This window comes from Rhyacophila brunnea, unplaced genomic scaffold, assembly GCF_057557595.1.
Source record: "Rhyacophila brunnea isolate RB1 unplaced genomic scaffold, BYU_Rbru_1.0 scaffold_20, whole genome shotgun sequence".
Taxonomy (NCBI): Eukaryota; Metazoa; Arthropoda; class Insecta; order Trichoptera; family Rhyacophilidae; genus Rhyacophila; species Rhyacophila brunnea.
In genome coordinates this window covers 5,597,572-5,885,929 of record NW_028232860.1, presented here as the reverse complement: position 1 = coordinate 5,885,929, position 288,358 = coordinate 5,597,572, and the positions used below count along the sequence as shown (strand labels likewise).

The 288,358-nt window shown below is 32.9% G+C and overlaps 1 protein-coding gene and 1 long non-coding RNA gene across 2 annotated transcripts; both read right to left on the bottom strand.

Moving 5' to 3' along the window:
* Window positions 1-116,177: 116,177 nt before the first annotated feature.
* Window positions 116,178-226,608, bottom strand: LOC147071114 (protein toll-like). Its single transcript, XM_085948532.1, has 6 exons — window positions 226,401-226,608; window positions 143,209-143,301; window positions 123,628-123,803; window positions 121,058-121,648; window positions 119,894-120,055; window positions 116,178-117,872 (listed from the first exon to the last, which is right to left on the bottom strand). The coding sequence occupies exons 1-6, from the start codon at window positions 226,606-226,608 to the stop codon at window positions 117,168-117,170; spliced, it is 1,935 nt and encodes a 644-aa protein (XP_085804658.1). The 3' UTR covers window positions 116,178-117,167.
* LOC147071115 (uncharacterized) lies at window positions 124,949-129,372 on the bottom strand. Its single transcript, XR_015070764.1, has 3 exons — window positions 129,235-129,372; window positions 126,029-126,256; window positions 124,949-125,335 (listed from the first exon to the last, which is right to left on the bottom strand). It is a non-coding gene; the product is annotated as an uncharacterized LOC147071115 (long non-coding RNA).
* Window positions 226,609-288,358: the final 61,750 nt, after the last annotated feature.

Below are 288,358 nucleotides of genomic sequence, written 5' to 3'. Positions count from 1 at the left end.
GCAATGTGCCCCGCCCATCTCCATTTCAGCTGTTTGGCAACGTCTATTTCATCGCGTACTCTTGTGTGCTTCCTAACCCATTCTTTTCTCTTAAGGTCCTTTCGCGTGATGCCCAACATACACCTCTTCATGCATCGCTGTGCGACTCTTTCAACCAAACTATAATAGATAAAAAACATTACATAACATATCCAAAGTTATGTATAATTTAATTGCATAATTTTAAATATTTTATAGATGGACTATTATTTTTTGACTATTATTTTTATTATGGCTTGGCTTTGCAAGGTTTAATTGAATTTTAAAAACTAACTAACACCGTCTGGAAATAGCAGTCTTATTTGAATGAAAACAAATACATTGTATTACTGACAAAGTTTAGTGTGCACTATTAATGATAATCTTAACAGCTCACCTCCACCCTTTACCACTGGTATGTACAACGATGACGTAAGACATAAAATAACATTAAAACCAAATATTTAAGATTGAACCACTTAATTTACCCATTAAATTTTAAATTAAGGACATAATGTTTTTTGAAAATAGATGACTTACAACAACGCCTAGTTAACTCCAATCCAATTTCAATACAGTGAAGTAGTTTCCTCATTCACTGACTCGATACAGTGTCTGGAAAAGTGACGTCACTCCAGCCAGTAGGACTGCGGCCCACCATTTACCATTCCTGAGTGGGTACTAGATCATTATGTCACAAAGCACGGAAATGCATTGAAATTCACATCCACACTTCAACATTAATGCCGCTATATTATGTACAGAATAGGACAGAATGCGCATCAATTTATAATAATACATCTTACTTTACAAACTTCTATTATCAGTGTTTTATAATATTCTTATAAAGTGTTAGTTATAAAGCGTTTGATAAATATTTGATTTATCGCTCACTGTTTCAGACTTATTTTTAACGGATATTGTCGTCTGAGAATGCCATACATAATATCAATGTTTGTTTTATAATTATACGTAATCAAAATAGCTTTACAATTCAGTGTAAATTCAACCTTAGAGAAATATGCATCGATTGCATTCACTTTAACAGGGATGGCGAACCTTTTTGCGAACGCGTGCCAAAATTTCCCAAATATAATTTTTCAACTGTTTGGCGTGCCGAGGAAAATAAAATAAAAATTATATCGAAAAAAAATATGATATTCTAGATACCACTCACAGAACATAGTTACAACTCCCCCCTCAGGTTAAACGCGTATAGCGTAGTTCGTTGAATTGTCTTAGCTCAGTCGGTGAGGGGTTATTAATAATAAAGATGTTTCCTTTTTGAATGAGAGTACGGTTATGACTCTGTTTATTATTTTCTCTGCAAATATACACGTTCGGTTTTCAATTACAGCGTACAATACTTCGGCAATGTAGGTGAAGGCGGCAGACAAGTAAACGTAACGACCGATTACAACAAACGCGAGAGATATTTACCACCCGTAAGTAAACGGGATGCGAAAATCTCACCGGGTAGTACTTCGGCGTTCAAGAATACGAAGAGATGCGCGGCAAGACTGATGAAACTGGTCCAGAGTGTTTGAAGAGAGGCTGCTAGTAGAGTAGAGCTCGTTCCCGAGGGATGATCCGGTAGACTGATAAAAATCTCTCGGATGCGTCCTCTTTTATAGAAGCATCCCTTATTCTAATTGGTCCAAAGAGATAATGAGAAGGGGTGACCAAAGATTCTACTATTATCGTTAGCTCGTACTACATGTTATCTCTTGTTTATTTAATAAGAATTTACTGGATTGTCAAAAGGACCAAGTATCAAGAGATAATATATTTTGTGTACGTGGATGGATATATTGACGTTATAAAATATTGTCTATCTAATTCTATGGATTTAATATGAATTTATCTAGAGCATTTAAATAGCTATCTCCGGCATACACTCGCGGTTTTAGTCTTATGCCAGGAGTAAACACACGATTCTATTAGCGTTTAAATTACAGGCATTTACAACTACTTACTAGGTACCTATTGACATAATAATAGGCCCTGTAATTATCATCCATCGACCTTCACATAAATATTTGTGATTTTACGACGTAAACCTGTCTGTTGCCATTACCTTTAACAATTATACATTTATGATAATTACAATTTAGTCTTTAAACTACGTCTTTTATAGTAATATGAAATAATATTTTACTATTTCCAAAAAATAGCAAAATACTACTTCTCGCAAAGGAAATTCGGTTTCAATGTGTAAGAGTATATCGATCGGCGTTATTTCCCCCGCATTGCCTTATTTTTAGCCACTGTCTCTGCACCGCACAGCTGCATAAAGGTCGTGATTTTAATCCATTTGATCAGATCTGACAGATTTGACAGGATCACAAGCCGGTATTAATCCATCTAGGTGACCCATCAGATGCGGTCTTAGCTCTCAATAGATATACCTCTTCCCAAATCTCATGGGAGGACTTTCAAAAAGCTTTAGAGAAAAAGCTCACCCAACCAACCCTTCTTAACACTGAAGAATGCATAGATTCAGCAGTCGCGACATTCACGGGCGAAATCCTTGAAGCCGTAAACTCAGCCACCACAGTCAACCAATCAAATTCAACACACCGCCCAGACATCCCACATCACATTAAAGATAAAATTAGAGAGAAAAACATAGCCAGAAAAGAGTGGCAGAATCTCAAGCTCCGCACCTCCAAAACCAAATACAATAGGTTACACGACGAAATCAGAAACGAACTCGCTGAATTTCATAGCAATACATGGCACGATAAAATCAGTAGATTAATCAAAGGCAGTCCTTCATACTGGTCCCTAACAAAAACTTCAAGACAAGATAAACCAAAAATAACCTACCTTCAAGGGCCGAATGGCCCGTGTATTCATCCAGAAAATCCTCTAAAACCGACCACGATTGATGAAATCGAACGCTTTATCAAGCGGCTTAACAACCGCAAAGCCCATGGTAATGACGGACTATCAAACCAAGCCGTCAAGAACCTCCCAGACAGAGGATTCGAAATCCTAACGCAGATAATCAACGCATGCTTAGAACTCCAATACTTTCCAGCAGCCTGGAAAGCAGCGGACATTGTACTGATCCCAAAACCCGGCAAAGATCTAACCAAACCAGAAAATCACAGACCTATCAGCCTACTGCCTGTACTAAGTAAAATCTTTGAAAGAGTCATAAAATCCAGACTTCAAATCATGATCGATGAATTAAGCCTCATCCCGGACATCCAACACGGATTCAGAGCAAGGCATTCAACTAACCATCAATTACTTAGGGTTATAGAATACATAACCAAATCCTACAACAAAAAAGTCTTCACAACAGGACTCTTTTTGGACATCGCAAAAGCCTTTGACAAGGTCTGGATCAAAGGTCTCATTGTTAAATTATCAGAATCAGGACTCAATAAAGCAATGATCAACGTGATAAGCTTTTTTCTTCGGAATAGAACTTTCAATGTTAAATTAAACGGTATCAGATCCACAACAAAAACACCCACAGCCGGAGTCCCACAAGGATCCCTGTACAACCTGTACACGCGGGACATAACGATTCCCATAGACAGCACCGGTAGCTCTACCATCTTAGCACAATACTCGGATGATACAGCTATCATAGCAAGATCGCACAACCTCAATCACGCCACTAAATTAGTCCAGACCTCGGCAAACCAAATTTCCAATTGGTGCGACAAATGGCGTATTCAAATCAACCCTTCAAAAAGCTCAGCCGTCATATTTTCCAAACGCGTAAACAGAAGACACTCACATAACGTTAAAAAAATTGTAATGAATTCACACCCCATCCCTTGGGACAAATCAGTTAAATATTTAGGCCTCATCATCGACAAAAGACTCACTTTTAACCCACACATTAATATCAAAAAACGCCAAGCCAAGGTAATAAACTCACTACTTCAACCCATGATGGGTAACAAAAGTAGACTGTCTACGCGAGCAAAACTTTTGCTATACACTGCAATCACTAGACCCATAATAACATACGCATGCCCCATCTGGGCATATTCAAACCCAAAACACCTGAAAACTCTACAGATAATACAAAACAAAACACTGCGTAGAATCACAAACGCACCTTGGTTCGTGCGCGGTTCTACGCTGCACAGAGATCTCAACTTAGAATCCATCCACGACCACGTCATGAAATTGTCAGAAAATTTTTACAAATCCATGACAGGCCACCCTAACCCGACCATCCTAAACCTATCAACCTACGAAAAAAGCGATACAGATAACGTCTATAGGAGACCGAGGGCGATCCTTGAAGACAAGCCACCATAGTTCCCCTCACATCCCTACCACAGACTCCATTAACCCGAGCGACTTAAACCTCTGTTTAAAAACCAACCTTTAAAACGACAATTACTGATGTTCGACCCCTCCCCGAGGATAAAAAAAAGATGAAGGGCAACCTGCCGCCCGTCGCTATTGCACGGACGGAAGGAACTTTCCTTCCCTGACTTTTTAGGGGGATGTAATGTATAAAAGATAAAATACTGCTCGTGTGATACAATCGGACATCGGAGGAAGATAATATTTTTAATATCATCATGTACATCTGTTCTACCTCTTGTTAACTAATACTACTAACAGCCAAAGCTTTCATATCAACGATCAAGAGATGAAGGAGATAGGGGGCCCAGCCCCGGAGCTCCATCCAAATGTAAAAAGCTATACACCAATAATAATAATCATTTGATCAGAAATTGGCGAAGCCCACGCCGGTTGTTACCAGAATTTATTATTATTTTAAATATGCAAATTTCCTCATGCTTTATATTACAGACGATAAATACACTAATTATGAACACAAAAATCGAATATTATTTCATAAAAATTAGATTTAAAAGCCTCTAATGAAGTTATAAGTTGTTTTTCCCCTCGCTCTTAGTTCTCGCGTATCGGGAAATATTTCTGCGTAGGCACGCCGATGCATATACCTATTAATGCCTCGGCTGGCCGTTTGGCTGTTGCTACGCTGTTTGCGTTAGATTATTCAGTTTATCTTTAGGAGTTTATAGTATAAATATCATTCGATTAGTGTGTTCCACATAACATTTTATACAATATCTTATTATAACCTCTCGCTACTGCATTCGTCTCTTTATTTTGACAATCGTTCTTCCCCATATATACTAATATACAATTACATAATAAACTTATATCTAACATTTTATATTACATAATCACAGGTTTTATCTTATGGAACAAGGCAAATTTACATTCATCATTCTTGCATACTATATTACCTTGTTCGATATGTTTACATACCGAACGGGTAATACAAAACCTGTGAACAGACAGACAATTATATATGATTAGACAAGGAAGCGTTTTAGGCGTTTTACTAAGCCGTATAGTTAGAGATCAGGTTTACATGTCGGCTTATTACTAATTAATTTATTAAGCGAAGACACCTACCTACAGGTAGGTGGTGACAATTGCTTTATCACTTTTTTCAATTACCTACGAGATTCATTTTGGTCCACCAATTTTGAAACTGACTGACTGAATAGCTTCACCAAGTTTTGTTTTCTTATTTAGTGCAGTCATGTTTTGTAGGTAGAAATGAAATTGTTTGTTAATGTATCAATTAGTTTGATTATTTATGCAAAAATTGATACCAGAATTGCCCCGATCAGATGAGGCATTCTCTCGCTACAGTGGTCTCAAGCATTGTAAATCGATCAAAATAGAAGTTTGCGGTATTCCCCGCCGCCTGATGAGGTTTTTTTTTTCGACCATTCCTATCATAATAAGATTATATGGGCCTCCACAGAGTAGAGGTTTGTATTTAACAGATTTTGTTTTTTACGAGAAATGGATGTCAGCCACTTGCTCAACCTATTAGGTCCATACCTTGACTCACACACGAATTGGTTAGTGCCATAATATTATATATGACGCCTAAAGTATAAGGATCGACATATGCAATTATATACACGTAATGCATATTCTTGAAGAGTATCTGCCTGCTATTTTTTATACAATCCGATGTGTCATTTATTGTTTTTTTCTCTTCAAATGCGTGCCATGCAAAACCATCTAGCGTGCCACCAGTGGCACTCGTGCCATATGTTCACCATCCCTGCACTATAACTATATCAAACCATACTGCAACAAGTTATTGTCTAAAATAATATAATCTGCTATATTTTTATAATATATATTATATTAACTAGCTTCTAATAAAATCAGCTTAAATATAAAAAGTGTTCAGGTATATAAAAATGATCCAGCCGTTCCATAACGTAAGTTGATAATGACGATTTAAGTCTAAAACGTCATTAATTATGACTATTAAATTAAATGTTGCAGCACAATCGGCATAATAAAGAAATTTATCGAGTATATAAAAGTAAATTACTATGGGTGGATGTTATGCTAGCAGATATTTTAATGCTGACTGGTTATTAATCATTCGCATAAGTCAGTATTTCTCAAAGTGGGCGATAATGGCTATATGGACGGGTGATAACGCTGGAGCAAAACAAGGGGTAGTACTGTCCAATAACGTCTCTCGTCTATCATAAGTCACTGGTATAATAATAAGTCGGATTTAGAAATCTTCTTAGTGACGTAGCTCTCATGGCGGCAATGCATGTTTAAATAATGTATGTGATCTTTTTTTATATGCGACTCCTTTATACCTCCCACTAATAATGTTTCTAACATCACTTCTGATCGTTTTAGATATTTTTTTATCATAAAAAGCTTCAAATTACGTAAATTGATAGATCCGTACACCGCGGAAGCGTTAAATGAAATGATACATTTTGGAACGTTCCTCGTTTGAAAACGGAAGTGCGAGTAACTGCATAAGAGGGGCTTGTTAGTTCTCATTTTCAACAAGAAATTCTTGTTTGACAATAGTAGCCACAAAAGTAATTCGGAGGCGTTGACTATAAATATCGGGGCGCTGGAAGCAAAAAGCAAGTGAAAGAAAATTGTTTTATGTATTTTGTAACATACAGTTAAATTCATAACGCTTAATATATTTTCTAAATAAATACACAAGTATGGAGAAATATACAGGTATGGAGAGGTGCATGCTGGGCATAAAACGAAAGGACAAAAAGAGGAATGCGTGGATAAGGAAGCAGACAAGGGTTTGCGATGTAATAGAGTTGATTAAAAGCCTTAAATCGAGATGGGCTGGACACATTGCTTTAAGAAGATACAATCGTTGGACAAATCTAGTCATCCAGTGGTATCCAAGAAGTACAAAACGTCCGCAAGGTAGACCTAAAGGTCGCTAGATCGATAAAATGATAAAGTTCTGTAGAAGTACGTGGCAACGCAATGCACAGGACAGAGAGAATTTGAAGCAGATTGAAGAGGCCTTCATCCAGCAGTGTATAGATTCACGTTGATGATGATAATGAAATACACACAATGCAAGTTATACTAATATGCACTCAAATTAGTCGACAGAGCCTAAGAGCCTGTCCACATGGCGCGTTTTTGCAGCGGTCACCATTTTTTTTTTGAAAAGGGTCAACATGTAAATATTTTAAGATATTCGGTCCAAAAATCTAGGATAGTTATGTACCTACCGAGCCTACTTAAATAACAAATAAAAAATACACTGTCACCAACATATTGAACAAACTGTTATTTTAATAATAATAATAATAATAAGAATAATAAGTAAATTTAATTGAAATACAGCTCTAGGTACTGAGAGTTACTATATAATTTACTATTATTTATTGTTAGAGCACCTAAATTTTTCTAAATAAAGTTTTTCACTTACCTACAATTTTTTTTTTGTTCTTCCGAATCCCCAGGTTTACAAAATATTTCTACGAGCTCTTCCCAGCTTGTGCGTTTTATATTTCTATTAGAATAATCAGAAGATTCCATGTCCCATATAGCCTTCTTTATTTCCATTTCATCAATAAATAATTCTGTATCGAAGTATTCACGCTCCATTTAAAAAAAAAATAATGTATATTTTAAAACCAGCCGACAAATCACTTTCGCGTACGTTGGCGATCGCGTTGTTACTGGGCGCAATAATTGGCGGCATAGTACCTCGACTCGCGCACAATACGCGCGAGGTCGAGAGTCTGGCGTTTGCCCGGCACATTCCGCGAGAGAGTCGTCACGCGCGAGCACTTGTGTACAGCTGAATTGGGTCACATGTACCTGTAGAACGCGCGATTTGTCACTCGCGCGTAAAAACGCTCCATGTGGACAGGCTCTTAATAAACAAAATATTAGAAAGCAAGCGTGCTGGCAAGTATATGTGCTGCTGACAAATAATTACAAGATAAAAAGAACTTTTTATATACATACCACGTTTTTAAATTTTCTGTTGAATCATATAAACTTGACAATTATATGTATTAATAATTTATGACAAATAAGGCAATTGTCAACAAATCATTTTTTTGCTATTTTGCAACAAACAAACAAAATAGAATACTGAAATGTCATTTTGATTTCCATAGTAACGCACGTATATAAAAATAATTAAGTTGCTAGGACCATCCCCTTAGCAACCAATGAAAGTGGATTGGATTACGGATTTCTTTCGAAATAACTTTTCATACTAAACAGAATTAACTGAAAATGAATTCAATTCTACTTAAAGATGGATATAAGTATTAAAAGACTGCATCGTGTGCTGATATATTCTAAAAGTTTCAAATATCTAGCTAGTCGGGAAGTTAGTTAAAAATCTATTGCAAAATTTGTACTGGATAAACAACCACCGGACAAACAAGAATACGAGCTAAGAAAAAGTGGTTAAATAAAATATAACCGAACATGGTAGTATCACACCAGGTTCATCCTTTTGATTCAAATTATGTATCGTTATACTATTTTTATGCGTCTCGTGCGAATATTACTATGATTAATTTTAAAAATATTTCCATAATTTAAGTAGGTATGTATCCTGACTTTTTTTAAACTTTAGTAGGTAGAAATATATATACATAAAATAATACAATTTGGTAATTTTATGATTATATTATTTTTATCGCTTAATGAAGGTAGAGTTTCATGTGGGGTACTGAGTTTTTTTTCTGAAAAGGAGCCAGAGGGTCAAGTATATATGGAAATCTCTGGAATCTCAAAGGTATATTGTAAAGATACATACGTTTCTACAGCCGTGGGATTGTACCCTTTCTTCACTTTCGACTTCCATCAAGTAGGTAGATGAAATTGATAAGTTTTGCGATTATCGATATCGATAGAGGTTAATTAATATTAAACATGTTTTATAATGTTTGAGACTTGCATGGTTGTTTTTTAACGGTAAATGGTTAAAAGTTCGGAAACTTCTGAATCTACATCTGCGCAGTAGAACGATAGTGGCGAACCTGCTGAAAAAACAACAAACTACACCGCAAGAGACTCATTTTGAGGTTAACGAATTTCTACGACCTGTCAAATAGTACGATAAAATGACAACATCGCGTCTCGCTTACTCTTGAATAATGAGGTTCGAAAGACAGTCAGCACTTTTATGTGTAAACAGTTATTGTCATGATTGTTTAAAAAAACACACTATTACTGCCAGTAAATCCATGAACGTTCATATGCGCTAATAGGTTATCTTAGACAGGTTACTTATCAATTATTTTACATAGATATTTAATTTGGTATGATAATTAATAGTATGGTAATTTTTTTTTTCGACCATGTCCGATCATAATATGATCATATTATGGGCCTCCACAGAGTAGAGGTTTGTATTAACAGATTTTGTTTTTTAAGAGAAATGGATGCCACTTGCTCAACCTATAAAATCCATACCCTGACTCACACACAAATTGAAAAACAATATATGTACTTGCCAGACCCAGGATTTGAACCTGAGACCCACGGCATGATATTCCAACGCTTAAGCCGCGCGGCTACCGTGGGTGTAATAATTTTGGGCGTCGTGGTAATTTAAATATTAATAATATTTTTTATACTCCACTTTTATAAAAATGTTTTTACTGACATCGAGGAAGGTTTTTCGTATAAAAATATATTTGAACGTTCCATTTTTCCGTTTTCCATTGTACATACAATTCACGGGAAAAGTAAATCACTTGACCGAGGCACAGTAGACGTCGTATCAATCACTCTGTCGTAGATAGTGCTCGAAGGTACGCTAAATATTTTGTCATCTTTGGAATAATTTGTAGGCGTGTCTGAGCGGTTGTAAATCAGAGGCATAATGTAGCACCTGCCACATCGTGTCTCAACGTGGCGTATGTTATGTCAAAACAGAGATAGCATTTGTGCTTTATTGCTGTGAATTTGATAGCATTCAACATAGGATGAATTGACTAAATAAATACAAATTACTCCCGGTTAATTCAGATGAAACATACATAATGTTATAGTTAAGGGTATCTAGGCTTATGTATATAATGCTTATTCATATTTTTAATAACCTACTATTAAAAATAATAAACCATTTATTTTAATCAACGGATAAGATTTAAGAAGATAATATTCCATAAATTGAACATACATAGCTCATCTACCTATTAAGTCAAGGATCATAATAAAAGATATAAGTTTAGTAATAAACAACTTATGTTATTATGAAGTGTTTGTAAAAAATCCCCTATCACTAATACTTCAATCAATAGGCGTATACATCGTCAAAACCAAGGGCCGACAGGTTTTATGAAAGTATGGTGAAACAGGCAAGTATGGTGAGGCAGGCTGATAATCAATTTGCGGCAAAATTTCCACGTTAACATTAAATTATATGGGTACGTTATAGTGACTAAAGGAAATTCTCCGTGATGCCCTGCATTTTTTCTTATCGCGTCGCTATTTCTCATAAGTTGTCGGCTATTAATTGTTGGCCTGCTTAATTCAGTTGTATGAGAAAGTCGATTCCTTGCCTCTCTTTTTATTTAATACCTCTATGGTCAAAACCCTAATAATAGATAATTAGAGAATAATCAATAATTATACTACATTCAAGAGTTGTAAAATCGTCATTACTGGAAAAAAATGGCAATGTTTTTGGAATTTAATGGAATTAACCTAATGAGTTAATATATCAATAATACCTATCAGTATTTAAAGGTTATAATATTAGCTTAACAGATATTCTTATAATATGTTACTTACTTTCTTTTTTTTTACATTATTATTTTTAACATACATAACTTAAAAACACCTCAGATGTAAATACACTCACTAGAAAAAATCACATTTGCAAAACATACAATGCTCGACGTGTTCAAACTCGTATATCCACTGGTATTGCGGGTAAGTAATTAATACGCGTATATAACAATAACGCTATTTGATAAGCATTTTCGTGTAGGATCTACGAGTTTAAATTATCGCATTAAGTATGAGGCTCGTAGTTTAATTGGTTGAAGCATATTGGCGCGATACCAGTGGATATACCGGTTCAAACCCGTCGAGCATCATATTTTTTTCGAATGTGATTTTTTCTAGTGTGTGTATATCTTCTTCTTCTTCTTAGATGGCGCTACAGCTCAAGTCGAGCCCTGGCCTCCTCCACCGCTGTCTTCCAGCCGGAACGGTCCTCCGCACGTCTTTTCCAGTTCCTGATTTTTGTTGTATATCTTAGGTGTTTTCAATGTTAAAATAATAATGTAAAATATAAGGAAGTAGCAAGAATATTTATTGTTCTGTTAAACTACTATGCTCAAATTACATTGGCAGATTACGTCTGGCCTCATCGTCTGCAACGATTGCCAAAATCTATTATCTATAGTTTTTCGGGATCGTGAGTAAATTGGAACAAATTCTATTTCCGTCTGTCATGATCCATTCATAAGCAAGCGAAGATAGCCGAAAACGTATGAAAATACCGAGTACGCGCCTGCTAGGTTTGACAGCTGAGTTTTGACGTAAAATTGCGCGGGAAAACTTTTCAGTGTAGCCACCAATCTAATAAAGATATAGTTTTTGGTCAACCTATATTTTTAGTAATAGCAACACTATGTTTATTGTAATCCAATCAAAATCGAGAAGCAACGCGATCAAATCGTTGCGTGTAGAATAAAAATAGTGTAAAGACGTTGATCCCGGCGGTCGGCGTGGATCGTTGGATCTGGTTGGATCTGCGCGTCTGCCAATGTAAATTAGCCTTTGTAAAAATATAGTTTATTTTCGTTCACGGCCCAATTAAAATAAACGACTCCTTCGATTTGTCAATTTTAGAATTTGAGTTTCAATGTTTATGTTTGATAAAATCTTCGTGTTATCTCGCACTCTTATACACATTGTCATTTGATTTCTGTTATGAGTTACAGATAATTAAAGACACATACATAATATCTCTTTTTGGTCGTACACTCATGGCTGAGGATCGTGATCACTTTTGAATTTTGCCATTCTTTGAGTGACCAAGACTTTCCATCCTTCTCGATCTTCCGCTTCTCTCAGGGCACAATGAATGGTGCCCCCAGTCAGCTCTTTCATTTGGTCGCTCCAGCACGCAGACGCTCTTCCTCTGCTTCGCCTTCCCTGGATGCCACCTAAAACCACCAATCTCTCCAAGTTGTCCGGTACGCGTCGGACAATATGTCCAAAAAACTGCAGAATGCGTCTCAGACATATTGTCGATGATTGAATGGTTCGTCCTGTGTTCTGTCAAAGAAATTCGAAGCATTCGGCTCCAACACCACATCTCAAAGGCATTAATTGCTTTCCACTCTCTTCCCTTCAGGGTCCATGACTGGATTCCGTATAAAAATATAAAGAATACTAATGTTTACACAAGCATCATTTTTGTGGCAATCGAAATTTCCCGATCCTGGATATAGTGGAACTTATTGTATCAAAATATAAAGTGCATAAACATGCAAGTTATGAAGTATAAACTACACACTAACTTACTGTATTTCATTATAAAAACGTTGGTAAACTTGTTAACGGAAAATGCTAAATATTCAAAAAACAATGATACAGCTGTTTTCCGCTTTGCGTCAGTTCCGGAGTCATACAAAAGACAATTGAAAAACACGTTGCAAAAAACAAATAGGTACGTTATTTTCCATGTCGCAGTAGCATGTAGCATGCAATGGAGATTTGACACTACAATATGCAATTTTTTAATATGTCAAACTATACATTATTTTATTATGTTGTAAAAGCGATTTTGAATTTAATAACAAGTGTTGCAACAGCTAGCAAATCTAAAATATTTAAATAATGATAGTGTTTGATAATTGGTTTGATATAAATTATTACCATTCAACTGCTTAATCCGCAAACCGGTTAACTCCATGTGGGTAAATTGTTCAGGTAGGAGAAAAAAGCGATTCCGTGAATGTTAAATGCCATTAATTAACTATTTTTTTTATTCAACGAATAATTCACAAGATTTAAGAATATAATATCATTCTGATTATTGAACATATATAATTTAGAAAAACACTTTCTGAGAGAGCATATTATGTGTTATTATGAATAACATATTATGAATCGTCGGAGTGACTTACTTTTTTCAAAAAAAAAGATTTTTTCTATTGGTTATAATAATTATGCTCTCTCAGAAAGTGTTTTTCTAAATTATATATCTTAAATGCCATTAGTTAAAAATTTTCGCAATTACGTACGACACCTTTAGCATAGTGGTCTATGTGGATGGGCACGATACCCGAGAGATGCAGGTTCGATCCTGTGGGGTGTCTTACTTTTTTCAAAAAGTATATATTAATAATGAATATGATAAAATATAATGTAATAATAAGATGGGACCCTGTAACGAATTCACATTTTTTTACAATTGTAAGTTTATCTTTGAATTAAAAAAAATCTTTTTAATATTTTCAGATACATATTTATTAATTAATACAGTTGAAATTGTAAATTATAAAAAAAAATCTCAAATTGCAAGCTTCGTATTTTTCCGCTAGGTTCTCTGCTGGCATGCCTCCCCCCTGAAAGCGTGTACGGGCTAATTCGGAAAAATATATCTCAAAATAATATAAGAAGACGAAGTTATGGTTAAAAATACTACAAGAAAAATTGAATATCATAGAATACATTTTGGATTCAAAGAAATTTTCATTTTCAGTGAAAATGATAGTCAGACGAAAATGAATATTTACTTTCTAGTATTATGAATCTGTCATATCATGAATCCAAACATGTTGAATAATAAAAATGAAACCATTTTGGGTCTCGAGATGCGGGGAAAGGTGTCAAGTAGGTAGGAAAAAGGTTGTCCGGCGGAAAAAAAACCCATCGAGCCTTCGGAAAAGGTTTTCGAATTTTAAACCAAAGCCAACGAGTCTTGTGTAAAGAATAACGTAGGAGGGCTGTATTGAACTGAGATTCCAAGAAAATCTGCTATCCAGAAAATGTAAAAAAAATCTTTGTAGGTTTTGAAAAAATGTCTATGTACCTACCTAAAATCAAATAGTTTATTTATATTTATCAATCAACTTTGAATTTACACAATCTGATGGTAAAATGTTATTTATTTGTAGATATTTTGTCAATTTATTTATATGATACTCGTATCTTGAAAGCACCTTAGATATATAATATATTATACCCACTAGAAAAAATTATATTTGAAAAAAAATACGATGCTCGACGGGATTTGAACCTGTATAACCACTGGAATCACGCCAACTGTGTCAAGTTATGTATGTTCAATATTGAAATGTTACATTCTCAAAATCTTGTGAATTATTTGTTGAATAAAAGAAATGGTTTATTTATATATTATTATCTTGACATATTTTGATGAAACTATTGCAGAACGTGGCACCATTTTTTATGGTGCAATATAGTATAACCTTTTACATGGTTCTATGATAGTCTAGTAACGCCTTATCCCCTCCCATTCATCTACGGAATCGTAGTCTAATGCGTAAAGCAGTGAGTTTTTAGACCGAGGCTTTCGGGTTCGATTTCTACTGAAGTCACATGTGATTTTCTCAAGTTTGGTTGATTCTTTTTGTCACACTAGTCTAAGTTGTGCTTTTGTAGACTGTTGATGTGCTATGAACACAGAGTCTTGTCTCTACTTGTCTTTTTGATGACTATTTTTTATCTTATCTATCGATACAGATTGTTTTTGTTTGTAGATATAATAAATGGTTCGTTGCACTCTTATACGAGGGTTGTCCAAGAATTAATCTTTCTCATATCTCAACCAGGAGGGAGTCCACCCTGTTGAAATTTGTCGTCGTCTCATCCAATTATGGTATTGTGATGAATTATTAGCGGAATGTTAAGAAGTGGTGTAAGTGAGTTTTCGAGTGGTAGAACGATGTGTTCATGATGAGGAGGGGAGAAGAAGAATGTCCTTATTTGGTGACGTTTTGTTGAAGAGAATTAATAGTAAAGTTCATGAAGATCACCGTCTGACAGTCCGTGAGCTTGCAATATTGATCACAGACGTCAGTAGGTCTACTATACAAACGATTTTGAGAAAAAAATTGGGTTATGCAAAGGTGTGTTCGTTGGGTGCCTAAAATGTTGACGGTAGCTCACAAAATAAATCGTGTGAAAAGCTTTAAGGTATTTTTAAACCTTTTGGACTCATTCAAATGGGATGTCCTCCGTCATCCTGCTCATAACCCCGACGTGGCCCTGAGTTATCTGAGACCGACGAGGACGTGGAGGAAGAGGTGAAAATATTTTGAGGACGGCGGCGGCGGAGTTCTACGACAAGGGAATCAAGGACTTAGTGCCACGAATCACCAAGTGCATCGATCGCAATAGGGACGACGTCGAAAAATAGTAGATAGCAATTTTTGAAGACGGATTCTCGGGGACCGACGCTATGTTATGGGTGTCAGGAGAAGAAAATAATATTGCAAATAATTAAGATATTATCCCAATAATGGCATTGGTATACGAAACTAAAAATGTGATAAATGAGTGTTAAATTACTACTTCTCGAGAGAAAAAAAGAAGTTTTTGCAAACTTCTATATTATCATGTGAAATATACTAATTCAGCGGCGACAAATCATTCTTAATATTCTTTTTATGATTTTACCGAGGCTTTGACTGCAACTCGCTGTCATATCACCTCTTCTCTTCTGGAATGGGATCCACCGATCACGCCCTTACTCATATTCTGTTAAAGAAAAAAATTTGCCAAGCTCTTCCGTCTTAGTCACCGCCAGGGCACGTTTCAAATCGTCAAAATTCTCAAAGATATCCGCAATTAGCAGCTGTAGTCTGTGTCATTTATATTTAAGGCATTGTACTGCTATATGTACAATGTCCTCCAAAACATCACATTCATCGCAGAGCTGCGAACCGCTTCGAGGACATAAAATTTTTTACCCATTCTGTGCCCTGTTATAAGCATCAGTATCAGCTTATTAAGCTCATTGCTCTTCAAAGGAGACCCTACAAACCCGGGCACCAACAGTGGAGATGGTAGAATGGACTTACTACATTTCCCCATTTCTAGTGATTCCCTATGGTGAAAATCTGTCCTGATGCTTTTCCTAATCTTAGTTTTGCGTTAATTTATGCATTTAATGGATATTTTTACGTTTTAAACTCAGTTTACAATCAAATTTACCTCTCTTTTTGAAATTATACTTCTTTTGGGGCTTTTGGTAGAGAGTGAAATTGAGAGCTGTGCGCGCACACCATTACGAAAGTGCGCGAAAATACGAAGCTGCAAATCAGTCAGCTGTAAACAAACGCAAGTTTGATAGTAGAATTATTGTAGATAGTACATAGTAGAATTGTTTGCAAATCCTTACGTAAACAAACGATTAAACGTCAGGGTGACAGTTGTTACTTTAAAAATAAAAACAACGAGAAATAATTATATAATTTAGTAATATAAGTTAAAGTGTATAGAAATAAACCAACGGCGCTCTAATAAGCGGATCTCTTTCTTGAGTGTGTAATTTAACAAGATAATAAAGAGCTAGTCGAAGAATCTAGATTAGCACAAGTTTTGTTTTTGTTTTATTACGCCTAAGAAGATGTATAACTTCTAACACGTGTACATAAGTATACACACCGATTTTTTAAAAATTAGAATTATTGTTTGAAGAAATTATGAATAATACTTATGTGAATGGTTTAAAAATGGTCCAAATATATGAGTCAGTAAACTTTACTAAAGAAACCTAATAAAAAAAATAGTTTAATTGTTTTACAACCAGGTTGGTTTCTTATATAACCCAGTCTATATGATTTTAATCTAAGTGACCCGACTCGGAATATATTCGGAGCGTCCTCCAGAAAAGGGGTTGATTTGAAGTGAGCAGACGCTGAAATATGTGAAAGTATTTCGGGTAGAGCAAAAACCTTTCCGGAATGATGAATACCAAGCGACGTATTCGAGTGAACTCGATTTTCTAGAGGTCTAAATACGCCGAGGTATTTTAATTTATGCATGGCAGACTTGTCAAAATTTTATACTTTTAATTTATTAGTGTGGAATTATTTATGATGTGTTATATTCGTATATCGTATATGAAGGCATATAGTAAAGCCTCACGACTATTGTTTTTCCAGTATTCGATGCATGGCAGAGTTCTCTTGCAAATATCGTATGTAAGGGATCTAGGCATTATATTTGGCAGTAAAGTGACGTTTAGTGGTCATATGAATACCATTTGTAAAAAAGCGCTAAATATTTCGGGCTTTGTCTTGCGTACCTCCCGGGCCTTTCCGGATGTTACTGTACTAAAAATTCTCTACAACTCCTTAGTTAGAAGCAGACTTGAGAGTAGGTCTATGTTTTTGGCCCCGCATTAGTTGAAGTATGGCCTTCAGAAGAAATTTTGGAGAGTCCTTCACTTTCGGCTGTATGGATATTATCCGTGGCTCTATCCGACTGACTTTCTTTTAGGTATGCTAACATACTGTAGCTTATAATTTATTTAGAAGGGATCCTTATTTCGCTACATATTTTTCCGACTTATACGCAGCATAAATGGAAACTCTGCCATTCTTGGTGGTGTTGGCTTGTGTGTCCCTGATAACTATCTTAGAAATAGAGAGCATCAGTTGATTATTCTCCCAAGGTGCAGAACCAACCTGCTACTAGTACCTAATGCTAATTGGAAGGGTGATAACTATGTTCAACCAAATTGCTTCAGGTGTTGATATATTCCACTTGCGTGAGATGAGTTTAGGTGGACGCTATTTTATAAATTCTGAAAATATAGTCTTCTTAGCGAACTTAATGTACATCTTTGAACTTCTATAGAGATGTATAGTTGTATTTTCACTGCTTTTGTATGTTTATATTATGTTATCCTTTTATATTTTCATGTTTACCGTTTTTATTACTTTTATTCATTATAACAATGTTTCATGTCATGTTGCGAATGCCTTAAACTTATAATTTGTAATGTCCACAATATGTTAAAAAATAAATTGAAATTGAAAAGTGAAATTGAATTGAAATTAAAGTATACTAAGAACCGAATGCAGAATCTAGGAAATCGTTCCTAAGGATAAGTCGCCGAAAAGGATGACTTAACTATAGACAATCCTGAGTATAGAGTTAAGGAATCCTTAACAATTTACAATTTTTGTTATGAACACGCCCCCTTCCGTATTACGCATGAGTGCAGGACCGTAACAAAAATATCGATATTTTGAAGTATCAATACTTTATGAAAGATACATCGATATTTTGCTATTGATAATTACTTTCGATAACGATGGATATATAATAAAATTATAAATAATCCTTCGCAAACAACCATAATTTAACAACGATATTTACAAACATGTACCCCGCGCTAACAGGGCTCTAGCCTGGGGGTCAATCAGATAAGTGAGATAAACACACATCACAAATTTGCTCTAATACTAAAAAAGTCGCCTGCGCACTATTTATTTTAACGATTTTAACATTTTAACAATAATAGTACGATGCATTTTTTTATTATCGTATGTCGCAATACTTGACAACTCCGCAACTCAAATAGATATAAATTCTAATGGTTTTAAGTTTTGTACTATTACATTTGAATCGTTTTTTGCGACACGGGTATCGCCTTTCGGCATCTTCGGGCACTATGCACACTCACCAATAGTAAATACAATTGACACACCGACCCGGGTCATATCATGACCCATTCACTGCGTCCAACGCAACTGGTGCGTTGCCCATCAGGTGGACATTAGATATAATTAGCATGTTATTTAAATTTGATAATTAAATATTAATAAAATGGTCCGCAGTAAATGGAGACTGCGGACCTTTTAATATAAAGATATATTGAACATTATATTATTTAGAAGAACACTAACTGAGAGAGTATATCACAACCAATAGAAAAAACTTTTTTTTTTGAAAAAAGTAAGCCAACCGGTCGGGAATCGAACCCGGCATCTCCAACGGGTAAACGCCCCAAACTAGTCGCATTCAGCCATTATGCTACGGAAGACATACTAATGACGATAAATATTTAAGCTATTGGCTATTAAATACCTACCACTCAGCGCTCTTCGAAATCATGTTACTTCGGCAATCGATTTTTGTTTATTAAATCAAAGTAGGTAGTTATTTTACTATTACAACGATTACTAACCGACGTCTAGGAATTTCTCCAATATTTTTTAAGCAACTTCTTGTACTTGCTAATAATTTTTAATTAACTATTTCTTTTATTCAAACGAATAATTCACAAGATTTAAGAATATATCATTCTGATTATTGAACATTATATTATTTAGAAGAACACTAACTGAGAGAGTATATCACAACCAATAGAAAAAACTTTTTTTTTTGAAAAAAGTAAGCCAACCGGTCGGGAATCGAACCCGGCATCTCCAACGGGTAAACGCCCCAAACTAGTCGCATTCAGCCATTATGCTACGGAAGACATACTAATGACGATAAATATTTAAGCTATTGGCTATTAAATACCTACCACTCAGCGCTCTTCGAAATCATGTTACTTCGGCAATCGATTTTTGTTTATTAAATCAAAGTAGGTAGTTATTTTACTATTACAACGATTACTAACCGACGTCTAGGAATTTCTCCAATATTTTTTAAGCAACTTCTTGTACTTGCTAATAATTTTTAATTAACTATTTCTTTTATTCAAACGAATAATTCACAAGATTTAAGAATATATCATTCTGATTATTGAACATTATATTATTTAGAAGAACACTAACTGAGAGAGTATATCACAACCAATAGAAAAAACTTTTTTTTTTGAAAAAAGTAAGCCAACCGGTCGGGAATCGAACCCGGCATCTCCAACGGGTAAACGCCCCAAACTAGTCGCATTCAGCCATTATGCTACGGAAGACATACTAATGACGATAAATATTTAAGCTATTGGCTATTAAATACCTACCACTCAGCGCTCTTCGAAATCATGTTACTTCGGCAATCGATTTTTGTTTATTAAATCAAAGTAGGTAGTTAGTTTACTATTACAACGATTACTAACCGACGTCTAGGAATTTCTCCAATATTTTTTAAGCAACTTCTTGTACTTGCTAATAATTTTTAATTAACTATTTCTTTTATTCAAACGAATAATTCACAAGATTTAAGAATATATCATTCTGATTATTGAACATTATATTATTTAGAAGAACACTAACTGAGAGAGTATATCACAACCAATAGAAAAAACTTTTTTTTTTGAAAAAAGTAAGCCAACCGGTCGGGAATCGAACCCGGCATCTCCAACGGGTAAACGCCCCAAACTAGTCGCATTCAGCCATTATGCTACGGAAGACATACTAATGACGATAAATATTTAAGCTATTGGCTATTAAATACCTACCACTCAGATAATAAAGATATATTAAGAAAATACACAAAATCACTAAAAATACAGTAATTATCCTTCATTTTACCTCGAACACAGTTTGAATGCTGTATTTCGAAAACGTTGCTTGACACATTTTAAAAAACAGTGAAATAAGTTGCAAAAATCTTCATATTACCTAAATACACAAATGTTATTGGTTTTTTTTAAAGACAACGGTTAACATTTGCTATAAAATAATATGTTTTACATCTACCTACCTATTTATTTTTATACCTATAGGATTGTTTTCACTATTTTGACTAAAACACAATAGTGACTTGTAACGTTTTCAAAATACAGCATTCATTTTGAAAACGCTAATATTGAGCGTCACATTGCTTTTAACCCTAAGTAAACTTAAAAATCCTGGCCTGGGGAGTAGGGGCCCGGTTCAGGTTGTGTGGGCCATCCTTTCCTTAAAGAACGATAATTTCTTTCGATACGATACCCATTCCATGTATCGATGCTTTTTCAATGGATAGACAGGCCTATTTTTGTTTGCTCCCCCTCTCATCTTATGTTCGGCGGATACCGCGCAAAAAACAAAAGTGTTACCATGTTAAAAAAAAATCATGCAGTGTCTGTAGAATCACGTATAATGACTTAAAACGGAAACGCAAGAGTATTATAATTAAATATTAATATGTATTTATAGTTATTGCATTTATAAAGTGCAGTTGTCATATTTTTGTCATCGTTTAACAATTATAAAATAATTTACCTAAACTATAATGAAAGAGAATTTTTCAATATGGTATTATTTTCAATAGAAAAAAACGACCGAAGCTTTAAGACGAGGTGAACCATAGACAACATGATCTTAGCTAAGGACGATGTTTGTGCATAGTGTTTTGTCCTGAGGAAATCTTAGTTAAGACAAATGTTTCTGCATTAGGCTCTAAGGGTATATCTTTTGGAAATAAACATCATTTGCAGTAAGTACTTATTTTAGCATACATGCCCCAAATTATCAAGTTACCTAATAATTATGTTATGAGTTACCATGATAAGAATAGTTTTCGGGATCTAGAACGATTCGGCACCGGGAAAACTGGGCGCCACGCAATCTAATGGAATTCGAAAATAATTGACTTCGTAAATTATAGGTGCTTTTAAAAATATATTAATACTTGGTGAGAATTTAAATAAGCACACGTAAATAATGATGTAATTGTGCATACGTTTAAGTACCAACGAGATAAGAGTTATTTTATTTTTATATTAACGCATTCGCTGCTGAATAGATAATGAGATTTTAATTGCCCTCTTTAAAATGCACGTTAATTACATCGATCAGCCGCTTGGTCATTACGCGCCGTGTGCGTCTTCCGCGTCCAAAGTATTAAACCTCAGACATGATAATTCTAAATCCGCAATCAAAATTCAGGACGTTCACAATATGAGATTTACATAATGACAAATTACTCTCACAAGGGAGAAGAGGAATAATAATAATAAAAAAATTTGAAAAAACATTAACAATTTTATACACAAAAAAAAAGTTTCAAAAACAAAATGCAAAGTACATCATTGAAAATGTATGTCTGTAAGGAGCGCATTTACTAATCTTGCACCCCTCGTTAATGGTGCCTGATAGGTTTGACTCGAGGAAATAGTTCTGACCCAGAATAGGTCATGGCTGCGACCACGTAGGTAAATTTTAATTCTTTAGGACGCCAGCATAAGAAACCATCCCTCGTGATGGCAGGCAAAATTTTGTCACACACACATGACGAATCCATCATTGTATCCTGAATTTTTACGTAAACAGTTCACCGCAGGACACTTATTCGTGCGCCGCAGTACGTAAAACATGAGTTCGTGTATTATTTAATCAAATGACGAGTTCTTCGGTGAACATTTCACCGTGGAGTATATTTGTACGTATGCTACAACATGTGGCGAATTTTATGAGATGTCTTTATACTAGGTTAGGTTAGGTTAAGGTAAATCTAATTGGAACAGCACTGTTTGCAAACAATCGCCGCATTTTGTAAGATACGTACAAATATATTCCACGGTGAAATGTTCAACGAAGAACTCGTCATTTGATAAAATTTTATACGAACTCATGTTTCACGTACTGCGGCGCACGAATAAGTGTCCCACGATGAACTGCATACGTACAACTTACATGTAACCAAGGGGGGATGATCACATCTTACAACATCTCCCCGATAACTATTTCTTAAAGATATGATCGTGTGACTGTGACTTTACTTCTGTATAAATGTAGATGTTGCCATCAATACATTGCCGCATTACATACGGTTGAATGAATAAAATTAATTATTTAACTAACTTTGGGAGAAGCACTGATGATAGCTTATTAGTTAAAAAAGGATAGAAAAATATGAAAGTAAACAGATAAAAAACAGTATCAATATTTTCAATGTCGTTGAATTTCATGTTCTCATTAATATTATTAATAATATTTGTCTCATTATTTTTGTCTCCAAAAATAAAATATTTTTTTTTTTGATTTCCAATCGCGTTGGCATTTTTTTCTAAAAATTAAGCGTAAAAATTCGAATTTTACTTTCTTTCATTTTGCTTTTTCGTTCAAATATATAAATTCGCTTACCAGATAATAATATTTTCAACTCAGCATTTCTGCTTAAGAGTTTAATTGAAGATTTATTATTATAATGTGAAGTTGGTTGTAATCGGTTAAAAAGATTTTTGTCAAACAAATTCTAAAAAAATTATGTTAAATTTTTTTAATTGCATTTTTATACGATAAAAGAAATACCTTTTTTACCGTAGAAAAATGAATCAGATTTTACTAAAATAGGTACTTAAGTATTTTGGGGCATTGACTTGTATTAATATCGTGATTTTAACATACACCCGGTGAAATAATATATAACTACTAGTAGAAATCTTTTTGAAAAAATTCGACGCCAAGAAGGATTTGAGCCTGTGCTTTAGGTAATTCGCGCCCTAACCACTCTAAGTAACTATACGTTCATATTTTTCACGCATACTTGAGCGTTGGTAGCACAGATTCATTGAATACTTTACGATTAAGAGCATACATAAGTGAAACGGCAAATAATTTTCAACTGTAGGTGGAACGAAATTTCCCATTCATCGCCAATCGGAGACTGACAGTCGAGGTGTGAACACGTCAAATTGTTTTGTGATGGCGTCAGAGGAATATATTCTTAAATCGTGTAAAGATGACTAAAAAACGTTCCGCATGTACTTGAAAAAGAGAACCTGTCAATGATTATACTATTATTAGTACGAATAAAATAATAAACATAACATAAAAAGGACGAATGTTGAATTTTTATGACAAATTATATTTCGTTGGGCTCGCGTCATTTGCACAATCCGCGCATCGCCTAGTCACGATCTTTTTAAACCATACCTCAGCTGAAGTATAGCCTTAAGACATAATGGGAAGTAACTTTTGAATATACAATTCAAGCACTCAAATGCATAGACAACGTTTTAGTGACATCAACTACCGCGACATTACGGCCGTTAGATAACGGTACCACTTTCTTGGGAAACCCTAGCTTTATAGAGTTATATTCCTGAATAATAAACCCACTGTAGCATTATTGTTTATCATTGCAATTTGCATCAGTGTGTCTAATCATGATTGTATGTAATTACTTATAGAGACACCAGGTGGTGCTTCATGCGTTTCTTCATGGTGAAAATTTTCAATATGGCTAGGTTAAACAACTGGCTGTATTTTCCAAATAAAAATGTCAAATGAAAATATTAAGTACTTATGCAAGTTTACTTCAAAAAATGCTTTATCTCAAAACGTGTAAAAGATGAGATTTAAAACTACCATTAATAACACATATTGAAAATAGTAGATATTTAAATTTTAATGGATTTAAGTCTTGTACTATTCTATTTGAGTCGTTTTTTGTGACCCGGGTTTCGCCTTTCGGCAACTTCGGGCACTATGTACACACACCAAAAGGCAAATAAACACTAACCACGAATACTATTAACTCTAACTTATATAACCAATCAATACATTAAAGTAGGTAAAACTCCATTACTTACCTACCTATCAAGACAAGGGTCACAATAAAACATATAATACACAAATTATGAATAGTTGAAGTGTTAGTAAAAAAACCCATATCTTATAAATAATAATACACTCGATAAGCATATTATTATAACAAATCGTCAAAACCTAATAATAGATCATTAGTACTTATAAACAATAAAAATACTGCACACAAGAGGTGTAAAATCGTCCTTACTAGGAACAATGGTAACTAATGGAGTTAACTAATGGGATATTATATATATGATATCAGACTAGTTAAACAATTAATATTCATAATATGAATACTATCGACCGAAGGTACTTGATGGAATAATTTGAATTTAAATTCTTATGGATTTAAGTTTTGTACTATACCATGTTAGTCGTTTTTTGCGACCCGGGTTTCGCCTTCCGGCATCTTCAAGCGCCGTGTACACTCATCAAAGGCAAACACACATTATTAACATAAACATTATTAACATAAACATTATAAACACACATATATATTCATAATATTCTTACATGATACCTACTTTTTTATTTTTTATAATATTATTTTTTTAAATATAAAAAATCCACAAATAAACCCACCTAATATATCCATTAGAATTTAAATTCAAATTCTATCAAGTACCATCGGTCAATTGTATTAATATAATAAATATTTGTTTGATATACTTAGATATAAGTTCATATCTACCCTCGTTTCGACCACGCAGACTACCCTTGACCTCAACATGAAGTCATAACCCCCCTTCATGGCCCGGGGGAAATTTCCACTAGTTTAGGGGCGGTAAATAAAAGTGCGACAAACCTGCTACAAGTGACAGGGCTTCTTTGGGGGTAGATTTACACCCCGCGGCGAAGGGTTAAATAACCCTCGGTGGCCCGCAGTCAGATGCTATTTTGAAAAGAAGACGTGTGGCGTAGCAAAGGTTTAAAAATGTATATTTGATCGTGACAGACCGGGTGAGGGGTTTTTTTTGATATTTTATTTGACAAAAAGCTCTGTGTGACTTTTATTAAGACGTGTGGTTACGTTGTTATGACAAATTGTCAAAAAGAGGTGTAAATATTGTTTTTGATGTTAAAAAAATAAAACAATAAAGTACAGTGGACCCCCGATTTTACGTTTTTAAGTGTGTGACAAAAAACGTAATAAGCGGAAAAATGTACATGGAGAGTTTGAAAAATTAAAAGAAATAAATATTTTTTTATCAAAAAATACATTTAAATGGGTTTGGTGCATATTTTGTTTATACTAAATCCTTTCAATATACTTAACAGTGATTCGAAGGTTTAGTACAAATCGGCTATGGGGAAGCCAGCGGCAAACACATTTTGAAAATAGCCGATATACTGGATTATTTATTAGGTTGGGTTAGTTAAGGTTGGGTTAAGTTAGGATAAGTTAGGTTAGGTTAGGTTTTCATTCTTGAATTCATGAATTTTACCAAAATCGGCTATCACAATAATTAGCGCGTTTCCCGCCTGGTTTCCCCATAACCGACTTGTACCGAAGGTTTAATTTTTTCGACATTATTAATTGAATGGACAATCCAAAACAAAATAAAATAACTCAACGTACTACTAAACAAAACTTAAACTATTATTCATATCATACCATTCCCTGACAGAGGTCCGCCATCATCAGTGCGATCGTTGCCTTATCATCTCTTACATGGAACAGTTCAGTAGAACCGCCTCGTATCAAGCACATAATATGTGCTAAGAACATAATAATATTATTATTATGTTCTTAAGCCACGTCACGCCTCTGCTACGTAAACTATAAGAATAAAAATTCGACTTGAGAATGACATTTTATAAAATATATCGTTTGCCCACGCTGGCTAAAGTGAAAGTAAACGTTTGCACATCACATAACTGCGTTGTATAAACATAGATTTGTACACTGCAGCCATGTATATAAAAAGGAATACATATATATATGTATTAGGTATGCATTAGAACTTATACGGCAGACTTTTTTGTATTAATTAAAAAACGATATTGGTTGGGCCAAATGCTAGCCCTCATCCTTTCTTAGGACCTACTTCCAAATCCCTTATTTATTATTGTCACCTGACCAGGGCGACCTATGAATTACGGGTTGGATGGTATAACATGATGAATGATGGAATAACATTCAATCAGCTCAAGAGAACGAACGGGTGCGTAATGCCACCAGTAAAAACTTAAAAAAAAAATAGAAAGATCACAATTTAAAATATTCTAATGCGATATTCAAAGACGGTGTTTTAATGTACTATACTTTGGATTTAGATGGATAAGGCAGACTGAGAAACTCCGGGCAGTAACCTTTGGTTGATGATCAGTGGAAGAAGTCCCTCACACTAAGCTCCCGAGTCACTTGCACACTCACTGTTTATGGCTGTATACAAAACTGACAGTCCCTACATGTGCGCGGTCACCCTATAGTTTGGTATTTATTGGTTTCAGTAAGTTGAATTTAATTGTTTAATTTAAAATTTATGATATTTGTATGCTCAGAAGACACATAATTATGTATGGTATTATTTGGTGGAGGTTTAGACAGAATTGGCGCAAACATGTGTATATAAAACAATATAGGTACCTACTGTAATTATATTATTCTTACCACTAATTAAGGCTATAGGTACCTCAGTTAAGGCATGGTCTAAAAAGTGGCTAGGCAAAGCGCGCATTGTGAAAATGACGCGTGCCGAACGAAATATAATTTGTCATATAAATCCAACATGCGTCCATTTAATTTTCTGTTTATTGTTCTATTAGTAACAATAATAATATATTCATTGACATGTTTTCTTTTTCAAGTTAATGGATAACGTTTTTTGGTCATCTTTACACGGTTTAAGAATTAATACCCCCGTCGCCATCACGAAACAAATTAATGTATTCACAGCTCAACTTTCGCTATCCGATTGCCAGCAAGTCCAAAATTTCGTCGCACCTATAGTTGAAAATTATTTGCCGTTTCACTGTAGTATGTTCTTAATATTATCAGGTGTAAAATTGGAAAAAATTCACTATTTTGGTTGTCAATAATATGGACATCCCATAATTTATCTCTTGCATACAGATAATGCCGTTTATCGAATATAAAACTATTTAGTTTATTTATTAAATAGTGTATTTTCTGTTCTAATAACTTCCATCTCATTTTTCAAAGTTTTGATTGCATTGAAAAAGCTTAAAAGCATCGCACGTCTGTAACTAAAGTTTAAAACCATTCGATGCACTTTATGCAAAGCCTTTGTAATTTATTGCGCATAAAACGAGCGCTGGCGCATTTTCCGACCGATACGATTTAGGCTTGCAATGCGAAAATCGTTTTTCCACTGTCTTTTTTCCATATGAGTTTATCAGCCGACGAGAATAATCTACGTAGTTATTCCGTCCGTTTGAGCTAGAACGTTTTATCTCAACTAGTGGTGCGAGGAAGAAGGCATAGGTACTCCGTTAGTTCTATCAAATGAATCTTTTAAACCCTATAATATAATTTAAACTTTTTTCACTTCCATAATATTATTATAATAAGGTTAGTTTCTTATTTTATTGAGACACATTATGTACCTATTCAATTAATACTATGGACATGGACTAATGGTACTATTTTGTATTATTACAACGTTTTTATTATATAAATAAACTGGTATAAATCTTGCAATCGATTTTTAATTAACTTCCCGACTAGCTAGACATTTGAAACTTTTAGAATATATCAGAACACAATGCCAATGCATTGTTTTATTACTTTTAGCCATCTTAAAGTAGAATTGAATTCATTTTCAGTTAATTCTGTTTTGTATGAAAAGTTATTATGGAAGAAATCCGTAATCCAATCCACTATTATTGGTTGCTAGGGGTCTGGGGTCCTAGAAACTAAATTATTAATATATACGTGCTTTACTATGGAAATCAAAATGACATTTCAGTATTCAGTATTCAGTATTTCTATATTTTGTTTGTTTGTTTGCATTGAGCATAATAATTCAACAGAAAATTTAAAAACGTTGTACATGAAAAGTTATTTTTATCTTGTAATTATTCTATTTAAGCTAATTTTTACGACTGGGTTTTGCATTTCGGCATCTAAATGCACTATGTACACTCACACATGGCAAATGCATACTGATTTAGAATACAGTTAATTCTCGTTAATTGGTTGGGCCAATTATGGTGGCCCCAATACAATATAAATGTATTACCTATCTAACAGCATATTCCTTGCCAGGCCTACTATTAACAGGCAGTCATTCACCATGGCTTGTAAAAAACTGACTGATGCACTGGTCAGGAGTCAATTTGGTTATCTCCAATCAGCATTGTATATTCGGAAAGAACACGTCATATTATGTGTGCCTGCCTTTGGTAGAAGCATCTCACTTTCGCTGTCAAGTCTTCGACGCCGCATCCTGCGTCATAAGACGTATTGTTCGCTTCCTCAAGGATACTTTTTCAGCATCAAGGCTTGGAGCCGGAACATGGTAAAAGCTACCAACAATGACCTAATCACAATTGTGGAGCATCGTGGATGCATCGCGTAACATTGTTGACTGAGATTGAGATTGAGGTTGAGACTGAGACTGAGATTTAATGTGAGTGACGTGTTAAAATTTTTAAAACAATCGAATTAAAACTTAATATTACGTTTTACTACCGTGAATATAATTCATTAGTGAATTATAATGTAGTGCATTGAATATTACAAAGGAGGAAGTGATTATTATGGAAAGATGTAGCAGCATGACTTCGAAAAGAGACCCAGAGATGGCGCTGCCCATTGACTGGATGTCGCAAGTGCTATGTAAACGAATTAGGATTTAATCCTATGTTAACTCTGTAATTTTTACTCCCAATCTTACAGCCAATTGCCTTTGACCAATTAGCTCTGACATATTATGATCTGATCTGATCTGATCAACAGGCAGTGTTGCCATGTCTACTGAAATTTCAGTAGATCTACTGATATTTTTTGATATTTTTGGCAATATACTGAATCTACTGATATTTTATGAAATCTACTGATATTTCTTCATTCCACGAAATTCCCACCATCCGGGAAAAAAACGAGTTGTCTTTTTTACACATTCTACTGAAATTTCAAATTTTGACTTGGCAACACTGCATACAGGTCCTCTATTTTGAAACTAAATACCTTATACTATCGAGATTCATTTCTAACGTTAAGTATGGTTATCTAGTTGTCAAAGGTGATACCTATCTGAAATGAATTAATTATTTGGTCGAGAGAGTCATCGTATCTTGTTAATCTATTTTCGTGGACCGTTTGAAGTATTTTCTGTTATTATTGATTAATCTCAGTGATCCCAAAACCGGAAGTATTTTTTTTTATAAACCATCCTATACAGGTTTATAATATAGAATACCGTTCAAGATAGGCTAGGTAGTTTCGTCAATAAAGTTGAAAAGCTTTGGACAATAACAGGTTCGTTTATGCTAGCCTCCGACACAGACACTAAAAATGAGCTTTAAACTGTCGAATTGGAGCAACAAACTAACAAAGCTCGTTGTGTTAACGATTGACAAAAGCTTTTCTATTTTTATAACGAGACACAATAGTGGGTGCATCGATTACAAAAGGAAACGAAATAATATTATTTACTACTTTAAGCCCAATTGAAAGTTTTCGATTTTGGTAGAATTTTGGATAATAAGTTACTGGTGCCATACCATTAATTTGAAAAACCATTTCGAGTAGGCCAGGGTTAATATTACATAACTGAGCTGGACGGGTAACGTGTTGAACTATAATATAATGGGTTTGGCAAAAAAATACATGATGTTTTTCAATGTATGTTTTATGTTTGGTGTAGTTTGGTAGTGAGTGGCCCATTTCTTGAAGAAAAAAAAATGTTAATGTAACTTTCATGCTGCAGACAGACCCTTATTATCTTCTTATGATCGAACATGGATATAGAGACCAAAAATGAGTTTAAGTTAAATATTACACATAAATAATAGCAATAATTTAAAAAAATATAAAAATTAAAATAAATAACTTTGCTTTGGTTATCGGGAGTGCGACATCAAAAAAAATATGGCAAATATTTTAAAGTTCTATTTTTATTTACGGATCGACAATAAAAGCTCGGAGCTTTCAAAACTTCCATACGTCATGTTAAACGGATTAACTGGATATATATCTGGCAGACATGGCCGGAGCGTGTTTTATTATGTTCCGCCAATGTTCAAATAAATTTACAATCAACAGTAATCAAATTATACAATAATTTTGCTTGAGGTCAGGTCATTCAGATAATATCATTAATTTTCCATCAAAATATCATTTAATTTTACTGAAAGTTCTATTATTTGCTACCGTAAATATCAGTTGGGGTCTATCTACTGCTGGATGAAGGCCTTTACTCAGCTATGTCCACAATTTTCTCCTCGGTCTATAATGCTCCACTGATATGAACGTGCATTGAAATTTATGAGTCGATTCAATGGGTTTAAAGACGTTCTTTTAAACTTTAAAAGTTTAATGTAACTTTTGGTTACTATTGTAGGTATTCTTGCTTTTATTCAGCGGTCATCCGTTGTCTTAAAATTATATATTATGAACATTATTTAGAATTTTCCAAGCTAACCTGTGATATAATAATATGTATATTATATAATGCAGATGTTATTAATTATATTATTATACATTTGTCACTGTGACAATTAAGTCTCTGATGCTATTATTTTTGTTTATATAATCATTTTCCCAACAAGAAGTCTATGCTAGTGTTCAGTAGTAGAATAATATCTACAAAGAAAAAGAAGAAGAATAATAATTATGATGGAATTAATCAACAATGTTATACTTCATAATATTTAAATTTCATGCAAAAATATGAAAAATATAATATGGTTGGGCCAATTATACTGGCCGTCATTCCTTATTTGCCGACCTACCCAAAATCCTTATTTATTATTATCACAAGACCTGAAGATGAGCAATTACGGGTCATCTGTCAACCGTGTTTGAATAACTTTCAGCTAGATCGAGTGTTATCAAGAAAGCGGTCACGTTGCTGGCTTGTTATAGCGTAGCCGTCTTTAACGACTGAGTGACTCAAAACGCAAATTTTTGACAATCGTTGCGCTAAATCTGATACGGTTTGAGCGAATGTCGCGTCTATCATTCATCCTGAACTTTTCATCATCATTCATCTCAAAACCAAGTGAATCCGTGAAAGTGACATTCTGAACCGTCCGTTTACCAGTCCGTGATTGCGTGAACACTGAACCGGCTCCAGCGCGCGCTAGCCCTCTCAACATTGTGGTCAGTGTATGGTATCCTGTGTAAACCCACCACCCCCCTAGATCTCTATAATCCACCACCATCACCTTACAGTTATAGTCCACTGTTAAAAGCGCCACTAAGAACAAAATCAGTTTTGTATTCGTTTATGAAATATTAAAAAAATTGAACATTTACATTTACTTACGCTTTATAAATATAAATTGCAACGTTTATTCAAATATCTTTATGAAACACTATTTATTTTCTCAGGCTGACGTAAATCATTTTTAATGTCACAAACATTAGCCGAGGTTATTCGTCTGATATTTCTGTATAGCGAGAAAATATTGGGACCTAATCATACTTATAAAAGCTTTAGAAAAATTGTGGGAATCTGTTCTATAGTAAATTTAATAATATTTTCTTTTAAATTTGTGTTGTATTCAAATTTTATGTTGAATAGTCCGCCTACCAGAAGATAATTTGCATTTTAAAATGTTCTTATTATTTAATATGTTAGTATTTAAATACAATAAAAAGAATAAAAATCTGTCAAGTTTATTTAAATGAAATCTATCAAGATGATTACAATATTGAAGCTCGATCATTTAATTTCGAATCGCAAAGCTAAGTACTTACACTTATTTTAAATATTAAAATAATATGACCATACAATGTTAATTGTAATAATAATATGGGATCATTAAACAAATTCACATTTCATACTGTTTTTTTATTGAAAGTTTATATTTGACTTAAAGAAAAATATTTTTCTTTTTAATGTTTGTAGATACGTATTTATTAATTAAAAAATTTAAAAATTCAAAATCTGTTTTAAATTTCAAGCTTTGTATTTTACGCTAGGTGCCTTTGGTGGGCGGCGAATTCAACTTAAATATAAAAATTCTAAAGAAGAAGAGATGCTAAATCAGTAAAAGAAAAAAAAATGGCAATAAATTTAACAACTACTTAAGCTATGTTCATCAAAAACGTTTCAAGAATACACATCTGAAGAAAGACCAAAAAATTAAATGTTGGCAGATCAGATCCATTCTAACCGAGTTTGAATCTTGATCTGGAAACCTGTAATCCTAAATGACCAATATTCTGTAACCCCAGTAGCAAATTCTTTTATTTGATAATAATTGATTCACGGTACCCTAAAAGTTGTGTGTTCTAATCATGGCCCAAACAAAGGGGGAGGCTGAAAGGACTAGCCCAGGGGCCCGGGCTCAGGAAGGGCGTGGCGTGGCGAGTCGACCAGATGAGTGAGATAAACACAGACCACAAATTTGTTCTAATCGTAAAAAAAGTCGCCTGCACCGGTATTTTACTTCAATAATTATTAATAATTAAAATATTTGATTGTACAATGCAACTTTTAACTTTTTGCCGATACTTGACAACTCCATAATTCAAATGGATGCACACATTAAAAATATAAAAAACCTAGCCTGGGGGTCCGATTCATGATGTGGGGGCCATGGTTCTAAGTATCCGATTAAAATAAAATTACATTAAAACATTTTTGATATTTTTTTAGCTTTTCCAGCGACTAATCGACGTCCATATTAACAGAGTATTCGCTGAGTATCAACTAGTTTCCCGTTTATCATAATAATTATCAATGAAATTATTATTAAATCACAGATTTTAAAATAAATTAAATAATTACAAGATAAAAAGTAATTTTTATATACCTACCACGTTTTTAAATGTTGTTGAATCATATAAACTTGACAATTCTATGTATTAATAAATACTTTTTTTGAATTATCCCATCAACTTGAAAGAAAATGATCAAATGCGTAATAAAGAGAGCAATTATAAGAATTTTTTAAACATTTATAATTGAATAACATATATTTTATGAGATTTTTAAAACTTGTACTTGATATGAAATAAAAAACAAAAAAACTAACAAACAAAAAACAAGAAAGCGAGTTAATTCTTTTTTCTAAACCGTCGAACGCCGTTACGCAAAAATGCAAGCATTGAATTCGATCGAAGCGTCACCTTGCGGATTTTTTCCGAACTAACTGTCCATACATAACAGAATTAACTGAAAATGAATACAATTCTGCTTAAAGATGGCTAAAAGTATTAAAAGAATGCATTGTTATTGTGTTCTGATACATTCTAAAAGTTTCAAATGTCTAGCTTGCCGTGAAGTTAGTTAAAAATCGATTGCAAGATTTGTACTGGACAAACATGAAAACGCGCTGATAAAAACGTGGTAAAAAAATGACTCTTTTATAGCATAATACTGTCGTACAAAAATGTGAAAAATGCAGTCTTTGTTCAACATAAACTACGACTAAATAAATCTCTTATTTTATAACGATATTATTTTCTATTTTTGATGTTCACAATTATTTAATTCATCTTTCTTTCGTAAGGAAAATCAGTAGGAAGGTACAAAGTACAACTAATTAATTTCAATTTCAAATTCAAATTCAATTTTTTTTATATACGGTGAACATTACAAATTATAAATATAAGACGTTGACAACGTGACATTTCAAAACAAATAAATAATATAAAACATTGTAAAGAAGAAATTAATATATGCAGTATCACAACAACAATATGAAAAATTGAGTAAGAGATACAAAATAATATATAAAAATATGAATATAATTCTATGGCCCAGTATTGAACAATAACAACTCAAAAAACGTAGTTTTGAGATAATCACGTTTTAATATTTGAATATTTTACAATACACAGAATTTGACAAGTTTTAAAAAGAAACAATAGGAATGTTAGAGTGTATCTATTCGAAATTGAATTGTATTATCAATCGCTAGTTTTAAATGGAAACAATTCGAAATGGATCTATGCAAAACTGGTTTTATTTGAAAGTTTGTAAAATTTCATACGGGTTTTTTGACTCTCAGTGTATCTAAATTATTTTTTTCGAATTGTTTCTGTACAAAACTGGCAAGAACTAATTTTTAATTTTAATACCAAAATCACGAAATGTCGAATTTTTGACTTGTTACCGTTCAATACGGGGCCATTGATATTATGATTTAACGAAATAATTGACATTATTTTAACTGAATAAATTTTTAACCATAAGCAAGAATGTAATATAATTTTACTGGAGCAAACAATGATTAAATAATAAATTACTTATACATATAGCCAATTATATATTAAATTATAGTACGAGTATCTTAAAGACATAATAAAAATATATATTATTGGCAGCAATATTAATATACATATATAAACCATAATAATACATAAACCTTTGTCAAACTTACATAAGTAGAACCTTATTTATTTAGCTTGTCATTCTTTTTATAATCTAAGTACCTTCACGACATGAACATTTTTCATCATTATTTTTGACTTATTGTAAGAAAAGATCAATTTTTCCGAAAATGTTGTATTTATATAATATTTTAAATATAAAACATGAATTTCCAGAAATATAAAAGATAGAATTTTCATTTAAAAACTGCACGTTATATTTAATTTTTTTAAACGAACATTGCTTACGTGTTAGTTGAATGTTCTGTGATATGGAATTGAAACGGCATTCAAAAGATATTGTATATTTATAATATTAATAATATCGACTGAAGGTACTTGATGGAATTTGAATTTAAATTCTAATGGGATACGGTTTTGTATTATTCTATTTGAGTCGTTTTTTGTGACCCAGGTTTCGTCTTCGGCATCTTTGGGCTCTATGTGCACTCACCAAAAGGCAAATACACAGTGATAATGAATACAATTAATTATTCTAACTCAGATAATTAACTACTTAATACAACAAAGTAGGTGAAATATTATATGGTGGTTATATTAAAACATTAAAAAAATTATGAATTGTTGAAGTGGTTGTTAAAAAGCTCTATCACTAATAATACAATCAATAAGCGTATACCCACATATTCAAAACCCTAACAATAGATCATTAAATATAATAATCAATAAATACTACATTTAAGAGGTGTAAAATCATCAATAGTGGGAAAAAATGGCAACGTGTTGGGAATTTAATGGAGTTAAATAATGAGATAAGTATATCAATAATACCTATCAGTTTTTAAAATTGTCTCTTAAAATTGAGATATATCAATAATACTTATCAGTCTGTAAACATTCTAACTTTATTTTATAGTTTGTAACGCTTTGGTATTGGTAAAAAAATATTTACACAGGATGTACCTACATAACGGTTTTCATAATTCTATATAATTCCTTAGTTCGAAGTAGGCTTGAGGGTGATGGGGAAATGTCTGAAAAACAGTTTTATACTTTAGATGTCCATATTATTTTGCTCTGTATTATATTGGAAATGATTATTAAATAATAGGTACTATTTATAATTTATTACAATAATATAATTTCCTAACGACATAAAAGAACATTACTTTATACCTATATAATATAATAAATAATTTATAATTAAAACAAGATAATCGTATATACAATGCCTTTGTTATATTAAATAAAATTATTTACCTGTGATAGTACTTGAAATCAGTAAGTGTTCTCTACTTAAAAAAGACACGCTAAGAAAAGTTTTACGTAAGTAAGAAAAAAACACTGTTTTCCCGCCAGCTTTAGAATTGGTCGTTGCCCGTTTTGCGCGCATTCAAGAGCCAAAAATAAACGGGGAATTCCCCAACAATACAATTCTCACTTGCCACTTTCCACTCACTACTTGCCACTTGCTACTTCTTGCTACTTGCCATAGTCTCGCCACAGAGGCGTGCTAGGTTTACGTTCGTATTTAATAATTTTTACAAGAGCTTTCAATAATTATTATTTTATTTATCCTACTCAATATTATTGATTAAAAGACGAGATGGATAAACTTAATAAAAACTGTGGATCAAGATATTTGAATAAGTATTACGATAAGAAAAAGGAGATACGTCTGAAAAATAGAAACATCGTTTGAATATATTAATTACCTATAATGTATTTATTATATTATTATGTCTGTGAATAATTAGTAGATTTTTTATGTGATGAATTTCGACTGCTTAATCTACAAACCTCCATTTAGGCAAATTATTAGATTAGAAAAAACTTAATAATTTAACTATCGAGCGGAATTTAACAATTCCAAAAATACACTTGGATTTTTGTTTTAAAAATAACCTGCACTATGAATTAAAACACTACGTTTGCTTCCCTTTTATTAATAAAGAAAAATTATATAAAATGTGTAGTTCTTCCATTTACGATATTGAAAATTTGGCACCTGCAATTGGCTATTTTGTTTGAAAAATGATAACAAAATTTGAAATTTTGTGTTAGCATAGAAAACATGCTTTATAACAAAATGCCATCAAAATCTCATTTTTGGTCAAAAGTGCAGTTAACTGATTTGCAGATTAAGCGGTATATGTGTACCAAAATGACGTCTAAAAACGGATACGCTGTATTCAGATACGGGAATGGGACGATTTGGCACCGCGAACTGGCCTCCGGCGATTGGCCTCCGTTAATTGGCCGCCGGTACAATCGGACGCCGGCCCAATTGGACGCCGACCCAATTGGCCTCCGGGAGGATTGGACGCCGCACAGTTGAATTAAATGCGCAAAAGAATAGACGTACGTTACGATTTGTTGGAGTAAATAAGTAAGTCAGTCTAATATGCTACTATCTTTTCAGTAGTTGTACCTTATACATTTCGCACTTGACACATTTTTAATATAGATTGAGAATAATTATTATGCCTTATGATGTTTATTAAAAGAAAATAATTCTTCCCTTGCTAAAACTTAAAGATGTGCATAATCAATTAATTTATTGTCTATACATGGGTATTTATTTATATTTACAACAAATAATAAAAATAATGTTAGATGTTAGAATGAAAATAACATTATATTTCAGCGTTTTATTGATTTAATATTATAATAAAGCTTAAACATGTATATTATTATGCATAAATGCGTATTTTAAGATAATATGAAATTATAAACAAAATATTAAGTAAGTTATCAGCTAAGTATAAATGTTTCAGTAGTTTGATTGATAAACTTCTTAGGTACTGGGTGCCGAACGAAATCCCGAAGGCCGAAATCTCGAATGCTGAAATCCCGAATGGCCGGATTCCCGAATGGCCGGAATCCCGAAGGCCGAAATCCGTGTCAGTGTCAAAAGGTGGAGGTAGGCAGTTAAGATTCGACATAAATAGTGCACACTAAACTTTGTCAGTCATACGTATTTGTTTTTATTGAATTACGATTACAACTTACAGTTTGTGTTGGTTAGTTTTTAAAATCCAATCAAGCCATGCGAAAATAATGCCATAATAGATAATATTTAAAAAATATTCGTAAGTATGCCTATAAAATATCTAAAATTGTGCCATTAAACCATACATAATTTTGGATATTTTACAGATAGAAGAATATTTTTTATCGATTATGGTTTGGTATAGGCAAGTCATAATGAATTTTATTTAAAAAACTAACCAACGCCAATTCCAATAGCATGTATTCTTAATTCAACAAAAACAATTATTAAGTATGACTAAAAAAGTATGCACTAGTTAGTCGTATTGTCCATAATATGATACATAAACTAGCATGGTTTGGTTGAGGCAGGGTTTAATTGATTTTTAAAAACTTACCAACGCCATCAGCTGTAAATTGCATTTTTGGTGCAGTAAAATACGTATGACTTTATAGTTATATGTGCACTATTTATGTCGGATTTTAACAGCCTACTTCATAGGACCCACAAGGAGGGGACTGACAGGGTTCTAGTTTTGGGGCCTGGGCTCAAAGAGGGCCCGGCGTGGCGGCTCGACTGGATAAATGAGATGAACTCACATCACAAATTTGCTTTAATAGAAATAAAATGTTGCCTGCGGCGCTACTTCGATTCGACGATGTTAGCATTTTTAGATATATTGTGGTTATGTGATGCCATTTTAAAGTGTTTTGTGTTGATAGTCGATAACTCTATAATGCATGTAGATAGGTACTATGTCATACTTATTTAAAACCGCTAAAAATACACTGAATACCCTTAATTTTACATCGAACACTATTTTGAAAACGCTACTGTTGAGCGTCACACTGCATTTTTTAATAGGTAGGGGTCCCGCCAAAGATCCTAGCCTGGGGGCCTGCTTCAAGATGTGGGGGTCATGGCCTACCTCTACCTTTTGCCACTGATACCTGCGTTGTATTAAATCAGTAGAAATTAAGGATGGACGAATGAAGATACCCCCAACACCATAATCTCTATTTCTCTCATATTTTGTATTAAAGTCAACTGCGGAATGATATTAGTTCTGTTATTTTATTTTTTAAATAAAAAATTCCTGCGTACTCCACTGATGTGCGTAAAATGAATTTTCAGAAAGTGTCTGTGGAACGACTTTTTATAATAAGACTACAAACAAAGTTACAGGTTCCTACCAGCTGTCTTTGTTTCTTTTGCCGAAAAAAGCGCCGTCTTCAGTTTTATATCTCGCCATAATGCAGCATTCAAATTTATATTATCAAATAAAACAATCTGGCGTCAATTCTGTTTTATAATACACTTTCTCAGCAAGTTTGTTTCACAAATTCTGTAAGAACTTCGAGAAAGTTTACACCACTATCATTTTGCGATACTCATAAAACATTTCAGATGTTCGCTGTATTCTATAATATTTAACGACCTACTATTGAAATTTGTATTTCCCGTAACATATTGTAGGGTTGTTGCCAAAAGTTGGTAAGTCGTCGATAATTTAGGTATTTAGAGTCGATAATATATTATCTGCAGTTTTATAATAGAAAAAAAAAATAATGTCACCTGTATAATTATATTGTCTAGGCTAGTGGTCGGCAAACCGCGGCTTTTTGGCCCCTTGAGTGCGGCTCTGCCACAAATTCCCTATGCTAATGCTATAAAAATGGCTATAAAGAAAAAGCAAATAAAAATGGAGGACGAAACCCGTGAATTGAGTTGAATGGACTGAGACTTTCGCGTTTAATCAAAACTTAAATGGCATACCTACCTGTATTATTTGTCGGGAAAAATTGGCGCATAAAGCATCAGTTACATTGAGCTTCTTTACGAGCTGTTTGTTGGCGAATTTGAAAGCGGGCGATTCAACTACTGCGATTTGATGATTACACACAAAACTTTCCACAAGCCAGCGACTATTTTGACAGAACGTAGTTCGTTTTTTTACCGGGAGGTTGCTACTGCGCTCTACTGCGTAGACGCAGTAGACCCGTACGCCGGCGTGTAGCGTGTAAAGTTGACCGGCTTTCAATTTTTCTCGGTAGAGTGTTTACAACCTGCTTGTTAGCTTCTTCGATGATTACACTGGGCGACTTTACAGGCAGATTATAAATTCTCCAACAAACAGCTCGTAAAGAAGCTCAATGTAACTGGCGCTTATTAAAAAGCCAAATTTAGAAAGACACTTTAAAACTAGGTAAACACACCCAGTCACGTCATTTAGTATTAAATATCCTGTCGGTGATGCAAGAAGAGATCAGTTGGACTTTAGAAGAGTCAAGAAAAATCAGGTTCTGTATTTTTTTTTGACCATGTCCGATCCTAATAGGATCATATGGGCCTCCACAGAGTGGAGGTTTGTATACACAGATTTTTAATTACTGAATACAATCTTCCAACAGTAAATTGAGAAGTCGTCTTATTGATGAGAACCTGGAATCGTGCTTAAAATTAAATACAACAATATACAAACCTGACTTACCCAAACTTTCCAAAGAGATGCAACGTCATTATTCACGTCGACTGTTTGTCAGTCATTGTTATGATTTAATTTTATGGATACCATACTTACAATTTAATTTTTATCAATAAATAAGATCATTATTACGTATGATATCAAGTTTTATTCAGTGTACTTATACTTTAATTAAGACTTAAAATTTTAACTAAAGCTTATTAAGTTAATAAACAATGTACCTAAATAATTATAATTTGAGTTTAGGAAACTTGGCTCTCAATAGAAATCTCAATCGTTGTACTGTTGATATTTGGCTCTATTGACTAATGAGTTTGCCGACCACTGGTCTAGGCAACTCATATATCCGTTAACATTCTTTATTAATGTAGTAAATTATATCGGTCAGAGAAATTATCGATACAATCGAAGAAAGTAAAGTTTACTGCAGGTATATTGCATAACAGGTGTGCAGTTAGTTGTTGGTTGCGGCTAAAGTAAAGTTTTAGTTTTCTAAGGGTAGAGGGATGAGGAGGTAATAGGTCACCCGCAGCTAGCAAATTGGCTACAATTTATACACGCTGAGGTCTGATAAATTGTGTGCTGCCAAGTTTTACTATTACTGCGGTTATTTTGTCGTATACCTACATAGTCGGTCAAAAATAACTGGAGTACGAAAAATAAGGTCATTTGAGATGACGGACTTCGTAGACAAATTAAACGTATTTTGTGAGACAGTTCTCGCATATCCATCATCAGCCGGAATCAATCCACTGCAGGATGAAGGCCTCTCCAAGCTTCTTCCAACTCTCTTGGTCCTGTGTCTTTCGCTACCTTCCGCCGAACTTTACCAGTTATTCAATCCAATGGCTTTTAGGGCGACCCTGTAGCCGTTTCGTGCTCCTTGGGTACCACTGGATGACGGCATTTGTCCAGTGGCCATCCTTGTCGAGCAATGTGCTCCGCTTACCTCTATTTCAGCTGTTTGGCAACGCCTATTACATTGCGTACTCCTGTCTGCTTCTTAACCCATTCGTTTCTCTTATGGTCCTTTCGCGTGATGCCCAACATATTATATCTCTCCATGCCTCGCTGTGCGACTCTTAGCTTTTGGACATCTTTCGTGTTGAGGGTCCACGTCTCGCAGCCATACGTGAGCACGGGAAGCACACATTGGTTGAACACCTTACGCTTAAGACATAATGGTAGGTCACTCTTGAAGATACTATTCAGACGTCCGAAAGCACTCCATCCCAGCTTTGTTCTTCGAACAATTTCATCATGCATGCTTCCGTCTATGGGCATCTGCTGTCCAAAATAGATGTGGCTGCTGACTTGCTCGAGTTGGGTGACATTAATACAGATAATTGCAGGGTCCGAAAAAAAGTTCCTCATCACTTTTGTCTTTGAGACATTTATCTTTAGGTCGACCGTTTGACTGACATCCGCGAGTTCTTGCATTCTACCTTAGAGGTCTTTCGGGTCTTGTGAGAGTATAACAAAATCATCTGCAAAGCGCAGGTAACTGAGGTGCTTCCCATTAATTGGAACACCTTTTTCCTCCCAACCAAGTTTCATGAATAAGTTCTCAAGAGTAGCAGTGAATAGTTTAGGTGAAATGGTATCACCTTGCCGGACGCTTTTGTTAAAGAGGAATTTACACGAACGTTTGTGGAGTTTCACGCATGCTGTGGCATCACTGTATAATATACTATTCAATATGTTTATGTAGCGTCTGGAAATTCCTTGGTTTTGGGGTATTGCAATCCCTAATTGCAAATGAATAGTATCAAATAATCATTACGAATGAATAAAGACGATTCTAGTAGAATAAGAGAGTAGTGGTATGGTCAGCTTGGCGTCAATTTGTATTTAATATACTTAGTCAAACTATATAATATTTAAACACTATTTTGAAAAACCTTTAATAAATCCAAAATAGGTACGTAATAAAATTCATCTCTGAAATAATTTCGCGCATAACGAAGGTGGGTTTCTGTCTAAGTAAGTAGGTACTTGTAAATTAAAGGCATTTCAAGGTGACAGTTATTTAGTTCTGGCGCCGTTAATGGTTCGCTATAAATTTTGCCTTCCGGTAGGTAACGAATAACGGATAACGGATTAACGGTAACGAAAAATGGCTAACCTAACGACGGAAAGCGTCGCGTCGCCCGCGTTCACTTTTCACCGCGTTAACTTAATCAAGCGTGTTCGTTAAAGGATTTTGCTATACATAATACTTAATAAACTCACCATGTGTATATTTTAATGGATCTCGTGATTAATAGGTCATTATATAAGGCCCACGGTGGCCGCGCGGTTTAAGCATTGGACTATAACGCCGTGGGTCCCAGGTTCGAATCCTGGATCTGGCAAGTACACATAGTGTTTTTCAATTTGTGTGTATGAGGAGTAGGTTGAGCAAGTAGTTGACATCCATTTCTCGTAAAAAACAAAATCTGTCAATACAAACCTCTACTCTGTGGAGGCTCATGTGATCCTATTAGAAAGAATATAATTTAATTGACGACCATTATGCATAATGACAGAAAAAATAATCGGTAAATCTGATAAAATATATTGATAATTTAACACCTGTCTTGTACCGATAGTGGTTCTCAATCTCCAGATAAAAATGATATATTTAATAAACCATTTTTTTTTTATTAACTAATACTTTACAAGATTTGAGAATATAACATTCCATATATTGAACATGCATAACTTGAAAACACTTCAGATAATAATATATTCCTACTAGAAAAAATCACATTAGAAAAAAATATGATGCTTGACGGGATTTGAACCCATATATCCACTGGTTTCGCGCCAATATGCTTTAACCAATTAAGCTACGAGCCCCCTATCTAATTGCGATAATTTAAACTAGTAAAGCCTACATGAAATGATTATCAAAATGCGTTATTCTTGACTATCGGTTTTTGTGTTTTCAAATCAAGGAATATTAATAACTAACCGACGTCCGGCTCTCCGGAATTTAGTTATAACATCTACTTAAACTTGCTAACAATTTTTAATAATCCATTTCTTTTATTCAACGAATAATTCACAAGAGTTGAGAATGTAACATTCCATAATAATATATTGAACATAAAAGTGTACGTGTACGTGATTTTTTCCAGTAGATATATATCAAGTTATGCATGTTCAAAAATAATATTATTAAAAAATCAGCATGAACCAATTTTTAAAATATACAGTGTAATAAATTATGTACGTTTTTCTAATAAATGTATACCCACATATAAAATATATTAGTCGATAAATATATTTCTAAGTCGTTCAGTTATATACGTTTATAATAAATACATTTAATTACTACATAATATTATTCTCTAATAAGCTTTACAATCACGGAACTTTGAGTACCGAGAAACCACTAGATTGTTTGAACCTAAAATCCTAGGAACGAAATTACTAAAATTTTATTTCAAAAATATTGTTTACCCTTTTATTAGTAGGCAATAAATAATAATATTGTAAGAATGTGGTAAATCAATAAGTGAAATAATATAAAGATACAAAAAAATATTATTTAAACAGAAATAAGATATATAGATAAAAGGATTACGTTAAAGTTCCCACCACCACCCGTCATATATGCACAGCCGTGGATATGCACGGCCGCTTTCCATGACGCTTTAAACGTGTCTGAAAGAAGTGATTTTAAGTGTTCATTCCGTCCCGAAACGGAGCCGCACGAGACTGATGCTGCAACCATGCACCGTAGTGCTTAAAGAAGAAAGTTAAGAAAGAATTTTAGTGATAATAATTATTTCATGGCAAATACTTTGGTATACCATTAAACGTGTATTTAGTAAAGTGTGATCACTTACAATGTCCATCTCATCGAACTATCATTTATGGAACATACACTAATTATATACTTATTCCATTTTTATAGGAACGATTGTGTGATTTAATGATAATATGCCATGCAGGTACATCATTCCTAGGTGGGTGCAGTGCAAAAAACAATTTGTTAATTTTATTTTTAGAAATATTGTATTTTCAAGTCCAGTAACACTTCCATTATTCAGACTTGATCATGGATAAATGGTTTGATTTCACTTATGCGATGATTGCAGCGGTGTTTTCGCTTATGTGATCACTACATTTGAAGGGTCTGGAAACGTAAATGGCAGTTTCTATTATTGTAAAATCATGGAAAGTTCTTATACGGTGTATCTTTTAACTAAATCTTTATCTAAAATGTGTATATGCTAGATAAAAGGATTAGAAAGTATTTATTATTTTGTAATTTTAAAGTAATTTATAAATTGAGGAACGATTGCTAGTCATTTACGCAATCTACTAAGTCCTAGCGCCAGATCAAACGTACATTGGTAGAACGTATGTAACACGGTAGGTAGCACGATTAAACTCACGATACATGGCTATACAAACAGACCGCCCGCAACCGAGGCAAACGAAGATGTTGTTTATATCGTCACTGTTCTGACAGAAGACACTAATTCGAAAAAAATACATATTGAGTTAGTTATACCAAAATGTTCCTTATTTCAAACTTTACCGTCTGGAAACCTTCTTAATAAATAAACAGTCTATATTTTAAAATCATCTTTTTTACGATTACTTGATAAACTCACATGATAGACCATTTCAAACATTTTAACAACTTCAAAGTCAAATTACTCAAAACTAGTAATCTCCAGTTAGTGTGTTCTGCCAAAACAAAGACGATATAATATATTTCAGTTATATTTTACCCCTCGTATCATTATTTAATGATTTAAATTATTTAAATTACATTATATTCTGGAAATACTGCCAAAAGTCTCGAAATCGTGTTATGATGAAGTAATTGCAATTTTTAAGTTTGACTTACCCTGTAACATCAAGCATAATGCTAATTTATTTGTGCTTTATGTGCATGTTCTAAATATCAGATAAAACTATTTTTTTTCATGAATACCTACATATTTATATAATATAGACACATAATCCGTTGTTAACTCTAAAGGAAAAAAGGCATGATTGGATACGGAAGCAGACAAGGGTTTGCGATGTGATTAAGTTCATTAAAAGCTTCAAATCGAGATGAACTGGACATATTTATTCATCGACCAGTATCCAAGAGGTACAAAACGTCCGCAAAGTAGACCTAGAGGCCGCTGGATAGATGACATGATAAAGTTATGCGGAAGTACATGGAAACGCAACGCGCATGACCGAGAGAAGTGGAATCAGCTTGGAGAGGCCTTCATGCAGCAGCGGATAGTTTCAGGCTGATAATGATGATGAACTCTTAATACCTAAATTATCGACTTACCAACTTTTGGCAGCAACCCCATGATTATCAGCTAACCTATTTTTGTTTCAACATGATAATATGGATGCTGCTTAAATATTTCTATAATAAAGCTCATTGTTTATAAATAATATTATGATACGTATTATATTGAATCAACCTGTAAATACATCATTTAATAAAAAAAACTGAGAATCAAAGTTGTATTAAATGGCATTCAAATACACATATTGTATTCTAGATTTTATTAATGATGCCTTTTCAATGAAAAGAATTACATTCGTTATTAATATTGAATTTTTTTCGACCATGTCCGATCCTAATAGGATCATATGGGCCTCCAGAGGGTAGAGGTTTGTATTAACAGATTTTGTTTTTTACGAGAAATGGATGTCAGCCACTTTCTCAACCTATTAGGTCCATACCCTGACTCACACACAAATTGAAAAACAATATGTGTACTTGCCAGACCCAGGATTCAAACCTGAGACCCACGGCGTGATAGTCCAACGCTTATGCCGCGCGGCCACCGTGGGTGTATTGAATTTATTACGTCTACAATAAAAACGGATTTAATAAATTAATAGGTAGCTACTTTTATTTTTTCTAAGTTTGCGGGGTCCAAACGAAGCTTGAAATACTTACCTGGATTAAATTCATTCTATCAATAATTATGTATTATTTTTGCTAAATTGAATTTGTCAGTCGCCTAGAGTGGTCGTCAAGCAAAATAAATTTTCTCGACTTTTGCAATCCTAAATATAAAATATTGGTTAATATATTTCTCATTAGGTACTATTATGCTTTGGAGGATTTTTCAATTAATATAATATATTGTAGAGATATCGAATTACAAATATTAAGTATCTGGTTGAGCATTTCGTAAATGGACTGTATTATTGGGGATGAAAGGAGTCCGGATCTAGGGGTAGGGGCGATTTAACAGAATGCCAGACACTGACATTTATGATGGCTCTATGGTCTGGTTTCACTGTCACTCGCGCGGTATTGTTTGTTTTAGGACACCCGGTGCGCGGCACTTGATGATACGCAGTGTATGGATGATAATGATAATATATGAAATGATGATGGCAGGTTGTATGAAGGATTATAGCCGGTATCACGGCTTGCCAGATATTCAGAAGTATCTGACGGTCACACTATATCAAGCTGACGACCTAGATACCTCTGAATCAGTCAGTATTATTGAGTCAATCCCTAAGCTTTTAGAGGCCCGCTCACGTCCGCCATGTCGATCGAACTGAATGTCTCTTGAATTTACGCTCAAATTATCACTGTTACTTCGCTCTTGCCTCGTCTTGTGACAATACTAAAGAATTAGGAGGTGGAGGGGGAAATAAGGATAAAATTGCGACTAAAAATGGCTCAACCAGTTTCTGTTTTTCGTGGTTTCAAATTATATGACTGCAATAATAAATTCCTAGCTACTCGTATGTCCATTGAAACAAACCACATTTATTCGCTGATTATAAATGCAAATAATTATTAATTAATTATATTATTTAAATCTTATTTTGATTGTATATATAGCTAATAATATTTCATCGAAAAGGTCTCTCGAATATAAGTTTTCATGCTGTTAGAATATCATTCTCCGTATATTATATAGACAATTACGCCAATAATAAAACTCGCTCCAACATTCACTGGAGCAACCATCAAACCTCGACTTTTCATCTCTTCTTCTGATGACTTAATCATCCACAACACCCACATTGGCGGCGACACTCGGTTTAAAAAACTACGCAACCTTCTACCGGCAAGTTCAGCAAGGTGTAAAAGGGATACGAGACCCTAATACATAATTATTTTAAATGTAGAATTTATGCTTTATTGTGTATATTTAGTCTCGAATATAAATACTTAAACTACTAAGAGAATTCTGCCATAATTATCACTATTCCCGCGGGTTGTTGTATTAAATAGTTAGCCGAACTTATTTGACCCTAGTTTGTAATAATTCTTTTGCCCAGAAAACCACGTTTTCCCCCAAAAAAGGGTCTCTGTCCGCTCCGTGAATATTTAACTAACTAACTGGTGAATAAAGAAAGTTTCGAGGATCAAATGATTGACTTCGTCCGTAAAGTTTGACCTAATAGCGGCATTGATTTATATATGGAGATTAATACTTGATTGCATTTTTAATGTTTGTCTATGGAGTATCTTCATACTAAATGGTAAATTTATGCTGCGTTAAGAAATTTCAAATACTTTGAAAGAAACAATCGATTAATGCCACGAAAGTCTTTTTAAGTAAATATGATCCGCAGGGGTAGGCACTAGGCAGGTCATGCATTGATTAGAGCCGGCTTATTTTAAAGGGTGGCAAATGAAGAAAAGAACACAAATATTACAATTTTAAGACCAGTGGACATGGGTGTTGATTGTATTATTAATGATAATGGTTACAAACACTTATATTATTTTTATTTAGATTCTTGACTTAATAAGTAGGTGATAAAGTTGTTACCTACTTTATTGTATTTATTTGTTATATAAGTTAGAATAAATAATATGGTATTCATTGTCAGTATGTATTTACTCTTTGGTGAGTGCAAATTGTGCCCTAAGATACCAAAAGGCGAAACCCAGGTTGCAAAAAAAGGTTCAAATGAAATAGTACAACCATTCGAATTTAAATTCAAATTCCATGAAGTACCTTCGGTCGAATTTTATTTATTATTTACGTATTATATAAATAATAATACAAAAAGAGTACATATTTTATTAATATTACATTTTTAATTATAAGAATATGATATGAGACTTTTTAACGATAAACGGAAGGCTTTGAGTATATAAAATACGTTGAACACGAATATCACCCTAAAATAAATATTAAAATGCAGCAAAGCTTTCCCAGTAACTCCCTTTGCGACTTTTGAGCTTTTGAGCATTTATTGGCTCTACTACAAATATGTTAAAAGCTCTTCTTTAGCCTTTGGCAGAGCTTTCAGTAAACACTCGAAAATATGATGAAATTTTAACCACCTTCGCTTGATATTATGCCTATTTGATCTCTTAACGAGGTTGTTTATTTGTGAAAAGCTCGCCTTTTTGGTATAACAATTTTCCTGTCCGCAAAAATGTCGACGATTTTAAAAGGATACGTAATTAAATAATTCTAAAAAAACGTTATAACATCAAAAGTCGTGGAAACTTATACCAGTATAAATATTTGTTTTTTTTTCAGTTAAGGGCTCACGTGTCAAGATCGTTGGGTACCATTATAAGTACTTATATGTTATTATAATATCCTATCTTTATCTACCAGGTTATAGACATTATTCATAAAATAAACAAATACAATAAACGTCCACGTTTAATAATTGAGACAAAACCATGTTTTGGTACATGTTATGTCCTTGGTTATATCAGTTTTTAAATGTAGTCGTTTGTGAACAAGTGTAAGTATCATAATAGTTTTTATTTCATTTTTACCTCACAATATAATAGGTAAACTCCTTAAAATATATTCGTTAAAGCTTAGTTATTAACTAGTCATTTTTGATAAATCGCTACATTTTTGGCAAATATCTTTTGCAAACTCATTTTTATCATCATGATACTTTATACATAGGTACACATACTGATTAATCTGAAAACCAGCTAACTGCGCTTTTGACTAAAAATTTTATGGATTTTTGTTATAAAGCATGTTTTATATTTATGCTCACACAAAATTTCGAATTCCTAAGCCTACACCTATAAATAAATGCGTTTTCGTTCTCCATACAAAACAGCCAACTGCAGGTACCAAATTACCATTATCGTAAATGGAACAACTCCAATCTTTACATAAATAATCTTTATACCTATATAAAAAGGAAGCTCAAATTGTATATTAATTCATTGTACAGCTTATTTGTAAAAATAAAATCTAAGTGTATTTTTGGAATTGTTTAATTTATATAAGTTTTTTCTCTTTCCTGAACAATTTCCCAAATGGCGTTAGCCGGTTTTTAGATTAGGCAGTCTATATTACTATTTCCAACTTTATTCTATAGATTTGTCAGACATAGCTTCGAAAGTGTTTTTTTATTTTTCAACCGTCCTTTGGCACCCGGGCCCTTAAGCAAAATAAATTGAGCTTTAAATAGTACAATAGACAGAATGAATAAAACGTATTATCAAAATGAGCTCGACTTTAATAGGGAATATCGTCATATTTTGCTACGTAGGTACGTGAATTCAAATTAAAATATTTATTTATTTACAAAAAGCAAACATTACAAATGATAAGTTTAAGACGTTTATGTAACTAAATATTAAGACAATTATAAATTCAATGCAAAACCAGTAAACATTATAATAATATTCAATAATTCAGTGGTTAACTTTCAAAACTGGACATGTTCCATACATGCCGAAAATGAGTTATTATCGGAATATCATTCTATAACCTCATACACATTTGACTTTCAAAAATAGCCACAAAACACCAATTTCATAATATTGAAAAGAGGTTTCAAAAAGTAGGTTGACATTCAAATAGGGGCACGTCCAACGTTGTTGACATTCAAAATGAGACATGTCACTTTCAGCTAATGGTGGGACTGTATTGAGTCACGTGACCAAGTATGTTGTCATACAATCTGACATTTTGGTTTTTATCGCGTGCGTGTTTTCGCTCTGTGTTTTTATTTGAAAAGATCATTTATCTCTGAGGAGTGAATATTGGACATGTCTGGTTTTGAAAAATAACCACTGAATTATTATTACCTATTCACTTTCAGCTGTCGCCAAAACGACGATTTACTGAGAGGCAGTCCAATTGGTAGCGAATGCCGCAGAGAATGATAATTATATTCTTATTTTTGAGTGCCCAAATTGTGTTTATTGAGGTGATTATCTGTACTTCAGAGGCAGATGGATGCAAGTGCCAAATACCCAATTGTTCAGGAGAGCCAAAAAACAATTTTTATTTTAAAACGAATATTCATAACTTCTAAGAAAATATACATAATATGTATCAAATATCATTACATTATAATGATCATTATTTTTTTTATTCTAATTCAATTAAAGTACTTCTGGAATATGTAAGAAAGGAATAAATATAATACAATTTTATATCTAAAAAAATTAAAATAAAAAACGTAGTGTGGATTTGCATCCTTTCGCCTCTAAAGATATTTTGTTAAATAGGGATTTGTATCTTATTTACCTAGCCAAAATAAAACAAATTATAACTTAAAAAAATTTATAGGTATACATATAACAAAGCAAAACACATTTTTTTTTTAATTTTATTATGTATTCATCATCATCACTAGCCTGAATCTATTCACTGCTGGATGAGGGCCTCGCCAATCTCAAAGTTGATTCCACTTCTCTCGTCCCTGTGCATTGCGTTGCCAAGTTTTTCCGCAGAACTTTATCATTTCATCGATCCAGCGGCTTCTAGATCTACCTTGCGGATGTTTTGTACCTCTGGGATACCACTGGATGAATAAATTTGTCCAACGATTGTTCTTTCTTCGACCTATGTGTCCAGCCCATTTCCATTTGAGGTTTTTAGCAAACTCTATCACATCATTAATCCTTGTCTGTTCCCTTATCCACTTATTCTTCTTTTTGTCCGTTTGTGTTATGCCCAGCATGCACCTTTCCATACCACGTTATGCTACTCTAAGTTTCTGGATCTCTCTTTTACTTTGGGTCCATGTTTCACACGCATGTGATTACGGGAAGTATACACTGGTTGAACACTTTGCACTTTAGGCACAGTGGGAGATCATTTTTGAAGAAATTATTCAGGCGGCCAAAAGCACTCAAGCCTAGCTTTACTCTGTAAACAATTTCATCAAATATACATCCATCTGCAGACACTTGTTGTGCCAGATAGATGTAGTTTTTCACCTGTTCGAGCTGAATGCCATTGATGAGGATCTCTTTTTGGCCAGCAAAGCAGTTGAACATGACTTTCTTCTTTGACACATTTATTTTCAAGCCTACTTTGTTGCTTACTCCAGCGAGTTCCTGAATTCTGCTTTGGAGGTCTTCTGAGTCTTGCAAACTACTATTTATTGTCATCGGGAAAGCGCAGATGACTCACGTATTCTCCATTTATGGGGGCCCGCGTCATTCCAGTCAAGTTCTCTAAATAAGTCTTCAAGTGTAGCTGTAAATAGTTTAGGTGAGATTGTGTCACCTTGTCGGACTCCTTTGCTAATAGAAAATGCGCGATGGTTTATGGAAATGTTGTTGCGCTACTGTATATATTATTGAACATATTTATATAGCGCCCGGGGATTCCTTGATTTCTGAGTGCATCGAGTATTGAAAATTTCTTTATGGAGTCGAACCCTTTCTCATAGTCTATTATAAAACCCATGGATAGCGGCAGCTTGTATTCCTGTTTCTCGTCTAGTACATATTGCAGACGGTTTGATAGAATTTTATCTTAGTGGATTATTGGATTTGCATCCTTCTGCCTCTAAGTTAGGTATGGCACTTTCATCGTTATTCTATGCATATCTTGGGCTAGGACTTTCATCTCTCTGCTTCTAATAAATAAAGCCTTTAGCATGACGATTCTTAAAAAAAATCATTTTCCCCAAAAATTGAGTTGCATCCGTCTGCCTCTGAGGTACAGATATTATTAATAATGCATTGATATGTTACCTAATTATTGGTGAATTAAAGTGCCCGTAAATTTAAATAAGTACAATTTTTTATGAGGTGTTCTAAATAAAATTGAAAATTCACTATTTTTTTATTCAACGAATATTTCACAAGATTTAAGAACGTAACTTTCTAACTATAGAACATATTATATAATTTTGAAAACACTTCTGAGAAAATATCAATTCTAGCTGGGTGTCTTATTTTTTTACAGAAAAAGGTTTTTTATATTGGTTATAAATTTTCTCAGAAGTATTTTCAAAATAATGTGTGTTCAATATTAAGAATATTGTATGTATGATAAAAAGCGTTACATTGTTGAAAACATTATAATATTTCCGTCTTATTTCAAAAGTTTTATTTTTGTCAACAAGTTATCAAAATCTATTCATTAAAGAAATATTTAATAAACTATGTCATTAAACATAATATGTGTATACTCTGCAAAATGTTTGTTCATATCGTGAGGTTGCTTAAAAAAGTTGATAAATCGATTATTTAGGTATTTAGAGTTAACAACGGATTATGTGTATATATATAAATATGTATGCTAGAAAAAAATCAAAGTCATCCGATACATAGCAACTGAGTCCATATGGCCTGATTTTAGAGGGCATGTCAAACTTCAAATTACAATTACTACATAACATGATTTCGAGACTTATCAACTTCGATATATTGTTTTATTTACTTTTGTAAATATATTAATACGTCATACTGATGTGTTTGAAGAATTGACCCCAGTATCAAACATTGCAATTAAAATAATAATTTAGTCGTTCACAAGCATAGTGAACCAGGTCCATTCTAGTTATTTTTGAGTAAGCTAGGTTCAAACATAATATTTGAGTATTTATAATTATGTAAGAGTATTGTTTCCCTTACATAATAACTTAAATGTACTCAAAATAATACGTCAGAACTGCAATCATACCCTTATAGAATTAGAATTAGAATAATTGTGTACGTCTGGAAATTTAGTAGATGTGATTAAAAACTGAACGAGTCAAATACTTAAATTGTTTATTTCAATTATTAAAAATAAATGTCAATATTTCTAATAATATTTTCCTGTCTGTCTACATATTTTTCAGATTCATTCTAAAAGTATCTTGCTGAGGTATTCCCAAATTATTTTATTTATTACAACGTTTTTATTATGTCGTATTCTTATTTTTCCGGTGGTTGATTATCCAGTACAAATCTTGCAATCGATTTTTAACTAACTTCCCGACTATCTAGACATTTGAAACTTTTAGAATATATCAGAACATAATGCGAATGCATTCTTTTAATACATTTAGCCATCTTTAAGTAAAATTGAATTCATTTTCAGTTAATTCTGTTTTGTATGAAAAGTTATTTTGGAAGAAATCCGTAATCCAATCCACTATTATTGGTTGCTAGAGGTCTGGGGCCCTAGCAACTAAATTATTAATATATACGTAAGTTACTATGGAAATGAAAATGACATTTCAGTATTATTTCTATCAAGTACAAATTTTTTGATCGTTTAAGCTAGCAAGTCAAGTTTATATGATTCAACAGAAAATTTAAAAACGTTGTATTTAAAAAGTTATTTTTATCTTGTAATTATATATTTTATTGTAATGTAGGGATTATTGGCTAATTATAATGAGTTTATTGTTGTACTTTAAAAATCGTGTTGTTACTGCCAAAAGATGGTAAGTCTCTAAATAATTTTATGGGGTAATTCCAATTTTAAGTTTGATATGCCTTCAAAAATCACGTAAATGTATAATACTTTTCTTTGAGCTTTATGTGCATGTTACATAATATAATATCAAATGATCTTGATTTTTTTTCTCGAATACATATTTATATAATATAGACACATTAATCCTTTGTTAACTCTAAATACATAGATTATCGAGTTACCAACTTTTAGTAGCAAATTAAATACGGTATAAAAAAGAAAACTAACGTTAAAACCAACTTATTACGTTTGACCAACAAAAACCACTGATTTTGAATTGTGTAATTGTAATTCTGTTATTAAATGTCTCATAATAGTGTTATAAATAATGTATCAAATACTAGACTTTTGGGAATCGGCTTTATATAGTTGCCAACAATGGGTTGATATCTAACCTGGATTAAAATATTAATATCAAAAGGTTTGAATATAATAATAATAAATAATATTTCATCTTTAGCTATGCAAGATGTGTAAAGAATCCTTTTACAAAACTCCGTCAAACAGACATGAAGATAAGAGAAAATATACGACAGGGAGTGAGAGAGAAGGGAGAGAAAGAGAGAGAGAGAGAGCTGCCAGAAAACTTCTCCATAATAATACATTAACATCAGTGACGTGTTCACAATGCGAGTACGCGATTATACGCCATGATGAATTGCCTTTTGTATGGGTTATCCTAGCCTGGGCCGCAACTAGGGACGTCGTCTTGTTATGGGCAATGTATGTCAAGGACTTCTTATTTCTGTGCCATATCCGCCATTGGGTATCGGCAATGATTTAAGTTATATTTTTCAGTATATCGCGGTATTAAAAAATATGGACGAGGTGTTGAGATCAAACCAGCTTCTTAGATAGATTCTTGAGACATTCTTCTTCTGCCAAGGCGTCGCTTACAAGAAATCTTCCATTGAATGAGATATACATAAGTTGATATTTCTTGAAATACTAAATGATGTAGCTAAGATTTTTTCCGTTTTATTCATTCTGGCCATCGTAATATTGTCATTCCTTCTGAAAAAGATCATACGCCCATAGAATACGAACAGTAAGACAAGAGTAACTTAACAGTCGTATTTAATTTTTCATTTCAATTCATTTTTTTTACCACGTTTTTATTAGCTCGTATTCTTGTTTGTTCGGTGCAGATTTTTTCTTGTGTGTCCAGTATAATTTTTTTCTTGTTTGTCCAAGTTTTGTATTGGACGATTGAAGATTGAATTAATAAAAACTTTTTCATTGTACTTGCTAGAAATACTGAATAAATATGGAATACCGAAATGTCATTTTAACATTTCATATTGATTTCCATAGTAACACACGTATTTATTAATAATTCAGTTGCTGGGACCCCCTTAGCAACCAACAATAATAATTTTCCGTACAAAATAGAATTAACTGAAAATGAATTCAATTCTGCTTAAAGATGGCTAAAAGTATTAAAAGAATGCATTGCCATCGTGTTCTGATATACTCTAAAAGTTTCAAATGTCTAGTTATTCGGGAAGTTAGTTAAATATCGATTGCAAGATTTGTACTGAAAAATGAAGAAAACGAGCTAATAAAAACGTAGTAAAAATACAGGATAATGTGAGGAAATAATGAAATATTAAAAATAAAAGAATATGGAAGCATACCGAGTAAACTAGGTTAATAGACCATATCCTAAATATTTATAAAACAACGTCCATCTAAACTCTACCTCACATATAAGTAGAATATATCAATATCCAAACTGATTTGATTGAACATAGTTATTGCCCCTCCAATTGGCATTACTAATTTATGTATTTATTTATTTGAAAAAGACACGTTGAGTACATAACAAATTATTAATTCAGGACGTTCACAACATGACACTTAGAATAAAAATTATAAGTAATCAGTTCGGAAAATCAGAAAAAACAAAGTGGAGGAAAAAAAGAAAGCAAAAAATATTTTTATACAAAAGAAATAAAATTTAAAAAAACAACAATGATTTAAAAAGTACAAATTAAGCAATAAAATAGAATTTAAAAAACAGAATATATAATGGATCGCCAAAAATATCTATATCTCTAGGGAGTGCATTGACCAACCGCACAGCCTTCGCTATTGGTGCCTGGTAAGCCTGACATGAGGAAACAGCTTTCACCCAAAATAGGTCATGGCTGCGACCACGCATGTAATTGACGGGTGCGTAAAAATTTAAATATTCTAGAATATCGGGATTGAAAATGATACCACGTGAGAGCAGGGAAAAATGCTTTAAGAGCAGAAGTGACCTACGAGCTTCAAGAGAATGAAAGGCGAGCATGCCTTGAAGAAAGTTAGTAGGAAAAGACTAGTTTGAGCTAATAGACTCGTTTGACTAATGGCAGCTTAGTTCTGCATTTTGGGAAAACAAACAACGGATACCCCCGATTTCTAAAATACTTAATTTTTAGAGATAATATACAAATCAATAATACGAAGAATGGTTAACGCGACGGCTAGACGGCAGCGACTTGCCTGCGCGATATAGACTTTTACAGCGTTTTTCGATTTGCGCGAGCTTCAGTTTTCCCGTCCATACACACGGGCTTCCTGATACAAACCGATTTGCGCAGGTAAGCTTGTCGTAAAGCATGAGCGTCTAGCCGGCGCTTAGGAAGAGTTTCTATTTACGCCACGTATAAGTCGGAAAGAATGTGTAGTTCATAAATATAATGATCGCTTCTAAACTTGAAGCTACTGAATGTAAGCATACCGTAAGAAAAGTCATTTGAATAGAGTCACGGCTAATATCTATACAGTCGAAAGTAAAGGTGTCTCAATTTTTTTGTCTGAATTCTCTCCACCATACGACCGTATTTAAACTGATGAATACTGGATCATAAAATCGACCTACTCTCAAGTATACTTCTAATTGAGGACATAATAATAATTGTATCTGATAATAATTACTATATAACGGCTTTTATTCCTTGGTTTACTGTGCGTCAATCTATAATCAGAAGTAGATATCATTTAATAATTATTTGTGTAGTTCCTTGAATTTAATCAATTAATTACGACATGTAATAAACATATTATTTTTATTTTACAACATACTTTATTTGGGATTGTTTCATCACAATAATGACAATACTGACTACATTTTGTACTCGATATGTAGCGACATCCGGTTTTCACCATCGTACAATGAAGACAGTAACTGACGTTTCTTTTTCTGCTCAGTCGATTACTTTGTTGCTTCTATTTTTATAACGAGATGTCTTTATAAACGGATATAAACTAACAAGACTAAGAAAAACTGTTAAAAATAAATATTTTTTTTTCAATCGGTGTATATTTTGAACATATTATAATCAAAACAGCAGTAGCTAAGGGTGAAGATAGGTTGTTAAGATCCGCCATAAATAGTGCACTAAGCACTAAACTGTTTCAGTCATACGTATTTGTTTTCATCGAACTAAGACTACAATTTACAGATGGTTAGTTTTCAAAATTCAACTATACCCTGCGAAACCAAGCCATAATAGATAATAGTCAAAAAATTCTCGTCTATCTACAAAATATCTAAAATTATGCAATTAAATCATTCATAACTTTGCAGGGATTAATTAATTTAGAAAATTAACCAATTATAAGTGTGCACAATTTTGTCATATCGCCCAAAATATACCAAAACTATTATGGTTTGGTTCAGGCAGGGTATAATTGATTTTTAAAAACTAACCAATACCATCTGTAAATTGAAGTCTTAGTTCAATAAAAACAAATACTTATGACTAACAAAGTTTAGTGTGCACTTTTTATGGTGGATCTTAACAGCCTACCTCCAGAAAATAGTAGGTATTAGTGGAAAATATATTTTTATAGATTTGATAGTTTACTCCTGTGATAATGCGGCCCTGTTGAGTCCGCGCCGTCTATTGTTGAGCGATACTCCGGACTTATCTGACGACATCTCTCCAAGAAACATTTTAAGTTGGCTCGGGGTGTTTGTGTTGGGTCCACTAGGGAGAGATGGCCTGTCAGGGTGACGGGAGCCTAGAGAAGTTTTTAATTCCATGTTGAATAAAAGCTTATTTTATATGTTACGACAGTAAAGGAGTATTTCAATATGGAATAATATAGTAAGTAATTGTATCACTTAGTCACTTAAACTAGTGTATTAACAATTTATGTAATTATACAATTTCCTGAAAAGTTATCATTAACAATATAATTAGAGCAAAAAACAGTTATTTTGATCTACAATTTTATTTAAATATCGACAAGAAATGAGGTATGTTTTAATGCTATTTTTCTGCTTAGCGACCTATAATTATTACATCACGCACTCTTGTCTGCCTCATTAAGGCGATACTTCCATCTACCAGAAGAAAAATTCCTTTTATCAATAAAATATCTAAAATTATGTCATTGAAGCATTATCATACATACTTTTAAATATTTTATAGATAGAAGAATATTTTTTGTAGACAGGTTTCAATGAATTAAAAACTGATCAACACCGTGTGTAATGTTCTTAATGCAACGAAAACAAAATAAGAATGACTTAAAAAGTGTGCACTATTTTTGTCGGATCGTCCATTGCATATCTAAACTATTATGGTTTGGTTAAGGCAGGGTTTAATTAAATTTTAAAAACTAACCAGAAAAATCTGCAAATTGTATTATTAGTTTAGTGAAAACAAATAAAAATGTGTCACTAGATTTCAAAATCAGCCAAAAACAGCTTTTTGTTTTCTCAAATACACAGTCACAAGGGTGAAAGTTTATATTATTTCGAGTATAGAATATTTAAAATTAATAAATTCCAGATTTTGATATGGCAGCAATGTTAGAAAGCAGTAGTTCTTCAGCAATTCACAAAAAAGTCAAAAATACCTAAATGTGGACTTGGCTGATTTTGAAATGAGCGACACAAATATGGCTGACATAGTTTAGTGTGCACTATTTATGTTGAATCTTAACATCTTACCTCCACCCTTCGCAACTTCTAACAACCATGCCAAAAAAAAAAATTGTAACTTCATCACGGAATAAATTTATGCTGACGCATTTTTATAATATAATCTATTTCATAATAACTCGTATTTTAAAAAAAGTGTACGTTACGCTATTTTGGCTCGGCGGACTCATTTTTTTCACGCTTTTCCATTTGCTGGCTGAATTTAAAGCAGTTGCAACATTTAAAATATTCCTTTGCAGTAAGTCTTTTTTATGCTGTTTTGGTTTTTTTAATACGGAAAATTAGAAAAAAAAAGGTTTACGTTTTGTTATTCTTGTCGTATCGTCGTATTGCCTTTGGGATTTAAATAATATTTTTGTTTTCTTAGAAAGAGCGAAATACTTTTTAAAAATACCTACCGTGATGTGAATAAAAGTACGAGTATCATTCCATGTTTATGAATACGTTATCAACATTATTTTGTTTTTAATATGTTTTCCATTTTACGCCGGCTCTTATATCTAAACTTGCCTTGTCTGCCGCACAGCCATAAATCAAACATTCTAGGAATGTCAATCTGGTGTTGCATAATATGAAGACCGAGCACATCTTCCTAGCGACAGTCGCACGTAGCCTCTCAAAACGTATAGATATTTGGATGCGGCGATCGGCGAGCTGCTATAGGAATGACTAATTTGTAGGTATTCATACGCGTTCATTATGTGATTTGTTGATAGCAGCACTAGATGTTTTTTTTAAACTAAAAAGTTGCATTCAACAACTCTGCGGAGCTCCATTTGGCAACGTGTGTTTATTGAATAACGATAACGTCAATTTCAAGAATTCCACATGTTGCAGACGAGGCGAGTTTAGACGCGAGAGCCGACTAACTGTATACTGATACCTCGTTGCTCTAGCAGAGGATAGAGAGGGGGGTATCCTTTTATCAAGACAACGGGCGAATATTTTAAGACTACGGTTATTATACAATGAAAGCACAATATTTGGTAATGCCATTTTAATTTATTCGATCAATTATTGTCATAGTAAAATATATAAAAAAAGTGTAAATAAAAAGAAAACTATAAATTTATTATCTTCGTGTGTGAACGTTGTCATTCAAACCGCGGGTCTAGAGATACCAAAATACCTCAAAAAGAAAGCTATTCTCTTCTACACTAAATATTCTAAACCACCCAGCTCTCTGACAATACAAAGATGAAGTGTTATGATAAAGGGAGAATGCACATTTCCAGGTAGACATATTTTTATAGACAACATCATCTACATAATGATACCAAGATATCTTTTATTATCTACTTTTTCAGAGCATTTTATATTGCCGTTAAGTTGTTAAAATCTACGATGTGACAGTTTTTTAAATATTTTGTTTTTATATTTTACGTTTTTTATGTTAGATCTCTAATTATAGTAAAACTGTTAATATTATATGTCACTAATAATAAATTATAACTAATTTATATCAGATTATACTAGAAAACTGACGAGCCACATGGATTCTTCAAAGGGTCTCTTTGAAACTCAGTACACTGCACTTATTAAAAATACTCAAAGGTGATAAGCCTTCCAATATCTCTTATTTAAATAAACCAAACTATTTAGAGTTGGCCAACCTTTTTACGTAAGCGTGCCAAAATTTCCCAAACACGATTTTTTGACTGTATGACGTGTCGATGTGGGAAAAAATGAAAAACATGGTTTTAAAGAATTTTATTAAAGAAGTTTAAAAATCATAATTGAGTTCTTGAGATCTTTCACTGTGTTTCTAGCCGAAGGAATATTTTTTGTTCTTTAAATATTTTTTTCTTGTTTTCAAAATTTTCAAAGAGATCGTGGTTACACATTACAGACCACTTATTATTATAAAACTGTCAGACAGAATTACTGCTACTAGCTCTACCAAGTTTTTCTTTTTTATTTTGGTACAGCGATTTTTGTGGGTGGAAACGAAATTTTATTACTTTGTTTTTACACACAAATTGATACCAGAACTTCTTCGATCTGATGTGAAATTCTCTCATTACAGTGGTCTCAAGCCCAATAAATTGATCAGAATTAAAGGTTCGCCTCGCGGTTTCTCCCGCCGCCTGATCAAGTCAGTGTGATAATATTATGTGTAACGCACAAAGCAGCCTAAGAACCGAACTATGCAATTATATATTTTCAATAAATGTAGTTCTTATTCTTGATGCTGCTATTTTTTATACAATGTGATCTGTCATTATTTATACACGAATTCCGTAGTTTCCACATTGATTGGTAAATATTATTGGTAAAAATATTATTAAAAACCAAAGAAAATACGCATGACTATGTCGTTATTATTTTTTAATATTAGGTATGTAATATAAGAACTTTTTTGTAAAAAAAATATTTTTTAGTCACATTTGCGTACGAGTACCATGCAAAATCATCTCGCGTATCATAGGTTTGCCATCACTGATTTAGACACTTAAAAACATCAATGAGACCCGACCTTCAACCAGTGTTTTAAAAAGCAATTTTTTTCTCATGTAAAATTGTAATTTTTTCATATCGGAAGTTTTAACAAGTAGGTAAACGACGAAATAGAAACGGTTATTATTAAATAATGTGTTACCTACTGATTGTCTTGTATAAAAAAAGGAATGAATGCATCACATTCCGTACTTAATAAAATAGAATGAGTAACCTTATTGCAGTAATGAACTAACCATATTATATTTGACACTGTAAAGCGTGGAACGTTAAATCTAAACTGCAGTTTTAAATAAAGAAAACTTTCAAATAATGCAGGTAACTAAAACCTACCGCAGCAAAAAAACAACTTTTTAAATCACTGCAGTTAGTCGGCTCAGTAGCGGAGTGTGAGAGGGAGAATTAAGGACTCGTAAGTCCAACTTTGTATCAAGTTGTCAGCGGACAAAGACAAAGAGCGACGATGAAAGTTTTCAATCCACCCGAAACTTGTTTCCCCGGACAGATTACTTGCACGCTACTGCCATTTATTTAAGAACTCAAAAAACTTTCAGAGAACCATAATAATCATAAAGAAAAACTAATAATTTGGTTTTGTTAACAGGTTAATTTGGCAAGTTTCTTTTTAGTCAGGTAGTAGATTTTATTATATTATATTTTAGTATTCTTAAATATGCCAGCATTACTAAGAGTCCTCACAGGTCCGTCCACATGATGAAGTTGGATCGAGTTCATAATAGATTTTTTAGATTTCTCTACATGCATATCGAATACTTAATCTGCAAACCAGCTAACTCCACTTTTCTCCAAAAATAATGATTTTTCATTAATTTGAGAGAAAAAAATAAAGAAAACCAATACAGCAGCCTTCGGTGATTGACGTAATCATGAAGAGACGTTTTAGGTGACTGGGACATGTAGGATGCCGCCAAAGAGTGCGACACTTCGTAACCTTGTGGCACAGCCTCAAGGGTTCCGTTGTCGTGGACGACCCTCCCTTACTCACATTCAAACACGCGCGTTAACACGATCATACTCCCTACTTCATTTATCGTTTGTTAATTTATGGCTATGGCCGTATGTTGTAGCTTGGCCACTGGGAAATGCTAATAGAAATGGCGTATTTCAAAAAAATACTACCTTATTCTTAGGTCAATATTTATTATAAAGTAAACAATATTCGTAGGATGTTTATCACATTTAAATGGTCAAAAACATAGCTTATAATCAGTACCTTTAAAATTATCTTCAAATGTGTTAATCGTGCCTATTTTTTGAATAATAAAATGCCTTTCTTGTCAAATTTATGATCAAAAAGAATATAAAATATTTTTGTAAATGCGTTAAAAAATTAATAAATCTAAAAAAATAACACCACTGCACATGTATGTACTGAAATATGACTATATTCTAAGCTTTTAGATCGAGAGGTTTAAAAGAATACTATTTTATGTAATAAAAATACTTTATGCAGTCATCAAATGTTTAAAATAAATATAAAGGATAATAAGGCTTCAAAATTATGTAAATAGATTATCTAAAACGTTTAAGGAATGTCCAGGGTTATGCTCTGAAAATACCATAAAAGCCCCATTTCGACCTACGCTGAGCATGTGGGCCAGTAATGAATTGAAAAAAAAATACCAAAAATATGTTGTATTGTTAATCTAACGAAAACAAATAAGTATGAATAAAAAGGTGTGCACAGTTTTGTCGTATCGACCAAAATATACGAAAATTATTATGGTTTGGTTAAGCAGGGTTTAATAATTGATTTTTAAAAACTAACGAATAACATCTGTATGCAATTCGCACCGTGGGCGTAAAACCAAGGTATCTGCAAAAGACATATTTTGGATATATTAGGGTTTAAAGTTTTTGTTTTGTTAGGAGAAATAGAGTTTCTAAAAACAACCATAATATTTGGTTTATATCTACATTATATTGCATGTTTTTTGAGTTACATCACTTTTACATTATCAGGTTCACGACTTTTGCAGTTGTTTTGCATTTAATCTTAAAATTGAAAAATTTGCAGATGCCTTGGTTTTACACTCACGGTGCGAATTGTACCTTGTCTTAGTTCAATAAAAACAAATACATATGACTGACAAAGTCTAATGTTCACTATTTATCGCGGATCTTAAGTGCAAGAACGTAGTGGTTGCGCGGGGGCGGCGCGGCGGCGTCTTGCGAAACTCAAACATATAACCGTGTGTAAAATGTTCGTAGACAATGTCTTTTTTGGGATATGATACACACGGTTATACGTTTGAGTTTCGCAAGACTTTATGCGCGTTTAGAAAATCAGATCAGAGTGTATTTTTGGCGTTTAGAATTGTTCCATTCCCTAAGCAGCGAATTTATTATTATATGTAACGAATTATTGATGGCCAAAATAAAATAAAACAACGAGAAATAATTAAAGTTGTCTTTAAGTGTCTAGAATAAACCACCGGCATTCCAATAAGCGGCCCTCCTTTACTCTAGTTTTTATTAATATGGGGCTATTAAAACGTCAATTATATCTTATATCATACTTTATTATTTGACAAATCTGAAACATGACGTCTCGCGCAATGACGTGATCATAGCCGTCCATAGTGCCCATAGAATAAGGAGTATGGATTATTTTTAAAAGTTTTCCAGATTTAATCGTTTTCGTCATAATTGTGTTAATAAGAAAATTATTCGTTGTGGAAAAACTATGTTTATTGTGGTGCCTATATGCTCCGCCTATAAGAGATTACATAGTAATGTTGATATTGCATTTTATACATTTTGTTACGTAATAATATTAATATTACAAAACAAAATATTATTCAAGGTACGTGAACGAAATGTTGTTATCAAAAAAAAATTTTTTAGTAAAAAAATACCGAAATATATATTAAAGTTACTATAATGTACGTATTGTGGGGGAAATTCTACTTTTCTAGCAAATTATTTCAAAAGAAAATCAAAACAGTTGTCAGAGTTCCGGTGACTTCGATGTGCAAATTTTAAATGAGCCGGATCCACTGGCGAGGGGGGGTTTTTTTTTTTTTTTTTTTTCCTACCTTTTCTTCTAACTGAAACCTTGTGAGGTCTGAGAGGCAGACCTCGGTTTCCTGACTATTATTTCTAGGGTTGGGTCTTGTAAGTACATTAATGCCCTTTCCCGCATGTAATCTAGCTAAGTATTGAGCTGTTGAATTTACATTTACCTTCGCTTTTCAAACAAGTCTTTCGAGGGAAAACAGTTAAGAAAAACCCTCTTCCGAATATTGTCCTTATGGGTCCAACAAACAAAAAGTTCATACTTTAGCGGGATGTTCGGCTTGAGATTATGATCTTGTGTGGATCATTTTATAACATCAAAGATGTTCGCCCAGTCCCTAGGGGGTATACCCCGTTTTCTGTTTTCCACAAGTTTAGCTCTCACCTGGGCTTTGAGCCCGAGTCTCATTCTGATGTACATTCTAAAGCTACCTAGTTTAACTCTTAGGGCTTCCAAACATTCTTTTACCTCTACCGCTAGACCCTGGAAGGGATCCGGTGGGGTCAGAGTACTGCCGGCCGCATCCGCTGTGGAAGAAGTACCTGTAATTGAGTGAGGAGGGGGTGGATCATCAGGATTTGGAGAGTCAGGGGGCATCATCTTATGACGGAGCCTAGCTTCCTTGCGCTTGTGCTTAAAATTTTGAATTTTGTTGGCAAATAGTGTAGGTTTCTTATGAGGCCCTTCTGTCAGTCTATTCAAGAAGGTCTCTCTGTATTTAGTTATGGTTTCGGCAATGTCGATTCCATCGTGTTTAGCATTGATGCGTTTGATGCTATGGTGAGGCTTGAGTTCGTAGACGATTCGAAGGCATCTATTCTCTATTGTTTGCAGCATCTTTAAATTGGATTTGGTGATGTCAGTAGTCCAAATTGGGGATGCATACAGCATGGTTGGTTTAATAACCATGCTATATAGTGCCTTTTTGTTTTCTTCTGAGAGACAACTTCTACGGTTGAAGATGGGTCTAAGAACCCCCATCGCCATAAAGGCTTTTCGCCTGGCTTCTAATAGGTGAGGTGTCCAGTTCAATCTATGGTGAAGGTATACCCCTAGGTATTTTACAGTGTTACTGAATGAACAGGGGATGTCACAAACAGTAATTTTTCCTTTATAGGATTTTTGGCTCCGCGAGAAGAGAATCGCCTCCGTCTTCTTCGCGTTAACTTTAAGTCTCCAGCGACTGAAATAATCAGTTAGCTGTCGAGTGCCCTTTTCTAAGTTCCTAATCGCCGTGTCAGTCTGGCGGCTGGTGGAAAGGATGGCTGTGTCATCTGCGTATAGCGCCAGTGTGCAGTTGGCGGGATTTGGCACGATATTTTATAGTGAGGAAATGCGCATGCGCGGATTTTTTGGGCGACCATTTTTTTTCATAGAATGTCTTTTATATTTTATAGTGAGGAAATGCGCATGCGCGGATTTTTTGGGCGACCATTTTTTTTCATAGAATGTCTTTTGTTTTCGATTTTTCTCGCAGCGGCTGTCAAAATCGTTTTCCATTTTCAAATAATTACGGGGAGATTTCGATTGACATTTGCAACTCTTATAATATAAGTATTGCTCGTGAGTGCCAAGTGAAATTCAGATCACATCGACTGAATGGGTTTCAACTATCTCTATATATATAAAAATCTCGTGTCACGATGTTTGTGGTCGAACTCCTCCGAAATAGCTCGACCGATTTTTATGATTTTTTTATGTAAATTTGTTAGGTATGAGAATAGGTCAACAAGTATATTTTATACCGCTAGGTGATTAGGGTATCTCTATCCAGAAAAATTTTCTTTTATTTTTTTGACAATTTTTTTTGTTGTATTTTTTTTATTAATTGGCATAAAAAATACCTATAACCCAAAATTTTCACCCTCCTACCCTCACCCTCCCATTTTTTAATCGCGATTTTATTATTTTTGTATGAACAAATTTAACCGTCGTTCGTATTTCAAACAGAACGAAATTATTTATGTTGCTCAATGACAGATGGCGCTACGTCCGAGAAGAATTCAAGAGAAGCGTCGCGTCATTTTTACATTTCATTCGGCATATCACAACGCAGTGCTTGCAAAGTTTTGTACGATTTATTTTAATTTATCTATTTTTATGTGCGTGTATTACAGTGCACAATGCCAGCAAGACGCAAGGGGGGCCATTTGGGCCGTCGAATGAATAAAGCAACAAACATGCAAAATAGTAGAGCAGAAATAACAGACGAACAAATCTAACAAGATAACAAAAACGTGCGTGTAAGCATGTCGCAATTGCGTGCATCTCAATCACAAGAGGCACGAGCTGAACGAAATCAACAACGACAATTGGAACGGAGCCAAGCGCGCCGGTTCGTAGTTAACACACGCAGAGCAAATGACCGACAACGCCAACAAGTACATCGAACATTTACATCCGCTTCGTTCCTTCGTCTCGCATTCGAGTACGAGCCAGATATTGAATATTCCGCTCATCCGAAAGTGCTGATTGGTGCTATGGACGAAGAATGTCCCCATTGTCATGCGCTCAAATTCAAACATGAGTCAGCCGGATTGTGTTGCGCATCAGGAAAAGTGCAACTACCAGAAATTGAGATACCACTAGAACCATTGAACGGCTTGCTCATCAGCACGGTTCCAGATTCAAACCTGTTCCTGAAGTTCATTCGCACATTCAATTCATGCTTCCAAATGACTTCGTCCGGAGCAACAGAAATAGTTCACAATACTGCGGCAAATGGTCAACAATTCCATTCTACGTTCAAAATCAACGCGGCGGTGAGGACATCAATCATGTGGATGCACGTTGCGGCTACAATAGCCTCAATTTGCCTAATGCCAGGCACATCGTCGGCGAACTGGACGCCCTGTTGAATGAGCACAATGAATTATTGAAATTCTTCAAAGCACACATACACGAATTGCAAAGTGACAATCACGCTATTGTCATCAATCCTGATAAAACACCAGCTGGAGAGCACGTACGTCGATTCAATGTAACTGTTGTTGACGACATTGCTGGAATCATGGTTGGCGACCGCACATCGACGCGAGAAATCGTGATTCGAAGAAGAAACAATAATGTGGAGTTCATCGCTGACACACTCCGTTCATACGACGCTCTCCAATATCCGCAAATTTTCTGGAAGGGACAAGACGGATATTGCATAAACATTAAACAACGAGTTCCTGTCACAGGTAATTCATTCATTATGAACATCATTACTCATTTTGAATTGAGAAAATGAATGGTTGATGTTTTTTTGTTTTTATCGACGGTCATCGTCTACAGCGCTCTATTCCTCTTTCTGTCATAGATCTCATCCCCACACACTTACGATAGATTCGTTATTTTTTATTTAACAACCAAAATATTCACTAGAAATAATTTATATGGCAGAACAACGTTTGCCGGGTCAGCTAGTAATACAATATAATCCAATAATATGTACTTTCGCCAAATACATCGTTTGATCGTGGTTGCATTAAGCATTGTATAGTCTTCTTTAAGCTCTGTAAGCCAGATAAAAGAGTGTATTTTTGGCGTGTGATATGTAACACATAATTATTTTTTTCAGACGAAAAAAAACGTACTCGATTGGATTCGAACCACCGATTGTTCGGTTATCAGCCGAACGCACTACCTTTACGCCACGGTATGGTACTGCAATCGTGACGATTATACAGTATTATATTATAGTTTAGAATTGTTCCGTTGCCTAAGCAGCGAATTTATTATTTTTGCCATTTGCAATTCCTTACGTAAACAATCTATTAAACGTCAAAGTGACAGTTGGTACTTTAAAAATAAAAACAACGGGAAACCATTAAATAATTTAGTGATATAAGTTAAAGTGTATAGAAATAAACCAACGGCATTCCAATAAGCAGTCCTTTTTCCTAAGTGTGTAATTTTACAAGATACTTAAGAGCTAGTCAAAGAATCTAGTGTTTATCACAAGTTTTGTTTATGTTTTGTTACGCCAAAGAAGTATAACTTCAAACGCGCGTACATAAGTACATTAATTCAGCTCATTGGTTGGAAATAAAATGTTTTAATTAACATTATAGGTTTAACAGGGCGGTATTTTTTATCGGGGTCGTAATGTCTAGTTTACTTCCGTTGTCCTTGGAAGACACGTCCTTGGTGAGCAGCAATGACACATGTAAGTTGTCAGGTGTAGTATTTTTAAATCCTTGGGCTCTCAATATTGTCTATTATAGTAGTGATGGCATTTAAATTAGGTTTAGTGGTATATTTTGTAAGTAATGTATCCAGACAATACCCTTCTCAGATATTGGAGTCATGAAAGGTTGATAAAAAATACTGTATAACAAAACGGGGCGGTATTCTGGCGCTGCCTAGGGGCGGCATTTTGTTTAGGGACGTCACTGAGCACGCTGACACAACAAACAAAAGATATTGGTTATTAAATCACACGGTTAAACCGATGTAGATCGCCATAGAAAGGCGTAAAGGAATAAAAGGTAGTCTGCACATATTAACTTCCCAAAAGAAAAAATAAAATGCAGGTCTGTCGAAACTTGTTCAACAAAACTTTATCGATATCAGAACAAATGATACAGACTATTTTGTTTATAAATAATGTAGTTGTTGCACCAGATCAGCGTGGAATGAAAACGACCGAGAAACCCGAATCCAGTACCACGAAGCAACTGATTAGAGAACACATCGAAAGCATACATGTCGTTAAGTTTCATAACTGGAGGTCAACGTATTGATTACAAAAAGATTATATCTTCCAGCTAGTTTATCCATTAATAAATTGAACGATGATTACAAAAAGTTTCGTGAAGAAAAAGGCATACAGCCAGAAAAATCGAGCATGTATCAATTTTTTTTCAGTAGAAACTACAACTATGGTTTACATCTTCCTAAAAAGGATCAATGCAATATACACACAACATTCACACACATTAATGAAAGTGACCAAGCAACAGAAAAAACCGAATAAGATGCATACTTTCCCAGAAAAGATACTGCTCGAAAACACAAGCAAGAAGGCAAAGAAAAATGTTTTCTTCCGGTCATTCTGCAGCTTGGTGTTTCGATAGAGAAAAGATGCCATTAACATCAAACCTCAAAGTAGGCAAACTGTACTGCAATAGAAAACTACTAATTAATTATTGATTAATTATTAAAGTAATTGATTTTACATTGTACATCTTAAAAGACAAGAAGGCTGTTTGTTATACGTAGAGCGAAGTTGATGGCAAGAAGGAATCAGCAGAAACGGTGAGTTGCATGTAGAAGTTTTTTAGAAATTGGCCGACTACAACCAAATAAGTTGTTTTATACTCTGATACAGCAGCTGGACGAAATCGTAATCAAAATATGGCAATTTCCTGTCTTTGGTCTCTCCAAAAAATATCTTACATGGAAGTAATCAATCAAAAGTTCATGGAGTCAGGCCATTCCGAAATGGAATGCGATTCAGTACACTCAGTCATCGAGAGAGTTTCTCGAGAGACCCCATCTACGTGCCGGCAAAGTGGTATGCTGCGGTACGCTTAGCAGGATAAAACGGAGCCCCTTATAAAGTTGAAGAAATGGGGTGGGCAGATTTTTAAAATTTTTCTTCAGTCACGGTAAAAGTTTTTAAAAATAGGACCATCGCAACGGATGGAACTAAGATAAACTAGTTGAATCTAAAGTGGATTCAGTATAAAAAAAAGCAAAGCCAAGACACATCTTTGTCAAGAAAAGTATAATTATAATTTTAAAAGTATTAACCTACATGGAAACTGCCATAAGTCTTTCAAACAACCTGTACCAGATGCAGAGATTAATCCTTAGAAATTATATGAATCAACTTTGCCGATATCAGACCAAAAATCACGGGTCATACCATACAATTGTTGTCATAAAAAATTAAAAAAAATATTATATCAATACTATCGAGCGAAGGTACTTGATGAAATTTGAATTTCAATTCTAATGGATTTACGTTTTGTACTATTCCATTTGAGTCGTTTTTTGCGTCTTCGTTCCGGCATCTTCAAGCAGTGTGTATTTGCCTTTTGGTGAGTGTACGCAGTGCCTGAAGATGCTGAAAGGCGAAATCGGTGTTGAAAAAAACGACTCAAATGAAATAGTACAAAACTTAAATCCATTAGAATTTAAAAATAATGTAGTTTGACCGAATGGTTGGTGAAATATCTGCATCATTAATGTCAACATTTCTAATGTCCATGTCAATTTTGTGTCCATAATTTATTTTGTTTATCGTAAAATTAAACGGTTTCCTAAATATTGAATTATGTATAACATAGTCTGCTGTAGAATTGGTCTTATTTAGAAGTTAAAATTCTTGCAAAAAAGTGAAAACTGTCACTTCTGTACTATGCTGTAAATGCATAGGATTATATTGAATTTAAGAAACAATTATTTTCATGCCACTTCTTACGTATCCCAAGCGACATTATTTGCCAATGTATTAAATTTTTCATACATTTGAAATTGGAAATAATTCTCCAAAATTATTTGTAATTTGAAACACAACAAAATATTGTTTCAATATTTTGATGTTACAGAACTAAACTCGAATTATAGGTTCGTAATTTCTATATTTCGCTCTCCTGAACATTTTATGTTTTGGCGTTTAGGATAGTTCAGAATTGAATAGACGATATTTTCAAATTTTTCTTTCATATTCCTGCAATTTTTCAGTAAAAATAATAAACAAAAGTAAAATATATCAAGTGTTGCCGTCTTTTTCTCCGAAAGTGAGGGTTGTAATATCAAAATAAATATTTCAAAAATATTAACGATTTGCATAATGACCACCGAAACATTCACATTACGCCCCACGTTGGGAAAAAATGCTTTAGAATCATATAAACTCTTATTCTTCCATCATCACAAATAACCACAATCGTCTTTCATCTACAACACCATCGATACTCACATCAACGACCCCTACATAATTATAGTTGTATTTTTCATACATACATACACAAATGAAAATGTGAAACTTTTGCCTTTTCCTTCATACATACATCTTAGACACTCGCAAAAATGCTTCTGCTCCAAAACACGTCATTATCATTTAAAAATGAGACACAGTAGTGTGATTGTAGAGCGTGTGTAATTTTTTTACAGCTCGTTAGCGCAAAAGCTTCCTGCAATTACACAGCAGCATGCCCACAGCTTAGTGTAATCACCGTCGACAGATTTGAGCGTCGCAAAACTAAAATGGTCCAACTCGAGATTAAGACGAGGGATGTTTATTTCGAAAGCAGCGCTCACGATATAAAGTTTAATTTAAATAGTTAAGTATTCGATATCTACCTACTTTGATTTCTACTCAGTGAGCAAACTGGATTTACAATTATTAATATAAAAACTAGTTTAAAATTGCTGGCCTAACCTTACCAACTGATACCAGTCACGAAGAGTGAAGGTAGGCTTTTAAGATTTGACATAAATGGTGCTGATTAGTTAATTAAAACTCTGCTTAAGCCAAACCATAATCGATAAAAATTATACTTTTAACTATAAAATATCCAAAAGTATGTATGATTTAATGACATAATATTAGATATTTTATGAATAAACGAACATTTTTTGATTATTGTCTACTATGGCGTGTATAGGCACGGTTTTAATTGAATTAAAAAAAACTAAGAAACACTATCTACATAATTATTATTACAGTCTTATTTCAATGAAAACCAATACGTTTTACTGACTGAAGTGTGTGCAATATTTATGTTGGATCTTAACAACCTACCTCCACCCTTCTTCACTGACTGATACTAACTGTATATATTATTATTTTGTAAGATGATGCTAGAATAAAAAGAACACATTTTATTAAAGAGGAAAAAATACAAAATCACAACACATAACAAATTGATATAATCATGGCTAACCCAACCCAATATAACCTTACTAACCGATACTTACTGTACGCATATAATACTTTTATTATTCGTAATAATTTGTTATTACGATAGAATAAAAAGATGAAGAGATTAAAACAAAATCACTCGTAACTCTACGGTCTTCATGATATCCCGTCGCAGGACGGATGTAATGTTTCATGATGCTGTGTATCGTGCAATTAATTTATTTGATGGCACCATAAAGGTTGATTAATTTTTTAATAATTATTATATCATGTTTGTGGACGTATTAAATATGTTAAATTTATAATTGTATTTATCGCTATACTTTAATATCTACGTAAGTACATACTATCTTTTCTACTTTCTTGTTATATTGGTTGTTACTTGTAATTAAGTCATTTTTATAATTTGTATTTATTATGTAATGCTGTGCTCCTGTAAGGCTATGAGACATGGCATCTTATTAAGCTTCAAGAGTCTCGGCTTTTGAGCTTTGAAAATCGATGTCTCCGCCAAATCTTAGGGGTACATTGGTACGACCGCGTTACAAACACCCGAGTTCGTGAGCAGACACAACAGACTACGCTGATTGAAGTTATTACGAATAGACGCTTTACGTGGCTGAGACACGTATTCCGGATGCCGCCAAAGAGTGCGGCACTCCGTACCCTTGTGGCACATCCTCAAGGGTTCCGTTGCCGTGGCCGGCCATCCCTCACCCTGCAGTGGTGCTACAAGAGCGACCTACGTGCTGCAGGTCTGACATGGCGGGGATGGACCGAGGGTAGTGGCGCCAACTTGCCCTATGCCCTAATGTTGGGACGTGACAGGGTGGAAGATGAAGAATGTATTATGGCGCATTGGCCAATCGCTAATGCCATAATACTCTTTTATAAATAAATAAAAAAATCACAGACGTAACAAATCACAATGGAACCGGAAAGCATCAATCTACGCGACGGCCTATGGGAAGGCATTTACGCTCTTGGATGTGCTTCATGCTCTGAAAGTTACCAGTCCCATGAAATGGGAACTCTTTCAAACCCCATATAAGCATAATATCTAGATTTCTCATACCAGTTTAGCCAAATTCAGTAAGCTAATCTAGCAGATCCAAAATGAGAGGGCCTCACGCCCGATGTAAATCAGTCATGTCATCACCAGACATTCTCCTTACAAGAGGTAAACAACAACGTACCCGAAAATAATAGTACAAACTAAAGACAGTAAGAAACTTATGCGACTATTTAAAAAATAATGTGTAATTTCTAATGAAATAATGTTATCATAATAATAATATAATATGAATGTTTTAAGCGTAATATAATAATTATTACAAGATAAATAAAAAAGAACTTTTTATGTACAGCGTTTTTAAATTTTCTGTTGAATTATTATGGTGAATATGCTCAAACTTGTACTTGATATTATGAAGTAAATAAAAAACAAACAAACAGATATAGAATACTGAAATGTCATTTTGATATTTCATTTTGATTTTCATAGTAACGCACGTATATAATAATAATTTAGTTGCTAAGACCACCCTCTTAGCAACCAATAATAATTCTTTTACTTTTTACGGATTTTTCTGAAATAACTTTCCATACAAAACAGAATTAACTGAACATGAATTCAATTCTGCTTGCAGATGGCAAAAAGTATTAAAAGAATGCATTGGCATCGTGTCCTGATAAATTATATATATATATAAAGTTTCAAATGTCTAGCTAGTCGAGAAGTTAGTTAAAAATCTATGGCAAGATTTGTACCGGACAAACAACCACTGGATAAACAAGAATACGAGCTAATAATTTTTTTGTAAAATTCAGGAGTTAATTTTCAAATTTAGTTAAAACCACTTTTTGATAAAGTGAGAAAATGCGATGTAATATTATGCATTCCTCTTTCCTAAACACTCTGTGTTTACTAGCAACATAATAAAGACGTCATCTTTCTGATTACCTCCATAATGTATGGCATTTTGCAAGATGTTGTCTGCCTGAGCGATGCCATGATTGAATTAAATGGAGTTGACGCCGTTTGAAAATAAGCCTGACTCAAAATTTAGTCCCACAATTAGTAGGTTTGTTTGATGGATAGAGAATGATATATTTTTTAGAGTCGACCACTTGAAAATTACCTACTGATAATGGAATGCCTACGATGTCTGAGCAGCTTACACGCTAGTTTTTAATGTCTTGGTTGCCAGGTTCGAATCCTTGATTTGGCAAATACATATTTCGTTTTCCAATTTGTGTTTAGGAGTCAGTTTCTATATCTCGTAATACAAGCGAAATCGGAGGCGGCCAAAGCCTGCACAAAAACGAACCATTAGTGCGAATGAGAAAGCATTTGGCACGCTTATTTATATATCTGCTAGATGCGTTAGAGTGAGATAGAATTTCTACGGCTGAATTAAATATTTTTTGGTAACGTCGCCGGTAAATATTGATTTAAATGATTACATTAATTTAAAAACTGCAAGCACGTGTTACTGAAATTTATTGTTTTGTGTTAAATATAAAGTTAGATGTAATTATTTTAGTTAATTTAGTATGAAATATGTTTATCTATGCTGTGTTTAAATTTAGTAGCCATATTGAGAATCAACACGATGGTATTACGTTTTATAGTTAAGTTCATAAAAATATAATTGTGGTTGTACTGTGCGTCATACGCGAGAAACACGGCTTCATTTTGCCGAGCAAAAGCTACTGTCTTTATTTATAATTACTCTGAGGACGCGATTTTTTTTTTCTTTCGGGATACTAACTATAAAATTAATGTTGCTTTTTCTTTACCAGAGACTACGAGGCCCAAAAACTGAGGTGCAGTAATACCAATAGCGAAGGGTGGAGGTAAGCTGCTAAGATCTGTAATAAATTGTGCACATTAAACTTTGTTTATCATACGTATTTGTTTTTATTGAGCTTAGTCTATAAATATTTACAGATGGTAGGTATTCGTTAGTTTTTAAAAATCAATTAAATTTTTTCTAAACCAAACCATAATGGTTGTGGTATATTTTGGGCAATACGACAAAATTGTGCACACTCATACTTATTTTTTTTTGTTGGATTGAGAATACATATTACACATATTGTTGGTTCATTTTTTTAAATTTATTAAGCCCTGCCTAAACCAAATTTTAATAGATAAAAAATATTATTCTATCTATAAAATATTCAAAGTTATGTATGATTTAATTGCATAAGATATTTTAGAAATTTTATAGATAGACGAGAATTTTTTGGCTGTTATTTATTATGGGCTTAGTTTCGCAGGATTTTAATTGAATTTTAAAAACTTAGGCTTATTTCAATGAAAACAAATACGTATGACTGTCAAAGTTTAGTGTGCACTATTTATGTTGGATCTTAACAGCCTAACTCCACCCACTGAGTAATACTAGCATTAAAAAAGTTACAAAAAACACACATTGTATTTTGATCTGACTGGGAATTGAATCCGGAGCCCTTATTTTCATTGATCTACGAGGGCTACTTTATTTCTAAACAGAAGCATAATAAGATTTAACTAGGGATGTTTAATTTTTTTTTCTAAATCTTTATATTGTACTTATTACCAATTTAAACTTATATTAACAATTTAAACTAGTGTGAGTGATGGTATCTCTTTTGGGATACGACTGTACTTATCCTGTTTTAGTTTCAAACCACACATTTCACTGTAATGAGGCGGTATTTAGCGAAAATTACACGAAATTATGGAAACTATTTAAGCTCTCGGCACTAATACCGTGTCGTTAGTTTGATTTAAATATAATTCGCGCAACTGCTGTTGGCTATGTCATAGAAATAATTAAATCACAAACAAAGAAATTATAATACAAGTACTATAAGTACTTTATTATCTCTCGCGTGGACACGGCAGAAGAAGTGTACATATTGCTATTTAATTACAACGTTTTTATTGGGTCGTATTATTATTTTTGTCCGGTGGTTGTTTATCCAGTACAAATCTTGCAATCGATTTTAACTAACTTCTCGACTAGCTAGATATTTGAAACTTTTAGAATATACCAGAACACGATGCCAACGCATTCTCTTAATATTATTTTAGCCGTCTTTAGGTAGAATTGAATTGTTTTTCAGTTAATTCTGTTTTGTATGAAAAGTTGTTTCGGAAGAAATCCGTAATACAATCCACTATTATTGGTTGCTAAAGGGGTAGTCTTAGCAACTAAATTATTAATATATACGTGCGTTACTATGAAAATCAATATGAAATGTCAAAATGACATTTCAGTATTATTTCTATCAAGTTCAATTTTTTTTGATAGTTTAAGCTAGTCAAATCAAGTTTATATGATTCAACAGAAAATTTAAAAACGTTGTATATAAAAAGTTCTTTTTATCTTGTTATTATTTTATTAATCAGCAATAATTTGATACTCATGTATTATTATATTCAAATTCAAATTTTATTGAACATACACCATTCTAAAAACACTCATGAGAAAATAATTATAGCCAATAGAAAAAATCTTTTTTGAAAAAAGTAAGACACGCGGCAGGAATCAAACCTGCGTCTTTTGGGTATCGCGCCTTGTGCATTACCAATATGCTACAACTGCCATGATTAATTGCGTCAAATTTTAACTCCTGACCTTTTTAATACCTGCTCATAAGCGCCCCCCATGTTCAATAATTATAATGGTACACTCTTAAGATCTTGTGATTTATTCGTTGAAGAAAAGAAAAAGTTATTTCAAATTTTATTCATTTTCACATGTAGTGAACATTACAAATTATTAAGTCAAGATGTTCACAACAAGACTTTTAGAAACAAAAAAATATTATTTTAACAGTATTATTATATAAAAGTTATTAGAGTAGAAAAGTGTAAACACAAGAAATTACACCGAATGAGCTAAACAAACCCGATTTTAAGAATTTATAAAACAATACCCACCTATAGGTACTCATCCATTTTGTTTCAATTGAGTTTTTGCATCTCATTGAAGCGTTGCAATTTTATTTCGTACTAAAAAATATACTGACATTAATAATTGTAGATTTTACGTAGTCAGTCAATAAACTCAGAAAACCATCGTTTCCATTCGTTAGCTCTCTCTATATTGTCATCACACTATCCAAATTACATACGATTACAAGGAGTTAACGATATTACATAGCAGTGGTGAAGGCTGATTTTTTGAAAGAGGTAGGCTGTGGGAGTAACCATGCTTGTCAGATATATTTACGGGAAATAAGAAGATAACCAAAAATTACTACTGATGAATAGGTACGCTAAATCGATGAAATTTCAAAAGCTTAATTGGTTTGTTATAATTAGTTTATAAAAATAAGCAATTGGTTTGAATTACTTATATGTTTTCCTAAACATTTATATACGTAACATACGCTCAAAATATATTACTTATCATCTTTGAAAATGTCCGTTGTTGTGTATAATAATATATTATGTTCCATAACAATTTATAATTTAACCTGTAAAACTAGACATTTTAAAATACTTCTATATTTAAAACATAAACTTAGGTAGGCACAATATCATATATATATATAAATTATCTAATAAGTGAAATAATATAATAGATAAATAAAAATCACGAGATAAATTATTTTATATTTTTAACAATAATTAATACATATTTATAGGATTGAATCCCATATAAATTATTTTTTAAATCATCTTCTTATTAATTATTTTGAATGAATGTGCTATAGCCATGTAAGCGCTAACGACACAACTTGTAGATTTGTATGCGGGACGCCAGACATTTTGAAATTATGAGAAAAAAAAATCATATCGAAAAACCCGACGATTCACGCCAAAATAATCCTATATTATGTGAAGCGAAACGCGGTGTGTTTTATTTTTTAAGCTTTCGAGAGATGCCATAGATGGTGCTTATTGAAATATGGGAAAAGATTGTAAAATTATGACAATTGTACGATAGATGTCTTTGGGAATATTGAATATAAATATTATTATTTGTGATTATATAAATACGTCAATATGAAAATAAAAAATATTTTTCTAAAGAAGGTAGGCTTTAAATAATCGCCTAGTATGGAGTCTTCGCCACTGTTACATAAGTTTACTTTTGTATTATAGTTTCGTCTAACTTGATTTTCTCGTGGTGATAGTGTAAAGGAAATTAAGAAAAGAATCACGTCAGCGAACAAATGTTACTTCTGTGTAGGTATTAAGACATTTTAATTCCCGCCTATTCTCTCGTTGAACTAAAAGCACGCTTTATAAAGCTTCTATACACCTACGCTTTTGAAAGTAAAGTCAATGGTAAATTATTGCCATGATAGTAAATTATTAGGTACTTCCAAAATATGGAGCAAATAATGTAGGTAATAATAGCAGCATTATTTTCAATGATTGGTTATAATAAACAATAGTGTCCGGAAAATCAAACATATAAAAAATAATAATAAAAAATCGAATTGTTTTTCGAAATTAGGTATATCATAATTACTGTAAGAATGTGGAATGTGTTGACTTACGAGTACCTACATTGAATCACATTATAATATATTATTATATTGATTGAAACATTACTGCCTATAAACATAAGTCGCATCTAAATGGTTTTGTAACTTACGTACGTGCTTTAAGAGCATACATAAGTGAAAGGGAAGATAATTTTCAACTGTATGTGGAACTAAATTTTGGCCGCGTTGTCATTCGGAGAGCGATAGTCGACCTGTTTGCACGTCAATTTGTTTTGTGATGGCGTCGGGGGAATATATTCTTAAATCGTGTAAAGATGACTAAAAAACGTTCCGCATGTACTTGAAAAATAACATGTCAATGAATATACTTATTATTATTACGAATATAATAATAAACATAACATAAAAAAGACGCATGATGAATTTTTATGACAAAAAATATTTAGTTCGGCTCGCATCATTTGCACAATCCGCGCATCGCCTAGTCACGATGTTTTTAGACCATGCCTCAGTTAAGGTATAGCCTTAAGGTAAATTTCTCCACGAACAACGCGTATTTATTTAAATGTAATGCTATACAGCTATATCTATATATATTTTGTACATTTTACATATTGTAAACGTTAACTATTTGGTCAATATATTGCGCCCTACAGCTTAATCAGAAACGGTAACAATTGAGAAAATTACATTTCAGATCTCGTTCTGATTGATTATGTTATTTGAGTCATAAAGAGCAAAAAGTCTCCCCAACTGTGTTCACGAAAGACGTTCTGACTCGTTGTTAATTATTCACAAAATGACGTCTGCTGGATGGACACGTAGCTCTTTAGCTATGACGTCATGTCTCTGACTCATATGATTTTAATCAGTCACACATCAACAATTGCATGCCAATAATATAACAGAAGAGGCTGGCACAATATACTTGGCGAATCGAATTGTGACGCAGATAATACGGATAGAGACAAATAGAGAAAGCTGCTAGAGAAAATCTGAACTCACTAAGGATATAATATGGCAGTAAACAACTCATTAACTGTGTCAGCAGATTGATCAGCAATATTAAATTCTGTATCGCAATGACAAATTACTTTAATATCTATTCCCATAGTATCAAATTATATGACCGAAATAATAATATTATATAAATTCCCAGCTACTCGTATGTCCATTGACGCAAATGTGATTTAGCCGCTGACTCGATCAATATAATTATTTACTAAGTTATAATGAAAAGAATATTATTTTAACTGTATTAATAGCGAATAATATTTCATCGAAAAGGTCACTTGAATATACGTTTTCGGGCTGATACTATCGCGGTCTCTATATTGCTTTGCACAACATCAGCTCATTCTACCGAGATTCGGACCTCGGAACATTATCATAATTATTGTAACATAACTACTATTGTACCGACGGTTTACCCCGCAAATAAAACTCGCTCCTGCATCCATTTTCGACTTCTTCATTATCATCTTCAACACCATGACCTTCGATACGCCGACGACTCTCACGTGGTAACTCACATCGAACCCCATATACGACAGCCCGACGAGCCCCACATCGAACATACCTCGAACCCTCTTTTGATAAAATATTAATTATAATTGTTTGTATTCAGATTTTTTCGTCAAAATATTTAATTGTGTATTTATGTAGGCAGGCACCTATACAATATGTTGTAAATAATTTTCTTTATAAATTATTGAATTTTTTCTTATATAATAATATTTAAAAGTGTATGAATCGAGACATCGCACGTGGCCATTCTTAGTTTCTGCTTCAGTAACCTTAGGGAAAAGCCATCCCTAATCAATGGAGCATAATTTGGGATGAGGCAGCCTTATCAGACTCGTACAACATTGCTAGACTTTTTTTGCCTTTGAGGACCAAAACTTTCGCCTGACTGACTTTGCGAGATGTAAAAATATGGATATCGAAAGCTTTTTACAGAGCTTTCTTGTACTCCGATAAACACAAAGCTTTATTTAGGCAGTGTGTCTACACATATCACTGTTGTATAACACTACGATAGAGATTTCAACTACTACATATTAATAAACTATTTCTTATATTCAACGAATAATTCACAAGATTTTGAAAATGTAACATTCTCAAAAGTGAATTATTCGTTGAATATAAGAAACAGTTTATTAAAAATTGTTAGCAAGTTCAAGTGGACGTTATAAATAATAATATTTGGCGAGAGCCGGGCATCAGGTAGTAATTATTGTAATTAATATTCCTTAATTAAATACACAAAAACCGAAAGTCAATAATAACGCAATTTGATGAGCATTTCATGTATGACCTGCCAGTTTAAATTGTCGTAATTAGACAGGACGCTCGTAGCATAATTAGTTAATGCAACAGTTGGTGCGATACTAGTGGTTATACGGGTTCATATCCCGTCGAGCTTCGTTTTTTTCTCAAATATGATTTTTCTAGTGGGTATATAATATGTGAGATGTTTTCAAGTTATGTATGTTACCAGTGACGTCCTTAAACAAAATGCCGCCCCTGGACAGCGCCATAATGCCGCCCGATTGTTGTACTTATATAATATTTTTAATCATCCGTGTTCGTGTCGTTTATGGTCACCAAGGGCGTCGAAGTTATTAACACAATCACTAAGAATTAACACAATCACTGCTAACCTTTTAATTACCACATTTAAATAACCCGTTAATTATATATAATGGCCAACAACTCCAAACGCGCCTGTCGCGGTATTAGGACTAAATGGGTTAATGCATTTTGTTTCCAACCAGTGAGCTGATTTTTTTAAAAGAAAGATATTTTCGTTATTAAGTTTAGGTAACTATTTCTATATATACCAAATGATTCTTCTCGATTTGCCGCCCTTTGAGTAACTGCCGCCCCCGAGTGACGCTCAATCTGCCTACCCCCATGGGACGTCACTATATGTTACTACATATTAATTTATTATAAAATAAATATAATCTTTCGTTACGCACTATGTGCAATCGACTAATTTTGGCACTTCGTCGAAATAATTTGTCTTATGATTTAAGAGATACTCACAATTCTTCATTTTCTACCCTCACAGAGCACCTGGATTCTTAGGTAATAATTATTAAAGTAGATTATGTATTTTGTAAAATATTAAATCTAATATTCAAATTGCTCAAAAAAAAAACAGAAGACATATGGGATATTGTGATGGAGGTGCTTGTTGAGAACAGCGTGAATAGCAAAGATGCCTATTATTTGGGTATCTCCATTCATACTGGACAGAGAATAGTGAAGTGCTTCCAAGAAATATATCTTTAGGGAGTTCCATAGTTATTTTGCCATATTATGTCAAATAAATTATGAGAATTTTAGAGATATCAACGGTAATACCAGAAGTCGACATAGAAGACGGGCTTGAGAATTCTCAATTTATTATTATTGTTGTAAAATTACTTTATATTACATATATACTAAACTTATCATTCAGATTCAATATCAAGAATTTCTCCAACTCATTCGGTCATTTTTTCATTAACTGTTCTGTCTCAAAAATTTTACTTGCAAATTTAAGCAATTCCGTTGAGAATCAAAAATTTGCGAGTTCCATTTTGGGTTGAAGATCAGGGCCTATTATTATTTTTACTTAATTCTACATCCAAATCAATATATTTCTGGTTATATTATATCTGGCGATTTTTCGTGATTCTCATTGATTGTTTCTCGAGAAATAAGAATGTTTGAAATTTTAGAAAAAAATCTCGACAATGAAACTAAACTTTCTTAATTATTTCTCGAAAATTCTTAATAAGAAAAATCTTGGTCAAAGGCATTAGCTAAAAGTATGGCCCACATATCCTGAAGCGGGCCCCTAGGCTAGGATCATTGGCGGGCCCCTCTATCTATCGCTAAGGATAAAGACAGTGTGACGCTCTACAGTAGCGTTTTCCGAATGGTGTACGTGGAAAATTAATTTGTATATTTAGTGTTTTTTTTGTATATTATATACAACCATTTGAATTATGCAGTTATCGAGTATTGATGCACCATTAAAATTTGTATTGCATAACTACATAATTTAAAAAATATATTATTGGAAGGAATCAAGCGACTTTTTTACTATTAATGCAAATTTGTGACTCTGGATTCTGGTCGACTCGAGTAGCCGTGTTCCTCCTGAGCCCAGCCCCCCTGACTAGAGTCTTGTCAGCCCCCCCACTTATGGGGGCCATGGCTACGAGTTAACCATAATAAACAAAATGCATGCATGCTTTATAATAGAAAAAGCATTTAAATGGATTCAAAATTCTCAATAATGAGGAAAACAATAAAATTATAATCGATAAAAAGAGGCATCCGTAATTTTGTTTCTGTAACGAGGTACCTACTAATATCATTAAAATTATTGATGAAAAAATATCTGTTTATATTATCGGATATTATGCAATATGTTATTTATTTTCAGCTTATAGGCATAGGCGTTTCAATGAAATACTCCTTTTGAGCTAATTCATTTTTTCCTTAACAAAGGCTTGCTTTTACCTTTATCTCGACGGATATCGCATGGGACCGAGCTTTCAGACTATCGGATGGAGATTTCACAAAAGGGCGTCGATATTATAACCTATTGGCGTTATCATATCCGGCGTCGCCGTCGTATTACATGCGAACGATAAACTTTACTCTACGGCATCGTTCTGTTTCCTGTTTTTTTCCCTCTTCTTTCTTTGGCGTCCTTTTGAAAACAATTTAACGCGAAGCTTTTTATCGGGCGAGTATAAAATATGCACTGATGTGTTTTGGATCGACTGCCTTCAGATGTTACAGATGATAAACGTGCAAATATAATACATTGCGCATTTAACTGTACCTAGTATGCATGCTAAAATTTTAAAATAATAATAAAAATATTATATTTAATAATAAATACATAATATTAGAGTGTAAATTCTATTTATCTGGTATTTGTAAGTTCTTTACGGGTGCATTTAATGCAAAAAAGTATAACAGAAATACATCTAGGCGCATACATAAAATTATGCCGCTATACAATATTAAAGATTAAGCAATACACCCAAATACAACATGTCTGTCAATGTTGCAGCATCTCGGTACATGGATATTAAATTTATTGGTTGAGCTTTTGTGGATTGTAATTTTGAAGGATGCTTGTGGATTCTGGATTTGTGGGGGGGATCGATTTACACGAGAATACCAGGCACTGACCTTTGATGTTGAGAGAGCTGGCGCGCGCTGGAACTGGTCCCGGGTCATGCACTCACGCACTATTAGGTAATTAGTTTTGGAGTGTCACTCACACTGTCATACTTGTTGTTAAGTTTTCACTGTTACGATGTTCTGGTTTACTGAGCTCGTACAGAAACTTGTATTGAGTTATTGGTTAAACGACGGCCACACTGTTAGCAAGTTAACGCTGTCGCTATCTACGAATAACTGCCTGTCATTAAATCACGCTCTATTGCTGACCCGTGCTTGATAAGTGCCTCGATGACAATAATAATAAGGATGGTCGGTGTGACATATTTTTCCAGGTTTAAGGATATAATTGGGGTTATAATCGGTCCAACCATTTATCATGACCATTTTGTTTGTATTTTAATAGAAATTTCTCCGTTTTTCCCAGTCTAGCCACCTAATAGATTTTTCAGTGAAGCGGTGGATAGTTTGGGTTAGATTATATCACCTTACCTGATACCGCTTGTGAAAATTTATGATTATTATTACATCGCCCACGATGGCCGCGTGGCTTAAGCGCCGGTATGTGGTGTCGAGGGTCCCAGGTTCGAATCCTAGGTCTGGCAAGTACACATATTGTTTTTCAATTTGTTTATGAGTCTGGGTATGGACCTAATAGGTTGAGCAAGTGGCTGACATCCATTTCTCGTAAAAATTAAATCTGTTATTACAAACCTCCACTCTATGGAGGCCCATATGATCCTATTAGGATCGGTCATGGAATAATAATAAAATAAATAATAATAAATAATATAATATATTATAATATAAACATATTATCATGTTTATATAGCACGTGAAAATTTCTTAGTTGCCTACTCAATCTTAAAGTTATTCTTATGGCATCAAACATATTTTATCACGTTTTTATTAGCTCGTATTCTTGTTTGTCCAGTACAATTTTTTTCTTATTTATCCAAGATTTTTATTGGACGATTGAAGATTTTTAACTAACTTCCCGACTAGCTAGACATTTGAAACTTTTAGAATATATCAAAACACGATGACAATATATTCTTTTAATACTTTTAGCCATCTTTAAGCAGAATTTTCATTTTCAGTTAATTCTGTTTTGTATGGAAAGTTATTTCGGAAAAAAATCGTAAAAAGTAAAACACTATTATTTTTTGCTAAGGGGGTCCTAGAAACTAAATTATTAATATATACGTGCGTTACTATGGAAATCAATAAGTATGAAATGTCAAAATGACATTTCAGTATTCTATATGTATTCAATATTTCTATCAAGTACAAAAAAGTATTTATTAATACATAGAATTGTCAATTTATATGATTCAACAGAAAATTTAAAAACGTGGTATATAAAAAGTTCTTTTTATCTTGAATTTTTTTATAATCAATGATACCAAAATAGACTTGTAGTATAATATTACAATTTGACATCACCAGCTCATGCAGTCCACAGTGTGTCCCAGCACAGTCAACACGTACATAATATACAAGTCATACAAAGTTGTCCTGCATTGTAACTGATGCGTTGAAAATTAATGAACATGTCTGTTATAATATAATCAACCAAAATAAAAAGGTACCAAGTATCTGCACGCGTTTCACCGGTAACCTACCAAATGAGACTATGTACATAACTCGCTCTATAATTTCTTTTAAACCCTGTATGTGATCAATTGCAGTAACCGTTTTTACTACACGTACAATATTTTTATGAATCGGGATAATAGGTTTACCTACAGTAATAATAATAGAAAATACCAAAATACCGATATTAGTACTTTCATTCGGTAGGTAATGCAAACCCTAGTTGGCGCTGAATGCTTCATATATTTTCTTGGACAGACACATGACGAACCAGTTAGAGACTACAGATAAAGGAACGGCTCTCGACAATATGTTTGAGACGTATTCCATAGTCCATATTGTTCGGCGTAGTTAGTTATCCAACTTGGAGAGACTGGTAGTTTTGGGTATCCTCCAGGGAAAGCAAAGCAGAGAAATAGCATCAGTGCACTGTAAATACGTTACTTCATTTTCTTTTCGTAATTTCCACGTGATTTTCTCTTCCTGGCACTTTGCATTAAAATAAACACATTAAACTCAGTCAGAGCTCACTTTGAGCGTTGCAACCTAAGCCTTGGACACTCCCAGTCCAATTGTTTCAGATGCTTCACATCACCAATTTTAAGGTCCCGCGATACGGTCGATTAAGACCGAGTGTAGTGCGAGGCGGGTTTCGGCGGAGGACGCTAACTTCAATGTAACGACCAAGTGAAAAACCTTACAGGGGGTAGTCTTTACTCTGCCCTAAGAGAAGCAGTGGAGAAAATCTAGGTTGTGACGGAATTTACAGGCGGATTCATAGCTAAGAGAGAAATGACCAATTAGAAAATGAAAAAGTATAGAATATAATACAGTACCGCATCAGTTGAAGTATGGCCTTATGGTGGAGAGAGTTCAGAAGAAATTCTTGAGACTCCTTTACCTGAGGTTGTATGGATACTATTCGTGGCTTTATCCAATTGACTCTCTCACTTAGGTATGCTTACATACTGCAGTCTACAATTTAGAAGAGATCTTTATTTAGTTACGTATTTTTTTACTTGTACGAGGTTAAATGAGAACTCTGCCATTATGGGCACTGTTGACCTCTGTGTCCCTAATAACTATCTTAGAAATAGAGAAAATCAGTTGTTTATATTCTCTCAAGGTGCATAACCAACATGCCACTGGTAATGTCAATTGGGAGGGCGATAACTATAGTCAACCGAATGGCTTCGGATGTTGATATATTCCACTTGCGTGAGGTGAGTTTAAGTGAACGCTATTTTATATCTTCTTAAAATAGGGTCTCTTTAGCATACTCGTTGTACTTACTTGAACTTCTATAGATGTATAATTGTATTTTCACTGCTTTTGTATGCTTATATTATATTCTCTTTTTATATTTTCATTTGTATCGTTTTTATTACTTTTTTTTCTTTATATTAATGTTTCATAGCATGTTGTGAACGTCTTAAACTTATAATTTGTAATGTAAACAATATGTGAATAAAATAAATTGAAATGATTAAATCAATTTGTTATGTGACTAGTTTTGTGATTTTGTATATTTTTCTCTTTATTAAAATGTGCTCTTTTTTATTCTATCATCAACTTACAAAATAATAATATATACAGATAGTATCAGTTGGTGAGGTTAGGCTAATATTTTACAACTTGTTTTTATATTATTAATTATTGTAAATCCAGTTTTACTGGGTGGAAATTAAAGTAGGTAGATATCGAATATGTACTTAACTATTTAAATTAAACCTTATATTATTATTATTACCGAGCGATGGTACCTGATGGAATTTGAATTTAAATTCTAATGGATTTAAGTACTATACAAAAATAATATAATTTGTAATGTCCACAATATGTTAATAAATAAATTGAAATTGAAATAATATATACAAGCATATGATTATATTATTATTTTTTTTTTGAAATAAAATATTATGACAAGCCTTGGGAAACTTTTTAATCGATATTGGCTTTGCCCACATAATTCTAATATCACAATAAAGATAAGTTTTCCTATACTATTAATAATAATTCTCCTTAAAAATCAGGTCTTGGAAAAGTTTGATAGAAGATTATTCTTTAACGCGCACAGGCCACTGAATTCCGACAAGCTGAATAAGTCTCACAATAAACGAATATGTTTTGATTAAGTCCACTTCATTAGTTACCCGCTTGGGGAGGCCCCCTCGCAAAACTTTTTCACTGTCCAATGAACATCTGCCCAGACAATAAAGTTTCTGCTAGACGCGCTTACCGCTGACGGCCAGTCGGTGGGGAGTTGATTATGCCACTCGCTGTAAGATACCGCCCCGCTAATAATATTGTTTAATGTTGGAAGACAATGGCTTGTTTTGAAACATGCCGACTTTGAGAATAAATTTATGTCATTTAAATAATATTATGTTTTGCAGAGAATATCAATTTGCATTATTCATTGCAGTTTTAGTATAAAATATTAATGTTTTTGAAATCCAAAAATGACTACTAGTGCAACGTCGCATGTCAAGGTGCATGTCGGGCATAATGCGGAAAGATCATAAATGAAACCAATGTATAAGGAAGCAGATAAAGTAAAGGTCTGCCATCGCTACTTGGTATTTACGACGAAAAAAACCTTCGCTTTCAAAATGTTTGTAGTATTTTAAGACCCTTTCTCATCAAGGATATACCGTAATATAATTATTATATCAGAATATAAATCTAGCACTCTCTACTGCACGCCAAACAAGATCAAGGAAAATTTCTCTTGGTATACTTCCAGCACAACATTTCCAGCACTACCCTCATAACGGGTATCCAACTATCAAGAAACTCGAAAGCCTGCTGTACCTATATTATATAAAATATCCTTGAGAACAGTCTGTACTTATATTATTGAGTGTAAAATCTGTTCAATAATCTGCAAGATTAGCATCCTGGTAACATCGCTATAATCATAGCTCATATAAGTTTATTGTTGAGACTGAAATCGTCAGATTTATCAGAACCCAACGTATGTGACTGGCTACCTGACACTAGGGGTTGCAATACCGGTTTTTGAAAACCGGACAGAATTATTTATTAATACCGAAATACTAGTTTAAAAAATCCAAAATACTGTTATTTTCGGTATTAAGAAAGCTTATACGTTTATGTTTTTCAAAAATGAAATTACTGTTATTTTTTCATTACTTCTTACTATGTTGTATAATATTATATATTTTATTGGATAAGTTTTACGCTGCCAAATCGCAAAACTTAACAAAAAAACATTTATTTCAAAAAAGAAAATATTCGTGGCAAATATTTCCAACTTTATAACTATTGATCCAATATTGATAATAGGTAAGTACATCAAACAAACGTTGGATTTAAGAAAGATTTTACTGTACCCAGTATTTGTAAAAATTAGCAGTTCTAAAATGATCTATACATAATTATTTATAAATGTTAACTTGGTACTTAAGATTGTTATAAAATATATGTATATATTATATAATATATATATTTTAAATAGATTATATACTAGATATATTTATTAATAGATACCTATTTTTTTGGATAATATGTTTTATGACGAATACCAGTATTAATACCGGTATTGATTATATTATATTCATTTGGTAGTTATTAAAATCCCTGTCTGATACGTATGTATATTAATAATTGACGACAAAGTATATCACTATTATTGGTCCAGAAGGAAAACTGAATGCAAGAAGACCAATATTAAAATTATCAAAAAATTATAAAAATATCTTAATTACGAGTGCTAGACGTGAGTTGAACATTGGACAAGGCAGAATGACTAAGGTGGTCAAGGTCTTCAGTTTACTGAATAAATAAATGAATGAAGATAATATAGTGAAGTAACGTGAGTATTGAAACTGCAGCCCATATGGTCAAGAGGAGAGGATTTATAACTTTATCATTCGGAATTTATGGTCGGACCTCTCACATGCTTTTGACGAAACGTCTCTAAGCGTCAAGTATTTTTTTGTCCGGCTTCGTTTTCAATCTTACAAGTGATTGAACAATCTACCCCCTTGTGTCTTTCGTCAAAGCCACCCTTAAATCGGAACATCGAATCGTAAAAATAATTGTTTTCGCATTAAAACAGGCTCTCGTCTACTTTTATCTGAAGGTAAAGCCTGCAATGAATAACTCATTTCGGGGGCGATAATTCGTTTTATTTCTTTTTGATAACTCATAGAAGAAACTGTTTTATTTTAATGTATTTTTTGAAAATATTGAAAATTTTCAATTATAAACATAGAAGAATAAAATGTTTTTTTTAATATTAGAAACATCGATCAATGTCGTAGGCTTAGTCTTATGAAATAAAAACAAGAACTGATATATTTCTCAAAATGAAGTGTCTCCTTCGCAAATGAGATCTTAATACATCAGAGACTGTAGGTACATTATGTTTCTCAGTTATAATAATCATTTTCTTTGATAACCTCTGTATGGATGCTAAGCCAGGTTTCAATACGTAGCTATTTATACGTCGCATTCTCAAAATTTTTCGGGCTGATTAAGTAAAAAATGTTCAAGTCAGGGCTCGAAATGAACTGGAGCGCACCGGAGCGCAGTTTCGGTTCATAAAAATTCCAAGGTTGTTGCTACGTCTTCTACAATAATTAATTTAACCGCCTGAGTTAGGTAGACTATTTAACAAAAAATCTAACACACGTTTTTATATTACTAATAAATATATAAAATAAAATTAGATAAATATTTTAGTTTTATAAAAAATATCAAGCGCTCCAGTTCGTAATTTTATTTTATTTTCAGCGCTGCCTCAAGTGAACTTTTGCGTAGTATAAAAAATAGAAAACTACAGTACTTGGGCCATATTATGACGTCGCATTTTTTGGCCCAAGAACATCAGTAATTGGTAGAAGTGCAGCTGTACCTTATGAGTTCGGGTAACAAATGATAGAGCAGAGGGAGAAATTTTTAAAATAAAAATAAAATCTTAAATTTATCAATAGCATACTCAAAGTATCTAGTTCTCTGAGCTCCTCTTTCCAACCAGTAATTTTATTAGATTATTTCTATAAACTCAGTCAAATCACACTTGAGTGCGTAGGGGCCTCAGTCTTGGGCATCTACTCCTAAGAAATTCCCAGGCGTTAACAACTGCTGATGATTCATAACCAAACGTACGACCTCGTGATACGCTCGTTCAGATCGAGTGTGGTGCGGGGCGGTTGGGCTGGAAGAAACTATTAGGTATAACTCGTATCTAGCTTCTTAATTATATATTATACATATTGTATTATTACGTTTTCTTTATAGATATTAGGGTCAATTATAATATTATAACTATGGAATTAATAGTTACAGTTTAATAATTACTTTTTACTTTACAATTTGATGGAACCGTCTGGATAATACAAATCGATGTGGTAAAACACAATGTTACCACTACAGAAGCAAGGAGGCACCGTAAGTAGTATTATAGTAAATAGTGCACGATATAAACGGGATTTTAACAGGTGGGGTTATAAAGTTGGTACACAGAGCGTGGTCGGTCTTATCACATATTATTATTTACTTGCATCGATTCTTCACACCTAGCTAGACGATTCGTGAAATGAACGGCTGATATGAAATCTGCCGCACCCTTAAGACGGTACTTCAGTAAAACGGCAAATAGTTTTCAACTATAGGTGCGACGAAATTTTGGACTCGCAGGCAATCGAAAAGCGAACGTCGAGCTGTGAACACGTCAATTTGTTTCGTGATGGCGACGGGGGTATTGATTCTTAAATCGTGTAAAGATGACTAAAAACGTTACCCATTTACTTGAAAAAGAAAACATGTCAATGAATATATTATTATTGTTACTAATATAACAATAAACAGAACATTAAATGGACGCATGTTGGATTTATATGACAAATTATATTTCGTTCGGCACGGCATTTGCACAATCCGCGCATCGCCTAGCCACGATCTTTTTAGACCATGCCTCAACTGAGGTATAGCCGAAGTGATAGTCGTAAATTATGTATATTAGTAGGAAGAACGCAGTACGCATCATATGGCTACCACTGGTTTTTGTGTGTCAGCAGCCGTGTCTGGGCATTGTGTAGCAAAGGCATGAGTTTAGAGATATTACGCACGTATTAATAAAACAATCTTCATTATTAATATATATTTTTTATTCAATACAATATCACGAATCATGAATCATTGATAATATACAAGAGCATTCACTTGGACTATGTAAGATTTGAAGATATCCAACTACGGCCAAATTTTTCTATAATATTTTACAATTATTTTTCGTATATTTCTGAGGATTATAAAATCATGAATCTTCTTTATTTTATCACCTACAAAACAATGTTTCTAGTGAACGAGCGGCAAAGAAGAAAATTGGGTGTTTACCTACCTACTAAAAACAATAGAAAAATTCTTATTCTCACTCTTGCTGACATATTTATTCAACTTTTAAGGGTGGGTAATTTTTTTCAACTGCTCGTTTTGTTTAAATTATCTTTTTTCGCGCCATGAATTAAACATAGTTACGTTTTAATGGCTTATTCTAACCTTTCAAAAGTGAAAATATTAAATAAAGCTTTGTTCTTTTGACATTCAACGCAGTCTGCTATCATTATAATTATTTTTTATTACATTGCGAATGAAAATACTCTGCCTTCAAATTTACTATGTCACTAAAAGTGTTCTAAAATATTTCATATTAGTATTACATAATATTTGAGTCATTTAGTTTTAAAGACCTATGAATATATTATTAAATTACTAAAATCAAACAACCTTTTGTGTAAGTACCTACTAGAGGCAAAGACTCCGTACTATCCAATTATTTAAAGCCTACCTTCTCAATACAAATATTTTTTAATTGTTTATTATGTACGGATTAAAATATTAACTAATTTAATTATACTCCAACAATATATATGTCTGTAGGTATGTGTTATAAATTATTGATTGTCGACTTAATCAACCAAACGGCATCTAGAAATTCCACTAATACACAATGAGCTACAACACAAACACAATCTTACTAAGCCAAACATTTTACGGATACAACACATACCAGTGGCAAAGAGCGGAGTTAGGCTGTTAAGATCCGACATAAATAGTGCACATTAAACTTTGTTTGTCATACGTATTTTTAATTATAAAACTAATCTAAGACTACAATAATTATTTACAGGTGGTGTTTGGGTTTTGTTTTTTTTTTTAAATCAATTATATTTACGCGTTATGCCCAACATGCACCTTTATATGCTACGTTGTGCTATTTGAAATTTTCTCATTTCTCTTACATTATATACGTTGTGTGTTGTACTGGTCACATATATTAATTTTATTACTAACACTTTATACTAACACTGTATACTATTTATTATAAACACTAATTTATGCGTAACAATGGGAGATAGCTTTTGAAGACATTTTTAGGTTCTGCTAGCAATTTCGTCATTTTTTTTTACCATTTCGATGAGATTTTGAAGAAGATCACAATATGGACCTCAACAGAGTAATTTATTTTTGTTTTTTTAAGTAAAATAGATGTTAGCCACTTGATCAACCTATTAGGTCCATACTCTACGTCTAAACACAAATTAGCAAACACCAGGTAAATTTTTCCAGACCCGAGATTCAAACTCGAAACTCTTCACATTATAAGTCGGCGCGGTAACCGCTCGGCCATCGTGGATCCATATAAGCCTAGTATAATATATAAATACCTAGTATAACATAAGAATATTATTGTTACATGAGAAAATATATTATTTTTTATTAATAATATAAACTGGATAGGTATTATAATGCCTACTGTTCTGTAAGAATTATTGTCTTATAACTTTATGTTGTACTCAGAACAGATTTAATTTTTTATTCCTTCGTGCGTGGAAGTATGTACATACATATTTTGAAATGATAAATAGGCCATAAACTCCATTTTGGTGCGCTAAAACATGTAAAACTCATTTCAAACGGCGCTGTGTATTTGAAAAAGCTCTTAAAATTCATATAAAAACAAGCTTTATTATTGCAAAAAGAAGCTGCGAGTCGAACACGACAGAAATTGAGATAAAAGCTCTTGTTGTGTTTTCAGAAGGCGTCTGGTTAAGTTTGATTTTCCAAAAAAAATCAGATGCGGTCACTTTTTACTTCACAAACAAGTGACAGAACTCTTCAGCATTGTTTTTGTTTTGTTTATTTTCTAAGTCTAGTCTAGTCTAGACCTAAAGCAAGGAGATCATCAATTTTTGGGAGCAGTGATTGTTTTCAGGACACATTGTCAAAGACTATAAATAGTGAGCTAAAAACTTTGTCATTATCCTTTATCGTTGCTTTCAATTGTTTTTATAGTAGTTGGAGATTATTTAAAAGATTTTAATATTTTAAATGAATCTTTTATACTTTCAGAAGTCTTGTCAGTCATAAAACTGGTTATAATTAATGTTTATTTGAAGACAATGAAACATTGGTTTATCCAGAAAATAATCACGAGGAGATGTTTTATTAGCCGACTCTCACACTAAAACTCATCTCTCCTGCAACGTGTCGAATACGTCGATGTGACGTCATCGTTATTCACAAAACACACGTTGCCAAATGCAGCTCGGCAGATTTGTCAAATGCGACTTTTTAGTTTGAAAGAAAATCAAATCAAAATCAAAAAAAAAGAAAAAGACGCCAGGATGCATACAAATACCTACGAATTGGTAATTCCTATACCGGCTCGCCGATCGTCGCCTCCAAATATTTATACGTTTCGAAGGTTACGTGCGACTATCGCTAGGTAGACGTGCGTGGTTTTGTTATGCAACTCCGAATTGACGTTCTTGGAAGGTTTGATTTATGGCTGTGCGGCAGATGAAGTTAGTTTGATGTGAGAGCCAGCTTATACTATATTTGTTTTGTAAACGTAATTCACAAAAAATACATAAGTACCTAAATAAAACTATGTTTTTAAATAATCTATCGATGTGAGGATATACTGCACTGATTTTTAATATTGTATCGCTATGACGAGGCCGATCACCTTAAACTTGAAACAGCCATTCTTTGGTGAAAAGGATTAATTTTATGATACAAATAATTTACGAATTTTTGCTATATACCCATATGAAAGTAATATGAAAATATTACCGAAAGTAGAACAAATGCGTAATTAATTAATAGTATAGAAAAAATAAAACTATCGGCCGAAGGTACTTGATTGGAATTTGAATTTGGATAACCATACCTCTGACCGTCCCACCCGAAGAAGATCGAATACCCGCATGCAAGGCGAACCTAGCCTCTGAGATTCTCTAAGATTGGGTAAAGCTAGCTGAGCACCTCGCAACTATCGGATACCGTACATGGAAGGCCCTAAACAGACTGAGAACCACGGTAAGGTGCAACCGAGACAACATGATAAAATGGAGTTTCTCCGATGACCAAATACAAAACATTGAACACTTATTTTCATGCAAGGCTTGCCCAGTAAGCTGCAATTTCGACGAGATCCTACAAGCCGAGGAAAATGGTGTTGCCTTCGCCAACTTTTGGAGTTACACATTGTAGCTATTGAAGGCCCGACACGACAAAGAAGAAGAAGAATAAGAAAAAGTTATTATTATGTTTTTAAATAATAATAAAGAGAGGCTTAGCCTGTCAGTGTGTATTTAACTATAATATTCCTTCTTAAGCCTGGTATGTTGGTACCTAGCGCGATTGATGCATTCAGTTTACCAATTATGGATAATAATTATTATACCTTAACATTGTTATTTGTTATTAGTATGTACGTCATATTATATTTAGTGACATATCTCATTGGCTGATTTTGTTGGATTCCCTACACGTTACCTAGTTCCAGTATTCGATCATTTGCTTAATAAATACCAGTAGCGAAGGGTGGAGGTAGGCTGTTAAGATCCGCAATAAATAGTGCACGATAAACTTTGTTTGTTTTTTGTTGTTTTTATTGAAATATGGCTATTTAAAAAAAATTAAAAAAAAAAAAATTTGGGGTTGGTTATTTTTTTTAAATTAATTACACCCTGCCTAAACCAAACCATAATAGTTTTGGTATTTTTTGAGCGATTCGACAAAATTGTGCACACTTTTTAATTCATACTTATTTATTTTGTTTTCGTTGGATTAAGAATACCTACATATTACACAATATGTTGTTGGTTATTTAAACCTTGCCTAAACGAAACTATAATGAATAAAAAAAATATTCTATCTATAAAATATCCAAAGTTATGTATGATTTAATTTCATAATTTTAGATACCTTTTGAATAAACTAGTATTTTTTTTCTATTAATAATTAATTATGGCATGGTTTTCGCATAGTTTAATTGGATTTTAAAAACTAACTAACACCATCTCTAAATTACTATAGTCCTATTTTATGAAAACAAATACGTATGACTGACAAAGCTTAATGTGCACTATTTATTGCGGATCTTAACAGCCTACCTTCACCCTTCGCTACTGGTAGATACTATTGTTTTACACGTTCTTTTATTTTAATAACAATAATGTCACCTATATGAAGTTTTATTATAATATTATTATTTGATAATTTGAACATACATAATTCTGAAAATACTCATGAGAAAATATAGCTAATAGAAAAAATCTTTTTCGAAAAAAGTAAGACAGCCGGAAGGAATCAAACCTGCGTCTTTTGGGTATCGCGCCCTGTGCGTTATTGCCATGGTTAATTGCGACAATTTTTAAATATTGGAATTTTTAATACCTGCTAATAAGCGCTCTCCAAATTATGTTTTCAGAATTGTACGTTCAATAATTAAAATGGTACATTCATTAATCTTGCGAATTATTCGTTGAATAAAAGAAATATGTCTGAGACAAATTATGTAGTTTTTTGGACATATTGTCACTTGTCAGGCGTGAACCGGTCAACCTGGAGAGACTGGTGGTTTTGGGTGGCCTCCAGGGAAGGCAAAGCAGAGGAAGAGCGTCTGCGTGCTGGAGCGACCAAGTGAAAGAGCTGACTGGGGGCACGATCCATTCTGCCCCGAGAGAAGCGGAAGATCAAGAAGGATGGAAAAACTTGGTCGCTCAGTGGATGATGAAATTGAAATGTGGTCACGATCCTCAGCCGAAAGAAGAGAAAAGATATAGTTAATTACATGATACTTGTTTAAATATAAAAAAATAAAGGTGTTGAGTCTACTTTTAATATTTCAAATAGTGATTGTTAAAAATTTCAATAATTACAAGATAAAAAGAACTTTTTATATACCACGTTTTCAAATTTTCTGGTGAATCATATAAACTTGACAATTATATGTAATAATTATTTAGGACAAATAAAGCAATTGTCAGCAAATCATTTTTTGCTATTTTGAAACAAACAAACAAACAAATATAGAATACTGAAATATAATTTTGGTTTCCATAGTAACGCACGTATATATTAATAAATAAGTCGCTAGGACCACCCCCTTAGCAACCAAAAATATTGGATTGGATTACGGATTTCATCCAAAATAACTTTTCATACTAAACAGAATTAACTGAAAATGAATTCAATTCTACTTAAAGATGGCTAAAAGTATTCAAAGAATGCATTGGCATCGTGTTCTGAGGTATTCTAAAAGTTTCAAATATCTAGCTAGTCGGGAAGTTAGTTAAAAATCGATTGAAAGATTTGTACTGGATAAAAAACCACCGGACAAACAAGAATACGAGCTACGAAAAACGTGGTAAAAATGTAGATAACCCCTTTTGCTTCTTACCTACTCATGATTCTGAAAACTAAAATGATATTTTCTTTAGAAAATAACCGACTACGCTTCTTTATATTATTCATGAAAGTTGTTTATTTACCCTTATTTTGTCCTCGGCCTAATACAGTAATTTTAATAAGTCTTCCACCCAAATCTCGGCATCCATATCTCAAGAAGTTACCAAAAAAAGACCTTTTTTATATCAAAGGAGTCTTTGGTAAAAAAAATGCACAACATTATCATTCTATCAAAGATACAAACTACCTCTTTCAGTAGTATTTTAGAAAATACGGACCTATTTTATTTCTAAAGCAGTGGTGTTTATTTTCACAGTTCGGTTATTTATATTTTAATTTAACTTTTTGAAGTTATACTTCTTTTAGCGCGTTTGGGAAATCAGATCAGAGTGTATTTTTGGCGTGTGACTCATGTAACACATACTTTATTTTTTCACACGAAAAAAACGCACTTGATTGAATTCGAACCACCGATTGTTCGGTTATCAGCCGAACGCACTACCTTTAAGCCACAGTATGATACTGCAATCGTGACGATTGTACAGTATAATATTATAGTTTAGAATAATTATTCCGTTCCGCAGGCAGCGAATTTATTATTGTCGGCCATTTGCAATTCCTTACGTAAACAAACAATTAAACGACAGATAGACAGTTGGTACTTAAAAACGAGAAACCATTATATAATTTAGTAATATAAGTTAAAGTGTATAGAAATAAACCAACGGCGTTCCAATAAGCGGTCTTTTTTTCATGAGTGTGTAATTTAACAAGATAATTAAGAGCTAGTCAAAGAATCTAGTTTATCACAAGTTTTGTTACGCCAAAGAAGTATACCCACGGTGCCCGCGCGGTTTAAGCGTTGGACCATCACGCCGTGGGTCTCATGTTCGAATCCTGAGTCTGACAAGTACACATATTGTTTTTCAATTTGTGTCTGTCAGGGTATGGACCTAATAGGTTGAGCAAGTGGCTGACATTCTCGTAAAAAACAAAATCTGTTAATACAAACCTCTACTCTGTGTAGGCCCATTAATTCTATTAGGATCGAACATGGTCGGAAAGAAGTATAACTTCTAACGGGCATACTTAAGTACACACACCGATGTTTTATTATCCTTTGAAATCATTGAATCACAGATTTTGGTCATTGCGCCACATATTATACAGAGTAATATAAAACAATTCTGTATTAAATTTATTATATAATATAAATACATCAGCCCAAATCAGCAATGTTTTTTGTTATTTTTTAATAATAAATAATTGAACATACATAATTCTAAAAACACTTCAATAATTAGAATGGTACATTCCTAAATCTTGTGAATTATGCGCTTATGAGCAGGTATTAATAAAAGCCAATAGTTAAAATGTGTCGCAATTAAATATAGCGGTCGTAGCATAGTGGTAATGCACAGGGCGCGATACCCAAAAGACGCAGGTTTGATTTCTGCGGGGGTTTTACTTTTTTCGATTTTTTTTCTCTATTCTATTTAGAATTATGTATGTTCAAAAATTAGAATGGTAAATTCTTAAATCTTGTGAATTATTCATTGAATAAAATAAAAAGTTACTTCAAATAATTGTCGTATATTATCCGTTTATCCACAGATATAAAATTCGGTACATACACTATATATTATTATATTACGAGGAAAATACATTATTTTAAAATTTGAAGGAAGTTCGATTTCTTACGAAAAAAGGTTTTTGTTAATGTTGTATTCGATCTGAGTCCTTCACTAACACATGTATTAATAAACCATTTATTTTATTCAATCAATAATTCACAAGATTTTAAGAATGTTACATTTCGTATATTGAACATACATAACTTTACTAAACTTAGCTAAACACCTCAGATATAATATACCCACTAGAAAAAAATATATTTGAAAGAAAAAAAAACGAAACTCTACGTGATTTGAACCTGGTGTCGCGCCAATCTGTGCATTAACCAATTATGTTACGTGCCTCCTATCAAATGATGACAATTCAAACTCAAAGTCATACATTAAATGCTTATCATACTCCGTTATTATTGACTATCGGGTTTTGTGTATTTAATCAAGGAATATTAATTACCTTAATTACTAAACGACGCCCGGCTCTCGCCAAATATTTTTAGTTATAACGACTACTTGAACTTGCTAACAATTTTTATTAAACCAGTTTTTTTATTCAATGGATAATTCAGATTTTGAAAATGGATCTTTCCGTATATTGAACATACATAACTTGAAAACATTTCAGATATATACCTACTTCGAGCGTTGAGTACACACAATTATTTGAAAATAACGAAAGGCGACACCCAGGCTGTAAAAAAAGAATTGAATAGTATATAACTTAAATAAATTAATTGTATGGTTTCCTCTTTCCAGAAGGATAATAATTATTATAGTGGTGTTAGATAATTTATGGGCAATACTATAATTTCATAATAAAACCATTCTCGTGAAGTTTTCACTATGTCGGAAAACTTTTCAGAAGCTGCGGTGAACTCTCCCATAAGTCCGCCATCTTAGACCATTTCCCGCGCAATTCTGGTGCAGTGGCATTAGTCAGGCACACCCGTCAGACCTAAGCCGGCCGGACTTATTCTGAGAAGAGAAATGTCTTTCTTCCCGCATTAAATATAAACAATATAACGTATCGTAGACCACAAAACAATAGAACCAACCTTCACCCCATCCCCTAACCCTACAAACCCTCTTAATCGTTTTTTCATCTTCTTTTACTGCCTGAATATAAATGAATTTTTTCGTTTTATTTTTTTCCCGTGTGACATGATAATATGAGTTGACAGTAGTGGCCATTAAAGAATGAAAAATGATTATTTGGTTGTAATGCAAAGTAACTATTACGATAATAGTAATTATTTTAAAATTTAAACTAACTTATTTACTGAATTATTTAATTAATTGAGTCAGCATCTATTTGGTAAAATTCTATTTTACAAATTAATGATGAATAAGTTTACTTGTTATCAATTATTTAATAAAACGCAATTTTATAGTTCTACTATCTACTACACTACTACTATTATTCTAGTATCTACAAGTAGCGAAGAGTGGAGGTTGGCTGTTAAGATCCGCCATAAGTAGTGCACACTAAACTTTATCAGTCATACCTACGTATGTGTTTTCATTGAAATAAGACTACCTTTCACAGATTGTGTGATTAGTTTTTTAAAATTAAAATGTTACCCTGCGAAACCAATCCATAATAGATAATAGTCTGCTAATAAAATATCTAAAATTATGCATTATGTTATTAATTTAATAAAACGAAATTTATGGTACTAATATCTACAGTACTACTAATATATACTACTATCTACAAGTAGCAAAGGGTGGAGGTAGGCTGGATCCGCCATAAATAGTGCACATTACACTTTGTTAATCGTACGTATTTGTTTTTATTGAACTAAGACTACAATAATTTACAGACGGTGTTGGTTTCTTTTTAAAAATCAAATAAGCCCTGTTTAACCAAATCATAATAGTGTTGGTATTATACTTTGGGTGATATGACAAAATTGTGCACACTTTTTCATTCATACGTATTTGTTTTCATTGGATTAAGAATACATATTGCTACTGGACCAATTCCACTTTCATTAAAAAATTGACTATGTCCCCCTGAGGTGGACAAAACCGGTCCACTTAAATATTTAATAAAAGTGGAATTATATAATATCTACTCGTTGTTATTTAAGTCGCTAGATATTTCGGTTGCAACACCATTGTCAAGACCACAAAAATAAACAACAACCCATAGAGTGAGATGAAATAATGATCTCTCTCTCTCACCCTGGGACTATTTAAAAATTATATATGCTTAACGCTGGAAACCGTATTAATTTAAAACAAATACATAATTAGTTCCATTATCAATTGTTTTCTGAGTTATTCCATATCCTAAGACCAACAAGTACTTATTTGCTTTACACTATACTTTTTTATCATCTGGGTATAGGAAATCACATTTTCAAGAAGATGTTCCTCTGGGAATATCCAAGAATGTACACCTAGAGGGAAGAGATGCTCAAGTCAGTCCAACCATCTATTGGACCCATCAGGTCATCCAATCTGGTTGCCACAAAGGCCAATTATATTGCATTAAAAAAAAACTGCTGCGTCTTACTCCTGGTGTGAAGATTTTTTCACATAAATTTTACTGTCCATCTTGATTAGCTTTGTTTTTTTTTTTAATATATAATAATAAATTCCTTTTATTTTTATTAATTCTTCGTGCTTTTCTCTACCATAGTAATTTGTATTAGAGTAAAATCATTAGAATCAGTCAAAGCTCACTTGAGAGCGTGGCGACCTCCGTCTTGGGAGTCTGCTTCTGAGACATTACCAGTGAGGAAAACAGCTGATGCTTCACATCTAAATGTAGTTTCTCGTGACTGGGGACTCGTGATACGCTTGATTGAGACCGATTATGGTACGTGGCGGGTTAGTTGGTAAGGGTGTGTGTTTATGTTTTCAGGAAGATGTTGACAGTTTGGTTTAGTATTTAATTAGCTACTTTAATTCCGAAAACTTTATATTGTGAATTTTAATAGCCTTATAATAACATCCCATTTAGAAAAAAATGGACTGAGTCGGTTTCGAATTAATATTACGATCTTCACGCGTAGCCTTATCATTATTTGGGCCATCGATTCGTCCATAACACATGTGAAGCAATTTAATTAGAACGCTGTCATTGGTGTTTCAAACTTTCCCCTAAATTGACCAAGTCAGTGAGTTTTTGAAGTTTCATTGAATTATTAGTGTGCCGTTAGCATTATTGTGTACCTATTCATTAGTGGTAATATCGTATTATCTTCTTATTTCTCGTAAGTACCTATGCCTGACAAGTGTGCTCTTTTTTCTCTAATATCCACAGTCTACCTCTTTCCAAAAGTCACCTTTCGCCACAATTTAGAATTATTAATAACCATGTCCTTGCTTTTTCGTACAAGGTGGTTGTTAGTAATTTTGAACAATCACAACCACCCAGGCATTGAGAAAACACATAAAATGTTTTTGTCATGACTGGGAATCGAACCCAGAACTCTCGGGTGGAAGGCCAGCGCCTTACCCACTGCATCACGAGAGCCGCCTCGCCACTGATGTTGTCAATTAAATTTAATTATTTGTAAACTTTTTTATATAATAAATCTTGAAGTTATAATATTATTATAGTATTCAGTATAGGTAATATTTAAAAAAAATATTACATAATTTAATTTTATTACTTTAATTTCTCTATCTTTTTCATTGTCAAAGTAAGATTATGTCAAATCAAAATAATTATAGAAACGATTTCAACAATATTGTATTGGTTTTTTCGAATAATTATAAATTCCAATCAATAGTGCGATTTATTTTTAAAACATTTTTTATTTAAATTAGGTATTCAAAGCTAACTAATACTTTAAATGAACTTCATTGAAATACTTTTTTCCATTGTTTGGTGTTCATCGGAGTTTTATTGCGCCATTTAAAAAACATTAACATCGTTTGAAGGGTAATTAGAAAACTTTTTGAATAAAAATTAAGGCATTACGGTTTTAAAAAACTCCGATTTAATGAATGTGTATTTTGTATATAGACGCTTTGGTGTTTATTTTCTCTTATGTTCTAGCCAGTCAAGGGTCGGTACAACTAGAAACGATAAAAGCTACTCACACTTTCTTTCGTTACTATACCAATACCAGTGTTATAGTACGGCTTAATTAGGCTGCTATAATTAAGCAAACATTGATAATTAACGTTTTTTATCTTATTAAAATATTTATTAATTACTTTATCTAAAAAATATTTATGATTCATTTAATAATTCGCACTTGCACGTCACACGTCCATCGGATTCCAGCCAATGTGATTATATTTCCGAAGTATGTATGCTCAATAAAATTATGATAAATTATCGTTTGTTAAAACATGACTAACTAATCACTAGACTAGTGGTTTCCAAACTTTATGTTACTACGCCCCCCTTTCAAAAAAATCTAATCTTGGCGCCTCCCCTCCCCCTTTATTTTATTAAATAATAGACACATTTTTAAATAGTTAAAAATGTTCTAATACAAAAATGAGAAAAAAATATATAAAAATAAACAAGGTTGTTATAATTCAAATTGATTTATTTTTCATGCGATTAATGTGATTTTCAGTACAAAGTGCTCTTTTTCTACTAAACGGGATCGATAGTTGGATTTCATTGCAGCTAATGCAGAAAATCCCGTTTCGCATAAATATGATGTTACGAATGTTAGCAGTACTTTAGTTACAACTTGCATTGCTTTTCTTGACAAAGTATTATATTATTCCTCGCTTTGATTCAACCAAAATTGAACTAGGGTTTTTGTTTCAATGAATTATCACATGATAATTCTACTAATTTTTCCTTTTCAATAGTAGTCAATCCAAATTCATCATCGTTCATTGACAAATGGATTCTATCATGGGCCCACATACTGAAGCGGGCCCTTAGGCCAGGATCTTTGGCGGGCCCACCTACCTATTGCTGAGGTTAAGGGCAGTGTGGTGCTCTAAAGTATTGTTTCCTAAATTATACACAAGAGTTATCATTTAAGTATATTATCAATTATCATAATATATTTCACACATCAAATTGTAACATACAACCACATATTTAAGCTATGTAATAGACGTGAAGTAGCACCGCAGGCGACTTTTTTACTATTATAAAATTATATTATAAAATTAGTCTCCATATCTTAAGGTTTGCAAACAACCTTTTATAGGATTGTTTGTTTATAACTAGCGGCCGTTTTATAAACTATGCATTGGCAAACTGCAAACCTGTGGCTACATTAATTGTGTTAAATTTTTCGGGCCTCCCTTTGCAACACTCCGCACCTCCCCAGGAAGGCGCGCCTATCAGCTTGGAAATCGCTGCACTAGACCATCTCACTTGACATGTATGCATCCAGCTGATATGCGAATAAATGGGGACATTTTTCTAGAGCATGTAATTTATTGTTATACTATAATATTTCTCCACGCCAGATAGTAAGAGATCTTATTAGACAAAACTTTAAAAGCTGTGATCATTCATTGGTTGATGTGTTCAACCCATGTTGCTGTAATTTAGTATCAATGATTATTTTTCATACGCTATTCTGTAGGTATGACAATTATAATATTATAGAGCAAATTCATTGTTTGCCTTTTGACACATATCAACGTAAGTACTGGCAGTAGATAGGAGCGATTTTTAGATAAATAATGAGTTCTTGAGAATAAGGAAATATTTAAAGGCGATATGACAGCAAAGATAAAAACTAGAGTGACGTACTCATGTTTCCTACCATGTTTAACATATGCCTGTCAGACCTGGAGATACTCTAGCATAGTAAAGAACAAAATCACCAGCTGCCAACGCTGTATGGAACGTAGTATGCTAAATATCAACAAAAGACAAAAAATAAGACAAACAAAAATAAGAAATATTTCAAAAGCCACAGCCGCTCTAATCCATGCTCAAAGACTTAAATGGAAATGGGCAGGTCATGTAGCGCGACTACAAGATGAGAGATGGACAAAAATAATTACTTCATGGAACGGCCCAAAAGGGAAACGATATAGAGGAAGACCCCGTGCGACATGGCAAGACGACATCATAAAGACAGCGGGCCAAAATTGGCTACAAATAGCCAAAAACAGTCCAGTGGGACTCTTTGGAGGAGGCCTTCACCCGAAGAGAGGTTCTTACAAACCAAACAAACTAATTACATATCACTGCTTAATTTATAAACATTATCTAATAGTATCATATACAAAATAAAAAATCTTAATGTATATGCTCGTAATATCTATTACACAAAAATATAAAAAAATAATAATAATAAATATTATTTAAACTAGAAAATAAGTAGATAATACAATCATAGATAGATATATTTACATAATAGATGTATTCATAGGTTATATAATATTATATTCATTAGATATTATCAATTAACTTTACTGTCATTTACTTTTGTTTGTAAGAAATAAAAAGGCTTTTTTATTTGTATTTTATTATTTTTATGATGAGTTCTTGAATAAAAAATCTTCACACCCACAGGAGATATTAATTAAAGAACACTTACAGAAACGTTAATCGATTATAAAAGCAGGTGTGATCACAAATCACGGCGTTATCATTTATCAATAAATTAAGATTACCTGACGCAGGTAAGTGATGTAAGTGTCACCGACGCGCCAGAAGCGTTCAAGATGGATCCCGTAATAATGAACGTTGATTGCAGGTAGGTGTGTAGATAGGCCCTTTCCGGAAATCGCTTTCCCGAATAGAGCCTTCGCGGAGGCTTTGTCCGGCGGCGCGTTAACAAGACAATCGAGCCGGGACGCATTCAGAAGCAATTTGGGTAACAGTCATGCCCGAACTTAGCTAGAGGGATAAGGCATTAGAAAATATTAATATTATTACTATATTAAAAAATATATACAACATATATGTGGGGTTCGATTTGGCATACCACTGTGGGAGTCTTCTACTTGTAGGTCTTGGAGTTGAGAATGATGATGAAGAAGTCGAAGATGAACGCAAGAGCGAGTTTTATTTGCGGCGTAAACAGTTGGTAAAATAGTATGTTACAGTAGTTATGTTAAAATACTTAATATGATAATGTTCCTAGGTCCGAACCTCGGTACAATAAGATGTTGTGCGAAGCAATATAGAGAGTGAGATTCTAACATGTAGGGAACTTATATTCGAGTGACCACTCCGGTGAAATATTATTCGCAATTTATACAATCAAAATAATATTATTTTTATTGAAATAATCAATTCAGCTATTTATTATCTGGCATTTGCGTCAATGGATGGCTGACTAAGTGAAAAATGGATGTGCAGAATTTATTATCGCGGTCGACTCCTTACCGAGTTTGCTATAACTTGACAATACGAAAAATAGATATTTAATTTGTTATTATATATCTCTACATACGATATTATGTATGTTATACTTTTCCCGGTAATTTTCTCTATGGGGAAAATTATGGCAAGGTAAGGGGTTTTCTATTATTTGTTAGAGAAAAATAAAATTAGTCAACTGAAATTTTTAAATTTTGGTTTTAACATTAAGTTTATAAAATTCCGTCAGTCGACCGTCATCTAAGAATCTGTATCATATGCTTTAGCTCTCCAATCGGTTACAATCAGCCTCTCTGCGTCCCTCTCAATGCTATCAGCCCAGCCCAGGGATTCTTTCATAAACTTTATGGAGAGCTCTAGACCTATTGCATCTAACAAAACCATTAATATCTTATTTGTAACTTAGTCAATAATGTAGCCTGCTCACTCCTTACCAGTGCGTACGTAATGTGAATGACAGCATAATATTATGTTATATTCAACTGTTATCATCGAGTCGAAAATGAGTAGTTATCAAAATTATGTATAAATAGCAATCAATAACCTTATACCAGGCCCCACCAAACCACACCCGTCGCGCACCACACCCGGTCTTAATCGGACGTATCATGAACCCTACGTTCGGTGTGAAGCATCATTTTTATTTTTATGACTGGGAATATTTCAGGAGCAGTTTAGCACTAAGGTCGGCATGCACTCAAATTAATGTGCTTTGACTGAATTTACATAACTTTAAGTTACGGTACTCATTAGAGAGATGAGCACGTAGAGGCAATATTAAAAATTATAATAAGTAACAAATTAAAGCTAATACAAAAATGCCGAATATTCTAAGTGAAGACTTCTACACGTTGGCAGTATGACGCCGCAAATTTTCTAAATGCAATAAAATTGGCCTTTGTGGCAACCAGGTTAGACTGTCCGATAGGACCAACAGCTGGTCGAACCGACTTGAACAGCTCTTTCCTTTCCGTATACATTTTAGGACATTCCCAGAGAATGTGGTTTGCATCCTGTATTTCTCCGCCACATGAACATGTTGAACATCTCAAAATACCCCTTACTATGTGTACAGATAATAAACACAGCGTGAAGTTTATTTTTAAACGTCAAAGTATTACAATTGTACCACTATTAATGGTTCAGTTGAATCAAGCACCGGAAGTTAGATAACCAAGTGACGACCAACCAGATAACCAAGTAACGGAAGTTAGATAACCAACCAAATTCATTAATTTAATCCAAAGGGATTTAAAATTTAATACAAACATCATTGTCTTCAAATAGAAATTATTTATCAAATTAATGATACGTATTTTTCAAATTCGTACAAATTACCCTGTCGACAGAGAACTGATCGATGAAAATCCCATTATGTTGGAGTTGGTTTCTGCGTTTTGCAAATCGGTCCAATGATTTCGGCAACTGTTTTTATTCAAAGAACTTGATACTTTTAACCTGTTTATACAATTATTTAAGATAAATTATATTGGATAATAACTCTAAGGAATAAATTTTTAACTGAAGTCATTTTTAGAAGTCATATTATATAAAAAGAGAATCTTGATTTAAAGTTAGATTTTACTCAGTGAAGTTTGATTTTTCGCTACGCTTATTCGTCCGGTATCAGTTTGGGCAGACCAATATAAAATTTCATAATCAGTTTTTCATTCACTGCATACGGTTTAATACCAATATGCCGACCAATAAATGGCCAAGAATGATTTACGAACTATCGAAAATGTGTAAGTAAGCATTAATTAATCTATATGAGTTTTTTTTCGACCATGTCCGATCCTAATAAGATCATAATATGGGCCTCTATAGAGCGGAGGTCTGTTTATTTTATTAGATTTTTGTTTTAACGAGAAATGGATGTCAGCCACTTGCTCAACCTATTAGGTCCATACTGTGACCCATACACAAACTATTGAAAAACAATATATTGTGTTCTTGCCAGACTTAGGATTCGAACTTGGGACCCACGACGCTATACGCCGACGCTTATGCCTATCCAATATTTCAAATCAATAATTTTAGCAATCATGCATACTTTAAATATGATAGAAAATCCCAATCGATCACGTCAATAATAGCAATATTATATAAAAGGGTAACCGGACAAAACAGAACAGCCAAAGGAAAAATGAAACATTAATTTTTGTGGAATCTATTAAGGTTAGGTTAGGTAAGTTTAGGTCATTATTTCGTTGTACCTAGTCACCAAATCATTTGGAACATATTATATTGATTAAAATAAGATGCCTAAAGCTTAAGTCCCATTTATTTGAGGCTTTATAGAGATTAGGAATGCAAAAATTAGATATATAATTTGATTTATCATGGCGTATTGAAAATCTGTGCTATGAAAAATCTATCAACATAATAGAGATAGGACAATTTCAATATTAAATTTTATATTTTTCCTGAAAGGTCATAGTTATATTAATCGTTGTTCTGTTTTGTCACTGTTTTTTGTCATTTTCTGTTTTGTCATGTTCTGTTTTATCATGTTCTGTTTTGTCATATTCTGTTCTGCAATTATTAATACTATTACACAAATGCAAAAAAACAAAATCGGTCCAAGCCTAGTACAAAAGCTTGTAATCATATTATATTATAGATACACTTAAAGCTCTCTTATCCCCATTTCATTCTATCGATATTGAAAACCAGGTAGGTACCCTGAGTACAGCCGCTTTAATTACTGCAAGATTAATCACACCTTCCTACAAACTCTACCTTCCGCACACCTGGTGTACTTGGATGGAGTTTGACGCGCGCATGCGTTATTATTTTCCTACACAAAGCGTTGCCATAAATTACCTTAGCCACTAAACACCGATTTGATATTTAATGATACAGAAAAATTGTAATACATTTGAATACACAAAGCGAGCTTTTTCTCTTTTTCTGTTCAAAATGAAACAAAGTAGATCGTGCATAATAATGCGGGAGGTAACGGAACTATCTCAATAAAAAAATCGTGGAAATATGAAACCACTTCTTAGTATATTGATGGAGCTTTCCTATATTGTGAAAGTAAAACTTATAGTAAAGTTTATTCGAATAAAACTACATGTTATAATAATTAATACTTATTCACCAGGGTCCAACTTGGAGTCGCATGGAGGTCAAAGCTGTATTCTATGAGGACCAAATGTCGTTTGTTCAACGCGTGCGTGCTACCTGTGCTCCTGTATGGCTGTGAGAGATGGCGTCTTACTAAGCATCAAAGGTCTCGGCTTTTGAGCTTTGAGAATCGATGTCTCCGCCGAATCTTAGGGGTACACTGGTACGACCACGTTACAAATTCCCGATTTCGTGAGCAGACACAGCAGCCTTCAATGATTGAGGTTATCACGAAAAGACTTTACGAAGAGAGTTTTACGTTGCTGGGACATGTGTTCCGGATGCCGCCAAATAGTGCGACACTTCGTACCCTTGTGGCACAGCCTCAAAGATTCCGTCGTCATGCCCGGCCCTCCCTCAGCCTGCAACAAAAGCGATCTACGCGCTGCAGGTCTGGAGTGGCAGGAGGCGCAAGAGTGTGCAATGGATCATGGTGTGTAAAATTCCCACCTCCGCTCCCGTTATGTATATGCAGCCACGTCATACGCGGCCGGCTAACATAACCTTTACGTGTGCCAGATCAAAGAATTTAAGCCCTCATTTTGTCCCGAGCAGAGCCGCACGGGACTGGTGATGCAACCTTGCACCGAAGTGCAAATGCATGATGTTAATTTATATGGCAACTATCAGAGTGACTTTAGTTTGAAGAGTCGCAAGGGGAGTCGAGAGTGTCCCGCCCCCCGTACGCTCTGGCGAATTTAGTAAAGGCCGCAAAATAAAATTGGCCTCGGTTGCCACCATGTCCGCGTGTCCTATTGGGCCCGAATGGGGTCGGACCCGGGCAAACAACTCCGCTCGTTCGGGGCCCATAAGTGGACAGTCCTACAGGACGTGCTCTGCGTCCTGCTGGTCGTGTCCACATGAGCAACCCGACCCATGTCCTGCCAAACCAAACCCCTGCAGTTTGGCCGCAAAGTTTCCATGGCCAGTCATGAATTGACTAGTCCAGTGGGTAGGCACCAGTCTCCTCGTCATGTGTCTCACCGAGACATCTGGAAAGTATAGAAAAGTCTGGCGGCCCTTAGAGGAGGCCACCCATCTCGCCTGCCATGCCGCATATGCGGTCTTGTAGACCAGCTCAGATACAGTTTTTCTGTAGCTCACGCCCTCCACTCTCGATGGCGGTGTCAGAGGGACACCGGCGAGAGTTGTATTGATCCTCCTCATAAGGAGAGTGATCGATCCTCTAATTTGAACGTGCAAGTCGAGGGGAAAGACCCCCGCAAGGACCGCCAGGGCATCCGAAGATGTGGTCCTATAGGCCTTAGTAAGGCCAATCAGAGCAACCCTCTGTTCGTTAAGCAGAGCCCTCTTCACAATTGTCAGCGAGGCTTTGGTGTGCCACACGCAGGAGGCATAGCCAGCGATGCCCATGAATATAGTCTCGTAGGCGATTCTCAGGGCCCGAGGCTTTAGGCCCCAATTGTTGCCCGCCAGGCGAGCAACCTTCTTTTACAATTACTTTAGCATGCTTCAAAAAGGTCTGTTTCTCGTCCAGAACGACCCCCAAGTAGGTCACCTCTCGAGAAAACCTTATAGCAGAGTCGCCGAAGCGCACTGCGGGTGATCGCTTATTTATGTTTATCATTGAGCTACCCTTTAGGAGGATAGCTTCCGTTTTGCCAGGTGCAAATGCAAGCTTATTAAGCTAACCCCAGTTAAGGATTCTCGATAATGCGTCCTTAGCTACGCGCTCGAGTGTCGGACGGCTCGACGAGCCAACTAGTAAAAGAAGGTCATCAGCGTACGCGACGAGCGCGCAACCCTGTGGCAGAGGTAACGTCAAAACATCGTCAAAAAGTATATTCCATAGCAAGGGGCCAAGCACGGAACCCTGCGGACACCCCATGGTGGTCTCCCTGTAAATCAATTCAGTGCTAGAGTCGTATATAACTTCCATTTTATTAAAATAGCTTTGCACTAGGGCAAAGAGGTCCCCCGGGATCTGTCGGAGCCGAAGCTTAGATAGAATTAATGGCCACCATGCGGTGTCGAAGGCACCGGCTATGTCCAAAAAGAAGCCTGCCACAATAACTCCTTCTGAGTCCTCAACAAATTTCTGTGCAAATCTGATAGCGTCCTCAGTAGACTTGCCGGGTCTAAAGCCAAATTGCCTCTCCAAGATAGGGTAGATTCTCTCAAGGTGGTCCTCCAGTCTTCTGCTGATTAACCGCTCCAATATCTTACCCAGCACTGGCAGAAGAGTGATTGGACGGTACGCTTTTGGGTCATGCGGTGGTCGTGTGCTCATCTTAGGTATAATCCTAAGGAGACCCTTCTTCCAACAGTCCGGGAAGATGCCCCTGCTCATGCAGTCAGCATACAGCCCGACTATCTCATGAGGTGCTCGAAGCCACGCCCTTCTGGCAATCACATTGCTAATCCCATCAGGTCTGGGGGCTTTGCCCGCCCTGAGGCCATTAAAAATTAATCCCACCTCCGACTGGGTAAGCTCAGGAGAATGGTGAGTTTCCAACGGCAAGATTGCAGATAGTCTTAGTTGACAGGTTCTGTCATCTTCATGTGCCGTAGGTATGTCCTGTGGAATTAGAGCTTCCAGCAGTATGGATGCAGACTCTGCGCTGTCCATCGCAAAGGTGCCATCGGAGCGCCGCATAGCCGCCATGACTTTACCAGGCCTTGAGCCCAGCTTTATCACGCGTAAAGGCGGTCCCCACGGATCATAGCCCTCCATTTTAGAGACAAAATCCCGCCAGTGCTTTTTCTTGGCTTTATTTAACTCTTTTTTGAATTTTGCCCTTGCGGCTTTATAAGCAATCTCCGTAGGTTCGTCATTTCTGGGTAAGTCGTTCTGAGATCTTCTAGCTCTTTGCAATTTTCTTTGGGCAAGTCTCATGGTCCTTCTCAAAGACGTCAATTTTGGTATCCACCATGGCGCAAGGTTGGGTGGCCTCAGAGAGGTTCTACCCAGCGTGGACTCCGCAGTTTGAGTAATGAACGCAGTCAAGTCATTGGCTCTTTAGTGGAGATCGTCAGCCGACATGGCAGAGGCCAGTCCACCAATTTTGACGTCAAAAGCATCCCAATTGACACCGCTCGTCCGAAAGCGCCTGGGAAGTAGTAGGCTCTCGGTTTGGCTCAATGGGGCCGCATCTCCCGCAACTCTGAACGAAAATGTGATCAGACGGTGATCGCTAGCCACCGCGTCCGTGTGGACCTGCCAGTCCACGGCGCGTCTGGCAACGCCACTGGATGTCAGAGTGACATCAATATGTGACTCACCATTTCTGGTGGAGAAAGTAGCCGGCCCGTTAGGGTCATTTAGCACCGTCAAATCAAAGGCGGCCAAGAGCTCTTCGAGTGGCTCAGGTTTGTCCTTGTTACGTCTGGGCCCAGAGGGGGCCCAGAGCAAGAACTGGACGTTAACGTCCGCCCCAACAATTATCTGCTTGCCTCTGCAAGCATATAAGATTTTTTCCAGTTGTTTTGTGCAATACAGGGTAGAAGAACTGTACTGAAAATACGCAGATATAACTACAATGGAGAGCCCCCTGTTATTAGCAATCTCCGCCACCGCAAAGAGCTCATTGGATAGATGCGAGAGATGCAACACAGTCAGTGCGGTGTCAATTACAAATATGCAAGCTAGAGATTTCGGGGTAGCTTGTATGATACGGCCACCGCTTAGGCCCCGATTGTGACCAAAGGCGTATGGCTCTTGTATCATAATTATGTCCGTATTCTGATCCCGAGCAACCTCAAGCAGCTCGGCAGATGTGGCTCGACCTCTGCCCACGTTTATCTGAGCGAAGGAGATCATTGCGGACAGTAATCAGTGCGGCTTCTTTCCTCCTCAATAGCGTGTAGGCGCGCGGGACAGTCGGGATCGGTGGCCAAGTGGCCGTTCGGCTTCTTGTAGCGCGTGCACGCAGGGCACTTGCCCGGTTCGTCAGCGGTGGGGCAATCTGCTCTGTCATGCCCTTCTTTAGTGCAGTGGCCGCACGTTGTAACCTTAGCGTTGCAACCCTTAGCCATGTGTCCGTATAAGTGGCACTTTGCACACTTGACAACTCCGTAAAAGTCACGCACAGGGAACGAATTCCACCCCATGAAAAGTCTGCCATCATTAAGCAGCGCCTCTCGAGCCTTTCCAGGGATCGACATTATCATATGACAACGTTCGGTCTTCGGTCCCGCCTTGTGGCTCAGTTTAGTTCCAGCGTAACCCTCAGATGCAAGGCCAGACGCCTCCTGGGTATTGTTTATGATTGCCTCCTTGAGCTGCTCTTCTGTCGTCTCAATGGGTACATTAAAAATTATGACGCGGGGAAGCTTTCTCCCCGCGACTTGGGCCTTTAAGCCGGCCTCAGTCAGCCCAGGGGCAGCCATGAGCCGCTTAGCCTCGTCGTCACTTTTGGGATGCACGATGATCCCGCCTCCCCGGATCTTGCGTACCCCGGTGATGTGCACTCCCAAAGTTTCAGGCACAATAGTTTTCATGACCGCTTCCTTTGTGGCAGTCGATTCTTGGCCCTCCTTAGTCGGATAAAACATCACCCCCGGCCTGGCGACAGTTTTCGGAGGAACTGGTGGCCATTCGGAGACTCTAGTTGGTTGAGCCTCTCTACGGGTTACGTCACTCCAAAGAGCCCTGGGAGGAGCATTAGAAGGAGCCTGGATGATGGCTCTCGTTAAGGAGGCACGATCCTTCACAATTGCCTTGTGTGCCTCCAGCTCTATCGCTATGGCCCACGTTTCAGTGATTGCCATATCAAGCTCCTCGGCAACTGCGTTCACGGTTGCTCTGGCAATACGACTGTCCTTCTCGACGGTGGCAAGCGCCCTTTTGATGGCAATCGTCGCCCTGGACGCACTCTCCCGAGACTCAGAGAGAATACTCAAAGCCACGGGACTGATCTCCTCGCAAGATGCTGAGGTTGAACCAGCCCTTGACTTAACGCCCTTGCCCTTTGAAGTGGTGGAAGTGCTCTGCTTGTCTTTCTCTTTTTCTTTCTCAGGCCTTTTATCCTTGACCTTGGGGGCCTGCTTTGGGTCACCAATACCCTCAGCCACGTCTGACTTCCGCTTCCTAGTGGACATTCCTTCCACTTGCATGGGGTCCCCTTTGTGGTTGACCATGGCGCTAGGTAACACTCGTCACACGTCACTCACTCAACCACAATTTATCGCACAATAAATATTATTGTTACAATAATTACGTAACTATTATAAAACGAATTAAAGTCACAATTCCCGGGAAAGTCCAAGGGGAAAACACACAAAAGTTTCACAAATCGTATTCCAAGGGCAGGCGAAGGTATTAGTATAGAAACGGGATCAAAAACTTGTGAATAGCAGGGTCAAAATTGAAGATAACGAAAGCGAAATAATAGCGATGCAAAAACACGTCCGCACGGCTCGACAGTTCAGTCGCAACTCTGTGCAATGGATCGAGGGAAGTAGCGCGAACTTGTGCTTACCCTATGCCTCAATGCTGGTTCGTGACAGGGTGAAAGTAGAAGAATTCACTAGGGTCAGCATTGGTTCCATTTACATTTGCAGTTAAATTGATGTGAAAAATACATCCTTGAAGATTTTTATAGGTTCCTACTAGAGTTGCGAAGGGTGAGGTTAGAATGTCACAAGAGTCGAAATGGACCGGAGCGTACCGGGGCGCAGTTTCGGTTCATAAAACCGTTAAAAAATATATTTTGGCCGTTTGAACTAGATAGCACAAATAACAAAAAATCGAACACACTTTCTTATGTTCATAAAATATACATACTTGTGATTAGATAACTATGTTAATATTTTCGGAAAATTATGAAGCGCTGTGGCTCGTAAAATTTTCTATTTGGAGCGCTGGTTTGTCAGTCATACGTATTTTTTTCATAACATAATGCAGAAAGTGTTAGTTAATTTTTAAAATTCAATAAAACCTTGCGTCAATCGAGCCATGATAAATAATAGTCAAAATAAATATTATTTTAGATATTTTATAGACAAAAGAATATTTTTATCTATTGTGGTTTGGTTTACGTAGAGAATTCATTTTAAAAAACTTACCAATACTTTCTGTAATAGTTTGTATTCTTAATTCAACGAAAATAAATATGTCCGAAAAAATCTGTACTATTTTTGTCTGGTCGTTCATAGCCTACATAAACTATTATGGTTTGGTTTAGGCAGTGTTCAATTGTATTCTTAAAACTATACAGCATTATCAGTATTATGAAAACAAATAAAAATGGTTGGCAAAGTTTAGTGTCCGCTATTTAAGTCAGATCTGAACGAGCTATCTCCACCTCTCGCCACTGATACATACAAATAGTTTTGAAAAAAGTTTTTGTTAAATTCACTATATTTATTGTAATAAATTATACTAATAAATTTAATATAAGTACCTATTTATTGAAAATATGGATACAACATAATTTATTTTTTTATAAAAATCAATGCTTTTTGAAATAAATATAAAATACTAAAACTATGAATGATTAGTCAAAAATCTTTACACTATGTATAATTTACATTATTTCTTATTTTATTTAATTAAAATATATTCTAATAACTTATTTTATGTATAAGTATATCTTAACTTAAGAATCTTAGCCTAATTTATTATAAATTTAGTTAGCACGTTAAATTATTACAACTTCTAACATCAAAATTATTTAATACATGCCTATTATTTTTTCAGCCAACTCTGATTATATTAATTGCTATAAGGTGTCTCAATACTGCTTCAAATCTTTTTTGGTTCTATAGGAATTAGGTCTTTAGGGGATGACACCATTGTGACTGTGTTAATATGTACACCATTTTGACTGTGTTATTGTTCGACCTAAAAAAATAATATTATAAGCCTTTAGAGAGTAGAGATTTGTATTAACAGATTTTTGTTTATACGAGAAATGGATGTTAACTACTTTCTCAATACGTAAGGTGTATACTCTGAATTATATGTGTATTATCAAGACCCAGGATTTGAACATTGGCCATCGGATGTCTTTTTCATTCTTTCTATCATTCCTAACAATCAATAACCAAACATTCGATTTGCAAAATACAAATTCTGACATTTATATTAAAATTATTGTCATGTCAACATATTAATTTATAATGATGTAATATTTATGTGATAAGATGTAGGATATTGGTAACTTTTTTTAAAAATCTTTTATACAATGAGTGGAAAGTAAGCAAACGATAATACTTGCAGCATTCATTTGTTTCTGTTTTAAAATCTTGCATAAAATCTGTAGGACCTATCAAAATATTGCATTTTGAATTTGAAATGTTATTATAAAAACATAAATGTAAACATATTCATATCGGAAAATACCTCTTATGATTTTATATTATAATAATAATATGATGGTTGTAAGATAAAAATTGGAAAATTATTCGGGCGGCTTCATATTTGGTGTTTCCTTTGAAGTTAAGTTAAAAAGTACCGACAAAAGACTTCTAAACGGGCGATGTCCTGTGAGGTGCAAGAATATTGTCAAACTCTAGTATATCTGACGGTTGATGAGATTCTTTTCACATTTTGGGGGTGCGGTAGAGCGTACCTCAGATTTCTCCAGAACCACGGATCACCCCATTTTATATATGTATTCATGGTGATATAAGCTTTTAGTTCAACGTCCAGATTATCGATGGGTCCGATGTCACCATATAGTATTAAAATTACCCTTACTCGTCGTTCTTTCAATGCTTGCGTGTGCGCTGCTCTGAATTCCATCTTTCCCCACGTGGACTCTAAAAAGCTTGAGGACAATACAATTATAGTTCGTCGGGAGTATTCGACGGATCTGGCGATCTGGTTTGGGATAAATTCGCCAGCAAGCCAATCTCGGGAGTGCAGACATATCTTGAATGGGTGAGGCTCTTTTTCTAACTCAGGCAATAACGTATTCACAATAAAATCCTCATCTTTGTGTGAATAGGAAATGAATGCATCATAACATTTGTCTTTGTCGATCTCTTTTTCTGACACCCACGACATGCACAGTCCTTTAGAGAAAAGCCACACTATGATGCTCTGTTTATATTTGTAGAATAAAGCAGCGGATGTTCCCAGGATGATACTTAGTATCGCTCCAATGCTTATTGCTATTATGGTGAAACGTTCTTTGCACAATGCCCCTGGATCAACTTCTGAGATGTACTGACCATCCGAGCAGGTGATGTTTTGGTAATCTTGCACCTTAATATACAAAAAATTACACAAACTGTATATTTTAAAAGATAACATGATTCAACATGAAGTGATTTATGTATTACGCAACCACGCTATTTGCAAAATAAGCTAATAACTAAAATGTGCTTATAAAATTGCACGATGCTCAGTTTATATTTATAGAAACGAGCAGTGGAAGCTCCTAGAATGATACTGATTATCATTACAATAACAGTGATGGCTATTACGGCAGATTTTTTTTCAAATAATATCTCTGGAACAACTTATGAGATGATAAGACCATCTGAGAAGATTATGCTTTGCTATTTTTTCACCTAAATATACCAACATAGGTACGTATAAACCAAAGAAACAAATATACATCGAGGGGCTTAAAATTACATGGTTGCAGGCATTCTCACCAATAATATGCATTTGACGTTTACTCTAATGTATAAAACTAGCGAAATCATACTTTTAGAGACCAAAATATCAGCACTTTTTAAAAATACGTTTAACAAAATATTTGTTTTTATTGACTATTATTTTATTCGATGTGGACCTTGATGGTCTCACGAAGAAGTTTTTTAAGAGATTATTTCATAAATTGATGTCAGTCTATATATATTTTGAGTCCCTAATGCATGGTAGTATAAATTTATAATAATATAAATTATAATTGATTTTAGTTTTTTACTATTCCATTTCAGTCATTTTTTGTAATGCACGTTTCGACTTTTTGCCGCATGCTTCAATAATGCGAAATTGCCGTATAGAAATACAACACCCCAAAATAATTTCAAGGTTGTGATGGATGAATCTCGTCTTCAGATATAATCAGAAAAGGCTTATCTCGAAAGAAAAATTATTTTCCGAAATTTCATTTCACGAAAAATCATTGATGAGATTCTCGAGAAATTTAGAAACTTTCACGAGCCTAAGGTGCCTATGAAAATTTTATTTCTCTGAAAAAAAAAGAAGATACTCGACGACGACGTCTGAACAGAATTTCTCACTTTTCCCTGTATAAAAATTTTATTCGAAAGAGCTAAACAAAGGTCTCGACAGTATTATTGTTCTGATGACCCAACTTTCATGGTGAACGGAATTTGTTGAATTTGACCGTAAATGGATTTTTCTGCAGGAAGATCACAAAAAAGGTCACCCAAAAGAGGTAACTTGGTAATAATAATGATTTTTTGATAATCTCGAGAATTCTCGAGAAATCAAAAACCCCAATCTCAAATTCTCGAGAAATATGCATAAATTCAAGATATCTCGAACCTCAAGAAATTGAAAAACTCGGGATCACAAGCTCTACCCACACTGATATAGTTGAACTTCTTGGCATAATACTATGTTAAAAAAAAATTATATATAAATTTCAAAATATTATCCGTGTGTGACGTATTATTATAATAATAATTTATTTATTTAGAAAGAGTATTACGGCATTACAGCGATTGGCCAATGCGCCATAATACATTATTAATAAAAAAATATAAAAATGACTTAATAACAACTAGTATAACAAGAAAGTAGAAAAAACAGGATATTATGCTTATGTTGATATTAGAATAAAATGATAAATACAATTATAAATTTAACCTATTTAACACGTCCACAAACATGATATAATTAATAAAAAAACAAATCAACCTCAGTGGTGCCAAAAAATAAGTTAATCGCACGATAAACAGCATCATGAAACATCACATCTATACTGCGACGAGGTGTCATGAAGACTGTACTGTTACGAATGATATTGGTGGGATCATGAAAATTAATATTTGCCAGTATAATATATAGATTGTCAATGAACCCACGAAGAAGTAAAAATAAATGTTTTAAAAGAACAATCACCCTCCTGGGGGACAAGGATTGCATTAATAGCATAACCAGAAGAAAATGAGTCAGAAAATTTACTTTAAGAAAATATGAGTACCTAGATAGAAAAGTAAGTTGGCTTTTGTAAAATTTCCTGAATTTTTGAAAAACACTGAATACTTCTTATTGAGGATGATAAAAGTTAATTGCCTAATACGTACGTATAACCTTTTCTCCAAGAAACGAATGAAAGGTTTATTGTCACAGTTGCAGTCGAAGGGATTTCCAGAAAACCATAATTGATTCAGACTTGTTGAATTGCTAAATTTATTGACTAATGACGAATCAATAAACGATAGCAAATTGTTTCTTATGTCCAATACCTGAAATGATAATGAATTGTATAATAAAATATGTCTTGTTGTTTTCAAGAATGAATAAATAAAAAAAAATCGGCGTGTACTTATGTACGCGCGTTAGAAGTTATACTTCTTTGGCGTAATAAAACAAAAACAAAACTTGTGATAACCTAGATTCTTTGACTAGCTCTTAATTATCTTTTTAAATTACACACTCAAAAAAGGACCGCTAATTGGAACGCCGCTGGTTTATTTCCATACACTTTAACTTATATTACTAAATTATATAATTATTTATCGTTGTTTTTATTTTTGACTACTATGACGTTTAATAGTTTGTTTCCGTAAGGAATTGCAAATGGCCGACAATAATAAATTCGCTGCCTAGGCAACGGAACAATTATAAACCATCATATTATACTGTATAATCATCATGATTGGAGTATCATACTGTGGCGTAATGGTAGTGCGTTCGGCTAATAACCGAACAATCGGTAGTTCGAATCCAATCGAGTGCGTTTATTTTTATGTGAAAAAATAAATTATGTTATGTACATATTACATGAAAAAATACACTTACAAAAATACACTCTCATCTGATTTTCCAAACTCGCCTAAAGAAGTATAACTTCAAAAATATATTTTATTAAATTAATAATAAGTAATCAAAAATAATAAAGTACGGTCAAAATTGAAGCCCCTTTTATCACATATCAATAATAATAATGGGCAAGAATCGTATGATATTTGGATAATTGCTTACTATGCAAAATCAAGTTTTAGTATAAAAAGAAAGGACCGGTGAAACATTTCTATGCGGTTGACCCCCCCCCCCCTAGATCCGCATCCTAAAATTACAGTCCATTGCTAAAAGCGCAACCATAAAAAAAAATACCGGAATAATACTAGGATAAATGAATAGCAACCAAACCTTAAAAGACATTCAATATAGATTGTGAGTAGGAAGACTATTTTTATAATCAAATGGAATATTTACGAAATATAGTATAATTAATTATTATTTACCTTTATATTTGTTGGGATGTCTTGGATACTCAAGTCGGAGATTCTATTACCAGCCACATATAATTTGGTAATCAGATTGTAAGCATAAGTTTGGTTCGAAAATATTGACAAATCTTTTAAGTCATTTTTGTTTAAGTAAAGATCAGTAACAATGTAATCTGATGTTGATTTTGGGATAACGATGGTTGATTGAAAATTGTAGTTGGAACAATTGACTATCATTGATTGAACCGAGAATCGACGAAAACAGCTGCAATTTTCTGGACATATAATCTCATCTTCTGTCCATGGACACCACAGTTCTTCGACTTTAAGATCACTCAACAAAGTATCTTCTAGTCGATGTGGTGCTTTACATTTAGCTGCGTCTATATCCACTTTTACGCCAGATGAATTACCGTTATTTTCTTTAAGGTAATTTAGAAATGTGTAAATACTACAGTTACAATAGACTGGATTTCCAGCAACTTTTACATCAATTAACTTTTCGCTTAAATCTTCTGGTAGTGAATATGGTAAATAGATTCCTTGTAAACTGTTGTTTCTTAAGTCGACAACAGTCATATCAGACTTAAAGATGATGTTTTCCAACTGAAATAAATATACTCACTTTATAATAATCATTATCAAGTCCAACCCTAACAAGATCATAATAATATTCTCCACAGAGTAGAGTGAAGGTAAGAACAAACATGGCATAACGTCCATTATAACATAATTTAGAATTTACAGAAACGAGAAAACCTACTTAATAAGTACAAAATTGAACGATACTACATACATTGGAAGTATTACAACCATAATAAAATGCAGCATGTTACATTGGAGATTATTATCATTATTTGTGGTAGGTACTGCAACCCTTGGCGGATCAATGCCTCCTAAAAAACTTTTTCCACCCTGGAAAATACAGCGTTGTTGTTCTACGGTTGATATGACTGAGCTTTGGCTTTCTAGGTACTTAATTCTTTTCCTCTCAGAAGATGCGTACATAGCCTGCATTGTTGGTAACTATCCCAGTAATCTAATGAGTATACCATTCCTCAAACCTTTAAATGCTTCTTTACAACCCCTAATATTTTTCTCTCTTCCCATTTCAAAAGTTATTAAAATTTCTCTAATAATATATCTATAATAACCTAAACGTTAATACTAGCCGTAGAAGAGGTATCGTAGTGAGTTGTTTTGGTTTTCTTTGAAAGTATCTTGTTTTTCAGAATGTTTTTAGTATCTATTATATTCTTTTTATCACCACAATCAGGTCATGAGGCCCAATGCAGTATTGTAGTAAAACATCAGTGTAATCAGAATATATTATGTGAAATAATCACAAACACCCAGGCTTTTAGAAAATTGCATACATAAATCGTGACTTCACCGGAAATGAACCCAGAGCCCTCGGATGAAAGGCCAACGCCTTACACACTGAATGCAAGTAAGTTTTTATTTGTTTTTGCTACAAAACCCCTAGATAAAAAAATTACTGTACGTAAGCGAATTTTTAATATTAATACTATTGACACTTAATGAAATTGATAATCCTTTCTATGCCGCAATTAGTTAATTGATAGTAATTAACATAAGAATTGGTGTAATTAGGGCGTCCAAAGACGCTTTGGGTACTTAACCGGCGGCCCACATGCTCAGCGTAGGTCAAAATGGAGCTTTTATGCTATTTTCAGAGCATAACCTTGGAAGTAAGCTCTTGTTAACGTGCGTGTTTAAACATGTACTTAACCGAAAAAAAATATTTTTTTTAAAAACGGTACATGTTCAAACACGCGCGTTACTATGATCTTACTCCGTACTTCATTTATCGTTTATCAATATATAGCTACGGCCGTATGTTGTAGCTTATCCACTGGGAAATGCTAATAGAAATAGCGTATTTCAATTTTTTTTCAATTATTATTATAAAGCAAACATTATTCGTAGAATGTGTATCACGTTCGAATGGTCAAAAACATAGGTTATAATCAGTATCTTTAAAATTATCTTTAAACATGTAAATCTTGCCCATTTTTTGAATAATAAAATGCCTAATTATTGTCAAATTTGGGATCACAGAGATTATCAATATAAATTTTTATCGTAAATATTTTACTGTAATAATGTCGACATAAATTATACTAATGGTTTTATAAATGCGTTTAAAATTAATAAATCTAAAAAATCTTAACACCACTTCACATGGACGTATTGAAATATGACTATATTCTAAAACATTAGAGCGAGAGGTTTAAAAGGATACTATTTTATGTAATAAAAATACTTTATGCAGTCATCAAATGTTTAAAATAAATATAAAGGCTAATGACGCTTCAAAATTATATAAAAAGATTATCTACAACGTTTAAGGAATGTCCAGAATCATGCTTTTAAAATGCAGTAAAAGCTCCATTTTGACCTACGCGGCGCACGTCCCCCCTTAAGCTCTGCAATCTTATTGGAAAGGACAGAAAATTTATATTTAAAAAAAAACATTTTCCAAAATTGATAAATCAGAACGATAAAGTGTTAGTGTTATGAATGTATATGTGATACCTATGAATATAAGCGAATTAACTCACCTGAAGTTCGGAAATTTTGTTATAACTGAGATCTAAGTATTTCAATTTTGGAAATTTATATCTCCATATGTGATCTACTTTTTTAAAATAATTATGACTAAGATTTAGTTTCTCCAAAGTAGAGAAAACTGACAGTTCTTCGTGATTTAAATCATCGTAGAGTTTGACTTCCATCACTGCAATCTTATTATAAGAAAAGTCGATAAGCCTTATATTATGTGTGAATGATACAATGTTTAAAGAAAAAATAAATGTTAACTTGTTATGTTTTATACTCAGATCCTGTAAAGATTTTAAATTTCTGAAGCATTGTCTGTAACAAAAAATGTAAACAATTAACTTTCTTATACCTATATATGACATCTGCAGGTCTATTCTAAACGGATATCACTTTAACACGTTTCCGTTGTTTTAATTGGTCAAAATTAACAAGAAAGGCATTCGATAAACAAAAACAGTTATCGGCCGCTATCTCTAATTCATAATACGGCAAAAATTTAGGTTGGTAGACATGTCGGTCAAAATCGAACCTGTTCGTAATGCCGAACCCAAGCTGATTCGACCAAACATAAGCGGGTAAAGCCGAACGAGCGCCATCTAGTTGGCAATGAGCCGAATACAATAACTAAGAAAAAACTTCGCGCATTACCGATTAAATGGCGCTAGTTTGGCTTTATCCGCTGGTGTTTAGTCTTATCTGCTTCGGTTCACCCGCACGAACATAACCAAATTTCACCAAAATGTCTACCAATAATTAAAAGGGAAACATGCTAAAGTGATAACTGTAAAGAATGACCTGATAGCCAACCAAGCAATAGGCTATAATAATTCACTTACCCATTCACATAAGTTAGGTTATTGTTATCCAGATTGAGATTTTGTAGGTTACGCAGTGAAAAAAATGACACTTCAGTTATCCATGTTAGTTCGTTGTCACTTAGATTTAACTCTGTCAAGTTGTCTAAGTCACTAAAAAAATGCGGCAGTATTTCTTTAAAATTATTTTCATTCAAGAATAAACTTAACATTGATGTTGATTTGAAAAAAAGTTTTTCGGGCAAAGAACTTAAATTATTTGTGCTCAATCTAAGTATTTTTAAATTAGGAAGACCATGAAATATGCTGTTCGGTAAAGATGTTATACTATTCATACTTAAATCCAAACGTGTCAAATAATTAAGACCATTAAAAGATTCATTGTGCAGATTTATCAACGTGTTATTCTGTAATGTTAAGAATCTTAATGATCGTAATTCTTGAAAAAGTCCCGGAGATATACTAAAAAAGCTGCTATTAACTAATTTTAAACTATATAGATGTATCATAGAGCTGAATGAGCTACTTTTAAATGATTGCATATTGCACGAAAGTAATTTCAAATTTATGAGATTTATCATATCATCAAAAGCATCTTCTGCAGCTTTGGTCATTTCCATAAATGACAACTCTAATTCTTTGCATTCTTCCAGTCCTTTTAGATGATGTCTAGTCATGTTTCGTGTTTCAAAAATATTAAAATTCTTGGATAGTTCACTACTTTCGAAGATTTTTCTATACGATGTAGTCGGCAGGGGGCAATTTGTGATTGACACAGAGTTTATTTTGCCAGTGAACTTCGACAGTGGTGGCAAAATAGCGGAAAATGTTTTTTTCGCACATTTTATTTCCATATTTTTGTGACATATTTTTAACACGAATGACGGATTTTCTGAAAGAAAAAGAATAAAATTAAATAGGTAGGTATTCTAAAATATAAGAAAAAAAACAATATATTAGATAGTAATACCAAATACTATCCCTCACAAAGAGATGTCTCCAATTCCATACAAAAAAAATCTAAAAGGGAATAATAACCCCATCCCGTAAATTAACCAGCCATCCACTACAGAAAATATTTTTTGGAATGTTTGTCATACCGACTTCCATCACCAATCCCAACAGATCAACTAAGAAGATAGTGATAAGTCAACTGAGCCAGAAACATACACTCCTTCAAACCATCCCGCCCCGCATCACACTCGGTTTTAAACGAGCATATCACTAGGATCTATGTTGAATTGTGTGTTTTTTAGGCTTGGGAATATCTCAGGAGTAGATTAATACAACTGAGGTTGTCTTGCACTGAGTGGACTTTGACTGAGGACAGATGAGCATGGTTAGATTACCAAAATAAATGATTGTAGGTACAATATAATAATATTAATTAACATATAGTACAAAAAATGCAAAACTATATGAAAAAACAAATATGAGCTGCCACGATACCTGATTACCTAAAATTCCCCTATGTAATTCATGTGCAGTATAAGAATTCGCAATCTGCGCAATATCAGAAGTAAGTTCTTTTAATATTTTGTAATATTTTTATTTATCTGGATAAAACATATTGCTTATTATTTACCTGCATCGGGGCACATAACCTTGTATTTTTCCTCAGCATCACCAGAGCAGATGCAGTTGGAAGGTGCAGGGCAAAGAACCGGTTCATCAAGCGGGAAACGCACTGACGAAAATAACGTAGACATTGCGGCGACTGTACAAAATAAAGCCATCCCATTGGCAGCACATCAATTATTTTTTAATGACCTGTGGGATAATTTTATTTTTCTTCCTAATTTCTGGCCTTCAACTGAAAATATAAATTGAAATGGAAGTCAATTTATCTGATCTTATTGTATTTGTACAAATGGTGTCAGTCGTGATTATTATTTATTTTTATTTTAATATAGTTTTTATTTTTTACCTCTATCTTTTTTAATTTAGATTATACTCGTTTGTAATAATTACAGTCAATATTATGTAGGTCCCAGTAGTAAAGGGTGGAGGTAGACAGTTAAGATTCGCCATAAATAGTGCACATTAAACTTTGTTAGTCATATTATATAATTGTATTTATTGCACCAAAACTACAATTTACAGATGGTGTTGGTTAGTTTTTAAAAATCAATTAAACCCTGCCTACCAAACCATAAAGGTTTTGTTATACTTTGGGCGAAACGATAAAATGTTGCACACTTTTTAATTCATACTTATTTGTTTTCGTTGGATTAAGAATACATGTCACACGTCATATTGTTGGTTTATTTTTGGTAAATGTTCCGCAGAAGTGGATATGAGATTTTCCAACTTTATTTTTAGACCAAAACAAACCTAACCTAACCTTATCTTACCTACCGCAACCTAATATTACCTCATATAATTTTAGTTTATGATAATGGTGTATCAAAATGTATGAAAATTTAAAATTTTCAATTAACGATTATTGGATCGAAAAGCAGATACGCCGACAGAAAAAGGTATTTATTTTAATTGTCTACATGGAATATACTGTTTTCGTAAAAAATTAAATATAAAAGCTTGTGTCCACCTCTGCGGCACAATTACCTTATTTTTTTATATTCATTAAGCCATGCTTAAATCAAACTAAATTTAATAGATAAAAAATATTATTCTATCTATAATAATTAGGGAATCCAATCCCGAACCAAAATTCTGATCCCGGAATTTCGGGATTACAATTTGACGATCCCGGGATCCCGGGACTGGTCCCGGGATTGACATTTTTTTCCATTGTTAACATAAAATTTTTATACTTACAAATAACATTGATAAAATCGGTCAAAAATAAATCTAGTATAATTTATACTATTTAAGACATTTATTGTTAATATTGTATACGTTCAATCTTGGAAATACACAAGTTTAATGGAGTAAATAATATTGTAATATAAATAATAATGTGAATTTAATATGAGATTGCTGTTTCTGATAGTAAAGACATAATGAATGGAATAGCGAGATTTAAAATAGTAAAGCAAATAATCATGGCGTACTTTATGGCCTTTCCGCATCATAAATCTAATTTTTTGACCATATCCGATCCTAATAGGATCATATAGGCCTCCACAGAGTAGAGGTTTGTATTAACAGATTTGTTTTTTTTTACAAGAAATGGATGTCAGCCACTTGCTCAACATGCAAAATCTAATTAGTCAGCCAAATATGAAACTGCCGTAAAACTTATGATATCATGGTAGAATTACTTTGTTAAAAGTGCGAAGCATTGTTTTTTCCAATCTTTCTCATTTTTAATAATTCATGTGAAAAAATAAAATGAATCGGCAACCTACACATGGGTATAAATCAAACTTCATTCAACTCAGTTTATTTCTAATGTAGTATTTTTTCTGTTTTATTTTCGCTTTTATTTTATTTTCCATAAAAATTGATAAAAAAAATCAATACCGAAATCCCGGGATTATGTTTATCAATCCCGGGATTCATAGGTATCGAAAATAGCTCGGGATCCCGGGATCCCGGGATTGGAATCCCATATAATAATATTATATTCAATGTTATACCTATATGATTTAATTGCATAATTTTAGATATTTTATAGATAGACGAGTATTTTTGACTATTATTTATTATGGCTTGGTTTCACAGGGCTTAATCGAATTTTAAAAACTAACAGTATTTATGACTTATCTTAACAGACTACCTCCACCCTTCGGTACTGGACTAAGTCAACACTACCTATTTTTTTAAATTGACAATTGATTACAATGCGACTTGGCCACCTCACGAAAAGCTTTCGTAACAGATTTTGGTTTTACGAGAAATGGACTTTGGCTAATTTTTTGGGTGTAAACACTCATTTATAAACAATACATGGGTTTTTAAGAGCCCACATGCTCAGCGTAGGTCAAAATGGAGCTTTTACGGTTTTTTCAGAGCATAACCCTGGACATTCCTTGTAATTTATTTATATAATTTTGAAGCCTTTACATTTATTTTAAGCATTTATTGACTGCATTAAGTATTTTTATTATATAAAATAGTATTATTTTAAACCTATTGTACTAATGTTTTAGAATAAAGTCATATTTCAGTACATCCATGTGCAGTGGTGTTAAGATTTTTTACATTTATTAAGTTTTAAACGCATTTACAATATTGATTATAAGCTATGTCTTTGACTATTCAAATGTGATAAACATCATACGAATAATGATTGCTTTATAATAATTATTGACCTAAGAAAAAGGTAGTATTTTTTTGAAATACGCCATTTCTATTGGCATTTCCCATTGGATAAGCTACAACATACAGCCGTAGCCATAAATTGACAAACGATAAATAAAGTGACGCGCGTGTTTAAACATGTACCGTTATTAAAAAAATATTTGTTTTTCGGTTAGGTACATGTTATAACACACGCGTTAACATGATCTTTCTCCCTACTTCACATGTACTGAAATATGACTATATTTTAAAACTTTAGAGCAAAATGTTTAAAAGAATACTATTTAATAATGCAATTAAAATACTTTATACATTATTTATCCAGTCATCAAATCTTTAAAATAAATATTATGGATAATAAGGCTTCAAAATTATATAAATAGTTTATCTACAACGTTTAAGGAATGTCCAGGGTTTTTCTCTGAAAATACCATAACAGCTCCATTTTGACCAACGCTGAGCATATGGGCCGTTAATCCCGGGATTAACACCTGAGACCCACGACTTTATAAACTGATGCGTTACCGCTCGCCACCAGGGTATTTTGGCTTACTAATAAAATATAAATATGTAAAAACTTACGGTAGTGTTTTTTTTAGGCTACCCAACTGAATAGAATTGTAATAACACTGAAACAAATTTACAATTTTATTTTTTAATTGTTATAAACTGTAGTATTTTAGCTTATTTTTTATGAGTACTGCTTCCCGTCGATGCGACAAAATAATGATTGTATATTAAATTAGTCAGCTTGGCGGAGTAGATTATTTTTGTCACAGGAAATGTGTAAGCGTATCTCTTGCAAAATCGATAAATTTGATATTTATAAATAATATGGTTTTTTTTTATATCAAAATGCTTTTATATGCTAATAATTTTTTTACTGTTTGTAGGAATGTTTGTAAATAAATCAACGAAACAAGTTTGATTTTACAAAGCATTAAATGTATGTACTATGAATAAAGTATTATCTACTACACGACAATAGTAGTGGCGAATCTTTAGTACGCGAATAAAATAATAATAATATAATTGGGATTTTTTTAGAGACACTTCCTAGTAATTCCGATTACTGGGAAGGCAAACCATATTTTATATAGTAGTGAGTTATGTCAACCTGTTCTGGACCATATAGATTGTCTGGACTGGCTGGACCATGTTGCGGTAATCGAAAAAAAAATTTTTTTTTCAGTCGAGGCATGAAACTATGTTTTGTTATTTATATGTCGAATCCTGTGATTTGATTTTGCAATGAAAGATAATAATACTGTAAAGAATGCCATTTAATAACTGGTAGCCATTATTTACAGATGGTGTTGGTTTGTTTTTAAAAATCAATTAAACCCTGCCTAACTAAACCATGACGATCCGACAAAAATAGTGCACAGTGATATTTATTTGTTTTGTTGAATTAAAAATACATATTAAATATGTATTTTTATTAAACATAGTTTTTTTTAATTCATTAAGCCCTATCTAAACCAAACCATAATTCCTAAAAAATATTCTTATTTCTATAAAATATTTAAAGTTATGAATACTTTATGGAATATTTTTTGACTATTATCATTCTAATATAGCTTTGCATTAGGCAGGGTATAATTATATAATATTAATGGCATAATTTTAGATATTTTATAGATAAACCAATATTTTTGACTAATATCTACCTACTATGGTTTGGATTGGGCATGGTTTAATTGAATTTTAAAAACTAACAAACGCTATAAATACATTGTAGTCTTACTTACATAAAAATAAATACGTTTGACTGAGATTGTTTATTGTGCACTATTTATGTCGAATCTTAACAGCCAACCTCTACCTTTTGCCATTGATATATAGATTATATACCTACCTATGCTTACCTATATATATATATATTATTATATTATTTATATTTTTACTATTTTCGATCCTAAAAACTCAAAATCATATTGTGGGCATCAGAGTGGAGAATCTATCAGCAGATGTTTGTTTTGACGAGAAAAATATTACTATTAAGGGGGGACATGCTCGTCGAAGGTCAAAATTGAGTTTTTATTGTATTTTCAAACCATGATCCTGGAGACTCCTTAAACGTTGTAGATAATCTATTTATATAATTTTGAAGCCTTATTATCCTTTATAGTTATTTTAAACATTTGATGACTGCGTAAAGTATTTTTGTTACATAAAATAGTATTCTTTTAAACCTCTCGCTCTAATGTTTTAGAATATAGTCATATTTCGGTACATAACTGTGCAGTGGTGTTAAGATTTTTTACATTTATTAATTTTTAAACGCATTTATGAAACCATTGGTATAATTTATTACGAGATAATTTTTGTAAAATATTCACGATAAAAAATTATATTGATAATCTCTGTGATCCCAAATTTGACAAGAATTAAGCATTTTATTATTCAAAAAATCGGCAAGATTTCGTGTTTGAACATGTACCTAACCAATTTTTTTTAATTTTTTTTTTAAACGGTACATGTTCAAACACGCGCGTCAATATCATTTTACTCCCTACTTCAATTATAGTTTGTCAATTTATGGCTACGGCCGTATGTTGTAGCTTTACCACTGGGGAATGACAAAAGAAATGGCGTATTTCAAAAAAACACTACCTTATTCTTAGGTCAATAATTATTATAAAGCAATCATTATTCATAAGATGTTTATCACACTTGAATGGTCAAAGACATAGCTTATAATAAATATCTTTAGAATCATCTTGAAATGTGTTAATCTTGCCGATTTTTTGAATAATAAAATGCCTAATTCTTGTCAAATTTGGGATCACAGAGATTATCAATGTAATTTTTTATCGTGAATATTTTACAAAAATTATCTCGTAATAAATTATGCTAATGGTTTTATAAATGCGTTTAAAAATTAATAAATGTAAAAAATCTTAACACCACTGCACAGTTATGTACCGAAATATGACTATATTCTAAAACATTAGAGCGAGAGGTTTAAAAGAATACTATTTTATGTAACAAAAATACTTCATGCAGTCATCAAATGTTTAAAATAACTATAAAGGATAATAAGGCTTCAAAATTATATAAAGAGATTATCTACAACGTTTAAGGAGTCTCCAGGATCATGGTTTGAAAATACAATAAAAACTCAATTTTGACCTTCGACGAGCATGTCCCCCCTTAACCACTTTCTCAAACTATTATGTCCATACTCTGGATACAATCACACATTGAAAAACAATATTTTATTTTCCCGGACCAGAGATTCGAATCCGGGACCCACAATATGCTCGTACAAAGGACTCCTGTACTTTCGGCGGTATAGATATTATCCGTGGCTCTGTCCGACTAACTTTCTCTTAGGTATGCCTACATTCTGTAGCTGAAACCTGCTCTCGCACCTAAACTCGTCCGTCTGCAACGTGTCAAATACGTTGATCTGACGTCATCGTTATTCACAAAACACATTTTGCCAAATTGGTCGAATGCAAGTTTTTAGTTTGAAACTAGTGCTGCTATCAACAAATCGCATGCGTCTCAGGCTGCGAGTCGAAGATGCCAGAACGAATACGTACACATACGAATTGGTCATTCTTATACCGGCTCGTCGGTCGCCGCATCAAAATAATATACGTTTCGAGAGATTACGCGCGACTGCCGCTAGGTAGAAGTGCGCGGTCTTCATATGCAACATCGAAGCGACGTTCTTAAAAGGTTTGGTTTATGGCTGTGCGGTAGACAAGGCGAGTTTAGATGTGACAGCCGTCTAAAGTTTAGAAGGGATATTTATTTAGCTACACAACTTTTCTACTTATCCGTACTTACTGTATTTACCATTAGTGAAGGGTGGAGATAGGCTGTTAAGATCCGCCATAAATAGTGCATATTACACTTTGTTAGTCATAATATGTATTTGTTTTTATTGAACTAAGACTACAATTTACAGAATGTGGTATTGGTTAGTTTTTAAAAATTTATTGAACACTGCCTAAACCAAACTATAATAGATAACAAATATAATTTTATCTCTAAAATATCGTTAAAAGGTTATGTATATTTTTTTTTTTTTATAAATAGATGAGTATTTTTTGACGATTATCAATTAATTATGGCTTGGTTTCGCAGGGTTGAATTAAATTTTAAAAACTAACCAACACCGTCTGTAAATTGTAGTCTTATTTCAATGAAAACAAATACGTATGACTGACAAAGTTTAGTGTGCATCATTTATGGCGGATCTTAACAGTCTATCTCCACCCTTCGCCACTGGTATTTACTGTACTTACCGAAAATGCAAACTCTGCCCTACCTGGTAGTACTTGTGTATATTTGATAATTATTTAAAAAAAATGAGGGCATCGCAAAAAACGATATTAGCCATCGGTCAATCAATTGGGATTATCAAATTTATTAAAATGCAAATTGAAAAACAATACATTGTAAATTTTTGTAAGACGCAAATGTTTTACACTCTACCAAATGTTTTTGACACCAAAGGAAAATTAATTATTTTATATTGATAATTCCACTTAAAAGAGGCTCATCCCCTTCATTTAATTTATATTAAGTTAACAATCAGCAGATAGGTAAAAAATTAAGTCTTGATATGAGTATCATTTCCCGTGTACTTGTGCATCTATTTACCTCATGCAAATAGGGTGAAAATTTCGATGATGTATTTAATTAATCGTAAGGGTGAATTCTAAACATATCTCGTTTCACGAATGCGTGCATAGACAATTATTATCTTTACCTCTCTCACCTTACTACGGGGGTTCCCTGTAGTCTTAGGTAGGGTTAGGTTAGGGTATAATGCAGAGGCTTTTCATATTAAAATTAAGAGCAAATATTGAGTGGGTATTAATCCCTTGCTGCCATTATTGGTAATTTACATATTCGTTTAGGGACCAGCGTAAACGCATGAATACAAACTAACACTTAAATTTTAATGGAAAAAGGTATAAGAGTCCTTTGCTTAAACATACGAGTGTACCTAATAAAAATATTATGATTTTATTCATTGAACTATTACACACCTATCTTAACTGAATGAAAAATATTGTTTGCCAAAGATAAACGAGGTAATCCCAAATAGGGATTGCAATACCGGTATTTTAAAACTGGTATTCCAGCATTTATCGATACCTAAATACCGGTTTTAAAAATCAAAAGTACCGGAATTTTCGGCATTAAAAAAGCACAATCGTTTACGTTTTTGAAAATGAATTAAAAGTTAAGAGCTGCCAAAATGCCAATATATTGAGTGAATCGAATGAATAAAACAAATTGCATCAAATGTATTTATGTATAAGTATAAGTAATTGTCGCGATGAATTATCATAATATTATTTCGCAATAGAAAACATCCGTGACAAAAATGTTTAATTATTCTATAATCATTGATTGAATCAAGCGTTGAATTTAAGAAGCTTTTCCTGCAGCTTATTTGCACTTGATGAACTTTTGAGGTCTTTATTTAAAATTATCAATATATTCATAACATTTAAAAAAAATCACTTTACTAGTTCTACAATAATTATACTAGATTTATTTTTGACCAATTTTATCAATGTTATTTGTAAATATTATAACAATTTTATATTAAAAATGGAAAAAAAATCCTGGGACCAGTCCCGGGGTTGTCAAATTGTAATCCCAAAATCCCGGAATCAGAATTTTGGCTCGGGATTGGATTGGGTGAAGAACCTGTGGCTTGTTGACTGAATCCAAATTTTACAAAATATTTTTATTTTGCCGTATCATTCTAAAGTGTACTGACTATCACAGGAACAGTTAGCCAAAACTTTTTCTCAGCAAGAACAGATAGTTGCATTTTATGAAGAACAGATGAGATAAGATAAGAAGCGATGTGAGTTATTGAAAGTAAATTTAGGAAATGAATGTTGCATTTTGTGTGATATAATATATGTGGAAAAAAAATCCGGGCATTCCGTAAAAAGCTTTTTTTTTTTAAAAACACTTCTTCTTCATAAACAAATTTCGGATGAACATTTTCCTCAGATAATAGAATAAATATTAATTAGCGTCATTTGAATAATACGCAGTAATTCTACAATACAACGAAAGGTTGTTAAAAACGATTTTTAAACTCATGAAATCCCTTTTAGAGGATCTAGATACTGAAACTGCGGACATCTACGCCTCAACCAAATATTCCAACACTTTCCAAGAAAAAACAGATACAACCCAGTCATTAAAAGCTTGACATTAAAAGTTGTAAATTTATAAATTGTTTTCAATAATTATAAATATTTACTATATCCGTGTAAATATATGTATATTATTACATATGAATTTTAATGTATAAACCCGTAAATAAATTTCATTGTTTTTCTTAATTCACAAAATAATGTACACTCATTCCTCGATTAACGCGATCGAGAAAAAACAAAAAAAACGCTTCTTCTTAAAAAATCCTTTAGAACCCATCTACCACAAAAGTTAAAAGGTGATTGTACATGCATTTTTATGTATATTTCTTAAATGCGGTCTTATGTTATGTAAGATAAATTAATGCAGCTATCTGACAGGAAAAGGTTCGTCACCCCTCGTCTAGACCGATCTTGATTATTGGTCATGTTGTTTCAGTTGTTGTTGGTCCAGTTGTTTAATTGACGTTGTCACTGGTTCTTCTGAAAAGCTACATGCCTTTCCAACTTTCTTCTCCTCCATTCGACGCTACTAGAGATCACTCATTTTACCACGTTACCGAAAATTTTAAAAAATCGTCTCATTGATATAACCGAGAGACGTTCTCTAAACTACTTTTATCCATTGGTTACGTGGGATAATACACTAAATATAAATCTGAAAACATACAAAAAATAAGACAGGGAAAATAACACATAATCTAGATATAATATTTAATAGAGGCTCGCAGCTAAATTGGTTAAAGCATATTGGCGCAATACCAGTAGATACCTATACGTATTCAAATCCCGCCAGGCGACGTGTTTTATCAAATGTATTTTTTTCTTGTATGTATTTATTATATCTGAGGTGTTTTCAAATTATGTATGTTCAGTATATTATGGAATGTTACATTCTCAAATCTAGTGAATTATTCGATGAATAACAGAAATGGTTTATTAAAAATTGTTAGCAAGTTTAAGTAGACGTTATAACTAAATATTTGGCGAGAGCCGGACGTCGGTTAGTAATTAAGGTAATTAATATTCCTTGATTTGAAATACAAAAACCGATAGTCAATAATAACGCAATTTGATAAGCATTTCATGCAAGACCTACTAGTTTAAATTATTGCAATTAGGTAGGAGGCTCGTAGCTTGATCGGTTAAAGCATATTGGTGCAATACCAGACGGATATTATACGGATTCAAATCGTATTTTTTTTATTGTGATTTTTTCTAGTGGGTGTGAGGTGTTTTCAAGTTATGTATGTTTCATATTATATTTAAATTTATTTATTTTTTACATATTGTAGACATTACAAATTATAAGTTTAAGACGTTCACAACATGACATAAAAAAAAGATAGATAGTATGTTATTAAACAATAGAAATAAATGTACATACAAAAATATTAATTATATAGGTACATGGAAATACACCGGATGAGTTAAGCAGACCCTATTTTAAAAATTTATAAAATAACGTCCACCTATACTCATCCTCACGTAGGTGGAATATATCAACACTCGAAGCAATTTCGTTGAACATAGTTATCGCCCTCCTAATTGGCATTACCAGTGGCAGGTTGGTTCTGCACCTTGGGAGAATAAACAACTGATGTTCTCTATTTCTAAGATAGTTATCAGGGACACACAGGTCAACACTGCCCAGAATGGCAGAGTTCTCATTTATACCTCGTATAAGTCGAAAAAAATACATAGCCAAATAAAGATTTCTTCTAAATTGCAAACTGCTGTATGTAAGCATGCCTAAGAGAAAGTCAGTTGGATAAAGCCACGGATAGTATCCGTACAACCTCAAATAAAGGAGTCTCAAGAATTTCTTCTGAACCCTCTCCACCATAAGGCCATACTTCAACTGATGCGGTGCCCAAACAATAGACCCGCTCTCAAGTCTACTTCGAACTAAAGAATTAAATAAAAGTTTTAATACCGTAACATCCGAAAAGACCCGGGAAGTACGCATGACGAAGCCCAACATTTTAAGCGCCTTGTTACAAATGGTAACTATATGGCTAATAAATGTCAGTCTACTCTCAAACGTAATCCCAAGATCCCTTACAGATGATATTCGTGACAGAACTCTGCCATGCATCGAGTATTGGAAAAACAATACTTTTGAGGCTCTGGTAAACAACAAAAGATTGCATTTATCAATATTGAATTCTAGTTTGTTACGCCTGCCCCAATCTTATCTATTAGCTGACGACAATCGTCCAAGGTGACAACTTCCAAAAAGAGTTTCAAGTCATCAGCGAACAACAAAAACATAGCATTTTTTATTACCAATGCTATGTCATTTATAAAAATTGTGAACAGCAACGGCCCTAAGTTTGAGCCCTGAGGGACACCAGAAAATGTGTAAAAGGTCTGTGACTGATAAAAGCCGTACGATACGTATTGTTGACGGTTCCTAAAATAACTCCCGAATAGCTTCAAAAATCGATCAGACAATCCAATAAGTTGGAGTTTTTCCATCAGGACATCATGATCGACTTTGTCAAATGCTTTCGAGAAGTCATTGTAAGAACAGTCAACCTGGTGGCCTCTATCCAGGGCCGATGATACATAATTGGTTAATACCATCAGGTTAGTTTCCGTTGATCGGCCTGCTCTAAATCCATGCTGTTCATTTATTATAAATGACTAGATTTTTGGAGAAATCATGTTGTGCATGATGCTCTCAAGAACTTTTGCTGGTGCAGAGAGAACAGCTACCGGCCTGTAATTTTCCACTAATGACTCTGTACCACTCTTATGGATTGGAGTAACCTTCAACATCTTCCACGTTTCCGGAAAGATATCTGTCTCCATTACAAATTATATTACATTGTTACATTCTCAAATCATGTGAATTATTCGCAGAATAAAAAAATGCTTTAAATTTGAATATTGCACCGTTCTCAAAAAAAATGTGAGGTTCATCGACTTTCAAGATTATTTAAAATAATTACAAGATAAAAAAAACTTTTTATATACAACGTATTAAAATTTTCTGTTGAATTATTATGCTCAATATGCTCAAACTTGTACTTGATATGAAGTAAATAAAAAACAATCAAACAAACAACAAATATAGAATACTAAAATGTCATTTTGATTTTCATAGTAACGCACGTATATATTAGTAATTTTGTTGCTAGGACCATCCATTTAGCAACCAATAATAGTGAATAATTGGAATACGGATTTCTTCCGAAATAACTTTTCATACAAAACAGAATTAACTGAAAATGAATTGAATTCTACTTAAAGATGGCTAAAATTATTAAAATAATGCAATAGCATCGTGTTCAGATATATTCTAAAAGTTTTAAATGTCTAGCTTTTTGGGACAAATAACCACCGGACAAAGAAGAATACGAGCTAAGAAAAACGTTGTAAAATATTAAAACTATCTATTAGTCAAAAATCTGCTCAAAAAAAATAGAAAACTTAATAAAGTAAATTTTAATAATAAATATTATCTTAAAATATAATGTAATAATAAGATGTGGTCCTGTGACAAATTCACATTTTATGGCATTTTTTACAATTGTAGGTTTATTTTTGGCTTGTGTTTGTTTGTTTTCAGATACATATTTATTAATTAATACATTTGAAATTCTAAATTATCAAAAAAATGTCTCAAATTCCAAGCTTCGTATTTTTCCGCTAGGTGCCTCTGCTGGTATGATTCTCCCCCTTAAGGAGGGACATGCTCAGCGTAGGTCGAAATGGAGCTTTTATTCTATTTTCAAAGCATGATCCTGGACATTCCTTAAACGTTGTAGATAATCTATTTATATAATTTTGAAGCATTATTATCCTTTATATTTAATTTAAACATTTGATGACTACATGATGTATTTTTATTACATAAAATAGTATTTGTTTAAACCTCTCGCTCTAATGTTTTAGAATATAGTCATATTTTAGTACATAAAAGTGCAGTGGTGTTAAATTTTTTTACATTTATTAATTTTTAAACGCATTTATTAAACCATCAGTATAATTTATGTTTACATTATTAAAGTGAAATATTTACGATAAAAAATTATATTGATAATCTCTGTGATCCCAAATTTGACAAGAATTAGGCATTTTATTATTCAAAAAATGTGCAAGATTAACACATTTGAAGATAATATTAAAAATACTTATTATAACCTATGTTTTTGAACATTCAAGTGTGATAAAAATCTTACGAATAATGATTGCTTTATAATAATTATTGACCTAAGAATAAGATAGTGTTTTTTTGAAATACGCCATTTCTTTTGGCATTCCCCAGTAGTTAAGCTACAACATACGGCCGTAGTCATATATTGACAAACTATAATTTAAGTAGGGAGTAAAATGATGTTAACGCGCGTGTTTGAACATGTACAGTTTTAAAAAAAAACTCGGTTAGGTTAGGTTTATTAATTAGGTAATTATACTGATGGTTTTATAAATGCGTTTAAAAATTATTAAATGTAAAAAATCTTAACATTACTGCACATTTATGTACTGAAATGTGACTATATTCTAAAACATTAGAGCGAGAGGTTTAAAAGAATACTATTTCATGTAATAAAAATACTTTATGCAGTCATAAAATGTTTACAATAAATATAAAGGATAATATGGCTTCAAAATAATATAAATAGAATATCTACAACGTTTAAGGAATGTCCAGGATCATGCTTTGAAAATAGAATAAAACCTCCATTTTGACCCATGCTGAGCACGCCCGCCCTTAAGTGAGCTTCAAAAGTTCACTCGGTCTCTAAAGGGCGGGTTACCAAAAATGAATGCATAATGTGTATACTGCGAGACGAAAATAACCTTGACGTTGCTCATGGTGATTTGGTCATAATATGAATTATGTAAAGATCGATGGTAAGGATGATGTAAGGATTGATTGCTTCGGTTATAAAAAAGCAACAACGGTTGTATGAGAGTGGAAGATTTATTAAGAACGAAATTGTTACAAATTACAGTCACAGACAATCATAATACTTAATATAATATTGTAATTTTTTAATCACGCTGACAGAGCCACCGGCGTGCTGAAGGTCAGAAACCCGAGTAATAGTTTTTGATCTGGACTGATCAAAACTTGGCAAAAATTACAGAATAATGAAAAATACAAATTCTGCCATCTTGTGTCGTTCAAACTACTTTGTGGTTCATCTCCTCTCACTCTGCTTTCACGACCCGGATCTCAGGCAGTACCGAAAGGCTCAGGTAGGTTATTAAGATTCTACATAAATAGTGAACACTAAATTTTTTTAACCATACTTATTTGTTTTCATTGAACGAAGACTACAATTTATAGATGATGTTGGATAGTTTTGAAAAATCAAATAAATCCTGCATAAACCAAACCATAATAGTTTTAGTATGCTATAAGCGATATGAAAAAAATAGCGCACACTTTTTTAGTCATAATTATTTGTTTTCGTTGAATTAAGAATGCATATTACAAAATATTCTGTTGGTTCATTTTTATAATTTTTAGAATATTACAGATGGTGTTGGTTAGTTTATTTGAATTCAATTAGCCCTGCCTGACCAAACCATAATCGATCGAAAATATTCTTATATCTATCAAATACCTAAAGCTATGTATGGTTTAATGGAATAATTTTAAATATCTTATAGAAAAACAAATATTTTTTTACTATTATCTACTATGGCTTCGATTAGGCAGCGTGCCCAGGTCAGGTGGCCAGTGTACTCACAATATTTATGTTTATGGCAAGTCAAACAATATTATTATTTTAGTCTCCGGTCCTAATGCTACTACAGTATTTCTTATTTATTTTATTTAAAACATATTCTAACAAATTATTTTATATATATCTTAACTTAAGGATTTTCGTCTAATTACAATAAATTTAGGTAATTACGTTAAATTATTACACTTTTAATTTCCAAATTATTTAAAACATGCCCACTGTTTTCACAGCAATATCTGATTATATTAATTGCTATAAGGTGACTTTGGCTGCTTCAAACTTCTTTGGGTGACACCCTTTTGACTGTTTCAATATAACCTAATTATAGTCTCGATTTTTTTTTTATATTTTTACTATAATATAACTTTAGAACATGCCACGATCAAAAAATAGCAACAAAATAGTTCGTTTGTTACCAACTCATATATTATTAGAAGAGTGTATTTTTAAAGTGAACTTATTCCACTTCAACAAATTTTTGGCAAAACCCAAAAAACTGTTTACAATACAATACACCCGTCATTAATATTTATAGACATAATATACCTAATAATATATTCTAATTAAAATAATACAAATAACTAACAAATTATGTGCTTAGAAAAGAATTCCTCATTGAAGAGATAAAAATTAATGACTTGTAAATTTAAGCAGTAAAATAGATAAAAACGATCTTGTTTTTTAAATATACTATTAAATAACAGTTTGATTTTTTTATATATACCGGTGTTGTGAACAGTGATTTATTTTTAGTTTACCATGGAAAGCATTAGCTTTTGAAATGCAGGAAAAAAATATTCGTCAATATATGTCCAAAAGTCTCCAAAAACTCTAAGCTAAAAACTCTAAACTATAAAAGTCATGATTAAAATTTAAAAAATAACTGAAATATTTTAAAACCATGAATATATGCCTAAAACAACTCCTTATGTGAGCAAATATGATGTGGTGTAAGATTTTAAAATAAAAAAATCGTATAGTAAAATTATCAAATTTCGGTTTAAAAATGGCATTAAAGTGTAATAATAATATAATAGGAACGATTACAATAAATGTTAAATATATTTTTTTTAGTGTTATAATAGCATGAAATATGTTTCTACATTTAGAAATTAGAAATTCAATTCAAATTCAACAGTTCTACTTTTGTTTCCAAAGTATTGAACAGTTCTAATTCTGATACCAAGCCCTATTTTCCCATCACAATTTTATACCACACAGATATGATTTTGATTCAAATATTATATTGCTAGTCGTACATTATGGTCATAAGAACAATTTGGCATACCTACTTAGTTAAATTTCGATATATTTGCGAAAGTTCTACTTTTGATACTATACGACTCAATTCATAAATACTTTTTTTTGTACTTGATAGAAATACTGAATAAATATAGAATACTGAAATATAATTTTGACATTTCAAATTGATTTCCATATTAACGCATGTTTTTATTATAGTATTATTAAAAAATTTTGGTGGTTTTACTGAGCTCCGCAATCTACAGACAGAAAATAAATTGTCTGTAAAAAAAAACTGTTTGATAAGCTTGATAAATCAGAACGATAAAGTATTATGAATGTATTATAATATAATACATTCGTTCTCATTTATCAATAATGCGACACCTATGAATATTATTGAATTAACTCACCTGAAGAAATGAGATCATGTTATAACTGAGATCAAATTTTATCAATTTTGGAAATTTATCTCTCCATATGACTTCGACTTTTTCAAAATGATTATGACTAAGATTTATATCCCTTAAATTGGAGAATACTGTCAAATTGTCGTTGTTATCGACTCCCATCGTTGTAAGATTATTATGAGAAAAGTCGATACGCCTTATATTATGTGTACACGAGACATTGTAGAAAGAATAAATATATTTTAAATTGTTATTATTTATACTCAGGTCCTGTAGAGATTTTAAATTTCTGAAGAATTGTCTGAAACAAAAAAATAATGTAAACATTTAAGTTCCTTACACCTACAATAGCTGGCCAACAAAGAAATTAGCTGTAATAATTCGCTTACCCATCCAATTTAGTCAGCTTATTGTTATCCAGATTGAGTTTTTGTAGGTTTCGCAGTGACGAAAATGACTCTTCAGTTATCGATGTTAGTTCGTTGTCACTTAGATTTAACACCATCAATTCTGTCAAGTTACTGAAAAAATGCGGCTGTATTTCTTTAAAATTATTTTCATTCAAGGATAAACTTAAAATTGAAGTTGATTCAAAAAAAAGTTTTTCGGGCAGAGAACTTAAATCATTTTTGGTAATTATAAGATTTTTTAATTTGAGAAGACCATAAAATATACCGTTCGGTAAATATTTTATGCTGTTCGAACGTAAATCCAAATATATTAAATCATTCAAACATTTAAAAGATACATTGTGTAGATTCGTCGACTTGTTTTTCTGTATTTTTAAGAATGCTAACGATCGGAACTCTTGAAAATGTCCCTGAGATAAACTATACAAGCTGTTATTAACTAAAGATAAACGTAATAGATCTCTCATATAGCTGGTTGAGTTAGATCTAAACGATTGCATATTACACGAAAGTGACTTCAAAGTTGTGAGATCTGTAATATCCTTAAAAGCATCTTCTGCAACGTTGGTCATTTCCACAAATGACAACTATAATTCTTTAATTCCTTCCAGTCCTTTTAGATGATGTCTAGTCATGTTGCGTGTTTCAAAAATATTAAAATTCTTGGATAGTTCACTACTTTCGATGACTTCTCTATACGATGTAGTTGGCAGGGAGCAATTTGTGATTGTCACTGTGTGTATTTTGCAGTGGCAAAGACTCCATACTAGGCGATTATTTAAAGCCTACCTTCTTAAGAAAAATATTTTTTATTTTCATGTTGACGTATTTATATAATCACAAATAATAATATATTCAATATGCCCAAAGACATCTATCGTATAATTGTCATAACTTTACGATATTTTCCCATATTTAAATGAGCACCATCTATGGCATCTCTCGAAAGTTAAAAAAAATAGAACACACCGCGTTTCGCTTCACATATTGTATAGGATTATTTTCGCGTGAAGCCATGGGTTTTGCGTCCCGCATACAAATATACAAGCTGTTTTGTTAGCGCTTACGTCGCGAGAGCGCATTTATTCAAAATAATTAATAAGAAGATAATTTAAAAAATAATTTCTATGGGATTCAATCACATAAATATGTATTGATTGTTGTTAAAAATATAAAATAGTTTATCTCGTGATTGTTATTTATTTATTAGTTCACTCATTAGACAATTTATATATCTGATATTGTATCTACCTAAGTCTGTGTTTTAAATATAGAAGTATTTTAAAATGTCTAGTTTTACGGGTTAAATTATAAATTGTTATGGAACATAATAATATATACACAACAACGGATATTTTCAAAGATAATATTATATTTATATTATATTATGTATTTCAAAGGTAATATATTTTGAGCGTATGTTACGTTTATAAATGTTTAGGAAAATACATAAGTAATTCAAACCAATTGCTTATTTTTATAAACTAATTATAACAAACCAATTAAGCTTTTGAAATTTTTTCGTTTTAGCGTACCTATTCATCAGTAGTAATATTGGGTTATCTCCTTATTTCCCGCAAATATATCTGACAAGCATGGTTACTCCCACAGCCTACCTCTTTCAAAAAGTCACTCTTCGCCACTGGTGTATTGCCATTGAAGTTCGACAGTGATGGTAAAATAGCGGAAAATGGTTTTTCCGCGCATTCTATTCCCAATAGAGTCGTGAGATATTTTTAACACAACTGACAGATTTTCTGAAAGAAAAAGAATTCAATTAGATATGTATGCTAAAGTAAAACAAAAAATGACAATTCGTTAAATCGATACTATCATGTGACATTTTAACGCCCCCCATAAATACCTAAACCTTCAACGCATATAACCGAATACCGTTAAAATTACAAAAAAATAACGATTAATTTGCACATTCTTGCTGTAAAATTGGTAGCCCTGAATACCAGTAATTATAAAGAAACATTAGATGATTATCAACCAATCAGAAGATTTGGCGCGTTTTTTCTGACGCAATAATTGGTAAGGAAATGGGTCACAAAGAGAGAAGACAGTAAAGTTGCCCTCATTTTACGCGTCACTCTTTAAATTACATCTCATCAATGAAGACGTCACCAAATTAAGTTAGGAACAGTTTCTATATTATTTCAACATGGTTCTTCTCGAAATATGCACGTTTCCTGTTCATCCATTAGAACTTCAGCCTTCAAACATAATTTATACAAGTCAAGTAATTTTTACAAATAATTATTAGTCCATAATAAGCTCTGCGTCCATACCAAACTAACCTTACTAAAGTGCATTTTATTTTCAAAATTTTATTTTACTATATAATATTGCATGTATTTATATGTATTTTAATATTTTATTCTCTCTTGTCAGATTTTTACTTATTATAATGTAATTCTCATGTTGTGAACGTCTTGAATTTAGATTCGTCATGTCCACAATGTTCTGTTGTCTTAAATAAATAAATAATATTGAGAAACAACGATTTATATTTCAGCTGAACTGTTTCGTATTCAATTTTAATAGTAATTATTTTTTGATAGAAAGGCAATCTTTTATTAAATTAAAATAAAATACAATATTACATAATTTATGTAACCCTTTTCCAGATATTTGAACAACGAATATAAGTAGTTTCGTTGGCTTTAGCAAACTATCAGTTAAGAAATTTATATTGAAGTAGTGTAAGATACCGATCTTGATAATTGTATGGTAAATAGTAATGTGATAACGCGAATAATTTGTATATAACATGACGTGTCATATACTGCAGTGATTCCCAACCAGAGGTCCGCAAGAATTTACAAAAGCTTTCTATAAAAAGTGCAACCTGACTTTTTTTTGGTAATCATAAAAAAAGGTTTACTGCGAGCCTATTTTAAGCAAGGAAGTAATTAAAAAATATTTAAGTACTTTAAATTACGCAATATTTTGCTCACGATGGCTGAACGGCTAATGTGTTGGCTTATAATGTCGTGGGTCCCAATTTCAAATCCCGGGTCTGGCAAATACACATATTGTTTTTCAATGTGTATTTGGAATCAGATCATGGACCTAATTGAGAAAGTGGATAACATCCATTCTTCGTAAAAAAAAAAAAGTAATCTGTTAATAGAAACCTCCACTCTGTGGAGACCCATATTATGATATTTTTAGGATTGGACATGTTAAAATATTACTAATCGTATAAACGTATTTTATTTGCATGTTTTGTTTTTTTGTTCGACTTGAAAAGATGAAACAATAAATCGTGTATGTATTCAAAGTATTGGTTAATTTATTATTGTATACTGGCCCTGGAAAGAATACAAATAAAGCGAGAGTAAATGGTGTTACTGAAGAATTAAAATCAATTAAAAAAAAACGGTTCCACCGCACAAAAAATGCTGAGAATCGTTGCTATACAACTTCTGCAAATATGTAAATTTTGAGTAGGTACTTGGCTATATATAGAGATAAATACTTTTATGTAAATGTTAGTATGTCATATTATTATATATAAAATTTAAATACTACTTTAGTGATTTACGATTACGATTTTAGTGGGTTCCAAATCCATAATTAGTCTGGATTGCTAGTTATGGAATTATTGTAGGACTCCATTCAAATTATAAAACAAATTGGTAGACGTCATGTAAATAAAAAAAATGCCCGCCGAGGTCAAAAGGCAGAATATCTGCTTAAATCTTTCAGTGTTAAATACGCGCTAGGCGCGTAACCATTATTTCGCCATAAAATATAATGAATATGATATTTAAATGTGGTAATTAATAAGTAATTATCTGGTCAGTCGTTAATCTTAGCTTTTTAGTCATCCGACTAGGTATTTTTAGGAATGTTTGTCAGACTGACTTCCGTCACCAATCCCAAAAGATCAACCAAGAAGACAGTGATAAGTCACCTGAGCCAGAAATATACACTCCTCCAAACCATCCCACCCCGCACAAGACTTGGTTTAAAACGAGCATATCACTAGGTTCTATATGTAATTGTTTCCATTTTTTTACGCCGGGGAATATCTCAGGAGCAGATTCATAGAACTGAAGTCGCTTCGCACTCAAATGTACTACTTTGACTGAGTTTACAGAGACTTACTAATAAAAAGTACCCATGTGACAGAGGAGCATGGTAAAATTACCAAAATAAATGATTGTACAATATAACAATATTAATAAATATATAGTACAAAAAACAATACGAATATGCAAAACTATGTGAAAAAACAAATATGAGCTGCCAGGTCTTTGACACCTGATTACCTAACATCCCCTATATAACTCGTGCGCAGTATAAGAAATGGCAATCTGCGCAATTTCAGGGTGAAGTTGTTTTAATATTTTGTAATATTTTTATTTATCTGGGGAAAACATAATATTGCTTATTAGTAACTTGAATCGGGGCACCGAACTGTGTATTTTTCATCAGCATCACCAGAGCAGGTGCAGTTGGAAAGTTCAGGGCAATTAACCGGTTCATCAGACCGAGAACGCACTGACATCAATAACGTAGAAAGTGTGACCACTGCACTAAGTAAAACCTTCTCGTTGACAACACATTAACTAGTTATTTAGTAAGTTGTGGAAAAATATTTTTATCATTCTTTATATTTCCATGCCTTCAACTGAAAAGGGAAAAAGTATTTTTACATTAAATTTATCTGATCTTATTGTATTTGTTCAAATGATGTCAGTCGTGATTATTTAACTTTTTTATTTTAGAATGAACTTATTTATTATTATATTATATATTTCATTGTATACCTCTAAATTTAACTATAAGCCCCAATGGCGATAGTGTAATTGAGTTGCCAAGAGTCATAACTCACATATTCCAAAAGTTGAGTTTTGAGATAATCACAAAAAACCACAAGAGCACTGTTTTTTGTAATTAGAAGAAAAGTTTTGAACTCTCTTGAATATTGATGAGCGAGTGAGTCAAATTATATATATTTTTCAAATATATATATATCATCATCATCATCAGCCTGAATCTATCCACTGCTGGATGAAGGCCTCTTCAAGTTGCTTCCACTTCTCTCGGTCCTGTGCATTGCGTTGCCACGTACTTCCGCAGAACTTTATCATTTCATCGATCCAGCGGCCTCTAGGTCTACCTTGTGGACGTTTTGTACTTCTTGGATACCACTGGATGACTAGATTTGTCCAACGATTGTCTTTTCTTCGAGCTATGTGTCCAGCCCATCTCCATTTAAGGCTTTTAATAAACTCTATTACATCGCAAACCCTTGTCTGCTTCCTTATCCACTCATTCCTCTTTTTGTCCTTTCGCGTTATGCCCAGCATGCACCTCTCCATACCACGTTGTGCTACTCTAAGTTTCTGGATCTCTCTTTTACTTAGGGTCCATGTTTCACACATATATGTATATAATACTCTTAAGGCTGCAGACACACAGCATACTATATGAAATAGAACTGTCTGATTGGTTAGACATTCATTGAAAAGTGTGAGTTATGACACCAACAATCAACTTTGTCAACGAATTTCACATGGTTTAAAGTGATCTTTGATAGTTTACAATTTTGTTATATTATAGATTAATGAATGCATTTAGAATCACTTGGTATCTTTAATTCAGAAGTGAAAAAATTGAAAAATGTGAGTTATGACTCTAGGCATTAGTAATAAACTGAAATAATCCCATTGAAAAAATTACCTGTATGTGTAAAAAGTCCCTGAATGAAAGACATGCGCAATAATAACCAATTTATATACATAATATTTATCTACTTTTTATAAAAAAAAAATGGTTTTGTCTAATAATATCATTATTTAATTATAAAATCTATAATGGATTAAAGGAAAACCAATAAAGCAAAAAAACGTACCTACTGTATGAGTAAAATTGGATATTCTCTTGATTGACACTAAAACTGTTATAGGTTTATCATTTATAACAGACAATTTATTTTTAGGTTCATTTCTTATTTTTTTACTAATTGAATCTATTAAGTACTTATTGAATTTTCTTATAACATCAGAATTTATCAAAACACAAATATTTTGAAATCACAGAATTTTTTTAGTATACATTATACTCGTTTGTAATAATTACAGTCAATATAATAATTATGTAGGTAACTAAGTCCACACTATTTGTTTTTGAATTGACAATTAATAATAATCTGACTCTGATCTTGGCCACCTCACAAAAAGGTTTCGTAAAAGATTTTGGTTTTACGATAAATGAACGTTGGCATATTGCTTTGGGTATAAACACTCATTTAAAAACAATACTTGATTTTGTTAATCCCTGGATTTACACCTGAGAACCAAGACTTTACAAACTAATGCATTACTTCTCGTGACTCGGGTATTCTAGACTTATTAATAAAATATAGATATGTATAAACTTACGGTAGTAATTTTTCCATGCGACAGAACAGAACTGTAATAACCCTAAAACAATTCACATTACAAATACTTTTTATTGTTATAAGCTATAGTATTTTGGCTTATTTTATATGATAAGTACTGCTTACCGTTGAAGCGACAAAACAATGATTTTACATTAAATTCGTTACCTCGCAAGAATAGATTATTTTTGTCACAGAAATGTGTAACCGCATCTCTTGCAACATCGATATATTTGTTATTTTTCTACGAAATTCATTTCGATAATAAAAGTGTTAAAAAAGTACAAAAATAAATCAACGATTCGAGCTTGATTTTCAAAGCTTTGAATGCATTTGAAAGTTCAGACATGACTATCTCCTTAATTTCTGTATATTTAAGTATATATTAAGTATTATTAAATTTATGAGTAAAATTATGTATCAATAAACAAATAGATTTTGTGAATGTTGAGTTGGTAAATAATTCAAACAATGGTATGTTGTAAATTTACAATATTTAGACACTTCATACAGAAAAATACAAATTTTTACAGCTTAGGATAATATTTGTCGTATATACCATGTAATTTATTTATTAACGGTTTATAATAATTGAAGACAATAATAAAATTATTATTTTTCATCACAAAAGTCAATATCACGTTTCAGTTAAACCATTAAATAAGCTATGTTTTACTTTTGATTTGTAATAAATTATTGTTGTTAACGAAAATAGTCGTACAGTCATCTGTTTAACCAAAGGTGGTCGAAATAGCGGTATGTTAAATTTTTCAAACACAGGTTTTGAATTTTTTTTTCTTCTAAATTAGGTACATTCTGCAATAATATTTTGTTATTTTATGTTTTGAAAGAAGTATAATATCTTCTAACGCGCGTATTTTTCGATCATGTCCGATCCTAATAACATCATATCGGCCTCCACAGAGTGAAGGTTTGTATTAATAGGTTTTTTGTTACGAGAAATGGATGTCAGCCACTTGCTCAACCCATTGGGTCCATACCCTGACTCATACACAACTTTAAAAAGAATATGAGTACTTTCCGACCGAGGATTCGAACATGGGACCCACGGCGTTATGGGCCGACGCTTAAGCCGGGCTGCCATCCTGGGTGTACTATTACATAATAATACAATATATTGTAAAATATTAAAAATAAATTAAATTCTCATTTACGTTTCATTTACTAAAGATTACAATATATTATTCTGAATCAGAGCATGAAAAGTACGAATTACTAGTTCACATGTGTAAAATTGTACATTAAACAGGTGTTCAGGTATTTTATTTCTTGGATCATTTAGTGAATTTAACGGAAGTATTTTAAACACCTATAATGAGTGTTAAGATAGTCTTGTAACAATTCAACGAGGAACATTTCTTAACGCCAAATTAAATATTTAACATGGTATGAAAATGTCTTCTTATTCTAATAATGTAAAACATAACGATACCTATAATGGTATCTGGGCATTTTCGCCAAAGTTTGTACATGTTTGAAATTTGGGTAATATTATTTTTTCACTCAAATTAACCATTTTTATATAGCTAGCAGATTCCTTGTTCTATTGTTGAATTGGTGATAGCAATTTTTCAGCAAAATATTGATTAACACAATATTTATATCATTTTTTTTATGACATTGGGCATAATAAGTTTCCGTTCCGTGACTACGAAACTAAGCTTATAAAACATGAATGAGACTTTTTTTATCACGTAAAAGAGCCCTATTAGTTAAAAAAAAAACCATACACTTAAAAATAAAAGTACAAATAGTCAAAAAATATTATTGAATTTTATTTCTTGGGCACATTTTGTTCCACTCCATTACCCTATGTCTATAATGGCAGAGCATTTTTCCTTTAGTATTTGAAAAAACCAATCAATGTTCGTTCTGCTATTTTTTTAAAGACAGTAATCACTTTTACTAAATTTTATTGGAAAAATATATATGTTTCGTTATTTAATAATCAAATGAAAATTAGTTAACGTTCAACTTTTTTGGGGACATTTTCGGAATGGAACGAAATGGTAACGGAGTGTAATTTGTAAAGCTAAAGTTACATGTTACCATAAAAACAAATTTTTGTTTTATGAAATTTATTTGAATTTTTTGATAGTCAGATATATATTCAACGTGCGTCACAATAACAAAACAAATCAAAATTAATCACTAAAATAGACATATTTTATAATAAATTTCACAATACTAGTAAAATAAGGTAGGTAATAATTTTAACACACTATACATTACCATAACTTTTATTTGGCATTTATATTATTTGTAACTCAGATAAAAAATATTTTAAAGCAAATAATTAACAATATATGAAAAAAATTAAATCAGCAAGGGATTCGGACGCGAGTTTCTAGCGCGGCACGGAGTATATAACTTTTACGAAAATAATTACAGTCGAACTCGGTTATTACGATCTTGGACATAGCGAGATCTCGGATGTAATAAGGAAACATTTGTTAACATTTGGTTTATGATTTTCGCTTATACATTTAATTTATTAACTGTTATAACGAGCAACTTATCGGATATACCGAGCTAAAATACTGTTAATGTGTCGATCGTTTTAAAACATTTCGACCCTAAGCAATAAAATCCGATTGGACAGGATGCCACCGGGGTCGGATTACGTTTATGACACTAGCAAAGTGTCTAAGTACCTACCTTATTGGTGTTTCGCCGACAATAATAAAAAAGTATCCACGCATATGGTTGAAAAATCCAAGGTTTGTGAAGTTCGTAGGTACCTACCAGAGTTCATTACAATAAACAACTTCTTTTGTAGTTTATGAATGCCATGCTCGTTTCGGGGATTTTTACGATGGTTTCCAAATTTTTTATTTTCGACTTTTTGTGTAATGTGACATGCTCATTTAGAAATACCTATTCTCTGATAGAACGAGTAACGCTTATAACAAGCAAATTCAGTCGGTCCCATCTTCCTCGTAATAACCAAGTTCGACTGTATGTTATCTTGAAATTTACTTGTATTCATCAACATAAAATGTAGCTATACAGGTTGATTGTAATCAAGACGTACTTTTCTGACATTTCGCGAATACCTTCAGTTCCAGGTATTAAATCTAATAGGGTACACATTTCTGTTAAACGTGACAAAAAAATACTTTTTCATATATTTTTATAAATTTCTATGCCTAAAATATATGGAGAAGTTTTAAAATTTTGGTGGCGTATAACAGAAAGAGTATGACAGAGCAATCTTGCAATTATTTCAGTCTGGTGTTTTTTCTTTTTCTTCTGTTGTTTTTGTATCTCTCCATACTTTTATCTGCACTAGTTTTGCGTATTCAGACATATCACATACTTTTTTAATCTTTTTTAATCTTTATTATATAGTCAGGTTATTTTCTATATTTTTTTATGAAAATATTTTTGTTTTTCATACAAACAGACAAAATAAAACTTTTTATAATCTATGAAGAACTAAACACACAATGTAAACCCAACTTTATGCATTCTATTTCGTTACTTTTACATTCCACATATACGTTACCACCAATATAGTTTCGGAGTGGAAGTAACGGATTCTGTTTTAGAAGTGGTTGAAGCCAAAATTTAGCTTAGTTTTATTGTTAAACCTGCGATATGTTTTATTATATCTGTAGTATGAAAGATAAGCTCCATATGTATAGTATGTGAAATAGAAATATGTGATTTCTTACCTTACAAATCGTGGTAACAGTAGTGGAACTTCTTAAATGACCAACCCAGAAAGCAACCTGTTCCGATATCGATACCGACACACACCAACAATTTAAATTGTAAATGACGGTCAGTGTTATACAAAAGTGTTGCTACATTATAAAAATACATATTTATAGTGGAAATTTTTCGCCTTTATGCTAAAATCATGGTAACGGAATGTGGAATTCCACTTTTTCAAATATCCTGGGACACACTTTAAACGTGATTTTTTTTCAATATTGCTCAAAATTTACGGAAAAACTGTATATTTTCCAAAAATATATAATGTAAGCTGTTGAAGACACTACAAATTTAATTTTACACACTCAGAATTAATGACGAAATCAGACTTTGTTTATTTAAATTTAGGAGTGGGACATGGTAAAAACACACTACCTTTCGATCTAAATAATCAATTAAAAATATATATAGGTCAGACAGTTGTATTTAACTGATCGAATAAAGTAAATTAATAAATTTGCATGTTAAAAATACATAACTTTCCAATATTCTATAATATAATAACTATGAAAAAATCAATCAAAGTCATGGGACATGCCAAAAATGCAATGTACAAACTTTGGCGAAAATGCCCATCTACTGTTCTTATAATGGAATCTCAAAATGTGCATTTCCATTGGGGAACTACAAAATGTTAGTAGGTTTCCTGATACAAGAATAATTTTATGTTAAATACATTTATAATTATATTTATCATCATCAGTCAAGGTCAATCCACTGCTTTTAAAACGTACGTACATCACAAAAAAAGTGATGTACCAGGGAGGAAAATGCCAACATTTATGCCGTGCTCCATTGCAACCGGGACACACAAACTGAAGCTTTTGCTCATAGGGAAAGCCAAGAATCCTAACCCATTGAAAAATACCTGCCTCACTGAACAAGTGGTTGTGTCAAGTGTACTGTTTACTGTTTAATGTTTAGTTAATAAACGTAGCTTATCAATATGTATAGTTTAGTAAATACTTGATTTTGGTTATAAATAAAACCGTTATATGCTAGTACAAAATTCTCAAAAAAACTATTTTTACGAAATATCTGTAAAAAAAAAAATTAGTACTGAAGTAAATGTATTTGTTTGAAAATAAAGTGCTGGTTGTCAATTAACTTCCCCTCGATTTTAGATTGCGTCAAGTTTCCTTCATTATCCGCAAAGTACCTTAACCCCAAGTATCACAGAATGTTGACGTGACATATAATTATATTAAATTATATTATTTAAATTGGGTTCTATGACAAAACAAAACAAGACAAAAGAAAACAGCGTCAAAACAGAATAGCCAGGGGAGAAATTAAACATTAATTTTTGTGTAACCTATTTAGTAATTAAATACTCATAAAACTTAAGTTTATAAACAAAATATATACATGAATAATGAATATTTTTTAATTTTTAAGTGACATTATCAACCTGTGTATTCGGTATTATAATATACATTTTTTTACAAAACCATTATTTTGAAAATAATGCATTTTTTAGCCGGCGATTATTATTATTAGCCTACGATCATGCAGGTCACCTTGAAGTTAGAAAGAAAAAGTATGAAACCCTTAGTAATCGAGTTACGTTAAAAATTGTTGTACATGATTATCAAGTTTTATAGGTATTTATTTAATAAATAGATTCCACAAAAAATAAATGTTTTATTTTTCTCTTGGCTGTTCCGTTTTGTTACTGTTCTATTTTGCCATGTTCTATTTTTTCCGGTTACCATAAATTGTGATCAAGAAATAATAATTATATGTAGATACCCTTTATGGAAGAATAAGTCAAATCCAGAGAAATTTCGCGATCATGATATTACAAGTCAGATTAAATAATAAAGTATCCGAAATTTATTTATTATGTGGCAAAAAATGTATGCCACTGTGCCTTATTATAGCGAAAGCAAATGAGAGTAGAAAGCTTAGTGAAACGTTTCTCCTGAGAAATGGCTACACAGTGGCGTACAGAGTACATAAGAGGTTGGACAGTGGGTACACAAACTAACGCTGGGGGCACTGGGTAGTTAAAATTACATACGTATGTCATTACATCTAAGAATTTTGGTGAGTTATACATTTTCGTGCATTTTCAGCTATAATTATATTATTATAATCGAACATTGTAATTATAACTCTAAATATTTTATTTTTAAATATGTTGTTTAGTGTCTATTTTTTTTTTATTGATTGGGCCAATTATGGTGGCCCTTATTCCTTTTTTCCCTTTAACCTCAAATCCTTAGTATTGTTGCAAGACCAGGCACAACACAGTTGCGACTAGTCGACTGATTATTAATATAAAAACGTCAGTAAATACCGCGCGCGAACAAACACTTACAAGCCAAACTATTTCTGAATATTAAGTGCTGCGCATTTAATCACTCATCAAGTGCATACCACAAACGTGTCCAATGCAAACTCTTATCTACTATTAACAATGTATTCAACTAACTACACGTTCTGTTAAAAGAAAGTAAACCGCAAATGCCAAATTATTATCTAAATTCACGTTTTAATTGAGTTATATTTAAGTTTTATTTAAAAAAAAGCATATTCCCTCAATTGTATGATTTTTCTGTAAAAACTTCTTTAAGACTGTACTATACCTACGGCAAATAATTTTCAACTATAGGTACGACGAAATTTTGGACTCGCTGACAATCGGAGAGCAAACGTCGAGCTGTGACTACGTCAATTTGTTTCGTGATGGCGACGGGGGTAATAATTTGTAAATCATGTAAAAATGACTAATAAATGTTATCCATTTACTTAAAAAATAAAACATGTCAATGAATATATTATTATTGTTACTAATAGAACAATAAACAGAACATTTAATTGACGCATGTTGGATTTATATAACAAATTATATTTCGTTCGGCACGCGTCATTTGCACAATCCGCGCATTGCGTTGCGACGATCTTTTTAGACTATGCCTCAACTAAGGTATACCCTTAATTATTATTATATCGAACAAATATTTCACCAAATCATCAATCATCATGCACCCAATTATTCAAAAAAAGTTTTTTGCCCCTTTTGTAAAATTTGCACTGTGAGTGTTACGCCTTTTTTCCTAAACACGGTCGAATATATTGAATGCCGTATGTGTGATTTGATTTGAGTGACCAATTGAACATTACACACATCTTGGGCCAATTATTAATTGTTGTCAAACGTCTATCTAACATTTCACTCATACCCTATTTACTGACTGATGTCCAAAAGGCACAGCTACAAAGTTAATTATTTTTAGATGATCAAACCATCAACTCCACTGTGACTCCATTATAACACAATAATTACAGGTGTCAATTCGATGGCCATCCGCGCCTATTAATGTAAACTTACTAAGCTCATACCTACTAGCCCCAACAAGTATAGGAGGACTCGAGAGTGATACACCATAATGAGGTGATACTAGTGTGTGAGTGTATGTAGCCGGGTCCAGCTCCAACAATTCAGCCATTCAACATCAAAGGCTGGACTAAATCCCGATATCCACCACCCTTCACGAGCATCCAAAATCCATCATAATACAGTCCACTAAAAATCATCACCACATCTTTATTAAAAAAAAACAATAAAATTATTAAGTAAATCATTATAATACCAACAAAAAAGTGAGACCGGTGCAACAATATTATTACATAAAAAAAATGTTTTGAGCTGTTCTGAGTGATTAACGACCTCCAGCATTATTACGACAATCGATCTCTATACTGAGTCTGTTCATCCAGACAGCCATTCTGTGTTGGCGAAACTCTATACTCTCGGCATTGTTTTCTTACTTTATTGAAACAACAGAAATTTTCAACATTTTATTTTTATATAGTAACGTGTAAACATGGAGTTGTCGATGTATTATCGAAATTGAATTTTGATGTTGATGGAAACGAAGTAAAGTAAATAGGTTTTAGTTTGAACTTAACTCGGCATGTAAGTTTTTTATTATATTATTCACTTTTCCAGAATAATATTGACGTAAAGAATAAAAAATGTTATAAAACCTCTAATATAACGTACTTACTTTAATTATATTCTTCTTCTTCTTTGGCCATATCCGCCCCTTATTAGTTGGAGCATATGGACACCACGCGGCGCCTCCAAGAATCCCTATCGCTCGCCAGTCTTACTTCGTTCCAGGTCAAACCTGCATCCCGTAGCTCCACCGTACACACTCTTTAGATAGTATTTAGCGGCCTTCCAGGACGACGGAATCCGATCGGCTTAAAGAATAGGCAAGCCGGGTTGAGGTTCTCTTTTGGCATCCGCAGCACGTGGCCTAGGCTGCTTGGTGCGTTCACTTTTATCAAAATCAAAGTCATACATCCAGTATCCATCGCAAACATCTGTTTTTGAAGCTTACTATACGGTTGCTTTAAGCCTTCGTAGGTGCCATGGTTCGCTACCGTAAAGCAGTACCGTCAGAATGCAAGCGTCGAATAGGCGGCATTTGGTTTTGATCGAGTACAATCGTGAGTCCCAGACACTCCGCATCGAGTTGAATGTTGCTCCAGCCATTCCCATTCGGATAGCGAGCTCTTTCTGCAAAATGCCATCTTCTGTGATGAGTATGTTCTGTTCTGTTCTGTGATAACCCAGGTACTTAAAGCTGTCGAGGCTCTCAATGTTAAATCATAATGATGTTAAATACCTATGTATAACATTTTTATTAACAATAAAGCGATGGTACCTAACACTTAGCCCGCAGGCCGTGGGTTGGCGACCCATGGTTTAGAGTTTTAGACGGATCACTAATTGTAATAATTAACCGCCCCCATACATCAATATAATAAATTAATAATATTCATAACTTTAGTCTTCGATATCCGCCTTGTGTACAATTAGACCCACTGGAAGATAAAAACTAGTATAAATGTAGCGAACTAAATAAAATTTTCATCAATTTCTCCCACGCTTTCAACCAACAAACTATTATGTCCATACTCTGGATCCAATCACACATTCAAAAACAATATTTTAATTTCCCGGACCAGAGATTCGAATCCGGTACCCACAATATTCTCGAACAAAGGACTCCTGCACTTTCGGCGGTATGGATATTATCCGTGGCTTTGTCGGACTAACTTTTTCTTAGGTATGCCTACATGCTGTAGCTGAAGCCTGCTCTCACACCTAAACTTGCCTCGACTGCAATGTGTCAAATACGAAGATCTAACGTCATCGTTATTCACAAAACACATTTTGCCAAATGGTGCTCCGCAAATTGGTCGAATGCAACTTTTTAATTTGAAACTAGTGCTGCTATCAACAAATCGCATGCATCTCAGGCTGCGAGTCAAAGACGCCAGAACGAAAACGTACGCATACGAATTGGTCATTCTTATACCGGCTCACCGGTCGCCGCATCAAAATAATACACGTTTCGAAAGGTTACGCGCAATTGGATAATTATTTAGCTACACAACTTATCTACTTATCCATACTTACTATATTTACCATTAGCAAAGGGTGGAAGTAGGCTAAAAGATCCGCCATAAATAGTGCACATTACACTTTGTTAGTCATACGTATTTGTTTTTATTGAACTAAGACTACAATATACAGACTATGGTATTGGTTAGTTTTTAAAAATCAATTAAACACTGCCTAAACCAAACCGTAATAGTTTTGGTATATTTCAATAGGAAAAAATTGTGCACACTTTTTCATTCATACTTATAATATGTTATCGTTGGATTAAGGGCGGACGTGCTCAGCGTAGGTCAAAATGGAACTTTTATTGTATTTTCAGTGCATGATCCTGGACTTTCCTTAAACGTTGTAGATAATCTATTTATATAATTTTGAAGCCTTATTATCTTTTATATTTATTTTAAACATTTGATGACTGCATATTATAGTATTTTTATTACATAAAATAGTATTCTTTTAAACCTATCGCTCTAATGTTTTAGAATATAGTCATATTTCAGTACATGCGTGTGCAGTGGTTGTAAGATTTTTTACTTTTATTAATTTTTAAACGCATTTATAAAACCATTAGTATAATATGTCGACATTATTATAGTGAAATATTTACGATAAAAAGTTATATCGATAATCTCTGTGATCCCAAATTTGACAAGAATAAGGCATTTTATTATTCAAAAAATGGGCAAGATTAACACATTTGAAGATAATTCTAAAGATACTAATTATAAACTATGTTTTTGAACATCCAAGTGTGATAAACATCCTACTAATAATGATTGCTTTATAATAATTATTGACCTAAGAATAAGGTCGTATTTTTTTGAAATACGCAATTTTTTGGCGTTCCCCAGTGGTTAAGCTACGACATACGGCGATAGCCATAAATTTACAAACTAAAACTAAAGAAGGGCTTAAGATCATGTTATCGCGCGTGTTTGAACATGTACCTAACCGAAATTTTTTTTTAAACGGTTTAAACGGTTTTTTTTAATGTTTAAAATAAATATAAAGGATAATAAAATTATCCTTTATATTTATTTAATTTTCAATTATTATGTACAACGTTTAAGGAATGTCCAGGATCATGCTTTGAAAATGCAATAAAAGCTCCATTTTCACCTACGCTGAGCATGTCCCCCCTAAAGAATACATATTTTTGTTTTTTTTTTATTATTTTTAATTCAAAGCCCTGCCTAAACCAAACTATAATAGATAACAAATAGTATTTTATCTATAAAATATCCAAAGTTATAAAATAATTTAATTGCATAATTTTAGATATTCTATAGATGGACGAGTATTCTTTGACGATTATCAATTATGGCTTGGTTTTTGCAGGGTTGAATTGAATTTTAAAAACTAACCCACACCGTCTGTAAATTGTAGTCTTATTTCAATGACAACAAATACGTATGACTGACTAAGTTAAGTGTGCATCATTTATGGCGGATCTTAACAGCCTACCTCCACCCTTCGCTGCTGGACTATTTACTTTACTTTTGGAAAATCTGCCCTACCTGGTAGTACTTGTGTATCTCTGATAATTATTTTAAAAATTTAGGGCATTGCAAAAAACGTTATTAGCCATCGGTCAATCAGTTGGGATTATTAAATTTATTTAAATGCAAATTAAAAAAAACAATACATTGTGAATTTTTGTAAGACGCAAATGTTTTACACTCGACCAAATGTTTTTGACACCAAAGGAAAATTAATTATTAAATATTGATAATTTCACTTAAAAGAGGCTCATCCTCTTCATTTAATTTATATCAAGTTAACAATCAGCAGATAGGTAACAAATTAAGTCTTGATATGAGTATCATTTCCCGTGTACCTATGCATTTATTTACCTCATGCAAATAAGGTGAAAATTTCGTTGATGTATTTAATTAATCATAAGGGTGAATTCTAAACATATCCCGTTTCACGAATGCGTACCTACATAGACAATTATTATCTTTACCTCTCTCACCTTACTACGGAGGTTCCCTGTAGTCTTAGATAGGGTTAGGTTGGGGTATAATGCAGAGGCTTTTCATATTAAAATTAAGAGCAAATATTGAGTGGGTATTAATCCCTTGCTGCCATTATTGGTAATTTACATATTCGTTTAGGGACCAGCGTAAACGCATGAATACAAACTAACACTTAAATTTTAATGGAAAAAGGTATAAGAGTCCTTTGCTTAAACATACGTGTGTAATAATAATATTATGATTTTATTCATTGAACTATTACACACCTATCTTAGCTGAATGAAAAATATTGTTTGTGAAAGGTAAACTGAGGTAAACCCAAACATAAACATTAATAATAATTATTGTTCATCTTCTTGATTCTTGAATATTTTCACCGCTTTATTGCAAGCTGGCGCGCTCCTTAAGTTATCGACCTTGATAATCATGGCCTTCTAAATGACCTCCTTTGTTGGTACTCGTGACTTTGGCAATGGTAAGGAGTGGAGGTTGGCTGTTAAGATTCGACATAAATAGTGGACAATAAACTTTTTCAGTCATACTCATTTGTTTTCATTGTACTAAGAATTCAATTTGCAGATGGTGGTTGTTAATTTTTAAAATTCTATTAAACCCTGCCTAAACCAAACCATAATAGTTTAAGTATATTGTGGGCGACCCGACAAAAATAATGCACACTTTTTCAGTCAAACTTTATTTGTTTTCGTTGAATTAAGAATATATTATATTACAGACGGTGTTGGCGTTGTTGGTCAGTTTTTTTAATACATTAAATCCTGATTGTTCTAAACCATAACCGATAAAAAAAATCTTCTATCGAAAATATCTTCTAATATATCTAAAATTATGTATGGTTAAATGGCATATTTTTAGATATTTTATATCATACTGTGGTTTCGATTAGGCATGGTTTAAGTATAACCACCCCAATATTGGTCCCAATATTGAAGCTTAATTTGATATAAATAAAAAGGATTTAAAGTTATACACATTTATATTTTTATGAAAATCGATGTTTTTAAAAATACATATAAACATATTAAAACGATGAATTAGTCAAAAATCGAACTAAATCTTCTTCTTCTTCCACGGCGCTACATCCCGTGGTGGGATTTGGCCTCCTCCACAACCGCTCTCCACTCACTCCGGTCTCTCGCCACACTTCTCCAGTTACCGGGTCTTCCCATACGAGGCCAGTCCACTTCTACGGCGTCAGCCCATCTCGTTCTTGGACGGCCTCTGGGTCTCTTCCATTGGGGTTTCAGTTTTTTCTAAGTTTCAATTTAAACTAAATATGACCACAAAATATAATGTAACAATAACGTAACTAGGGAATTAAATATGTAACCAATTCACATTTTTACAATTGTAAGTTTATCTTTGACTTAAAAAAATAATCTTTTTAATGTTTTCAGATACATATTTATTAATTAATACAGTTGAAATTGTGAATTATCAAAAAAATGTCTCAAATTACAAGTTTCGTATTTTTCTGCTAGGTGCATCTGTAGGTACAACCATCCCCCTTAATTGAGACAACTTTAACTAATGGCTTTTAATACTTTCTGAAGCGCTTTCCAAATTGAACTACTATTGGCGATCGACTTTTATACTGTAGGTATTACTGTTTAATTACTAACTGACGTAACAGATAACTCCAAGATTTTTTGTTGTAACTTACTTGAACTTGCTAATAATTTTACTTAAATAATAGGTAAAACAACATTGCTCACTATTTTAGTGTGATGTGAGGTTACTTGCTTTTCCCTCCACTACCCGCCACGTCTACATACCCGTTATGCATTTGTACACCGTGGCGTAAAGAACGTTAGGCGCTCTTTAAATGTCCAGGAGCAACTTCCCAAGACCTTGGTTGGCGAGCACCAGAGTGTGCGTGATCCCTACTTCGATATAATGTAATACAGTCAAATCTCGATGGGAAACGACCTTCTCGCTCGTCGTAAAATGCAGCAAACTTTTAAAAGCTGTGATGTTGTGAGGTAACTGTGAGTTCACGTACGCTCACGTGGCGTGATTGTAATGTGTAACAATTATTATAGCCACTAAAACTTGTTCAATTTTATTTAGCAACTGTCACGGTCTCGATGTCAGTTTTACTTAAATTCATTAAGGTTAATGAACATCACCTTTTTATTGACACCTTTATATGACATTTGCGCTGGCAAGTTTCCAACTTCCCAAAGTTTATATTACAATATGAACGATTACATAACTTTAAATAATTCGAAATTACGCTCAACTGGCGCAGGTTTATGATCCGAGAAGTGTGTGAAACGAGCAAAGGGGTTTGAGCGCCAGGGTATGAACGGGATTCTGATAATGGGACTCGCAACGAGGCAAGCACTGGCAGGCTTCGATGGAAATACCCTCCACTTCGTCACAAACTAATTAAACTTGACGATTTAAGAGAAGGTATCTAATACAAATTTCGTAAAAGCTCCGTGTCTACAGCGTATGGCCTCGCCGAAAGTATTAAGTTTCAAATAAGGAAAAGTTCAATTTTAGCATTATAAAAAGTAAATAAAGTGTATAGAATCAAAAGCGCAACTATCCACAAATAAATAATTATAAATGTTTGTATGTATTATTGTTACGTAATATTTAAAAAAATATATATTATACTTACATTAAACTTCATTATCGAATTTGAAAAATAGGTAAGTACATTATAGTTGATGGCCCCACCCATTAACTAAATTTTGCACTTGGACCACGGCCCCCAGGCCAGAATATTTGGCGGTCGTCCCTACCCATCGCTAGGGTTAAAATAATGCAGTGGGACTTTTTACTGAATCCTTTTCTAAACGTTGTCTCAGGTAACATTAAGGGTGTATTTTTAGTGATATATTGGTATAATAAATCCACTTGAATTATGGAGTTGTCAACTTTTTTCATCATTAGGGCAAATTTTTTACGTGTGTCTATCTCACTTATCAGGTCGACCCGCCACGCCACCCCCCCTAAAGTCTGGGCTCTCAGGCTAGAGCCTTGCCAGCCCCTCCTTGTGGGGGCCATGACTTGAATACTCGGTTATCATCGAGGGTGTTTGTGATTATTCGAAATTACTAACAACCATCTTGTACGAAAAAGCAAGGACATGGTTATTAATAATTAACAAAAAAACGTCATTACCTTTTTTTCATCCAGTTTTGAATTTCGCCAAAGCGGTTTTACGACTCACAGACTTAAAATTAAAATAAAATATCGTGGAATTAATAAAAACTCTTATAAATATGTAATATAATTTCAGATTAAAATATTATACACAGGTAGGACATTTAAAGAACAAATGCTTAACATATACTTTTATAATAAATATATATTTACATGAAAATATGCTCGAAATTTCCAGAGAAAGCAAAAACGTTAAACTTTGAATTATTAAAAAATCTTTTTGTCATATTTGAAAGAAATTAGGAATCTGTCAATAAAGATCATGCTTATTTTTAATATTTTTAAATGCATATTGATAATTAAAAGTTTAAATTATTAGTAAAATGTAGATAGATATTGAATTGAAATTTTGAATTCACTTATTCTCATTATGATCACCCTTAAATAAATCTGATTTATCGAGGATACAGTTAGTTAGTTAATCGTTTAATTAAGTCGATCCGTATTTTCGATTCTCTTTTTTCTTTCATTCTCTAAAACAAAAGAATGACAATAAAATTTTTCAAAATTGACACCTGTGAAAATAAATCTTCTGAAACTTTAAATATTATTTTGAAGCAAACAGCTTTATTGTAGATTGGATTTTAAGCGAGTACACGTTGTTTCAAATAATAAATAAAATAACAAGTAGAAAACACAATTAAAAAAGTTTTAATAATAACACGGAAATCACGAAAATATTTCGAGTGCTAGATAAATATTTTTAATTAAAAAGTTAACATATTTATTTTAATTATCGTGATGCTAGCAACATTAATTTTTTAAACCCCACGTTCTATTTTTATTATATTACAAAAAAAGGGATTAAGAAATTCAAAAATTGAAATTAATAATTAAATTGTACATATTTTTAAACTACTACAAAAGAAGTATCAAAATGCAAGGCATACCATACGCTCACATAAATTCTCAAAAATTATATAACATATAAATTGTTTTATAATTTTACAGAGCTTTCAGACAAAGTAACTGATGCACTAATGAATTCTGATAACATATTTTAATGTTATGCGGTTTAGGGCTATGGAAGGTGGGTATTATATCTGCAAAACGCATATAATAAATAATACAATAGTATGTTTTATGTAATAATTTACATCCTTACTTAAGCTGGCGCTACAGACCATTCGAGTCCATGACTGACTGCATAATCATCCTCCAGATATTACGCTCTCCAGTCAGTGATACTCAGCTTCGCTGCATCCCTCTTGACGATATTCACCCATCTACTCCAGGGACGGCCCAGGGGTTCATTCATAAACTTTATAGATACCTCTAGATCCATCACATCTACCAACATGACCGGCACATCTTCTCACCCTCGAGACATTGACTAAATTTGCGTTAAATTATTTATATATTATATATCATCATCGCCAGCCGGCGTCAATCTACTGCTAGACGAAGGCCTCCCCTAGCTCTCTCTACTCTTCTTGGGTCCTAGCTCTTTGCTGCCACGCGATATGTCGATATGTCTGGCACATTGTCATTTACTTAGCGATCTCTATCACGTCGCTTATTCTTGTCTGTCTTCTTATCCATAGGTTTATTTTGTGATCTTTATGCATTTTGCCCAACATGCACCTTTCCATGATATGTTGCGCTACTCTTAAGTTTTGGTTTTCTCTTACATTAAGAGCCCATGTTTTGCATGTGTACGTGAGCGTTGGTAGCATACATTGGTTGAACACTTTACGCATAAAACACAATGGGAGTTTGAACTACTGTGTCATTGTCCCATAAACAATTAATAAATATACCTACCCTAGGCTAGAACTTATTTATAAGTTACTATACAAAATTCTCATAAATTAGTATTATTTAATTATGTATGAAAATAAATAATTGTATCCAACTGGAAATCAAACCCTTGGTTTTCAAAATGTTTGTTTGATATTTTTAGTAAGAGAAAATAATATATTGTTTCACAAGGTTAAATGTTATAAATTCTTAGCGAACGAGGCAAAAAAAAAATCTTATAAAAGCTACCCTTGCTCAGTTAAGTAAGTAACTACTATTTCAATGGAAAATTCCTCTCATTTTTTCCACAAAAATATGACGAAGGCATTAATAAAATGTTCGATCTTCATATTTCAGCTAATGGGGGGTGGGCCCGGCCTAAAGGGGGATGCGTGATATAAAAAAGTGCATATTCGGGTGATGGAGTCCCAGAATTTGCATAATCTCTCATCACGATTTATCAGACTTTTGCGAAAAATCCTCGGCCATCTATTTGCGGTCCTTTCTTAGCTTGTTTGATTTATGATGAAAAAAATGTATGAGGGCTTTTACCTACCCTCACGGGCTAGCGAAATGAGATATGGGAGGCATCAGTCCGGCTGTAAGGTGACTTTTAACTAACGACCGTTGGTATATACTACGGCCAGATAGTTATGATTTTCATAACAGCAAAGTTTCAGGCTTTGTCTCTTGTATTATATAACTATTTTTTCTACCCCCTAAAGGTACTCGACTATATATAGCTGTGGTTATAAATAAGTGCTTGTAAACTGATGCAAATATTCAATTTTACCAAATGGGGTACACGACCATTCTTCTTATTCTTTCTCCCTGTCTCGACCCAGCGTTGAGGCGTAGGGCAAGCACAAGTTCGCGCCACTTCCATCGATCTATTGCCATCTCTTACGCCTACTGCCATTCCAGACCTCGCTTTTGTAGCACCGCTGCAGGCTGAGGGAGGGCTGGCCACGACGACGGAACCCTTGAGGCTGTGCTACAAGGGTACGAAGTGTCGCACTCTTTGGCGGCATCCGGAACACATGTCCCAGCCATGAAAAAAGTCTCTTCATGATTACCTCAATAGTTATCATAGGTATGTATATTGGTTACTTGTAAATTATAGTACGTAAAATATTTCACCGTGGCACAGTTTGCCAAGAGCTTTCTTATCAGAAAGAGATGACCGTATAGGTACACCGTATAGATTCATTATGAACGTTAATTCAATTTGCATAGATGATTTTGGCAAAATTCAATTATTCTTAAAAAACCTAACCTAACTTAACAAATCGAGTGCTTAAAATCAGAGAACGTTATCTACAAAAAAGTGTTTTTTTTTTTTTTGAGATAACGTTATTTTACATTTATGGCTACATGATAGTCAAACAACGTTATGTCAATCTTTTCTAATTTCTTATTAAATCGTCGGTAAAGTTTAACGCTAACTACATAAGTTACCCTTATTTTCATATTTTTTAAAAACTATTCTTATAAATTTTAACATCATCATAAGCAAGATAAATGTACAATACACAATAAATTATAAAATATTAACATTAGGTTTTAAATAAACATTTTCCTTGATGAGTTACAAGAATCTAAAATAACGATTTTTGGCTCTCCTGTAAAGTTGCACTTTTGTAGATAGTGTTGTTTGACACTAAGCCCTCGAAATAATCCAGTATATTGGCTATTTTCAACATTTGTTTCCTGTTGGCTTCATGTAAAGTGTAAACCGACAAGAACCGTGTTCTATTTAGACACGAATTTTATGTAAGTACTAATACGACCCAAAGATGTTGAACAGTCCTTAACATGTGGCCATTTATTCCGACACAAAATTTCACGGTGAAGTGTGAGACGGCAAACTCCATACGTATAAGTTTCCGGACACGATGTATATTCATTTTTAAATGAGCAGTATTTGCCAACATAATATTATTATATTATAGTTTAGAACAGTGATCTCTAAACAATACGTCTTGTTTGCTTACGCTTACGGATATGCGTACGGCGTATGCTTACGGATAGATTATTTATTAATCACTGGTCTAGAACCTATAATGATTCGACGCCTGGACTGGACATCTGGACAACTGGACATCAGGACAACAGGTCGACGGACATATGAGTGCCTTCCATAAATGAAATGCGTCAGGAAACATATTTAATTTTAACCAGAAAGTAGTTCAAGTTAAGTCAATTTTATAGACTCATGCTATGGATATCTCCACAACATTCCCCAATATATTTTTATTTTTTTTATTAACTATTTCTTTTAATCAACGAATAAGACACAATATTTCAGAATGTAACATTCTATATACTGAATATACATAATTTGAAAACATTTCATGCATGTACACACTTTGTAAGAAAAAATACGAAACCCGACGGGACTTGCACCTGTATCTGCTGGATTCGCTCCAGTATGCTTTTCATATTCACCTACGGGAATCTTATTTACTCACGATAATTTTGAATAGTCTTTGTTACATGAAATGCTTACCGATTTGCGTTATAATGTTGGCTATCGGTTTTAGTATATTAAATTAAGATAGGTATCAATTTATTCCTTAATTACTAACCGACGTCGCGGATCACTCCATTATTTAGTTTTTCGTAGGTACTTATACTTGCTAATATATTTTTTTGATACAAGACTTCAGAATGTAACATTCCATATACTGAATACCTACATCATGGCTCCCATAAAGGGGGGGCTCACAGGGCTCTAGCTTGGGGCCCGGCGTGGCAAGTTAACCAGATAAGTGAGATAAACACATATCACAAATTTGCTCCAATAGTAAAAAAAGTTGCCTGCGGCGCTATTGTCCTTCGATAGTATTTTCACACAATTTCTGTACAATGTTTAATTATTGTGTATGGATACTCGACAACTCCATAATAATTCAAATGGATGTAAGTATTAAGATATACAAAAAAACACTAAATATACACATTAATTTTACTGCATACACCATTTGTCAAACGCCAATGTAGAGCGTCACACTGACTTTATCCTTAGAGATAGGTAGGGGGCCCGCCAAAGATCCTATCCTGGGGGCCCGCTTTAGGATGTGGGGGCCATGACCTACATAATTTGAAAATATCTCATGCATCTCATTTACTTGTTTATACTACTATCAATTTAATATACTAACACCGATGGCCAACATTATAACGCAATTCAATAAGCATTTCATAAAACAATTACTGGTTAAAATTGTCGTGATTCATGAAGATGCCCCTAGTTTAATTGGAAACACATACTGACGCGAGTCCAGCAGTGATATAAGTCACGTCGGGTGTCGTATTTTTTTTTCTACAAAATGATTTTTTCTAGTGTGTATATGCAAGAGATGTATAAAATTTTTGTATATATTTGTAATTATTAAATAGTATGTAGGGACGCGCAATGGTGGGAAATGATTATTATAATTATTGATAAAATATTATAATGACATTTATTTTATTATTTGTGGTTAATTTCGATTCTTAATTTCAATTTATTTATTTATTTTACATATTGTGGACATTACAAATTATAAGTTTAAGTTCACACCATGACATTTAGAAACAAAGAAATATTATTTAAACAGTATTATGTACGAGGGTGGGTCAATAATTCCTTAGAAAAAAGCATTAAAACAGGTTTTATTTTTGTATTTTTTTTTTATTTCTCAACATAATTTCCTTGGAGCTCAATACACTTGGTTAGACGTTTCTCAATTTTTTTTAAACCGTCAGAAAAATAAGTTTTCGGAAGGTCCTCAAAATAAGCATTTGTCCGATCGATGACTTCTTCATTTGAAAAAAAACGTTGTCCACTTAGCCATTTTTTTAAGTTTGGGAAAAGGAAAAAGTCACTGGGGGCTAAATCTGGCAAATACGGTGGGTGGTCGACCAATTCGAACTTCAATTCTTCAATTTTAGCCATTGATCGTAAACATGTGTGAACACGGGCATTGTCCTGATGAAAGAGGATTTTTTTCCTGTTTAAATGAGGCCGTTTTTCTTCAATTTTGTTTTTTAGCTGGTCCAATAAAGATGCATAATAATCCCCTGTTATTGTTTTTCCTTTTTCCAAATAGTCAACGAAAATAATTTCACGTGCATCCCAAAATACAGTAGCCATAACCTTACCAGCTGATTTTACGGTTTTCGCCTTCTTTGGACATGGTTTGCCTTCGCAATCCACTGCTTTGACTGTTCTTTCGTCTCGGGAGTATAGTGGTGTATCCATTTTCATCTAGTTTCATCTACAGTCACAAAGCGACGAAAAAATTCATCTGGATTGCGTTGCATGAGCGACAACAGGGCTTTAGAGGCCACCACCCTATTGCGTTTATTGTCGACTGTGAGCAAACGCGGCACCCATCTTGCAAAAATATTTTTCATGCCCAATTTGTCATGTAAAATAGAAATGACGCTACCTTTTGAGATCCCTGTAACCTCAATTATCTCACTCAACTTTAATCTTCGGTCACTTAACACCATATCGTGGATTTTATTGATCATTTCTGGTGTAGTCACCTCTACAGGACGTCTTGAGCGTGGTTCATCCTTTGTTGATGTACGACCACGTTTAAATTCATTTAACCAGTTATAAATAGTTGCAAGTGAAGGAGCAGATATGCCGTGAACTAAATCCAACTCATTTTTTATTTCCTTTGCTGTTAACCCTTTTATATTAAAATGTTTAATAACAGCTCTAAACTCAATTTTCTCCATTTTCCATTTTTCCATTTTCCACATTTTTTTTTTTTTTTTTTAAATGTACGAGAAACACACAACAACCCGACCAATCTGATTGAAACTTCGCAGCATACTGAATCGGTAGTGCCGCTGCATGAAAACAAACCGCTTACAGTACTAGTCGCGCCACCTGTCGGCTTTTCTAAGGACTTATTGACCCACCCTCGTATATGAGTGTGACGATCTCAGTTTTGGGTATGTGCTCCTGAGACATCTCCGAGCGTAAACAACTCAAACGTAGTGTCCCGTAATACACTCGATTAAGACTGAGTGTGGTACGTGGTGGGTTATTTAGAGAGTCCATGTTTCAACTGTAATTAAAACAGCTGTTGAATTAATTAATTACAAAATTAAAATTAAATATCATGTTAAACATTAGAATGCCTAAATTATTAGTCGTATTCCTATCAAATCGAAGCGCAAGTGAAATAATATTTGCATGATGTGATCCACTTGCTCAACCTATTAGGGCGATACTCATATTAAAAAAAACATGGGATTTGAACCTGGGTCCCATGGTATTATAAGCCGACTCTGTAACCGTTCGGTCATTGTGGCTATAATAAATAATATTTTTTTTTTCAATGTAAATAGTGTGTGATTTTTTGAACTTATGTGTGTTAAGATAAAACATAGTCCAGAGTGAAACGTAGAAAATTGACAGCGCGGAAATATTTATTGTAAGTCTGGGGTAAATACCCTCCATCTATTCACGCGTCCTTTCACCGATCGACTTAATACTAGTGATGGGCAGAATAAAAAATATTTTTCTTTTATTTTCACTGTGTTTCATATTCTTCGAAACTTATGTGAAACCACTTTCTATATTGTAAATTTGCCGGAAATATTAAATAGATTTACAATAAAAAAACAAGTATAAATTAAATTATATCGTCTGTTAATTAATATTATACTGACGCTAATAATTAACGCAATAAATGTCTAAATCTCTCATCAAAAATCTTGTAATCGACAGAAACAAGGGAATAAAAATTGAAACCGTAATAATATATTTTGTATGTTGTGTATAAACGCAAAGATCGAGGAGTACTATGCACGACAATATTTTTTTTAAGAGGTATAGTTGTTACTTTTACCCTGCATGACTTGAAGAAAAAGATAACATACATTCGGCAACTAACCTTTGACTGCATACTCCACCACAGTGAGCGCGTACCCTACAAGTCTAATATTATTAAATTTTAAAAGAATTAACCCCGACGATATGAATGGTTTGAAAATGGAACGTTATTTAAAATGTCTGAAAATAGGTATCCAATTGCCGACAGAACACTGACGAAAAAACAATTAGTGCTACTAATAAATCATATTATTTTGAAAATATAAATTATTTTTACCACGTTTTTCTTAGCTCGTATTCTTGTTTGTCCGATGGTTATTTATCGAGTACAAATCTTGCAATCGATTTTTAACTAACTTTCCGACTAGTTAAACATTTGAAACATTTAGAATATATCAGAAAACGATGCCAATGCATTCTTTAATACTTTTAGCCATCTTTAAGTAGAGTTGAATTCATTTTCAGTTAATTCTGTTTTGTATGAAAAGTTATTTCGGAAAAAAATCCGTTGAAAGTAAAATACTATTATTGGTTGCTAAGGGGGTGGTCCTAGCAACTAAATTATTAAAATATACGTGCGTTACTATGGAAATCAATATGAAATGTCAAAATGACATGTCAGTATTCAGTACCAATTTCTATCAAGTACAAAAAAAAGTATCTATTAATACATATAATAAAATTGTCAAGTTTATACGATTCAACAGAAAATTTAAAAACGTGGTATATAAAAAGTTCTTTTTATCTTGTCATAATTATTCTCTCTAATTATTTTACAAAAATGGGCTTTTATATGATAATAGTAATATATAAAACTGTCATAAAATATATACGTCATGTTGATTGCTAACCCCATTGAATAAACTACCGAAAGTATTTGACATTAATTTGTTAAAATTGATGATATTTGAAAAGGTATAATGAACACGGACGTCTGATGTACAAAATATGGTTTTATCCTAAATTTATAACGACGGTGATAAAAACAATTCGACAATTGTATGGTATTAAAAATTGGTTGGGCCGATTATGATGATTAAACCCACACAAATATATCATACACACTGTTCTTGTTTATTGTTGTCGTCCAGGCGCATCATCTATCACCCGTTATTGATAAAAAGGCAGTTATTCGTAGACACGACCGTGTCAACTTGCTACAGTGTGACCGTCGTACAAGCAATAATACAATTCGAGTCTCCTTATGAACTATTCAATTATGCGTCAATTACATTGAGCTTTTTTACGAGCTGCTTATTGGCGAATTTAAAAGCGGGCGGTTCAGCTACTGCGACTTCATGATTACACACAAAACTTTCCATTCGCTGATAAGCCACAAGCCAGCGAGCGATTTTGACGGAACGTAGTTCGTTTTTTTTACCGGGAGGTCGCTACGCTCCATAACAATGTTTCCATTAAACGTCAAAAATGTAAATTTCAAAATGAGTAGTTCGTTTTTCCACCACCATCGCTCTACTGCGCAGACGCAGTAAGCCCACACGCTGGCGTGTAGTGTGAAAAGTTGACCGGCTTTCAACTTTTCTAGGTGGAGTGTTTACAACCTGCTTATTAGCTTATTCGATGATTACACTGGGCGAATTTACAGGCAGATTATAAATTTGCCAATAATCAGCTCATAAAAAAGCTCAATGTAATTGACGCTTTAGACCATCTATCAAGCCGTGTTACTGGCACAGGGTGTATCGTTTGAGCAAATGTTGCGTCTCATAATTCATACAAACTTGTCATAACCATTCATATTCCATAAAAAGTGTAACCAAGGAGAACGACAGTCAGAACCATCCACCTACTAGGACGTGAGTGCATGAACCTGGGACCTACTCTAGCCAGATAGCCAAACAACGTCAAGGTTAATTAGTGCCTGATTGATTCCCATTTAAACCGCCTTTCCTCAGCATCCACATCGACAATTATCCCAAATTACAGTCCACTAAAAAGCGTATTGTATTTATGGTCATTAAAAGTTAATTTGACGATGAGTACATTGATCATTATAACATAATATTATACGTTTTTTCTACAAAGTCTACAGATTATCTAGGTTAAGCTCACAACGATACCCCAAATTATTCATTTTCGATCATCATACAGCATTCCAGCCCTTAAACTATATCTAAGGATGCATTTGACTCGCTCTTACATTTTCTTAATCCTTTTCTATTGTACGGATGTATGTGGCTATACAGACGGATCCCCAAAATTCATAGGACTGATTGAATGACAAAGGTTGACGTTATTAATGGAATAGAATAGGACAATGTTTTATTATAATAAAAATTTATAATAGGTACTGCCGACTTAATATCTAACCTCTTAATTGTTCACAAATATTACCTATTATAAAATAGAGTCACGGTTCCCATCTCTATAAAAAATGCTGAGGGACACCACCCACTATCTTACCTTTTGTGTTTGTATACAGAATAATAAGGTGAATCGGAAGGGTCTAGCCAGGTCTATATGACGAGCGGCCGGCGCGACCCACCGGCCCAGCGGAGAGCGAACGTGACTTGATGCGACAGGGTTTTATTTATTTTCGCAATCGCGAAAGAAAGGGACGCTTCTGAAAGGTGAGGTGTGCTCCTTCTGGTTTTTTGGATACTACAAATATTTTCATGGTATGGATATTTTTCTTTTATTTTTATATGGATATAAATTTAAGTTTTTGGTTACCTTTGGACAAAGCAAGGAAAGGCTTAAGGAATTCATGATAATTTTTTAACACATTGGAGATAATCAGCTCCAATTTAACGTCGATTGTCCTAGGTAAAGATATTTCTTAAAACCCCACAAATTTGCCTACGTATGTATAAAAATGAGAATAAATTATTGAAGTGTTTTAATACTTACGCAAGTTTTAAAAAAATATGAAAATTAATCATATACCTAATATAAAAGTTGTACCAGGTTTAGTAAACTCTTGATAAATTTACTACAACATTTTAAGCTGGCTCATAGTCCACTTTTTTCTCATGCGCAGGTTTGTCACCCCTGTAATCTAGTTTGTTCAATCTTACTCATAATGAGTGAAATGATTATTGCTTCCAAAAACTTTCTTTGTCGTAGGTACTCATAAACGTTTTTATCAAGGTATTAGTAAATTTTCGTTTATGAGAAATTTAATAAAAACAATTTGTCTCTAGCGAAAGTCATAATTTTTATGCTTGTACCCAGTGTCACCTCGTGGATAAGATATTTGGGGGTGCTGTGGTTGATTAAAAATAAAAATAAATGTTTATTTGGATTATTTTTTACTATTAACATCAAAATTAAATATAATTATTTAATTATATTAATAATTAAAATAAAGAACTTTGCATAAATTGCTTGCAGAAATAAATTTTAACAATGTTAATAAATCATTATAGCTATATTCCATTCCTTGCTGTGGCGCGCGACGCGCAGATACGGAGAAATACTGAAATCGGACTGTCTGAGCGGCAGCACGAAGCTGCGAGCACCACTGCCCGCGCCCCTCCGTCGCCTACTCGAGAATATTCTATTGAAATCGGTACTGTCCAAAATAAAGTACCTACCGCGGTGTATGATAATATTATTGGACGTTGGATGTATCGATGCGCGGGCGAGCTGATTACACGTTTAATAATATTGATATTTTTTATAATATACATAAATTTATGTATATTATATTATTAAATTTGTCTCAATTTGCTTGGGAGTGCTTCAGTACCGCAGTGCATATGGACGAGCCGCAACTGCCTGTCCCTATATGCAGTGACGTCCCGTGGGGGTAGGCAGATTGAGCGTCGCTTGGGGGCAGCGGTTATTCGAAGGGCGGCAAATTGAGGGGATTCATTAGGCATGCGTAGAAATAGCTACCAAACCTTAGTAATAACGGAAATATCTTTCCATTAAAAAAATCAACTCACTGGTTGGAAATAAAATGTATTAATCAACATATAAGATTTAACAGGATTGTATTTTTTTTGTCAGGTTCGCGATGTCTAGTTTACTTCCGTTGTCCTTGGACGTAACGTTCTTGATGACCATCAATGACAAGTGCAAATTTGCGAATTATAGGTAGGTACATACTTATCTAATTTTAAATATATCCAAAGATCTAGAATCTAGATCAAAGAGGAAGTTTTGGAAGTTATCAGGTGTATTTTTAAATGCATCTGAAACCATGGACTCGCAATATTGTCTATTGAAACCAATTGAAGCAGAGATGGCATTTAAATAAAATAGATTTAGTGGTTATTATATTTTGTTAGTGGTGTATCCATACAACACATTTTTTGATATTTGAGTCATTCAAGGATGATAAAAAATGGGGTGGCATTTTGTCTAGGGACGTCACTGCCTATATGCTACGTATACTACAACGTAATATTTTCGAAACATCAAACACTATTGCAGTGTTATACTTTCCTTTGCGAAGAGAAAAAGAAATAAAACAATAACAATAAAATTGCAACTTTCGCGAAACTCTAGATTTTTAATCATCCGGGCCGAAAAAGCTTCCGGTGCTAACGAGAGCCTTTCATTTGGGCTCTTTTTATGTGGACTTTTTTACGCGAAGGGTGTACTCCAGTGTGATGCAATTTCGCAATGTAGCGAGGAAGGTTCGAACGGGGTAGTTTTTTGTTCTACGGCAGTAATATGCCATGCCGGGGGCTATCTGCAGCGCGTCACTCTGCCTGTACTAGACTACCCCACACTCTTTTATATTTTCTGACAGCTATTGTTTCTGATGAATGTTAATTGGGGCAGTTGCGATATTCATGAGAAGATTTAAATTCGTTCCCAAAATATTATAAACTTTTAGTGTTTTATAATAATTATTACCTAGATATTATGTTATTGTTGTCAACTTGTCAACTATGCTAAAACCGGGAGATAATATATTTTTTTAACTTGAGAATCACGGAACGATTAGGTATATTTCAGCGTTGGCGAACCTTTTTTGAATCAGATGTTATTTTGACGTGCCGACCAGTTTTTCATGGAGAAAAAATAGTTTTTAAGTAATCTATTAAAAATTATAATATTCTAGAATCTAGATTTTACTCACAGAACATAGGACACATAATATAGCTTTAGCACTTTTTCAATGCCATACATTTCGGTCCACCAATTCTGAAACTGTCTGCCAAAATTACTACTACAAACTCTATCAAGCTATTTTTTCTAATTCGGTACAGCCATTTTTGTGGGCAGAAATGAAATTGTTTATTATTCTATTCCATAGTTTTGTTTTTTACGCACAAGCTGACAGTAGATTTGCTCCGATCAGATGAGACATTCTCTCTCTACAGTGGTGTCAAGCATTATAAATCGATCAAAATCAGAGATTTACGGCGCGGCTTTCCCCGCCGCCTGATGAGGTTAGTGCGATAAAATTATTTGTGACGCATAAAGCTTAAGGACCGACCAATTTTTTACATAATATGTATTTATATTAAACGTAATGCTTATTCTTGAATAGTATTTATCTGCTACTTTTGATACAATGCGATCTGTCATTTATTATTATTATAGGTATATTTTTTCTCTTCAAAATAAAACATTCGCGTGCCATTCAAAATCATCTCGCGTGCCACTAGTGACCCGCATGCCATAGGTTTACCACCACTGGTGTATTCAATCTAGGTATGTGAGTATGGTTACATATTAATATATTCCTATAATTTTATTTGAGAACATGTAGCCACATTAATTTTAAAATTGTTTTGTATGGCAATCTGGTTAAGATGGCGATCACAAACAGATTCCAGGTGCCCAGAAATCTAGGGTATGGATTGAACGCCGTATCATTAAGTCCTTGTGCATCGATTAAAAAAAAACATTTTACATACGGTGAACATTATAAATTATAAATTAAAGACGTTCACAACATGACATTTAAAAACAAAGAAATAGTATTAAAACAGAAGAAAGGAATATATGTATGTCAAAAAAAATGAAGAGTAAATAGGTTCAAAATTAGAAAAAATATAAAACATGGAAGCACACCGAATGAGCTTAATGGGCCCTATTTTTAGAATTTATAAAACAATGCCCACCTATACTCATCTTCACATAGGTGGAATATATCAACATCCGAAGCGATTTGATTGCACAAAGTTATTGCCTCCCCAATTGGCATCACCAATGGCAAGTTAGTTCTGTACCTTGGAAGAACAAACAACTGATGCTCCCGATTTATTGACTGTCTGACATGCTGAGCAGTTTTATTGTAGGAAAAAAATTAAAAACATGGTTTTTAAAAGTTTAAAAATTACAATTGAGGTCATGGTTGGCAAACCTTTTTACGTACGCGTGCCAAAAATTTCACAAATATTATTTTTCGACTGTCTGACATGCCGAGTAGCTGTTTTTCTTGTTGGAAAAAAATGATCCCGATAGATAGTTATCAGGGACATAAGTCAATACCACCAAGAATGGCAGAGTTCTCATTTACACCACGTATAAGTCGAAAAAATGGATGGCCAAATATTGAAATCATGGCCCCCACAAGTGGGAGGCTGACAGGGCTCATGGGGGGAGTCGACCAAATAAGTGAGATAAACACACATCACAAATTTAATCTAATATTAAAAAAGTCGCCTGCGGCGCCATTTTCCTTTAATGATGATTATATTTTAAAATATGTGATTGTGCGATGTAATTTTTAATTGTCATTATTTGATATTAACTCCATTATTCAAGTGGATGTAAGTACCTAATAAAAATACACTAAATACCCTTAATTTTATCGTGAACGCCATTTGGAAAACGTTACTGTAGAGCATCACACTGCCTTTAACCTTGGCGATAGGTAGGGGGGCCCGACAAAGATCCTAGCCTTGGGGCCCGAATGAGGATGTGGAGGCCATGATTGATATTATCATCTTCAAGCATTTAAACTACAGTATGTAAGCATACCAAGTGAAAAACAGTCGAATAAAGCCACGGATAGTAGCCATAATTGAGCGTAGTTATACGCAAAGCAGCCAAGCCACACAAACCTCAAACAGAGATAGATGCAGTTTTATGTAAAGTGTGTTTCTTTAAATCCACACGGCCTCTGTATACTATTTTTTATACCTTTTGAATGATAGATATTATATATTTATATGATTTTGTGTAACTTATAGGAGATAAAAGCATAAAATCTATGAAATTTTGGTGCTTTAGCAGTCCAGGCTGTTTTGTGCAAAATGGGTTTTTTAGAATGTTCATTCTTGAATGCAGCCAACTCTTATTTTTGTATTTTTGCATCTATTTTCTTAAAAAAAACCTTCTACGTCATTGAAGTATTATGGGAATTTCAAAATTCTGAAAATAATTCGAAAACTACATTACGTAAATTACATTAATATTTATCTGTCTGGCACTATTTTTTATATGAAAAATCTGTATATTGTATTATATATAATAAAATGAAAAACATATAGGTAATGTAATTGAGAAAATAATGTTTATTAATTAAATGTAGAAAAACACACCTTACAGTCAGTATTTTAATATTTAGGTAAGTACATAATATTATCATTTGGCTGCTTTTTGCAGAACGAATATGGAATATTTTTAGAACGCATTCATATGATATTTTTGTATGACAGCAGCTTGGTTGCTTTATGCAAATCGAAAATGTCATATACTGCGATTTGCAAAATCTTTCAAACGCATTTATATTAGATTTTTGTATGACAGCAGTTTGGTTGATTTGTGCAGAACATAAAACAAACGTGTGAGATTATGGAAATCACAATAACTCATTTTTTTCAAAATTGTGGCTTGGCTGCTTTGTGTATAACTACGCTCAATTATAATCCGAACTAAAAGAGTGACTTAGGGTTTGACGATGCATACGCCTATTGATTGTATTATTAATGATATGGATTTTTTTACAAACACTTCGACTATTTATAATTTGTTGGTTATCTGTATTGTGATCCTTGACTTGGGTGATAAAGAAAGGTGGGAATAGATGGGTGATAAAGTTTTTACCTACTTTATTGTATTAATTTATTATATAAGTTAAAATCAAACGCATTCATCGTCAGTGTATGTATATTTACCTGTTGGTGAGTGCACATAGTGCCTGAAGATGCCAAAAGGTTAAACCTGGTTCCCAAAAAACGACTCAAATGGAATAGTACAAAACTTAAATCCATTAGAATTTTATTTAAAATTCCATCAAGTACCTTCAGTCGATAGTATTAATAATATTATATTTATTGAGAATAGATACTTTCTTAGAAATGTGCGAGAAAGAGTTTTAATAATTATTATTATATGAACCAACAAAAATTCCACAGTTTATTACAAATTAAACCCATGAATAACTACATATTATTTTCTGAAGCGGAAGTAAGTCCCGCATGAGGGGACCGGATGTGTGTCTAATTTCCCCGGAAGCTGTTAAACGCAGTGAAGTTGCTGACAATGGCAAACTTGCAGCAAGCAAGTCGTGGTGTTTTTGCATGACCTATCATTTCATATCCGTTCGTCGCGCCGGCCGGTTGGTCGTTTATCACGTGCGGAAAGCGACTATGACACCATCTGTCATTGTGAAATGTCAACAGACGCGTGGATATGAAAGCCGCGGGGAATCTCCGCTAGGGTTGCCAAATTCCCTTTGACACGACGTTGATAATAACCAAAAAGCTTGACTACAACAAACCATATGAAACTGTAATAAGTACCTAATAAAAGTCTTTATCTTTTTATGGAATGCTTTTAGTGTGATACCTAGATTAAATCATAACCAGGGAAAATTTAAAATAATAATATTTTGATTAGTTAGTGGATTCCAATTAATACTTTTTACTTGCGCCAAATTGTGGTGGCCGTAATCATTACTTCCTACCTCCCTCAAATCCCAGTATTATTGTCACAAGACCAAGTAACCGTGAAGCAAATTACATTTAGTGACTTCAAGACAGCCGTTGCGCGTAGTTAGCTCAAGCGAACAAACGAGTGCGTATTGCCACATTGCGTTATATAGACTGATTCAGAAGTTGTTTATAGGCTACGCCTAGGTTAACTTGATATAGTATTATTATATTATATATAATATTATTAGTATATTATACCCGCTCTCATCATTCATACAACATATCATCATCATTCATTAATCTCACCCAACATCCATCAACAGTGTACCATCAAGTGCCGCGCACCGGGTAACCCAAACAAACAATATCGGGCGAGTGATAGTGCAACCAAACCACGGAGCCATCATCAACATCATAAAAGGTCGGTTTCTGACATCTTGTTAAATCGCCTCCGCCCTTAGTTCCACCATCCACCATCAACATCAAAATTATACAGTCCACTGCAAAAAGCGCCACCAATTGAACTATGTTTTTTTAATATTATTAATAGGTATATATTCTCTTCTTCTCTCTTGTGAGGGTAATATTGGTTATAATATAAATCTTATATTGTGAACGTCTTAAATTTAGATTTTTTATGTCCACAATGTATGGTTTTCTTAAATAAATAAGTACTGGAAACCTTTCAGAAATATTTCTACACCTGCCAGCCCTAATTTCCACTCACGAGGCTCTCAAACTCGCCTCATTTACTGCCGATTTATGAAGTTACTCATGTCAAATTAAGTCGGATCCCGGGAATAACCGCCGACTCATGTAAATTTATTGGAGGATTCTTTCGCGCGCTTCTTCGTACTGCCGAATGTTATAATATATTATTATTACGTCGACTGATATCGTATCACGGGAAACGATCCTGTTTATAAATCCGGAATGCTCAATTTTACAGGAGTTAGGGAAAGCCCTTACTGGGATTGGATTTTTTTATACAGCAGCTGTGAATTTTTCATGGCTAATTAACATTTTCAAACATTTTTAAATGACAAAGATATTATGTATGTTTGATTATTAGTTGCTTGGTCAGGTGTGTGTTTTTGTTTCGTTAATTGTAAATTTATATTAATATCACTTTTGCTAAATCAGTTCTCATCTGAAATTTAATTGACCTACATAAATGGCTTGTTTCACCATACGTGGTGATATTTTTCGGTTTTAAACAATAAGGTGTTGCGATATAAATATTATAGTTAAGAAGTAATGGTTGTTTGCTCAGTCATGCTGAATAGATGTTTAATTCCGACAGAGGTAACACTATAATAATACAAGAATTATGAACTGAAGTAACCAGCAGTAGCGAGGGGAGGAGGTAGGCTGTTAAGATCCTATATAAATAGTGGATACTAAAAAACTTTCTCAGTTATACATATTGACACGCGAATGTTTTATAATGCAGAGAAAACCAATTAGATAAGTACCTAGGTAGCCTTCGGCTAGAAACACAGCGAAAGAAAGAATCTCAAGACCTCAATTATTGTAGTTTTTAAACTTCAGAATTTTGAAAAATCATGTTTTTCATTTTTTTTCCTACAAGAAAAACAGCTACTCGGCATGTCAGACAGTCGAAAAATAATATTTGTGAAATTTTTGGCACGCGTACGTAAAAAGGTTTGCCAATCATGACCTCGATTGTAATTTTTAAACTTCAGAATTCTTAAAAACCATGTTTTTAATTTTTTTTCCTACGATAAAAACTGCTCGGCATGTCAGACAGTCGAAAAATAATATTTGGGAAATTTTTGTGATGCAGACGTAAAAAGTTTCGCCAACCCTGTTGTTTAATATGTATTTATTTGCAAAACTTTTTTCTAAAAAAAATATTTTTTCAATTATAATTGGTATTATTTTCTATCATCAAAATATAAAGCATTCGCGTGTCAGAGGTTCATCATCACTGTCCTAGAGGCTAAGCTTGCGGCAGACAGAGGAGTTATTTTTTTGGAGGTCACTTAGGCCATCCTCCCACGGCGCAATTTATGTCCGTCGGAACTGAAACTAAAATTCCAGCCAGTATCTAGCTAATGTATTTCAATGGCGGCTCGCTGACGGCGAGACCGGAATCTCTCAGCTTCAAAACGGTCGCAAAGAGATGCGACATGCTAGTCGCGCGGTCTCTGAAGTTTCCAGTCACCGTAAAACAGTGGTACCAACATCATTAGATTTCGGTGAAAAATCATATTTTCTTACCAAAATTGGTAGCACTTCGTAAAGCCGCTAGCGTCATATCGTAAAAACTGAATCAACCAGAGACGTCAAAACTCAAAAGTACAAGATGAGCGAAGCGAGCATGTTTGTATTTTCTTTTTGAATAGCAGGAGTGATGATCCTAACAAGCTCGAGGTAGCTTTCCTTTGACATTCTATAGAAAGCCAGAAATTTGGAATCGGTTTCTTGCAGTTCCTTTGCAGCAACAAATAGTCTGCAGTTTATGTTCCTTTCTATATAAGGATGAATCCAATATTTTCTTTTATTTTGACTCCTGTATCTGTTGTATTGATACAAAACCAAAGTCTCCTCGTCGCTTGACCCGCTCGAAGACATTATTTGTTAAATATTAACTAAAATTAAAACAACCTAATAAGCGCGCGTGTTTTGTACAACACAGCTGATAGTCCAGTTTGACAGTTTGAGGTTATGTGATTATTATTTCAACTGAGTTTCAGTAGCGCCGTGTGCGAAGCATCACATTGGCCAGTTTATGAGATCCTTCACAAACCAGTTCTGTCAGATTTCAGTTGCGCCGTGGGAGGAGGGCTTCAGTCTGTCAACACACAAAGTCGGTCACAAAGAAGGTAATGATTGTAATGAATTTTCATACGGTGTTGATTCCTGGCGAGGTTACAATCTTTTTGAATTTATTATGACGTCTTAGAATTTCTGTGATTAATTCTCTCAAACTACGCCTACATACCTATCATACGTATGACAGTTTCCGGTTACTGAGACTTTGATTGCGAGTTACTACTAAGGGATCATTAATTTCATTAGGCAGATATATCAAACATTTCGTATTTGATCTGACACCTATATTATAATATAATTATTATCTTATAACATATATTATTCAAGGTAACAAAATGTATATAATATTGGAAACAAGTGATACAAACGGATATATACATACATATGAAAATTATGATTATACTATTTACTTACGTGAAAATAACCTCAAAATTATATTGTCTTATTAGGAGGATACGTCTAAGTCTAAAATATAAAAAAATTTTCTAATGAATATCATTATAATAATATTATCAAAAAACTGTTTATGTTTTTTGAAAAATATTCACATGGAATGTCTATTATTTTTAATTGAAAATAAATAAAAATATTTTTAAATATGGAATTTTTTATGTAAGAAGTCTGTTTTATTACCACATTTTTATTAGCACGTATTCTTGTTTGCCCGGTACAGATTTTTTCTTGTTTGTCCAATTTTGCAATCGAGTTTTAACTAACTTTCCGACTAGCTAGACATTTGAAACTTTTAGAAAATATTATTTTGTACAAATATATGAAAACTGCATTTTTTTAGTACTTTAATTGAATACATTTTCAGTTAATTCTGTTTTATATGGAAAGTTATTTCGGAAAAAAATCTTTGCTTAGGAGGGTCCTAGCAACTAAATTGTTATTATATACGTGCGTTGCTATATAAATCAATATGAAATGTCAAAATAACATTTCAGTAATTTATATTAACTAGCTGAGCCAGCTAGCTCTCGCCAGTCTGTCTCGCTAGGTCTTGCAGACAGCTTTTCGTCATAATGACATGATGTTGGATTTTAATAAAATTGCGAAGAAAATCTAATAAAAATTATATGCGTTGATGGTGCGTAGTTTCCACTTGATAGTTTGAAAAATGCCCAACAACTCTTTATCCGAAGAGGTTTTGTGAAAACTACCCTGTGTACTTTGAAATGCTTCGATTAGGAGTGAAAATAGTTATTTTTATCACCACATTGAAATAATAATTTACCTCAGTAGGTCCGATTTCAAACAGTTTTATATGTAACACTGATCGGTACTTCTCGGTGCTACTTGGAAAGCCTGAGCAACACTTTGAAAGTCAATACAACGTATCACAAAATATGTTATATATTAATATGTACCTACGCACTCTAGAATTAGGTTGGGGAGAACTTCATCTAACAGTTGATTGGTCCAGGATGATGGTGATAATAATAATGAATTGAATAGGTAGGTATATACAGTGGCGCTCTCAAGATTTAATAGGGGGTGGGGAGGAGCCCAAGCAAGATAATGTAAATTAGTTCCATAGGCTCTTTTTCTTCTTTATATACTATTTTCACATATTTTCACAATACACGGCGGTATATTTGTACAGTTTCTCCTAGTTTTTATTAAATTGGAGGCGTAGTGGCGGTAACCGTTGAGCGTGTCATCAGCGACTGGCGGATTGGAAGTGAATAACAGCGACCTTGCTGGATATGTGCGCCTAGTATGTTAAAACATTACTCAAATAATATCGGCTGTGCTACCCGCTTGGTCTACCTAGAGAGCTACAATATGTATGCCGAATTCCACTGAAAAAAAATGTTCTTTTGATTTACACTACCACCGACTGTAGTGGGTGTAGTCGCTCTTTTCAAAATATTAATTGAAAACTGACAAAAAAAGTATTATTGCATTAAATTTAACTTATACACAAACCTACTCAACACAACACAGCCTAATTTCTCGTTTATCGGTCTTCTGTCTATTGAACTCAGTGTACCTACACCATGGCCCCCACATCCTGAAACGGGTCCTCGGGCTAGGTTATTTGGCGGGCCCCCTACATATTGCTAATATTAAAGACAGTGTGAAACACTACATCAACGTTGTTCAAATTGTGTTTTAGTTCAAATTAAGGGTACTTATACAGTGAATTATTGGCAATTTTTAAAACATCTACTTTAATAATGAAGCTGTCAAGTATCACAACATATACAATTATATTATTGAAAATGTTCATGGTCATGAAATATAATAGCGCCGCACGCGCTTTTTTTAATACTAAAGCTAATTTATGATGTGTGTTTATCTCATTTATCTGGTCAACCCAACATGCCGGGCCCCCGACAGTCCGGGCCCCCAGGCTAGAGCCCTGTCAGCCCTCCCCAGCCATGACCTACACCACTTCAGAATTCGGGTGGACACCGAGATTTTTCTGACAGTTCCATTAGGGATTGGGTTTCTAAAAAAACCCTTCAGTTCTGATTCAGTCAGGTTTTTTTAAGCCCACGATGACTGAGTGGCTAACACGTCGGCTTATAATGTCGTGGGGCCAGGTTCAAATCCTGGACCTGACCAATACATATGTTGCTTTTCAGTGTGTGTTTGGAGTCAGAGTATGGACCGAATAGGTTAACCGAGTGGCTTCTATCTATTTATCGTAAAAACAAAAAAATCTATTAATAAAAACTCCACTCCAATCGGACATAGTTAAAAAAATATAATATCAAATGAAATCAGTTCAGAGTCCCTATCTTAGCGTATTGGTATTGTACTGGTGTGATCGTAGATAATATACGTGTGATCATAGTTTCTAGCGGTCGATAAGGTAGATTCCTGTGAAACATGACAATCGATAATATAATAATATTATTCCGCTATCAATCGCCTAACTTTAACGAAAAGATACCTATTTAATAATTTGAACTATTGCGTCTTACTTTATTTATTTTAATTATAATTATTATCTAGGTATACATACTACGAATATCAGTAATCGTCCAACATTCATAGTATAATATGTAACAAATCTTAAGCAAAGCGATGGGTACCTAATAAAAGTTAAACTAAAAACAAAATATCACAGCTGATAATGTCATTTTATGTAGGTAGTTCAATGCAAAATTACATTATTAATAACATTCATTCGCAAAGCAGAATGGTGCAAATTAAATAATAATGACAGCTGCAGTACCTACCTCATTAGTTCGACGATATTTTAGAGTTGGGATTTTTGACACATCGAGTCGATGTGCAGTGTTAAATTAGTTATTTAAAAACTTTCCCTTGTCATTCAGACGGATGAAACATTACAAAACACTTGAATCACTTATAATATTATGTGTATCCAGTCAATTTGATTGAGAATAGTTTTAATATTAGTAAAATACGCTTTAAAATATAAATACAAATGAACCGGTGTATCCAATCAATTTGCTTGAGAATAGTTTATCACAAATGTTTTAATATTAGTGAAAACACATTTTAAAACATAAACATAGATGAGCCAAACAGAGTGGTAGGTAGAAACTTAACTTTAAACAAATTAAATCACTTCTAATATTAATACTATGTTTACCGGTTGTGAAAACGTAAATACGCGGCGGCCATTTTTTAAAATCTCTTTGTGCAGTGTTGCAAGCACATTGAAAAAATAAATTCCCCAATTAATATATTATTATTATTAATAAAAACCCTAAAACGCAACAAAATTTATCAAATTCCATACTTTTTTACTTGAATAAAGAACGTTTCTCTACTGCATTTTTCATTTAAACCTATTGGACATGACGAATAAGGCACACAATCGTTCGCAAAAACGGGCACAGTTGTAGGATAATAATATATAGGAGATTATTAATACATATAACTGTCAAGTTTATATGATTCAACAGAAAATTTAAAATCGTGATATACAACAAGTTCTTTTTATCTTGTAACTATTTAGAATCGGTAAATTCCCAGCTATTTTTCCATTTCTTAAAAAATCTTCCGAAAAAATGTTGGAATGATCTTTCGTGTTGAGTGTAGGGTCCAAGAATTGTCCATCTTTTCCATGTGTGAATTATTGTGGAATTTTTAATAAATTTACAATTTATTAAATCTATTTAATGTCGATGTCAGCGGTTTTACAGAATTCTCGTGTCATATCGTCCTAAATTTATAAAACGGACCCCACATCTTAAAACGGGCCTCCTTACCCATCGTTAGAGTTAAAAGCAGTGGGACACTCCACAGAATCATTTTCTAAATGTTGTTTCAAGGTATTTGGTGTATTTTTAGCGATTTTTTTGTATTGTTGAATAAATCCATTTGAATTATGAAGTTGTTAAATATTAATACTCTGTAAGTAAAATAGCGCCGCAGGCAACTCTTTTTTCTATTAGAGCGAATTTGATAAATGTGTATTTATATCACTTCGACTACCAGATCGACCCGCCAGGCCGGGTCACCCCAGAGCCGGGGGACCTAGGATTGAGCCCTGTCAGCCCCTCCCCTTGTGTGGCCATGGTCATATTAATTTGTTTATTCTCCCAAAAGCCAAGTATTTTTATTTCTTCAAAATCAGATTCCAGAGTTTTGAAAGCTTTTGCAAGCTACAAATCTAAAATGACCTTATCAGAATTAGAAGGAAAAAGTATTTTTTCCTGTATAAACTCCAGTTGCACTCGGCAGCTTCGCCTATCAACTATTTCTCGGTTTGTTCAAGAATCTAATTATTAATAGAGTATTTTAAGACGAGATTCCTCAATTTCAACCTCTAGTCGAGATGGATCGAATTAAAATATAAATTCTCAATTACGTTTATGACTTTGACAAAAAGCTTCAATATTACATAATTATGTCAATTGTGTCAGATGGTAGGAAGCGTTGTCTTTGAGTCTGCTTGTGTAATATTACTATGATAAGTCCCGTTTACATGGTTCACTTTTGACGATCATCGCGAAGGAATCATCCGCAGTGACCGGTGTAAACGCACATTCATCAACGAATCATCGAAAGTGATCATTCCGAATCAAACGTGAATGAAGTTGAACTTGTTCTACTTTGGATCTTTTTTTGATCACTGCGAATGATTCCGCGTATGCGCAAACGCCACGCATGCGCACAGACATATTTACACAGGTACGTAAACTGTCATTTTGAATAATTGAAAACAAACCGGTTAAATAAAACTGATGTTCCTGCAGTCCACATCATATTTTGATAGTACATCAGCTGATTGTAATAAATAAAGTGTTGTTTTGTGGTTCTTGGTTGCTATTTCTGTGTTCGCTACTTTACTTGACGCCATTTTGGAATGAATCGAGTATTTCACTTTCGGTGACACGTGTGTCATCAATATCATATCACGTGAGGATCATCCGCGATGATCATCCGCAGTGACTCGTGTAAATGAGCCTTTAGTGTAGTAATGATTGCTTTCGTCAAAAGAAAAAAAAATATAATAAGACATTTGTTTAAGAAGCTGACCCCCGCATCCCCCAGTCTCGTGAGAATATATTGTTATCAAATGCGGGCACATTTTCAAAAACTTGTGTCACGTGACCTGCCTCTCCCCATTCCGTCCATCCCGGATTTCGGGGGGTAGGGGCTGTTTTTTCGCCTGTAAACAAATTTATGTGACGACCTTCGCGGTAACCTGCATATTTTTTACGGGCGAACCATTTTTGTCCCCCGCCCCCCACGCAATTTTTATTTTCTCGCCCCCTTCCCCATTTTATCCGCTCCACTTTTGTGCTCGGTTTGAAAATATCGAATAAATCAGAGCGGGAGACCGTTATAAATACGCCGGCAGAAATTTGGTAATTTTTACCGCGGGAATTATTATGACCCGTCGCGGGGCTCCGCGGAATTTAGCGGGCTCAGATAAAAATTTGCACATTTTTTAGACGTAGGTATATATTATAGTGTCTACGAAATACAAAAATATTATTACTGAAGTACCTACACTGGAAAAAAAAACGAATTCCGCCGTAAATCTATTTCAGAGTTAAGCGAACATTTACTTGTCCAGTGCTACTCAAACTTATACATGAAGCGCCTACTTTCAAAAGCCCCTAAAACGATTTTAGGTAGTTTTGAGAAAAATGAGATAAAACCATGTCTATTAAATCTGTGAACTTCGTGTATTTATTTTTTAATTAGTCACATTCTAAACAGTACTTTGGCCTTCCATTTTAGGGGTATTTTAAAAGTAGACCCAACCATTTTAACGGGTTTTGAAATTTACCTTAATTTTTGATCATACATAATGATGGCTTTGGCGTTTTTTAATGTTCAATCTTTGGCCATCATATAGGTAATAAAAATATTCATCTAAATACATAACTAGCTCAAAAATTTTCAAAAACCGTTTTAGTGCCTTTTGAAACTTGACGCTTCACGTCGTCATATTCACCATCATCAGGAGTTCGAAAATGTGAGCTGAGTTTTCGATCTTTCTCAAAACTACCCTCTCTACTTGTTTTTGCCGAAAGTGGATTTTTTCAATTCGATATCTGGGTATATGGAAATTATTAGCAGCTCCACTTAAACAGCGAATGTTTGGCTTATATTAAATTTTATAAAATGTGTCGCATTTGCAATTTTGACATTTTTGAGTTAAATTACCAGGTGATTCTAGAGGCATTAATCTATATAAAGAAAAATAGTTGGCTATCAAAGTTACTTTAAACCACGTAAAAATCGTTAACATAGTTGACTGTTGGTGTCATAGTTCATATTTTTCAATGAATAATGTGTGTTCTGACATCGAAGCATTTCTAACCAATCAGGGAGTTCTATTTCTCATAGTTTGATATAAGTCTGCAATTTTAGGAGTATTATAGACATATATAAAATAATAAAGTAAAAAATCGACTCACTCACTCATTAATATTCAAGGAAGTTCAATAGTTTTCTTTCTCTACAAAAAAGTACTCTGGTGGTTTTTTGCGGTTATCTCAAACTTAATTTTTGTAATATGTGAGTTATGACTGTAGGCAACTCAAATATCCCTACTTTTTGTACGTTTCACAACAGTGCTCCGCAACCTTTTCCTTCGACCAAAGTTCTTCTCAGAATTCTACGGCACACTAAAAGTAAAACTATATAGGTAGTTATAAATATACACAATTGTACATTATACCGAATGACCAGTGTACGAGATAAGGTAGGTACGATTAATTCGGTAATTGCCGGGCGTTCAGCTGACAAAGCTGCCTCGCACATGAATGAGTATAAGCAATAATTATTTTTTGTCTGAACATAAATGAGTCGCTTAGAATCAAAACTCACATATTGCAATTTTGTCGTTTTTTAGTTAAATATGCCAAGTGATTCTAAATGAATTAATCTATAAAACGAAAAATAGTTGAGTATTAAAAGTCAATTTAAACCATGTGAAAATCGTTGACAAAGTTCATTGTTGGTGTAATATGTCGTATATTTCAAAGAATAGAGTTTTGTCACCAACGCCTTCCTAACCAATCGGGGAGCTCTATTTCTCATAGTATGCTGTATGTCTGCAACGTTAGGAGTATTAGGTATATATATATATTTAAAAAAAAAAGTTATTCGACTCTCTCACTCATTAATATTCTAGGGAGTTCAATACTGTTCTTCTTATTACAAAAAATAGTGCTTTGTTGGTTTTTAGCGATTATCTCAAAACTTGATTTTTGGAATATGTGAGTTATGATTCTAAGCGACTCAAATATATACAGTATCATTATTTGTGGGTATTATTGTCTGTAGCTATGATACACTGTGACAGTTAGGCCCGTTTCAGACGAGACACTGGTGTCGCGCTCGTATATAATAAGGAGGCCTTTGTATTATGTTTATGAACGCCCCGAGTTAATGAGTCAAAGCGTATCCGGACACTTTTTCATCGGCCGCTACATTCTCAAGCCGCCGATACACATGTTTTTATGACCGCAGCCAATTTTATGTTCTAATTTATATCGCAAAATTATGAGGTGACTCATTAGCTCTGGGCGTTCATAATCATAATACAAAGGACCTTTAATTCGAATACAAAGTTCTTCTTATTATATACGAGCACGACACCGGTGTCCCGTATGAAACGGGGGGTTACACTGCTATCGATCACTAGTGTGTGGTGAATATCTTATTAACTTACACACACGCAAGTGAGGGACACTGAGAATTATTAATGGACACATTATTGTATTATATGTTATTGCTTTTATGAGAAGGCTCATTGACAAATTATTAAGGATTTTTTATCATTCACCGTGGCACACCTAGCACCGGTTGTGGAGCACTGTTCTACAAAACAAAAGAAATGCAATACCTACTATAAATATGATAACTATGATATTCAATAATTGTATGGGTTTTTGTTAAAGAAATAAAAACTTACTTAATTTATAACATTATTATACTAACTTACTTACTTACTTATTAACAAACACTTACTTAATTTATAACAATGAAATGAGATAAAGGAGGCTTTCATCGAGTAGGAGATCGATCCGGGTTAATGATATAAGTTTTTTAACCATGTATGATTATAAGAAGATCATAATAAATGCCTCCACATGGTTGGAGGTTTGTATTCACAGTTTTTTTTTGTTTTTACGAGAAATGGATGTTAGCCACTTGCTCCATATTCTGACTCCAAATATACATTGATGTTTGATGTATAAAAACTCAAAATTGTGTCGCTAGATTTAAAAATCAGCCAAGTCCACCTTTAGATATTTTTGACTTTTTTTTGTGAATTGCTGAAGAACTACTAACTGCTTTATAACATTTCTGCATTATCAAAACGTGGAATTTATAAATTTTAAATATACTATACTCGAAATAATGTAAACTTTCACCCTTGTGACTGTGTATTTGAGAAAACAAAAAGCTGTTTTTCTACTATAGATATATTATAGACTTGGCTGATTTTGAAATCTAGCGACACAATTATTTTAACCTGGGACTAACGAAAATATAATCCGACGAGTTAGTCGCTCGGTCATCGTGGATATAAAAAAATAATATTACAACATTATTTATTTCGTGGTTGGCTGTAAATAACCCCAGATTGAGAAGCACTGTACTAGACTAATGACCATTATTTTATTATTTATTTTTTAACGGTCTATATTATTCATTCTTATATCATGCGCCCACTTGTCAATATGATGTGTCTCGTGGTCCACCATACCGCGCATTTTCCGTAGTAATGAAATAAAAATAAAAAAAATTGAGATGTTGATACACATGAAGAAAAAACGATAATGTCGAAGAAAATGTTTGCTAATTCAAATTTTAACATAAAAAATATGAAAAAAATGTGCTGATTGATAATTCACGTATATAGTATGTAGGTCATTTTATTTTTTATTTTTATTAATTAATAATAAATTGTATTTTTATTTTATTTCTAGTGAGCTTGGAATCCGCATGGATAATGGCGAGTCTGCATTCTGCCAACTTGGAGTCGCATGGAGGTCAAGTTTATATTCTGTGAGGACTTAATAATGTCGTTTGTTCAACGCGTGCGTGCCACCTGTGCTCCTGTATGGCTGTGAGTCATGGCATCGTACTAAGCTTCAAAGGTCTCATCTTTTAAGCTTTGGGAATCGATATCTCCGCCGAATCTTAGGGGTACATTGGTACGACCGCGTTACAAATACTCGAGTTCGTGAGCAGATACAGCAGCCTTTGGTGATTGACATAATCATGAAGAGACGTTTTATTTCGCTGCGACATATTGTGTTCTGGATGCCACCATAGAGTGCGACACTTTGGCGGCACAGCCTCAAGGGTTCCGTCGTCGTAGATGGCCTTACCTCACCCTGCAGCAGTGCTACAAAAGCGATGTACGCGCTGCAGGTCTAGAATAGCGGGAGGCGCAAGAGTTGGCGATTGATCGAGGGAAGTGGCGCGAACTTGTGCTTGCTCTATGCCCCAATACTGAGTCCTATCAGAGTGAAAGAAGTAGAAGAAAGAATTTTATTTTACGATTACTTCTAAATGTGATTTTTATGGATTCGTAGTGAGTGGCTGAAAGTTTGTTACTAACACATTATTGAAATTTGGTTGCAGCTTAAAAACATTAGCATTCCGTCACCCAAAAAAACTAGTCCAAATGGTCAAGTATTAAATTATTTGGATTAGGCCAGCGATTTCCAAACTGGGAGGCGCGGAGTGTTGCAAAGGGAGGCGCAAAAAGTTTAAAACAATAATTAATGTAGCCACAATTTTGCGGTTTGCAAATTCATAGTTTATAAAACGGCCGCTAGTGTTATAAACTACACAAAAAACAGTCTTATAAAAGGTTATTTGCAAACCTGTCTGAAAATATAGAGTCTAATTTTATTTAATAAAAGGGTCAAATCAATTTGAGGCGAATTTGTTTAGGAACGATAATTTTGTTGTTAAACTTGTCATTTGGTTGAAAATAAAAAAAGGAACACTAATGCATTCACCGATTTAAATAGACAAAGTGAAAGCATTCATAAAAAATGGAGCTTTAGAAATCAAAATTACAAAAAAAAATTAGTTCGCCATGTCTCCACTTTTAATACTTTGGACGCGGAAGACGCACACGGTGCGTAATGACCAGGCGGCCGATCGATGTAATTAACGTGCATTTTAAAGGGGGCAATTAAAATCTCATTATCTATTCAGCAGCGAAAGCGTTAAATGATTTCTACGCCAGATACTTATATTGAAGCAAACAAAAATCTATTTCTTGAGTTCTTGGTTAGTTTGCAAATGCACTTTTCACATTATTTTATTTTAGTAAAAAAAGGCGCTTACGGCGCTGCTTTGTTTCAGGACTGTTAAATATTTTAAATATGTGGTTGAAAGATACTGGCCTGGGGGCTCGCTTCAGGATGTGGAGCCCATGATAAAATCCATTTGTCAATGAACGATGATAAATTTGGTAGACTACTATTAAAATTGATTGTGCTAATAAACAAGCACATTATTCGCATGAAAAATATACTAATTACAAAATGAATTTAATATAAGTGGTAAAAACTTGTTTATTTTTATATTTCTTTTTCATTTTTGTATTAGTACATTGTTGACGATTTAAAAAGGTGTCTGTATTATTTAATGAAATAAAGAGGGGGAGGCGCCAATATTAGTTTATTTTAAAGGGAGGCGTAGTAACATAAAGTATGAAAACCACTGGATTAAGCAATGTACAAATGTATGGTATTATTTTATTTTACGCATTTCGTGAACTATACGTATTATTACTTATATGATACGTATAATAGTTATGTTGTATTCCTACCAGATATATTATTTAAATTTGAAAAACAAAAGAATCATACAATAGGCACTAACAATGCCCTTTCGTAAGATTTGAATTATCAACATGTGTCTACTGAGTTTAGTATATTTTAAATACCTAAACATTATGCTACATTTAGTACCTACTTTGTAAATAAATTTATAGTATAGGTACTATATTCTGAAATTTATTTTCGGGCTTCACATAAACGACAGTCTGTTCGTCTCTTGTTGTAACACAATATTCATAAATATTTAGATTGGTATTAAATTTATTCTATTCTACGTTCCGACATCCAAACTTACATATCCTAAAATATCTTACACAATAATATCCACTATGGTTAAATTTAAAGCAGAGAAGGAAACTGCGTATATAAAAAGTTAAACCAGAAAAAATTCTTATTACGAAGGATTTTCCTTTACAGGAAGTGCGCTTTCCCGAAGGAGCTACATTCACATCCGCAATACATAAGTCAGAAGATTTTGCCTCTTTAACATTCGTAAAATGGAGGTTTTTTTATGCTTGCAAAAAAAGTTTTTTTTAACATATTTTCAATAACATAACTTCAGTATAAATCATGTCTCTTTGAATGCGTGTTCATTTCCTTAAGAGCCCCATACTTTCTGAATTAAAACTAATGATACAATAATAATATATACCTACCCACTCGCATTTTTCGAAAATACATTAGGATCTGTAATAACAGGGATGTGTCTCAGTTAAGAGAAAGGATGTCTGATTGAAATCGATTCTTTAGAAAATTAATATACCTATAATTAGAGTTGGGTATTTCCCGAGAAAATCTCAATATCGAGATTCGGGATTTCCAGAAAAGAATTCTCGGGAATTCTCGAGATATAGGGGAATTTTAAGAAAACCTGTAAAAATCCTAAAATCAGTGTGAAAACAGATAAATTCCAAAAAAAATGATATTATTCTTTATTTATGTAAGAAGACAAACAAAATAGAAGTAGGAAAAAGAAAATAATTAAAAACATTACTTATTAAAATGGAATTTCAAAAAACTGTCCGCTGCGTTTGCAAAAATTGCACTCATTTTGAGTGGCCGTTGGCTTAATTGTGTTTAATGCCCCGATCAGTATTTGAATGTTTTGTATTTTCTGTCTTCTTTTGTTCATATAGAAAATCGTTATTCAATTAATATTAATTTTGATAATAAAGAAATCCCGAATCCCGAGAAAAGAATCTTGAGATCCGAGATTTCCCAAAATGTTAAAAATTTCAATACTCGAGGTTCGGGATGGAACATCTCGAACATTTCTCGAGAATTCCCGCCGGGAAATTCCCGAAACCCACGGGTAGGCTGTTAAGATCCGCCATAAATAGTCCATATTAAACAAAACAGCCTACCTCCACCCTTCGTGGTAGTGCTTTTCATGGTGGAATGATGGTGATGGTAAATGTGGATACTGGAGGGGAGGACTTTTACACGAAGGATGCCAGGCACTGACCTTTTATGATGTTCTGCTGCCTGGCTTAAGCTGGTCCTTAGAGCAAGCTACTACGTCTTATTAACGGAGTTTGTACCGTTTCTACCTATTCTTCTTAACACTAAAACAGATCATGAAGCCTAATAATAGTAGCGCAGTAAAACAGTAGCGTAGTTTGTAATATAAGTGAAACAATCACAGATTTTGAGATAATCACGTCATAAAGATGTTGTTACCTCACCGAGGAATCGAACTCTGAGCCCCCAGATAAAAATCTAGCGCCTTACACACTAGACTTACTGTTGTTGCCACAGTAGAATCCCAACTTTGTTGACTCTGGATTATTCATCTAAACAAATATTTAAAGAAAAAATGTGTATGGAATCAAGTAGTCGTATTCGCAATAACACACACATAACTATATTATAAGAAACATATTATGTTGATAAATGATATTACTATCGAACACTGATACACAAAATATGTTGCGCGTATTTCTAGCTGGGGGTATACATACAATTTACTATTTGTTGGGTGACAGGTAAAACTAATCAATATATTTTGAACTTTGGCTAACTATGTTACATTATAATACAATATGTGAAAAATTTTGATAAAACTTTTTACTTCCACAGTACCTAAGTATATATTTTTTTTATTAGTATAGGTATTTCTTTATAATTTATATCATTTTTTTGTTATATAACAAAACAATACTTAATTATTTTAATATAAATCAATTTTATAATATATAAACGAAAATTTATAACATATGTATTTTATTATAATATATATTATGTAAGTACTATAATAAATTAAAAGTGGTAAACCGCTTGTAATAATGGAACAGATTGCGTGTTTTCAAAGTTTTTTTGCAAAGTACACGATTCAAAGAACGACTAGTAAAAATACTTTTGTGTAAGTAATCAAGTGTTGCTATGTTGAGCTTAAAGCTCTTATGTTTTAAAGTTTCAAGTTTCTTTCTTATGGAAACTAATACTTTGCACTTAGCGATAACAAAGGCATGTCCACTGTAAAGCAATGTATATAATAAATGAAAGTAGAATATTATTATGTCCTAAGATATTTGTAAATCTCATTTTTAGAGAATGTGTAATATGTATAAAAACAAATAAATGTCTACGTACATGCATATTACGCCATACATACATATTATATTATTTTCGAAATTGCTTACAACAAACCATCAGGTGCGGTGACAGTAGTCTAGTTAGTTATAGAAATGAAACAATCATAAATACTCATACTGAGAAAATCATATAAATCGATTGTGACCTCATCGGGAATCGTATTTGGAGCCCCCAGATAAGCTAGCGCCTTAGGCACTGGACTACGAGTGATAGAATTGCATATAATTCTGTATTTAACGTGAGAAAGTAAATTTAAAAAAAATACTATGCAATATAAAATGGATTTACGCATACACATAAATATGTCGCTAGATTTCAAAATCAGCCAAGTCCACCTTTAGGTATTTTTTACTTTTTTTGTGAATTGCTGAATAACTACTAACTGCTTTATCGAAATGTGGAACTTATTAATTGTAAATATTCTATACTCGAAATAATATAAACTTTCACCCTTGTGACCGTGTACTTGAGAAAACAAAAAAGCTGTTTTTCTCCTATTCATCCATTATGGACTTGGCTGATTTTAAAATCAAGCCACACAAATATCGTTTCCAAAATCTTGTACGTACAGATCTACAAACTTATCTGAAGAATGGGATGGGGGAGCCACTGTCGAATACTACCCAATCAAGACTCAAACACGCGTGTGAACATCATTTTTCTCCCTACTTCAATTATAGTTTGTCAATTTATGGCTACGGCCTTATGTTGTAGCTTAACCACTGGGGAATGCCAAAAGAAATGGCGTATTTAAAAAAAACACTACCTTATTCTTAGGTCAATAATTATTATACAGCAATCATTATTCGTAGGATGTTTATCACACTTGAATGGTCATAAACATAGCTTATAATGAGTATCTTTAGAACTATCTTTAAATGTGTTAATCTTTCCCATTTTTTGAATAATAAAATGCCTAATTATTGTCAAATTTGGGATCACAGAGATTATCAATATAATTTTTTATCCTAAATATTTCACTATAATAATGTCGACATAAATTATTATAATGGTTTTACAAATGAATTTAAAAATTAATCATCATCATCAGCCGGGGTCAATCCACTGCTGGATGAAGGCCTCCCCAAGCTTTCTCCAACTCTCTCGCTCCTGTGTCGTTCGCTGCCACGTATTTCCGCCGAACTTTACCAGTTCGTTAATCCAGCGGCTTTTAAGGCGACCCTGTGGCCGTTTCGTATCCCTTGGGTACCATTGGATGACGGCATTTATCCAGCGGCCGTCCTTTCGGCGAGCAATGTGCCCCGACCATCTCCATTTCAGCTGTTTGGCAACGTCTATTACATCGCGTACTCTTGTCTGCTTCCTAACCCATTTGTTTCTCTTACGGTCCTTTCGCGTGATGCCCAACATGCACCTCTCCATGCCTCGCTGTGTAACTCTTAGCCTTTAGACATCTCTCGTGTTGAGAGTATACGTCTCGCAGCCATACGTGAGCACAGGTAGCACACATTGGTTGAACACCCTACGCTTAAGACATAATGGTAGGTCACTCTTAAAGATACTATTCAGACGTCCGAAAGCACTCCATCCCAGCTTTGTTCTTCGAGCAATTTCATCGTGCATGCTTCCATCTATGGACACCTGCTTTCCAAGATAGATGTAGCTGCTGACTTTCTCGAGTTGGGTGCCAGAAATACAAATAATCACAGGGTCCGAAAAACAGTTCCTCATCACTTTTGTCTTTGAGACATTTATCTTTAGACCGACCGTTTGACTGACATCCGCGAGTTCTTGCATTCTACCTTGAAGGTCTTTCGGGTCTTGTGAGAGTATAACAATATCATCTGCAAAGCGCAGGTGACTGAGGTGCTCTCCGTTAATTGGAACACCTTTTTCCTCCCAATCAAGTTTCCTAAATAACTCCTCAAGAGTAGCGGTGAATAGTTTAGGTGAAATGGACACTTGCCGGACACCTTTGTTAATGGGGAATTTACACGACTGTTTGTGGAGTTTCACGCATGCTGTGGCATCACTGTATATACTGTTAAAATTAATAAATGAATAAAATCTTAACACCACTGCACAGTAAATGTACCGAAATATGACTATATTCTAAAACATTAGAGCGAGAGGTTTAAAAGAATACTATTTTATGTAATAAAAACACTTTATGCAGTCATCAAATGTTTAAAATAAATACTATAAAGGATAATAAGGTTTCAAAATTATATAAATAGATTATCTACAACGTTTAAGGAATGTCCAGGATCATGCTTTGAAAATAGAATGAAAGCTCCATTTTGACCTACGCTGAGCATGTCGCCCCTTAAGGTGAAGTCTTCATTGAGCCTTTTTTAAAGCAGGCACCTAGCGGAAAAATACGAAGCTTGCAATTTGATTATTTTTTATTTTTATTTTTATAAATATAAATAAAATATTTATATTAATATATATAAAAAGGATTTCAAGTTATACACATTTAATTTTTTTATAAAAATCGATGTTTTTTAAAATAGATATAAAAAATATTAAAACTCGGCGAAGTCTTCATTGAGCCTTTTTTAAAGAGGCACCTAGCGGAAAAATACGAAGCTTGCAATTTGATTATTTTTTATTTTTATTTTTATAAATATAAATAAAATATTTATATTAATATAAATAAAAAGGATTTCAAGTTATACACATTTAATTTATTTATAAAAATCGATGTTTTTTAAAATAGATATAAAAAATATTAAAACTATGAATTTGTCAAAAATCGCTTAATTGATGCTTAGAAAACCTAATAAACTAAATTTTAATAATAAATTTGACCATAAAATACATGTAATAATAGGGTGGGGATCGATAGAACAAATTCACATTTTATTACATTTTTTACAATTGTAAGTTTGTCTTTGACTTAAAATAAAAAATATTTTTATTTTTAATGTTTTCAGATACATATTTATTCATTAATACAGTTGAAATTGTAAATTATATATGTGTATAACTTGAAATCCTTTTTATTTTTATTAATATAAATATTTTATTTATATTTTATAAAAATAAAAATAAAAAATAATCAAATTGCAAGCTTCGTATTTTTCCGCTAGGTGCCTCTTTAAAAAAGGCTCAGTGAAGACTTCGCCTTAATATGAATCAGTAGGTACTACAGCGATTCAAATTTCGTAGTTAAAAATGCTATTGCAAAATAGTAAGAAATATAATAATTATGTTGATGCGGATTTCTTTGAATATTACTTAAAAGAGTAACGACAATGTGACTCTATGAAATGATCAGGTAAGAGTGATTTGTGAATGTCTATGAGTGCATTATTTTTTATTGACTGAAAATTTTCTGGTATGTTACAATTTGCAATGACAATGAAATGCATGTTTATTCTTAGTTGCTTAGTCAGATGTGTGTACATGAGTATTGATAATATGTTTTGTTTTGCAATTGATTAATTGAATTATCATTCTGACTAAATAATTAAGTAGGTTATGCATACTTGGTGATAGGATGTCTAATTCCGACAGTTATATTGACATCTCTGAAAACAATACTTTTAAATAACTTAATGCTTTTAGACGCTTATCAATAAAATCTAACTGGTTACATCCTGAGCCAACAAACGCTTTTACAGTTAGTTGGCGTCTAACAAAAGACTACTGCAGAAACTTATATTATGTAAGTGTTCTATCACTTGGCAATAAAATGAAACAGCCATGGTTGTCTTTACAGCGTTGTTCTCGTGACTTAACATCCTGCGAAAAAGCCAATACATTTTTATCACCCGACATTCGATTGTCTCGCAAACAACTTTTACTCTGGAATTTGGTTTGCAATTTTACGGTCTGCATCTCTTTCAGTCCCATCCAATATAAAGCTGCTTTTCCGTCAACATGCAATTGCATTCAAATACTCAATTCAAGTGTTGTTACGGACGATATAACTCCATTTATTGGCGCAATAGATGGCAATGACAAACTATTTTGTATTTACTTCTAATGCAGGTTTTATAAAAGCTAATTTTCATATAGATGTAGAATAATGTAACTAATAATAGGTTCGGTACAAGCATCTTTTGGAGGGCCTGAATAAATTTTAATTAAGGAAAAAGACGATTAAAATGATTTTAATTAATTAAAAATATTAATTTTAGTACCTACGTGGATTGAGAGGAAAATATTATGTAGGTACATAAATTTTATCGGATCGTATCTTTTTTATTCTTCATGTATGTTACAGATTGAAGATTGATAATACTTTAGGAGAAATCGGTACCTATTGTACATTATTTAACTTTCACGAAGTTATGCAAATTTAATGAACAAAGTTGTAACAGCAACTGACACGTGTGCAAATAATTTACGACACGTGTCCCAGAGTGACTTATTTATTGTAAAACAAAATGAACGGTTCAGTTTCGCGAGACTTCATTATTTACGATCTCTATTATGTTTCTTACAGTTTGGTTTGCAAGTGAAACACAATAATTATCACGTATAGAAGTATATAATATATTTTAAATGTACAAAAATTGAATACAACTCTGATACCTACCAAATATAAAAATTAGAAAAAATACGACTCCCGACAAGGCTCGTGTCGACTGGATTTGCGCCAATTTGCTTTATCAATAATTGAGCCACATGCGTCCTATCTAATTATGGCATTTTTTGTTTATCGAGTAGGTATTTCCATTACCTAACAGAATTTTTATTCTCTATTATAATCATATTATGGCAATAACAAAATAAAACGAAAAAAGGTATTTCAGAAAGTAAAATCAAAAAAATAATATACAATAAACGACTAGTCACATAATGTATCTACTCAAAAAAAAGTCACAGTAGAACCAGCGGCTCCATGACAAAATAGAACAGTGACAAAACAGAACAGCGATAAATAGAACTATGACCTTTCAGGAAAAATATAACATTTAATATTGAAATTGTCATATATCTATTAATTATGTTGATAGATTTTTAATATGCCGTAAAACAAATCAAATCATTGAACATACATAATTTTGGAAAACACTTCTGAGAAAATATATTATAACTAATAGAAAAAATCTTTTTGAAAAAAGTAAGCCACCCAGCAGGATCGAACCTGCATCTCTTGGGTTTACGCCCCGTCCGCGCATTATCCTCTATGCTACGAGATGACATACTAATGACGACAAATTTTAACTATTGGCCTATTTATTACCTGCTCATCAGCGCTCTTCTAAATCAAGATACTATTGGCAACCGGTTTTTGTTTATTAAATCAAAGTAGGTACCTACTACTTCAATCACTAACCGACGTCACAGATTTCTCCAATATTTTATAATGTAACTTACTCGCACTTGCTTATAATTTTTAATTAACTATTTCTGTTGATTTGATGATTTAGGAGAGTGCTGATGAGCAAGTATTAAAAAGGAAAATAGTTAAAATTTGTCGTACTTAATTAGTATGTCACTTCGTAGCATACAGGATAATGCGCGGACGGGGCATAAACCCAAGAGATGCAGGTTCGATTCCTGCCGGGTGGCTAACGTTTTTCAAAAAGATTTTTTTTATTGGTTATAATATATTTTCTCAGAAATGTTTTTAAAAATTATGTATGTTCAATAATTAGGATGGTACATTCTTAAATCTTGTGAATTATTCGTTGAATAAAAGAAAATAGTTAATTAAAAATCAAATTATATTATTTATGCATTCCTAATCAGTGGAAAGCCTCAATTAAAAGGGACTCGGTGTTGCCGGCAAGCTTAGGTATATCTCGTCTTAATCAATCTAATATGTTCAAAATGCTTGGGTAACTAAGTACAACAAAATAATGAGTTTAATAAGTCTGTAGAGATAAAAAAGGAAAATCACCTTTCTTTCCAATTAGGACATGGAATCATTTTGAGGCTGCTGCTGAAAGATTTCCTAAGACTACAAATTGTTGTGAAAGTTTTCACAACGCCTTAAACCATTGCCGACTCAAGTAGATAGCCGATACATTCACAACGACTGGTCCTACTTTTTCCGCCCCTCCCGTTATTGTCTATGGATGACCTGTCATTGCCTGTTATTGTTCTATAGAGTGCTCATACTGACGCGTATGTCGTGTTAACACAGGGAATGGTTTAATTTGAATAGATAAGTTACATGATAAATAATACACTAGCATTAACACATCTTCTACAAATGTAATGCATAGATCAATGTTACATATTTTTTTTAAATCGATATTACCGGTTTTTGTGTGAAAGACTAGTCTGACTTTGACAGGTGATGAATAACAGGACTATATATTATTTACAATTTTTTAATATATTTGATTTGAGATTTTTTTATAATTCACTTTGAAACGAGAAAAGGCGAATCAATATGTCAAGCAATCTGGGATCTGATTTTGACAGCTGAACAGTGGACCACTTGTTGTTTGTGCAAAAAAAATGCTCGGGCTTTATTAATCTAAAGATGGCGCTGCTTAAACGCATTGTTTTATTGTAGTTACCACACATTTGGAACCTATTAGATAGATCAAGGCAAGATATAGCTTGCCAGCGATTATTATTAGCCAATGCCCATACAGGTCACCTCGAAATTATAAAGAGAGGTATGAGACTCTTAGTAATCGAGTGGCAATAGTGGTGCATGAATATTATCAAAATCAAACAGATAAATTGAGGTTTTCACATGCAGTGATTACATTTTAATTTTAAATATTCTATAATATATAAAAATATGCATTACTATTTAATTAATAAATATATTCCACAAAATAAATGTTTTATTTTTCCCCTGGCTGTTCTGATTTCTCACTTCATTTCTCACTTCTCACATGATTTTCTACTTTTTAATAAAAAAATAATTACTCATATATGTACCTACTTACAATGGATAGGTGTGATTATGGAAAAAAAATATTTAATAGTTTTTTTTTTCTATATATTTTCATCCAAAAACATAAAAATAAAAGTGTTGTATTAATATGTTATGTTGAAAATATTCAATTATATTATCATAAATATAATATCAACAATTAATCCACATTATAAAATCCAGTAATATTTTTTTCCTGGTCAAAATCTAATATTTTTATGGTTACAACACTATTACTGAATTTGAAAATTTGAATATAGCCTGTTACATTCTCAAATTGTCTCCATTTGGGGATGTCTCTGTGAATCTGGAGAGGCTCAAATCGAAACCAAATCGACAAATAGTAAGGGTTGATTACGAAAATAAATAATAATAGAGCCGGCAATGCTATAAATCACGGCCATTTAAAAATATCGGCAACGTCGCAATTGTCACCGTTTTTCGACAACGCTTCTCGCTGAAAGCGAAACACAAGATGGCGGGTAATACGCGGCAGACGGCCAAACAGTAAACATCGTTAACTCGCGCTTCATATAAAAGAAATTGTAACCGTGAAAAAATGTAACCATTAGTATATATTAAGCCAAATAAACCTCGTCGTTTCCACCACAATTCCGGTGTGTTATTTGTCCACCTCCAAGTCCTGAATCCAGACGAAAATTCATACGAAGAACAGAGTGACAGCGTGTTTTCACTTTCGAAAATGGGGGGAAATGACAAGCCGTTAAAAAATAACTTTCCAAAATCCGGCTCACGCATAATATTATATAATAACATCCGGCTCGCGTTGTTTGATTACAAATAATATTATTATTCAACAACCAAAAATTAAATACATCTGAACGATTCATGAAATAATGATTCATACTTTACCATTGCATGTAAAATGTGTGGTAAAATCTATTTCAGTTTTGCTTAAAAAACCGAAAACTGATGTTCGTACAATACGTAGTACAGTATTCATTTAATGATTTAAATTTTACGTAATTATGCATTATAGAAAAACTATATACGCATCAAATCTATGAGAAGTTAGCTAGGCTTACCTATGTGATAAAATCAATTGTTGTATCTTATTTTGTTTTCAATGTTGTTCCCTTGTGTATTTAATTAATAACGCTGTCTATTGAACTACGTAACATAATGGATTCTTATTATTATTAAAATTTACATAATACTCGTCAAAGTCAAGTTAAATTTCAATTAGGATTCGATAACACAGTACTATTCCAAACAACACTCATCTATATAATGTATAGATTCTAAAAGGTATCAATACTTACTAGACAATAGACATATCGCTGTCGTATCCTTGTATAAACAACCTCTCAGAGATTATTAATACAGGATCATCTTTCAAAATTGGTATGTATTCTATATTATTATGTTATATCAATAACTGAGACTTATTTATAGCTCAACTTTTGAAGATATTATTCAGGCGGCCAAAAGCACTCCAGCCTAGCTTTACTCTGCGAACAATAATGAATAATATCTTCAAAAGTGACATTCCACTGTGCCTAAGGCGCAAAGAGTTCAACCAGTGTGTGCTTCCCGTGATCACATATGCGTGTGAAACATGGACCCTAAGTAAAACAGAGATCCAGAAACTTAGAGTAGCACAACGTGGTATGGAGAGGTGCATGCTGGGCATAACGCGAAAGGACAAAAAGAGAAATGAGTGGATAAGGAAGCAGACAAGAGTTTGCGATGTAATAGAGTTTGTTAAAAGCCTTAAATGGAGGTGGGCTGGACACATAGCTCGAAGAAGAGATAATTGTAGGACAAATCTAGTCATCCAGTGGTATCAAAGAAGTACAAAACGTCCGCACGGTAGACTTACAGGCCGCTGGATTGATGAAATGATAAAGTTCTGCGGAAGTACGTGGCAATGCAATGCACAGGACCGAGAGAAGTGGAAGCAGCTTGAAGAGGCCTTCATCCAGCAGTGGATAGATTCAGGCTGATGATTATGATGATGATTTATAGTTCAAAATATTTAACATACGTTGTACCAGAACGTAACAACTTTTTCTTCTTATTATTCTCCTAAGTAATTTAATCTTTCTACATAATTTTAATCGATTAAAAGCAGACTTTTATAAACATAAGACACAATATACTATACTTACATTACGTAAAATATTTTATAAAATTTTGTGGTTGGGCCAATTATGATGGGCCTCATTCCTTTCCTCCCACCTACCTCCAAATCCCTGATTATTGTCACAATACTAGGCGACGAGCAGTCATGGGTCATGAGTCGACCGTTATCAATAATAACATTTAGTTACATCTAGACAGCGGACGTGCCTAGGCTCGCTAACTGGCTCTTGTGATTTGTTCGTAGACCGCTGTGCATATAGGGTGATTTGTCCATTGAGTACCCTTTCGACGTTACAAGCAGTTACATCAAGACAGCGGGCGCGCCAAGGCTTGTTAAATCTAAGCCGTCGTTAACCACATTGTGACTCAGAAAAAAAAACATACGTTCGGTCTTCATTGCGCTAAATCTAATACAGTTTTAGCGAACGTCGCGTTTATCAATAATCCTGAATTTGTCATCATTATTCATCCCAAAACCAAAAGTGAAACCGTGAGAGTGACATCCCGAACCTTCCATTTACCAGTGCGTGAGAGCGTGAATACCGAATCGGCTCCAGTAAGCGCTAGCCCTCTCAACATAAAAGGTCAGTGTCTGGCATCCTGTGTAAACCCCCCCCCCTTAGATTCGTAATCCACCAGCATCCTCAAATTACAGTCCACTGCAAAAAGCGTAACCAGTTTGTTTCTAAAAATGGACTACGAATGTAATAATGTTGGCCTGCACCTACCTGTGTATGTTTCCAGACGTTTATTTATATTTTTGAAATCAAAGTGAAGAGTATTATATTTTTTTTTGTTAATGTCTTGCCATCTTCCATTTGGAAATGAGCTGTCACATTACTAACGACCCAATGTTACAATGTTTACTGATATTTCAGTATAAGTATCTATTGATATTTAGTATCGGATTAAATGATATTTTAACTTAACAGAACACTATAGGTACCGTAGACCAAACATGTCTGATGCGACGATCGTAGATACAAATTGAGTAAAAGTGTAAAAAAACATATTCATACAGCCGTAATATAATTTGATATTATTAAAAATTTTAAGGGAATGTATTAACCATTCCTATTTTCATTTCATACCAAGCTTACGTAAAATTTATTTTAAATTTAACCATGATAAAACCCGCGTAATCTTGTCGTACAGCTTGATTGGTATAATGCGAGAAAGAGATGCAAATCCCCATTCTTTAAACTATGGCGTAGTTTCCCTTTACCGTCACGCAGTAAAGTTGGTTATTTGCATAATAGGAGTAACATTAAAAAGAAAAATATTTTATATATAAGTCAAAGATAAACTTACAATTTAAAAAAATGTTTTAAAATGTGAATTCGTTAAACGATTCCATCTTATTATTATCTACATAATATTTCGTAATCATATTTATTATTAAAATTTATTTTATTAAGTTTTCTATTTTGTAACAAAGAGATTTTTGAAGAATTCATAGTTTTAATATTTTTATGTTTATAGAAAAATACAAATGTGTAAGTAACTTGAAATCCTTTTTATTTATATTAAATCTTATTTTGGTATGGTGTCAATATTGAAGCTCGATTTCATATAAATAAAAAATGATTTCAAGTTACAAACATATTTTTATAAAAATCGATATTTTTTAAAATAAATATAAAAAAATATTAAATCTTTGAATTAGTCAAAAATATCTTCGTAACAATATATAAATCTTAATAATGTAAAATCTAATAATACCTAGTTAAATATAACCATAACATATTATTATGTAATAATAAGGTAGGATCTTTTAACAAATTCACATTTTATAAAAAGAATATATTTATATCTAACTTAAAATAAAAAATATTTATCTTTTTAATGTTTTCACATCATATTAAATTAATTAATACACTTTAGATTGTAAATTATCAAAAAAATCTCAAATTTGAAGTTTTGTATTTTCCTGCTAGGTGCCTCTGGTAGATAAAGGCATCACCTTAATAATACTTAAATATAACTATAAAATAATACTATATGTAATAATAAGATGGGATCTTTTAACAAATTCACATTTTATATATAAAAAAATAAGTAACTTATTTTAGTAACTGTTTATCTTTGACTTAAATTATAAAATATTTTCTTTTTAATGTTTTCAAATATAGGTAATAAATATTAAATTAATTAATACCTACATACAGTATGTAAGTTAAAATTTTAAACTATCAAAAAAATGTTTCAAATTTAAAGCTTTGTGTTTTTCTGCTAGGTGCCACTGGTAGGTAGAGGATTTGCATTAATGAAAGATGTTTTACTACAGCTTATTTTTTATATAATATTCTTCATAAAATATATTTGATAATCTAATACCGGCCGAAGAATCATGCCGCCCAGCAGTCTTAGCCATTCATAATATTATATTTATTATACTTACCTAAGGATATTTTCTCTTTTTCATTTCTTTTAATCACATCTCAAATAATTATAATAATTATGTAGATGTTAATCGTTAATTCCAATCAACTCTTTCACATTATGTATAATTCTGTAAACATCGTGAACAAAGTTAAACATCATTTGAGATTTAAAAATACAACAATGAAAACTACAAAAAGCAAATTCTTGCATTGCTTACTCCATTATTCTCTTTCTACCGTTCCCAAAGTTAATCCGTCACTGCCTACCTACGCAAAATATAAACAAACAGCGTTTCCCAACCCCGCCCCCGCACCCATCTTGCGTAGGATAAAGACAACAGAGGTTCTGCAAACCTCTTGTTTGTCTTGCAAATTGTTACTCACGAGTGTTTGGCTGTAAGCAAACTTTCTGGGAAATGTGTATTTTTCACAACGATTTCTCTACCATCCCAATTTGTTGTTCATGCACTGTTTCTGGCACATGATGTATTGTTTTAAGTCAATTTGAAATGTTTTCTCCAATAATACGTATTGTAAAGCTTCAATATATAGTAATATTTATTTAAATAAGCGAGCTATAGCGCAAGTCTGCCAATTTTTAGATTATTAAGTAGATACAAATAATAAATAATGCATAAAAGACAGCACGCAGTACTCTAAATTGATATCAATTTGACAGGTGTCATCTAATTATGTATTTTCGATAAAAATCAGATATCCGAACATATTTACTTCACCCAGACATATCCCAGCATTGAAAAATACGGCAAGCGGTCATGTCACTTCCCTTAATCTATCACCACATCTTACACCTTGAGATCGCGTGATACAGCACGTAGATCACTTTCGTAGTACCGTTGCGAGGTAAGAGGCTCAGAGTAATAATATAAAGAGAGTGGATGATTAAATGAAGCCGTGTTTTTTGCGTATAACACACAGTAGAACCTCAATTTTATTATTATTAACTTAACAACCAAACGCTATACAAATATGTTGCTTCTCGGTAAGGCTAGCAAATTTAAACATAACATAGTTAACCATATGTTTTACTAAAATAAGGAACTAAAAATAATTACCAGCTCGCAGTTTTTATATGACTGTAGTCATCCAAATTAATATTTACCGGCGACGTGTACAACAAATATTTAATTCAGCAATAAAAATTCTATATTACTCCAATGCATATTGCGGAGATAATATAAGCGTGCCGTATGCTTTCTCGCTCGCACTTATTTATAGTTTGTTTTCGTTCAAACCTTGTGGGGGACGGTTGGCCGTGGCGACGAAACCCTTGAAGTTTTGCGACAATATTTTTATGGAGTACGCACTCTCTGTTGGCATTCGGATCACGTCAAGCGTCTCTTAATTACTGCTTCAATCACTGGTTACAGTATATACTCAAGTGTTTATACCACGGTCGTACTAATCTACCAATAAGATTCTGTGGAAACGTCAATTCTAAAATGGCAAAAGTCAAGACCTTTGATGCTTGGTTAGATGACATAATATCTTATAGCCATAGAGGAGTGCACGCATGCAGTGAACAAACGATAATTAATTATTTTAGTCCTCATCGAATACAACCTTGATGTACTATATGCGATTCCGAGTTGGCTGAATGCAGACTGATGCGGATTCTAAGTTTACTGGAAAAACTGCCACCATTATTGGAAAATGTGGAACGGCTACGTATTTAAGCCTGCTCACCACCTAAGTGTACGGCCAGGGTGGATGCGTTCGGCGGAGCGTTGAGCGGCGTGCGCAACTCAAACTTACACTTATTTTATGTCATATTATCGTGAACGCTTTAAATTTATAATTTGTTATGTTCATTATATATAAAATGAATAACCTTGAATACCTAGTGTATTTAAAAATTGGAAAGTCCAGCATGATAATTTTTTATATGTATATGAAAATACCTCTTACAATTTCAACTTACTTACATGCATTTAAAGGATATGCCCAATCTCAAAAAACACCGCACACTATTGGTATGCACATAATATATATACAACCGTAGCATATCTCATTGGTTTGATTTTTTTTTTCATTTTATTTAAGAAAAAATATTATTACCTAATTAGAAGAGTAGAATAATATATTGTTATAATTGCCGTGGAGTAGAGATTAGAATGTAAGCCTATATCAAAAAATAATCGTTGAAAAAGTATTTGAAAAAATAATAAATAATAAGTCCTCTCAAATTTATTTCCGAAAAATAACATTACCGTGAAAACTTTGCCATTACAAAACTGAATTGGGTTGTTGATTTTTTTGTATTGTTAGCTGAAAAATAAAAAAGCTTATTGAAAATATCACCCGATATAAAAATCACTGTAGGTAATAAAAAATAAAACAAAAGCTATATTCTGTTTTTCAAAAAAAAAAAAAACAAAATTAAACCTTTCTATTTTCGAAAAACTGAAAACTTTTTTCATTTGAATTTAATTGGTTGCGTTTATCGTCATTTCATAATGGCTTAGGACAAACTGTTTTGTGTATCTATCTACCTTTTTAAAACCTTAATAATTGAAACGCGAAGAATGTCAAAGTGGAATTCGTTTTTTTTTATTATTTATTTTATGATTCTGTCTAGACGAGAGACCACACAAAACAATGACCTGTTAATATTGCTTTTTTAAACGATTCTCACGTTTATCTAAAATGATTTTTGTCAAACTTTGTTTTCGGTTTTTTAATCGTTTAACCTATGGCATAATAAAATCCTTGCCCGAATTCAGTCACCAAATTAATACCGCCATTTTCTATTTATCTTTGATCTCAAATTCTAAACATGTTGACAAAATAATGTGATATTTTATATAAAAAAAACAGTTGAGTACTGTTTCAAATTACTTCAAAACCTAAATAGTTTTGTATTGTTGTTTCAATTTAATAAAACGCAATTTTTTGTAGTACTTATTCCACTTTTATCAATAAATTCGGACCGGTTTCGTCCGCCTCAGAAGGACATTTTCAACTTAGAGTTGAAACGCAATTTTCAACTTGAGTTGAAAATGTCCTTCTGAAGCGCACGAAACCGGTCCTAATTTATTGATTAAAAGTGGAATAAGTACTACAAAAAAATGGTGGTTTATTAAATTAAAACAACAATACAATGCAGTTCCACCATGAATTGACAGTTAACCAAATAAAAGAAATCTAAATAGTTGTTATCATCAAGAATATTAAAAACAACGACAATAACAATTATTAACAAAAACTTTGTTTTTTAAATGTAGATACACGATTCTTTTTATGAGACTTATAGATAAATATAATATGAATTAGCAATTTTAAAACCATAATTTCTCCATCCATCACAATTTCCGTATTATAAATTCACACGTTCTCAATTGAAAATTGAAAATTATATTGTATAATTACAAGACAAAAAAAAACTTTTTATATACAAAGTTTTTAAATTTTCCTTTGAAATATTATGCTCAATATGCTCAAACTTGTACTTGATATGAAGTAAATAAAAAAACAAACAAATATAGAATACTGAAATGTCATTTTGATTTCCATAGTAACGCACGTATATATTAATAATGTAGTTGCCAGGACCACCCCCTTAGAAACCAATAATAGTGAATTGGATTACGGATTTCTTCCGAAATAACTTTTCATACAAAACAGAATTAACTGGAAATGAATTCAATTCTACTTAAAGATGGCTAAAAGTATTAAAAAAATGCATTGGCACCGTGTTCTGATATATTCTAAAAGTTTCAAATATCTAACTAGTCGGGAAGTTAGTTTAAAATCGATTGCAAGATTTGTACTGGATAAAAAACCACCGGAAAAATAAGAATACGAGCTAATAAAAACGTTGTAATAAAATCGTTTCTCACATTCTATATAATATTCTGTGTTGCTACCGTGGACTTAAAGGTTTTGCTCACCATATGAGTGGAGTAGGTACGTATCTATGATATATATGGTAATAAAATATATGGTATATAAAATAGTGATATATACAATATATTGTTTACGAAAATTTATTTAATATCGTATGGCCTGATATATTTGCATATTTACTAACTTACTTCACTCTGTCATATTCCCGTGTTGGGACATATGGCACGCACAAGGTCGCGCCAATTCTCTCGCTCGGCGTATTTATAACCATAATCACACGTCTCTCACCGCGCATTACCCTTCACCTATGTAATAAGCGGCCCAAGCAGCACAAAACAATTATTTTTACAGCGTCTCTCATAACAAAGCAATAAAAATATTAAATTATTTTGGGGCTTGTAATAAATATTTACGACGACATTATTCAACCAGCAAAATATAATGATACGGAATAAAATAAAACAATGGGTTCTCTGTTATTAAATAATTGCTTTTGGCCCGTCGATCGACGACGCCTCAAGCAGCGTAATTTTGGTAGCCGTGTTCAATGAACGGACTTCTTTGTATTTTCATTAAATCGTATCGCCGAGAAGCGAAAAACGGTGACTCATGCGGCAGGCGGCGCGCAAGGCATCGTTAAGTCCAGTGGGTGCTGGCGTATTTGATTACGTTGTATTTTTGATGATTTACGCGCCACTTGTAGAAATTTTGCGCGAGCGCCGCACTCGCTGCGCCAATGGGCTTTATGCCTTAAGGTTTTGCGACAATAATTGTACGGAGTTTTGCACTCTCTGGCGGTATCCGGAACACGTGAAGCATCCCTTCATGACTACTTAAATCACTAAGGGATACCATGTCCACTCATAAATTGTAACGCGGTAGTAGCAATGTACCCCTAAGATTTGGTAGAGACATCGATTCTCAAAGCTCAAATGTTGAGACTTTTGAAATATAGCTACATAAAATTAAATTGTGGGACACTACCAATCAAACCGTGACTCAGTCCATCATAGGCCTCCGGGTGAAACACTCGATAATTACACACTCACACAGATAGATCTCAATTATTATAATATGTTAATTTTATGTAAGTATCTTTATTTAATTAAGTCAAATAAGTTCTCACGTGTTTCACTCATCACCCGACTACCACAAAAACCTACAATGGGTTTATTTGATTTGATTAAATACGGATGTAATTTAAATTTGTGTGCGTGCGTGTGTAAAATTGTGTGCGCCCGGAGGCCAGTGATGGACTGGATTATGGTTGTGTTGAGCGGGACGCTACATATGCATCAGCTATATTTCAAAAAGTCTCAACATTTGAGCTTTGAGAATTGACGTCTCTACCAAATCTTGATGTCATGTCATGACAGGTTGCAATACAGGGGACAAAGGTCATAGTAAAGTCATTTCCTGCCATGTTGTTGGTGTTGTCATTTTATAAAGGACGACTTAAAAAACATTTTTACAACGTTTTTCTTAAGTCGTATTCTTATTTATTTATCCGGTGGTTGTTTGTCCGGTACAAATCTTGCAATCAATTTTTAACTAACTTCCCGACTAGCTAGATAATTGAAACTTTTAGAATATATCAGAACATGGTGCCAATACATTTTTTTAATACTTTTAGCCATCTTTAAGTAGAATTGAATTCATTTTTAGTTAATTCTGTTTTGTATGAAAAGTTATTTAGATACCATTATTGGTTGCTAGGGGGTCATAGCAACTAAATAATTAAATAATATATACGTGCGTTACTATGGAAATCAATATGAAATGACATTTCATTACTTAGTATTTCTATCAAGTACAATTTTTTTTGATCGTTTAAGCTAGTCAAGTCAAGTTTATATGATTCAACAGACAATTTAAAAACGTTGTATATAAAAAGTTATTTTTATCTTGTAATTAATATTTTTTAAATTGATATGAGAAGCTTAAAACCTGAAATAGAATAAATTGAATGTCTTAATATAAATTAATCGTTAATAAAAAGTTTAAATAATTAATTAACGGTTAGGTACTTTATCAGTGTTTCATATAAAATGCTGACAAAGTATTCCTAGTAGGCTATCCGTATTCAGTATTTATAAAATTCTTCATTATTCTTTAGTTTGTATTGATGTACACAATCAGTATTCAAAATAATCTTGCTTTCTTTAAGCTATGCCTTCTTTTTTCTTTTGACTATGTCCGATCCTAATAGAATCATAATATGGGCAACCACAGAGTGGAGATTTGTGTTGACAGATGTTTGTTTTTACGAGAAATGGACGTCAGCCACTTGCTCAACCTATTAAGCACATACTTTGACTCCAAACACAAATTCAAAAATAATATTATGTATTTACCAAACCCATGATTTAAAAATGGGATCCACGACATTATAAGCCGACGGTTAAGTCGCTTGACCATCGAGAGCAACTATATTATTTAGAACATTCAATATTATCTATGGGGATAAACAGCTCAATCCGTGTCAGCATATTGATCGGCGATATAAAATACATTACCACAATTACAAATTCTTTAACATCGATTTCCCGTAGTGTCCAATTTTGGCAAATTCAGTAAATAGCTTACTGAAATTAATATTTTCGCTATATCTATTTTTCCACATTATCAGCTATGTCCGATATAATAGCTCCATATAATCCATATAATAGCTGACACAATTATAATAACTATTTTCTAAATATTCTTTTCAAGATTATATTATTTTGATTGTGAGTACGTCAATAAATCTTCTTCTTTGGTCATATCCACCTCTTAATTGGGGCATATGGACAACACGTGGTGCCTCCAAGAATTCTTGTCGCTCGCCAGTCTTCTTGGTTTGTTCCAGGTCAAACCAGCGTCCCGTAGCTCCGCTGCATACACTCTGTAGATAGTATTTAGCGGTCTTTCAGGTCAATAAATACGCGTATAATACACGTCAATAAATAGCGGATTATAATTCATTGGACATGTCATTCGAATATAAGTTCCCGGTCTCAGTCTCTATATCGCTCCGCACAACATCTCATTCTACCGAGACTTGGACTTTGTAACAGTATCATAAGTATTGTAACATAATTACTGTAACATACTCTTGTACCGACTGTTTACGCTGCAAATAAAACTCGCTCCTCTATCTATCGGATCAACCACCAAATCTCGACTCCTCCATCCACAACAACATATCTAACAATGATTGGCATATCGTTGCAATCTCTTGCAGTCATTCCGCTCAATTCATTTATCGTTTTGCGTTATTTCTTGTTAATAATTTCTTATTTATCGAACTTATTAGAACCTCGTTTAAAAACGTACAACAAAGTCTAATACTAACTATCTAAAATATATACTTTGAAAATCTGTTAAGTACCTGTCGTTGTTTAAAGCTGTCATTGAGTTAATGCCGAATTCAAATATAAATTTTAAATGTGAATAAATCTGGTAATCCCAAATAATCTATCTCAAAAATGCACTAACTGAGATTTACCATTATATCCACTGAAAATAATATATACGAGTATCCTTCTACAAACAGTCTAAGTAAAGCCGTTGAGTTTGATTTGGGTCAAACGAAATCGGAAAGTGAGTAAGGTAAAAACATCTCTAATAATTAACTTAATAAGGACTGGTTTCCTGAAGGCTTTCAATTATTGACTGAGCCGACTGATTTCGTTAAGAGGGCACCTGTGACTTAAGTCTTCTTTGCTTAGCTCTTTGTCAAATGCAATTAGGTACTTTTTATTTAATCTTGGTTGGAGATTTATTTCAAAGTTTACGGCGTCTCTGTTCTAGTTAACTTTGTTAACATGTTTTTAATAAACGTTTTAATATATCGTTTAATAAATTATACCATGTTTACATAGTTTTTAAATCATTGAATTTGTGTATAAAAATAATATAACCATTAGTGAGTCGTTCAGCACCTGACATTAAATTTAAATTTATTGTGTCCAAATATTGAATGTCCAAAAAGTATTTATGAGAAAATATTTTCATATTATTTATCTTACATTTTTTTTACCATATCAACTTTTTTCAAATTTGGTCAGATGTAAATATCTTTTAACGTTACTTTATGACCAATAAATTTGCGTCTCTAATATTTTGCCACATAAATAATGTACAATTTGAAACATATTATGGAAGAAAACTAAAAAAGTGAAAAAACCAGCAGTTATAACCGTCTGCCATCACAGTACCGAATTGGTTACGAATTATCTTCTCAGATTGTAATTAATACGCACATCGATTCAATAAACAAAGATTTCATGTGATATGTTATTATATTCGCGTTCTGGTTGTAAAGTCCTCATTATAATAAAGTAATATTTTAATAAAATGTTTTTATTAGGTCGTATTCTTATTTGTCCGGTGGTTGTTTATCCAGTACAAATCATGCAATCGATTTTTAACTTCCCGACTAGTTAGACATTTAAAACTTTTAGAATATATCAGAACACGATGCCAATGTATTCTTTTAATACTTTTAGCAATCTTAAAGTAGAATTGAATTCATTTTCAGTTAGGTAATTCTGTTTTGTATGAAAAGTTATTTCGGAAGAAATCCGTAATCCAATCTACCATTATTGGTTGCTGGTCTGGGGTCCTAACAACTAAATTATTAATATATACGTGCATTACTATGGAAATCAAAATGACTTTTCAGTATTGTTTCTATCAAGTACAATTTTTTTTGATCGTTTAAGCTAGTCAAGTCAAGTTTATATGATTCAACAGAAAATTTAAAAACGTTGTATATAAAAAGTTCTTTTTATCTTGTAATTATTTATTTTTAAATAACGACGTAAGGCCGTAGGAAAACTTTATTTTTCCAAATCGATACGTAATCCAAGCAGAAAAAAACATTATTACACCTAGAATAACACATATTTTCCCAAAAAAAATCGTAACCCTATTTCATCTAGAAAAAAGTAGCAAATCGAGTTCCGTTTTTCTTTTGTGATTTTTATTTGCCAGGACGCGTGGGAGAAAAATTTGCGCGAAAAAAGCGTCATTCCCTCGGGAACAGTTTCACTAACTTTCCAAAATTTTAGGGTCACCGGAAGCGTTTCATTTTGCGAACACATTTCATGCCTGTTCACATCATATTTATGTTCAATCAAAGTAATTTCAAAACTATCTTCACCCACTGGGTTGTGTACATCTTTACTAAATTCACTTTAGCTATAATATAATATCATATACATAATAACACTGATATCATCATCATAATCAACCTGAATATATCCACTGCTGGATGAAGGCATCTTCAGGCTGATTCCACTTCTCTCTGTCCTGTGCGTTGCGTTGCCACGTACTTCCGCAGAACTTTATCATTTCATCGATCCGGCGGCCTCTAGGTTTCCCTTGCGGACGTTTCGTACCTCTTTGGTACTACTGGATGACTAAATAATAAGTACCAGTACACACGGATTTTAAACGAACCCACGAAGAAGTAAAAAGGAAAGCATTAAAAGAGCAATCTTTCTTCGGGTGGCCAATGACTGCATTGATAACATAACCACAAGAAAGGTATTTTTACCAATACTGCCTTTATTTCTTTGTTTTTTTAAATTATTAAAAACACTATTTTTCAAATAATGCTGTGAGCATCCTAAAGATAATAAATTTGAATTTGATTAAGTAACAATCATTATTTTACAAACAGTTTAACATATTGTAATCAAAATATAAGCAATAAATAGCACTACCATCGAAGTTTACAGCTTCGTCTCAAGGACTGATTATTAAAAGTAGGGGTTAGTTCTTAAATTACAGAGTAGATTTTATTTTGTAGCGAGTAAAATATTAATAAATAAGTACCTTGTACGTAAAAATGAATAAGTCAAGTGCTGACCGTTGTATTTTTTGGTGACACGGATCAAAAGAATAAATAATATTACTTTTCCCAACATACTAACAAACATTTACCCGAAACAACCCTTTGTATATTTCCTTAGTTTATCGGGTCGCCTTATCTGAATGACCTTTCTGAACATTTCCCCTTTGGGTAACTTTACTATTGGGGTATAGGGAAAATTGATTTACACTTTGCAGGGGACGACATCCTCGTATAATATATGCGAGCTTCTTGTACAATGTCTTAACTTATAATAAAATACGTAAGCACATCCATGTCCTATAGTTTGTAATACAATATAAAATACTTAACTATTTACTTACATCACTATATTACGGTCCAGCATCAGATCGCTTCAGGAATTTATGTATATGTGCAATAAGAGTGCTAAAAATTGCACTGTAAAGAACACACCCCCGGCCACATGAATAATATATTTCTGATCAGATCTGTCAACTTACAAACTCTACAAGTATTTGTAATGTAGTCGTATCAGTCTAACTAGATTCACCGGAGATACTGATTCTCAACATTCAAAAGTGAGACCCTTTGATCTTGGTATGATACCACGTCTTACAGCCATGCTAGGCACTGATAGGACGCATGTGTTCAGCAAGCGGTAGCGGTCACAAAATATAGGATTTGGTATTCAATAAATTCTAACAATTATAACAAATTGATAACGAAATTGACCCGGGAACACATTTTTCTTTTATTTTATTATTTAAATAAAAACTTTCCACGAATAGATCTTAAAATCAAAAGATTTTTCAAAATAATATATTATGTGACTTGGTATGCGACTGTATTCTTACACATAAAACATATTTTTTGAAACTTTATGATCTTGAAAATCATAACATATTTAAAAAAACGCAATACTAAATTGATAAATGTTTATTTTATTACACTCAGTTAGTCAGAAACTTTTCAAAAAATATATATATTAATTATTGTTAGTAGACAAAAACTTTCAAAGCTTAATATCTCAGAAGTAGGTTTTTGTCACTTGGTCTAGTTCTATTTTTAGCCCTACATATAATATAATATATATTAAATATATTTAACTTACATTTAATTTGCAATATTTTATTTATTAAAACGCTTATAATCATTTTTATTCCCGTTACCATATTATCATACCCTCCCTATCGTAAATATTTCTGTTATAATAAAAACACTGACTACATAATTCATATTTTCAACCAATTTTCATATTATATTATTATTTGAGTCTTATCTCATCTAGTATGCAATTCACTGCTTCCACAATAATTTATATTAATGCATAATATGCATTTGAATACATACTACTCGTATGTGAAAATATTCGTTCGTTATAATATATTGTATTGCTTTTATCATTACCAATAAATAACTGAATCCAACGATGAGGCCATAATTTATTGTCTATGTGGATATTAAGATATTGTTTTGATAAAATACTTACTCTACTCTAACGATACTCTTTCAGAAGGAATAAGGGAGATATTCTCAATTAGTTTCGACCCATTGGCTCCAGTGGGCATTCCAAGATAAGGGTTGATTTTGTAAGGGTCGTTTTGTAAGTATTGCCTGATAAAAAGGTTTGTTTTTTTCGCCAATAAAATATTTAAACAATCGCCAAAAATCGTTATCCTTTTGGAAGTTATTTAGGAGTTCAAATATTTTTTATTATTGGTTTTTTATTCAAACTATAACAGTATAGATAGTGGCGAAAGGTGGAGGTAGGCTTTTAAGATCCGCCATAAATAGTACACACTAAACTTTGTCAGTCATACGTATTTGTTTTCATTGAAATAAGACTACAATTCACAGATGGTGCTAACTACTCGTAGTATTTAAAATTCAATTAAACCCTGCGAAAATCAAGCCATAATAGATAATATTTAAAAAATACTCGTCTATCCATAAAATATCTAAAACTATGCAAATTAAATCATACATTACTTTGGATATATTACCTATAGATACTTAGAATAATATTTTTGGTACTGTTCGGTTATACGGAATACAGCGGAAAACGCATTTTGAAAATAGCCGATAAACTGGATTATTTGTTAGTTTGGGTTAGTTTTGGTTAGGTTAGGTTGGGTTAGGTTAGGTAAGGTTTGGTTAGGTTAGGTAACCGAACAGTACCATATTTTTTTTATCTAGATATTATAGTTTGGTTTAGGCAGGGCTTTAAAATGAACCAACAATAATTGTAATATATATTATTCTCAATCCAACGAAAACCAATAAGTATGAATGAAAAAGTATTCAAAATTCTGTCGTATTGCCCAAAGTATACCAAAACTTTTCTGGTTTGGATAAGGCAGAGTTTAGTTGATTTTTAACAATAAACCAACACCATAAATGTAAGCTGTAGTCTTAGTGCAATAAAACAAATACGTAAGTTTAACTAACAAAGTTTATTGTTTACTCTTAATGGTTCCTTTTTTAACCCTGTGGATCATTATAATATTCCACTAAATTCAATTAAAGTATTAACAGATTTAATTTATTAAAACACATTTTTTTATTATGATTAATCAACCATAAATTTTTGTTTGGTGTTATATTGAATTGTTATTGTATGTAGGTACTTGCTTCATATTTTGCTTTATTTTAATAATTTAAAATATTTTGTTTAATTTGTTTGTGTCCTTAATGATGTATTATGGAATATTATTATCCATTTTCATTTATTTGAATTTAATTGCTACTGGATGTTGGATGGATAATTCAATGTCTTGGTCGAATACTTGTGTCTGCTATTGAATTTGTTTTGATGAATACCCGTTTCATAAAGTTTTATTCATTCATTTGGACCATGTCCGATCCTAATTTGATCATATGGGCCTCCACAGAGTGGATTTTGATATTGACAGATTATGTTTTTACGGGAAATGGACGGCAGCCACTTGCTCAACCTATTAGGTCCATACTCTGACTCATACTCAAATTGAAAAACAATGTATGTTCTTGCCAGACCCAGGATTCGAACCTGGGACCCACGACATCATATACCGCCATCGTGGGTGTTAAAAGGGGGGTTATAAAGTTTATTCAGTTGAAAATGTCCCTCTGAGGAGGTCGACACCGGTCCAGATTTATTTATTAAAATGAAAGAAGTACTAAAAAAATTGTTTTATTAAATTAAATCAATAATACAACGGATTTCCACTATGAATTGACAGTTAACACAATAAAAGAAATTAATTACAGTAGCTAAGTAAACACATTGTAGTAAGTGCGTAATGAACTGTTCTTTCATCCGGGGGCTCCGGGTTTGATTTCTAGTGAGGTTACAATATATTTTTTGTGTTTTTCTCAAATCAAGGGTGTTTGATTGCTTGACTCATACTATTACAATACTTTTTAACTACACTACTATCATTGGCTCATAGTAAGTTGTTAAAATAAAAAAATAATTATACCTATTACATGTGATAAAAAAACAAATATTAGATTAATAGAGAATACTGCAACATCACGTGCTTTCCAATGGAAGAAGTATAGTAATTTAATAGTTTTGAAACAGTTTAGAATATATAGGCTTTTCGTACCTGAATCGTACCTGAAATTTTCAAAATAAGAATCGACTGACTTATTTAGGTCCATTGGAACACAAGAGCCTACTTTGCTTGCTATAATTTTTGTCTAATTTATAATGTAAAACATCATATTATAATAACATTAAGGTACTTAAATTAATTATTTTTAACATTTTAAAGATTAATAATTAAATAAGGTATGTATGCTTGCTTCAAAATATTTACTGTCATATATTTTTAATAAACTATATGATATAATATTACGACAAAATATCAAAACTCAACCAAAACTATCCTATTATTACAAACTATCTACTATTATATAAGTAATGTTATCTTTTTTTTATATAGACAATATAATTTTCAACAGTAATTCTGATTCAAACGTTTTGTAGGTATATAATATATAAAAATGATATTTTTAGTTGTAAATAAACGAAAAACATTCAAATATGTTTGCATTCGAATGAATTGTTTACCAAATATTCTCTCATTTATTAATTAGTCAAAAAAACTTAAAACAAATTTCCGAATTAAACTCGAATGTCCCAATTAAAGATGCTTCTCAGTTGACGCGGGGGATTTCCGGAATATAAATGTTCCCGCCAAAACTCTTTGTTCGATTCCCAATGGAAAATTGCATTTTTTCTAACAAGGTACACAATTAAAACTTCCTGATGGAAACTCTAAATTTTGCATCCCCTTAGTTCCGTTTAATTTGGACCATTTGCCTTCGCGGCACTGAGTTATTTTAATTGACTTGGGGGATATAAGATTGAAAATATATTTATCATACTGTTACAAAGTGTTTTCCGACGAAATATCACACTGATTGAGATAAATTGTATATGAATACATTATAAAGAGTAGGTGGTAGGTACGTTACCAATTTTTTAGAATGTTTAGTGATGTTAGTTATTCGCCAAACTTATCAAACTGTCACACCGGATTGCACGCACATTGAAAAAACAACATATATTTTTTTTTAAGATGTGAGATCTGAACCTACTATCATAAAATAGATAATAATAATCTATAAAAATCATTCATTATACAACACTCCTCCTACGAGACGAATCATTTATTGAAGATGTTCAGTTGATCTTTTTCAGAATATTTTGATGCATATTAATTATTATATTATGGCAATATTACCGCGTATGGCTCTCAGACATTGATTGTTAACATTCCCTTTTCTGTGTATTGGATTCAGTTAGATACCATGGGGTCTGGAAGTTCTATCGGGGGTATCAATAACTTATATGCTGAGGTTGTCCCCCATGTTAAAGTTATCTTATTTGATAACTTGATGTGTTATGCGTGACATGGTATATTCGGGATACAATTGAATAATTCACTGTATTGGTATTTCGTGGTTTTGTATTGTACATAATAAGTTTGGATATACACGGCAATATACAGAACTGTTAAATTAATTTTTATGTTGAGTTGATATGTTTACATTGTAAATTGGAATTTGATTTTAAGTTTAACGTTATGAGGAGTTGCGCGCATAATTTGTCGGATTGGCCGGAATGTAACTGATTTATCGCATGTCATTTCCTGTTCGTATTATTGCCTATGATATAATATAAATGAGCATAGACAATAATGCGTCAGTTGTAGGGTTGAGTAAACCTCTACAGTTCTTTATATTCTACCTAGTTACTGACATGATGGTCTCCTGACTCGATCACTATGATTTGAGTAATGCATGACGGAACACGACGCGATTTCTGTATACAGTTTTTCACGAAATTCGATGAACGCTCGATAAGTTAGTAAATGGTTATAAACAGAAACAGCGTAAGATAAGAGTGTAATAAATGGTTCAGTTTGGCCTATTTCTATGGAAGGCCTATTAGCCTTACGGTATGATCTAAAGTTCTAACACTAATAAAAAAATATTCTAGGTTAACGTCTACAGAATGAACTACATGAATAGAATTTCGGTAAACTTATGAATATTTATATATATAGAATATAACAATGAATAATAAATGTACAACCTTATAATAATAGTATCCAAAAGTTTTATTTCATCCCAACGGACGATATTTCTAGCAAGATGATCACAATAATATGCTGGCTGGAATTGAGTCAGTACTTAAACCTAAAGACGACCGAACCTCTTTACAGTTCACAAAAGAGAGCCAGTTGTTTATTGTATGCTGTTGGCGGATATGACGATATGATTGCTAGTCTATAGTGTTGCGACCACAAAGAGACTATTGTTGAATAAATATTTTGTGGCGAATTCACTTTGTAAGCGCATAATATAAATACTGTAACTGAAATCTAAAAACTACTAGGAATGAAGTTGCAAGGATAGATCCTTGTTGATCATAAGGCGAAAAGACCACTGGTAGCGCTTTTCATAGTCGACTATAATTTGAAGGTGATGGCGGTGGATTACGGAAATCGTAGAGGGGGGAGGGGTTACACAGGATGATGCCAGATACTGACCTTTTTATGTTGAGAGTGCTAGCGCTTCCTGGAGCCGTTTCGGCGTTGACGCACTCACGCACTGGTAAACGGACGGTTCATGTCACTTCTTTCACGGCTTTGCTTGGTTTTAGGATGAATGATGAAGAAAAGTTCAGGATAGATGATAGACGCAACGCTCGCTCAAACCGTATCAGGTTTAACGCAACGATGGTCGAACATAATATGCGTTTTAAGTCACTTGGTAGTTAATGACGGCTAAGCTATAACAAGCCCGCACATAACTGCTTTTTCTCGATGTAGAAAGGATGAATGCAACAACAATTGGCCCAACTAACCACAAAATAAACTATTGAATAATAAGGCTGATAAAAGTTCATGTTGTAATAGAGGGCGCCAAGCTGAAGGCAAAGATTGCAACGTCGCTTTGAAAATGGACAGCCACTGGACAAATTTGAATGCAGTCATGCATTGGTACCTAAGATGTATTATAATATGACGTATATAATATGACTTAACAAGAAGTTGACGATATGTTGTAACATTGGTATCATAATATGTAAATTAATAAATGAATTAAAGTAAATGGCGACCACAAGTCGATATTCGACTAGACATAACAAGAAAAAATCGTCATGGAATTTTAACAAAAAACCTTCTCAATGGCAGCACTTAGGCGAAGGTTTTAATCAGTGGGAGCGATGAATTTTAAGTAAGAGTGAGAGAAGTAGGCGTATTTTAGGTAGAGGGACGGAGGCGGTAGATGAGTTTTCGTAATTGGCTGTAGCGGAAATGAGTGGAGTAAAAAACGTTCATCAAACTTCCCCGACAGAGTGTGTCAAAATCCCTGTTAAAACACCGCAAGACTACGACGATTTTACACCCTACTTCAGTAACGCACGTACAGTATTACGAAAATTATTAAAAAAAAATGAATAATAATGTTAATATTTTAACAATCGTTTTCATAATATCAAATCAAGTTTCATATAGTACATTTTAAGCTTTGTTAGTCATACGTATTTGTTTTTATTAATACTGTAATTTACAGACGGTGTTTGTTAGTTTTCAAAAATCAATTAAAACATGCCTAAACTATAATACCATAATAGTTTTTGTATACTTAGAGCAATAGGACCAAATTGTGCACACTTTTTCATTCATACTTATTTGTTTTCGTTGGATTAAGAATACATAGTATTACACAAAATGTTAGTTCATTTTTTAAATAAATTAAACCCTGCCTAAACTACATTGTAATAGATAAAAATATTATTTAATCTTTAAAACATCCAAAGTTATGTATGAATAAATATTGGATAATTTTAGAAATTTTATAGAGAGGTGAGTATTTTTTGACTATTATTGATTATGGCTTGGTTTCGCAGTGTTTAAATAAATTTTAAAAACTAACTGACACCGTCTGTAAATTTTAGTCTTATTTAAATGAAAACAAATACGTATGAATGACAAAACTTAGCGTGCACCATTTATGTCTAATCTTAACAGCCTTCCTCCAACCTTCGCTACTGGTGAAAGGTAACCCTCAATCGTCAAATTACAATTAAATTAAATAAGAATTCAAAAAATTGAATGTGAATCTTGTCCATTTTGACAGTTTCTTTAGCAGTATAAAAAGGTATTTGCTAACATTAACCCTATACTGCATAGTGATGCCATTTGGCAACATGATATTTTAATGCAAATATTACTAACCCCATCTACGAATTCGTTTTTGAAATGTTTTACTATGTTTTTGCTAATATTAATAAGACCTGAATAAACTTTATGTTTCAACTACTTATTTAAATTGATCGATGTACTATCAAAATATGGTAAGTATATAGTACAGTGAAAATATTACTGAATTCGTCAAAAGGAGTTTTAACTTTACTTTAAGTCCAAATATCTCAGGATCCATTTTGATGGACTTGATCCATAATTATTTTGAATCACCCATATATTGGTGATACGTATGTACCAATGTATTAGTATAACAATTTTGATTAATTGACCAAAGCAGAGCCAGTTTGAAATTCGGTGCTTCCTTACTTGTATACTGGAGACTATATCAGCGCATCTATTCTATACATAATACTGCTATCGGCAGCTATCGAGGGTAGTTTTTCATATTTTTGTATGAAAGTATTATAATTTTTACAATAATTTAGTTTAATTGTTGCAATAAGTGCTATATTTTAACAGTACCTCTCTTGACTGTGCTAAATTTTAGAGCGACATAGATAATTTTGACTGTTAATATGTTTTCGAGCCATTAAAAATGTGTAACATCTTGCTTGGCTGACATCCATTCTCGTAAAAACAAAATCTGTTATTACGAACCTCCACTCCGCGGAGGCCCATAATAATATGATCTTATTAGATCGGAGATGGTCAAAAAAAAAATAACTTTCTTATAGGTATAATTTCTGAAAATATATTTATTTTGGAAATGTTGTTTGTATACTAATAATAATATATTATAATATTTCAAAATATTTTTCTCAGAAATTATACTTACAAGAAAGATCTAAGCCATTTTAAACGACTCGTCAACATATTGCAAAAATGGAGACTGCCGTTTTTGTTTCAAGAGCCCTCAGGTATTATTATCCAATATATCTTGTTAGCGAAGCAATATTTTTTAGACATATGAGGGGTGTATTTTCAAAGTGAACTTATTGGCAAAGCCATAAAACTGTTTACAGTGTTGATGTAATAATATATGTTTTTAGTATTAGAATAAGTTAGTTTTGTAACTAAAACCGTTTTTGAAGTTGATCTTTCTATTGGATTGAATGTTATTCGGTTCTTCCATACAAAAAATACTTTGTTGATTATACCATTGTTCTCTGAATAGCCGATTTTACACCTATTGAGTGTAGTATTTTTATTGTTAATAATTACTTACTTACTTACTTATCGTGTCCGGGATCACATCGCTCCTTCCCAAAACGTTGCAGCGGAGACCGCCCTGTCATTGGCCTTCAACAGGTCCTCCTCAATACACTCAATCCCAATTCGAGGGCAAACCAACATATGCTTCGCATTCTGCACCTCCCCACACTCGCATGAGACATCCCCGCCGGTTAAGACACCCCACTTCTTGAGGTTTGTCTTGCACCTTGTGACACCGACTCTTTGTCTGTTCAATGCCTTCCAGACATCGAAAGGAAGTTCGTGTCCCGGCGAGGGTTCCTCTGTTGGCTCTATCCAAGGATTGCAGAGTCTTTCTTTCCATTTCTGGATACAACTCTCTTCTGGGAGGCAATCCACTTCCGTTGTCCTTTTAAGGAAGCTATTTTTGGACTTGAGCCTTGAGGTCTCTGCTTCGTGTCCATGGAGTGGGTGTCTGGGATCATGCGTCTGCTTCCTTTTTTCGACATTCGCCGCTACTTATCTTTGTATATCGGGAGGAGCTATGCCTATGATGGGGTATATTTTATCAACGAGGGTCGGTCGCAGGGATCCCGATATGATGCAACTTGTCTCGTTGATTGATACATCCACATGTTTGGCATGCACAGGTTAATTACTTATGATCTATTATTAGGTTTTGACGATTTATTATACGCTTATTGTGTGTATTATTAGGGGATTTTTTACAAACACTTCAACTATTCATAATTTGTTTGTTATTTTTTTTTTATTGTGACCCTTGACTTGATTTTGGAGTGGAGTTTTAACCTACTTTATTGTATTGATTTGTTATATAAGTTAGAGTTAATAGTATTCGTTGTCAGTGTTTATTCGCATTTTGATGAGTTTACACTGTAATTGAAGATGGCGAAAGGCGATACCGGGGTAGCAAAAAACGACTTAAATGTAATAGTACAAAATTTAAATCCATCGGAATTGAAAAAATACTTTTTATCCTTTAAATTCTGGCATCCATCTCATTTTCGTTAAGTGGTGGAATAAGTTGACTTTGAAAATACACCCCTCATTAAATACGACTAAACTATACAAATTTTCTACGTTTAGTTACTGTTCGACTATTTCAAACTCATGTCGTTATATAAATGAAGGACGCCTCTGCTTTCTGAATATCTCGTCAAGTATTTGCGAACTTTGGCACCTAACAAAATATTCATAAATAAATCAAAACTTGTTCACCGTAAAAGCACGATGGCAATGGATGCCTTCGTAGCAAACCACCGCATACTGTACCATGACGTTTATAAAAATAGTCAATGTAACCATCGTTTAATGTATCGTTGTGTCAGCAAAAAAGTCAGTTAGTGGTCGGCTTAAAAATGCAGGCTACGGTCTTTTGTTTGATCATGATTTATAATGTATTATTTTTACATTGATTTTATTCTGGAACCTCCAGTTGTGTCTGACACTGTACGGTGAACCCGAGAAAACATCAGGCATTTTAGAAAAGAATTCCATCAGCGCATCTCTTCTATACACAATCCTGCTATTGGCGGCTATCGAGGGTAGTTTTTCATATTTTTGTATTGAAGTATTATTATTATTACAGCGTTTTTATTAGCTCCTATTTTTGTTTGTCCGGTGGTTCTTTGTCCGGTACAAATCTTGCAATCGATTTTAACTAAATTTCCGAGTAGCTAGACATTTGAAACATTTTGAATATATCAGAACACGATGCCAATGCATTTTTTTAAATACTTTTAGCCATGTTTTAGTAGAATTGAATTCATTTTCAGTTAATTCTGTTTTGTATGAAAAGTTATTTCGACACCATTAATGGTTGTTAGGGGGCTGGGGTCCTAGCAACTAAATTATTAATAATATATACGTGCGTTACTATGAAAATCAATAATGACATGTCAAAATGACATTTCAGTATTATTTATATCAAGTACAATTTTTTTTTGATCGTTTAAGCTAGTCAAGTCAAGTTTATATGATTCAACAGAAAATTTAAAAACGTTGTACATAAAAAGTTCTTTTTATCTTGTAATTATTTTTACAATAAGTTAGTTGTAATTGTTACAATAAGGGCAATGTTTTAACAGCACCTCTCTTGGCTGTGCAAAATTTTAGAGTGATATAGACAGTTTTGATTTTTTAGACGGTTAACTTATTGTGACAATTATAATAACTCAATACAAACATTTGATAAACTACCCTCAATAACTGCCGATAGCAGGCGATAGCAGTCTTGTGTATAGAATAGATGCGCTGAACTGGAAATGTAAAAGTGAAAATAGATATATTCTGCACCTAATTAAAAAAAAAACCTTGTAGCACAACCGTAACCACGAGAAGATGCTTGATGAAGATGCGATATATCCTATCCTTGTGGCACAACCTTAAGGGTTCTGTCGTCATGTCTAACCCACATTCACGCTGCAACGGTGCTATAAAAGCAATCGAAGCGCTGAAGGTCTTATACGTGTCGGTAGACCGTGGGAAGTCGCGCGATATTGTGCATTCTCTATCTCCCAATACTGGAGCGTGACTGGGTAATGTAGAGTAGGTATACTAAATAGCGAAGAGTGGAGGTAGGCTGTTAAGATCTGACATAAATAATGCATACTAAGCTTTGTCAGTTAAACGTATTTGTTTTCATTGAACTAAGGCTACAATGTGTCGATAGTGTTTGTTAGTTTTATTAATCCCTGCCTAATCTAAGCCATAGTAGAAAATAGTTAAAAAATATTCCTTTATCTATAAAATTATACCATTTTCAATATTTTATAGATATAAAATTATTTTTTATCAATTATGGTTTGGGTAGGCAGGGTTTAATGAGTTTAAAAAAACTTACTAACACCACCTGTACCTAATAATAATAATATGTATTTTTAATTCAACGAAAACAAAAAAACTATAACTTAAATAGAGCACACTATTTTTGTGGGATCGCCCATAGTATACGAAAGCTATTATGGTTCGGTTTAGGTAAGGATTAATTGATTTTTAAAAACTTACCAACACCATCTGTAAATTATAGTCTTCGTTTAATAAAAACAAATACGTATAACTAACAAAGTTTAATGTGCACTATTAATGGTGAATCTTAACAGCCTACTTCCACCCTTCGCTACTGATACCTATAGTTGTATAAGTCATTGAATGAATTAAAAAAAAAAACTAACCAACACCATCTCTAACTTCTGGGTTAGAATCGTTTCCTCGTGTCAAGCTTGTCAAGCGTCATTATCGAGGGGGACTATTTAATGTGCTCCCTATAGACATAATAATATATTTTCAGTGATAGGTATGCTGTGTATATATATATTTTTAAATTTAACTTGATTGTATGACATTGTTTATGTTTTCATATTTGTTTTTGATTCTCTCTTGTGAAAGTATTATGATGATTTTGTTTTTGGTATTTACAACATTTTAACCTGATTGAAAACCAAGAGTTTTTTTCTAGTTATTAACCTCAGACAATCATTAGGTTCAAGTATACAAATAATATACATATTGCCAGGCAGTTTACATTTCAAATTTTATCTAATGGCTTTAAAAACTCACTGAAGCGCTTTCTAAGTATTAAAAGCCATTAGTTAAAATTCTTCGTGTTTAAGTATGGCTTCTTTAGCATAGTGGTAGATGCAGGTTCGATTCCTGGGTCCGGGGTGTTTTACTTTTTTCAAAAAGATTTTTTCTCTTGGTTGTAATATATTTTCTCAGAAGTGTTTTCAAAATTATGAATGTTCAATTACTATTTTAAATAATTACAAGATAAAAAGAACTTTTTATATACAACGTTTTTAAATTTTCTGTTGAATTATTATGCTCAATATGCTCAAACTTGTAGTTGATATGAAGTAAATAAAAAACAAACAAATTTAATATGGAATACTGAAATGTCATTTTGACATTTCATTTTGATTTATATAGTAACGCACGTATATATTAATAATTTAGTTGCTAGGATCACCCTCTTAGCAACCAATAATAATCTTTTTACTTTTTACGGATTTTTCTGAAATAACTATCCATACAAAACAGAATTAACTGAATATGATTTTAATTGTACTTAAAGATAGCTAAAAGTATTAAAAGAATGCATTGGCATTGTGTTATGATAAATATTATAAAAGTTTCAAATGTCTAGCTAGTCGGGAAATTAGTTAAAAATCGATTGCAAGATTTTTACTGGACAAGCAACCACCGAACAAACAAGAATACGAGCTAAGAAAAACGTTGTAATAAAAATACGTATACTTAGGGGTAATAGTGGAAACTTTATTAGGAAAACTAGCAAATATACTTAGTGGAAATGTATATTGTATACATTGTGATAATATACAGTAAAGGTGTTGTAGGCATTATTCGTTAGAACAAAGGTGAGTAGATGACGGGGAATTCGCGCCGATACTGTTTCTTTGGAATAAATCACTAGAGGCACAAAGGAAACTTTGATTAATGTCCCACAAAGATTTATTGGGCCAATCAGGATTGCGAAATTGGGCCAACTGACTTTTACGCTATGAAATATTGCAGTAAAAACTAACTGCTTTGCGGCGTTTTGCGGTGGGAAATGGAAATTTTTACGACACGATTTGAAAAAAATCACTTTCAAGAGCACCAATAGAAAATGTAATGTACGCCAGTATTTAGAATTTCATTACTACTAAATAGTTTAGTCGAGTTTTTATTACAGATTTTTAATGATACGTTAGTAAAATTTATCACTTTTAATCATGAGTTAATGACTGCACTAAAAGTAACCTGCTGAATCATAATTAAGTGTCTAAGACCTACCACTTGTCACCAACTTTTAAGTAGGTACTTTCTTAAAATTTTCGTGAAAAATTCGTTTTAAAACTAAGGCAGGAAATTTAAATTGTTTCGTATTGCTTCAAAATTACGTATTTTCAGATAACAGCGATATTTTATAGATACTCTCATGATGCAGTACATAAGGTGCTGGCTTTTCATCCCGGAGCTACGAGTTTGATCCCGGTGATGTCACAATATATTTAAAAAATTCTCAAAGCCTGGGTGTTTGTGATTGTTTTACTTCTATTACTAAATACACAACTGTTTCATGACACTTCTATATTGAAACTTGTTGTAGTGCTATAAACAATAAATATTATATTATATATTACATAATATATCTATTTTCTATTTTTCATTTTCTCAGGATTACTATTTATGTGTTTTTCTTTTTTATATATTTCAATAACTCTCAAATATATTCATTATAACTGTATTTAACATTTTATTTATCATGCTTTTGGTGTCCGCCTGTCATTAGAATATTCACGTCATATTTTTTATTTTATATCATTAAACTAATTATTCTATGTGATAGATACTGTTGGTTAAACATAATAATAAAAAAATACTGATCACGTTTTGGCAACGTCTTTTAATGATCTGTAGAGGTTTTATACAACTCTATAACTGACTATATGCTCATTTATAGAGCATAGACAATAACGACACGGAAACGTACACAGTTCTCATTTAGAGTGTCCAAAATGTAGATGTTCCAAGCAGCTCATCCGTTCCATTAAATTATCTCAATTCAAAAGTATTATTATAAAAGAAATGAAAATATAATTAATATTAAATTCTATAGATTTTTAAAAGGTTTGTCGATAGCTATTTCGGTTGTAACACCATTATCAAGACTATTCAGATAGGCCGTTTGCCTTTACTTAAATACTATACGTGTATAGCAGTGACGAAGGGTGACTTTTGGAAACAGGTAGGCTGTGGAGAAAGCACACTTGTTTGATGTATTTACGGGAAATAAGAAGATAATCCGACATAGTCTACAGATGAATATGTAGGTACACAAAAACCAATGAAATTTCAAAAGCTCACTGATGGTAGAATATTAAGCAATTAACCTAATTTGAATTATGTATTTTCTCAAATATAAACGCAAGATACGCTCAAAATATATTGAAAATATCCGTTGTTGTGAATCTGTTCCATAACAATTTATAATTTAACCCGTAAACTAGACATTTTAAAATACTTCTATATTTAAAACATAGACTTAGATACAATATCAGATTTCAACTTACATAATTGGCTGAATAAATTATCTTAGTCTATGAATAAACTGACTGACAAATAAAAATCACGAGATAAATTATTTATTATTTTTAACAACAATCAATATTTATATGTGATTGAATGCCTAGTAATTATTTTTTAAAATTATCTTATAAATTATTTTGATTAAATGTGCACTTACGTAATATGTAAGCGTAAGTGCTCCTTAAATAGCTTACCAATTTATATGGGCCGCCGTAGACGTCTTGAAATTATGAGAAACAAACTTCATATAAAAAAAGTTTTCGATTCACGCGAACGTAATCCATACAATATGTAAAGCGAAACGAGATGTCGCTTATTTTTTTAAACCTTCGAGACATGCCATAAATGGTGATTATTGAAATAGTCGAAAAGATCGTAACATTATTATGACAATTATACGATAGATATCGTTGGGCTCTTGAATATATTATTATGTGATTATATTATTTAATATGTCAATATAAAAAAACTTTTTTTCTTAAGAAGGTAGGCTTTAAATAATCGCCTAGTATGGAGTCTTCGCCACTGGTGTATAGACAGAGACAAAATACATTTTCTTATTCGTTCCAGCAATATTATGAATTTGTGCACTTATTTTTAATTGTAATATTATTAATACTTTGAAAATCTTAAGTGGGTTTTTTTAATGGATATCAAAACCTAAAAATTATTAATTTTGATAAATTTTGTTTCAAAGTATTAATAATATTACAATTAATAATAAGTGTACAAATTCATAATATTGCTGGAACGAATAAGAAAATGTATTCTGTCTCTATCTATACACGTATAGTATTTAAACAAAGGCAAACTTAATGATAATGGTGTTACAACCGAAATATCTATCAACAAACCCTTTAAAAACCTGTAGAATTTAATATTAATTATATTTTCATTTCTTGTAAAATAAAATTCTACCAAGTAAATGCTAACTCAATTGATATATTATTATAAACCTTTAAAATACTCAAAACATAGTTTAGTATACTGTCATTTTATTTTGACGTGTATACGTAATAATAATTATACTTCATAATAAATATAAAATAATATAAACACCCACATGTTTCCGGAAATGAGACCCATACTATAAGTATCACATATCACACACAACGCAACCGTATGAGCAATATATTTAAATCAGATTCCATAGATTCCAACATCATCCGACCCAATACTCCAACACCATCCTCTTATATGATGAAAATAATATGAAGACAGATCAAGAAAACAGTAGTTTTGGAGACGTACCTATACCATGGATTCCGTTAGCAGTGATTTTACAACGTTTTTATTAGCTCGTATTCTTGTTTTTCCGGTGGTTGTTTGTTCAGTATAAATCTTGCAAACGATTTTTAACTAACTTCCCGACTAGTTAGACATTTGAAACTTTTAGAATATATCAGAACACGGTGCCAATATATTGTTTTAATACTTTTAGCCATCTTTAAGCAGAATTGAATTCATTTTCAGTTAATTCTGTTTTGTATGGAAAGTTATTTCAGAAAAATCCATAAAAAGTAAAAGACTATTATTGGTTGCTAAGTGGGTCCTAGCAACTAAATTATTAATTTTATACGTGCGTTACTATGGAAATCAAAATAAAATGTCAAAAATGACAATTCAGTATTCTATAATATTTGTTTGTTTGTTTTTTATTTACTCATATCAAGTACAAGTTTGAGCATATTGAGTAAAATAATTCAACAGAAAATTTAGAAACGTTGTATATAAAAAGCTATTTTTATCTTGTAATTATTTTAAAAATATGAATGTATGTATGTTTTTGAGGAGTTCTAAATAATTTTGTAAGCTAGTAAGTGACATCACTTTACATAATTGCAAATGTGGTGTTGAGCAAAGATTACTTAAAGGTCACGATTTTTTTCCGTACCTACATACAAATGCCTTTTTTTTGCTCAATAATTCTTTTTATCTCCGTTCTTATACAATTTTCACTCGTGGAAATGTGCGGTGTAAAGGAACTCATGAATAAGTGGCGCCCATACAATGGATGATACAAACGTTCAAATAAATTTCAGGTTGAATAGGTGAATTCATTACAAAGCGAAAATCAAAGTTCAGACAATTCTTTTAAAATGCCAAAGCTATGTGATTCAATATTAGTACTTTAATTATTGTTACTTTCAAGCTCTAAAGTCACTGGTGGCGCTTTTAGCAGTGAACTGTAATTTGAAGATGCTGGTTGGTGGATTACGGGTGTAGGGGGGGGGGGGGTGAGTTTACACAGGATGCCAGACACTGACCATTTATGTTGAGAGGGCTGGTACGCGCTGGAGACGGTTCCATGTTCACGCACTCACGCACTGGTAAACAGACCGTTCGGAATGTCACTTTCACGGTTTCACTTGGTGGATGGTGAATGATGATGACAAGTTCACGATGGATGATAGACGCGACGTTCGCTCAAACCGTATTAGATTTAGCACAGCAAAGGTCTGACATATGAGTTTTGAGTCGCTTGGCTACCTGAATGTTATTCAATCACGGTCGACTGATGATCCGTAATTGTTGATTGCCTGGTCTTGTGACAATAATAAGTATTCGAGGGTAAGTGAGAAGAAAGGATGAATGTGACCACAATTTGCCCAACCAGCTTCTTTTGGAAGGTACTAAGAATTAATATGTGACCACTAAAACAAATCTTTTGAACTCAACAGGATTCAAACCTGCGGCCTTCGGGATTCGTGGCATACAGCGGAAAGACCGCAAAAGTAACCAATGGATAAGGAAGAAGACAACAGTACACGATACAATATAGGTTGCAAAGCATATGAAATGATAGTAATGGTTCAGGTGCAGAACTAACCTTCCATTGGTAATGTCAATTGAGAGGGCAATAACTTTGTTCAACCAAATCACTTCAGATATTGACATATTCCACCTGCGTGAGGATGAGTATAGGTGGGAATCGTTTTATAGATTCTTAAAATAGGGTCTCTTTAGCCCATTCGGTGTACTTTCTTGTACCTCATTTTTATTTTCTTTTGTATATACACTTTTCTACTGTTTAATAAATTTTATAGAATACAGTGTTTTAATAATATTTATTTTTTCTAAATGTCATGTTGTGAACGTCTTAAATTATTAATTTGTAATGTTCACCATATTATGTAAAAAAAATATTTGAATTAGACATATTTCGTGGCGAGTGGATAATAATTGCTAGATAGATGCCATCATACAGTGGTACCCTAGGGCCTAGGGGCACTTAATGACTAAAATACGCCTTATAATCAGCTGGATAGACGAACTCATTAAGTTCAATGGATATTTGTGGCCACGAAGAACTAGGGAATAACGTGAGGATGAGTATTATTATATGTGGGCATTGTTTTATAAATTCTTAAAATAGGGTTTGCTTAGCTCATTCGGTGTACTTCCTTGTACGAGTATCTAAATTATATTTTTTTTGTCTTTACATTTTTATACTGTTTAATAACCTAACCTATTTCTTTTTTTACAATATAATATCTACTGTTTTCATAATATTTCTTGGTTTCTAATAATATCATGTTATGAACGTCTTAAATTAATAATTTGTAATGTTCACTATACAAATTATGTAAAAAAAAAAAATTATTTGAAATTCGAAAATTTTTACAATGGTGGATGGAGCTAGGTATGGCTTTCAGTCAGCAGCGGATCAACCCCGGCTGGTGATGATGATTTAAGTATAATAAAGCAAGTTTATTATACACATTAAATAGTTTTACTACGTATAAAAGAAATTTATTTGAAACATCAAAATAACGTATCCATGTTGTACTATACCTCAGTGGCGAAGGGTCGAGGTAGGCTGTAAAAATCTGACATAAATAGAGGACATTAAACTTTGTTAGTCATACGTATTTGTTTTTTATTGAACTAAGACTACAATTTACAGAAGATGATGTTGGTGAATTTTTAAAGATCAAGTAAACCCTGCCCGAATCAAACCATAATAGATTTGGTATATTTTGGGCGATCCGACAAAATGTGCACACTTTTTCAGGCATACTTATTAATTGTTTTCGTTGAATTAGAAATACATATTATTATACACATGTTGGTTATTTTTTTTAAATTCATTAAGCCCTACTTAAACAAAACTATAATAGATAAAAAAATATATTTTTATCTATAAAATATATTTTTATCTATAAAATATCAAAGTAATGCATAACTTAATTGCATAATATTAGATATTTTATAGATAGACGAGTATGTTTTGACTATTATTTATTATGTTTTGGTTTCGCAGGGTTTAATTGAATTTTAAAAACTAACCAACACCAGTTTGTAAATTGTAGTGTTAGTTCAAACAAATAGATGCGTATGACTAACAAAGTTTTAGCACTATTTATGACAGATATTAACAGCCTACCTCCACCCTTCGCCACTGATAAACGTTGAATAGTTTTACTATTATGTATAAAAGTAATTTATTTGAAACATCAAAATAACGGATCATTGTTATACTATACCTATGTATCGGGTTTAATGTTGAAATCTACTTTGATGCAAAATCCAATACAAATAAGGCATAGAGCATTAGAACGGTAAATGTAACAAAATCGTTTCTCTAATAAATGCCACGGCAGAATCATAGAGATTATCTCATCCGACGCATACCGAATATCCATTTACCCATGACTTCCCGTACGTCTACATTACAGTTAACTACCTGAATGAATTAAATCTGACTCTGCAATCTGACTTAAATTGATTGTCTATAAATAAGCCATACTAGGGGTCTATTATGAATGAAAGAGTGGACAACTTTGTGAATTAATTATTGATGTCGGTAGCGTAATAAAATATTTTGAAGATTTAGCCCGATCGAATGATACAATCGCTCTAAGTTTTCCTACATCTGACCTATTGGTAACTGGACAAAACCAAACGTCACAAAACAGAAATGACAAAACAGAACAGTGACAAAACAGAATGGTGACAAAACAGAACATGACAAAACGGAACAGTAACAAAATAGTACAGCCTGGGAAAAAATAAAACATTCATTTTTTTAGAATCTATTTTTTGTAAAATACTTATAAAACTTAAGTTTATAAACAAATTTATATAAATATTTAATATTTTTAAATTTTTAAGTAAAATTATCAACTGTTTATTTATAAGGTAGGTACTTACTTATATAATTATTGTAGATTTTTTTTACAAATCCGTTATTTTGAAAACAATGCATTTTAATAGCTTACCAGCGATTATTATCAGCCAAAGATCATACAGCTCACCTTGAAGTTATAAAGAAAAAGTATGAGACCCTTAATTATTATTCTCCCTCCCTCCCTTCTCAATCCTTCGATTAAATCGAGTAGCAATAGTTGTGCATGATTATTAAAATCAAACACATACATTAAGGTTTTTACGCCAAATGGCCGAAATGCAGTGATTACATAATACAATTTTATATACCTACCTCTATCTATATCTATATATATAAAACAAAGTCGGGTTAGTTACACCATTTATAACTCAAGAACGGCTCGACCGATTTTTATGATCTTTAATTTGTTGGATTTGTCTCCGCTCCGAATAGCAGAATAACTATTAAAACATCGGATAAATCATGGAAAAATCTCGAGGTGAATGAAGAGATACATAACCAAACTTTGGTTTTCATCGAATAACATGAGTTACCTCATGTGCGGCAGTTTGTTAATCAAGTTAGAAATGCCAACGCTACATCGTGGAATGAACGGCGCTTTCAATCGAGAATTGGAACGTGAACGTGAATATGATCAAGATGCATTGAACCAATCAGTTCGAACGAATGTGGCACTGTTGAACCCCCAACAGAAATAAGTGTACGATACGTTAATGAAGGCAATCGATGATGGAAATAGTGGGTTACTTTTCCTCGACGCGTCCGGTGGAACTGGGAAGACATTCCTCATGTCATTGATTTTAGCTACTGTTCGTGCGAGATCCGAAAATGCTGTAGCAGTTACTTCTTTTGGGATAGCGGTCACGTTGCTAGAAGGATGCCGAACGTCTCATTCAACGTTGAAATTGTCCTTAAACCTTCAAACGACTGAAAAACCGACATGCAACATTGCGAAATACTCAGCAATGGCCAAAGTTTTGGTAGCAAGTAAAATCATCACCTGGGATGAATGCACAATGGCGTACAAACCCGCATTGAAAGCACTCGATCGAACTATAAAAAATCTGCGCAATGACTCAAGAAGTTTTGGAGGCGCAATGATTCTACTATCTGGCGATTTCCGCCAAACACTACCAGTCATTCCAAGATCGACAGCTGCCGATGAAATAAATGCTTGCCTCAAATCATCGACTCTGTGGCGCTATGTAAAGAAACTTCAGCTGACGACAAACATACGAGTTGCATTGCTAAACGATCCATCTGCCGAAGATTTCTCCAAGCAATTGCTGACTATCGGTAACGGCCGTGTTCCTGTCGATGAATCGAACGGATTGATTTCGTTTCCGCTGAAATTTTGCAATTTCGTCTCAACTAAGGACGAACTCATCAACAAAGTGTTTCCGAACATCATTGCTAACCACAAAAATCACAATTGGTTGAGTGAACGAGCATTCTTGTGGCAAAGAACAAAGATGTGGATCACTTAAACTTCACAATTCAAAATCAAATCGTTGGTCCACTGCATTCCTTCAAATCTATCGACTGTGTAACAAACAAAAACGAAGCAACCAACTATCTTTTACCTAATTTTTAAACTCATTGGATCTGCCTGGCTTGCTACCGCACAATTTACAACGGAAGGTTGGCTCGGTAGTCATCATGCTTTGAAATCTGAGCCAACCAAAACTATGTAACGGAACGCGTTTGGTGGTGAGGAAGCTCATGGGCAATGTGATTGACAATGAACGTGAATGAATGTGAACAATCAAATGAATGTTCAAAGGTGAGAAAGTTCTCATTCCGAGAATTTAGATGATCTCAACCGATATGCCAGTCTTGCGTTCGGCACGACGATCAACAAATTACAAGGCCAATCCTTGAGTGTTTGTGGCCTTAATCTATAAAATGAATGTTTCTATCACGGTCAATTGTACGTAGTATGTTCATGTGTCGGCAAACCATCTGCTTTGTTCGTTTTCGCACCTGACAACAAAACGAAAAATGTCGTATTTCACAAGGTGCTTCAATGAAGGGAATTGACTCGAGTGCAACCCATCCAGCAAATAATTTAACATAAAGTAGTGCAACAATGCTACGCAAATCATATCGATTCGCTTCAATAAAGCAAATGCCTTGCTGCCACGTGAATTACATTTTTTTTGACCATGTCCGATCCTAATAGGATCATATGGGCCTCCACAGAGTAGGGGTTTGTATTAACAGATTTTATTTTTATGAGAAATGGATATTAGCCACTTGCTCAACCTATTAGGACCATACTCTGACTCATGCACAAATTGAAAAACAATATTATGTGAACTTGCTAGACTCAGGATTCGAACCTGGGATCCTCGACACTATAGACCGGCGCTTAATCTACGCGGTCATCGTGGGTGTACAGTGTGTACAGTTCGATGTAATTAAAATATTTTATTTTGATTTGATTTTTTCACATTTATTGAAGTTCTTCATTTTGAGTACCTATTCATTTTAACTTAATAAAAACTGAATTTAATTAAGTTAACACAAGATTATTGATTTTGAGGCGGTACGAAATTCGCCGGGTCAGCTAGTATTATATAAAAAATGTATTATTTTCAAAATAACGGTTGTGTACAAAAATGTAGGTAACAAACAGTTGATGATTTCACTTAAAATTAAAATATTAAATATTTATATATATTTGGTTTATAAACTTAAGTTTCATAAGTATTTAATTAAAAATATGATTCCACAAAAATGAATGTTTTATTTTCCCCTGGCTGTTCTGTTTTGTTATGTTCCGTTCTGTCATGTTCTGTTTTGTCACTGTTCTGTTTTGTCATGTTCTGTTTTGTCATGTTCTATTTTATCATGTTCTGTATTGTCCGGTTACCGTTTTGTTTATAACATGATCAAGGCACCAAAATTTAATTATAATCATTCAAGGTTTATAGAATATATTCTTCCAGCCTACAATTCATAATACTATCTTGATTTAACCCCTTACTTTCATATATTTTTCTCACAATTGAGTATGTCTCTCTTTGTCGCATATACTTTTAGATCTATTTTTGTTGTTTGTCATGGAATGCGATGCTCTGTTTGCGATGTGCATTTGAAATTTATCACAGGTAAATAAAATCTGACGGATATCTATTAATTTATTATAGAATTTACTGGATAATGCTATCGATATTGAAAATAATAAAATTTTAATTAGATGTAGGTACCTAATAATTATGTTGATTCTAGAAATCGCTTCATGGAAACGGCTGTGTAACTTAAGGTGACATTACAGTTGTCTTTTATTTAATACTTATTTTTTTATAATGTTACCATTTTTTTCTAATTACTTTATTTTTATTTTGCATAAAAATGTTAATACTGTTATTATTACTGTGTTCTCTCTCCATATGATGTTGTAAATTATTTAATTTATGATTTGTAAAGTTTGCTATTTTATAATATATAAAAAAAAACAAATAAATAATATTTTTAACAATTATTAGGTACCTTTTTAGTTAAAACAATAATGTGTAATACACGCTGAGTTATTTGCCTTATCATTTATTTTCAAAATTAAATTGTATGTTCATTCAGTATTACACTAATGTTAAATGCGGATATAAGGTAAAAGCCAATTGCTTTCTCATTCATATTTAGATTTTATTGAGGCCTTGAATTAATTTGATGTCCTTGGTAAATGAAATATACCTACTCTAGAGTCGCGTCGTTCGGTGTAACACTGACCAATAGTACGGCGGCGACCTGGGGTGGGATTCGTACGTAGCTTATTTGTGTTATCGCCGTATTATAAGGGCTGTAAATAATAATTTGGAGTTAGACAAGCTAATCGTTGGTAAGGCGAGGAACAAGGGAGGAAAACGGGAGATAAAGGTAGCTTGGATGAGGGTTGTTTTGGGCTTCATGAAATTCGGCAGATATGTATTATTTATCAGATAGCTCACTGGTTAAATCGTTTAACGTCTAGTTCTAGTAAAGAGGATTAACCGAATTAATTTTAAGAATGAATTATTTAAGTTCACATCATCAGGACCTATTTGTGTAGCCACACAGTTGTTTATATCTTTTCTTTGACCAAAATAAAAGCAGATGGTTGAAGGATTTTTCTCGCCTAATTTACTTTTGATAAACCCAGGATTTAGATCTGGGATCCACGTGATTAAAAACCGATATGTTACGGCTCAGCCATTATGGATATTATTTTTCAATATTTTTTTTTAACCTAGAGTATGGACCAGAAAAGTTGAGCAAGTCGCTTACATAAATTTGTTGTAATAATATAAATTGAACCAATTATGGTGGCCCTCATTCTTTTTTTCCTACCTACAAAACATCCCAGTTATTGTCGCAAGACCAGGCGACCACCAGTTACTGGTCATGAGTCGACCGTGATTGAGAGACATTCAGTTACTTCAAGATAGCGGATGCGCCTAGGCTTGTTAAAGCTAGGCCGTCGTTAACTAATAACAGCATCCAAAACGCATCTGTTCAACCATTGTTGCCCTAAGTCTGATACAATTTAAGTAAACGCCGAGTCTATCATCCATCCTCAACTTGTCAACATCATTTACCCCAAAATCCATGTGAAACCGTGAGACTGACTTTCCGAACCTTCCGTTTACAAGTGCGTGTGTGCATAAACACCAAACCACATCCCGTTTGCGTCATCCTTCTCAACATAAAAGCTCAGTGCCTGGCATGCTGTTTACTTTTACACATGTACACTCTTATTTTCAATGATTTGTGGCCAAAGACACTGTCTTGTTAATAAAATCATATTATAAAGTTAACTTACTGTCTTAGAATCCATTTCTAACTACTCTAACTAACTACTACATATTAAACTGACTCTGTTATCTTTTTCCTAGAAATTTAATTGAGCTTATTATGTACACAATTTTTTACTAAAACTAAATAATTAAAAACTCACCTAATAATCGAGTGTATCTAACTAAAGCTATATTACAACATACCAAAAGGTATTTTTTGTTAAAAATACCTTTTGGTTTGTTGTGTCCGTTTTGCACTTATGACATTCATTTACTCTAGGGAATGATATAATTCTATTATTAACTGATATTATGACATCTCTTAATAATATTATAGTCGCTCGTAAATATATAGCGCATGCGTTGTTTTAATGCAAATAAATGATTAAAATAGCTTTTGTATGCAAACGACTGATAATTAAAGTGAGATTTATATCGCCATCAGAGGAACGTGTTAATAGCTAATTAACGAATTTATCTGACAGTTAGATTTACTATCAGATTGTATTAATAAAATTATACAATACTAGTTGAAATAATATTAAACATAACCCATCCGTTAACGAAACACCTAACTCGCGTGGAATTACTTTACTGCTGTCATTATATTTTTCTATTTAATTCAGTGTATAACAGATAGAAAATGTGATCTACCAGTTGAGAAAGAATAATTACAAGATAAAAAGAGCTTTTTATATACCTACCATGTTTTTAAATTTTCTATTGAATTATATAAACTTGACAATTCTATGTATTAATAAAAAAAAATATTGTACTTTATAGAAATACTGAATAAATAGAGAATACTGAAATGTCATTTTGACATTTTATATTTTTTTCCATAGTAACACACGTATATATTAATTATTTAGTAGGGGTCCTCCCCTTATCAACCAACAATAATAACTTTTTATACAAAACAGTATTAACTGAAAATGAATTCAATTCGGCTTAAAATGCCTAAAAGTATTAAAAGAATTCATTGTCGTCGTGTTCTGATTTATTCTAAACGTTTTAAATGTCTAGCTAGTCGGGAAGTTAGATAAAAATCTTCAATCGTCCAATACAAATCTTGGACAAACTAGAAAAAATTAAAATGGACACACAGGAAAAAATCTGTATCGGACAAACAAGAATACGAGCCAAGAAAAACGTGGTAAAATAAAAGAGGTTATGGAAAATGAGAAAAATAAAGAAAATAATTAGAAATTTGTGCTCAACAGCAAAACAAAGATTAGATAACCCGTAAAGTCGAGGAGTTAAATCGCGCTATCATGTTTATTTGACTAAAACATTATATATATTATAGCAGTGTCGAAGGTTGAAGGTAGACTGTTAGGATCTGACATAAACAGTGCACATTAAACTTTGTCAGCCATACGTATTTGTTTTCATAGAACTAATAGTACAATTTACATTTGTGGTGTTGGTTAGTTTTTAAAGTTCAATTAAACCATGCGAAAACCAGGCCGTAATAGAATCTTACCCTTACAGAATAAGAAATATTTAAATATCATCAAAAATTTAAAATTTAAACTTGAAATGCATATAACACAAAACTCCATGTTGGTGGTTAAATGATTATTGCAAAGCATCGTCCAGTTATTCTAGTGACTACTGTGGCACCTTCGTATGGACCCCATTTGGGGATGTCTCTGTGTATCTGAAGAGGCCCGAATCAGTATCAAACCCAACAAATAGTAAAGCGCTGATTACGAAAATAAATAATAATAACAGAGCCGAGCCGGCAATGCCGTAAATTCGTGGGTCGGGATGTGTAGTCAGGTAAGTCACAAAACAGCAAAAATGAGATATGAATGCCACTATATTAAAAAAAAATAATCTTTCGTTGTGTGTAGTCAGGTAAGTCGTATATCTCACCATTAGCGAGATGCAGTTTCAGTCAAAACAATTTTTTTATTTTACGGGGTGTGTACACAGTTAAGTCACATGAGTAGTCAGATAAGTCAACATTTTGTGTGACTTACCTTACTACTCATAGTTGGCTTACCTTCAAACGTCATACTTACTCAGTGTTGATTTTGGTGAATCTAACGTATTTTTTTAAGATATTTTGAGAAATTTTGAAAAAAAAATAACATCAGAACCTAAGTAAGATAGTCATATTATAATAAATTATGACTTATATAAATAAGTATGTGTATTATTTGTAAATAATAAAAAATATACCAAATTTATCGAATTTGATTTATTTAAATCTAAAAAGACGTACACAATATCCAAACACATAATCTTGCTTCTAGGTTCATCCACATACTCCAATAACTTGTATGTTGGCGATTCATTGAGACCATAAAAGATCCTGATTTTAATATTCAAGAATTACAGTCTAATTTACCAACATTGAAGAACCACGCCCTTCATGCTCAAATAGTGCTTCCACGATTACAAATCACGACGATGTTTTAACCTGTTACCCTCGTTCTCGATTGAGAAGTAAAAATTACCAAAAATTAACTTAAGGGATGATACAAACCCTTCAGAAATGATAAAAAGGTTGCACGAAAAACTGGCAAAAGTTACACAACAAGTACCTATAATGGAAGTTATGAATACGTAAAAAAGTCGTATCAGACAAAGCGAACCAGGCAAACAACATTTTCGCCAAGTAACAGTTCAATATTACTTGACTGTTAAACTGTTACGGAAACCAATAATTTGTAAAGATTGTACACTAAAAACATTAAGTGACACAGTCACAATTTTTTTGAATATGTTTTGAAAAAAAAAAGTGCGACTACTTCCGGTATACTTATTCAAGAAGATTCAAGAGGAAAAATATCTCTAAAAACAAAGATAACGAAGAAGATAGGCAAATAGCAAAGACACGATATAATATACTCTCAATTCCATCATTATGAGAGTCATTACTCTAGAAGGGACTGTCAGAAAATACTTACCGCCACATTTGACAATAACTGTGATGTATTCTCAATATTTGAAGAGTATTAGCTCTAATCCCATCAATATTCGTTTATACGCAGAAATATTCCATGGTATGAACTTAACATTCAAATGGCCAAATAAGGATACTTGCCAAAAATGCGATAAACTTAACTTAATTAAGAATTCCACCAACGATGAAGAAAAAATAAAAATCGTGAGGAATTGAAAGAGCATCATGCGAAGCTGACTTTGCATGTTCAGCTAAAAGTTGTGATAAAAAGTACTTGCAAGATTCCTCTTGCCAAATTGTAACATTTGACATGCAGCAAAGTTCCCTGGCCTTTTACAACCGACATTTGACAGTGCATGATTGTGATAATAACCAGGGATATTGCTATGTATACCATGAGACTCTTGCTAATAGAGAAGCTAACGATATCGCTTCATGCCTGTTCCAATACTTAACCAAGGGGATACATGATAATATTAAGCATGTGATCATGTATTCTGATAGATGTGCGGGTCAAAACAAAAATAGCCACGTAACTGTAATGTGCATGATAGCAGTAAAACATTCTGAGACTTTACACAAAATTGATCACACTTTTTAGTCCCTGGCCACACACATATGGAGTGCGATAGTGACCATCGCATAATTGAGAAGAAAAAAAAAGACGTTTGGTGGAACGATCGAACATCCTCATGATTGGGCCAAATCAATGTGTGAGGCTGCAAAGAAAAATCCTTTTAAAGTCACTGAAATGACTCGTGAAGATTTTTAACTACTCGGATCGATTAAAAGGACCTTTGCCACTCAGAAAAATAGACACAGATGGGAATAAGTTTGTTTGGAGAAATGTTAAGTGGCTTCAATTCAACAAACACGAACCGGGAATAGTGAAATTTAAAAGAACTCTCGACGAGACGACTGCATTTTAACAAATTTCATGTACAAGACGAGACAAGACGAAAGATTTGATAGACTTACCTCCATACATTTCACCGTATTATAGAGAATTTTATGAGTCACTTGAGACATCTGAGATAGTCAGCGATATTAAACCTGATACCATTGAAAAATCCATACTGAAGTTTAATGATAACGATGGACCTTTATAATATTCAGGTTTGTGTTCTTTTTCACCACTTAAATAACATTAACGTAAAAAAAAAGTTATAACAATGCTATTTTTAAATTTATACAATATTTTGTTCAATAAACCAATAAGATTTATGTATAAAATGTGTGTTTTATTGCTAATATTAGTCGGATTAACATGAAAACATAACAATATTACTTTGTGCGTAGTAAGGTAAGTCAATCATTTTTTGTGTAAATCCAGTTAAGTCAATTCCCTTTTTTTTTTAAACCAAATAAGTTTTAATGAAACAAAATAGTTAGAATACTTCTAGGACATATAATTGAAAGCTAATTACATGTACTTTGATTTGTTATCCATAAAAAACATAAATATAATTAGGGGAATGTGGGGAATTGTTTGAACTTTGTTTTTGCTATATCTCAAAATGACAATTTGTGACTTACCTGACTTCACATCCCGACCCACGAATTATGACCGTTGGAGATGTTGCAACGTTTCCGTCTTTCGACAACGGCTCTCGTTGAAAAGCGAAAACACAAGATGGCGGGCAGAACGCTACAAACAGCTAAATCGCAAACACGCCAATTTCGTCCTCCGTAAAATTAAATTATTAGAAATGTAACTATTGTATAATATTAACTTAAATATACCTTGCCGTTTCTAAAACAATTCCGGTGTGTTATTTGTTCACCTCCAAATCCTAAAAACCAGACGAAAAACCATACTAAAAATAAAAGTGACAGTTTGCTATTCACTTACCAAAATGGAGGGAAATGATACTACTTATATTTCACCACTTAAAATGAGAACCAATAGTAAAACCAAGATCTATAAATATTTAATAACATGATGTTATTTAGACTAATAATATTTTTCTAAATTTTCAATGAATATTTTTATTAAGAAATATAATGGACATTTGAGCAAAATAAGTGGTCTGTAAATGTAAACTGTCATCTAAGATTAAAATAAACGGTTTATTCACAGTAATAACAAAATGATTTCATAATATATAATGCAAAATACTGATCTATGTTGAAGGCAACAAGTCTGAGATAACTGAAGATAAGATAATTGAAATGAGTATTTAATATTCTTTTTTACTTCAATTATAAAAACAATGCATCTCCAATAATAATTTCCAGTTAATAATAAAGAAGAAGATCATAATTAATTAATTACTTTATTTAATTTTGAGTTCTATAACTGATGGATTGAAAATCTTAATCCATACATACAATATTAAATATTATACTCCATAATAAAATGAAGAAATCAATACATTTCTTATCGAACATTATAATTCGACCTGCATAATACTCCTTCCAATTTACAATTAAATCCGTACAGGTGTTAGGCTTTTACCGTTAACTCAATCAGTTGATAAGCCTCGTTAATAACGAATAAGCATTTCAATTAGCGTCAAAGGTAAGTAAGCCATCGTTAAATAAACTAGCGACATATTATGTTTAAAATTCATCACCCGATATTATATAATAATACGATATTATAATATTCTTGTGAAAATATTATTATTACTTATTAATTTAAAAAAGAGTTTTATGGCATTACAGCGATTGGCCAATGCACCATAATACATAATCAATTAAAATTATAAAGATGATTTAATTACAAATAACAACCAATATAACAATAAAGTACCTATGTGATTATGAAGATATTAAAGTAAAATGATAAATTCAATTATACATTTAACCTATTTAACACGTCCATAAACATGATATAGTTAATAAATAATTATTCAACATTAATGGTGCCATCAAATAAGTTAATCGCATGATACACAGCATTATGCAACATCACATCCATCCTGCGACGGGGGGAATGGGACGACTGGACTCCAGAAAATTGGACGCCGCACTGTCGTAGACACGTATACAGAACATAGACGAGGTATTTTTATCAGTTTCTATCTACTACTTGATAGTTTTAATTCATTTTAATCTTAACATAATATATTCTTTATTGCGGATTAAGAATTACCATTTATAAGGCTTTATATAAAATAAAAAACTCTTTTTTCGTTGGAACTCAAACATAATATGCATGATTAAATCATTATTTACGTCTGCATATTTACATTCTCACCAACTATTTAATCACAATATAATCATTTAAATATAAATTATAATATTAAATATTTTCTTAATGTACCTATAAGTACATAACGTCTATTTGTTTTCGAATTCCGTGGCGTCCAGTTGTCCGGTGCCAAATCGTCCTAGACCCGCGACGGGGTATCATGAAGTCCGTAGAGTTACCAGTAATATTGGTGGGAACATGAAAATTAATATTTGCCAGTATATACGGATTGTAAATGAACCCACGAAGAAGTAAAAGAAATGCTTTAAAAAAAAAATTGGGTGGACAAGGGTGGACAAGGATTGCATTGATAGCATACCTAGAAGAAAACTAGTCGGAAAATTCATTTTAATATCATTATCATAAGGAAAAGATCAGTATGTCTTTAAGTAGAGAAATCTAAGAAATCTATTGTGGACTAGATCCAACTTAATTGCGTGAACGGACCTGTTAGGACTCTAAATAATGCTGGCATATTCAAGAATACTCAACACAAATGATACGTAGGATAAAACAATATTACAGGTGGTCGGAAAACTAGTTACTACACCTGTTGTTACCAGTTATAACGCAATAGGCTCATTGATAATAAAATTTCTTATTATGTGCGCCAAGTAATGCCCATTCACGACTAATAAGAAAATAATATCTAGAAAACATAAGTATTATTCTTTGGAGTCGAATATTTACATTAGTAATCTAGCAGTGATGTTATACGTCGTGTACTACTTCTACAAGTAGTTTTCTACGACTGCTAATGCATTTTCTTACCATTTTTCTCTACAAAGTTTTCATAATATATATATATAGTTACCTATAAGGAAACTTTTAAGGCTGCGTGTGACCTGCATTGTTTTTCTTGTCTGATTATACTACCTTGAAATTAAGGGGTAACACAATAAGTTTAAAAAACTCATTGCATAGGTAGTTACTCCTAAGTTTGTAAGGTACTGTTCGGTTATCAGGAATACAGCGGAAAACACATTTTGAAAATATCCGATATACTGGATTATTTGTTAGTTTGGGTTAGTTTAGGTTAGGTTAGGTTGGGTTTGGTTAGGTTAGGTTAGGTTAGGTTAGGTTAGATTAACCTAACAAATAATCCAGTTTAACGGCTATTTTCAAAATGTGTTTTCCGCTGTATTCATGATAACCGAACAGTACCGTTTGTAATAGTTGTTATATCATTTTGTAATGAGTATGAATTCGCTAACAGCATCCGATAGTCATCATTATAATAAGCTAACTCCTTCTATTTTTTTCAGATTTCAGTCTGTTTTACGCCAATACGTATATTTACAGAATTTTGAAGTGGAAACTGAACTGAAAACAGCGGATTGGCAGCCTTGGCAACTTCACATTAAGTACTTACTCTCATCTGTGTCCTTGTCCATCTGTTTCTTTCTTGGTCTTGTATTTTTTATTAGGTAGATACTCATATATTATAATAACTATATTGCCAAGTAGTGCTTGAAGGTGTCATCACTTTGCAAGTGTAGTCAGATCCAGACCACGGAGGATTTCACGGAGTCATGAAACATATTATATGCCTTACCCGGAGGAGTTTCCACCGTACAACCGGCCATATTATGGGATTGTTGCGTAGATTGATGTCTTATTGGCTCAAATGTGACTTGTTATAATTATGACTAGTGGCGTGTTTTTTGTGTTATTTTTATCCAATGTATTTTTTTCATATAAATGGTTCATTTAAATCACTTTAACTTAATAAATCATTGAGTATAATATATAATTATTATTATATAAGCTGATACTGAGTATAAAAATATGATGTGTAAAACTCCCACCTCCGCACCCTAAGAACAGTCAGTAAAAAAGACATTGAGTAAAAGATTTGATATACTCATGCAAAGAAGCGATTTGCGGCTCTGCGATGAATGTGGTGTTTTGGCGGACTTTGTAAATATAGCAGTATAATGCCTTAAATATGAACGACACGGAGTACAGCTGCACATTGCGGATATCTTTGAGAATGTCGACGAATTAAAAGGTACCCTGGCGGTGGGTAGGACGGAAGAGCTTGGCTGAATTGTAAAGTTCTTTAATAGAATTGGAGTGAGTGCGTGATCGATGGATCCTCTTCTAGATGAGAAGATGTAATATGACAGCGAGTCGCAGTCAAAGCCTCGGTAAAATTTAATCATAAAAAAATATAATTATAAACTTTTTTTTTTCCATATCGTCACTTTACTATTAAGACCTCGTAAGTCGTATATTATAGAAAAATGAAGCTTGTTCAACAAAGTTTAAACAAAAATAAAATTTAAATCATATCAAAACATCGATTCTCTAGACTAGTTTGCTGTCCATAAATCGACAAATTTTAAAAACTCGTAGATCTCGTGGTTTTAAACATGGAATTAAAACATCGTATTTCACAACCAGTGTTAGCAGATTCATCGATTTGAAAAGTGTTTAAAATATTAGTTTATTACGTTTTTCCTACCCCTCAACATACTTACGAGGTTTTTATAGGAAGGTGACGATATGCATTTGGCGGGTTTTGAAAGTTATAGGTGTTTACTTAAGTTGTTGAATTTTCTTCAAGATTGAGCACTTATTTATTTGATGTTAGATGTTGACCATTATAATATGGAATTTTACAAAAAGATCTTTCACAACATGAATCAATTTATTTATAGGAATTATCTATCGACAGAGAGACAGTAAAGTTATTTGCACTCATATTTAAAATATATTAACTTAATTTAAATTTATTAAAATATTATTACTAGGTATATAGGCAATAACTTTTGATTTAAATAAAATAAAAATTGAATCCACTTTATATTATATTGTAATAGTTGTGGAATAATTTTACATAATTCGATCACTCTGAACAAAGTTTATTCTGTCTCGAGACGTAGTCTGACGCAGGTAGGTATAATTTTAATAAAAAAATAAATGTTTGCACGCGCTACGATTTTTCAAACCACTTTTTCCCACCTTTATAAGTTTAAAATTTGAATTGAAGTAGGCTACTGTCACTGCCCTTACATTTGAATTGAGAAAAAAAATATTACAACATGTATTATAATGCTGCTTTGGATAGTTAAGCTTTATAGAGTTTAATTAAGGTAAACGTAAACTGATGGTCTATTTAAATGTTCATACTTTGAGACTAGAGATCCCGAGCTATTTTCGATACCTATGAATCCCGGGATTGATAAACATAATCCCGGGATTTCGGGATTGATTTTTTTTATTAATTTTTATGGAAAATAAAATAAAAGCGAAAATAAAACAGAAAAAATACTTTTAATAAAAAATAACTACATTAGAAATAAACTGAGTTTGAATGAAATTTGATTTATACCGATGTGTAGGTTGCCGATTCATTTTATTTTTTCACATGAATTATTAGAAATGAGAAAGATTGGAAAAAACAAAGCTTCGCACTTTTAACAAAGTAATTCTACCATGATATCATACGTTTTCCGGCAGTTTCATATTTGGCTGACTAATTAGATTTTGCAGGTTGAGCAAGTGGCTGACATCCATTTCTCGTAAAAAAAAAACAAAATCTGTTAATACAAATCTCTACTCTGTGGAGGCCCATATGATCCTATTAGGATCGGACATGGTCGAAAAATTAGATTTATGATGCAGAAAGGCCATAAGTACGTCATGATTATTTGCTTTACTATTTTAAATCTCGCTAATCCATTCATTATGTCTTTACTATCAGAAACAGCAATCTCATATTAAATTCACATTATTATTTATATTATAATATTATTCACTCCATTAAACTTGTGTATTTCCAAGATTGAGCGTATACAATATTTATAATAAATGTCTTAAATAGTATAAATTATACTAGATTTATTTTTGACCGATTTTATCAATGTTATTTGTAAATATAAAAAAATTATATTAACAATGGAAAAAAATGCCAATCCCGGGAACAGTCCCGGGATCCCGGGATTGTCAAATTGTAATCCCGAAATCCCGGGATCAGAATTTTGGCTCGGGATTGGATTCCCTATTTGAGACATATAAAAAAAGTTACCGTTGAAAGTATGAGTAACGATGAACTTTTAATATAATACTCATCACACTTCGTTCGTGGCGTGTATGCTCGTTATGATATCCTCAAGTCGTCGTCTCCAATCTGATCCATCCTCTGTTATCATCAATTCAGAATTTTTTAGATCGCTACGCATCCTAGGAAATGACACCCAACTGATGCAATTTGGGTTTCACACCACCCTTCCACAGGTAATGCCATTTACGAGGGCGATAACTATGTTAAACCAAATTTCTTCGGGTGTTAATATATTCCACTTGCGTTAGTTTAGGTGGACGCTATTTTATAAATTCTTAAAACAGGGTCTCCTTAGCAAACTCGCTGTACTTTTTTGAACATAATATGTATAATTGTGTCGCTGAGTTTCAAAAACCGCTATAATACTTTTTCATTATGTTGAGAAAATCAATAAAAACTTTTTGTACCAGAGAGGTTTTTGAATGTTTCAATAGAGTTATAGCGGGATTTGATAGACACATTGATTTTGTTTCATAAATGACAGTTAATCGTAGCGGCTTTTGAAAGAGGCGATAAATATCTCATGTAGAGATTTTAATAACAAATCCAACGATAAACATAATTAAGATATATATATCTTAATTATTAAAAAAGTGTTATAGCGGGTTTTGAAATTTAGCGACACAATTGTATTTTTACTGGTTTTGTATGTTTATATTATGTTCTGTTTTTATATTTTCATTTTTATCGCTTTTATTACTATTCTTCTTTATAATAATGTTTCATGTCATGCTGTAAACGTCTTAAACTTATAATTTGTAATGTCCACAATATGTTGAAAAAAAAAAATTGAAATAATATCATCAATACCGTACATACACGGATACTGTACCTATTTCCGGTGATACAATTCAGGAATTCTATTTTCGTAAATAGTAGTTATAATTTAAGATACTTTCAGACATCAAGAAATCGGTAATAATAGAAAGTCGCTCTTCTAGTGACGTCCCTGTAATGGTGGCAACGCGTGCTGGGGGCGTGTTTAAATAATATATCGGCTTTTCTTTTGGATTTTACTCCCTTTCTTCTTCGCAATTAACCAAAAGTTTACTAATAATAATTATAACATCACGCCTGATTGTTTTAGACATATTTTTTATAATAAAAAGCTTCAAAATTACGTACATTGACAGATCCGTACACTACGGGAGTGTAAATTAAAATGATAAATTTGGGGGCGTTCCTCATTTCGAAAACGAAAGTGTGATTAACCGCACTGTATGGGATTGTTAGTTCACAGTTTTATTACGTGAACAAAAAGTTTTTGTTGATATAAAAAAGTTGATGAAACCTCTCTCTTAATAGATTGAACCTATACAACTACATAATAATATCTAAATGAAAATGGAGATAAAAAAGCTTACACTGACCGAATATACAGCCTTCATAAATCTGAGGCTCAGTCTGGACTATATAACTGTGTGTGTTGATAACTATCTGATAAGTCTGTGACTATCCATTATTTTCTCAAACAATAACTTAACGTCGTATCTCTTAATACGGCTTAATTTATTCATGGGCATAAGATGCGTAACAAAATGGTTTTAGTAAAGCAACTTGCCTTCTGTTTCCCATGGCACCCTCATGAATATTCATACATAATTGGTTATCAATGTACGACGACTACTGACCCATCCGTAGGGTCATCACAAAGACGAATAATTATTAAATTAAAAAAAAAATATTTAATTAAAAATTATTAGACAGCAAGTAGGTAAGTTACAACAAAAATTCTTAAAGTGATCCGTGACGTTGGTCAGTAATTAATGTAATACCTACTCTGATTTAAAATACAAAAGCTGATCGCCAATAGTACCTCAATTTGGAAAGCGCTTCAGAGAGTATTAAGAGCCATTAGTTAAAATTTGTCGTAATTAAGTAAGACGCCTATATCATAGTTGTCTATGTGTATGATCTCGAAACCCGAGAGATGAAGATTCGATTCCTGATGGGTGTCTTACTTCTTTCAAAATCTATTGGTTATAATATATTATTTTCTGAGAATTGTTTTCAAAATAATGTTGTCAATTTTTTTTACAAAACATTTTTTTTGTAATAAAAAACTACTTACTTAATAATATTAATATTATAATGTTATGATATTCAGAGTTATTCTTTATCGTAATAGATTTTTGAGTTGACACAGTGTGTACCTACTTCTTTCTTCTTTTATCGTTGTTGCAGATGTCATTCTTTAAAGATAATGTATTGCAGTGCCTATGCTCACCGCCCATTATTCCTTGACTTGACTTGGGATAGTCCTAGATTATAGGGTGCCTGAGCATTTCGCTCTGATTCCCTTCTTCTGTAGTTATTGATCTGTAATGGAGATTTGAATGAGTTTACTGTGTAATTTTAAGCTGGCTCTTAAGGAAGTCTAGGAGAGGGTTTTTTATAGGGTTAGAAGTGGTATTTTTTCAATAAAATAGGGTTTAAAATTTAAAGTTATAAGCTTTTTTCTTAATTTTTTAGACCCCCCGCACACGCATGCTCCCATAATTCTTATCTTCGGTCATCATTTAGCCGTCGACTGTTTCGCGGTTGGTCCTGGATCCGGGGTCATCTTCCACACCCACGGTGAAGAAGAAGAAGGAAGAGGCAAAGTTCAGAATTTAGGCGTTAGCCACAGCAGCTCCAAGAGAATGAAGAGCGAAGAGAAAGAGAGAAAAAGATCAATACCTATCCTTGTTTGATCATCAAAATTTGTGCCGCGGTGAGTGAAAAATACTCTCGACCAAAAACTCTGCCGTTGTTATTGTAATCTGCAAGGGAAGTATTGATAATGATTGATGAATACAGCTTTGGATCTGAAATCAGAAAGAATCTATTATTGTTTATTTGATGTTTTGTGGGAGTTATAGGGGTTTTTTTCCATGGAATTGTTCTGGGTCTGTTATATTCTGAGGGGACATTCTCGTTGTAATCGTTGATGTTGTTTGCCTATTATTCCGTTTTGTGTCGAAAGTGTTGTGACAATGAACGTTGCTCAGAGTAATAAGGGTAATACTGACGATAGTGTAATATGTCAGATATCAGATTGAATATCGGATTTTGTTTAAAGTACCGGAAGTCATGACGTTTTTTAATTATCGTCAGGGTTTCTCTGAATTTTGATAGCGTCGTTTTTCATACTTGGCGTAAAAATATCAATTATTCCGGCCCAAATTTTTTTTTCAAGGTGGATTTTTTTTCAATTTGCTAGTATTGTCAATTTTATACCTCTTGAATGTAGTAATGATCTATTATTAGGGTCTTCACGAAGTATACATATACTAATTTTATTAGGAGTTAGTTTACAAACACTTCAGCTATTCATAATTTGTTGGTTTTATTTTACTTGTGATCTTTAACTTAATAAGTAGGTGATAGAGTTTGTACCTACTTTATTGTGTTAGTTAGAATTAATTGTATTCATTGTCAGTATGTATTTACCTTTTGGTGAATGCACATAGTGCCAGAAGATGCCGAAAGGAAAAACCTGGGTCGCAAATAAGGATTCAAATGGAATAGTACGAAACTTAAAACCATTTTAATTTAAATTCAAGTTCCATCAAGTACCTTCGTCGATATTGTTAATGTTAAAAACCAACCAGTTAAATAAAGTATTGTTTTATTCAATACTATTTGGTTACTTAAAAAAATATTTACTTCCATCCCAGATTAATAGACACATGATTTTTTTAACATATTTTAACTATGTGGCTTGCTATTTTTACTATTAAGAGATGGATTAAATAAATTCAATTTTGCATACATAGAAATTCCACCCTGTTCACGTTGATTTCGGGTCGATTTCAGTGGTAATTTAGAGACACGTGCCAAACGAAACTTGTTTGTAGACGCACCCACCCTGTCCTTGCCCATCCCTGACACTGCCTTGTGCGCCCTTTCTTGGCCCGTTATTGTATGTTAGATCAATCGGCGAACCATCTTGACAAAGTTAATCCAATAATGAATAGATGAAACCAGGGACGTTTTCAGAGAGGGACTTAAGTAATCCTGACAGTCAATCATAATAATATAAACACATATTATATATCTATTAATTCTTCTTTTGAAACAAAACTTAGGCACATAACACATTTATAGTCAGTATATCAGTAGCGAAGGGTGGAGGTAGGCTGTTAAGATCCGCCATATAAATTTAACTTTGTTAGTCATATATATTTGTTTTTATTGAACTAAGACTACAATTATTTACAGATGGTATTGGTACAAACCAAACTATAAAAGTTTTAATTTATTTTGGGGGATACGACAAATTTGTGAACACTTTTAATTCATACTTATTTATTTTCGTTGGATTAAGAATACATATTACACATAGTGTTGGTTATTTAATTTAATTCATTAAGCCGTACCTTACCACACTATAAATAGATACAACATATTAGTATGTCTTTTAAATGTCCAAAGTTATGTATGATTTAATTGGATAATTTCAGATATTTTATAGTTTGATGAGTAATTTTGACTATTACCTATTATGGCTTGGTTTTCGAGAAGTTTAATTGATTTTTAAAAAACTAACCAACAACATTTATTCTGTAAAGTGTAGTCTTATTTCAAAAAAAAATACATATAACTGGCAAAGTTTAGAGTGCACTATTTATGGCGGATCTTAATAACCTACCTCCATCCTTCGCCACTGCAGTATAAGAGTGAACTTTAGAGAAACGTCAGAGTAAGAAATAAAAATAGGAAGAGGTTCGGCTAAATGTGGCAGTTTTCTGTAAATAAAAATACAACATTTATAATGATTATAAAAGTTAAGCGACATGAAAAATACCAAAAATACCCTTTTATTACTAATGACAATAAATTTGAAACATTACAACAGTGTTAATACAGTTAAATTCCGAGCGGTGCACATCAAAGGAGAAAACTCTTCACTGAAGGAACTCCATTCAAATTTTATTTATTTGTATATATAAATAATATAATATGAACATTACAAATTATTAATTTAAGACGTTTACAACATGATATTTAGAAATTAAGAAATGTTATAAATACAGTATTATATAAAAGTTAAACAGTATAAAAGTATAAATACATAAAAACTAATATATAAATTAGCTACAAGAAAGTACAACAAATCAGTTAAGCAGACCCTATTTTCAAAATTTATAAAACAATGCCCACCTATAGGTATTCATCTCACGCAGGTGGAATATGTAAATATCCAAAGTGATTTGGTTGATATATGTAAAATAAATAAAATTTGAATTTGAATATAATAATCTGTAAATTTACCAAATAATAATTATTTGGGAATATCACACTATTTATTGAGAATAGCTTCTACCTATAATGATATTGAATTAAAGTGAAAAAAGATGGACAATAATAGTAAATAATAACAACATAAAAAAAACTTTTTATTTACAACGTTTTTAAATTTTCTGTTGAATTATTATGCTCAATATGCTCAAACTTGTACTTGATATGAAGTAAATAAAAAAACAAACAGATATAGAATACTGAAATGTCATTTTGCCATTCCATTTTGATTTCCATAGTAACGCACGTATATATTAATAATTTAACTGTTAGGACCACCCCCTTAGCAACCAATGATAGTCTTTTACTTTTAACGGATTTTTCTGAAATAACTTTCTATACATAACAGAATTAACTGAAAATGAATTCAATTCTGCTTAAAGATGGCTAAAAGTATTAAAAGAATGCATTGGCATCGTGTTCTGATATGTACTAAAAGTTTCAAATGTCTAGCTAGTCGGTAAGTTAGTTAAAAAAATCGATTGCAAGATTTGTACTGGATAAACAAGCACCGGAAAAACAAGAATACGAACTAAGAAAAAACGTGGTAAAAATACAAAAAAAACATTACCTCAGCCTGTAAACCAATTCCACGTCACTGCCAGTAGATATCCTATAAATAGTTAGGAGTATAATTAACAAAGACTTGCCGAGAATAACAAATCAAGTGATTCGTCACTCTAGTCACCCATCAACTACTCACAAATTTCGTGTGTAAATATTATTATTATTATTATTATCATCTCGATCTCTCTCTTTCTCTCTCCTGCTTTAAACTCCTTTCCAAATCAATGATCTGTTGAATAAGTTATTTTCTTTGTGTAAGTAAATACTTCATTAGGTTTGCATCGAAGTTTTATGGAAACATCTCTGTTTGAATTATTAACACCCGACTTTGCATTTTCTTCACATAACATTTTGAATATTATTGTATACTTAGATAAAACATACTGTTGAGAATTATTATGTGTCAAATAAAAGTAAAAATTTCAAATTCATTTGATTTGAAAAACAAAACTTCAACCTAACCAATGAAAAATACTTAAAAATAATCAATTATTGCTACTTACAAGACATAATTAATAGTATATGAACATAATCACGCGTTGTATGAAAATCACGGCTGATAATTAATTGGTTATCACAAAAGAGAGAATATATTCTAGAAACTGTATATATTAGGTAAAAGCAAAATTGCAAAATGTAAAATGTAGTTTTTAGCATAAATCGATTTCCTTTTATGACAGTTACACTATTTACAAACAAAAACAAAACAATGTCTATTTTATAAATAGATAATCTTGTATGCAGTCAGTTTGGTATTTATGTATTTCCAATGTACCTAAACACATTAAAAAAACAGTAATCGGTATTTAATTTGGAAAGACCTAATTATTTGTTATCACTGTGAAAAAAAGATTAAAACTCCATATAAAACTGCATTGTTTAATCAAATATTTTACCCTAAAATGACACTTCACTGAATGCACCATTTGACAGACTACACAATTTTTATTTCATTTGTTTTTCAGGCATAGTATTTTTATTTTCAAAAATCGAATCATTTGAGCTATCATAGATAATGTACACGTTTAGGTAGGTAGATAAATGGAATTCATGTGACGTTTTGTATAAATAATAAATTAATACACGATGTTTATATTTATTAATACGAAAGATTTTTTTTATGTTGGTTAAAATATATTTCCTATAAGTGTGAATTAATCAAAATTTTGTATGTTCAATAATTAGAATATTACATTCATACACCTTGTGAATTATTCGTTGAATAAAACACAAAGTTCAATTAAATTACAACAAAAAATCTTGGAGTGTTCCGTGACGTCAGTTAGTAATTAAAGTAATACCTACTTTGATTTAAAAATACAAAAGCCGATCGACAATAGTAACTCAATTTGGAAAGCGCTCCAGAGAGTATTAAGAGCCATTAGTTAAATTCTCGCAATTAAGTATGACGCCTATAGCATAGTGGTATATGTACATGAGCGCGAAACCCGATAGCTGCAGGTTCGTTTTCTGCTGGGTGTCTTACTTAAAAAAAAAAGATTTTTTCTATTGGTTATAATATATTATTTTCTCAGAAGTAATTGCAAAATTATGTATGTTCAATAATTAGAATGTTACATTCCTTAACCTTGTGAATTATTCGTTGAATAAATAAAAATGGTAATATCATAATAGTATTACCATATATAAAATGTTTTCAATGATGAGGTATTTATTAATTTTATTCATAATATTTTTGTATAACTTTTGCAAATTTGTTTTATGTTTTTTCTACGATGTTCATCATATCTATTGTCTACTAATTATAAAATATTATACTTAGTGTTTTTCGGTGTGTAATCAACTTTTGACAGTAACCCCGCGATATATTATGCTCTCTTTCCCCGGAAAGAGTAAGCTTGAGGAAGTTTGGTCTTTGAATTGCTTACTTTTTTCAAATATTTCATAGATAAATGAATAGTTTTTGACTATAATCTAGTATAATTTGGTTAGGCAGGGGTTATTTGAATTTAAAAAACTAATTAACACTATCTACTCACTGTAGCATTAGTTCAATATAAACAAATTTGTTTGACTGGCAAAGTTTAGTATGCACTATGTATGTCAAATCTTAACAGCCTACTTACACCCTTCGCCACTGCTTAAGTATGTCATGTACCTATAAGTTATCAATTTCCTTGCACCCACCTAACTCTGTGTTGGAAAAAATACAACTTTATGATTCTGAGGTTATTATCTCAACTATTAGTTGAGAAATTATTAATAATAATATAAAATAATTATTTGGTATGTAATGTATTTTATTTAAATTAATACAATGTCTTTCCGCACAAGAATAGACAGTTAATACCATTATAGTGTTAGCTAAAATACACAGAGTAACTTTAGGAATTTGTGACTGCGGAACACATTACAACTCCATTGAGTCGAGAATTTCTTGTCACTGCTTCGAAATATTCAGATCACGCCATTGAAGTAGTCTATAAGACATATTCCGAGTCTCGTTATGTCTTTAGAATTTCCACTAATGACATTAAGCACAGAGCTATGCGTCATGCATACTATTACCATGTATTCATGCCAAATTTTATTGCTTCCTGTAATGAAAATATGAAAATTTTCTATAAATTTATGTATTGCTTTTTGCAGTGTTCCTGATACCGGTAGTATGTTTATACTTACTTCTTTCTAGGTAGGTTTTTTACTGTTTTTCCCCAAGCTATGAGTTTTATTGAACATACAAACACCTCAGAGAAATATAACCACAAAAAATACGAGGCCCAGTGGTATACAAACCCACGCTACTGGGATTCGTATCCATGCGCTCTACCAACAAAGCTATGTGCGTCCTATCTATTTGCTATAAAATTAGCTAGTAGTTTGTATAAAACTCTCGGAAGCCCTTTTTAAATTGTGTCAATTTTTGGCAATCGGCTTTTGTATTTTAAATTAAAGTAATAATATTATTTATTAAATTTTAGTTATAACTTGCTATAAACTATTTCCTTTATTTACCGAAAAGTCAATATGTTTGAGTCAATTATAGCAACAAAATTCTTGCATATAATCCTTTGAGAACCAGACATAATATTAATAAGGAGTTATTCTTCAACCGTGTTAGCGTAAATACCTGTAACCTGTAGAACATCAAGTCGTCATTACCTGCACAGAGTGACTCAACAAGAAGTGGTTCCTTACCGCTAACTTCTCGTCTATCATCGATCATAAGCTCGCCTTCATCCCTCATAGTCTAATAAGGAGTGCAGGAACCAGGAACCAGCCCAGCGCACCCACCTTATCAACATTAAAGGTTAATGCCTGGAGTCCCTGTATAACCCCCCCAAAAAACATAGATAATTTTAAAACACTTTACAGAAATATAATAACCCAATAGAAAAAATCTTCTTGAAAACAATACGACGTCCAATATATAGAAACAACCTAGCATTCTTGTGTAAGTATATCCATGTAATGTAATTTTATGTGTTTTGTTGTTTTTATTGGAATTAATTATTATTATACCTAATATGAGTAGGTACCTAACGTTTGAAATAAACTCACGTGGTTTTTCCAGAGTGTAGTATATAGTTTGAGAGTCGTTTATTTAATACCTACTATATGATATTGTGTACTAACAAAAAAAGCTTTAGTATTGGACGCTAGGGAAAAGCAAATCCTCGGCGCTTGCGTTATATGAAAATTTATCATAATATACCTATATTATGTTATGATTCATGCTCATCAATCAATCAGGTTTTCTCGGATTTATACGTTTTATTTTGCTTCGTGAAAATTTTCATATAACTTGTAGGTATTAGTAGCATTTCTGACTGGGCTATGTTGATGATGTCTTATTGACTAACACATTTTTGATTCACAAGTCAATGTTAGACTTGTTTATTAATATCCTTTCATCTACTACATTATATTATCCTATCATATTTTGTATTTTTGAAACAAGGTTTTGAGCAATAGGTATATGGGTACTTAACCAACCTTGATTAAATTATAGACAGCGAAAATAATAACTTAGATATTAGCATATTAATTCATATTGAGAAATTTCAACGTGATTATTGATTGCATCAATATCATAATGGGTGAAGTACAACACCCTCTGCAGGCTCACATACTTAGGTTGGAGGTGTTTCCGTTTCAGACCCCTTCCCCCAGTAACGGAAAATACAAATTATTTAACTGAATAATTGGAGTATTACTAAACTTCTTCTTTTTCTTCTTCAAGACCTCATGATTGAGGATCGTAACTCAATAAATTTACTGTTAAAGAACCTTCTCAAGGGGTTGTCTCTACTTCTCTTGGCATTCTGTGACATGCCTTACTGGAAGATTTGGTGGCACTGTTTGTCTGATATTGTTAATATTCAGATGTGGCATGGTGGCAAAATATACCAAAACTATTACCGTTTGGTTTAGGCAGGGTTTGAATTTTAATAACTAGCTAATACCATTTGCAAATTGTAGTCTTAGTTCAATCAGAACAAATACGCATGACTAAGAAAGTTTAGTCTGCACTATTTATGGCGGATCCTAACAACCCACCTCCACCCCTCGCTACTGCTGACTGATCAAAAGGGTCACTAATCAGACTAAACTGACCGGCTGTAAGACTGTGAGAGATATCAATTACGGAATCAACATAGAGTTTAATCCTAATCTGTTTACATAGCGCTTGCGGCGTCCAGTCAATGGGCAGCGCCATCTATGGGTCTCTTTTCGAAGTCACGCCACTGCAGGTTTATTATGTATAAAAAAATCCGTTGTTTTATAAATTATTCAAAGAAATAATATGGATTGTCCAGATTTATCTAGTCTCTCTAGAGTGGCGAGTTTGTATTTATGGCACCCATAAATAATATTTAATAATATAACATATCTCAAAATCTCCCAAATTTAGCGGGACCTTAAAAAACTGTTCCGTCTGAATAATTTTATGGGAGGAAATATTTTATGCAATTACTCCTAATGGCTTTTTTCACCAGCTTTTGACAACTTAACGATTTTTTTTTGTGAATATTCATTTTCATTTATGTTGAGGGTGTGCGGCTGTTTTTTGAAAAAAAATCCCTTTTAACAATGTGAAAGAATGCGTGAGCAGCATATTTTAATACTTTAAAAAGACTTTCGCTTAAAAATAGAAAATAAGCAATTTTCTGGCCGAAAATACTTTAAACAAATTGGGTATCGGTGAAAATATCAAACAATCTTTACAAATTTTGGTTATTGTAGTACTTAAGTTATTTTGGTTTTCTTTTAAAACTCTTTTTATATTTTTTGTAATCTTTTATTAAATGCTGTAGGCACTGTGAAAACGACAGTTTAAATATTCTTTTATCTTATTTTAAAACGGTATTGATTTCCTAATACAAATTTAATATACTTTATATTAACCTTCCTTTTACGATTAAAATAAATTCTGTCCGTTCCGGTGATCTCACCTTGGATTACCATAAACGAGATTGACACTATTACAGTTGGTAAAATTAAAATGCATATTTTTTCAACATATATTATTCTAATAAGGTTTCATCATTATTATTTGCCATTTGTTTTATCCATAAATATATCAAAAAAGCGTCAAAGCTAAATAATTATAATCATACAGTATTTCTATATATTATTAAAGCCTAGAAATCATAGTTATATAATATTGATTCCAACCCATCCTTTTCAATCTCTTTCTCACAATTGAGTAGATATATCTCTGGTGGCGCTTTTAGCAGTGGGTTGTAATTTGAACATGCTGGTTGGTGAATTACGGATATGGGGGTTGGGGGGGGGGGGGGGGTTAACATGATGCCAGGCATTGATCTTTTATGGTGAGAGGGCTGACGCGCGTTAGAGCCGGTTCGGTGTTCACGCACTCACGCGCTGGGTTCGGAATGTCACCTCACGGTTTCACGTTTGTTTTTGATGATGAATGATGGTGACAAGTTCAGGATAGATGATTGACGCAACGTTCACTCAAATTCTTTTTGTCGAATTTAACTTTAGATATATCTTGTTTGTTCGTAATGAAATGCAACAGTCTGTATGAATTGTACATTTATATTAAATTTTATGATAGTTTAATTAAATCTGACGGGTGTTTGTCAATTAAATATATTATATTTACTGGATAATGCATTCGGTTTAGAAAATATTAACATTTTAATTAGACATTATTATTGATGATTATAGGAATATCCGAAATATGAAGATGACAAAGTGCATATTAACAGAAATATTTGAAGTTTACTAGATCGGGTAACCTATAGTGATATTACCTTTAGTTAGTAGGCGTTATTATAGAGACAAAAATCTAGATATGTCGAAAAACCACAAGATCAAAATATAATGTACAAAAAGGCAGACGATGTAATGTGATATAGTCCAGGACACACGTAGAGCTGAGTATGGGTACCTACATAGTAAGATATTGGCCCAACTATTGCCCCCACAAGTGGGGGGGGGGCTGATAGGGTTCTATCCTAGGGGCCCCGGTATGGCGAGTCAACCAAATAAGTGAGATAAACACACATCACAAATTTGCTCTAATAGTAAAAAAAACTATTTTCCTTTATTAATAATTATATTTTAATCTGATAGTGCGATGTAATTTTGAATTGTGTCATTACTTGATAATTAACTACATAATTGGAGTGCATGTAAGTATTACAAATACACTAAATACCTACTCTTAATTTTACCGTGAACGCCATTTGGAAAACGCTACTGTAGTGCATCACACTGCCTTTAACCTTGGCGATTGGTGGGAGGGAGACGAGAAAGATCCTAGCATTGGGGCCCGCTTCGGGATATGGGGGCCATGGGCCCAACCACTATGTTTTCAATGAAAATCCAATATACTATTGAAAAACCGTAGAAACATATGTACCTACATATTATTATAAAAAAATCTCATCAAAAGTATAATACCGTATGGGGATAAACAACTCAATCCGTGTCAGCATATTGATTCGGCGATATTAAATATCCACTTCTCGTAGTGTCCAATTATGGTAGACTCAGTAGACAGCTGATTAAAATGATTGTTTCCACGATATCCATTTTTCCACATAGTCAGCTATATCCGATGACGCAAACTCCATTATAGTAGCTGACTCAATTATAATAATTATTTTCTAAATTTCATATTATTCTGATTGTGAATACATCAATAAATGGCGGATCATAATTCATTTGACAATGATCGAATATAATTTCCCGGTCTATTAGAATCTCAGTATCTGTATCGCTCCGCACAACATCTCATTGTACCAAGACTCGGAACTCGGAACAGTATCATAAGTATTGTAACATAACTATTGTAACATACTTTTGTACCGACTATTTACGCTGCAAGTAAAACACGCTCCTCCATTAATCGGAGCAACCACCAAATCTCGATCTCTTCATCCACCACACCATGACTTCCCACAGGAATGACCTCCCAAAACCGTATGACTATAATTATAGTGTAATTGTGTAATAATGTGTTTTTAAGTTGGTATGTATCGCATACAACGTTATTGATTGAATTGCATGTAATATTATTCTCAACACGTCTGCATGTATTCCACGAAAATTGGTAAAAGCAATTTGGAGCAATATTCAATAAAGCCTTCTTCACAACTAACACACCGATACAATTATCTGATCTCGAATTTCTTTAAAAAAACAGGTAGCTAAATAAAATAAAATTCTCGTGCATCGCGCGTTAAAAAAACTTACGTGGGAGGCGCTTCGAAGTTTTCAAAAAACAGCATAATATTTTAGTCAATCGGAAAGTTGCAAATTGTTATTCTTTGAAAAATAATATTTTTTCTGCTTTGAAGGGAGCGTATTTTCTTTTCCACATCTGGATTCGTTTGAAAAGCCGCAGAGGCCGCAATATTCCTTATAATTTACTTACACTCCTACAATAAAATTGAATCTTGTTTATCGATGTAGAAATAATAGCAATAGGTATTTTTAAATTTTATTTTCACTTACATTGGTTTTTACTTTGGAGTAGTATTCATAGCACAAAGCTTTATAGAGCATTTACACGGCATATTCTGTAGATTTATAATTTTTAAATTGAACTATCGCGATAGCAATAGTTAACACACGAATTGCTCATTTCGTCGCCTGTCTCATTTTTACAACGTTTTTATTAGCTCGTATTCTTGTTTGTCCGGTGGTTGTTTGTCCAGTACAAATCTTGCATTCGATTTTTAACTAACTTCCCGACTATCTAGAAATTTGAAACTTTTAGAATATATCAGAACACGATGCCAATGCATTCTTTTAATACTTTTGGCCATATTTAAGCAGAATTGAATTCATTTTCAGTTAATTCAGTTTTTTACAAAAATTTATTTCGGAAAAAAATCTGTAATCCAATCCACTATTATTGGTTGCTAAGGGGGTAGTCCTAGCAACTCAATTATTAATATATACGTGCGTTATTATGGAAATCAAAATGAAATTTCAGTATTCTATTTTTGTTTGTTTGTATGTTTGTTTTTTTTATTTACTTCATATCAAGTACAAGTTTGAGCATATTGAGCATAATAATTCAACAGAAAATTTAAAAACGTTGTATATAAAAAGTTATTTTTATCTTGTAATTATTTAATTATTATTACCTAAAATATAACTAGACAACATAAACATGACATTTTTCGGCTGAGTTTGCAAGTTTTCTGTCAGTTACGAAAACGGTAACCCGTATTACACGTAGCAAATCGAATTACTTTCAATAATATTGAAAGTAAAATAATTCGATTTGCTACGTGTAATACGGGCTTTTTTAATAATTCATATTATGAATTATTAAACTACTTGCAATATAAATTGTGCATTCACTCTCCTGTTCTGAAAATAATAATCATCGCTGTCATCCGACTTCGCACCAAAGTTTATTACCTAACAACTTTTCCATAATGTGTCTACACCTAAATCTTGCCTTCCCACATTAGTCTCTGGTTGCTTCGTTTGCGATTTAACAATATTATTATTATATATAAAATTAATTTACTTACAATATAAATCGTGCATTACTATTATATTACATCATTTGATTGACTGTTCTGTTCTGAAAATAATAAACATCTCTGTCAACCGACTCCGCACCAATATTTTTTATTACGTTTTACATAGGTGTGTATATTCCTAAATCACTAGCCTTATAAGAATCTTCGATTTTTATATCGTCCTCACAGTATATTTTCTATTTATTCGGAGTGTAATGAAGGAATAACCGATCAAACATTTTATTTTACGTCATATCCGCATTACTCTATGAATGGTGCTAATAGGTACGCCAGTTGCTTAGTTTGCCTATTTAACAATATAGTAATATTTAAAATTGTACTGTTTTTTTTATCACTTTTAAATGTTGGGTCACATTAAAAACAATATTAAATTGTGCTCGTCTTTGTAAAAGTTTTTTGTAATACCCCGATTAAAATGGGGTATGCATTGTTAAGCTGCTAAATATACTACTGTATCATGTAAAACAGACTTTTCACACACAGGTGTAGCGTTTACACACCTATTCTATGCGTACGAAAGTACGTGTGCTTCTGCGCAGGTTCGTGCTTATGGCTATTATACTTCAGTTGAGGCATAGTCTAAAAAGATCGTGGCTAGGCAATGTGCGGATTGTGCAAATGACGCGTGCCGAACGAAATATAATTTGTCATAAAAATCCAACATGCGTCCATTTAATGCTATGTATATAACGGAAATTAGAAACGTCAGAAACGGAGGTGTTATCGTACACCCCGCTCTGAGGACGAGGCCAAGCGTCTCGTCAGCGCTCTGGAGACCTCAGAGACTGCTCTGAGTATTAAACTTGCAGGAAAAAAGCAGCCTCGCATTATTATTTTTAATATGCCGGCTTCCATTACAGAACCCCAGCTTCGGGAGGCAATTTACAACTCTACAAGAGAGCAAACGGGTCTATCTGAAGAGGCCTACCAGGCCGTACGCCTCAGCCACAAGGCGGGTCCCAGGACTGGCAGATGCCATTGACTGTACATGGGGTGGGACTCTTTCCCACTCCAGAACTATCTAGGGGTAACCAAGTGCAATAAATGCCACTTATATGGGCACATGGCCAAATCATGCTAGACAAAAGACGTCACCTGTTCTTACTGTGCCGAACCAGGCCACAACCGTGCGGACTGCCCCGTGAAGGAAGCTTCACCAAAATGCGTTGCCTGCCGCCGTCACAAGCGGCCATATGACCACCCGACCCATAGTGCAACATTTCCGGCTCGCCTGTATGCGGAGCAGAGGGAGCGATCAATGACGGACTACTCAATTAAAATCCCTCACCCATCCTCAGCATGACTCGCTTATAATAAGCACTATTCAACAACTTCCGCACCTCGGTCATGCGAGATTTATTATCAAAATGTAAGAGGCCTAAAAACTAAAGTAAATACATTTAAAGAGGGTATATTGTGTGCCCGACCATCGATAATTGCTCTAAGCGAAACATGGCTCGACGACACCATATCGGCCAATGAGCTGTTCGGAAGTGAATATTTTGTGCATAGAACAGACCGTCGAAAAATGGTAGACGAGGTGGGGGCGTTTTGCTGGCAATTAGAAATGGGGTAGCATTATCCACACAAACTTTATATCCAACCAGATCAAATGTAACTGAATATGATTTTGATTTTAATTTGTGTAAAGTTAATTTTAACTTTTGTTCACTGTACTTGGCCGCTGTATACTTCCCTCCCGGCAGCTCAGCGACTACATACAGTGACTTTTTTCACATAATAGAAAATTTGGTACTGCCCAACAAAAAACTAATTATTTTGGGAGATTTTAATTTGTATTCCGCTGGTATAATTGAATCTGATTATATCAGCTTTAATAATTTATTTAATTTAAAACAATTTTCTTCTGTGAAAAATAGTCTCGGTCGGACGCTTGATTTGGTGCTATCTAACGTTGGTTGCACGGTGGTCAGCGCGTGTGATGAGCCTCTCGTTCCTGAAGATGTCTATCATCCCTCTACTTGCACAATTTTATCTTTTAGGCATGTATCGCACAGAAATGATTCGTCGATTCCTCCACTGAATAGGCATAATCCGCAATGGAATTTTTCAAATGGAAATTTTTTAGCGCTGTATAATTCTTTGAGTACTACAGATTGGACCTCGTTATATGAACAAATTGATGTAAACACGGCATTAGCTATTTTTTATAATAAATTTTATAATAGTCTGGACTCCTGTTTCCCTCGCCGGCTCGTTCATCTACCGAAGTACTCATATCCTAAGTGGTTTACGCCAGAAATTATTTATAATCTAAGGTCAAAGGCATATTATCATGCACTGTGGAAAAAACATAGACGGACTGCAGATTATAGTAAATTTTCCTGTCTTAGAAACTCATTGAAGTGTGACATCTCTTCGGCTCACAAATCATATCTAACGTCGATTGGTCGAAATATTGTCTCAGATCCTAATTGTTTTTGGAAATATATTCATTCGCTTAGTTCCAGTAGTACTACAAAAGACAATGCCATGATGACGTTGAATAATGATCATATAGAGAACCATGTTATATCTGATGCATTTGCTAAGCATTTTGAATCACTTTATAGCTCAATAGAACCGCTACTTGACCCCGATTCTGCTGGTCCTTCGTCTGGAACGCAAGATATTCAAATCTCAGCTTTTGACGAGAAAGATATGGAATATGGGTTTTCAAATTTGTCTCCCAAAAGTTCATTTGGTCCAAATGGCTTGCCACCTTATGTGGTTAAGGGCTGTTACGAACATATATCCTTTCCGCTTAAACATATATTTAATATAATCATAGCATCCAGCACTTTTCCTGATGCATGGAAAATAATCTGCCTAAGGCCGCTTCATAAAAAGGGATCTAGATCAGAAATCTCTAACTATAGGCCAATAGCAGTTCTTTCGGCTCCATGTAAATTATTTGAATCGATATTACATATAAACATCAACCGTCAAATAGACTCTCGCCTCTCCGATTCGCAGCATGGTTTTCGACTCAGGCGGTCCACAGTAACAAATCTTATAGTGTATAATAATTTTATTTCAAATTCTATGGATAAGTCAATTCAAGTTGATTCTGTGTACACAGATATTTCCAAGGCATTTGATCGTGTTGATCACGATATTTTATTACAAAAGCTTTGTACATTTGGCGCGTCATATAGTATAATATGTTTTTTTGCTTCTTATTTGAAAAATCGCCGTCAATTTGTTGATTACCATGGGAATGAATCGCGGATTTTTAGAACAAACTCTGGTGTTCCTCAAGGTTCAAATCTTGGCCCAATTTTGTTTTTAATATTTTTTGATGATATTGTCAAAGTTATAACCAATTCTTCTTGTTTGCTATTCGCAGATGATCTTAAACTTTTTCGAACTATTGAAACCCCATTATGCTGTGCGATGTTGCAGTCTGACCTAGATGCTATCTCGCAATGGTCTATCTTAAATAAACTTGAATTCGCTACCTACAAATGTAATATTATTTCATTCAATCGTTCAAGGCACACCTTATTGTTCCCATACACATTGTCTGGTATAATATTGAGTAGGGTAACGGAGATAAAAGATTTGGGAGTATTGTATGATACAAAGTTCACTTTCAATCAGCATATTCTTAACATCAGTACTAGATCTAGCAAAATGCTTGGTTTTGTTATGAGGGTTTCAAAATCATTCGAAAACGTCCGAGTGCTACGTACATTATACGTCACACGCAGCCTTAAAAGTTTCCTTATAGGTAACTATATATATATTATGAAAACTTTGTAGAGAAAAATGGTAAGAAAATGCATTAGCAGTCGTAGAGAACTACTCGTAGAATTAGTACACGACGTATAACATCACTGCTAGATTACTAATGTAAATATTCGACTCCAAAGAATAATACTTATGTTTTCTAGATATTATTTTCTTATTAGTCGTGAATGGGCATTACTTGGCGCACATAATAAGAAATTTTATTATCAATGAGCCTATTGCGTTATAACTGGTAACAACAGGTGTAGTAACTAGTTTTCCGACCACCTGTAATATTGTTTTATCCTACGTATCATTTGTGTTGAGTATTCTTGAATATGCCAGCATTATTTGGATTCCTAATAGGTCCATGCACACAATTAAGCTAGATCGAGTCCACAATAGATTTTTTAGATTTCTCTACTTAAGAACATACGGGTTCTTTCCTTATGATAATGACAATAAAATGAATTTCCCGACTCGTTTTTTTCTGGGTATGCTATCAATGCAATCCCTGTCTACCCGAAGAGTGATTGCTCTTTTAAAGCATTTCTTTTTACTTCTTCGTGGGTTCATTTACAATCCGCATATACTGGCAAATATTAATTTTCATGTTCCCACCAATATCACTCGCAGCTTCACGGTCTTCAAGATACCTCGTCGCAGGACAGATGTTATGTTTCATGATGCTGTGTATCGTGCAATTAGCTTATTTGATGGCACCATAAAGGTTGATTTGTTTTTTATTAATTATATAATGTTTGTAGACGTTTTAAATAGGATAAATTTATAATTGTATATATTATCATATTTCTTTAATATTTACACATGCTGTCTTTTCCACTTTCTTGTCATATTAGTTGTTATTTGTAATTAAGATATTTTTATATATTTGTATGTATTATGTATTATGGCGCATTGGCCAAAAGCTGTAATGCCGTAATACTCTTTTTTTATAAATAAATAAATAAATAAATAAATAAATTATAGTGAAATATTGTTATATTACTAATAATAATAGTAAACGTAAAAGTTTTTTAGTCATCTTTACACGATTAAAGAATATTTTCATCCGACGCCATGACAAAACAACTCGACGTGCAGACCGCTCGACTGTTGGTCTCCGATTGGCGACTAGTGAGATATTTCGTCGCACCTACTGTTGAAAATTATTTGCCGTTTCACTGAAGTACGCTCTTAAGTTGTTTAGCTATAGTGGCAAATCTATACGTAAAATTATATGCCACAATTTAAGTTTACTAAAATGTGACTGAAATAATTGAATTTCAAAAAGGAGCGAGACATGGCTGCATCATATCCCCAATAATATTAAATTATATATTCAGAAAAGATTTTTGATGAAACTTTGATAGAATTAAAGTAAATTAAGTCATTATAATAATATGTAGATGACACATTGCTTATTGCAGATACCCAGGAAGGTTTTCAAACACAAACGTTTCAAACAGGGTAACGTAGACTTGCAACAAATAATGCTACATACAAAATATATAAGTATAAAAAAGCCCCGTACAGACGACAAAATTTTCAAAGTAAATGAAGTGCTTTTGGATAGAATATATTCCATTATTATATACTTTGGTTGCACTCTGAATAATAACTGAGACCAAACCATTGAACTGGAATATTGAGGCAAAAAGATAAGGGTTCACGACTGAGGAAAACACTCTTTAGCCGCGACTTAATCCAGGGACACAGAATGAGAATTGCTAAACTATTTGTCTTTTCAGTCATGGGAATTAAACTTATGTCTTACACTTTCCGGGTGAGTGATTTTGCCTCTAAGCTAACGATCTGTCAATGAGTCACATTTTTTTTTCTTTTAACTACGTTTTACTTCAAATTACACCAATCAGCAGGCTATCTGTTTTGTGATCAATTAAGGTAAATGATGTTACCATCAGCATATCCAACTCATTGCCATTTTATTAACCTCATTATGTCGGCCTTCGTTACGTTCTCAGTGCATATGGCGTTAGCCTTCCACCCGCGGCTTCGGGTACAATTCCCAATGAGGTCAGATTATATTTTTGTGATTTTCTCAAAATCTGGGTATTTGTGATTGTTTTACTTTTATTTCTAATTACACTACTGTCATTGGGCCTCATGGCCTATTGTATTATTAAAGTCTTTCCTCATTGTGCCTAATATGCACGTTTCCATATTTATACATGAGCTACACCATAATTTTATATATTTATTTATTTGATTTAGAAAAAAAGAGTATTATAGCATTACAGCGATTGGCCAATGCACCATAATATATAATAACATACAAATTAAAAAAATATTTAATTAAAAATAACAACCAATATAGTAGAAAAGAAAGTGTTTGCTTATGTAGATACTAAAGTAAAATTATAAATACAATTAAATTTAACCTATTTAACACGTCCACAAACATGATATACTTAGTTATTTAAAAATAAGTAAATCTTTATGTAGCCGTCAAATAAGTTAATCGCACGATACACAGCATCATAAAACATCACATCCGTCCTGCGACGGAGTATCATGAAAACCGGAAAACCGGAAGTGTTTATATTTTATACCACTATTATTGGGCTTCACGGCCTGTTGTGGTAATTAATAAAGAAACAAAAAAAAAACATACTATAACTGGAGACCAACGTGGGCTCAAAGTATTTCTATTTTATAAATAAAACCATTCTATAGAATATAATGTATCGGTATAAAATATTATAATAAATATTTTGTTGTAATATACCATTGGAACATAATATTATTGAAATATACGAGATATAGTATTATGTTTTGATCAAATCTTTGATACAGGAAGTAGAGGTCGTCTTAATAAAATGAAATATTTCAGTGTAGCATTGTAGGTACTAGGAAAAATTGTCAGAACAATTTTCTGTCACATCATGGTCGACGGAGTGAAAATATGGTACGTAATCAACTATTTTGAAAAAAATATTTTTTTCGTTGATACGTGCCATTTTTGCTACCATCGAATGAACTACGCGGAAATAACAAAAAACTGTCTCTGCAAATAAAAATCATTTTATCCATTTTGTCATATTGAAAAAAAATTAGATAATATTTCTCATAACGGTTTTTACATTGAATATTCCATAATACTGATTTAACGAATGTCATAATTAAAACAAAATGGTTGTTTTTATTATAAGGCCTCGAAAGCGACATCGAAGTGTTGAAAGGGCCCCTAATAAATGGATGCGGAATGAATTGGATCTAACGCAGTTGATAGAAATGAGAGAGACCTTAAGGGCTTACATGCGCCACGTAGGTCAAAATGGAGTTTTTATGATATTTTCAGAGCGTAAGCCTGGACATTGATTAAACGTTGTAGATAATCTATTTATATAATTTTGAAGCCATGTTATCCTTTATATTTATTTTAAACATTTGATGACTGCATTAGGTATTTTCATTACATAAAATAGTATTCTTTTAAGCCTCTCGATCTAATGTTTTAGAATTTAGTCATATTTCAGTACATCCATGTGCAGTGGTGTTAAATTTTTTTACATTTATTAATTTTAAGCGCATTTAAAACTATTAGTAAAATTATTTACTATTTAAATAATAAAAATATTTACGATAAAAAAATATATTTATAATTTCTGTGATGCCAAATTTGAAAATAATTAGGCATTTAGGCACAATTAACACATTTGAAGATAATTCCAAAAAATACTGATTATAAGCTATGTCTTTGACTATTCACATGTGATAAAACATCCTACGAATAATGATTGTTTTATAATAATTATTGACCTAAGAATAAGGCAGTATTTTTTTGAAATACGCCATTTCTATTGGCATTTCCCAGTTTCCGAGATGTTTTGCATTCAAATTATTGCTCTTCACATGTGGTCATACAAAATATATTATTAAAGATTTAAATTCAAATAATTTTATGTATTATAATATCATTAGTCTATGTATTATATTGTACTTTCACTATTTCCGGATGGAATAAAAAAAATATGGCTACGTAAATATTTGTACCAGCAGCTTATAAAAATATATTATTGGGATAATGAAGGTTTATAAATCCATTTTTAGTACATTTTAGTTTGACTCTACCATCAACCGGTTGGAAGTAATTGTGAATAGGCTCGCCGCAAACTTGAACCATGTAGGTCTTCATCTGAATGCGGTGAGTACCAGAGCCATGTGACTCATGCACTCCATGCAGTGATGCCGACACTCAATTGCAGGTTTGTCGTGTGCAGGTCGAACTGGTTACCAGGTTCAAATACTTAGGTGCCACAGTTGCCGACGATGGCAGTCTTTCTAGTGAACTTGGAATCCTTGTGGGTGTGGCAATACGTGCTTGCTACATGTGCTCAGGTATAACTGTGAGACATGGCATCTTACAAAGCTTTAACTGTTTCGACTTTTGAGCTTCGAGAATCGATGTTTCCTAACATTGACCTAACTTCCCTTTTGTTACAGCGGCTATCAAAAGCATTACTTTTGTCTCACACTATGGGAAGCGCAAGACGTACCGATGAATCTAGAGAAGTTGCGCAACTTTGTGCTTGCCCTTTGCCTTAACACTAAGATGGTGAAATAAGTAAAGGTTTATATTGATATTATTCACTAATTATTCAGTATATTGTTGTAATGCAATTACTTTCTAACGAATGATAAATAATTCATCAGATTCTTGATCCGTGACTCTGGTAGAGCTGCCACTTTAAATATAACCTTGATAACATACCCTCGAGTTATATATACGACAATCGCCCCACACCATACCCGGTCGTAATCATACTTATTACAGAGCCCTACTTTTAAGAATGAAGCATCATTTTGGTATAACTGTGAATGTCTCAGGACCAGTTACCCAAGACTAAATTTGACATGTAATTAAGTGTGCTTTGACTGAATTTACATTACTTTAAGTTAACATTGTCCATAAGAAAGAGGGCCTCGTCAATATAAACACGAATAATGTATCCCCCCTTATATAAAATGAGTGGCCTATGAAGTAAGAGAATAAGACTCGACGGCCGAAGAGAGCCCATACCTTGGTGATTAGATGGTGTCCATAAGTAAATGACGGATTCAAAAACACTAGTTCAAGATAGAGGGAGAGATAAATTTTTTTTTGGATCAAGCTAGGAAACACCTGTGTTGTTATACAAAAAAATTAAGTTCAATTTTTACTTTGACAAATTAATATAATCCAACTGAAACAATAATAATTATCCCCTACAATCGATGCACGGAACAATCGAATATTTTCCAAGTAAGCCGTCAAATTAAAAGCGAAATGAACAATTGTTGGGATTTAATCTTGTTGCCGGTGATTTATGAGTGTAAGCTTTATTTCAAAACGTGGCTATAAATACCGAGTGACAATATAAAACATTGTTTTATTCCCGGATCGGTTTTTCGAGAGACGAATAAAATGGGTGGTTTATTTTTGCTATCAAACAGAATAGGACAGGTTATCGCAATGTCGAGTAAAATAATGAATTAATAAATAACTGAATGATGGTTGAGTTATTATCGTGTATTCTCTCGTTATGTGGCGCATTTACATCTAACATTGATAGGAGGAATGCTTTACTAAATTATTCATTATGATTAAATCATATTTTATTGACTATTTAGTTTTGAAATGACTTAGGAAAGACAATAATTATTCATCAACTTCTTCCTCAGTTTGAGACATCAAATGATTGCTGGGCGAGGAGAATAAAGAGGAAAGGGCTAGGAAGGCTTGTAGTTCTCAAAACGGCCACGCTTCACGTTATACTAGCCGAAGTCTATTTATTCTTGGATTGTTGTATGATAATTATTTTTTTTTTACACATTTTCAACAGGCAGTCTTTAACGCGGTTAGCTGATGACTAGAACATCAGTCATGTCACCCTGACTAATAAGAAGAATGGCTATACAATAATAGTTTTAATAGTCGTAAGTCATAAGTCATTTAATAATGTATATAATATATATTTATGGTTGGGCCGATTATGGTGGCCGTCATCCTTATTCCCCGCCTTCTTAAATCCCTTTATTTAGTATTGTCACAAGACTAGACGACGAGCAATTACGGGTCATAAGTAGACTTTGACTGCAACGTACATTGAGTGACTTCAAGACTGCCGCCTCGCGTAGACTTTTTAAAGTCATCGTTCTCTATCTGACACGATACGAACGAGGCAGAGTAAATAAAAACACACATTATATTAGGTTCAGATAGCTCGACACAACTATTGCGTAGGCCTGTTACCGCTAAACCATAGTTTATTGAGTAACTCGATTAAACAGACATATACAGAAGTTGTTCGTAGGCTACAGCCGGGTCTGCTTGATATACTGTGACCGTCGTCAAGCGATACTTCCGAATACCTGGTAAGCCGTGATACCGGCTCTTTATTCATAAAATACTTATCATCATCATTCATCAACCTCATATATCATCCATCAACAGTGTACCGTCAAGTACCGCGCACCGGGTAACCGAACAAACAATACCACGCAAGTGATAGTGCAACCAAAAAACGGAGCCATCATGAAGGTCAGTGTCTTTTTTTTCCGACCATGTCCGATCCTAATAGGATCATATGGGACTCCACAGAGTAGAGGTTTGTATTACGAGTAATGGATGTCAGGCACTTGCTCAACCTATTAGGTCCATAACTCACACACAAATTGAAAAACAATATGTGTACTTGCCAGACCCAGGATTTGAATCTGGGACCCACAGCGTCATAAACCAACGCTTACGCCGCGCAGCCAGCGTGGGTGTTTGGGTCAGTGTCTGACATCATATTAAAATCCCCCCTAAGAGAAATCTACCATCACCTTCAAATTATACAGTCCACTGCAAAAAGCGCCACCAAATTATAAAAACGGGTGAAAGATGGATGTTCTGTTTCGGTTTTATTGCTTGATTTTTTTGTGTGTTCATTTATAAATTACTATGCCATTAGCGGCCTTTCGATGAATGAGAAAAAGTAATTACCATCACAAGACACAGCTGCTTTTGAAGACTAACAGTCTTGCAAAGAAGTTATTAAAATTAATACGTTCCCAAATTTTTTATCCGAGAGAGAGATTTAACGCGGGGATCCCAGCCTTACAGATTACGTAAATCTTCATCCCAAGTCAGCGATAAACCGCGTGATCGACGAGCGAGTAAAAACGTAATTTGTGCAAGCGTTGTGAATTTATAGAATTTTTTGTACTACATTTTCAAACGATAATAATATTTATGGGGTTTCTTAAAGATATAAGTATCAAAATTATTAAAATTCTAATGGATTTAAGTTTTGTACTATTTCATTTGTTTTGCCTTTCAGCATCTGTCGCGGGGTTTGAGCGTCGGCCTATAACACCGTGGGTCCCAGGTTCGAATTCTGGGTCTGGTAAGTAAACATATTGTTTTTCAATTTGTGTATGAGACAGAGGGACCTAATAGGTCGAGCAAGTAATAGGTCGAGCTAGAAGCAGGACAGGGCATTACAGTCTCAACGAATCATTGTACAAAATTAAAGTGGTAGATAGCCCTCAGTGTCAGTGTGGACATCCCACTCAAGATCTTAACCACATTGTCTGGCAATGTGATGCCTATGACCAGGAGAGAGAAGTGTTAATAAATACGTTGGGAAAATGCAGGTTATACTCTCCTTTTACGATTAATTCGTTCCTGGCAAAACCAAATATTTCAGTTATGAAAATTGTACATGAATTTCTCCAAAAATGTAACGTAAATGTCTAGTGTAAAGTGTAACAAAAATGTAATTCTGTACGATTAATAATGTAACTATTTATTCCTATCGTTAAAAAAAATGTATGTATACCTTTGTAAACCATTGTAAAGCAGAATAGCCTTCCATTCAGGGAAGAGCTCAATTGCTTCCAAATAAAAAAAATAAAAAACAAAATCTGTTTATACTAACCTCTTCTCTGTTAGGCCTATATTATGACCTTAATAAGATCGGACATCGTCAAAAAAAAAAATACTACACTCAAGAGCTGGTGTAAAATCGTTCATTCTGGGAACAATGGTAACTAATGGACTTAACTAATAAGATATGTCGATGATATCAGTCTTTAAAAGTTATTAGTAAAACAATTAATATTCAATAATATTCTTACATGATACCTAGTTATTTTTTATATAATATATTTTTTTAAATATAACAAATGCACAAATAAACCCACTTAGCGATTTTTTATACACTTATCGAGTGTATTATTGTTGATAAGGTATGGGGTTTTCTACAAACACTTCAACACTTCATAATTTGTTTGTTATAATTTTTTTTATATGACCCTTGACTTAATAGGTGGGTGATAAGTTTTTACCTACTTTATTGTATTGATGTGTTATATTAGTTAGAGTTAATAGTGTTCGTCTGTCAGTGTGTCAGTGTGTGTTTGCCTTTTAGTGAGTATACATAGCGCATGAAGATGCCGAAAGGCAAAACCCGCGTCGCGTAAAACGACTCAAATGGAATAGTACAAAAGTACCTTTGTTCGATGGTATTAATACATCAGAATTAGTTATTTGAAGGGTATTATGAGAGTCGTTGTTGTTTGGTTTTTGAGATGAGAGTTTATTGGTTGATACAAAAATACACTGAATATCAGTACCAAAGGGTGGAGGTAGGTTGGTAAGATTTGCCATAAATAATGCACACTAAACTTTGTCAGTCATAACTATTTGTTTTCATTGAACTAAAACTACAATTTACAAATTGTGTTGATTAGTTTTTAAAATTCAATTAAATTACAAATTATATGTAACAACCCTAAACCAAAGTAAACTCCAATAAAAGTTTTACCGAACACATTTTACAACAAAATCTTCACCTAGATATTTAAATATAAATAAAAAGATTTGAAACTAAAGATTTTTAAAATAATTAATTGAAAAATTAAAACTATTAATAACTCAAAATACATAAAAAAAACAATATAAACACGAAAATTGAATAATATGATGGGTCACTTTAAGAAAGTCACATTTTGTTACACTTTATTAAATTGTAAATATATAATATTTGACTTAAAATATAAATATTTTGATTTAAAATTTATTATTACTTAAAATTATCAAAAAATTGTCTAAATTGTAAGCTTCAAATTTTACCGCAAGATGCTTTTGGTAAACGCATTTATTAGACCTCCTTAAAAATAATTTAAATGTATAAATTTAGTAGTAAATAATCCTATAAGCCCTTTTGGTTAAAAGCACGAATCTCGTATTGATTTTTAAGCAAAAGTTAAAATAACAATTTGCCGAAAAGTTAGATGAAACATTGCCTCCAGTTTTACGGAAATACCTCAAGGCCATGAAATTATTAATTTCCTGTAGCACTTCTACATTTTTACAAAAATCATATGCCCCTGAACTCTTTATACCGTGAATTTTTTTTTTATTTGGTCAGTTTATATTTAACTGGGCTCTGCATGTCTACAGAGAAACTATATTATTGTTTAGTATACATTTTATAATTTTATTATTCGTGTTAATAATAATAGTACCTACCAAGTTTTTGGTCAATGTACGACATACATTAATAATAAATAAATAAAAAAAATCGAATTTAATACTGACAAATGTGTGTGTAGCTTGTAATAGCTTTTCGAAAATCATCATCTCCAATAATTATAATATTCAAATATAATAAAGGTCAAATAGATTACTGAAGCATTAGAGAGCGTTTCAGAAATTAAAGATCTTGGCATATTGTTTGACTCACGTTTATCATTTCGCTCAAACATCACTTCTACGGTATTGCATGCGAACATGCTTCTAGGGTTTGTCATGAAACAAGCCAAGTCATTCAAGAATCCAACTGTTTTACGTACACTCTATGTGTCGTTAGTACGGAGTATTCTTGAGTATAACTCCATTATCTGGAGTCCTTATAAAGTTTCCTATAAGCTTTTTTTAGAGCGTCTTCAGAAGAAATTTCTTCGACATCTTTATTTTAATGTATATAATTATTTTCATTTTGATAGTTTCTTAAACGAGTATTTTCCGACTAACTTTCCTCAAGGCATACTCGTTTTTCATTCTCTTGATGCTCGTAGGTCACTTCTACTCTTAAAGTTTTTTCCCTGCTCTCATTTGGTGTAGTTTTTAATCCAGATGCACTGGATTGGTTGAAGTTAAATTTTTATGCACCTGTCATTTATATGCGTGATTGCAGCCATGACCTATTTTGGGTGAAGGCAGTTTTCTCATGTCAGGCTCACCAGGCACCAATAGCGAAGGTTTGGCAATACACTCCCTAGAGATGTAGACAATATTTTTTAATTATATATATTTTTTTAACCTTACTTTTTTTTTAAATTTAATTGTATTTTAAAAAAATAGAAAGAATATGTAGCTTAAAAAGAATCCAATATAAATAATCGTCTTTTTAAGTTTATTGAGATATAGTTTCGACTCATTTAAGATAAATGTAGTGTTGTATAAACTATGAGCCCTATGCACAATCGTCTGTCATAATTACAACAAAATTACAACAAAACACTATGCAGAAAGCCTTTCATAGTTATGATCGAGTTGTCTATGGTCCACCAAATCTGCAATAGCTTCGTTCTGTTTTTCTATTGAAAATATTACCATATATAAAAATTCTCTTTTTCATAATTTAGGTAAATTATTTTGTAATTGTTAAACGATGACAAAAATATGAAAAATATACAAAATAAATTTAATAAGTATAAATACACAATTAATATTTAATAAAAATGATTAAATGTGTCCGCAGTGAATAATATAAGTTATTTTTTGACCATGTTTTTCCCGATACGGTAACACTTGCCGTTGAAATGTCGGATTTTGTCATTTACAATTATTACAAATATATGCCATGATGTGAATAATTATTTAGAGTGATTAAAACTAATATTACCATGTTGGTGTGTAGGTAACTAAGTACTTATATATTTCAACTACCTATCTATTGGTTTAATATTACATAAATATCTAAATCTGAATAAGAAAAGTTAATTCATAATTCATTGACACTGACATTTCAATTCGATAATCGGTTTTACTAAATTAAGACATGTACAGAATCAAGAAAATAAAGGAAAATGTGTCGTATTAAATGTCACAGATATTTAATAGTTGTTCAATACCCTTATTGAGATCAATTGTTAAATGAATTTGAGTGTATTGGCCGTTTTAAAGCCACGTCAATTTATTTTGACAGCAGCTGTCAGTGGTAAATGGCAATACGGAAGGGGGGCAAGGGGGCGAGTTCATAACAAAAGTAGTCTATGGTTAAGGATTCTTTATCTCTACAATCTATAGTTAACAGATGGATTTCGGCTACTTACAATTTTTACTGTTATTTTATGGTAAGTACGAATTGAGCATCGGGCTCTATGATTTATAGAACATTATGAATTTGTATTCATAAAGCCAACAAATTAATACTCTTGAAAATATGCTACATCAAACTTTGTCGTTGTGAAGTAATAACGTATTTGGCTAAAGTTAAACAGCTGAGTCGTAATGAGAAGAACTGTTGTCCAGTCAAAGGCTCTGCTAATTGCACAGACGTTCAAAAGTCCAGCGAAAAATTTTTCTTCTTTTTGAGCGTTTTATTCTCGCAAAAGCTCTCCATTGCCTTCAAAAGCTCCAGAGCTTTGAGGCGCACTTATCAACGCTGGAAATATACTCTTAATTGGCTTTATTTCCAGCGGCGCCAAGTGAAGTGAAATGATTTCACTGAATTGTGTTCTTACATTGTTCCAGACCTTCAAACTGCGCTGAACGTTTAGAACACTTGATTGATTTTATCGTATATTTCATTTTGAAATAATGATATTATATAACAGTAAATATGAATATTATTATACATAACGATATAAATATTCTGTTTAAAGGAATCATTAATTATTATTCAGAATGAATAAATTATTTCAATATTTTCCTACCGGCTAATTTGATGAAATATTTTAATAATATTATATTCTAGTTATTATTCTAGTCTAGTTAATATTTCTTATGAAATATTTTTAGTAGTCCGTCCATACATAAAACTATTAAACATACAATTAATGAATAAATTAATAAAGTTAAACTATTTTTTTGTTAAAATATAAGTAACAAAGTTTAAGGATTCGCTGTTAAATATTTTATACTTACACAATATTTTAGAATACATTAAAAATATAAAATTAAAATTATCTAAGTTTCTTTATAAAATAAGTTCTATTCCTAAGTTTCTTTTATCTTTTTTACTATCTATTGATTTTTATTATTATAACTGCATCCTATTCTACCGTGCATTCCTAAGATCTTGTTAAATGATTTGAATTGTGAAAAGAGATAAGTATTGGAATATTTTCTGGGTCTTATATGTCAATGAACAAACAATGTTTGTCTTATATTGTATAGTATTTTGCTAAAGGTCTAGGATGATTCGGGAAGGATACGGATCGCCGGGACATCTGGGCGCCACGCAATCGAATGACATTAGACTTACGTGAATTATAGGTACTTTAAAAATATATATTAAATATTATTATTTATATTTCAATTATATATTATTATTTAAAACATAGTGAGAATTTAAATATGCACACGTAAATGATGATTTAATTCTGCGTACATTTAAGTTCCGACGAGAAGAGAGTTATGTTACTCTTATATAAAGGTTTAGATAATATCATAATTCTCAATCCACAATAAAAAAACATCACGTTAAGAAAAAGATGAATTAAAACTACCAATCAGTAGATAGAAATGATTAAAACTCATCGTCTACTTTCTGTATGAAATCGTAACGAACGTCTATTTATTTCATTCGATAGTGCGACGCCCAATTATCTTGGGGCCCAGTTGTCCTATTCCCTTTGCTAACGTATTCACATTATTACAAGAAAAACTATAGCTTTCTTTTTCTCCCCTTTTTAAACTATCTAATTATTAACTTGAAGGCAAAAATCGCACCGACATTTTTGTTTTCGCCTGCGGTGCATTTATATCTATAATGCGCTGGTAAATTAAAATGATTTCAATTTATTACCTATGTAAAATATCAAAAAAGGTTTAGGACTATAATAAATTGAGAATCGCTGGTGGAATACATAAATATAAAGTAAAACGATGATAATAATATAATTAAAGTAAACAATTTTATATTTATTTTTTTATTGTGGATTAAGCATAACTTACATGTTTTGACTCACATATTATTATTCTGTGAGAAAGTGATATTATATTTCCATGCGCTTTGATTTCTTTTTAACGTTTGAATACTGCTAACATTACGGAGATATTCGAGTAGGTATATAGAACATCCATAGTATACATAAGCCACACAGCGAATAAAAACATTTTCAAGACAAAATATAAATATATAATATAATATTATTTAAGACTAAATTAAAATGTTATCACTTTCGAAACTATCATTGAGTATTGATGACTTCCACTCAAAACTCATCATTTTTTTTTTTAACAATTAATAGTTTGAATGTTGATATAGGTATCTTTTATAGAACCGACTATTTTTTATCAATTTCGCTTCATTTATTTTTCCAAGATAAAATATCACTAAAAGCTATTTGTAACAAAAATATAGAATCAACCACAGCGCATCTATTCTATACACAATACTGATATCGGCCACTATCGGCGGCAATCTAGGGTAGTTTATCATATTTATGTATTGTGGTATTATAATTTATTGTTACAATAAGTAAGCTGTCTAAACTGTCAAAGCTGTCTATCTCACTCTGAAAGTTAACACAGTGTAATAGTATATAAAAGGTGATTGTAAGATAAAGTTATGTACATAATTAATTGTATGATAAAGTGAGGGTCATGAGTAATTGATTTCGCTTTAGTCTAGGACTTGACTAATATAATATGACTATAAATCGTCAATAGTTTACTAGGATGAAATTGTATGAAAGGAATAAATAAAGAAACTGATATGGAGACATTTTATGGGCGCAAACTTCGATGTACACCGAAGTAAAATAGATAAAAACAAATATTAATTATTATACTGCAATAATTAAATAAAAGACGAGTGAAAATATAACAAACCACATATTAGGAAATTGGTTCAACAACATCTCGAGTAAGTATAAATGTGTAATCAGTTAACACAACACAAATTGCAATTTTGGAAGGAATTTGAAGGAATTTGAACGACAGCTAAATAAACTAAACTAAAGAAACCAATGGACCAACAATAAAATAAATAAAATAGAAACCAGAACGACACAAGATGTCAGGCTGCTGACTGCCGCCGTCCTCGAAGGATTCTCTAGTCTGGTGACGTCCATCTTTTTCTTGTAGTATACTACAGGACTCTTGTTACCAGGCCTGCGATTAACTAACTATCGATTCGTGTGTCTCCCGACGATATGACGTAATTGTGACGTAAACCAATACACGCTCGAGGCAAGCTGCCCAACACACACTGCTCACCATAGATATTATTATGATGAAACACCTAATTGTGTATGGGGACAATGAATAACGCCAGTATCTGACTAGCGTTATTTTCTCGAATGCTATTATCACTCCGGTAGTACGTCAAAATGATGTCATATGACGTCATGTCAACCGGGTGATTTCAACTCGCAAGTTCTAACATAAGGCCCTAGACGTCCGACTTCCTTCGCGGCCCAAATATAAGAGACTTTTTCATCCAACAAATCTTTCACAACAATTTTGGCCGGACATCAACGAAGACGCCATGGCCCCCCACTCTCTTCCAAGCGCTGTCAAATTCTAACTATAGAGTGCAGAGAGAATGCTAGCACTCAAAGGTGACTAAATAAAGTTTTGTTATGTTATAGATAACATAACAACAGCCAAAAAAGGTGCTGTTTAATGCTTCAGTACATAAATATGATAAACTGCTCGCAATAGCGGCCGATAGCCTGCAGTCTTGTGTATAGAATATATGCGCAGGTAACATTCGAGTGCTTAAAGTCAAACAACGTTATCTACAAAAAATGTTGTTTTTTTGAGATAACGTTATTTTACATTTTCGGCTACATGATAGTCAAACAACATTATGTCAATTATTTCTAATTTCTTCTTAAATCGTCAGTAAAGTTTAACGTTAACTATATACATTACCCTTGTTTTCATATTTTTTAAAAACTATTCCTATAAATTTTAACATCATCATAAGCAAGATAAATGTACAATACACAATAAATTATAAAATATGAACATTAGGTTTTAAATAAACATTTCCCTTGTTGAGTTACAAAAATCTAAAATATCGATTTTTGGCTCTCCTGTAAAGTTGCACTTTTGTAGATAGTGCTGTTTGACATTTATTAAGCCCTCAATATTATTATGCGTGTTGACGAGTTGGTATATTTTATTTTAACATAATATAATACAGTAACACTCCAAGTCGGTTGAATGCATACTTCGCCATACCCATGAAAAATTTCATTAGCAGAGTTTAATTTAGTTAATTCAGTTATCTGAAACTTTGTTTTTTGAAACGAATTGTAGACTTATTTCAATGAAAAGAAATACGCATGACTGACAAAGTTAAGTGTGCACTATTTATATCGAATCTTAACAGCCTAACTCAACCCTTTGTTATTGCCTGGTAGAATTTGAATATGCATATTAGAATAGTCTTTTGCTCACTGGACAAGGTGGAGTTTTTAACGGAGCTTAGTGGCAATATATAATTATTGATACATGATAATATCTTTTAGTTATAAATATAAATGTATAGTTATATTATATATAATATATTATATATTATTCTCGTTATTTACAAATTATACATACATATAGAATTACGTAGCGTGATATGGGGTGGTGAATGCTTTTAATTACGTCTTATGAGAAAAACCAGAATAATTTATTCTTTTTTACCCGGAAAGGGTAAAAAAAGAGTTGGTGTAGGTACGACGTAAGAAAGTCTGTTATCTTTTTTAAATTTAAATTAGCGGGAAATATAACTTTAAGGAAAGATAGTCTTTATCTTGTCATTCATCAGTACATTAGAAATAAAATACGTTTTAACAGTAAAGTTTTAACCTAAAGTTCAATGGTTCGATTCCGCGGAAGTGGATACCAGGAAAAAAAATCAAGACCATGAAAAATATCAGAAGCTTAGAGATGCCTTCATACAGTATTTAATTGATTTAGTCTAATGATGATGATGATGATTATGTTTTATTTGAATTAAAAGATTGCCAATAGTTGTCAGTAATAATTAATACCATTAAATTGATTAAGTAAAATCAATGACTGGTGCTGGTGTTAATCTGTAAGGTTTTAGGTTGGTTTGTGTGCAAAGATCTGGCATCAGGCGTCCACCAATAAAGTTATACCAACCAGTGGTGTTTGTGTCCTAGATGCCGCCAATGAGTGCGACACTCCGCACCCTTGTAGCATAATTCCGTGGCGTGATCTTATGCATGCCATATGCCCCTCTACTGGGCTGTGATGTAGTAAATAAAGAAGTGTAAGCAAATCAGTATTTAACAGTCTAACTTGTGTATGTCTACTATTAACCGTTTAGAGATAAATTAATATTTCTCTTATTAGATTTACTCTTAATGATTGTAATAAAAAAAAATCTATTACGTCATTCTGAATGCTAATAACGTTGGATATAACCCGATTTGAAAGTAAACCCATTTTCAAAGCTTCTTTCCAACATGAAATTTATGGTCTGCTAAAAATTTACTCATTTTAGGTATGAGATATGACCAGTTTTGATTTTTAAATAATTAGCTGAAGTAAATATAATAATTGACTATGCACATTTTTCAGTTTATCTACATTTTTTAACCAGCATTAAATATTAAATTTTTGCCTGCTATCACGAGGGATGGTTTCTAATTCTGGCGTCCTAAAGAATTAAAATTTATATGCGCCTGTCAAATACCTACGTTGTCGCAGCCATGACCTATTCTGGGTCAGAACTGTGTCCTCGAGTCAAGCCTATCAGGCACCATTAGTGACGGTGCAAGATTAGTGAATGCGCTTCCTAAAGACATAGACATTTTCAATTATGTACTTTGCATTTCGTTTTTTAAACTTAATTTTATTGTATAAAATTGTTAATGTTTTATTATTATTATTATTCACACATCTCTTGTGAGGGTAATATTTGTTATAATGTAAATCTCATATTATAGTCTTCCTGAATTGTGATGTGCTATGTCAACAATGTTTTGTTTTCTTAAATAAATAAATTAGATGAATTATAATAATTTAATTAAAATTAAACCTTTTTAAGTAATTTATGTGAATTTGGGATATGTGTAAATTTTTGAAATAAAACCTAGAACTAGATCACTTAAATATATTTTAAAGTTACGAAAATCGAA

What these genes read in the sequence shown, in the direction of transcription:
- LOC147071114 (XM_085948532.1), bottom strand. Translation starts at nt 226,608, where the DNA reads ATGGAAAGAAAGACTCTGCAATCCTTGGATAGAGCCAACAGAGGAACC. An exon ending in TTTTAATATTTTTGAAACAC is followed by an intron (nt 123,804 to 143,208) that starts GCAACATGACTA and finishes ATAAGATTGCAG; the next exon opens with TGATGGAAGTCAAACTCTAC. An exon ending in ACAAAATTTCCGAACTTCAG is followed by an intron (nt 121,649 to 123,627) that starts GTGAGTTAATTC and finishes TATTTATTTCAG; the next exon opens with TTGGAAAACATCATCTTTAA.